General features: G+C 47.5%; 1 protein-coding gene and 2 non-coding genes across 3 annotated transcripts; 1 reads left to right on the forward strand and 2 right to left on the reverse strand.

The window, feature by feature from the left end:
- Positions 1–4,648: 4,648 nt before the first annotated feature.
- Positions 4,649–8,365, reverse strand: LOC138505199 (28S ribosomal RNA). The gene has a single exon (XR_011280037.1). It is a non-coding gene; the product is annotated as a 28S ribosomal RNA (ribosomal RNA).
- Positions 8,366–8,846: 481 nt separating this feature from the next.
- Positions 8,847–8,997, reverse strand: LOC138505253 (5.8S ribosomal RNA). Its single transcript, XR_011280080.1, has one exon. It is a non-coding gene; the product is annotated as a 5.8S ribosomal RNA (ribosomal RNA).
- Positions 8,998–14,609: 5,612 nt separating this feature from the next.
- NCDN (neurochondrin) lies at positions 14,610–222,680 on the forward strand. Its single transcript, XM_069622596.1, has 7 exons — positions 14,610–14,868; positions 69,887–70,023; positions 74,133–75,131; positions 75,654–75,895; positions 129,738–129,962; positions 219,953–220,095; positions 222,138–222,680. The coding sequence occupies exons 2-7, from the start codon at positions 69,904–69,906 to the stop codon at positions 222,590–222,592; spliced, it is 2,184 nt and encodes a 727-aa protein (XP_069478697.1). The 5' UTR covers positions 14,610–14,868; positions 69,887–69,903; the 3' UTR covers positions 222,593–222,680.
- Positions 222,681–288,358: the final 65,678 nt, after the last annotated feature.

Here is a 288,358-nt window from a genome sequence, read left to right on the forward strand (position 1 = left end):
CCAAGGAGATCGGCTCTCAATAAATCATCATCAAGAGCTGATTAGATTTGATATCATTAAGTCAGCCCACTACCCCATGGTATTGGGTATGCCCTGGTTACAGAAACACAATCCGTATATCAATTGGACAGCAGGATCACTATTCCTAGGCTCAGAGTTTTGTATGACTCACTGTCTATTCCTGGAACCTTCATCAACACCCCCTAAGGAACCATACTCTTCCGAACTTGCTGGAATATTTCTGGAACACATATTCCGCCTGCATGGACTTCCTTCCAAGATCATATCTGATCGAGGACCTCAATACATTTCTCAATTTTGGAAACATCTCTGCTGGATTCTAGGAATTCAACGTGCCCTCTCTTCGGGATATCACCCTCAAACCAACGGAGCCACAGAATGTGCGAATCAGACCCTGGAACAGTATCTTCGATGCTTCGCCACCAAGGTCCAGGATGACTGGTCGCTCCTGATACCCGTTGCGGAATTCGCTTACAACAATTCCTACCATTCAGCGCTCCAGACCAGCCCTTTTTATTGTTGTCAAGGGTTCCATCCATCGGTTTTACACTCTGTCCTTCCTCATCCTACACCAGTACCTACTGTTGACTCCTGGATCGAAACCCTCATCAACATACACCAGGAGGCCAAGAAATACTTTAAAAAGGCCAGATCACAGACCAAGAGATATGTGGATTCCAAAAGAAGACCAAGCCCTTCTTATGCAGTCGGTGACCGGGTATGGTTGTCATCAAAATTACTACCCCGACACCTACGACCAAACAAATTGGCTTCACAGTATTATGGGCCATTTCCCATCAAGGAAATTATTAACCCTGTCTCATACCAGATCCAGCTACCAGACTCCTGGAAAAGAATTCATCCAGTTTTTCATACATCCTTACTGAAACCCTACATTCCGTCCTCCCGGAAATCCAGTAGACTTCCTCCTCTGCTGGTCGACAATCAACTGGAATATGAGGTGTCCCGAATTTGCGATTGCAGGTATAAACGGGGTCAGCTTCAGTACCTGGTTGAATTGAAAGGATACCCTCCTAGTGAAAGAACCTGGGAACCTATCTCTAACATCAAGGCCCCTCGCTTGCTCAGAAGATTTCACCTCATACACCCAGGCAAACCTGGAGGAAAAGGTCTTTGGAGGAGGCATGCTGTCATGAACTTCAGAACACGCCCCTTTTGGACCTCCTGGTCCTTGTCTCAACGGGGCTAGCATTCTCTAATACTCCGAACATGGTCGCCCAGCGCTAAGACCCTTTCTCGCTCCATGCGCTGGACGTAACCTACTCTATTTATAGAGCACGCCTTCCGCGGCTCTGCGCGTCTCAATGCTATTGCAAGTAGCCATCAGACGTGTGATCCGTAGCTCACAGTATTCTTTCTCTGTCCTTGTGCACCTACCCGCTCCTTGCCCCTTCCTTTCTTCCTGTTTCCTGGACTCGTGTGCTAGTTGCACTCATCCTAGATTCTTGGATTCCTGGATTCCGCGTTCCCGGAACTGAACGCGCCCTGGAGTCGGAAGAGACTCGAGCAGCCTTAGTTAAAACCAGGACCGTCCGCAAGAAGGCAGCGACCAAAGACTCCATCAAACAACGGACCCAGGTGAGAAGGAGGGGGGGACTCCTTGACACCTAGGGGAATTTGGCAGAGTGGCAGACCTGAAGACCAACAACCAAAAACGACAGTAGATTAATGAAAACATTATTGGCTAATGCTTTCACTTTTGTTCGTCTTGCGCTGGTCTAAGAATGTCACCTCTAGCAGCACAATACGAATGCCCCCGGACGTCCCTCTTAATCACGGTCCCAGTTACGAAAAACAACAAAATAGAACCAGTGTCCTATTCCATTATTCCTAGCGTAAGTATTCAGGTGACCAGCCTGCTTTGAACACTGTTCTTTTTTCAAAGTAAACGCTTCAGACCCCCATTGGTCTTGGTCAGTTAAATGCACGCATCCCGGGAGGTCCGCGCTCGTCGGCATGTATTAGCTCTAGAATTACCACAGTTATCCAAGTAACAGATGGCGCGATCAATGGAACCATAACTGATTTAATGAGGCATTTGCAGTTTCACTGTACCAGTCGTTTGTACTTACACGTGCATGGCTTAATCTTTGAGACACGCATATGCTACTGGCAGGATCAATGAGGTAGCCGCACCTGCTGGAGGGTGGCAACGGGGGGAGCAGCGCGGCTGCCTCAGAGCCAACCTTCGCACCCTCTGGGGCTGTCTGCAGGAACCGAGCACCAAAGAGCATCCCTAGACGTGTGTGGGTCGGGTAGACAGGTTGGTCACACGGGCGCCGGCGGCCGGGCCTGCTCCGCCATGCCACAGGGTGGGTGGGAGGGAGAGGCCAGACCCAGGCAGCATGGTGCCACTGGTATGGAGGGGGGCAGCAGCTAACGTGTGTTCCGAACTGCTGGAGAAACGTGCTTGGTGGAGGAGGGCCCGCATCGTGGCTTGCGAGGGGATCCCGTCTGATCTGACCACTGGGGAGTTGCCGAGCTGCTCGGCCTTCGCTCTAGAGCCACCCACACGAGGGGGCCCTCCCCGAGGGAAGCACACCCTTGACACGGTACCAAGGCGGGTGGAAGCAAAATGCTTGAAACAGCTGAGGATGGCCAAGCAGTCCAACCCTAGACGGACCAAGTGCTCCAAATCGATCCCATGGAGTGCTCGGAAGAGCACCCCCAGCAGGCCAGTCTCTGCTTGGGCATTGCGAGGGGCACGCCCCCCAGCCGGCCTGGGGTTTCACCATGGAGCCCGGGTTGGGCAGCGAGAACCAAGAGGTCCCGCTCACCCAGTCTATAGTAATCCGGAGGAAGGTGACTACGTTTTGCCATCTGTGTACCCAAAGTGACAGAGTGGGACCTCTCGGCAAAAGCGTCGGGCTCCTGAAAGACCCAACTGGAGAAAAATGTCAAACTGACGCCCATCGGGACTTCCAGAGCAGCCCAGCCGTCTGGTCCCTGCAGACATTCCTCTGGCTAATGACCAGATGGCCTTGCTCAGAGAGCGGCCATCTGGTAGGTCAATGCATTCCAATGGGCTTGGACGGGAAGGGCCTTTGGCCCCCCCACCTGACAAAGGACAGGGGACCGGCAGGTGCCCAAAGGCATGGGCCAGCAACAATTGTCATCCTCGAACTCTGGCCAGGCCACCTTAGAGTTTTTCTCCCCCCCTCCACGTAAGAGGTTTTTGATCCACCTTGGAGCTTATCCCTGTCGACCCACATGTGAGACAGGTACCCAAGGCTGGGTGCTTGGGGAGACCAGCACCCACCCCCCCCTCCAGCCAGCCTGGAGCTTTAGCAGGGCCCCTTTAGAGCTTCTCCCTCCAGAGCTCCCCGTGACTTCCGCAAGGCTTAGGGACTCGACCCACACGCACAAGGCTGGCACCCAAGGCCAGTTGGGGCAGCAGCCACGGCCACCCTGGAGCTCTGGCCCGGGGCGCCTTAGAGCTTCTCCCACCACATTAGAGCTTAACCCTCCAGAGAGGGACAGGGCTCCCCACGATCACCACCGGGCTTGGGGACAGTCAACCCAGACGTGAGACAGGCGCCCCAAGGCCAGGACCGCCCCAATCCCCGCCAGCCACCCTGGAGCTTTAGCAGGGCCCCTTTAGAGCTTTTCCCTGTGGCGAGCGATAGGAAACCCCACCGGTGCTCCCTGCAACTACCACTGGATTCGGGGGCTTTTGCCTTGAGCTCTGGCTGGGCCCCCCTCAAAGCTTCTCCCACCACATTAGAGCCTTTCCCTCCATGACTAACCCACAAACACTGTGTAACTCAGGGCCGGCCACTGCGAGTGCATTTACCCCCAAGCAGAGGAAAGGGACCCGCTCAGGGCGCCCCTTGACACACGCACCTCGTCTGGGACCTGACCACCCGTGGTTGATACTTGCAGAGGACTGGGAGCAACCCACGAACGCCATTGAACTAAAGCCAGTAAATGCGCCACGGCCGCCCTGGAGGCCGCAGGGTGGCACTGCCAGGCCAACCGTAGACAAATGCAACAGTCAGCCGCGGCAACCACAACTCGGACCATCTGGGCCTACTCCCCAGGCCTGATGGCCCAGCGGCCGTGCCTGCCCCCGACGTCCAGGGGCACTGGCTTAAGGTACCACCCCCCGTGCTCTGGGGTGGGTGCTTAAGCTGCTGCCTCTCTTCCCCGCCCTGGGCTTAAGGCATCACCTCTGCGCACTCGAGCCGGGGAGACACTTCCACGCCGACTATTAAGCTTACAGAACCCGACCAGAGACAAATGCAGGAGTCCGCCAGCCACAACTTGGCCATCTGGGCCTACTACTAGGCCAGTTGGCCCAGTGGCCGGCCGGGCCTGCCCCGACTCCACCGTCCAGGGGCACTGGCTTTAGGTACCACTCCCGCACCCTTTGGTGGCTTGCACCCTCTCTTCCCCTGCCCTGTCCGGGGGCTTAAGGCACCACCTCGAAGGCCTGGGCCCAAGGCCATCTGGTCTGCCAGGCTGACCAGGAAAGGTGAGAAGAGTGCTCCCTGCCCAGCCCGCACACACCCCGCGGGTGCGCCCCTAGAGTGGGTGGTATTTTCCTGTGCACCCCGCGGGCCTCAGGAGGAAGGATGGAGAACCTTGGCGGCGGTGCCGCCTTACGACAAAAGCTTGGCTCAGAGGATGACTAATAGATCACAGCGAGGTAGCTGCTCTGCTACTTACGAAACCCTGAACCAGAATCAGGTTGCCTACGAATGATTTAGCACCAGATTCCACACGAACATGCGGTGCACTACGGGTGAGAGAGGTGGCCCCCTTCTGTCCACACTCAAGTCCCGAGGCGAGCGGCTCTACACACCGGCCCCGAGGCGGCTATCCTAAGCCATCCGATGCTCGACAGCGCTGCGGGATCACGGTCTGGGGAGGGATTGGGGGGGGGGGATTTCTGATTTAGAGGCGTTCAGTCATAATCCCACAGATGGTAGCTTCACCCCATTGGCTCTGCAGCCAAGCATGCACACCAAATGTCTGAACCTGCGGTTCCTCTCGTACTGAGCAGGATTACTATTGCAACAACACATCATCAGTAGGGTAAAACTAACCTGTCTCACGACGGTCTAAATCCACCTCACGTTCCCTATTAGTGGGTGAACAATCCGATGCTTGGTGAATTCTGTTTCACAATGATAGGAAGAGTCGGCATCGAAGGATCAAAAAGTGACGTTGCTATGAAGGCTTGGCCGCCACAAGCCAGTTATACCTGTGGTAACTTTTCTGACACATCCTGCTTGAAACCCAAAAAGTCAGCAGGATCGTGAAGCCCCGCTTTCACGGTCTGTATTCATACTGAAAAATCGAGATCAAGCTAGCTTTTGCTCTTCTGCTCCGCAGGAGGTTTCTGTCCGCCCTGAGTTTGCCTTAGGACACCTGTGTTATCCTTTGACAGGTGTACCACCCCAGTCGAACTCCCTCCTGCCACTGTCCCCAGAGTGGGTCGTGCACAGCAGGTGCTGGGCGCTTGGAGCCAGAAGCGAGAGCCCCATGGGACTCGCCCCCCGTCTCACCGGATAAGTGGAAAAACAATAAGAGTAGTGGTATTTCACCAGCGGCCCGAAGGCGCTCCCACTTATCCTACCTCTCATGTCTCTTCACAGTGCCAGACTAGAGTCAAACTCAACCGGGTCTTCTTTCCCCAACGATTCTGCCTTGTTCCCTTGGCTGTGGTATCGCTAGATTGTAGGTAGGGACATTGGGAATCTCATTCATCCATTCATGCACATCACTAATTAGATGACGAAGCATTTGGCTACCTTAAAAGGTCATAGTTACCCCAGCCGTTTAACCACGCTTCATTGAATTTCTTCACTTTGACATTCAGAGCACTTGGGCAGAAATCACATTGTGTCAACACCCTCCACAGGCCTTCGCAATGCTTTGTCTTAATTAAACAGTCAGATTCCCCTGGTATGCACCAGTTCCAAGTCAGCTGCTAGGTGTCGGCCGAGGCAGAATGCCGGCCCTGAACCCCAGGAGGGGGAACAAAAGAGGCGAACACTGCAGCTGGGGTGATCCCCAGGAAGGGCCCGGCTCGCATCCAGAGGCAGAGCCGCCCCCCTGGGGGGAAGACGCCTCATCCAGCCATGGTGCGCACCCAACCCTGCTTCGCACCCCAGCTCGACCGACACAGCCCTTAGAGTCAATCCTTATCCTGAAGTTACGGATCTAACTTGCTGACTTCCCGTACCTACATTGTTCTGACATGCCAGAGGTTGTCCGCCTTGGAGACATGCTGCGGATATGGGTACAGCCTGGTGCGAGATTTACAACATCTCAAACAGATTTTCAAGGACCAGCGCCAGCTCACCGGAACCGCAACAGTTTCAAAGGCTCAGGACCCTTTCTCGGGGCAAACCCATTCCAGAATGCCCTGCCCTTCACAAAGAAAAGAACTCTCTGTGCGGCTCCTGCCGGCTTCTCTGGGATCATTTGCGCTACCGCACTGGATGCTGCAAGGGCGCCCGTCCCTGCCACTCTGGGTTCAGGGATCTGAACCCGACTCCCTATCGATCGGCTGAGGGCAATGGAGGCCATAGCCCATCCCTTCCGAACGGCACTCGCCCATCTCTTAGGACCGACTGACCCATGTTCAACTTCTGTTCACATGGAACCCTTCTCCACTTCATCCTTCAAAGTTCTCGTTTGAATATTTGCTACTACAACCAAGATCTGCACCTGCGGTGGCTCCACCCGGGCCCTCGCCCTGGGCTTCTGTGCGTACCGCAGCAGCCCTCCTACTCCCCTGACTGAGCCCCCGCGGCTCTCAGCGCCGGCCGGGTATGGGCCCGACGCTCCAGCGCCATCCATTTTCAAGGCTAGTTGATTTGGCAGGTGAGTTGTTACACACTCCTTAGCGGATTCCAACTTCCATGGCCACCATCCTGCTGTCTATATCAACCAACACCGTTTCTGGGGTCTGATGAGCATCTGCATCACGCGCCTTAACCCGGGGTGCGGTTTATCCCGCAGCGCCAGTTTTGCTTACCAAAACTTGCCCACTAAGCACTTTCATACAATAGCCGGCTCCACACCAGCAAGCCGGGCTTCATACCCATTTCAAGTTTGAGAGTAGGTTGAGATAATTTTGGCCCCAAGACCTCTAATAATTTGCTTTGCTAGATAAAACTGGGGTTTCCATGCGCTAGCTATCCTGAGGGAAACTTCGGAGAGAACCAGCTACTATATCGTTCGATTAGTCTTTTGCCCCTATACCCAGGTCGGATGACCGATTTACACATCAGGACCGCTACGGACCTCCGCCAGGCCGAGTTCACCATCTTTCGGGTCCTATCACACACGCTCATGCATCATCTCTCTGACAGAGCGGGCGAGACAGGTCTGTGGAGGGCCCACCGCAACAGGATGCCACTGTAATCGGCGAGCAACGGCCCTCAACATCATTACATCACAGGGTTTCATTCGGCCCTTTGACTCGAGCACGAGTTATACTCCTTGGTCAGTATTTCCAGACAGGTCGGGTGGTTAACTGACATCACCTCAGACCCCTGGCGCCCCTTTTGGGCCTCCCCGCCTGGCTGCACGACATGGTCGGGGCGTATTGAGGGCAGTCCAACACAGTCACTTCGGGAGCCCCGTCTCCCGTCGCCACTCTAGCGACCCCCAAGAGGGGCCAGGACGGTTGCCGGATAAGGGCGCAGTGGCGGTCTATCTCCCTCAGCCCTGTGGACACAGCAAAACTGCTGTCAGGGGGCTGTAACACTCTCTGCTGGAGCAGAGAGCCACCTGCCCCCTGGGGCCTTCCCAGACGGTCACGGTGCACTGCTACACAGGAAATGCACCCTGCTGGGGCTGGATGTGCCCGTGCCGCAGACCCGCAAGGGCCTCCACCGTTCCAGGTGACCAACCTGACTGCCATGTTGAATCCTGTGGGTGGACTGCACAGACCCCAGTTTACCGCTCAACCGTTTCACGCACTCTTGAACGCTCTTCAAACTTCTTTTCAACTTTCCCTTACGGTAACCAGTCTCGTGCCGATATTTAGCCTTAGACTGAGTTTACCACACGCTTTGGGCTGCATTCCCAAGCAACCTGACTTCAAGAAGACCTGATCCCGGTGTGCAAGAGGCCGATAACACCATCCGAGTGGTGATACTCGATCAGAAGGACTTGAGCCCCCTGAGCGATGCCGGGGAGTCGGTCTTCTGTACGGCACATTTCCCACGCCTGCCACTGAATGGGGATTCAGCGCTGGGCTCTTCCCTTTTCACTGGCCGTTACTGAGGGAATCCTGGTTAGTTTCTTTTCCTCTTCTTAGTAATATGCTTAAATTCAGCAGGTCACCACGTCTGATGTGAGGCCGTGGTCGGGGAGAACAAAGCTCAAGACAGCTGGCCTCGGGTCCGTACGGGGGGTTGCCCCAGCCATGTACCTCTGGCGCAGGTGAGTGTGCTCTGTCTCAATCTGTGACCGAAGCCCACATGGTCACGAGGTCCGCGCTCCATTGTCATCCTGCGCCGGCAGGCCGTGGGACACCAAAGACAACCACACACAGCACAACCTGGTGCCCCGGGGTAGGGTGAAGGTGCGCCAGGCTTTTTTAAAGCCTGCTGCCGCCGGCACCACATCCGGGGCGCATCGGCCACCCGGCCCTCCCGAAACCAGCATGAGGCGGGGAAACTGGGGAGGCCAGGACGCATCGGCAATGAGCTTGCGCGCCAGATCCAAGGATCCAGCAACGGTGCTGATCAGGGTCTGACCTTAGGGGGATGAATGGAATGGGGTCCCTGCGACAGCCCCAGCCACGCCCCTGGGAGGGAACCCCAGGGCGATTGATGTACAAGCGACCCTCAGACAGGCGTAGCCCCGGGAAAAACCCAGGGCCACATGGTGCGTTCGACGTGTTGATCAATGTGTCCTGCAATTCACACTAATTCTCGCAGATAGCTGTGTTCTTCATCGATGCACGAATCGAGTGATCCACCGCCAAGAGTCACAGGCAACTTTTTTTGTTCCAGACGTCGGCCTGACTCTGCCGGTGCAGGAGAGGTTGGGGGAGGCAGCGCCATCTGTGGCAGGACAGCCCAGCGCCCTGTCTAGCTCGGCCAAAACCATTGTGGTTTCAAAAAAAATATATAATAATTCCAGCAGCACAGCGCTTCTCAGGGGGATGGAGGTAGGCCGCTCCGCCACCTGCCCACCCGGCCCGATCCACTCATCCTTCCCTGACTCCTTCCGCTTCCCTTTTGGGGGGGGGGGGTTGGGAGACGGACAGCGAGGCGGGCTAGATGCAGCACAGACAGGGGGTCAGGTGGGACTGCTAGAGTCTTCAAACCCCAGCCTGGCCGCATAAGGCCCAGCTCCAGGTACCTGGGCAAGAGGGAAGGTCACCCACTGTGCCAGCAGGCCTGACCATCGCTCGCCCACAGATGTGGGTGGCTGGAACCTTGGCGCCCACCGTCAAGTAAGCCAGCTGCACCATGGCTCAGGCCTCATGCCTGACGTGCCGGGCCCCTGTCTGCCTGGGGAGGCGCCCCTCGTGAGCAGTCAGGTTTCCCTCCACTCCCGGCTGTCCCCACTCGGGGCTTCCCTGCTGACCGGAGTGTGCCCAAAAATACCCACCCGCTGGCAGGTCAGAGAGAGGAGTGCGTGCCCCCGGCCAGCGCAGAGTCGGGCTTAGTGAGGAGAGGGGGCTACGCAGGTCTCCCTTTCTGGTGCGTGGTTGGGGCCATCCCCAGCAGGTTAACCCAACCCTGCCAGGCATCCCCGGCCATCTGCTTGGTTGCAGACCCCTCTCCGGTGGAAGGGAATGCCTGCTCCCTGGCGCCTGGTTGACCACGCGCACCGGACCGCTCTGCGAGAGGTGCCCCAGGCTGTGGGTGTGCATGTCTGGGATGCAACCGTGGTCGCGCCCACGGCTCTCCCTCCCGCTGTCCGCTGTTAATGATCCTTCATGTCCCCACCCACAAGCAGATACCATTCACACTCAAATTCCCCATTTCTCCTTCCAAACACACGTTCCAGATTCAAATGCCACCTCACTCCTGACCTAAATGCCACCATCTCTCCATCCAAACTCACACAAAGACATCAACATCCGTCCCTCCATACCTACACCAAGATGCTCCACCCATCAGAGCCACACCCATATGCTTCACCTCTACCTCCAGACTCACACTCAGATGGCGCCATTCTCCCTCTATCTATACCCACACCCGATTACCCCATCCCTTTGACACACACATGCTCCCACCACTCCAATAAACCAACATCCTTCTCTCCAGACAAACATACCCCATCCCTCCATTTACACCCAGATGCCCCCTTCCTTCCCACCAGAGTGCTCCAGCCCTGACCCACATGCTCCACCATTCCCCGACATGGCCCCATCATATGCCCTGTACCTCCATTCCAGATCAACAATGCCCCCTCTGATCCTGACTCCAAGATGCCCAATCCCTTCCTCAAGATGCATACCAAGATGGCCGATGCTCCCTCCACACAGAAAGATGCCCCTATCCGTCTTCCGACCAATGAGCCCCAATCCCTCCCTCCAGACCCACACCAATGTGCACCATCCCTTTTTCTTAGACCCACACCAATATGCCGCATCCCTCCGTCCCAGAACCACCCAAAGTTGCCCCATGCCTCCCTCTAGACCAACACCATAATGCCCCATCCTCCCTCCACATAGCAAGATGCCCCTTCCCCTTGCATCAGATGCCCATGTGCCGATCCTGAATTAAAATGCAGATAGCCCCAGCCACCAACCCCCTCTAAAACCACCCATCCTAGTAAGCCCCATCCGCCCAGACCCACACCAATGTGCCCCATCCCCTCCTTCCAGACCCACACCAATATGCAGCCATCCCTCCCCAGACCAATGTCCCCATCCCTCCCATCAAACCCACACCAATGTGCCCTACCACCTCCCTCCAGAGCCACACCGATGTGCCCCCACCACTTCCCTCCAGAGCCACACCAAGATGCCCCGTCCCACTTCCCAACCCACACCTAGATGACCCATGCCACCCTCCAGACTCGCTGTGCCCCATCTCTCGTTCCAGAAACACATCCATGTGCACCATCCCTCCACCCAGATCCACATCAATGTGCCCCCACCACCTCCCTCCAGAGCCACACCAAGATGCCCCGTCCAACTTCCCAACCCACACCTAGATGACCCATGCCACCCTCCAGACCCGCTGTGCCCCATCTTTCCCTCCAGAAACACACCAATGTGCCCCCACCACCTCCCTCCAGAGCCACACCAAGATGCCCCTTCCAACTTCCCAACCCACACCTAGATGACCCATGCCACCCACCAGACCCACTGTGCCTCATCTCTCCCTCCAGAAACGCACCCATGTGCATCATCCATCTGCCCAGATCCACACCAATGTGTCCCCACCACCTCCCTTCAGAGCCACACCAATGTGCCCCCACCAACTCCCTCCAGAGCCACACCAAGATGCCCCGTCCCACTTCCCAACCCACACTTAGATGACCCATGCCACCGTCCAGACCCACTGTGCCTCTTCTCTCCCTCCAGAAACACATCCATATGCACCATCCCTCTGCCTAGATCCACACCAATGTGCCCCCACCACCTCCCTCCAGAGCCACGCCAAGATGCCCCGTCCAACTTCCCAACCCACACCTAGATGACCCATGCTACCCACCAGACCCACTGTGCCCCATCTCTCCCTCCAGAAACACACCCATGTGCACCATCTCTCCACCCAGATCCACACCAATGTGCCCCCACCACCTCCCTACAGAGCCACACCAAGATGCCCCGTCCAACTTCCAACCTACACCTAGATGACCCATGCCCCCCTCCAGTCCCACTGTGACCCATCTCTCCCTCCAGAAACACACCCATGTGCACCACCCCTCCACCCAGATCCACACCAATGTGTCCCCACCACCTCCCTCCAGAGCCACACCAATGTGCCCCCACCACCTTCCTCCAGAGCCACACCAAGATGCCCCGTCCCACTTCCCAACCCACACCTAGATGACCCATGCCACCCTCCGGACCCACTGTGCCCCATCTCTCCCTCCAGAAACACACCCATGTGCACCATCCCTCCGCCCAGATCCACACCAATGTGCCCCCACCACCACCCTCCAGAGCCACACCAATGTGCCCCCACCACCTGCCTCCACAGCCACACCAAGATACCCCTTCCAACTTCCCAACCCACACCTAGATGACCCATGCCACCCTCCAGACCCACTGTGCCCCATCTCTCCCTCCAGAAACACACCCATGTGCACCATCCCTCCGCCCATATCCACACCAATGTGCCCCCACCACCTCCCTCCTGAGCCACACCAATGTGCCCCCACCAACTCCCTCCAGAGCCACACTAATATGCCCCGTCCCACTTCCCAACCCACACCTTGATGACCCATGCCACCCTCCAGACCCACTGTGCCCCATCTCTCCCTCCAGAAACACACCCATGTGCACCATCTCTCCGTCCAGATCCACACCAATGTGCCCCCACCACCTCCCTCCAGAGCCACACCAAGATGCCCCGTCCAACTTCCTAACCCACACTTAGATGACCCATGCTACCCACCAGACCCACTGTGCCCCATCTCTCCCTCCAAAAACACACCCATGTGCACCATCCCTCCGCCAGGATCCACACCAATGTGCCCCAACCACCTCCCTCCAAAGCCACACCAATGTGCCTCCACCACCTTCCCCCAGAGCCACACCAAAATGCTGCGTCCCACTTCCCAACCCACACCTAGATGACCCATGCCACACTCCAGACACATTGTGCCCCATCTCTCCCTCCACACACCCATGTCCTCCATCCCTCCCCAGACCCACACCAATGTATTTACCCCAACCCTCCCCCCAAACCACTGTCCCTATCCCTCCCCCAGACCCACACCACAATGTCCTATCCATCCCTCCAGACCCACACCAATGTGCCCCCTTTCTCCAGATCCACACAAATGTGCCCGATCCTGCCAGATCCACACCAGCATGCCCCTATCCAACCATTCAGACCCCACCAAGATGCCCAATCCCTCCTTCTAGTCCAATACCATAATGCCCAATCCTCCCTCCAAATAGCAAGATGCCCCTTCCCCCTTGCAACAGATGCCTGTGTGCCAATCCCGAATCACACGTAGATAGCCCGAGCCAAGCCCCTCTAAAACCGCCCATCCTAATATTCACACCCTCATGAAACATTAAATCACTCCATTAGCCCCCGTTGATCAGTTAAACACCATCATACACTGTCTCCCTATTCCTTTTCTTAGCCCTCCATACCTTTCATGTTGAATAGATGAGCATGATTTTTAGAGTAAATGTAATTTCCCGCTCCCCTATCGAAATCGGGTGTCTTGCAGGAACGTTCACAGTATCCGGAAGAAAATGCCAATTGTATTTACAGCCAGCCAAGAGCACACGGGTTGCTGCTGTTCCTGCAACCTGGCAGCCAGAGCCTTGCTGCTCAGGATGCTCCAGGGTCTCGTAGAAACGTTCCCAGTGTTGAAATGCCCACCCAAACGCTGCAAGCCAAAGGCTGGCAGGGTCTGGTTGCACTTGCACCGGCAGCCACTCCAGAGCGTTCAGAATTCCGCTCAGCCTCAGCCCGCTCACTGAATGTGCTCTGGAACCGCTTCACTGCTCCGGAAATCACACGGATGACATCAGAGGTCACGTGAAGAAGAGGGGGCGGCCGTTGCTATGGTCCTTTTCTTGGATGGGAACTAGTCTATTTCTTAATTTAGGTATTCATGGGTAGACCTATTCTGAATTGGTGGCGCAGCCAGCCACTTCTGAATGTGATAGTGGTCAAAGCACACTCTTAAGGGTCTGAACCCATTCTTATTGTTATGCTAATCTTAAATGTTGGCTTCTGCTATGTGTTGTATTTTATTGTAATTAGTCCATTGTGTTACCCGTTTACACATAGTTTAAACCTGGGAACCCACCTTCAGGAGAGGGAGGCGAGATGGACTAAGGGGGCCGAGATGCAGCTCGCTATGCCAGCTGCCCCTCTAGCGCCCCCCTTCATGGTCTGGGGCATCTGCTAAACGTCCTTCTTGAGCCTTTGAACTAAAGGTATGCTCTGTAAAAATTAAAAGAACTAGTGGGACGTCGTACCAATCATTGGTAAACAATGATTTATATCACACATCCATAACAGCTTTTTGTAGACTTAAAGCCCTGGTACCATTTTTGCCGCTGTGCAGAAGCATAGATCTCAACTCACCTGCTTTTGGCGGGTGTCAACCGCCTTGCAAGCAGCTGAATCACCGCCAAATCCCTCATGCACCCATTCACTTCTATGGCCTCTCACGCTCCAAAAAGATAATGAGGTGTTTTCACCCGCCGCCTTGGTGACACAAAAGGTTGGGAGCTATGCAGAAGACAACTCGACAACGTGGCTCGACAGAAATCCGCCTGCAAAGTTTTAAATGAACTGGCTAAGTCCTTCTCGAGCTCCGAGTTATGTAGGTGACCAGGAACTTCAACCCGTGGAAAAGGAAGGCTTTGACTCTAAGGCGCATGCGCCAGCGCTAGGCACGCGGCCCACTCGGCCATTCCCGCTCGTTCAATCGCTCAATGCAGAATAGATGTTGTTTTGAACGTACGGTGTAAGTCACGTGGGGAGGACGCTTTGCTGGTGCGTTCCTCTAACAGGAACTCGTGCTGGTGCCCACGCTCCAGACCCTTTGCGAAAGTTGCCAGCCTTCCTGGCAATGAGGCGCTCTCGCCATGGATAGAAATTCCGACTGACAAGGAAGCGCCTTCAAATCCACGCTGGTAGTGGTCGTCGATTGAGGGGTCGCCTGGGAGGCCTTGCTGACGCTGGAAGTCTGCATCAGGTGCATTTAGGAGGCTGGGGCATGCTTCTTGTGGGCAGAGCTAGAGTGAGATTATTAGCAGAGCCCACACACTCGTTAGGGCAAGCCATGCCCACAAGGATTTGGCATGTTGTTGGGTCATGCATGCCTAACTCCGTGTGGGCGCCGGAAGTGCAGGATTTTCTGTGCATTCTAGAGCGTGCACTGTTGCATTTACAATGTGGAAATGGTGAACTAATAGCCGTGCTCTAAGTGGGACAAGAAATCTAGGGCAGGGCGGTTCCAAGACGTCACGAGGCAATATTTGGGGCGCGTGCAGCCTCACATCCCATGTAGCTAATAAGGCTTTAAAAGAGTTGTGACCTGTGTAATGAAGGGAGTGACCTAACGGAGCCAATCAAGTTTACATATGTGCCAAGAAAGGGCAAACGGTTTGGTTTAAAAGATGTATTTAAAAAGGGTTAATGTCTGTAAAACTATTTGACTCGGCCCTAGTGCGATTTATTAATGCTAAAATAAATATATTTAAATATGAAGCCAAACATCAAATGAAAATGAGCCAATACACCATGGAATCCCACAGTTTTTCAGAAAGAAATCCTTTATTAATGCATACTCATTAAAGGCATTGTAATGATAATAATTTAATGCAATGTGTAGCAAAAATCAAACACTGTTTACTCTTATAATTGCTCTTTCCTGTTTTGAAATTTCACATGTCTATAACTGATGTGATTCTAACATTACTGGAGGTGACATCTACTGGCAAACAGTGGTATTGGTGCTCATGTGTTAAAGAAATTTGGTAAGGGAGGTCAGTTCATAGAGCCCTTGCTCGAGGACAATATTTGGAGACTGCCGGCGCTGAGCCCTGGCTATCCCCGGCCCAATTAAAGGCATGGTCTAGTAAAACATTTTATTTAAAAAATAGATAGGCAACATAAAAAAAAATACTAGCATTCTCTTTTTTTAAAACTTCCTATGTAAAATTTTGAGCCATTCAAGCTCAAAATTCGCAAAAGCAAGCACATGGGCGCATCCATTTTGTGAAATGGAGGCCCTCCTGTGCTGGCTTTTGCTTTTGTGGCACTAATGAAGGAAAAGCCAGCCAGCTGTAGTAAACAAAAGCTACCGCTGGGTGGCTTTCCCTTCATTAGTGCTGTACGCGGAGGACGGGGACCAGAGACCAGAGCAGGAAAGCTGCAGCTGAATCTCTGTAAGTGCTATTTATTTAAAAAACAAAATAAGCTCTAGCTGCATTTTTTTTTCTAAGTTTTCCGGGCTGGAGGAGCCCGGAAAACTTAGAAATAAAACCGCAGCTTTAAAAAAATTGTATTTATGATACAACGTTATTGTGTTGGAAAACGCTGCAGTTTTTCTTTCCAAGTTTCTCGGGTTCCTCCGGCTTGGAGGAGCCTGAGAAACTCGGAAAGAAAAACCGCAGCGTTTTCCAACACAACTGCGTTGTGTTTCTGCCTGCTGTGGCTATCACTTTGGGTCTCCGGTGCTCCCGGTGCACCGGAGACCCAAAGTGAAAGCCACAGCAGGCAGAAACACAACGCGGTTGTGTTTACATGCCGCGTAGTGTTTCTGCCTACAGCTGATTTCCCATTTGGGGCTCTCGGAGAGCCCCAAATGGGAAATGCTAAATGCTGCGTTGTTTCTGCCTGAATCTGCTTTCCCGAGAGCCCCAAATGGGAAAGCAGATTCAGGCAGAAACAACGCGGTTGTGTTGGAAAACGCTGCGGTTTTTCTTTCCGAGTTTCTCAGGCTCCTCCGAGCCGGAGGAGCCTGAGAAACTTGGAAAGAAAAACCGCAGCGTTTTCCAACACAACCGCGTTGTATTTATGTTTGCGTTCGCTTCAAAAGCGACCGCAAACATAAATACAACGTTTTATGCTAGTACTTATTATTATTTTTTTTTAAAATAAATAGCACTTACTGAGATTCAGCTGCAGCTTTCCTGCTCTGGTCTCCGGTCCCCGTCCTCCGCGTACAGCACTAATGAAGGGAAAGCCACCCAGCGGTAGCTTTTGTTTACTACAGCTGGCTGGCTTTTCCTTCATTAGTGCCGCAAAAGCCAGCACAGGAGGGCATCCATTTCACATGTGCTTGCTTTTGCGAATTTTGAGCTTGAATAGCAAAAAATGTTACATAGGAAGTTTCAAAACAGAGAATGCTAGTATTTTTTTTATTTTTTTATGTTGCCTATCTATTTTTTAAATAACATTTTTTACTAGACCATGCCTTTAAAGCCCACAGTGAAGAGGCCTAAACTGAACATGTTGGCATCCAAGAGGGCGTTGGTGTGATTTGCGATGGGGTATTGACTGCTGCTGTCCAGCATGGATTGCCAGTAAAGGAACACTCACTGTATTTCTGAAGAGCCTTTCTTTGGACTCGTTATGAGCGCACCGTCTGGAAAAGCTGTTATTGATGCGATGATGCAGGCCTTTTTGGTGTTTTCGATTAAGCTGCAATAGCACATGAAAATTGGAATTATACGTGCTTTAAGTGGGATGTGGAATCAGGGGAGGGGGTGCATGGCCTAATGGGTTGCCTTAAGCTTAGAAAAGGGCCCCCTGTGCCTATCATTTGCTTCGTTAATTGTGGCGCTGTCCTCTGCCAGGCTTCTGTTTTGCAGCAAGCATCACACTCTCACCTGGAGTGCGAGGGTGATGATCACTGTATCTATTCCGTTAAAGGAATGGGTGACGGAAGTCTGCACCGCTATTGGGGAAGGACAAGAGTGGCGCGTACAAGCCAAGACTTTTTATTTTGGAAAGCTTTGAGCTCTCGTGTAAATGGAGTGAGAGCGTTTAGCAGTAGAACAAATGCATTGGCTTCCAGTAGCCTGAACGGTTGGGGCTACCAGGGGACTTTAGGAAGCCCCGGCTCGGAAACACATTTGGGAGACTGCTGGGCACTGCCCCACTTTAAGCCCTGCATGCTTCTGCTTGGTCTCCACCTCCCTGCCAATAAACAAATGACTGCTTCAAACTGCCTTCTTTTCCGTTCTTGTGTTCAGTCCACATCTCTTTCGGGAAGTCCGCCCTAAGCTCTTCAGTCTCAATACCCGTTGATGCTATGTTCTCATTTCTGTTGGGGCTCATTAGAAGGCGGGGAGTCATTTTTCCTGGGGATGCTCGCATTCATATGCTGTGCAAACAGTTCTTATCCAAGCCAATATGGCCATCCCTTTGTCAGAGGTTCCTTAACGTTAACCTGTGGCTACTACGTTGGAACTCTGATCACTGGAAGCACCCTGCTCTTCTTTAACCCGTTTGAAACGTGTTGCGTTCCCGGTCACTGTCACCAGGCCTTGTTGGGCAGGGATCATTGTGCCACTGTCACATCAGTGCACAGGGCTTAACTGCTAAGTTACTCTTGCTGGTGGCTTTGCAATTCTTGCTCACGATTGTGCACTGTATTTGAATGGTTAATTGTCATGTCCCTCAGCCCGTCTACAAAGTTGTTGGTGTGGGCCGGTTAGTGAGCTGCTTCTCCTATACGCTGGTTGGACCACTTTATCAGTGCCTTGTGGTGGTCTTTTTGAAGATGCGGCCAAACAAGATGGACAATGCAGACGCTCCTGAGGCTTACTGGATTTCCTGTTCTTTCAAAAACGTGCAGAAGAGCCACTCGATATACTCCAGTTCTTCACTCTTAATATTGAGTAATAAGGATAGGCAAGTAATGGCCTTTCGGGAGATGGCATCTATTTTCTTCCATGAGTTACTACCTCTGTCCACATTTTTAGTCACTGTTTTTGCTGAAGCCCTGTTGCTTCTCACACTGGCTACAAGACTCTTAGTGCTGACCCATTATGTTTGCCAGTGGAGCAATTCACTTTGTTTGACAGTGCAATATGACTATACCGGTTTTGCTCCATAGAAGGATACCTTCAGTGGTTGATAATTCTATGTGGAACTTGAATAGTGAATAGACTTTTGAGTACTCTGTGATTCTGTTGTACAGTGTCGTTGATTGTCATGAAACCCCCTTTAAATGTGTATTGCTACTGGTATACAGCTAGGCATTTGCCATCCTTGCAGAACTGGTATTTCGGTACTGCATGTTGCACAATGAGGGAAACACATTGTTAAGATGGACTTCTGAACTCTCACCTGGTGGGCAGAGATTTAGAAAGCCAGCCTAGTTCTTGGAACAGGGTAAACTTCTGGACAAGCCAGACCAATCAAGGTAGCATTGGTGGCGATCAAGACTAGGCCTCGGGAGGAGTGAGGGTGATCGAAAGCCCACAACTGATAGGCTTGCCTGCACAAGGTACAAAAAATGAAATGATCCAAAGGATCATGGATTGGCAAGAGTTGCAACTCGATGCCATTACCACAGACGAAAGTGCAGAAGGTGGTGGGGCTGCTCTCACTGACAGACCTGACAGATCTGTTGCTGCCCTTGTCCATGGTTCCTATGAAGACAAGGATGATGTGTTGTCCCAAGTTTCCTCTGCCAGCACTGATGCTGATACCATGCTTGAATCCGAGATGCAAGAACTGCTGTTTAAGCAGAAGGAGCTTGAATTCAACATGGCAAAACTGAAAGTAGAGCAGGTAGAAAAACAGAAGGACTGGGATCACCAGTTGGAACTGGCCAAGCTTCAGGTTTCAAATGGCTCATCCAAGGGATCTGGACATGGGATCTGGGTCCTCCTCTCATCCAAGGTTTCCCGAAGATCTGCTCAGTGTATATGATGAGAAGAATGACATTATGGGCTGGTTGCCTGCATTTGAGTATGCATGCGAAGTTAAAGTGGTTGTGAATGCTGACAAGATTGCATGGTTGCTAAATCGACTACCCAGTCAGCTAACTGTGGAGGTTGGGGAAGAGAAGAAAGGAAGGGAAAGACACAAACAGAAAGTAGGTTAGCAGGGGAGAGAGAGAGAGGAAGAGAAGGAGAAGAGGTATGTCTTGAGGAGTTTCTGGCTCTTAATGTCAGGGTCCGGCTTGACTGAATTCCACAGGAGCTGATGCTGGCCCCACAGACCCTCACCAGGAGTTCACCTCTCAACCCTTAAATATAAGCTGAGCTGAAAACCCCAAGAAAGGGAAAGGGGAATTTGGAGAAAATAACAACGGAGACACTGCTGCCCTTCAACCGTCTGGTAGGCTCTGGTATCTGTGGTAAACAAATACACCTGGTTATTTATGTAACAAGGAAAACCTCTTTTCTAAAAGTATTTTAAATAAACTCTAAACTCATTACCTCTTAAACCTCAGATAAAGACTTGGAGGCTATTAATCTGTATGTGATATCTTGTAAATATCTCTTGTGTTGTGCATATAGTTCAAACCACTTAGTCTCTCTAGAATTCTAAAGTGATGGTTTTAGCAAACACCATTTCTGGACTAAACTTCTTGCTTCAGAATTTTCTTTAGTCTTATGTAATTTTCAATGCTTTCATAGTGGCAGTCTTTCTCTGAAATATTGAAGTCCATTTGCATAAATTACATTAAGAAAATAAGCATTCTTCAACTTCCTGGAATATTGCTTCCTTATGCGTGTGAATAGTTTTCTTTATATACATAAGAACGTATTGTTTCTTCCTTAAAATAGCGTGTGCGATAAACACGTGAAATCAGAAGACGTGAAGAGTAGTCCTCGCGTGTAAAATACACACGCGATTATTTTACAAACCTGCGCGCGTGAAAAAATACGTAAACGCGATAAAAATAACACGCGCTGATAAAAATGGACTCGCGCTCTATCGCAACCCAAACACGCGCTTTCTCTTGAGACGTATTTCGCGTAAAAAAATGTACACGCGCTAAAGTTAACTTGCGCAATTCTTTTGGGCACGCGCTCTATCGCAAAACCACACGCGCTTTCTCAGGAAACGTCTTTCACGTGAAAAATGTACACGCGCTTTAAAAAGAACACGCAAACGACAACTTGCGAGCTCGCGCACACATTAAACAGTCTTGAAGAACATTACACGCAGTTTATCAACTTTAAAATCCTACGCACAATCTTCAATCTTGTTTTCCTTATAATAACTTTAACTGTAAATGTCTCTTTTCTTAAATGAACTTGAAACTTGTTTACTCTTTAAGTTTTCTTATAAAAGAAAATGAAAGTTCACTGTGACAATCTCAAAATCTTTAAAAGAACGATCCCACCTGATGACTTCTTGTTCAAATTGGATCAGCAAACGATATTCTTACTTCTTTGGTAGATTTTCTGAGCTCTGGAAAGGCCTTACTTAAGGAGCTTAACTAATACACAACCAGCCACTGAATTTCTCTGGATGAAAGGCAGTTTAGAATCTTGCTCATCTCCCAAGAATCAAACCCATTGTCCTCTCCACCAATCAGGCAACCAAACATATCATTGTTTCTTTAACCAATCAGATTAAGTTTCTTTAGCTCCATCTTGACTTGGGCAAGCACAATGTTAATTCTATGAACAAACTCTTCCTGTTACTAACCAAGCCAGTTCTAAAAGCACAACTAACCCAGCCAGCTCTAAAGGCACAATGTTAATCTTGTTACTCTTCCTGTTATTAAACTAGCCAGTCCTGACACTTAAGGTCAGGTTCAAGGCAGAGTTGCAGTGATTGCAGAGCCAAGACCGTGCATGAGCCCAAGGCCAAAAGCTTAAGGCAAGCCGAAGGGTCTTGGGAGTGAAAGACTCTCAATTAAAGTAGCAAGACCAAAGACACCCATGCTGGATAAGGGTGTGGTCCTCAAGTGAGCCCAAAGTAGTAGCAGTATTCAAGGAAGTCTGGTAGTGGAGCAACCCGCACCGCAGTGTGTCCCTGAAGCTGGCGAGTGAAGCACAGCGTTCAGATTCACTTTACAAGCCTTGCCGGTAATTGTATCCAGCTCAGATGTAACTTGCACAACGTAGAAAGCGAGTAAAAGTGGTACAGCATCTTTTATACTGTTGTTCACAATGGAATTGTAACACTCACGTTTATCTAGGAAGCTGGGTCATTTGTGTGAGAAAAGAAAACCATTACATCCGTTGTTGAATTCTTTTGAATTACCTGAGTGGTCGAGTGTCCATAATCGTGAAGAAGGAACGTTTGTTGAATCCATTCCGAAAGTATAACCCTGACATCGTACAAGAGTTACAAGTAATAAGTGAAAAATATAAGAAAGAGGGGTTGCGTTTGATCAATTGTGATTCCCAGAGGAAGTCCGAAGTTGCCTCCATGATACCACACTGAAATAGTTATATTCATCACTTGAAAAAATCGACCTTAAAGCGTGGTCGCATGTGTTTTCACTTTAAAGACTGAAACTTGCATTGTATCCAGAATTGATATTCTTTATTATTCCAAGATGTTGTAATGCTGAAAAGAACAAGCGTGGTAGTGTAATATAGTGGTTATCTGTGCTGTCCACTCCATCTGTTCCGTCCGTTCCATCCACTCTGCCTGTTCCATCCGCTCTGCCTGTTGAATCCATTCCATCTGTTTCGTCCACTCCTTCAGTTCCGTTTATTGTGTCCGTTTCATCTGCTGCATCTGTTCCATCCACTAGATTCAATCCATCTGTTCCATTCTGTAAATTACTCGTCCTTTTCATTCGTTTGTTCTACTCGTTCGTCATATCTGTCCATTGACTCCTTCTGTTCCCTTCCGCTCCCTCCGTTTGATCCACTTCATCCGTTTGATCCACTTCATCCGTTTGATCCACTTCATCCGTTTGATCCACGTCATCCGTTTGATCCACTTCATCCGTTTGATCCGTTTGATCCACTTCATCCGTTTCAGCCACTTCATCCGTTCTACTAAGTTTCTCCGTTTTAATTACATTGGCCGATTTAGTTTTCTGTTTGTTCAACTGGTCTCTACGCTGGATTGTTATTTTTGATCCAACAACCTTGGTTTCTTTTTATTGTAGTTGTTTGTTCTGTTTGTGCTAAGAGTCGATTTTAGGGGAAGAACCGCGTTTTCAGTAATTTGCGGAAAGACATGAGGTCTTCGGTGAGTCGGATGTGGGGTGGGAGAGTGTTCCACAGAGTGGGGGCCAAGGCTGAGAATGACGATCCACCTAACTTGACTGAGTTGGTGTTTGGTATCGCTAGGAGGCGGGCATAGCTTGATCTTAGAGTGCGCAATGGATGGTAGGGTTTTAGCTTGTTCTGAAGGTATTGAGGTGCGGTTTTCTGCATTGCTCGGTGCAGTGGTGTCCCTTGCTCCCCTTAAATGGTATAATGGGTTGCTGGGGTGTCCCCTGCATTCTTTGCATGGATTGCGGCGGCAAAACCACAGCCTTTTTGCCACAATATTTTGTAACCACAGCCATTTGTGCCGCAATTTTAACACATGGAACCCACAGGATTTGTTTGCCCAGTCACGTAGCAGGAAGAGCATGACCATACAAGACACTATGAACCTCTCTCACCCACCAACAAAGCACATGGGTAGACACTGTAGAATTTTACAAATACTTAATTACCTTCGCAGATGCATCATCTTCCATTGCAGCATCGCATTCTCCATCTACATTTTTACCCTTTACTTTGGTTTAATGAAATGTGTTGCTACTTTGAGAAAGCTACAAGCAGTTGTCCGCCTCGCATTACTGATCCCTCACGGTATGCTGTCCTAATCTGGTGCGTAGTTTTATTATTAATCCAGGGACCCTTTCTTCATTTTCTGAGACTCCATGGAACTGCTCTTTGTAGTACTGGGCTAACTCTTTCCTGGCAAAGACTTCCCCTATTCACGCTAATAGTCTCTTTGTCCCTGCTTGAATTTGCCAGCCTAGAAAGAAATGCCTTTACATACCTGTAACTGCCTTTTCCTTCCTAGGTGGGACACTAAAGAACTTTTTTACTTAAAACGGTTGCAACTTGCCTGATCACTTATGTTACTTATCTGTGAGTGTATTAATCTCTTTGCTTGTTCTTATATAAAGATTCTATTTTTAAATATAGTGTGTGGATCATCTCTCATTGGGTATTAATGAATTATCTACTGTATCTGTGAACAACCCCATTCCACCTCCAATTTGCGCCTGGCTGCTCTGTCATAACTACCACTTGGAGGGCATGCTGAGCTTGAGGCAATCACAAATAGTACCTTGGTTGGGGAAAATATACCTCGGGACCCTGACCACACAGCCTTAAGGGAAACTCCTTGCTCCCTTTCTTCTTTCTATCCTCCATATCTACCACATACCTGGTTCCAACAGCCTATTCTAGTCCAACCTGGACCTTTACTTGAATGGTAGTTATTGCAAGAACAGTGATGTCAAGTTCATTCAGAAATAACTTGTATTAACACATTTGCAGATGATGGAGGCATTCACAGTAAGCATGCACATAGATTAAAACAAATGGTGATCTGTTTGAAGGTGTACAGAAAATGGGACATAGACCAGGGACAACACAAACAATACAAATATATGAAACAGATGACTTACAAAAGTAGCATTAGCGTAGAGAGGCAAGTGCTGAAACCTAAAGAGGAGTACTGTACATGTATACAAAATGTAAATTATTACGCAGCACTGGATGGGAGTGGTGGGGGTCCGTTAGGTGAAATGCCTGTAGTCCCACTTCCAGGACAACAACATTTAATAAAACATTTAATTGTCCTCTGGGTAAGTAGACGGGTAACATCTGTATAGGTTTTTGGGACTTTCAAAATATTCGCTTTGAATTATGTACCTGGGAGCATCATGGCAACCAAGTGTTTGTTGGCGACTTGGCTGCATGACTCCAGCAAATGTGTGTTTGGCAATAGAATCATCTTCCAACTACAATGCAACAGAGTGGGTAGGATTGTCAAGGTTCTCCATCTTTCAAAATTGCAATCCGTTTCCTTCAGTGTTTGAAATGCTGGTCCATCTGCCGTTGCCCATGAAAAAGCATTGGACTGAAATCCGACCTTGGGCAGTCATAGCATTAAAAGGGTTGTTTACTGGGAGAGGTGGCTTTAACTCAGCAAGCAAATCACAATGAACGTAGGTTTGATCCCGAGTGACAACCTAAAGAAAAGGGTCTAGACTTGCCACAGCTTATCGGCAGTGAGAAGATTATTAAGGAGGCAATAATTATGCAATTAAATGTTGTTCGTGTAAATGTGCTGTTTGCGCCGAGAGTTAATGCACCACCTCTGTTTTTCAATGAATTGCACATGATCTGAAGAAGTGGTCATGCCTAAACACTGAGAGATGCGAGGAACCAGGAATAAGGCACTGACACAGAGACTTGTAATTTTGAACGTAAACCTTTATTAACAAAAGAAAAGGGGGTTGGGAAATGCCTCTCTGTCCCTGCTGTAAGAGGTGTTTCCCTACCTTAGAAAAAAATAAGGGTTTGTCAATGTGTGAATGCCCAAAGTAAAATGTGTTGTGTCCAAAGTACTATTTTGGTCCTCACATTCCTTTTTTGTTTTATTTATTTTTATTTTAAACTTTTAGTACAGTGCAAAACATACTTACTCTGATGCACATAACCACAATTTCAATTCAGCAACAGTATTGATTTCAGTTGTATACATATTATCAAGCAGTCTACGGGTTTGCGTGTACCGTCATGAATGGCCCTCACATTCTAAAAATCAACTCCAAGTGAAAATGGAAAATGCCTTTGGCTTTTAGAAGTGAACACATTTTCAAAAATCAAATGCGTAACTCCAACAGAAAAACGTACAGAAAGATAGAGTTCATTGTTCCACAGGGTGGTTCTTTTCCCCTGGATTTCTCTTCACTCTGTTTTATATTGAAGCATATCAGTTCTTTACGTTTCTCTTGATCAACAACACAACTGGCATACAAAAACACTTCAGCTGTTCGCCTGTATTTTGTTAGGATACCTGGTGTACTCTCCCGCCAGATTTTCTCTCCTATGTAATAGGTTTCCACTGCCTTTTGCTAGGCCTGATGTATCCTAATGAGGACTTTCTTGGGTACTGTATATTACACACTGTTCAACATGACGAAGCCTGGTACACTCTTCCTGCCAGGGCTTTCCTTATATGTGCATTGTGCACTTACAACTTCATAGCTTCCTATATTTGTTCTGCCTTGTCTTGAATCTGCCTGGTATACTAACTATCCTGCCAGGACTTCTGTTACAAGTGTACTGCCTACACTCACAAACTTGACAGCCTCTCTAAGATATATTCACTTGTTCGTTCTCTCTCATACTTCATTTATGGTTATTTGGTTTTGGCAGGGTTGACAATATTCCCCGGTGTCCCCTCATCCCTTGGGTGGACTCATTGGCTCTTGCTGGCATATGTTGATTCTCCGCAGCAAGCCTGTGATGGTCTTTCAGCGTTCCGCTCCCTCTCGCTGCCTCTGCTTCTTGGCTTCTCTGACTCTTGTCACTCCCGCTCCTCTGTTCCGCGTCTGGGCTTTGGTGGCATGGAGGCTTCCTTCCAGTAGCTGCAAATGCCCAAAAGCCTTTAGTATGCTTCTGGCCTTCTTGCAGTGTACTTCAGCTTGCAGCCTTCACCCCTCTTCCTTGTCGGTGTGTCAGTGGGCTCCATGGCGCACCAGCCCCACTGTCCCTCGGTCCGTAACGAGAGAAGTAGAGTTCTCCAGTTAGCGTCTTCCTGTCGGCTGGTCTGCCGGTTTGTCTCCTGGCATCAAACTGGTACCTGCAACAACTAGAGCGCAGCATGTGCTACTGGCTTCCAGTGATCTTCATTGCTCGCCTCATCTTCTTAGTCACAGTGTGTTCATTTTTAGGGCAATGGTAGTCTGTTTCTGATAATGTGTGTGCCAAGTCTGTAAAGGGGTTCTCTGTCGGATTCATCACACAGAATGTGGCAGTAATGTAAAGCGCACTTCTGCAGGGACTGGCGTCCCGGGCCTCTGTTTAATCTTTGGGCTTGTCATTCTCTGCTTCTCAGCCCGGCACTTTCCCTGGACTCGATTCCTCACCTCTACCTGATGGACTGGAAGTTAAATTGAGGTCTTGTGTCCCTGGGCATTCCACGTGATGTGGCCGCTATGATACAGCGGTCCACGCGCCCTTTCACTCTGGCATCATTGGGCCTCTTTCCAGGTCTGGCGTTCTGCCAGAAACCAGTTTCAAATATCAATTAACCAGAATGAGGTGCTGATGGCTTTACTCACCATTCCCATGCTTGAGTCTCAGTGGTCCGCTACCCGGGCCTTTAGGAAGATCTCTCCTGCCTACCTAGGATTTGATTTTGGTCCTACATCAACTGCAGAAGCCACCCTTTGAACCCCTGTCGGGTGTGGATTTCGTTACTTCGGCGAGACGTATTGGTGAACTAGGGGCTCTCCTGGTTAGGGAGCCCTACCTGTGATACACCTCAGAGATGGTTATTCTGAACCCTGATCCGTCCGTCCTTACTTAAAGTTGCTTCTTCTTTCCATCAGAACCATGACATTGCTATGCCAGATTTCTTTTTTTTTTTTCCTTTACCCCCTAACTCTGGGACAAAGGCTGCACAACCTGGATCTGATCAGGCCTTTCCTTATCTATGTGGATCCCATTGCATCCTTTTGATGGGTGGACTCGCTGTTTGTGGCTTATGGCAGTCCCTCCAAGGGGAAGTAGCCGGCTTTCACCACCCTCAGCAAATGGGTTCAGTCGGCCATTAGGACTGCCTACTCTGCGGCTGGCGTTCCTCTCCCGATCCTTCCACAAGGCCGGTCTATAAGAGAATTGTGGCTTCTTGGGTCTAGATTCAAGGCGTCTCCCTCAGGGATATTTGCAATGCCTCCACTTGAGCCTCTCTGCACCCCTTTGAGGAATTACTGCTAATCCTTAGGCAATGACCTATTAGCTGGTCCACGGATTTCGGTTCTGAAATCTTGCACCGTTCACATGCTTGATTCTGATTTTGTTTTAAACACCCAGGCATTCTGTTTTCTGTTAGACTTGTATTTTGTTCAACGGGGCAGCCGGGGTAGGACTGTGCTCCTTGCTACGTCTTCAATCTGTTAGCACTGTGACAAGAAAGGGAGGGTAAAGCTTGAATTATGTATGGTAATATTCATTACCCCAGTCCTCCTGACTCACTGTCCTCGCACCCCACACCCTCTGTCCTACCTGAAGGCTGCCTGGGCCATGAAAACACAGGTGGATTAGGGGTTGGGGGCAGGTTTTATAGGCCCAGTAAGGGATTGTGGGAAAAGTGTTAAAAATGATATTCTGGAGACTGTTTAGAAGGCAGAGACACCTTCAATCAGGACTGTGACTAGTTAGGAGGCCTGGGGTATTGGAAGTTTACCATACCTAATCCAGGCATTTAAGTGCTTGTCCCCATAACCATAGTTACTCATTGAAACTGCCCCATGATTTGGATGCGAGGATAAAATGCCTGTGAGATGTAACGCTCTGTTAGGGTCCAATTCTAGTTCTTTCTGCAGATAATGTTTTCTCTCCTAATTTGGAGCGCCTTGCTGGGGTTTGGGGCCTTGCAGGGCTTTAGAAGAGGGTCTAGGTCTGATGGTAAATCTAACTGTGCATCTGGGACTATGGCCCCTGCCCTGTCCCCTATGCTTAGACCTACTTATATAATTATAAGTAGATGGCCTTCATTTCACTGCTTCGCTGCAGTCTTGAAGAGCTAATATCTGAGCAGGAATGTAGGTGCCCCAGTGTCTGTTGTGCACCAGATCCAGTTAGAGTAAGGAATACTTTCTGGTTTGGAGTTTAGGATGGGGCCTTTTTCGAACGGTCAGTATTTATTTATTTAGCTGGTGGCATATTACAGACAAGCACTACAGTTACAAAAACTAACGAAGTCTGTTAGATATGCATCCTCAAATAGGGAGTGTAAAAGGAAATAATGCCTTAATACATACACTCTAGACTATAATTAAAGAAACCTTGTATAAGAAATGTATACTTTTTATTCAAAAATGTATTAAAGCAAAATGTGTAAAATTTAAAAAACCTGTATCGTATATGTCTACCACAAATGCGAAGTACAGTCCGTGCTGTGCAATACAAACGACGGAGCAATTACAATGCTCTTGTTCATATCGCCACATAATTGGGTCTGGGTTAATCAAGGAAAAGGACGATGACAGAATATTTGGTGTTGCACATTTCTGTGTGTTCTTGTTGTAAATGATCTTGAACCAATGATGTTGCCCTACATGGTTCAATCCCTTCTTGTGGATGTGGTTTTCTTCATGGGCCAGAGTCTGTTCATTGGGGATAATGACCTACAAAATGACCAATATATGAGGTTGGGGGGGGGGGGAAGGGTGTCATAAAATGTCCTGAGAATATTATTTTAGTATTCATAACCACAGGTAAGACCTAGAAGTGTCTCACCTATGGTCGGTGAGTAAGTTTGCCTGTAAAGCAAACAACGACACTACTAATGCAGGCTTGCCGCTCCCTGATTATTTGCAGCAGGCACGCATACTGAGGGCAAACCCTAAGAAAGAGAAACATTGAAATGAAAGAACAGTAAGTAAAATATAAAAGAATATGGCATTGAGTGTGGATAGCAGTATGTAAATAACCACACTCACCCAGCGGTCACTCCAGAAATAGGCATCTTTTTGGTGGTGTTGTAGCAAATCCTACAGATGGAGGAAATGAGGAGAAAAAAACACTAACTAAATGGATGTTCTGGCTAGAGGGACAAAATGTCTATGTAATTGGAGACAAGCACCCAGTTATTTTCCATTTTTTGTCTAGTTAGTTTTGCTTTATACAGACTTTAGCCCTATTAATGGTTAATTCATGTTTCTTTTAATTGCTTGCAACCACCAATTCTGTGTGTGGTAGTGCAAAAGATGAGAAGGAACCCCAAAAATGGTTTACATTTTAATACATGAAAGTTTTATTGCTTTTATTATGTGAGCAAAGCTTGATAAAGTAGGTTAAAGCTGAATGGCCAGGCTTGGTTAACGTGGCACATTTTATACCCATGAAAACATAGTAAATTGGCATATACAAAATGTGGACGCTAAGTGTTCTGCGTTGTCTGGAATTGGAGAAGCGAGTTTTGTAAAACTATTTTGTCTGCGGAAATCTACTTTGTTTGTGGATCCCACTATCAGCCAGCCTGCAGACACCGGCCCTTTAACAGCAGAGGAGGCGGTCTTAGTCTATTTAAACACCAGCCCGCGTGAAGCATGTCCAGCTAAAGGCAGAGGTCCATGGCAAGATCAACGTCTCATTTCTTAGTGAGACGGTTGTTCAATATTATTTGATTTTGATTTGAGAACTAGCTAAATTATATCAAAATAACTGCTGCCTTGAAGTTAATTAGCTAGCAAACTAACATACCCAGTAGTTTGGGAACTTTGGAGAAAACTGAGGAAAACGGATTGAGGCTCACACAAGCAAAACTGTCGCTGGACAAACCATTATAGCTTTGTCGGCTCGACTGTGCTAAATTGTCTTTTGTGCTAGGTGAATGTAATATGATCTTTACCCTTCACTTACCAGGGAAGTGACGGCGGTGCATAGAGTACTTTAGAGAAACGTTTCAGTTTGAGTTTGTACGCAGCCTTAAACAATGATAGCACGCTGCACATAAATATACGTGTCAAATAGGAGTTGATTGAAGGTGGCACATATTGAGTTCTTACTTGCCATATGGTTGTTACTCTTTGGAAGCAAACATTGATAGAAACTGTTTCTGACTAATGGCGACACAGATCAATGATTGATAAATTAGAGTGTGCTATGTGGTATAAGCTCTAAACTAAGTATTAGCTGTATTGTGTCTGAACTAGAGATTGACTCCTTGCATCCTGTTTATGTGCATGTGCTCGAGCCAAAAATAACCTACATATTGTACACCTTATGCCTTGAACTGACCTAATTGTGACGAAGCAGAGAATGACTGTGGCAAATTGGCCTTTGCGCTCCTGCGTGATTCATTGTATGTACTACAAAGGTAGAGGGCAACTGTGGGTATTTTGACTTTGAGCTTTCACTCGAGTTAAATATAATCGCAGATGTGTACATAAAATGTTTAGAATTGGTTGTATTAAGATTAAAACCAGAGAGTGACTGTGGGCGTTGTGGCCGTTTGAGCTCTCTAATAAATCGCTCATGCCAGAAGGGGTTGCAGGTATTAAACTCAAGAGTGGTTACAGTAGAGTGACTGCTGGCATTTTTAGCCTTTGAGCTCTTAGGTGTATACAGCATGTGCAAGAAGTGCTGTAGGAATATATTCCATCCCTCACAACTAGAACGTGTTCGGTGGTCTATTGTTTTTTCTTTTTTTGGTGCCTTGTAAAGGTCGGGGGTCAACAAAGCCTGCTAAATTGTACATCACTGTTTATATATCTGTGTATGTCAAGTGTAAATTACGCTCATAAGCTCAGAAGTTATCCGGGCGCTTTAAGTATGTCACCAGCTATAACTAGAACTAAGCTGCAAAATATGTCGCATAAGCCCCTGTCCATGGAATCTGACCATGGACAAGTCTTGCTCGGCCAGACGCAGATTAGAAGGGACATGGAATACAACCACGATGGCCCAAAATGCTGTCACTTCTAACCTCCCTCTGACTACTGGGCATACAGAGGAGGAGCTAGTACAAACCATTTGCTCTGAATTTGGGGATACATCGGGATAAATCACAACAGGTGATGAAGCTCTGGGGTGAGGGAGGCGAATCATCTGGGCTATTGCCTAAAAGCTGTGGTTCTGACAAAAATCGTAAATCGGTTCAGAGAGAAATCGAAAATCTGAGCTAAGACATCCCCTGCAGAAGAAAGCGACTCCAGAAGCGGGACAGTGGGATTACGGTTTTATTTCCTCAGGCTAGGTGTAGCACGGAGATCAGGTGCCTAGAGCCCCTGGGAGCATGGTTAATGGAGAGTGTGGGTTATCTTGACTGACAATAGTATACTGGAGGGTGCAGCCAATGCAGGATGTATTTGGTTTGTCGCAGAAGGAACAAGGCTAAAGAACAGGAGGGATTGATGGAAGGAAGTGCGTCAAATGAAAATGTGCAGGTTGTGGATGAAGACATATCGTCAGTTGCTTATGAGAGAATGCCTGGATCCCCCTCACAATTAAAACCAGTAGCTTACCACAAGGTCCTGATACTAGTGGAGTCAATAAAATGCATCACACATTAAGGGAAGCAGATGATCAAATCAAGCTCACTCACCATCCACCTAAGCATTCAATTCTATTTAGTATTTATTTCATATACATATAGCCAAATGGCTTTGCATATACAACATAAAAATACACATATGACATTTATCCCATTGAATTATGCATCAGAGAATAAAACTAAACAATAACACTGTAAAAAGGACATTTTAGAAGTTGGTCATCACATTAACAAAACTAAGAAGGTTTAAATCTGGTGGTATTACGATGTGCAGACTTATCGCAATCTAGCAAGAAGAATAAAAAAAAACACCAAGCATAAATAAAACATATGATTAATATAAAACAGACTAACACCTGATCCATGTTGATCTCCATGACAGATTACAAGAAGTGAATGAGATATATCACTTCAACAGGATAATATGTATTTGATCTCAACCCATTTAACTAAATAAATGATCAGATTGTGGTCCCATCCTTTCATAAAATCAGACCAGATGAATAGACTGCCATCACAATGCGCACTGCTGCGATACAAATTAAGGTAACTACATTGTAGCTTATGAAGACTTTCACATGTCAACGGATGCTCATTATTGCCATATAAACGACAACATCTCATATTACGTGGAATTCCATGTCGTGCCCCGTGTAATCAAAGCATTGCTGATGTCAAATTCTTTAGTAAGTGCATCAGTTGAGCTATACGATGATATCGAAGATGAGGTAAAAGCCCATACGATAATATTGAGGGAACTTAATGTAAAAATAGATTATTTTAAGAAATTGGGCTCTCTGCAAAGCAAAAAACACTAAAATAACTCTTGACAAGCCGGTAGCAATGGATGAACAGGATTCTCGTAACACGAAATGCCCAAATGATGAAATTGTCCATGTCATAAAAGACCAACGAGAAGAGCGTCCTCTTATGAGGGTGAAGACAGTCAAAGAAAGCATTGAAGAAATCTAAAAATGGGAAGGAAAATCAGCCCCGAAATAATTCCAGAAAGTTCCTTAGACCTCTTATTTTACCAGACAAAGATAAAATAGATTGGATAATAATGCTGCTACTTCAACAAAAAAAAAGTTCAAAGAGAACACAGTATCTGAAAAAGCACATATGGCTATACAAACTGAAAAGGATCACTTGGATTGCATTGACCGAATTGCTATTAATTCTATGGTCCAATCCCCAAAGAAGAAACTGGTAGAAAAACCAATAGTGATTGCGATATTACAGGAAAAATACTCATGTGAAGATCCAAACTATGCAATCAGGAGATTGGAGGGGGGGGGGGGTTTAGGGACCTGTATTTAGGTGAAAATCCACAATCCATGGGTATAATAGACGAACAGAAGCCTTGAGTTAATTATTGGGACATAGCTGAAATAGATCCAAGCCACTTGGAGAAAGGCAGGTGCCCCATTCTTTGGCAAAAGTGCGCTGTGCTACTTTCTTCAATATTCCAAAGCGTACTGATCAGAGGCCTCGCTCCATTGGGAATCGATCACCACCCAGTAATAATATGGATAATCTGACCTACAAACCATCTATGCGAGTGAGTCACATAAAAATGGAGGCCTATAGCCATACTGAAGCTGTACTTGAGCACTCTGAATTTCAAGAGTGGTAAGTGGGGGATAGAGCGCGACTGATCAAGTTATTTGAGTTGAAGGTGAAAAAATGAAATCCTGATCAGTAACACCAGAGAAACCCGCTTGGGAGGATAATTCTAATGCCACAAAGAAGGAAGAGGATGGGATTCTGTATTTCGAACATCGCTTACATTTAAGCTGAGATATCCTGAGTCGAGCAAATGTTCTGAGGTTGCTTTGAGAAATTCTGTTGCTAGAGAGAATTACTACATCTGATATGGAATATATCGGCTTTCCTTATGAAGCTCAAACAGACCTTGTAGAGGTACATTGGAGATCCTCTTTTGTCAAAAGATCCATATTAGAGGGAAAAAATTCAATACAAAAATGTGGCTGTATGGTGTATCAAGAAAGGAATGAAATAAAATGTCTATTAGATAAAACTGAAACCACAGTAGGTAGTAAGCAAATTAATCATTTAAAGGAACAGGCAATACCCTGTGGTATTAACATTCATGGAAAGGGGTAGGCTGGAATTTCTATCGATCGAACTGGGAACATAAGCAATGTTGAGGATCAAGGGAGATTGCTATGGCTGTTGGCTATGCTGAAGAGGAAATTGACTAAGAAACAAGAGACTATTAAACATCTCTGACAGTAGATGGAACACGAGGATTTAACAGCTTTATGAAAATTGAGGTACAAAACCAGATCTTTAATGTCAATGACATAATATCTTTTCAAGAAACATGGCTCACCACGGAGGTATAGTGTGATAGTGCAGCAGCCGTCAGGGGGGATTGTTAATGGCAACTAGAAATTCCAAAATTAAATCTATGAATATGATTTCGAAAACTTTCCCTGGCATCTTGGCAATTTTGATTGAAATTAGTAACAATGGAAGAAACATGGGTATCCTCCTAGTAAATGTGTATTGGAATCCCGTAGTGGTAATCTCTTTTTGAATAAGGTATCGGAAATACTGGGCTCATGGCTGACATAAAGTGAACCATATCTGATTTTTGCAGGTGACCTAAATTCATGTAGCCTAAATGATTGTAAAAAATATAAGATTCATAACAGTCTCAATGGTAAAAATAGCCATGTTAAGGGAGTGGGAACTGCTAATTGGCAATGTAAGGGGAGTCCTCCATAGAAATGTGACCTGGAAAAGGGATGCCCAGTCATTGATTCATGATTATGTAATATCAAAATCTAAGTTTGCGACAAGTATATGTCTTCAGGTGAAAGATACCTCCCTGCGACCATAATATGTTGCTCGTAACGCTAGGGATGGGTATGAAGTAAGACTCATCTGAAACGCTGAGAGATCTGCAGGCAAATTGTGCAGGTAATCGAATCCAGAAATTTAGAAAAGGTGGTACTGTTCTAGTGGAGAAAATGGGAGATGTTCACAGCTAATGCAACGATGGAAGAGTTACGGATTTAAGGAATTTCTATGCGTTAATGAATTGCCCAAATATTTACACCCAGTGAGATCTACCCATGCACATCAATTTGATAAAGAGGTGTGGGCCAAAAGAAAATTTGTCAGCAAGTTCGCCTTTTGAGACTAAATGATTTGAATAACGATATCTATTTTAAAAAGAAATCTGACCTGGTTAGAGTATACAAACATTGAAAACAAGCATATAGGTATTTGATGGTACAAATTGATGGAGAGATGATGTTGAGAACTCTAATCCAAAATAATGTGACATTTCTGTTAATCAATAAATTGACTACCACCCAAATTGATTTGCAATGCAATAATGTCAGTGAGGCAAGCTGGTGGGCATACTGGGAAGAAATGAAAGGTGAAATTAAAACTGAAGTTTATGACTGATGTAATAGGTTGGAACATTCACTTTGAGACGGAAGACATTGAACATCTCATTGCAAATGCCTCTTCCTTTAATAGACCAATGGCTTTACTAGATTCAGACCGCAACGTTTTTGCGGCTCTGATTCTAGAAAAGCTGGAAAATTTGGTTGCGGATATGGGAATAATCTCAAAATTCCAGACCAGATTCAGAAAGGGGATGGCAACAATGCTAAATGGTTTAGTGCTATCTGTTTTGAAGGGCAAGGTATGGCCATCTAAGGAACCACCTTCTTCCTCTTTATATGTCGCTATGATAGACTACCCCAAAGCTTTTGATACGATTAATCGTCAATTTTTATGGCAGAAATTGAGGAAATGGAAAATCCCTCCACCACTTTTACCCATTATGGAATATATTAATGATGGTACTACTATAAAAGCCAGACTAGATGCATTGGGTAACCTGTCTGATAATCGGCAACAAGGGGACTAAGGCAGTGTTGCATCTTGGCACCCTGCCTATTCAATTTATGCTTAGCAGACTTAAACAAGCCCTTGCGGGACGTAGCATTGATTGGCCCAAAAAATAGGGGGCCAGAGAATTTTGGTTGGCGTACGCTGATGCCCTCCTAGATGGAACACCAATTGCTCTGCAGCATCTGATAACTGAATTGAGTTTGTATGAAAGAGAATGATCTAGTCATTAATTATAAGAAATGTATTATATTTTTTTTTATTTTTCTTCATTTTCAAATGTAAATTTACATGGCATATCGATGATGCAAACCGACGTCATGACTGAGATAATCTACTCGGGCTTTGGTCTCAGAGCAAAACCAAATAAGCCATGCTCCAGTCTAAAATAGATGGATTAGTTCCACAAATGAAGAATATATACTTTAAGTACTGTAAATTCAGTATTAAACCTTTGAGGTAAAGTCATCCCAAAGATCCTGTATGGACTAGAGATTGAACACATTTCTTATGGATTGCCGTGCTAAAGGTTGGAGGGTCGAATATGGAAGAGTCCTGAACTTGCCTTCTTCCCTTCCCATGGCTTCCCTATGGTACAAACTTCGGATCTTATCCCTGAAAATGTGGTTTCAATGGCGAGTAGTCTCGTTGGTGGGCAAAACAACTTCACACAACAGACTTGTCATTCAGTGAAGTTCTTCGATTGGATATGCACAAAATTCTAATTCTCTGCTTGCTCTTGGAGACATATACTGTTACTATCTTATGGCATTGCAGGAATCGGAGGAAAGACTAGATGGAAAATCCATTAAGGGTGAAAAAAGTATCTAAGAAAATGATTGGATAGATACTAAGGTCTGAAGTAACAAACTATACTGTACCTTTTCACAAACGGACTTTAAGTACCTCAACCAATCCCCTTGTTCAAGTGAGACACTCTTGTTTTCGGCTAAATCTTTTACCCACTGGACAGATTGTATATGTTTGTTATAAAAATCAGAACAGAACTAATGGTATATGTACATTTTGTAAAAATCCTGTAGTTATTCAAACACTTCAACATATTATAGTGGACTCAATGCTAACGAAATTTCTGTTCTGTTCACATTGCCCTTTATTTTTTAGTTTTGGGGGGAGAGAGAGAGGGAGAGAGAGAATATATATATATATATATATATATATATATCTCGCACTACAGCCCAGAGGCATTGAGGCGCTGTTACATATGATTGTTTTGGGTACAATTTGATGGCTTGGTTCATGGTTGTTGCTTCAAGGTTACATACATCAGGCATTATGAGCTTAGGGACTTCATTACTACATTGGGATGCCTGCATACCCATTTTCATACGGTAAGGCAATGTTGATAGAAGTGCGAAAAGCCTAACACTGGGTAGGGTAACATAGAAATGTGTGTTATCAGCTGTAAAGTCTTGTACTGTAGCAGCAGAACATATATGCATCTGCTGCTTCGGTTTGCTTTTTAATAAACTTTTTAGTACAGTGGAGCGGGCGCCGCAGTATTTAAGGCAAGTGTCTCCGTCATTTAGCTATCCTGCTGTTTCAGACTACAACTCCCATCAACCTTAGACTGTATGGTCAGCAGTGAGGGATCATGGGAGTTGTAGTCCAGAACATCTGGAGAGACCCCTTATTTGAAGGAACGCCTTCAGCTGTTAAATTGTCATCTGGCGTCTTGCCATTCCAGTTAACCCTTCGTTTTCCGTGTGCCCTTAGCAATGCAAAGCATAGGAGCACACAGAGCGGTGCTAGGGTAGAATCGTTTTTGTTTCAATTTCTCCAATCATCCCGTTGGCTGGGATGACACATTTAAGGCAGGATCAATTGTCAAACCTCCAGCAGTTATTGGTTTTTCTCTCTAGTTTACACTGTCAGAGAGGGGCTCAAGCAGGAGAAACTCTAGGGGTGGGAGGTGTTGGGGAGAGGAGGGGATTGCAGTACTGCAGAAAATGGCTTTCTTGTGATGCTCTGTTCTTTTTTCAAAACGAAGCAAACAAAAAAATTATTTCCAGTGTGAACGAATGCATCTGATTTTGCATTTCCTGGTCTTTGCAGCCAGCACTCCTCTCACTGTGGAAGGTATTGTGTTCCAGCACACAGACCCCTCACTCTCCTACCATCAGTAACCTCAGTACTTTGGCTATTGGGTGGCATGCACCACCTATAAGCTGAAACTATTGTGTTGGTGTACAGCTATGGGGAGGGGGAGATGGGATATGATATGGTAATTTATTTGTATCGCGCTCGTACACAAGTGTTTCAGAGCGCTGCAAGGGAGGGGTACAGGGGAGCAACAAAACAACGATCTTTCTAGGCCCCGTGACATTGAGAACGCGCAAGTGCATGGGAAAGGGAATGTGGGGAAAAGTGCATGGAAGAGGGAGAGTCTAAAGTGCGGATACGAGGACGAACACAAAGCTTGTAGGTGGTGTTTGGCTATTTACCTATACACGCTAATCGCTATGGCCATTCCCTCTCATTTCCTGCCCCTCACCGCCCAAAGCAAATCCCTCAGGGTTATCTTAGAGCTAGTATTGTCACGCAGGAACATACAACTTTGTGCTGGAACTGCTTGCCAGTGTTACTTCAAAGCAATCTTGTAAGAGTTAATGGCTTAGTTAGAGCTGTAAATGTGCTTCTGGTGTAATAAGAATGTCTTAACCAAGTATGCTTTCGGCCACTCTAGAAGCTGTATTAGTTTCCTTCACTGGCATCCTTCTACAAACCAGCATTGGTAAAGTCAACAGTTTTGGCTTGCGTATAGGTATTGGGCATTTGCCGGGCACTGCCCTCACATGCCCAGTTACTTCAATCATTTCGGTGCAACTACAAACATTACGGCAGTGTCTGGCAAATGCAAAGCCCATGTGTGCACAAAAGCCCAAAGCCCAAACTGTTGGCAGAGCTTGTTTTTTCCTCCTTTCTGCTCTTTGGTGGCCTTGTTATCAGTGCTCCAAATAGGATTTTGAGGCGGGAGTATCTTTACTAACTTTATCTTATTTTTAAACTGTCAGAGTAAATGTGATTTCAAGAGTAAAAATTAGTTTGCTCCTTTTGCAAGAGCGTAAAAAGTATGTGACATCCAGCTGACGTGTGCAGAGAGTTAAAACTTTATGGAAATCATTACCATGCAGCAGCATTCTGCATTGTGACAGAAAAACAGGTTTCTGTCGCAACTAACAAATGAAGCACCTGGTGCAGTGGCAGAAACACCCTCTATCGAATGGAACAGATTAGCGCTAAAGAGTTTCCCCTTGCATATAAAGAAAGGGTATAACGGCAGTATAAGCTTTTTAATGCTTCTCTCAAACAGAGCTGGTCCGTTTCAGTACGAACCGTGTCTTCTTGCCCCGACCCACGGAAACAGAAAAGAAGAATCGGGGCAAACCCCAATGTGAGCTTTAATCAAGTAGAACAGGTGGAGATCAGTGCAAGGTGCAAAGCAAAGGTGGAAGATTCCCACACAGAGAACAGATCAGGAATATGTCCCTGCAGTAGAAGTTCCTCTCACATGAAACAGGTCTATTGTAGCCTTCAATAGTGCACACTCCACACCTAATATAGTAAAGGTATACCATGGACCTCAGTAGATCATGCTTTCCTCACATACATCAGGAACGTTTTGAGTCTAAACAATGCAAGATAACCAGACTTGGAACAGATGCATTGAGGATCACACAATATATTACACAAGATATTTTTTTACACAAAACAATAATAAAAACTTTCCATAAAATCCTAATCGACCTTATATTACAATTCAGTGACAAAATCAGGTCAGTTAATTCAATCGACCTTTCAGTCAAATTACGTCCATTTCAATACATTTTCAGTTTCATTTGTCCAATTTTCAATACCCGGTAAAGTGCCAAGTGCATAGTAATCAATTGTGTATTGGAGCAGTAGATCCAAAATTCATAGGCCTTAATGGTGTCGTAGTCGTGCACTAGATCCACCCAGCGTGGTCATGTAGGCTCTTGCCTACATGACTACCTAGATCACCCAGCTTGGTCATGTTTCTAGGCACGGACACTCAGTGAGGAGATGTTTCACTGTCTCCATATTGTCAGGGATCTTAGAAATTCTGCAGTACCTTTCTTTAGGTAAGTTCCACTTGCCACTGCATTCCGCACGTACCAGGAGTTGATTTGTGCGCATCAGCAGCTGGAATTTACGGGCCTCCGGATCAGGGCAGAAAGACATATTTTTGAGGTTTCAAATAACAAGGTGTCGTATGGCTCACCTGTGGGTATCCATGTAGCCATGAAAGGTGTTCATAATTTCTAAGCCAGTCCTTCTTCTTTACTATCCTAGTAAAAGCCCCTTTAAGTACCAAAAATGCGTCACAGCGTCCAAAATTTGATTCCCAAATTATGAGATGGCAAGTTTGACTGAATGAAGTTTGAAGTTTTACCCATGGATCCCCCGTTCCTTCTTTTTGTGCCATACCATAATGCTCACCTAGTTTTGCTAAGAGTTGGCACAACTGGGATAGCATTGCTTTTAAAAACAAGACACCCCTGCCTATCAATAGCATAGCCTTCATAGAGACCAGAATGTGGCAGACCCAGCACATATCGCCAAAGGTTACCAGCAATCACATCCAACCAATTTTTTTTTTTAACTTGTTTATTTATGAAACCGCACACAGGAGAACATACATAGTAACATTGCATATACCTCAGACAACATGCAAAACTCACAATCCCATCCCCTCCCCCACCCCCTGCGTCCCCGGAGGTCATTGTTCCTGGGCCTCATTCAGTTTGACAAGGCGGCGAGGCGTCTCCCATATAGTGGAGAGCTCTCGCGATCAAGCGTGGCTTAAAGGTTAGAGCCGGTAGTTCTGGTCATAGTCTAGGACCGGGGCCCAGGTGTCGGTAAATCGGTGGAGTCGGCCCGCTTTGGCTGCCGTGACCTTTTCGGCTATTAGTATGTCCCAGAGTTTAATCCACCATTGGGTCATTGGGGGACTTTCTAAAGTCTTCCAGGTGCGGGCCACCGTGATTTTGGCGGCCAACAAGAATTGGGCTATCAGCGTGGCCCCCCCTCCCTGTTCTCTGGTAAGCGTCTGGGTGCGGGATCCCCAGGAGGACCTGCTCGGGTGTCAGCGGGATAGCCACTTGAGTAATGTCTTTTATGGTAGCGAGGCATTGAGTCCAAAACTCCCTTACCTTAGAGCAGGTCCACCACAGATGGAAGTAAAATCCTGAATGGCCGCAAAGACGCCAGCAATGAGGGTCCAGCGCATGTTGGAAATGATGGAGGCGCAGGAGGGGGTAGTACCATCGCAAGAGCAGTTTGTGGGCGCATTCCCAGTTGGTGATGCAGCGGGATGCTGTGCTCGTCCTAGTCCAGATGTCCACCCAAGTTTGGTCCTCTATGGCATGACCCAGATCCGCCTCCCATTGGGACATGTAGGAAGGCTTAGTGTGGAAGGGGTCTTCCTGTAGCAGTTTGTAGAGGGCCGAGATCCTTTCCCTGGCAGGCAGGTCTGTCGCTGTGAGCTCGAGTCTGGGGGTTGGAACACCAGTGCCTTAATTGGGCGTAGGGGAATCTGTCTGTCTCCGCTAGCCGGAAAGTGGTTTTACATTGTTCGAAGGTAAGGGGAGAGTCCCCTGCAAAGAGTTGTCCCATCGTTTCAAGGCCTCCTGCGACCCAATTCCTGAAGTTTGCTGGTAGAGCTCCTGGGGAGAAGGCTGGGTTGTGAAGAATTGGGTCTCCTGGGATACCGTTATATCTCCGGGCCCACTCCCATGCCTTTATCGATTGTTTTGTGGCAGTCAGAACCTCTGGCCAGCTCCGGCATAAGGCGTTGGGGAGAAACGGGAGAAAGCGAAGAGGGAGGGGAAGGCGGGATTGTTTGATCTCTACCCATTTTGGGCGACCTAAGGCCAATCCCCATGCTTGAAGGTGGGCCAGCTGTGCTGCTGTATGGTATTTGTGAAGGTCTGGAACCCCCAGCCCTCCCAGTTTTGTGACGGCCACCATCGTCCTCCGAGGAATCCTCGCTTTCCTACCCTTCCATATGAAGTCGATCATTTTCCTTTGGAGCTTCTGTGTAGGGGGAAGAGGGATTGAGACGGGAAGAGAGGCGCAGGCGTACAGAAAGCGAGGGAGAAGGTTCATATTGCACGTCGTTATGTGGGCCAGTAAGGAGATCTCCTGCGACCGCCAGCGAGCAAGGTCTCTTTCCAATTCCTTAAGAGTGGGGAAAGTTAGCTTGATAAACTTTCATTGGATGAGTGGGGATCTGAACCCCCAAGTATGGAATTGCTTGAGTGCTCCATTGGAACGGGCTTTGCTTCTCCAGGGCGTACCTCTCGTCTGGGGTTAGGCCCACTCCGAGGGCTATTGATTTTGGGAAATTGATGGCAAATCCCGCTACCTCTCCGAAACTCGAACTCCATCAGGGCCGCCCTCGGGGAGGTTTTGATATTTGTGATGGTTAGCAATACATCATCCGCGTAGAGGGCGATCTTGTGTTGTGTGGAGTCTATCTTCGGCTGCTGATCTGAGGGTTTTCCTGAACTTGTTGGCCCAACGGCTCCATAGCCAGGGCGAAGAGCAGGGGAGATAGTGGACATCCCTGTCTCGTTCCGCATGTAAGAGGGATAGGGTCCGACAGGCGGCCGTTAATTCTGAGCCGGGTTTTGGGGGATTGGTAATTCGCTAGAATCATCTTCCTGAAGGTTGGGCCAAAGCTAAAGGCTTCGAGGGTAAGGCTCAGGTAGGGCCAGTCCACCTTGTCGAAGGCTTTGGTTGCGTCCAGGGCGAGCAGGCCAGTTGTTGAGACTTCTGCGTGGCGACCTCTATAATATCCAATGCCCTGCGGATGTTGTCCTTTGTCGACCGGTGGGTAATGAAGCCCGTTTGATCCAGGTCTATGATGTTCGGAAGGACCGGTGCGAGGCGGTTAGCCAGGATCTTGGAGTAAATATTAGCGTCCAGGTTTAGCAGAGAAATGGGTCTGTACGAGCTGTTTTCCTGGGGGGCTTTTCCAGGCTTAAGGATAAGAACAGTGATGGATTCCTGCATTGTTGGAGTGACCGTTTCGGTAGCTGCAAATGAGTTAAAGAGGCGGGCCAAGGGCAATGCCAGTTGGGGGCGGAAGAGTTTATAGAACCGGGTGGTAAATCCGTCCGGGCCCGGGGCCCTAGGTTTCAGACTTTTTATGGCTTCTTCCACCTCCTCATTCGTGATGGGTGTTTCAAGCTCTTGTCTAACCTCCGGGGTCAGGCGCGGGAGAGCTGCCTTTTGGATGTAGGAGCGCTGATCGTTTAGGTCCCTCTGGACCGCCGTCATGATTTCAGACTGGTGGGCGACCGCTAGCCGTATTTTCTCTTGGTCCGCGTAGTGGACCGTCCCCTGCGGGTCGCGATGCCCTAGAAAGGATTTTCGGGTCTTCTCCCTAGCCAGCTTACTGACCAGCAGCTTGTTAGCTTTATTATTATGGACATAATACCATTGTTTGGTTCTGGTAAGCAGGTTTGCAGTGGTGTCGGCGTAGTGAGTCTCGAGCCTCTTCCTTGCCATCTGTAAGACTTTGTAAGACTTCGGGGACCAGCCTTTCCGCTTGTGGATAGCTTCGGCTGCACAGAATTTGGCCTCCAGGGCAGCTCGAGTCGCCTTCTTCCGTTTATGAAATGCGGCACCTTGGGCGATCAGTTCCCCGCTAAGCACGGCTTACATGGCATCCCAGGTATTAGCCAGGGAGGTGTCCTTGTTACGATTTTCGATGAAGAATTGACCTGGCAATAGCATCTCTCACTGTCATGTCCCCCAGGATAGGGTCATACAGACTCCACTGGCGGCAGGGAGGGGGGTCCGGGTCATGGGTTCGGAGGGTGAGTGAGACCGGGGCATGGTCCGAGAGGATCTGGGGGCCAATCGTGACGTCATCCATGAAGGCCAGGATCTGGGGAGAGGCCAGCATCAGGTCGATTCTGGAGAAGGTGCGATGCACATATGAGTAGAAGGTGAAATCTTTCTCTTCTGGATGCAGTACTCTCCAGCTATCGACGACGTTAAGCGTGTGAAACAGGTGGAGCAGGGCCGTTGCTAGCTTCTGGTCCTTGGAAGTTGGGGGGGTGGGATCTGTCTTTGAAGGGGTCCAGGGCCCCGTTGAAATCACCACTGATGACTACTTGCCCCTCAGTGAATGGGAGGAGGACCTCCTCCAGGTCTTGATAGAACCCTTCCAGGAGCTCATTTGGTCCGTAGGCTGAGACGAGGGTATCGAGTTGGCCCAAGATGGTGCATTTGACTGCCACAAAACGACCCTCATGGCATCGCAGCACGTCGAGGATCTGGGGATTCAAGTCTGCAGCGAAGAGGATGGCGGTACCTCCCTTTTTTTGTACCAATAGATGCCAAGAATTGTGTGGGGAAGAGCCTGCTTCGCAGCCGGGAGAAGTCCGGTGTGTTTCCTGTTAGAAAGCGATTGAGGTTCCGTTGCTTTGCCACCTGTGTAAGGTAGATTTCCTCTTCGGTGGGGGGGGGGGGGGGGGGAGTTCAAGCCCCTGACATTTAAAGTAGTACATTTTAGTTTTAGGTGCGGGGGCTGGCTCTCCGAGGTCATTAGTCGTGGGGGAGGGGAGTATTAGGGGGGAGTAAGGTTAGCCATAGCTGCGAGGTGTCGGTGATTCTGGTGCTCCTGTGGCTTGTGGTTTTTAGAAATAATCTCCAACGGGAGATCTGAACTTCCAACCTCGGTCTCCAATGGGAGGTCCTAACTATGGCCAGGGAGACCGATTGAGAACTGTCGGTGGGACCCCCAGCCGCCCAGACCGTCAATGGGCAACTCGGCCAACATGGTTGAGGTTTTCTCCAAGGGTAATCTGGTGACATCCACCTTGGAGGAGGGTATAGGCCGCATGGGGTCTGCGGTGGGCTTAATGGAAATTAGATGGTTCCAACGCTATGTGATCTTCAGAAGTGTCCTGAGTCATCATCTGGGTTTCCGGGCTCTGTGCACCCGTGACCAGGGAGCCCTTCTCGGTTTAGGGGAGCGTGTCTCTGGGGCAAGGCCCGCCTAAGGCGGGAGAGATGGCCTCGTGCCCCCGGAGGAGTCCGGACGCAGAATGGACGCCGCGTCGTCGAGGTTGCTGATGGTGCAGGGGGTGCCTTTTGTATGAGAATTGTAGCGCCGTAGAGAACAGCCATCGATATCGAATCTGTTGGTCTCGGAGGAAGAGCGTGAGGGGAGGGAGCACTCTGCTCTTTTGGAGCGTTAGAAGGGATAGATCCTGGAAGATCTGGAGTGGGGATCCTTGGAAGCAGAGTTCGTCCTTTGAGCGGCTTATCGCAAAGATGGCCTCCTTGGTGGTGTAATAGTGGACTCTCGTGATGATGTCCGGAGGGGGGGGGGGTCTGTGTCGGCTCCCCAACGAGGGCGTATCCTGTGGGTGCAGTCAAGCAGGAGTTGCGTTTCGTCCAGGTCTAGCAGCAGAGTCTGAAAGAAGGTGCTTATGTATACTGGGAGCTCCTTATCAGTGATTGAAGAGGGCACCCCTCGGATGCGTAGATTGTTGCGCCGGGAGCAGTTTTCCATATCTTCCTGCTTGAATTCGAGAACTTCTGTTCTATTCGTTAATGTCTATATGTTGCGTTGCATTTCCGTCAGCGAGTTAGAGTGATCCGCTGCTAATTCTTCAACCTCCTCTATTGTATGTTCAATGTTGCCATCCCGTCGTTCTGTTTGATCCAGCTCGGCCGTGAGTTCCGTCATGCAGGTCCGAAATTCCGCTTTGATATCGGACATTAAGGCCTGGAGATCTTCCTTGCTGGCCAGTGTTCCTTTTTCATCGGAGGCCTTCTGAGGGGTCAGTTTGGGGGGGGTGGTCTGTTTTCTTTCCCTTCTCCGGGGCCAGCAGCATGGTAGTAATGTCAGCGAATCTTGATGGCTTCACTGGTTCGGACATCATTTTGGGGTGAAGCGTCGGCTTCCAGAAGTTGGCCCTGCGTAGAAAAGTTGTAATCACTACCAGGGGCCGCAGGAATCGAAGATGATAGTAGCAGAGGGTGGAGTGGGCGGGGACGCCCCAGGAGGTTATGTAGGCAGGAGGCGCGGGTGTGCCTTCACGGGGTGGTAGTGGTGCTGTGATGAAGAAGCCACACAGGGTGAGAAAGGAGAGACACGTAGCCCTCCAACCACAACCAGGATCCAGGACAATGGTGGTGGTTCTCATCAGCAGGTAAGGGATGATGGTGGGCAGGGGCTCCCCAGGAAGCCGCAGGGGGCACTGAATCCACTGCTGGGGGTAATCGCTGGAGGGCCAAGGCCTAAGTGACCCGGAGCGGAGGAGTGGGAGGGCCCCAGTCAGTAGGGGGGGGAAGCAATCCAATGAGCCCCAGAGAGGGCAGCAGGTATCCAGGAGCAAGCCCCCTATGGAGAAGCAGATGGCAGGTGCAGCTGTGGTGAAAGCCGCAGAGAGCAGGACAGACCCCACACCCGGAGAGGGGGGAGGCAGGGCCCCCACAGGCTCTGGGCCAAGGAGGATGGAGCCCGCCTCACTCCACGGGGCCAGGGGCGCTCACCCGTTGTGTCCTCCGCTCCCAGGGAGCCGGGTCGTGCAGAAAATGGTGGCCGGGAAGCCCACCTCCAGGAGGGCCCCCCACAGCTGTGGGCACGTCGCTTCCACCGGCCAAGGGCACCGGGAAGCCGGCGGTGGCTCCACTGGAGCTCAGAATGCAGGCGGAGCCACCTGGGAAGAGGCGGAAGCAGCCGCTGGGAACCCTCGCGTCAACAAGCCCAGGCGAGGGGGGTGGGGGGGTGGGAACGGCGTGACTCAGCTCCCGGCGCAGGGATGGGAGGGCGCCGGGGTCCAGGGTGGCAGCAAGTTCAAGCCGCCTCCAGTTGCGTGCCAAGCGGGGGTGGCGGATGGGGGGGCAGGAGGCACTATGAGTGCGATGTTGCTGCGCCCCCGCATCGGGCTATGGCCCGCAGAAGAGCGCTGAGGGGCCGCGGCGGTGAAGAGACAGGGTCGCTTCCGCCATATTGAAATGCGGCGGCGAACACCAGCGTAAAGTTCCCGTGCTGCGTTTTCAACCACTCCACAGCGTTAGGCCACCAGGATTGCAGCTATGGGTGCAGGAGATGCTCCGCTGCATTTTCCTTCCAGTAGACCGCGGCAGCATTACAGGAACCGGCTGGAGATCAATCGAAGCCGCGGACCCCAACGGAGGCCATCAATGGAGCAGCCTCATCCGTGGCGCTCCAGGCCACGCCCCCCCCACATCCAACCATTTTATATTGGTAAAACATAAGGCTTCCAAGCCGCACAGGATCATCGGGCAAAACCACTGTCTATTTAGTGATAGAAAACCCTGTATAGGAAGTGACAAATTGCGAACCAGCTGTGTAATTTGGCAGCCTAATCTAGTTTTAAATTCCACTATGTCTTTGTGGTTATTGCTATTAGACATTTCTACTCCCAGATATTTATAGGTGGCCATATAGTCTATAATTCCCAGGCTGGTATTCGGGTGTGTTTTATTGACTATCTTTGCCATAACTAGCATGATTATAGTCATCTTTAAGTTAACTGACATCCCATGTTCTTTCGCATATCGCCCCCGCTCGTTCATGATTGCTTTCATGCCGGTCAGCAGCTGGTCAAAGACCACTAAATCATCCGCATACATCATAGCACCAACAATGAATTTCCCTATTTGGGAGGGGCACTTCGCACTTTTCCTCAATCTAGCCAGTAGGTCGGCGTTGCAGATATTGAACAACCACAATGGCAACATACAGCCCTATATTTACTCCCTTGTTAATTCTTACTGGACTGGACTGGTTTCCATCGTTCTCTAGACGAATCTGAGCAGTAGTCTCATTGTGAAGTGCCACAATGATCTGCAGTAGCCAACTAGGGCATCTCCATCCCCTAAGTTAATTCCACAACAGACGTGATCTACCTGGTCAAAAGCTGACCTAAAGTCGACAAAAGTAATATATACCGCAGGTGAGTGGTACCTTTTTTAACCTGGCCGATTTATGGTTTCCAGTAACTGGACATTATGCACCGTACTCGAACCGGGTCTGAAACCAGTTTGGAAGTCATGTAGAATATTCTTTTCAATGACCCAAGATTGCAAATGTTCAAGGATATATGAGGCAAATATTTAGCCTGTGACATCAAGTAAGGAGGATAATAGATAATTCTCGGGCAATAACTGATCCTGTGATTTAAACACTGCCATCAGTATTGTTTTTTTTTTTTATTTTTATTTTTTTCATGACCTGGTATCGATTTTTTTCCCCCACATACTTTCTGGAACTGAGCACATAGAAGATTGGCCCACAATAGGCCATCACTTTTCAATACTGCTGCAGACAGCCCATTTGGTCCCAGAGTCCTGAAGTTCATTATATTCTGGATGTGAGAGAATAAGTTTTCTGGAGTGAAACAAAGCTTCCAATGCCAGTTACACTTGAGCTCCCTTTCCCCACCTTCACCTGTAGCAAAAACATAAAATGTTCAACATAATTAACCCAGCAATCCGCCTGGATGGGATTTATTAGCTTACTCTCCACAAGTTCCAGGAGTTTCCACTGTTTAATGTTATTACCATCTTTTGCCAATATTGAAATTAAGCCCCTAAGGCATCTGCTCCTTACCCAATTTCTATACCGATTCACCTTATTTATTTTTGTCGCTGGGATTCCCGCTGATAAATATACCGGGTGTTTTCCTTGATTTTTAAATCCCTTAACTCCCTATGTAGCAGTCGTTTTGGCCTCCTTGATCTCCCTATCATAGGGCTGTCTCTCTTTGGTCCCTCTCGATGTTATACAGTTAGCACCAGACCTGCCCGTTTGCTCTGACATTGAGAGCAACCAGGCTTCAAACTCACCAGACCAAATATGCTGTTTCCACCTGCAGCCGTAGAATGGAACAGGCTTTATGTATGTTACGTTCCGACCACATCACCCTATTGCCAGAGTGATTGGGTGTAAGCACCCCCAGGTCCCTTATGTATTATTTTGGGTTTCTGCATTCCCCACATTAAAGAAAGGGATGCGTGATTGCTGGGTTCCCTTTTGGACACTTTCCGTTCAATAACCCTCTCCAGCAAAGGGACATTTTCCACCCACATAATCGTGGGTGGCCTTCCCCTGGCCCACAAACCAGGTCTGCTTCCCAGGAGTATCGCCCTGTGTTCTGCCATTCAAGATGTCAAGCTTCCAATCTTTCGGGACCCCCGGCCACCTACGACATTTAGAATTTACATCATCAATCACCATTTTACTCTATACCACAAGGTTCATGTAACGCGACGATTAATGCTCCCCACATCTAGCGTTCAGGTCCCCTCCCAGCAGAATATAGTCTGTCAGAGGGGTTTCACCCAGTCAGTAATAATGGTATGTATGTAAACAAAGATACATGTACCACCTCCCCCTGGGGGGTTGTATACATAATCAGACAGTGTATTTTGTAGGACTCCTCCCAAGTTATTTCAACTGCAAGAACTTTCCCTTCCAAATCAACTGGGGTTATTTTACTGAGATTGTAGGTCTGCTTTACCCCAATAATCCCCCAAACGGCCTCCCTTTGGGGCCCTTTTTTGCTGGCATAGTGTATATAATAAATCCATCTACATGGAAATTAGTTGTACGCCATGTTTCTTGCAACATGAAGACAGTATGTTTGAATAAATAATATTGAGAGGAACCCTTGCCCAGAAAATGCGACTGTCCTCTAGTGTTCAGGAGGCCAAAGAATATTTTCAATTTGAGCCACCCGAATCCCCATTTAGCATGCCTTTCTGCCACCTCCACCCCTTTTTTATCATCAGAATTATCTGGGGCATTTGTAGAGCGAACTATGGCTGCGCCCCTTTTTGGGCTTTTTGTCCCAGAACAACAGAGTTCACTGCGAGACCCTTCTCCACTAATAGGGATAGCTTGATCCAATTTGAACCCTAAAAACTCGAGTGGGTCAATCTGTGATCTAATAAGGGAAGCCGTCGTAGGAAGGCAGCAATGTATCTGAGCCCTACCAACCCTCGCCGACTTCACAGGTTCAATGAATTCAAAATCACACGGGTTTAACAATCGCAATGATGGACTTGCAAAGGTCCTCAAAAGCAATGATCGATTCACATGCCCTTTTTTCCTGACTAAACCTTTCTGCTAATAAATAGAACACAAATGTCCAAAATTGGAAGCTCAACTAAAGGCAGAGGGACTGGAGTTCATACAGGGACTGAGCATTCAACACCCCCAGCCCTAGTATGTATTGGATTGAATGGGTCTGCCAGTTTGAACATTTTGACCGTCCTTCAACACCTCTAAATCTGTCCCACTTGCATCATTGCCCCTTAGAAGCCAGCTGGTCAGTGATCCTTCCTGCTGTAATTGCCTCTTCTTGCTACGTAATGCCTGTTTCCTAGTTTTTCTATTCTTTGTCTTGTGTTTGGGGACAGTAACAATTGTAGAATGAAGGGGCTGTATCAAGTCATCGCTGGGTGCAACATCCATCTCAGGCTTGCTGCTCTGCACCCTCTTTAGTCTTGCAGTTTTCTGTATATTTTTTTTGTGGCTTTTATATACGTAAGGGGGGATTGCATCGAACCCCACCGATTTGGGACATCTCCATATCCGCAGAAGGTACAACAATAGGCGTGTTGGAAACTGGAATTTGCACCGACTCATTTGTTGCACCGACTCATTCGAAGTACTGGTATTGACCCACATAGAGACCAGATTGCTAATTGCAACTCACTGAAGACCTCACTTCATCTTTTTACATCTTCGTGACTACAGCCCCATAATTTTAGAAGAATTTAAATTGCGAAATTTAGGACATCCCGGGAGAGGTCACTACCTGGGAGTCAACGCCTCTTGTTGTGGTACGCAGCCATTATTCACCACTTCTACTGACTCTCCCCTCTTGGCATCTTGGTGGGTGGGGTCCCGAATGATCTGTCAATGCCCAAAGGCACAAATCTGTCAAACATCTGCAGGGTGGACGACAAACGCTGTGAATCCTCCACAGCCAGGGGGGGCCACCAAAACTAAGGTACTCGGCCCATTGTGTACAAGTACTTGCTCAGTCGCACTATTGGTGACATCACAATGCGAATGTGCTGAATTTTGTAAAGAGTAACATCATTTTAACAGAGAATTGCTACCAATTTCACAGAAGGACCCATTTGATGCTATACTGGCTTCGCTCAGTTGGTGAGATCCTCAGTGAAAAATTGGTCGTTATCGTCCCTGCGTCTAGCTGCCCTGGTTACACACACAGATTTAGAGTGCTTGAAATACGCCGTGATATATCCCGCAGCCACCTCTATCCTGTGAATGAGGAGGGTAGGGCACGCTAGAGGGAGGCTGCACGTGAGGAACTGCCCTTTCCTCGGTATATGGCGTTGGTAGCTCTAGATTTCCGGCTCTTATAGCCATTGCTCTTCCCATAAGGCTTTCCTTTTTGGGTATTGTGGGTCTCGGGTCTCCCCGGGATTTTACCTGGCATCTTAGCGTGCTAGAAATGCGATAATTCGGATTGCACACTTACCCCACCACCTCCAACACTAAGCGCACTACTATGGGGTCACAAAATCACCAGTCCAGGATCGTCGCAGGCCGATCTAGGAGCCCAAGGAACATGATGAACACTCCTTGCCACACTCTACAGCGCACCACGTCGGGCTATGGCTTTTGGAGACTCTAGTTCCCGACACCACCAAGGAAAGTGCAGGCAGACTCCAGCAGCTCCCTCCGCTCAGTCCACACAATGACCAATCATCTCCACACTCCGCCTCCTATGTTTTATGGTGCTGGCCTATAAACAAGTAGGGCCCCTAGCCTTGTGGCTACGGACTGTAGTGCTCCACAATCCTTTTAAAATTGGAATTCTCCTGATATAGTTTATTGGCTTTGGGGTGAAGATTGTGGTTTCATTTAACTTGCTCAAACAGTGAAGAAAACACACAGTGAGGGAAGGGAAGGGGAGGCCACCCGGCACGGGGGGGTAGAGCCGGGTGCAGTCTGCACTCAACGCCTTACTACCCAGGCTCGCTCTTAAGCCTTCTCACCTTGCCTCAGGTTTCACAGGAAACCCCCAGACCTTCAAAAGATGTTTCAGGCTGCATAGCACACTTCACTACTCCGATCTTGCTCTGCCTCCTCTCCGCAGCAGCTGGCAGCAAAGTGAGGAAAGGACCTACGAATGGGTCACGGACGAGTCAAACCGCGCTGCGTTGCAAACAAACGTCAAACAGTCAGCAGCTGCTTCCAACACCGTCACCAAACAATATAAATTCCACTTGCATAGAGAAGGAATTGCATGGATTGGAGCAGTGCAAGCAACCCCACACTGCAGAAGATATATTAAGGGACTTGCCACAGCAGCGTTGCAAGCTACACTCGCATATAACTGGAACATCATAGGCCTTGGCAGCCAACACTACTTTCACAAAGAACATGTCCAGGATGGGCCTCACCGGTACAGCAGTGGGAGCACCCAGCCACATAGAACAGGAACAGTTAATTGCCTCTACAGTGCAAGATCCAGAAAGAAGTATTCGAACATTGAGACTGACTAGTCGAAATACACAGGCTAACTCGACTCAAACCTTTGCACAGTGGGAATTCTGTAAAGCATAGTTGGAAGGAATTCATCCTTAGAAAATAGAATAATCCCAGCCACTCTGCAGCTGGTTCACTTCCTAAAACAGTTGCAGAAGGGGATATTAATATAACGTGTCGAAATTAAGATTTGAGGAGCAGGAGATAAAAATAGCTCCACAGTATCGGGCATCGCCCAGCAAGCAAGAGCTCCCTCTAGGGAACCAAGCGCTAGCACACAGCGAGTCACAAATCTGACTTCCACACGATAACAGTTGGTCCATTTTACATGACAAAATATGCTTTACAGGTCTCCTACATGCTCCTTTATGCATATTCCTAAACACAGATTTGATGTCAGAAAGATATTTTTGATGCTGGCCGGAGAGTCAAAGGTAGCTCCTGGTAGCTATTTGTATGAAGCTAACAGGCACTAAATAGCTCCCAGCGCCTAGCAATTTCAAACCCTGATATAATACACAGCGATAGGTCACTCAATACGCCTTATATTATTTCTCCGTGGTATGGCCATTTGACCTTTTCTGATTCTATTTTAGTTTTTAAGACCCAAAAACCTAGCCAATTACGCAGTAAAGAAAAAAGAATTGTATTGTGTTTTGAGGCTCGATAGCAGAATTCTCTTTTGATGTTTAATTAAAGTCCTTCTTTCCTGCAACTAGTACTAACCAATGGTATGCCAATGTTATGATACAACAGTGTAAACAGTTAAGGACTCAATGCTAAATTCTTTATTTATATAGCACTTTTGCCAAAGCGTTGTACATGGAACATATTTGCATACATTTATCACCCAACTGAAGTTGGCACTCATTTATCGACCTCCGAAGGAAGAAAGGCTGAGTTGGTTTTGCCAGGATTCAAATCTGCTACCTGAAGATCATTCACAGGATTTCGGCACTGGGCGCTCAACCGGCTGAGCTATCTTACCAGCTAACATCCTTCAAAGGGCAGTAAACTATCGGCTGAGGTATAATAATCACAGGGCCTATAAGTTGGACGAACCATGCGTGAAGCGCTACACAAAGTAAAATACCTATCTGGATTACCACTACAGAGGCAGGTTTTGCTGAGTTTCTATTTCAATTACAAATGTTAATTTAATTTTTGTTTGTACAGCACTTGCACTTCCTGGAGAGTCACGTTTTGGATGTTCTAATTGTAGTCTTGAAGATTTGAAAGCAGATGTGATTCCTGTGATCGGTGTAATAACAATCACTCGCCCTTGAGCAAGTACTGAGCTGCCAGTGACCATTTATAGTAATTTACCACATTGGCCCCAAGTTAACATTGAATGGATGTAAACTAGACCGTGCATACACATCATTTTACACACTTTTTTTTTAGAATTGGAGTGTACATTAAATTATAAGAGGAAACAATTATTTGTCTCTGCAAGAGTGTAAAAAGTATGCAAAAGGCAACCAAAACATGACCCAACTTGAGAATGAATAGGGCCCATTAGAAACGTTGTTCAGCAAGGATGTCTGGTTTCAAACAATGTATTGCATTTGTAGAACAGTCTCCTACACAGTGTTTATGAACCACCACATAGATGTATCTTGATGATAAATGCACACAGCACAGCAATTCTGAAACATACTTTTATGTAATCCTGGTTTGCTGTCGCTGAAAAAAGCTGAATTTGTAGCTCCGTTTTCCATTTTATTAATTCTATAAACCTAAAATGCTAGAAAGATAAATATGCACAATGCTTCTGTTTGCTCCCCTGAGCACCTAGACCCAAAATGCAGGAGAAGCTGAACATTGTGGCTTCTCTCAAAAAGGCTTCTGAGAAAGTCTTGTTTCAGAGACTTTTCACCATGTCTTGCAATTACATCCGTGTAGATCAAAAAATCAAAGCTGTTGTAATTATAAGATTTAATGCGTAAACATGCTTGGTGTGATGCTTAGTTGGAGGCCTGCTTGTTAGTTCAGTATCAAGCTTTCGTTAAATGAAACTGCTATGGCAAAAGCAGCATTGCGAGCTTTTTAGACACAAACTGCACAGACCGTGTCGGTGAAAGCTTCTCTCTGGCAGAACTGTGGCCCCCCCAGGAAGCCGGAATGTCTGCTGCCCTCACAGGGTGAGTAAATATGCTATACAGCGTCCCGATTTCCCACTGCCAGTGCATCTGCTCATGCCTCTTGTGAAACTGATTGGCAATATGTACTGTGTACTGTTAGAATAAAACCACAAAGCCTTAACAAAATCTTTACTGGAAAGAAATGTACATATTTTTGCCATGTTTTGTCAGAAATAACCAGAGGTCAAAGTGGGCGGGAACTAAAGGGTACAGCGTTCCCTTACTTTTCGGGGCAACCCGTCATTGTTACCTTACTTTATGCGCCCCACAATACCGTTCAAGGACGGCAATTTTTTAAAATAATACTTTTTTATTTCATACCGATTGGAGTGCAGAATCGAACCTGTGCCCTGCTGATATCAAGCCAGTGCAACATTGCACTGCGCTCTCTCAGGTGCTGGAAAAGGAGCATTTACTTCAATCTACTGCTTGGGATACAAAACCTATTCCCAGGCAGCCAAAACTCCCAGGTTGATTGCGATCTGCACATGAATGGCTGTAGGCTCATAGCGGTGCAATCCCACATAAGCCACCCTCTTTCTGGGGGGGTGGGGAGGAGACAAAAGACCTCATGCAAAAGCTATACCTCTAATACAATATAGACAACTGTTTATATTTGGAAACACAAGATCGCATTTATTGGAGCATACAACAATACAGGGGCAGTCCCAGCCCTAAGTAACTTCTCATTTCAATTCCTTAGACTTCTAAGGTGTCCCATAGGCAGGGCAATGTCTTAGTCTTAATGTTCCGAGGGACACTTGTCACTTTCGGTTTTAGCAGAGTAGCGGACATATGCTTCTGATTAGAACTGTCAAGCAGTACTTTCTCGGGACCACTGAGTCTCAACTGTCCCTAAGGGAATCTGTGCCCGTCGACCGAATTTGACTTGAGTGCGGCCATTGGAAAACCGCCCACGGCCGTAACCGCAGTGTCAACTCCCCAGCTAGGACTGCACCGAAACTCTGCCACGCTTTGGCGGTGGGCCTCCTGTTGCCCCCAATGCCCCCCCACACAACAAACTCTGACTTACAAATGGTCTAGCTGCAGCCAGCCTTCATCAATGCCCTCAGTATAGCTGTGAGCAAGAGATCATTCCCTTTGTTCGATAAATGTTACCCCCTAAATGTACCACTAAAACCCGGGTTGCCGGCTGCCGCTCCCTGTGCACTGCTGGCAAAGAGTGCCATCTCATACCCGGTGCCCTGAGCCAAACCACCCTGTTCTTTTGTAATCCTAAATCTGGAGTCGGTATCCATCGACAGGCTGTGTTCTCAGCACAAGTAATAAATGAATGCCCCAGAATCCATATTATGTCACCTGTTGATACAAATTGCATAATTAAGAAACATTTCAAAAAAGTACAATCAGTCATAATCCAAACAAGTCGGTCCCTTTACGTGCTGGGATCTCCTAGTCAGTACCTGCACTGGACTCCAGCTTGCTCTGTGGCCTAACATAAAGCCGAAAGCGGTTTCACTGCCATCTGTCTATCTTTTGAATTGCCGGTGCTGGCATCCGGAAACTGTGGGAGGACCATCTATTGCCATGAACTTGCTGCACCCAGTGTGGTTGACAGAATTCTTTTAAATTGGTAGTTGGTCAGTGGGGCTCTGCTAGAATGCATGAGGAGGGGGCCTGGCTGCTGGGGCCTCGCAGCCAAGAAGGCCCTCAGCAGGGCAACTGGACAACTGTCGCTGAGGGTGGTTTGGTACAGCACCACCCACTTCCCCTTGCCCCCTTGATCAGTCTTTCACTGTCGCAACTTGAAGGATGTGCATTATGGCTCAAGGGCCAACAGGGAGGTGTTAAACATCAAGGCTAGAGCTGTCATCCTTACCTGCTGCTACTAATTCCCTGACCCGAAAAGCCCCAAAAAACGCTGGTGAAAATTCTGCCCTGAACAGTGCCACTTCAACATCATCAAAGCATACCCCAGGAAAGACTCGTAATAGCTTTTGCAACAATTCAAAGTCAACGGGCTTCCAATCATCCTGCTTGGGTCCCTCCGACTGGTGCCATCCCTTCACTGCCATGCATACTAAAAATGATTTGGTGGGGTCCTTACTTCCCCTTAATTTGCAATGAAATGCTATGGCTGCAAGGTGCTGCATCGCCCAGCTCCTGCTCTTGCCATCACCATACGGCCATGCCACAAAAGCACGTACCTGCTCCTCTAGTGAACAGTCTGATTATTTTATTTTTTGCAGTGCATCTCACACACTCAATTTACCGTAGCCCTACCGGTACCTGGACCTAATGCCTGGTGTGAGCGATTGCTTCCTCCAAGTTCCAGAGCTCCTTATCCACGACACCAGCTACCACCACTCGCACTTGAACAACGCCCCCTCCTTCCTTTCCATTGGATGGGGTTCCTGAAATTTGCGCCACTGAAAACCAGAGAGCATCAGCGTCAACATTCACCACACCATGTACATGTCGAGCCCTGAACTCGATATTCCTGTGTAAGCAGACCTTTACCGATCTCCTTAACCGGCTCAGAACTGCTGGGCATGATGCAGACTTCATGTTTATGGCCTGAACCACTGCCTTGTTATCCCACCAGAAGCGCACCCTCTTGTTTTCCAATTCCCTGGGCCACAATGTGAGTGCTAAGACAATGGGGAAGAGCTTGAGCGCCATGAGATTCTTTGTCCTACCCTTCTTGTGCCAATGGGTCGGCCATTTTTGAGCGCACCGTCCTGACCCAATATTACTCCAAAGCTTTAATTCCCTGAAGCATCGGAGTACATCTGTAACTCCCCACTGGTTTACCATGGGCTTCTCCACAATAGCACCCTATTAAACTGCCAGAGGAGCGACTGCCACATGTGCAAATCCTACTTCTAACCTGGCCCTAGATGCCCCTGCAAAACACCGGCCGTTGCCCTTGCTAATCTGTGAGCAAACACCCGGCCGACAGGAATGACCTTAGCCGTCAAATTCAATTTTTCCAACAATTGCTGCACTCCCTCCAAGGTGGTCTTATCTTTAGACAAAGTGTTCTCTATTTCTGCAATCAACTCAGGCACCTTCTCCCATGGCAACCTGCAAGTACCCTTTACTGTATCTATCTCAATCCCTAAAAAGGTTAATACCTCAGTGGGTCCTTGGTTTTTTTCTGGTGCCAGTGGGATCCCCATTCTGTCCAAGTTTTTAAAGGAAGACCGAGCATGACCACAGTCCATCGACCCAAGAACCTAGTCATCGACATAATGGATGATGTTACCTCACTGCTCCACTCTGCGTGCTGCCCATTCCAAGAATGTGTTAAATGCTTCGAATAGTGCACAAGACCCCGAGCAACCCATTGGCATGCATTTGTCAATGTATAAACCGCCCTCCCATTGAAACCCCAAAAGGTGAAAACCCTCTGGGTTGACCGGTAAAAGGCGGAATGCTGATTCTATGTCCACCGTGGCCAAGAGTGCCCGTCACCATTAGCATGGCCTGGTCAAATGAGGCATAATGCACTGAGCAGAAGTCCTGTTCCAGCCAATCATTGACCTAGTCACCTTTTGGGTACGAAGGGTGGTGAATCAATCATAACTTGCCCATGTCCTTCTTGGGCACAATGGCCAGCGTGGAGTGGAGTGCCCGCCACCCTGCCAAGCTCAACTTCTTTCTCTATTTTTTGTCTTAACACATGCGGCTGCCGGAGTACTGAAGGGAGGTTCTTGGCCACCTGACCCGTCATTGGTCCAGCATAAGGTATCTTGAAACTCTTGCTAAAGCCTTCCCACAACAAATCCTGCTCCTTCACCTTCAGGTAATCCTGAAAAATTCAGCAAAACTCTGTCTACCTGGGAAAGGCCTTTCACCCATACCCCCTTATTGGCCACCTCTGTGCTGACCTCTACCCCTAACCCCCCCTTCTGTCTCAAAACAGTTTGTAATCGAGTGGCTTCCCCCACACTTGAAGCATTGGTGTTGGAATCTCCACCTAGGCCCCCAAGTACATGACCCTTTGTTAAAAGATCTACAGGCCCGTCCAGCCATGAAACCTCTGTGTGCTTGCTCATTCCCCCTCTGTTGAGGGGGCTGGCTGAAAGGGCCACCAGGCGCTTTTCTGGTTGTGCTCAGATTTACCGTACGATTGCTTTCTTGGTCCTCCTGGATATTTCAACATTCGGTTTACTGACCCTGTCCTTACCTCCCATGAATGACGCCCAACCTTCCATGTCTTTTTGATCCCATGTCATGTCGGGTACCAGAGCCATTTTGGACCTAAAATCCCTGTTCTAATCTCTCCAACCCATGGAGCCATACTTCCTATGTTCATTTACAATAACATCCCAGTATTTCCACAAGGCTGGACCCTGTCTGGATCTTTTTCCATCCAGACTGCTGCCAGCAGAGAGAAAGCCTTGTTTCAATAATGTGTTCTCCTCTGGCCTGTTTCTCTTCTTGTCATCCTCCTTGCTAATGGTGATGTCAGGGCCTGCTGTCTCCACAGATAATGGTGAAAATATATCAAAATACTCCCTTGCCCAGATCCTTTCTTTGACCTGTCTAGGGATATGCCACGCCATGGTGGATCTACCAGATAATAAGGGTGCTATAGTTACTAGTGTGGGAAGACATCTCCTACACCTTCCCCTCCGGTGCTGACCACACCGGTCATCCCCAGTGGTTGAAGTGTACGGAAAGAAGTAGTGGAACTATGTTCCCTGCTGGCCTGCACCCACTCCCTACAAACCCCATCACCACGACCCCTCCCACACACAATACACACCCCCAAACACTTGCACCTGCTGTTTAAAGGAACGTTCAGTGCAGTGCACTGAAAGGTCAAGTTTCAACTTCTTCCTACACTTTTATTTTAAAACGAAACCATTCCAGAACGGTTTCTTTTTAAAATAAAAGTATAGGAGCTGTAAAAGATAATTTAAAAAAAAGTACAGGAGCACTGCTCCCGACCACTCCCGCTCACTTCGACCACTGGTCATCCCAGCGAACACCCAAGACTGCTGAGCGGGCTGCTTCGCTGGTACCTCCGCTGCTGGGGTTGCCCCCTTTTGTCAGATAGGAACTGCACCTATGTGCCCCAAGAACTTGGTGAAGCCGCACCCCCCTACTACACCTGAGAACCCTGCGATGCCAGCCGGCTCTGTGGGTGGAGGGGGTTCATTCCCACACCTCTGTAATAGTTGTGCTTGGTGAACCTTCCAATTGGTGCCTGCACAGCTCCACGCAATCATTTCAACATTTTGCCCAGTGTCTCATTCAACTTTTCACTCCTCCCTGCAACTACTGCCGGGAGTGAACTTACCAAACTGCTGCCTGGCTGTTCATTAGTGGGCTCAATCGCATTATTTGTAGTACCCAAGTCAATAGCTGTAACCAAGGCCTGTTGACCTGCATTCCCTGGGGGATCTACGGGAGTGACCACCCCTGAGGGGTCTTGTGGCGGGCCTACCCCTGCCTTACCCTTTGTTTTTCGCCCTGCCTGCTTCTTTGGTGGTTGTGTCCCAGGATTGCTCTCCCCTGTGACGACACAACCCCGCTTGGCAATAAAGACACGTCCTTACCCTTTGGCACCCGGGCAGCACTTTTTGCTTTGGGCGGCGTCGCGCTCGTAGGTTTCTCACTAGCTGGTGGGGTGTCGAAAACAGGGTTGCACACACCTGGGCCTGCACACACACCTGGGCCTACACACACACACACACCTGGGCCTGCATAATCTGCTGATGAGAGGCCAATTCCTGTTTGTCCTCCAACATCTTTTCTGCCCAGTCTTACCCCCTCTTGCGCATTTTGTCTTGGAAAAAGTGTGAACATCTCGGCCTCCTCGTCAAATTCGACCCTGCAAGGCTAAGGTAAGAGACAGTGCTTGCCAGTCTCCCGCCTTATATCCACTCCCTGCCGCCCAGCAGGGATGCCCTTTCCTTCTGGAGGAGGCAAGGTGGAAGTGCCACCCGGGGGTCAGGGGGTGGCCAGATGGGAGGACTGCTATGCAAGTTGTCCCTCTAGCGTCCCCTCATTTGTTTGCAGGCAATGGGAGGGGTATGTCTGTGGCTGACCATGCTCTTTAAGAGGTGCAAATGGTGGGTGGTGAAGGGGAGGATGTGCATGCTGAGTGGGACAATGACACACTAATGGTGATCATTTAAATCCATTTCCTTTCATTGCGTTTTCTTCGGTCTGCCTAGAACTGTTGTAAAACACAATGTTGCATGGTGGAGTTGAGGAATGGCGGGCGAACGCGCCAGGGAAGCTGGCATGGCGGGCGCCGCCCCTTAGTGGGGGCGGTCCAGCCCACCGAACCCACCCCCCCCCCCGAAAGGGACGACGGGGCAGGGGGGCGGGAGGATGCTGGTCACACGGGGCACGCCCCCCTGAAGGGCGCGAAAGCGGAGGTGCGGGGCGGGAAACCGGGGAGAAGCCGGCCATAAAGGCACGGACTTGTGTGTACAATCACACATCCTCCCTCGGTTTCCCGTCTCGCTGGAGCTCAGTTTCGTTTGGACTGTGCGCCCGCGTTCTCTGGAGGTTGGCGTGAGGATTGAAGGTGGTGCTGGTGGTGTTCCTGCGTCGGAAAAAGGAGGAAGGTGCTCGCGTCGGTGCCAGAGGTCGTGGAGGAGATCGCAGGAGTTTAGTGGCAGCAGCGGTCGGTTCCGGGAAGAAACGTACAGAGGTAGGCACATGGGTGAATTTAGAGCAGTTATGTGAGGGGCAGGGAGAGGTTAGGGGCAAGGGGGGGCGAGATGGGGACGGTCGTATGGTCGGATCGCGGTGTGGGAGGGGAGGTGCATGTGCGGTTATGGTCGCCGGGGTTTGGGTTGCTCGCGGGGCGGCCGCGCGCCTTATGCGAGCGTTTGTTTGTAATATAGCAAGGCGGGAGAGAGGCTGCGGGAAATGCAGCGTCTTTCATGTAGTTGGGGGAGGCCTGATCGAGTGTCTCAGTACACTCGATCCAACAAAAGGCTTAGGTGGGAGTGAGGTCGTCGGGGAGGGCAGGGTTTCCGCGCAGCGGTTGGGAAAGGGAGGGTGAGAGGCAGACGGTCGCACGGTCGGGGTCGCGGTGGGGGAGGGGAGGCGCTTGTGCGGTTTTTGTCGCCTGGGCTGGGATTGCTCGCGGGGCGACCGCGGAAATGCAGCGTTTTAATGGAAATGTGGGGGCGGCCTGATCGAGTCGCAGTACACTCGATCCAACTAAATGTTTAGGCGGGCGGGAGGGAGGTCGTCGGGGAGGGCAGGGTTTCCGCACAGCTGTTGGCCAAGGGGGGGTGAGATGAGGATGGTCGGGTCGCGGTGGGGGAGGGGCGGCGCATGTCGGCCCGCCTGGGCTTGGATTGCTCGCAGGGCGGCCGCTCGCGCAAATAGAGCGTTTGTTGTTAAACATGCTGGCCTGATCGAGTGTCGCCGACATTTAGCACACAGATCCTAGGCGGGAGGGAGGTCGGGAAGGGCAGCGTTTTCGCACAGCTGTTGGGGCACCGTTTCCAGGGGGGGAATGCGGGGGGGGTCAAGCCGCCCATGGCGGGGAGCGCTGCTAGGGAAGTCCGCGAGGATCGGTTGCAGGCTTAAAGAAGGCCTGGGCGGGGGTGATGTCTGCAAGCAAAGAAATGTGTTGCAGTAATGGGGGGCGTGGTGGTCATTGCGGGGAGCGTTTACATGGGAGGCATTGAGGATCAAGCACACATTCCAACAGGGGGATGCGGGGGCAAAGTCCTTGAGAATGCGGTGTCTGGCAGCAGGGGGGGCCAGCCGGTCAATGCGGGGAACGTTTCATGGGAAATTCCCATAGGATCGGGGGGATGCGGGGTTTACAGTTCGGGGAAGGCGGTGCTGCTCGCTGGCAATAGCGGGGAAACGTCTCTTGGGGATTGTAGTAGGATCGGGTGTGTAATGCAACTAAGGTTTATGCGGGGGTGACGCTTTCAGGAATGCAGTGCTTTGGCTGATTGGGCGATCATGTGTACATTTCACAAACTGTCAAGGGGGCGACAATTCGGGGGTATTGCGGGGTCTTGCAGCAAGGTGGGGGGCGAGCCAGCCTGCAGGGAGCGGTGCTTGAGCATGGTTGAAGGATCAGGGCTAGAATGCAAACAAAGGGGTATGCGGCATCAATGTTTAAGGCAATACAGTGTTTTTCGGTTAGGCAGGGGCGAGGCTGGAAGGGCTCGCAACAAGCCGGGAGGGGGGCTGCACGGCTAAACGGGAGGCAAGCTATAAGGCCGTAAAGGGAAGGGCAGGGTGGCATGCCCCTCGCGGGGTGGAGGTCAAACATGCGCCGGAAGCACCGCACCACCGGCGCGGTTCGAACTGCTAGCAGCATGGGGCGTGCCTATGGGAGGGTTGCTCATAGTCAAGCAAGCATAGGGGGACGCCAAGGTTAACGGGTAGTGAGGTGGTGGGATTTGGTTGGAAAGATTATACATGCAAAAGGATGTATGGTCCGGGTTCTGATGGGGCACGCGCGCAGCGGATAGAAAGGCCTTGTGGGGTGCATTATGGGACAATGGAACAACCCCCGGTACAGTAACTTGACGGTGCGCCCCCCCCCCCCCTGTTTTGTTGGTTCACGCGGGACACGGGGTAGATCAGTTAAATCAGGATTGACGTACATCCTAGTGACTCATACATTTGTTTTATTAGGTCGACATGTCGGTACATATAAGCGCTGGTAATGCAGGGCTGGACGTGGTCGAGCTCGTACTATCCGAAGACGGACAGACTTTGGAGGAAGCGACCGGACCATCGAACACGGGGCGAGGGATGGACGCACAATCTTGGGCAGAATTTCTAGCCCTTACCGAGGTCTTGGGGTGGCAGGCGGCCATGGCAAGGATGGGGCGCCCGACAATCACCAACGCAGTCGCCAGTCCGGGAGCCAACCCGGAAGGGGGCAAAACCGGGCCGGAAAACAAGGATTCGACAAGCGGCGAAGGGGCAGGGGCCCCGGAGAATGCACCTACTGGTGGTGGACAGGAGGCCCCCCCCCCGGAAGCGTACGGCGAAGACAAGTGGGGGCCCGCATGTAAAAAAGACAAAAAGGGACTTGGAGGAGGAACTGGCAGCTTTAAAAGCAAAAATGGGGGCGACACCGGCACCACATGCGATCGTGCGAAATGTGCCAACGCCGGCAGAGCCGCCCGCCCCGCCGCCTAATGCCCAACCAAAAGGAATAACAAGGCCAGACCAAGGGGCCGGGTCGGTACCAATCGGTGTGCCTGTGGGCAGCGAGGGTGAGTCGGAATTTATTCAAAAAATTGTAAGGGCGTATTGGCAGCGCAAGGGGCAACGGGCACATCAGCCCCCAAAGCAAACAAGGAACCGGGGGCAGACACTACGGGGGCTAGCAGGGTATGGCAGGGGGGTGAGGATGTCACAGCAGGCAGCATTCCAGCTAACATCATCATTGGGAGCACCGGGGTAGGGGCCTCAAATACCAAATTACCACCTGCAACTGGGGGTAATTACTCAGCATGGCTTCTGCCGGAGTGGGTGAAGCAAGAAATTTGGGAGGGCAAGTTCATTGACATATTATCACTCCTGGAGCATGAAACAAAGGGGAATGACACGCTGCGGGGAACTGGAGGGAGGGAATTAGCCAAGGCCAGAAAAAGAGTGAGGCCGGCAGAAACACTGGAAAATTGGCTCGCAGCGTTCAAGATATTGTCCCAAACACTCAACCAAAAGGACCCAGACATGGGCCCACACTTGATGGCATACAGGGCATGTGTGATACATGAATATAACCAACAGGGCGGGAATGAATGGTTTCTGAGAGACCAGCGATTCCGTTTACGAATGGAACACGACCCCAAACTAAAATGGAACCATAAGTCGGTTGAGGATTGGGTGGAGTCCTCTAGTGGGACAATAGAACAAGCGGATGGGACAATCATGCTGGCGGGAGGGCGCATCAATCCCTGGACAGAGGTGGGGGGGGTACGCCCGGCAGAAGGGGCGGGGCTAAACAGCCCACGCACGGCCCCCAGACCTGCGGCACCAAGAGAGGGCCGGATGGAAACGACAGCATGGGCCAACAACTGGGGGCCACAACCAGTCCGGGGTAACACAGGCATGGTGCAGCCGGCCCCCCTGGAAGGAATCTCCAGACCAGCAGGGGAGGGGCGATTGAACACTGGGGCCTTAAGGTCACAGGCTTATTGCAGATTTTACAATGAAGGGGTATGCAACTGGGGAGCAACTTGCAAATTCAGACATGCCTGCGCCACCTGTGGGCACAACGGCCACCCGGCACGTTGGTGCAGGGGAAGGCCAGCGTCAAGTGATCAGCAAAAAGGAGCGTGGGGAAGGACTTAGATAGGGAATATCTGGGTCATTGGTCAATTGACATCATGTATGCGGGGGTGGCTGTCATAACCAACACTGTATACTAAAATAAACTATTTTCTCTTAAGGTGTCTCGAGAATTGATTCATCAAATGGAGAGGGGGCAAGGGCACGCACGGCAACAGGAGCAGGCACAAGAGCCAGCATTGTTAATGGTGGGGTGTGGGGGAACGAAAGAGGGCGGGAAGCGGGGGGGGGGGGCAGGGAACAGCCTTAATGGCAAGGGGTTTTCCCCCATCAAGGTGGATAGCCTGCTCACATGGCTGGGAAAGTACCCAGCCTCATTAGGGAGGGACACACTAGCTCAGGGGCTCCTGGAGGGGTTCCGCATCCCTTACCAAGGTCGCATTGGGGCCAGAACAGCAACTAACGCAAAGTCTATTTTAGAGTGGGCGGATGTGGCCAGGGCAAAGATTAACAAGGAAATTGAATTAGGAAGGATAGCAGGACCCTACCAGGGTTCCCCATTGAGCAACCTCATCATCTCCCCGTTGGGGTTAGTACCTAAGAAAGAACCCGGGAAGTTTTGCCTAATACATAACCTGTCGCACCCCAAGGGAGGCTCAGTGAATGATGGATTGGACATGGAGGCATGCACAGTAACCTATGCATCATTTGACCAGGCCATAAGCTTGTCACGGGCTGCGGGAAAAGGGGCACTTATGGCAAAGGTGGACATAGAAGCAGCATTCAGGTTGCTCCCAGTGCACCTGGACAGCTTCTTCCTGCTAGGCTTCCAGTTCGAGGGTCAGGTGTACGTCGACAAATGCATGCCAATGGGGTGCAGCATATCCTGCGCATATTTCGAAGCATTCAGTTCCTTCCTCGAATGGGCACTTAATAAAAGGGAGGGCAGGGGGGGGGGAACGCACTATTTAGATGATTTCCTGTTTATAGGAAGGGGGGGCACGAATATCTGCGCAGCACTTCTCAAACTTCTTGGTTTTAACGGAAGAGTTGGGAGTACCTCTGGCGGGAGACAAAACGCAGGGACCCTGCACCAAGCTAACCTATCTAGGGATAGAAATAGACACAGTCGAAGGGACATGCAGATTACCGGTAGAAAAGATAGAGGAATTCATTAGCGACATAGATGGGGCGCTACAGGGGGAGAAGGTAACCATCAAAAACATACAGTCTTTGGTGGGAAAGTTCAACTTTGCCGCCAGGATGATACCGGCTGGAAGAGTTTTTGCAAGACGTTTGGCGGCGGCAACTGGAAGGCACGAAAAGGGGTGGCATAAGGTACGCCTCGGGCGGGTGTGAGGGAAGACCTCAAAGTATGGCGCACCTTCTTAAGGGGATTTAACGGGGTATGCTTATGGCAGGCCCTGTGGGCGGCATGCGCACAGTTACAGCTATTCACGGACGCGGCAGGTAGGGTGGGATTCGGGGCAATATTAGGGAAGGAATGATGCCGGGCTGACTGGCTGAAGGCATGGGTGAGAAAGGGGATGTGCAAAAACATCACCATGCTGGAGCTATTCCCAGTGGTGGCAGCGATGCACATTTGGTCGCGCGAGCTGCGCAACAAAAGATTAGTGGTGTGGTCGGACAATTTGGCAGTGAACACGCATTCGGCAAAATGCCCGGCAACGTTGTGCTTATTACGACATATGGTTCGCAAATGCCTGGGGATGAATGCAGCCGTCAAGGCACGACATGTACCCGGGGTGGATAATAAAGCGGCTGATGCACTTTCTCGTTCACAGATGACACGGTTCAGGAAAGCACACAGCCAAGCACAGCGCATCATGACTCCGTTCAACGAGGAACTATGGCAGCTAGTGAGTTGGGTCAAGGAATGAGGAAGCTCGCTTCTAGAGCCTTAGCGGGGAGCACTTGGAATCGATACAAGGCCAACTATGATACATTTTTGTTGCACACTAAGCATTTGCAGGACGAATGCATGGACAAGAGGATGGATGGTTTCGTGCTCTGGGCTAAGGGGATGGGGAAATCAAGATTGTGGCTGGCTGGACACCTCAGTGCAGTGGCATTTCATAGCCTGCTGGCAGGCCAGCAGGACCTGACGAAAGGTTTCTTAGTGAGAGCTGCAATAAAAGGGTGGAACAGGGCTGGTTCAGCCACGGCAACGGTCCCCCCCCCAATGTAGTAAGGAAACCCATTGATTTTGAATTATTGCAAAAGGTGATGGCAGCAACTTCAAGGGTGTGTTACTCGCAATATGAATGCATTATGTTCAAATCATGCTTCGCACTGGCCTTTTTTGGGGCTCTGCGGATTAGTGAGTTGGTAGCCAAAGCCAAGAACGATCTGAGTTGCAGAGCCTTGTTATGGGGGGGATGTACGCCACATTGGGGAGGGGTTATCTGTCAATATCAGGATCTCGAAAACAGACCAGAAGGCCAAGGGAAGCGAACTACGGTTGGCTAGACTAGGACGGGAGGCGTTTTGTCCAGTGGAGTGCACTACAGCATACTTTGCCATTAGGGGGGGGGGGCGGGGTATTTATTCCAACACAAGGACCGAACCCCACTCACCCACTTTCAATTCAGGCGGGTCTTAGAGGGGGCATTGGCAAGTTCGGGGGTGGATCCGGGGCTATATTCAACTCACTCATTCCGCATAGGCGCAGCAACAACAGCGAGCAGAGAAGGGCTGGGGGAAGACATGGTCAAGAAGATTGGGAGATGGTCATCGGACAAATACAAATTATATGTGCGCTAACGGAATCGATGGGTAGGAATCTATGGGGGTGTGGGGGTAGGGCAGCACATGAGGCAAGGGGGAACTAACCAGGATACATACGCTAACACGATCAATCCTGTCTCCACAGAAGCCACCAGGGTATGGGTCGTGGGACACTCCTTCGTGGCCCGGGCAGCTGCCAGAGCACGGAAGGCGTTTCGGGACGGGAACTTGGGCCTACGGAACACACAGATTAGTTGGATCTCCAAGGGTGGCTCGAAGGTCACATCCGTATGGGGGGCATTGGAACAGGCGGCGCAGCAACACCCCCTGCCTGCCCGACATTATTTTGTTACATATAGGGGGAAATGATTTGGTGACGGAAGGAAGGAAGGACTTGTCAGAACTCTTGCGAAACTTACTTAACAGGATAGGGAGGACTTTCAGGGGGTGCGAGTTGATGTGGTCTGAGATAATCACAAGACATGAGTGGAGGGGGGCGTTGCGCCACGGGGCCATAGAGGAAGCAAGGCGGAAAACAATCGGATGGGGAGTTTCCTGAAAAGCAGGGGGATGGTTTGGATTCGGCATCCCCTCATCACTCTAAAAGTACCAGGGTATTTTGAGGGGGACAGGACCCACTTGTCCGAGGTGGGCACTGCTTTGATGGCCTTAGAATGGATGACGGCACTTAAGAATGCGGGAGGAACATCGGGGGGAGCCCGGACAGGGAGGGCCAGCAAGGACAGGAAAGAGGGGGCCTGGCGGGGCGCAGCAAAGGGGGGACCGGGGGAATGGGGGAGACAGTTGGGAAAGGAAGGCAGGAAGAACGAGGGACAGGGCATCCGGAAGAGATATGACACCAGCAGGGGGGGGGGACACCGGGTAAGGCTTCACCGGGGGGGGGGGCCTCTGGAGAGAGGGAACAGTGAAGTTTTTTTGGGGGCTCGGGGACACGGAAGGGAGACCTGGGGGTTGCATAGCTGAGATAGGACTGGGATTCCAATACCAGCAACAACGGTGAGGCGTAGGGGGTGCAGAGTAGAGTTTGGAAAGAAAAGGTTAGATGGACGTCGCAAGTGACGACCAACTAGTCAGGCAGAAAGTGGGGGACGGCATCGGAGGGCGGTGCCGGCCCAAATACGGATACGTAACAAATTGTAAGGGCACTTGTGGTGGTGCCGGTATAGGAACCTGAACATTAGCGAGGCACCGCGTGGCTGCCGGTTTTAGCTAGAGCCCGAATAGGACACAGGGGAAGTGTGCGGGGGGGTCGGGTATCCACAACTAAAGACCTAGAAAAAAGGGGGGGGGCAGGGGGAAATGTGGGGCTAAATTGAAATCACAAACGGCCGGGGTAGAGAGAGGTGGATAGCCAGGGCCGGGCTCAATCTGAGGCGTCCACCGGGCGAGGACGATGGGGGAGGGGGGGGGGAGGGTAAGGAATCCCTAGGTAGCCGCACATTGAGTAGTATATCAGTGACGGTGAATTACGGATCGCCTGTAAGATAACTCCAAGACTTTATGCAAATAAAGCTGCTGAGGCATTTTAATCTTCCAATCGTAAACAGTGTCGTGTCATTATTTGTTTCCGCCTGCATGGTATGACTGGTGCTGGGAGGAGGAGGGGGGGGGGGAGGAAAACGGAGGGGTGCAAGAAGGGCTGGATAAAGGGGGATTAGGGGGGGGAGGGCAAGGCACTGGGGTGCCCACGCTAAGGAAGGACCCATGTTTGGGGTTTGAATGGAGGTAAGGGGGGGACAGGGCAGAGGGAACATTGTTCCACTACTTTTTCTTCGACCACTGGAACTAGCCCTGCTGAACGAGCTCGTGTCCTCGTGGTTCTTACAAGGAAGATCCTTGTTGGGCCGCTGAAAGCAGTTGTATCGTTTGTGCTGCACAGGTCCATCGCCTTTGACGGTTAGCAATGACCAGCAGGTGTTTCAATCTACTTTACTGCCTGCTTGAGCTAAACGCCCCCTGGTCCAGTAAGTATTCCTTTTTGGTTCATACTGAGCCTTTTGCGTTATGTGTACTTCCCCTTTAACGCTATATTTGCATTCGTGCCATTGGCTTTGCTGGTTATTATGCATCTTTCTACTGCCAAGGGGCAGTACGCAAAGCTTACAGTGGACTGGCACCGCAGCAACAGTGCTATCCATTTAGAGGTCAGCCTTGCCAGCTCTTGCAGCCTCTGCAGGTCCCACCGCATGGCGATGCTTCGCTCGCGCTCGTGATGGGTGAGATGAGAAGCAATCCTCTATATCTTGCGCTGCAGAGAACAGGAGGAGAGGGCCACGCGTGTGCTTTTGATGCATTCTGTGACTGCCCTGAAGGTATTCCTCGTGCCTGCCTCATCTAGGACTTGCAATGTTTGATGTCCTTGCTTAGTAAAAAGGAGCTCTGCTCATGTGACTGTGGCATGCGTTTCCGGGACCAGTTGTCATTGCTGTCTGTCTCGTTCTTTGCAGCTCCTGCGCTCGCAGCGATGGCGTCAGAATCTGCCCCGGATGCGCCTGGCCGCTGCAGCAACCCGGCCCTGGAGCGCTGCCTGGAGGTGTTGCGCGCTGCCAAGGACGACAACGAGCAGTTCGCTGCGCTTCTCCTGGTAAGGATTGGGCCTCGACAACCCGCACACGGAAAAGCGGTTTCCATAGCTGGGGATTAGAGCTGCACGCGTGTATCCAACCAACCATCAGATGGCTCTCCAGGAGTTTTGGACTACGACTCCCAGGACCCCTCCGCATTGATTGTGCCTGCTTGGGCTCATGGCAGTTTTAGTCCAAAACATCTGCAGAGCCAAAGCTTTCTGTGTATAATGAAATAATGGGTCCCTTTAAGCATCAACCAGGGAACCTTTAATGCCGAAATAGTGCACACTCAAGCAGTGTTGGAAAGCGAGTGTGAACATGCCGTGAACCTTTTTTCATTAAAAAAAACGTATTTTTTGCAAAGCTTTGTGCGAAACAAGCTCATTAAAATATATACTTTCTTAACTTGCCCAAATGATTGCTCATGCATGCGGCTGCCAACAGTCTCCCTGCGCGGGAAAGAGGTGTCCATCCCAGTGAGAGGATCCATTTTCAGTCTAGTCTACAACACTGAGCGGCGGCAGCTTGAAATATAATACGCACTGACAATGCCAACATTGTGGGCTTTTGTATAAGCATGGCAAAGGCATTTGCCAGGCACAGGCGTAGTAGTAGAATTAACTACCCATTGATGGTAGCAGGTGCAAAATGATACGAATACCTAGGCATCTAATCGCAGTGCCTGGCAAATGCCTAAAACGTACACACAAGCTAAAACTGTTGGCTTTGCCAATGCTTGATTTTAACAGTGACGGTCACACAGAGTGCTTCTAAATTGAAGGAAGCTGAAAACAAGCATTTTCAGTGTGTTTGGTTTTGAAAAGGTGGTCCCCCGAATATGCTGCTCGTGATGACATCAGAGGAGAAATGTTTTCAAAGGATTGCAACCATTTTGAAGATGCGAGGATCCCCTGCCATTTTAATACATTAAGATTCCATTATTGGAACAAATTGAAGAACTCAACCTCATCTGAGACAGCATCTTCCAATGGCGCTGCATTTTACAGCCCCCCTTCTGTCGCCGTGCAAGGCCCTTTCCCCAGGCGTGCTTTTTAAAAAAAAAAAAAAAGTTTAATGCTCTCTATGAAAGAAAAATCTCGGTATCTTTCTAACTCCAGCTGATCAAGCAACGCAACACTACAGCTGCAGTCTAAAAACGCGCCTCCTTGCGCCCCTCTCCCCCCAAAAGCAGGCAGCCTGCGCCTTACGTCAGCACGCTGCGAAAGCCTCCATTAAAACCCGCACGCAAGTTCAAACATGAGCAGGAGTTTTGGGTGGGAAGAGGCAGGAAGTGGTGGGAATGGCCATAGGGATTAGCATGGCTATGGGCAGGCAGCGGGTGGGATCATATAGATTGTGTGGCCCCCACCCATCCTCCCCCCTCAGATTTCATTCCGTTGTCCCTCATCCTATATCCTTCTTCCCTATCTGTACTCGAATCGGTCCCCAACTGCAATAGTTTGGGATTTATACCTAAAAACGCAAACTAAAAATGGTACAAAACACAATTGTGAGTGCAAAATCTATGTTAATGTTAAAGGATATTTGTTCTGCGCAGGAGTGGTCCCCTGGCGCTCTGGCGGCTCTGAAAGAGGAGGGGAGGTTGAGTTAGTGGGAATAAGCTGGAAAAGTGAAAGAGAGCAGTGATGTGCTGTTGGCGGCCTCAGCCTGGTGTGTCAGTTGGCTGGGCCTGGGGTGTTTTACCGGTAGGCGTCGTGTGCTGTTGTGTGGGTCTGTGTGGTTTGTTTGTTGTTGCAGTGTAGTGAAGTTTGTGCGGATTATCGTGTTGTAGGCTTGTGGTTGTGCTTGGTTAGAGTTTGAGAGATGTATGTAGAGGAGATAAATTGTTAGTGGGAAAGGATACTCAAAAAAAACATTAAGAAAGCCTTGTAGTGAGCGAAGGCGGAATGGAACAACCAGCTTGCCCAATCTACCCAATGCACTTGGAAAAATGACATGTAGTGAAAGAATAAATTTCTTTATGAAAAGTAGTTTAAAAAAAAAAGTTATAACCCGGTTTTTTATGACTGTTCAATATTCCTCGGAGGGAAGATGTTCATACTTTACTACAATAATGTTTAATGTTTTGACATTCTGAAAATATGCAATTTAAGACACATGATGTTGGTTTCCTGCCAAGAAGCTGCATTATAAAACATCAATTAATGAGGCGGGCTCTGGAACAGTGCAGCGTTTTACTGCAATAATTATCTCCACCAAACACATTTGGAGGTAACAATTTCATAAAGCTTTGAGATGTCGCTGCAAGTCTGTTTCCAGCGCTTCTCATTCTGTGCTGTGAGTTCCAGTTTGGTGGGTGCGTTTTGAAATGGTGGTGGTAGCGGCTTCATGTCTCGAGTTAGAATGGAGTACCATGTCTGGGGAGTAGAGAGTGGGATGGGGCACGCTTGATGTCTCTGGTTAGAATGGAGTACCATGTCTGGGGATTAGGGAGTGGGATGGGGCATGCTTGATGTCTCGGGTTAGAATGGAGTACCATGTCCGGGGAGTGGGATGGGGCACACTTCATGTCTCGGGTTAGAATGGAGTACCGTGTCTGGGGAGTAGGGAGTGGTATGGGGCATGCTTGATGTCTCGGGTTAGAATGGAGTACCATGTCTGGGGAGTAGGGAGTGGGATGGGCCACACGTGATGTCTCGGGTTAGAATGGAGTGCCATGTCTGGGGAGTAGAGTGGGATGGGGCACGCTTGATGTCTCTGGTTAGAATGGAGTACCGTGTCTGGGGAGTAGGGAGTGGTATGGGGCATGCTTGATGTCTCGGGTTAGAATGGAGTACCGTGTCTGGGGAGTAGGGAGTGGGATGGGCCACACGTGATGTCTCGGGTTAGAATGGAGTGCCATGTCTGGGGAGTAGAGTGGGATGGGGCACGCTTGATGTCTCTGGTTAGAATGGAGTACTGGGGAGTAGGGAGTGGGATGGGGCACGCTTGATGTCTCTGGTTAGAATGGAGTACCATGTCTGGGGAGTCTGGAGTGGGATGTGGCACGCTTGATGTCTCGGGTTAGAATGCGGTACCATGTCTGGGGATTAGGGAGTGGTATGGGGCATGCTTGATGTCTCGGGTTAGAATGGAGTACCATGTCCAGGGAGTGGGATGGGGCACGCTTCATGTCTCGGGTTAGAATGGAGTACCGTGTCTGGGGAGTAGGGAGTGGGATGGGGCACGCTTGATGTCTCGGGTTGGAATGGAGTACCATGTCTGGGGAGTAGAGAGTGGGATGGGGCAAGCTTAATGTCTCGGGTTAGAATGGAGTACCATGTCTGGGGATTAGGGAGTGGGATGGGGCACGCTTGATGTCTCTGGTTAGAATGCGGTACCATGTCTGGGGATTAGGGAGTGGGATGGGGCACGCTTGATGTCTCGGGTTAGAATGGAGTACCATGTCCGGGGAGTGGGATGGGGCACGCTTCATGTCTCGGGTTAGAATGGAGTACCGTGTCTGGGGAGTAGAGAGTGGGATGGGGCACGCTTAATGTCTCGGGTTAGAATGGAGCACCATGTCTGGTGAGTAGAGAGTGGGATGGGGCACGCTTAATGTCTCGGGTTAGAATGGAGTACCGTGTCTGGGGAGTAGGGAGTTGGATGGGGCACGCTTGATGTCTCGGGTTAGAATGGAGTACCGTGTCTGGGGAGTAGGGAGTTGGATGGGGCACGCTTGATGTCTCGGGTTAGAATGGAGTACCATGTCTGGGGAGTAGAGAGTGGGATGGGGCACGCTTAATGTCTCGGGTTAGAATGGAGTACCATGTCTGAGGATTAGGGAGTGGGATGGGGCACGCTTGATGTCTCGCATTAGAATGCGGTGCCATGTCTGGGGATTAGGGAGTGCGATGGGGCACGCTTGGTGTCTCGCATTAGAATGCGGTACAATGTGTGGGGATTAGGGAGTGCGATGGGGCATGCAGCAAGTTTGCGGTCTCCAGCTTTAGCTTCTTTGCTTTCTTTAAGCTCCCAGATGTACAGATGTGTGCCTCACACTTTGCTCCATGCCAGTGGGTCTTATCTGTTGCTTTACCCCTCTGCTTCTGCCAAAGCACATTATGCCCAGGAACTGTTTTCTTTGGCTTTTAGGACTAACTGCTCTTGTTTCCATCCTCCACAGGTGACCAAACTTGTGAGAGCTGGGGAGGTAGACGCTCAAACCCGCAGACGGATCTTTGAAGCAGTTGGGTTTACATTCCCAAACCGGCTTCTCTCATCCAACCATGCTCCAGACGGATGCCCTAATCATATTTTCCGGGCTCTCGGAATCGCCCTACTGGCCTCCTTCTGCACGGACCCCGATCTAGCTATTGAACCGGCAGTTCTGGACAAGATTCCCATCTTCAACGAAGTCCTTGCCACCCGATGCAAGGACGACTTGTCTTTCCGCTCCATGACAGATGATACTTACCAATGCCTCATTGGTATTGCGGCAGCGCCTGGGGGCCTCAAAGAGTTGGTTTCCCGAGGCACAGTGGCCTCTCTCTGCCAGGCCTACTTACTGCACAGTTCTAGCCGGGAGCAGGCTTTGAAGTTACTCACTGGACTTTTGGCCTCAATGGAAGCAAAATGTTGGGACAAGAGTACAACCGATCTAATGGCGCTGCTTAGCTCCCTCAGCAGAGATTTCCAGGAGTCCGAAGACATGAGAAAATTTGAACTTTGTGAGATTTTGCAGAGTTTCCTACCACCCTCAGCTGTTTTAACTGAAACTGCCCAGGGGGTGCAGTGCTTGAAGAGCATTGGCACTGGGCTGTTGCGCATACTGCGCAGTAAACTGAGTGCCTGCCAGCGAGAACCTGCTCTGATGCTGGCCGCCAGCCTGACCAACAGTTATCGATCTGATTGGCTCCTGGCAGGGAGCAGGGACCGCGGCAGCACATTCCTACCGCTGCTAGTGAATTTGGCCTGCGTGGAGGTGCGCATAACTCTTGAGGATCCGGAGCCAAGCACTGTAGATGCCAAGCAGCAGCTGGTCACTGCCTGTTACTCCATCCTCGAGATGGGCATGCAAGAGTGCACCAAGGACGAGCTCTCCCTGCTGACCGAGGACCAGAAGCTGCAGCTGGTGCATGTCATGGAGGAAGCCTGTGGGGCTGTTATCCATTACTTGAAACAGGTAAATGCTAGACCCAGTGCTGTGCATGCCTCCTCTTTTATACACAGGGATGCGTAAGGGTGATGCACATCACTTCAGACAGCGGTGTGTATGCATGCGGGGACTTTAACATGCTACTTCACACTGGTAAAAGGTGGACTGTATTGTGTGTCCATGCAAGAGGCCAGCCATGTGGGAGCGTCTGGGACTGGTGCAGATGTCCTGGCACCAGGGGAGGTGGTATGCAGAGGTGGCTTGTTTAAGGGCCGGAATATGTATATATCAGGCTGCTAGATCGCTCTTAACATGCTTTATATGAAATGTGTTTTCCAAGTATTTCTGTAAACTACCTTTGTTGAGGAAGATGCTGTCTGATTCCTGCTGTAGACCTATTGGAATGGGACATCCAGGGTGTGTGCAGACCTAGTTAAATGATCCCTATTGGCAAGGGGAGTCATATATTTCCTTGGATCCACTGCTCTGTAGTACAATGTGGCACTTTTTTCAGTAGTCTATGTGGTCTCATAAACTTTGTTCTTATAGGTTGGTCGAGAAAAACTGGAGGACCCATTTATTTTTGCGTCGGTTCGGATCCTAAGTGTCTGGCTGGCAGAAGAAACCTCCTCTTTGAAGCAGGAAATCTGTGATCTTCTCCCCTTCCTTGTGCACTACGTGAAGACACTCTTCCAGCGGGAGCGAGCATGCAGGGACCTCCCTCAGCAGGTTGCGGAGCTCGCTCTGTGCAGCAGCTCGTGGGGTGCTCTATGGCCAGGCGATGCCCTACGGTATGTAGTGAATTCCTACTGTACACACTTCCTTCGCCTCATTGCCTACTTCCCGGCGGCCTCAGTCCTTTGACCCATAGCCATAGTCCTGACTTAATTTCCCCTTCTCTTGGTAGAACCCATCCCAACTCTTGTCTTATCCATTTCCATGTCTCTTAAGCATATTTAGCTCTTGCCCTAACTTGTGCTCTGACTTTCTTTGCTCAGTGCTCTCACCATTGTTATTTTGTATCCCTTCTAGTCTTGCTGCAACTCTTTTGCCCAGCCCAACATCTCTCCCCCTCTGATGAATCTCGAGGTTTCCTTGTGGGGAGCCACCCCCTTTAAGGCTAGTGTGGTGAGCCCACTAAGCAAAACCGTCCCCAGCAGTTTGGGAAAGCTGCACCTCACTGGGAGTGACTCCCCTCGAGGCAACAAGGACTCCAGTTCCCAGAAGGAACTCCCCATAACGATGACATTTTCTGCATACATGAGAATCTCAGAAACTGATCTTGCACTCAACTGTGGGACTCAACGCTGAACGTGCCTTTGGCTGTTTGGTTCAAGACGCCGGTGCTCTCCTTCTGAGCTTGACAGATAAACATCAACACCACAACCCTTTTTGTGTCATGGAGCAAGAATAAAACCTGTATTCCCCTTGAATGGAGGAGAATGAGACAAAGTTATACGCAGAGGTGAGCCTCGACGTGCAGACGCCATTGAGGGGTGGAGCCGTCTGTGGCGAAGAGGGAGCGGGTGAGACGCTGCAAACCTTGCACTTGGCAGTGTGGAGCCAGCTTTATCTGTAGGTATGACTACGTGGAGGACTTGTTGGGCCCCGGGGGCAAGGAAACTACGCCTATTAAGATGGATTTCTAGAATCTGCCTGGTGGCCAGATTTTAGTAGGCCATCCTAGTAATAGTGAACAGAGTAACATTGAGAGGTTAGCCAAACCCAAACCGGTAAGTGTGGAGAGTGGGCATGGGTTCGTCTCAGGAGAAAGTGAGTGGGGGCAGGGTACCAACATGAGGCCACACAGTGAAGCACACAGTAATTCATTTTAGACGGGTAAGTGCAAAATGACTACCTTTATTATAGGCCCAAAAACACACACAATAAATAACCAAAACATAAAATAAATAAAACAAGCAGATAGTAATATCACACAATACTCCATTATGAAACACATATACAGTCACCTTTTGGGTTTGTAGGAATGTATGCACTAACTGAACTGAAAGAAGGTAAGTAGTGATGCAGTAGAATGAAATCGGTTCCCAAGAATGCTACCATAACTTTGTCAATCCAATACCTATGATGTTCGGGGGCTTGTGCCCAAAACACACACAGCTTCTTCTTAGGGGAGGGGACAGCTGTAGGAAGAGTTCTTGTGGTGGTAAAAAACGTCCCAGAAGATGTATCAACATTGTTACAGGTCAGTTAAATTATATGTTTCATATACAAGCTTTTAGATCAGACGATCAAAAAGCGATGGAATGGAATAATCAATGTTTATTCTAAGGAGAACAAGGGGAGGTGAATGCGTTGGAATTACTTACCCACAACTCCAATTTTCCCAGGTGACTAGGTATGCCAACTGGAGGGTTGCTGGAGGTAGGTTTTCCTGCCGTTGGATCCAGTAGACATTGTCCAGGAGCTGTGGGTGTAAGGATTCTTCCAGTTGGTTCCAGGAGCCGGAGTGCATCCCTTTTCAAAGAGGAAATGCAGAAAGCACTCATGCAGACCTCTTCATGACACTCCACCAGATTAGGGAAGGGGAGTTCCAGCAACAGCTTCTGCATACTGGCAACGGCAGGCGTCTTTCAAGTGGCTGTTGGAGAAGATCTTCCATAGCAGGATCCCTTGATGCTAGGAAGCTGAAACTGGGCAGCAATGTGACTTATCCCGCAAGCAGGCAACCACTGAAGTCCCAGCAGTGAATGTGGAACGGCAACAATTCTACCAAGGTAGCCCACTGGAGAGCTGGCTAGTCCCCTGGGTGGTCCAGGGACCCTTCTGAAGGCTCAGGATGTATGGATCATCGAATGCGCAGGATGGCTGGATCATCGAATGCGCAGAGACTGGTTGGTCCCATCAGGTCAAGGGTTGAAGCACTGCAGAGTGCCTTCGCAGATCAGGTAGTCCAGTAGAGCTTCACAGGGCCAAACACAGGAAGGGATGCCAGGCTTCTTTGGGAGTCATCACGGGTCTTCAGTTGGCTGCTCTTCCACGCAGGATACTTGACTTCAACATTGATCTGAAGAAATGGCTGCAGGAGTCCTCTTCTTATCGGAAATACTGTCTGGAAGCAAGTCCATACCCACCAACGATAAGGATCTGCACAATTCAAACAGCCAGCAGTGGTCCAGTTGGGGACCACTGTGGGTTTCACTCATGCCCCACACCCAGAAAATCGAGCACTGCAGATGTGGAGTGGGACCAGACTGTGAGAGAGAGAGAGACTCACTCACCCACCCACTCACTTTCCTGACCCAAGAAGGCTAAACAACAATCTGGCCAAAGGACAAGTGAAACATCTTATGGCATGTCGTTTGAGGACACTAGCCACGTTTAAGAGCCAAATGCAGCAAATGTGAACACCACAAATACTGCAAAAATGCTACAAATGTAATTGCTGCCACCAGCTTGCCTTTAGGCACATATAAAAGTAACTGAAAATCCCAAGTGTAAAAGGCGAGAGTGACGCAAAAGTAATCCCAACTGCGCTGCATTGTAAGATGCTGTGAGCACGGTCTAAAAGTCGCCTAAAAGGTAAAAAGAAAAAAGGGAAATCTAGTTTCCCAGTATTGATAGTCTGAAAGACTGGTCAGTCTCCCAATGACAAAGTGTAAAAGGCCAGGGGAGTGATGCTGAAGGTTTTGCTTCCCTGTAAAAACGTCAGGACAGGTTCAAAAGCAAAATATTTGGGGGTCCATAGAATATGGAGGGAAACCCACTCCCATCCACAATAGAATGCCATGAAGCTGTGGCGAATGCTGCCAACCCCTCACTGGAGCAAACCATGCAACTGAGAACGTACCCGGGTTGCTCATTGTGGAGGGGTGGGGGGAGGGCATAGAGACCAGAGAGTGAAAGCGGGAGAAGGAATTAAGATCGAGCGAGATCGAGAGAATATGAATAAATATGGGCTACGAGAGTCCAAGAAACCTGAATATTGTAACCAGGCAAACGTCTTGCAGCAAGTCATGAGTACCATGAGGGATATCTATGAAGGGGAGGGGGGCACCAATACCCCTGGGAAATAAGTGGCACATTGGGGCACAGTAAACCAACAGAGGCTGAGGGGCCCAATAACATAAGTAAGGAACAAATCCAAGGGGCAGCAAGAAACGAGCAAGACGTGAACCTTGTGGTGACAAACCCGCATAAGTGGTGGAAATGGATTACGGAGACATCCCTTTTCCTGCAACAACTGGGAGAGTTGATCTCTTTGGAACATGAGACTTTACTTATAAACTTGAGAACCTTTTGGAGCTTAGACAAGATGGGCAAGAACTGTTAAACCTGGGAGAATTGTATTTTTTTATTTTTATTGAAAAGCATTTGTTCCGAAACAAGGCTGTATTCCTGGAAATCCTGAGCGAGGTTGGAGTGACCAACTCTGAAGGCAGGTCATACTGCCCAACTGTTTAGTGCTAGTTTACACGATAGGATCTGGACAGAGGACCATATTTGTTATTTTGATGAGTACCTTTAGTATAGTTTGTTAAACTCACCTCTTGGTTAGTTTAGCTAGAACTGTATTGTGCAGCCACTCCTCTTTCTTTACTGTCCAAACCTCTGCCAACCTATGGCTCTCTCCATTTCTCCTATATTTTCGAACTGCTATACTAGCACCTATTTCCCCACCCCCCTCTCACAAAGCCCGGGAGAAGAGAGCACAAAAAAGACATCTTGAGTGCAAACCTTGGACTTTCCATCGCAGACACCTATGTCGGCGCTTCCTCTAGAGAAGTTCTCACTGATATCCTCTTCTCTGTCCCCTCTCCAGACCTATGGACCCCCTATCGCATCTCTCTCCCTCCACATGCTCTACCATTAATGGTGGCACAAAGTGGGAAGCCCTCTTGGTCGGCTTCTCATCCTCTCACTGCTTCGTTAATGTTTATCACATTGGCACTATTATGGTTCAGGGTCCACAACCAGACCGCCTCCTCTTTGACTGGATCCTGCCTTCTCTCATTAACTTCATTCCTTCTGCTCATTCTATTCTCTCTTCCACTCCTCTGACTGATGTACCACGCCCCTGTACACCATCTCCGAGAACCTTCAAAGGCACAGACCTCCTCCACCTGGCAACGTTCAACGCCCGCTCAGCCAGCAAACACTCCACTGACATCTATCTCCTTCTTGAAGACATTGACCTCGACATTCTCGCTCTTACCGAGACATGGTTCAATGCCAGCTCAGTCACTGCTTTTGAATCCCTCCTCCCTGAAGTCTTCAAGATCCTCTCTAAGCCTCAACCTCGCCCCACTGGCAGGAGTGTTGCCTTAATCTTCCCTGACTGGGTTCCTGCTTCCATTTTAACCTACCCATCTCTTTTGAAAGCCTATTTTGTAAGTTGGTCATCTCTCCCACTTCAGCCCCCGTCCACTCACAGCGCCGCCAAATTCCAGCTGAATCAGAATCAGCTGTTGAGCCTGCCAGCCCCTCCTCTCCCGCTTTAAAGGGCAGGAGAAGCCGCATCGAGGCGAAGGCCAGAGGACAAGGCCAACTCCACTCTCTGCAGCTCTCCGCTGCTCGAGGGCGCAGAGGGCGCCCCTACGTTTTGCAAAACCTGCACTAGGTAAGGCCAACAGCCTCAATGCCAGCATGATTTACCTTGCATGTGCGCCTACCCTACGAGTACTCGCACGCCCCCCCGCTGTATAACATCAGGAATGCGCGACTACGGTCTCGCACCCAGCCCACCAACCCCTTCAGCCTCATCCCCACCTTGGATTACCGAAATGCTATGCTGGGCACAAGAAGACAGCCGCCAGCACATATGTACGCTGCCACCAGATGCGCCTTGAGCCCCATGGCTGCCTCACCCTCCCATGCCACGACACGACAGGCCCTCAAGGGTCCTACCAACAAATACTACCTCATGATCAACAACCCCACCAATAACATTAACTCTGCTCCTCAGTCCTCGCCCCACTGTCCCGCTGCACCCATACACGGAGCGCACACCGCTGGCGCCCCCTCTGCCACATCTGGTATTGTACAGCTCACTGATGGTTCTATGCCTATTGACTGCATTGACTCTATTGCTGGTGCCCCCATTGATTGTGTGCAGCCCACCAATGTTTCTATACCTATTGATTCTACTGCTGGTGCCCCCATTGATTGTGTGCAGCCCGCCGATGTTTCTATACCTATTGATTCTACTGCTGGTGCCCCCATTGATTGTGTGCAGCCCACCGATGTTTCTATACCTATTGATTCTACTGCTGGTGCCCCCATTGATTGTGTCCAGCCCACCAATGTTTCTATGCCTTTTTATCCTATTGTTGCCGCACCTTTGAACACACCACCCAGTACTTCTGACACTCCACCCAGTATCCCCCCTCCCCATGCCTCCTTCCACCTACATGCTTAGCTGCGCCCTGCTCAATGCCCGCTCTGTACCAGCTCACGCCCTAGACATCAACGACTTGCTCATAAACGACAAGCTCGACCTCCTCATCCTCACTGAAACTTGGCTTAATGAAAGCTCAGGCCCAGCCCTATCTCTGGCCATCCCACCTGGAGATTCCATCTTTAGGAAAGGCTGCACCTCTCAGAGAGGTGGAGGCGTTGCCCTCATTGCCCTCATCGCCAGAGACACCCTTAACATCAGAGAAGTTGAAGATATCCTTGACCGCAACAGCGACTACCTCCCTCTAAAAATCAGTGTCTCACCCAACTGCACCATATCCATGCACATTGTCTACAGACCCCCAGGCCCGTGCACTGAGTTCCATGACACCCTTATCCCAGCACTGTCTTACAACATCAAAAAGACTTCACAGGTCTTACTACTCGGGGACCTCAACCTAGGGCTTAACAACCCCAAAGACTCCCACGCGAAACACCTCAAGAAGGCACTCTCCAACCTCAGCTTTGCGCACTCCATTTCCCACCCCACCCACACCAAAGGACGCACCCTTGACTGGATCAGCCATCACAACTGCTCCCTTCTCATCACGGCCAACACCCCTATCCCCTGGTCCGACCATCACTACATCCAATTCAACCTCGGAACCAAAAAAGTGTCTCTCTCTGCCATCACAGTGCCTCGCTACCTACGCCAGAAGCTCACGCCTTCTCACAGTCGAGAACCTAGCACCTTACCTCCTTAACCCAGCCATTCAGGCCCCCTCCTCGAATAACCCTGACACCTTAGCTGACACCTTCAAGGATGTCATCACGTCAGCCATGGATGCCATTGCTCCCCTGACTCTCAAAAAAAAAGCTAAGAAAGCCAAACATGCCAATTCATGGTTCTCCAAAGAACTCCTTGAACAACGTGCGCAAAAGATGACTGCACTATCCACCTGGAAAGCAAACCCCTCTGAAGCCACTAAACAGAACTTCAAAGCCATCTCCAAATCATACAAGACCAACATCACCCTGGCAAAGGCTGCTACCTTTAACTCCAGGATCGCTGACACCAATTCGGGATCTAAGGAACTATTCACCATCTTTAGGGAGCTCGAAAAACCTTCTGCCCCCCTCTCCTCAGTCATCAAAGATGACAAGTGGTGTAACAGCATTCAATCTGCCATGCTAGAGAAGCTCAACACCCTCCAAACAAAAATTTGTGGCCACCAAAAAGCCCTCTTCCACATTATAGCTAACATGCACGCTAAGCCACCCAACAAGACCACGCCATCCCCGCAGTTCGAATTCAAAGACATAACTGAACTAGAGGTCATCACCCTGCTCAATACTATTAAACCTTCCAACTGCAAAGGGGATGCCTGCCCAGCCAGCCTCATCAAAGACTCCACACCTACCCTAGCCCCCTTCCTCAAAGCCTTTATCAACTCCTCCTTCCAATCAGGCCATGTCCCTTCAGGACTTGAGGAAGCATGGGTACGCCCACTCCTCAAGAAACCTTCACTCGACCCAACTGTTCCGGGAAATTACAGGCCCATCACGACTGTACCATTCCTGCTAAAAATTTTGGACAAAGCAGCTTACCTGCAAGTCCAAAAGTTCCTAGAGGACAACAGTCTCCTCGGCCTGCGGCAATCCGGGTTCCGCCTCCGACATGGCACTGAAACAGCCCTCCTAGACCTGAAGAACCAAATTGATGATCTCAGAGATGCAGGCAAACCAGCCCTCCTACTGCTCCTTGACCTCTCCGCAGCGTTCGACTTGGTTGACCACAAGACCCTCTGCCACCACTTAGCCAACCAAGCCAACTTCTCCCCTAAAGCCTGCCAGTGGATCACCTCCTTTCTCTAAGAAAGGGCCATGAAAGTCTTTTCTGAAGTTGCTGCTGCCACCACTAGCCTCCACACCTGCGGTGTCCCTCAGGGATCCTGCATCGCACCCACACTCTACAACCTCTCTACTAGGCCCCTGTTTAGCATCCTGGACTCCCTTGGTATCTCATATACCAACTATGCGGACGATACGCAGGTACTCATCCCACTCACGGGCGACTACCTAGCAGACACCAACACCCTCACCTCTATCTACTCTAACATCCAATCCTGGATGGCGGAGAATTGGCTTTGCCTCAATGGCGAAAAGTCCGAACTCCTCCTCATTGGGCTCACCCTCCACTCTCGGTAACCTCGGGGAGCAGTACGCCTCCTTCACTATTGATAACATTCCAATCAAGGTCTCGAACCATGTTAAGACACTCGGAGTCTACCTTGACCCCGACCTGTCGATGGATAGACAGGTCAGTGCTATCGCTGCATCCTCAGCCTACTATTCCAAAGTCATCAACGCAGCCAGGCCCTTCTTGGCCCCCCAAAGCTGACTCATGATTGCCAGGGCAATCATCGGGTCAAGACTAGACTATTGTACTGCCCTTCTTGTGGGGACATCTAACAAAAACCTGGCCAACTCCAGCTAGCCCAAAACAATGCACTTGGGGCAGCCACTGGCACCGCAAGAAGAAACCACATCACTGAAATCAGAAGGCAAGCACACTGGCTCCCTGTCAAAGAGAGAATTTTCTTTAAAACTCTGGCTCTCACCCACAAATGCCTTCACGAACTTGCCCCACACCTACCTGACTAACAGAATCACCAGGCACACCGCCACGATCCCTCTACGCCAACTTAATTGTTACGCCTACCACACGCAAAGTGCACGCTGGGGGCTCCAGCTTCCCCACCCAAGCAGCCACGCATTGGAACGCCCTGCCACCTCACATAAGACTCATTGAGTCCCACGTAGCCTTTCGTAAAGCTATCAAAACCAGACTTTTTGTCTAAACCTGATTCTGTATCATCCATCGCATATATAGCTGACAATCTGTAACTAGGAGCCCTCCTGGCACATGTCTGTAATCTTAAACCTGAATATTCTCTGTAACAGCGCCTCTATGCCTTATGGGCTGCAAGTGCGCTTAACAAATGCAAATAAATAAATAAAATGAAATAACCCTAACCATTGCCACCATTTACTGGCCTCAAGGCGCCACCGCCTTGTTCCCCTCTGAATAGGCTGACTTCTGCTCTTTTTTTGATTGATTGATATTTTATTTCTATCGTGCTCGTACACAAGTGTTCCTTACTTTCATCCACATCCAACCTCCTCTCCTCCTCCTACTGGGTAACTTCAACATTTAATTGGACTCACCAGGCTCTGCATCCGTGCTCTCACTGACCTCTACACCTCGCCTTCCCTCTCATTCTCCCTTCTGGGCCAACCCACTCATCTAGACACACTTTGGATGCCCTCATATACTCTGTCCTCTCTCAGCCCCCCCTCCCTCACTAGTCACCGCCTCTCTCCTGGTCTGACGATTCTCTCCTCTCCTCCCACTTGAGTCCCCTTGGTCCCCTGATTTTCCCCCCCTCCCCCTCCCCGACCCGAAAGGCCCACCATCTGCCACACTATTGGGGAAGGCCTTCTTTGGCGCCCAGAGTCACAGGGCGCATTAGGTAGTTCTCGATGGCGACCCACTGTTTCTGCTTGTCTCCTCTCAGGTGTGGTACCAGGGCTCTCAGTTGGGACGCTCGGTAGTATGTGTACAGGTCTGGGAGACCTATTCCACCTTCTTCCTTTGGTTGGATCAGGGCATCATAGGATATCCGCTTTTTTCCCCCCCTGCCATATAAATTTAAGGAGCATGGTTTTCATGTCCACGAAGTGGGTTCGTGGGATGGTGATCAGGAGCATCTGGTATTGGTATAGGAGTTTGGGGAGTATTACAATTTTTGTGGCGTTTAGACGGCCCAGCCATGATATTGTTAGCTAGCTTGGCCTATCTTTCCATGTCTTTTGTTATCTCCGTAATGAGCGGTGGGAGGTTTCTCATATAGCTCTTCTGGTGCTTTAGTGACCTTAATTCCCAGGTATGTAAGTTTTTGGTATGTTGTTGGGATCCACCAAGTAGTTGTATTGCTTGCATCAGGGGGATTGGGTGTCTTGTATGGGAAGAGCGTCAGTTTTTCTGCATTTACTTTTAGTCATGCCAATTTGCCAAATTCCTGCAATGTCTTGTGGGATGTTTTTACCCATGCATCCAAGCCCTACAATAAAACTGTGCAGTACTGGCATGGAAAACATCATGATGGCCAGAACTCCCCAGAGAGTGCACAGGGAAAACATGAAGAATAGGCTGCCACCCATTTTTGCCTATGTTGTGAGCACAGGAGGGCACTGCCTAAAACCACCAGTGGGCTACACACACAGTAGCCTGAAACCCAGAACTGTGGGGAATTCATTTTCTTAATCCCAAAAATGGTTGCATTACCAGTACTCACCACTATCAGATAGCCGGCGTTTTAAAACCACCAGACTTTTGTGTAAAACTGAACAAATTAAACAAAACCAGACCAAGGAAAGACTTTTTAAGAGGTGGATACAATGTAAAACTATATTCTGAAATGACTTGAAGGAAGTAATTATTTAATGTATATGTAAAAATTGTCAGTTTGATTTGAATGTAGAAAACTGGGAACAAAAAGTGACATTTAGCTGAAACCTGGCTTAATGAAACTGGATTCTGCCTGACAACTACCCCCGACAGGAGTTGAAACCTGCTCAGCCACTCCCCTTGCCAAAAGGAGTTGTCACCTCTCTGATTAGATTAGGGGTGGAGCAGCTGGGGACTACAGGGAGTTGAACAAAGGCCTGTCCTGGACTCGGGCAAATGTTATATTGGGGGGCCGTAAAGTGGCTTCCTCTTAGGGGAAACTGGGAGGGGCAGTGCCTCTGCTAGCAGCTGAGCTTGGGGGAAGCGGATAAACCAGTTATTCCACCCTGTGATGTGGGAAGCCACACCCCTTTTTGACCAGGGCATAATTTTAAAAAGATAGATAACTCATAGTGCGGACTTGTCAGAATTATATAAGTAATATCATTATTTTTGTGATTTTTCTGTGAACATTTTGAGAGGCGTTAGGACCCTGTGGTGTATACTGGGGGGTTGCTAGCGGAAAATAGGGTCTCACTCCAAATGTCTGCATGTTAAAAATCTGACACTTCATCAATTAATGTCCATACTCCTTGTGCACATGTGTGTAATTTTGGGTAAATGTCCGATCTTGCAAAACCAGTTAAAAGCGCAAAATGTTGTCATTTTGAATGCCAGCCCCCAGGAAGATCAGAGGCGGACAAGCATGGACCATAAGGAATATATAATGTGCACATGTAATTTCAACAAATTGTATGTCTGGGAAAGATGTATTTGAATCAAATATAGATTTGTGGGCAAACTGACCAGGGGAGGATCCTCTGACCCATAAACAGACTTCATCATGTTGACAATCCATTTCCTTCCCCCAATCATGGGAGAGGGGAGAATTGGGCCAATGACGAGTAGAGAGGGGCAGGCTTAGCTAGGCCCAGGCACACACCCATTTTCAAAACACATAAAAAGAGACTGCTGGGACAGGTAGAGAGATTCAATTCCATTTGCTGCGGAGCATGCTGACCGACGACTTCACATCCAGAGATCCAGACTTCAAATCCATCAATCTCCAAAGACCAGAACTTTACTTCAGAACTTAAAGCAAGGGCCTAAACCCACAAATTGAGAACTCTTCTCAGCAGGCCTCAGCAACCTTAAAATCATTTGAAAACTATTCCACAGCTGGGCGAGCTGTTTGAATTCTTTTGCCAAGAACAATTGCCAGAGACCAGACCAGAGATCCAGAGTGACCCAGACCGCTGTGAGCAGAACCAGAGAGCTTAACCAGATCACTGTGAAGTGCCGAGACCAGAACCGGAGTCCAGTCCAAAACCTGACCAGATCCGTGGTGAGGCCTATTTCAAATTTATATTGTGAGTACCTAGCAGAACTGTGCAGAACCAATCTCTTAGTTAAAATAGATTATTTTAACTAAGTAGAACAGCCTCCTAGAAATCGTGTCATCTGTCATTTGTAAAGCTGCACAACTGTCACCTTTCAATTCTGAAGCTGCAAGCTGTCACCTGTCATTTTGAGTTTTACTTTAAATCCGAAAATCTACCTTTATTTAATCGTCCGTATCTCTGGAACCGTTTGGGCTAGGAACGAAATTTAACTTACATCTGAAAGCTTAAAATCTAAGCTTTCCAACGAATCTAAAACCGACTTGCTATACTTTTGCAGTAATCGCGATTCACGCACTCGTGAATTGTGCCGCGATTTGCGATTTGGCCTGATTTCTTTACCTGTAAAAAGATAGCAGCTTTTTGCTTTCCTGTGCTAAAAATTCGTTTGTCTCTTAATAACCATCCCTGAATCATTGCTAAAGCGAGCCTGAGCTCATCCCAAGTATATCTCACTCACCCTGAACCTCCTAAAGGGAATTAAAAGCATTTTCAGCATATTTTTCATCCATTGCCATCACATTTAAAAAGCATTTTGGGCCTGTGTTTCAAACTCCTACCTGTTTCCTCTAAGCTTGCTGGGGGGGGGAACTGAATTTCGTATTGTATTTGATTGCATTCCTGAGAACTGTGTGCCCCTCTTTCCATCTCCTTCCATTTCTTACATTGCATAGGGGAGGGTGGTGAATTGCCAGAGAAAAAGTGATTATCTTATCTTTTGCTAAAATCATATCAAGTATTTCTGTACTGCATTTTATTCCTCATTGCTTTTCCCTTGAAATCATAAAAGTATTTTTGCTACTTTATCCATCCTACACCAACTCCTCATTGATTATAAAGAAGTGTGCTAGTGTCAGATTACCCATTGTTGATTAACATTATATTTATAAGGGCGATATCGATTATTAATTTATTATAAAAGCGTGGTATCTATATTTTGTGTTATTTCTCAAATAAACCTTTTAAACTTGCAAAACAGAACTACTTCTTGGCTCAGTGGGGCCAGGGGATTCAAAGAGAGGGGTGTTATATAGGGGTAGTCATCCAGAACTCATGAACTGGACATAAAGATATGTCAATAAGGGTTTCCATTCAGTATCCCAGACTAGGCATTGACTTAGCTGTAGTGTTGAATTGAATCCTCTTACAGTCTGTAGCACTTTGGGTATGGCAGTTTGGGGGTCTGTCAGATAGAGAAGCATGTTATCAGCAAACATGGGCAGTTTGTATTTTGTGCCGCCCACTATGATCCCCTTAATTGTGTTTTCTTTCCTGTTAGCATTACCCAGGGGTTCGATGGATAGGGTGTAGAGGAGTGGGGATAGGGGGCATCATTGTCTGTTTCCTCTGGAAATGCTGAATCCTTCCGACTGTTCACATCCACCTTTGCTTTTGGGTCTTTGTAAATTGCCTGGATCCTACGTATGAGTCGATCCCCCAAAGCCCATATTCCTGAGTGTGGCCCAGAGAAAGTCCCATTCCACCTGATCGAATGTTTTCTCTGAGTCCAAACTAAGAAGCGCATGGTCCCCGTGCAGTCCTCTGGAGTGTGCCGCGATGTCCCTGGTCTTTCGCATGGTGTCTGCTCCTTGTCTGTCTTTCATAAAGCCCACTTGCTCCGGGTGGTCCGGGGGGGGGCATTATCTCTTCCATACGCGTGGCTAGGACCTTGGTGTAAATTTTGGCATCCGTGTTCAGCAATGAAATTGGCTGGTAGGACTTGCATTGTGTGGGGTCTCTACCTGCCTTTGGGATTACCACTATGTGCGTCAATGAGAATTATGGGGGCGCTTCACGGCATTCTCTGATGTGATTGAGTAGGGTGGCTAGGTGGGGAGGCCAGGGTTTCCACAAAGTGCTTGTAGAACTCATGCCATATCTTTCTTCTGTGGGGTCTCCTCCTGACGGGAGTAACTTTATTGCGGCTTTTACTTCCTCTGGGGGTGAAGTCCGATTCCAGAAGCGATTTTTCAGGTCACTTTTAGTGTTAGTCCCGCCCTCTTGATGTATTCTCCCATCTTTCTCCTCTCTATTGCCCTCCGCTGTATATAGGTGTTTATAGTACTCAGCAAATTGACTGGCTATTTCCTCTGGGGATTGTACCCTTTCACCCTCTTCTGTTTCAATTTCATCTACCCATCTCTGCTTTTTGGACTCTCAATCTAGTGGCAAGCATTTTATCCGCTTTATCTCCCTTTTTGTAGACATTTTGCTTTAATAGCCTTAGTTTCCTGACTGTCTCCCTTTCCCAGCTCTTTGAGCTCCTCCCTTTTCTGTTTGAGGGTTTCTAGGCGGTCTTTGGCAGGGGACCCTTGAGCATGCAGTCTTCCCTCTAAGTTTAGGATTTCCTTACCCAATTTCTCTTCCTGTAGCCTTCGCTCTCGTTTACGCTTTGCCCCTTCCTTCATCAAGTGGCCCCGCCATACTGCCTTTCCCGCTTCCCATACTGTTAAGATGTTTACCTCACCGTTATAATTTATTTGGAAATATTCTTCTATTGCGGTTTTCAGATCCTGAGCGTAGAGTTTGTCATTCCACAGGAAGTCATTACAGCGCCACTGGGAGTCTCGGTGACTAAGCCCTTAAACTTCCAGCAATGCTGTGCCCATATCGTGGTCTGCCCATCCTATGGGGCGGATGGCACTAGCCCAACTCTAGATCTGGTTTACTAACAAATAGTCTATTCTGGTAGATGTTTCATGTACACTAGATCTGAACGTGTACCCCTTTTTGTCCGGGTTAATTGCTCTCCAGACATCCACCAGGTCATTTTCTATGAGGCTGGTTTGAAGTTTGTTACCTGCCTCTCTGGAGCGGTCTTGGGTTGTCTATCTACTTGTAGGTCTGCCCATGTGTTGAAATCCCCCCAACCCCCCTATCACAACATGGCCTTTATTTCCCATTATGGTGGACAGGGCTTTCCCGTTGAAAGCTTTTTGACCTTGGTTGGGTGTGTATACTCCTGCTAGGGTGATCTGCGTCGTTTCCCACTCTCCTTGAACCACCAGGAGCCTACCTTCCATTAATGATTTCACTGTAGGGTTTTTCAATCTGATATATTTATTCAATTTCAAGCCTACTTCCCCTTTCTTTTGGTCTGCAGATGCCCAGAATGTCTGTCCCACTCACCTTCCCCTCAATGGTTTCTCTTCCCCTGATTTGAGCCTGGTCTCTTGGATAAAGAGAACGTCCAGGGCTGCCCTATCAAATTCCCTCTCTACCAGCGATCTTTAGGTGGGGGAGTTTAGCCCCTTGACGTTGAGAGTACCCACCATTAACATTGCTCGCCCTGCCCTAGAGCTGGTGGGCCTTCCCTTCTCTATGGTGGGTCCCATCTTTTTCGTCTGATATTTACCCTCTTGCCCCTTTCCTTTAAATACATCCTTGTCCCTTGCATCACCCACGTAGTGTTACACGTCTTTTTATCTCCCCTTTCCCCCTTTATTAACTGCTTAAATAACTAAACTCCTTAACTGAACCGCTGCCATTGCATATGGCCCAGGTCCTTCGGGTTGAGACACCCTTTTGAAACTGAGAGCCACTAGGCTTAGAAATCGTCCCTCGCTTGGGACTCCCTCTGTCAATCCCTTTCATTGTGTTTATTTTATATGTCTGATGTGTCTTGTCCCTTGCTTTCCTTACTGTGTGGTTATCATGTCTGTCGTGTCAGCCTCCCCTTTGTCTTCATTGATTCATGGTGCATCACCCTCTCTCATGGTGGCCCTGAATCGTGCTGAGGCTTGCGACGTTGTATTTCTACTGACTTCTGCAATTGTTTTCGCTCTCCCCTCTTGCTTCTTCACTCTTTTTGACTGCTTACTCTGTTCTCTCCTCCTCTCCTTACTTTCTTCTATGCACTTACTCTTTCAGAATTGTCCCTGGACCTAGTATGATAGCAACCTCGTCTGTCTCCTCCCCCCTCTCCTTGCTTGTTCCCCCACCCCCCGTCTCCAGCACTATTTGAAATGTCATCAGGCCTAGTACGATAGTCGCTTGTTTTGTTCCTCCCCTCTCTTTCTGCACCCCTCTCCCTTACCTTTTTGTTTTCTCCGGCTCTACTAGAAATGGTGTCAAACCTAGTACCGTAGTCGCCCGTCTGTTTCCATTTCCTCCCTACTCTCCCCCTCCCTTACTTATCTAGGTCTTAGTGCAAGAGCTATCTGAAATGTCATCAGGCCGAGTACGATAGTTAATTTCACATCCTTACTGTTCATGGCCTGTAAGAATGTCATTGTATTTTCCCTTGTTCCTTCCCTTGTCTTGAAGCGCTTTGTATCACATTGTATATCGGCGCTATATAAATAAACTATCATATCATATAGGGGAGGAGAGGGGCGGACAGCGTCTAGGAAGTCGGGTGGCGCTGGGGTGATGTGATGGCCTTGGTGTTGAGGAGGAGAGACTCCTTGAAGAGGTTGGTATGGAGTTCTTTTCATAATTGTAGGAGCAAGTCGGATGCTGTCAGGGAGGGGGTTCCATAGTCTAGGGAGAGATTACCTAACTGTAATCTAATCTAGCGCTGTTATACGTCTGGGCGCAATCAACAAATGAAATAAATAAGGCTTGTTTTCTGGACCTTTCCTTTTTTGCAGCGGCGGATTTCAAGTCCGTGCATGTCCTTTTTTCTACTTGTGCGCTGTCCGCCGGAGATGCTAAGTTTTTCCACGAGATAGCTGGCTGACTTTAGGGCGATTGCCTTGTAGATGATCAGCAAGACTTGAAGGTGATGTGTGCATACAGTGGGAGCCAGTGAAGGTCAATGAGGGCCGGGGTGATGTGGTTGCATCTGAGTAGACCCCTGATGAGGCGTGTGGCCGCTTGTAGGACACTTCCCAGGGGCACAAGGGAGGACAACGGGAGGTCTTTGAGGAGGGCATTGCCCCTATTCAGGTGGAATAGGAACAGTGCTTGAACAGTGGATCTAAAGCTGTCCGGATTGAGTAAGGGCTTGAACTTCCGCAGGAGGGAGAGCGGACGCCAAGTTATCTTAGCTATGTGTGTCTTGAAGAGGTGTTTGTCGATGTAGAACCCGATGGACTGGTGCAGGAGGTGAGTGCGGGTGTGAAGCCCTCGGAGTTCATGTTTGAGAGCTAGGTCTATGTGTCTGCATGTCTGGGTGTTTGGTGGTCGATCTTGAGCTATAGCTGTGTGTCGTTGGCATATTGGTGGATGTTGTGTGTGGCCAGGAGGCCTCCCAGCAGCTCCATCTATAGATTGAAGATCACTGGGGAGAGGATGGAACCCTGCGCGACTCCACAGGTGACTGGTAGCACTGGCGATCTAGAAGAGTCCATCTGAACAAACTGCTGGTGGTTGGCAAAGTAGAACTTGAACCAGTATAATGTTGGAACTCTCCTTCGTACAAATGCGCCAGATTGAGTCAAACAGTATCTTGAAAATTAAGGTTTATGAACAAAGTTAATATTAACCCTTCTTGGTTAACAAAGTTAATGTAAGTCCTTCTTGGTAATGTGTTTCAGCAACACAAAAAAGTGCCTTTTTCAAACCAGGGGTGTTAGGTCAATGAACAATTAAACACTATGCGTTATGTTATAATATTGCAAATGATCAGTGTAAAAATATCAGAAAACATTTCATTCAGCATTATGCCAATGTAAATATTGTTAATATCATACATTTGTTTGAGAAACGGGGATAACAAGGGATGGGTAAAGGGGAGGATACGTATGGTAAAAAGATAAGCAAAGAAAAAAGAAAAGAAAAAGTGAAATTAATAATAATTGAGAAACATTGTATTTGATTGCTAATTATTTTGACAATAGTTCTGCATATCATATTTCTTTGTTGCTATCATGTAATAGCCCAAATAACTTTTTTTACTCAGTACTATTTGTGCGGTTTGATAACCTTAATTGCAAATGATAATATATATTGCTTGGCTATAAATTATGTGTGTCAGTAAGGACACAAGGTGCCAATACCTAAATCCAAAGAAACAAAAAACACGCACACAAAACACAACACCATTTGCTCTTTAGTGAAAAGGTGTTACCTGTTTGTTTAGTAAAGTGTGCTGGATATATTGCTGTCTGTTTTGTATTGTAGTAACCGGGTTGAATCCTTGGAGAGAGAGTTCTAGTTACCCATTGCTATAAATGATTTGTTGCTGTCATGATGGATTTTTAGTTTGTGGCATTTAAACTTTATCGTCTCTTATGATTTATTAAACATGCATGCTCCTCTTTAAGGGGCTGGCGCTCTTGCTGCATTCTTACAGATGCATTTTGTCATATTACGGACATGATGCTGGCTGGCTATCTGTCTATATCCGTGTCTGAACACATACGCGCGTTGCTTGTATTACGTGCGTGTGTGCTCTTATGGGTTGTTATAAATGCGCGATACTCTATACGGGCCTGGCGCTGTTCTCGCATATGTAGGAAATGCAATAAGGCCTATTATGGATATTGCGCAGGCTGGCAAATCTCCTCGTATTTAAACGTATACACGCGTTGCTTTTCTCATACGCATTGCTTTGTAACCGCCGTGTACTACAGCGAACGTTCATGTCCTAGTGCGCACAAGCTAAAAAACTATATACAGAAAGCTTACCGTGCTGATCTGGGCTCCCAAGCCTTATGGATCAACCTGTATTCACTCGAAGTTTGTGCTTATGAGTAACCTCAACATTGGTGTTGTCGGCAGGTGTCATGGCAACTACATAGTCCTTTCTTTGTTGCCATGGTCCTGTCGGCCATCTTTAACTAGTGTATGACATAATGGTAACATGGGTTTGAATTTTGTGCTCGTAATTCTGATTGAAAACGAAGGCTCTAATGTTAAAAAGCCATGACGAATATTATTTATACAGTAATTGCAATTTAATCCCGTTGCTTATACTATTTGGACCGATTTTTCATATGAATTAATTTGACAATTTACTTATGTGAATTAGCACTGCACAATTGTTCGTATGCCTATATTTATGGTTCAATAATTTTACTCCCAGTTTCAAAGGGAAAATCATATTCAAGATAGGGTATGATAGATATGATCAATGTGCTTTCCTCATCCTCATGTCTTCAAATAGAGTATATTTTGAATAATGCTTTTTTGCCCTTCCGGCCTTTTATGCAATGTCATTCTGTTGATGACACTGCACAGATGTATCATAGGTTGTGCGAATGGTGTGATGACTTATCACATGTCCTGTATGTGGATGTGTGCCTCCATTGCTCATGTACTGTGTATGTAGTGGGCTTTGGCAGACTAGTAATTAATTCTCCATTGGCCATTCAATATGCTCTTAAAAAAACAGTACATTTCACTATCAGTATTTAAACCAAGTTTCAGGGCTTGGAATTGACAGATAAGTCTGGCTTCTGATTGTCGTAGTGCCATTTCGAGATTTCCACCTCTCCCGCCGAGCTTTTCTTGTTTCAAACCAATGAATCTGATATCTTTTTTATCTGCCATTTGGTGCTCTTGTTGCCAGTGAATTGCTAGTGGTAACTTCTTGTTTTGGCTGCCAATACGGGCTAAAAAAGCCTGCGTCAAACCACCCCATTCTTGTAGAACTTGAACCAGCATTGGACAAGGTCGCTGATCCCTATGCGCAAATATAGGGTGTCTGTGTGGCTGGTGGACTACTGTGTCAAACACGGCCAAGAGTTCGAGTAGAACCATACGGCAGGGGTGGTCATCGTCAAGTATGTTGAGGGTGTCGTCGACCACCTGTATTCTTGCTGTCTCTCTGCTGCATTTGGGTCTGAACCCTAATTGGTAGGTTTGGAGGATTATATGTTGCTACAGTTGCACCTGTTATCTTTCTCGATCTTGCCTAGGAAGGGGTGATGGGGCGATAGTTACTTAGGTTGTCGGGATACAGAGTGGTTTTCTTTGGTAGAGGGAGCGTTTGTCTGGTCTTTAGGGGTCGATGGGAAGGGCTCCAAATATGGCCACTTCCTTTCTTCAAATGGCTGCACAGCACTGTGCATTTTTTACCACTGTGAATGTTGCAAGCTGCATGCTCACAAACAAATGGGCTCAGAATAGCCACTCGGCTCCACATGAAAAACACTGCGACTGCTGGTGGTGTTGCCACATTTTCTTGTCTTTTTGTGAATCATGTGATTATCACATAATATGCTTATATGATCTACTAGGACCAGTTCTGGAGTACATTTTCTGATCAGGAGATAATGGTTAATCAGCGAGAGCAACGTTGCTTATGTTGAAAGTAGGCATGCAAATTAGTCTGGTTGCCCGTGGGGTCCTTGCCTACCCACAAATTATGCATGCCTCTCTTACTACTTTAGAAAGAGCCTGCAGTCCTTAAAGTGGGTAAACAAACCATTCATGTTTGCTATTAAATTATTGAAGAATGTGTTCAACTCCCGCCTTTTTAGTTTTTTATAGTCACCAATTTCTGGTTGCTTATGCAGTGAACAGGATGCAGGGCCCGGACCCTGGTGATGCGCAACGTCCCAGAAAAGAGGCAGGAGTGCCGTTGAAATAGCAGCCGGGTCACAATGTACAGCATCATGCTGTGTCCAGCCAAATCAAACAGCCATGAAAGTTTTTATTAACTACATGCAGCAAAATGTGACTGCTCTGGAGTAAAGGGAGTCATCTGGCTATTTTCTTTCTTGCAAGAATTGTGGCTTTAAATGTTTCCTCTGAAAATCTGGCGTACTGGGTTGTTGCCACATAAAATGGAGAAAATAATTATTACAAACTGTCTAACTACAAAGCAGGCAGAGCAGAAGAAAGGTCCCTGGCACAAAGCCCTCTTTACACTGTAACCTTTACCCCAGCATTTTAAGGGGTGTGCAGATGAGCATGTTTTCTCCCTAGAACAAGAAATATAGGTGTGGAATTCAGCTAAACCTGGGGGAAATCTCATTTGATTAAGGAGTGCATGAAAACTGATTGTTGCCCCAGCAGATACTCTTTAGAAAGTTATCTTAACCTCATTTTGAATACAGTATTTATTAACCCATATTAAAGGGATGGTCTAGTAAAAATGTTTATTTAAAAAATAGATAGGCCACATAAAAAAAAAATACTAGCATCCTCCGTTTTAAAACTTCCTATGTAAAGTTTTGAGCTATTCAAGCTCAAAATTCGAAAAAGCAAGCACAGGGGCGCAGCCATTTTGTGAAATGGAGGCCCTCCTGTGCTGGCTTTTGCTTTTGCAGCACTAATGAAGGAAAAGCCAGCCAGCTGTAGTAAACAAAGTCTACCGCTGGGTGGCTTTCCCTTCATTAGTGCCGGGACTCGGAGGACGCGGATCGGAGACCAGAGCAGGAAAGCTGCAGCTGAATCTCGGTAAGTGCTATTTATTTTTTTTACAAAAAATAAGCACTAGCTGCGTTTTTTATTCTAAGTTTTCCGGGCTGGAGAAGCCCGGAAAACTTAGAAATAAAACCGCAGCTTTAAAACCGTTGTATTTATGTTTGCGGTCGTTTTTGAAGCGACCGCAAACAAAAATACGTTATTGTGTTGGAAAACGCTGCGGTTTTTCTTTCCAAGTTTCTCAGGCTCCTCCGGCTCGGAGGAGCCTGAGAAACTTGGAAAGAAAAACCGCAGCGTTTTCCAACACAACCGCGTTGTCTGCCTGAATCTGCTTTACCATTTGGGGCTCTCGGGCTTCCCACGGTGAGCCCGAGAGCCCCAAATGGTAAAGCAGATTCAGGCAGACACAACGCGGCATTGCGGAAAACAACCGCGTTGTGTCTGCCTGAATCTGCTTTTCCATTTGGGGCTCTCGGGCTCCCTACGGGGACCCCGAGAGCCCCAAATGGGAAATCAGCTGCAGGTAGAAACACTACGCGGCATGTAAACATAACCGCGTGTGTTTCTGCCTGCTGTGGCTTTCACTTTGGGTCTCCGGTGCTCCCGGGAGCACCGGAGACCCAAAGTGATAGCCACAGCAGGCAGAAACACACGCGGTTGTGTTGGAAAACGCTGCGGTTTTTCTTTCCAAGTTCTCTGGGGCTGAAATTGTGCATTTTACAGCAGGATAAGTGACCAAAAAGCCATGAGTTTATAATCGGTTCTAAAGGGGAACATGTACATTCCATGTCACCAACAGCAGACAAGAACATTGTAGAACACAACACCTTTTAATGATCAATGTGTCCACAGTGTAAGACAGCACTGTCACCGATGTAACACATTGGCATGCTGGTCATGCCCAAAATATGCCTCTGTAGCAACATGTCTATGCTGGCTGTTCCCAATTCGGGCCAGCATTGTCCTAATCTGCTAATCTGCAAGGAACTGGCAAATCCTGCCGCAGTCTCTACCTCTCTTGTTCCTTCCCAGGCCCTCTGTGCGGCACTGGCCTCTCATTTCGTCTCAAAAACTCAGGCATCCTGTCCGCACTCTCCTCCTATCCTCTCCCTCCCCCTACTCCCTGCTCCTCCTCTGGCCCTTCTGCAGCCACCCCTCCTCCCCCCTTATCTTCCTTTCCCCTTTTCTCCGCAGACAAGGTTTCTAGACAAGTCTGATCTATGAAAGTCTCATCGAAACAGGTTTACCCCTGTTCTTCCAAAACTATCAAGGACCACATCGACTCCCTGGCTCCTGCCCTGGCAGATTTCTGCAACCACTCCTTTGCCACTGGAGTCTCCCCATCCCCCCTGAAGCAATCCCTTGTGCACCCACTTCTTAAGAACCCTCTGCTGACCCCATTTGCCCAGCTAACTATCGCCCAATCTCTATCACTCCCTTCCTGGGCAAGCTGCTGGAGAAACTGGCCATCTCCCAGCTGAATCTCCATACTGAATCTTTTGGTTGTCTTCATGACCATCAGTCTGGCTTCAGTGCTGCCAGAAGCATGGAAACTGCTCTCCTGAACATCCGTGAAGACCTGCTCTCCAACCTTAATTCTAACACCCCTTGCGTCCTCATCCTGCTTGATCCCTCTTCTGACTTTGATACTGTCAAACATGCCATCCTGCTCAACTGTCTCCGTGATAACCTGGGTATCACTGCTCGGGCTCTGGCGTGGCTGACCTCTTTCCCCTCTGACCCACCCTCCCAGGTCCAACTTGGGTCCTTCCTCTCCTCTGTCTTCTACTCTACCTCTGGTGTCTCCCAGGGGTCTAACCTCTCCCCTCTGCCTTAATGCCAGCAAGACTGAGATTCTCCTCATCGGCACACCGGCTCCCTCCTTCCCTGTAGCTCTCTGGCCGGCCTCTCTTGGCCCTCCTCCTGCTCCCACCTTTGAGGCTAAAAACCTCGGGGTCATCTTCGACTCCACACTCTCCTCACATCTCTGACGTCTCTAAGAAGTCACACTATCAGCTGCACCTCCTCAGAGGTATTCTTCCTTTCCTCTCCTCTCCTTCCCCGAGAAGCTCACTGTCGCCAGAGCCCTGGTTCTCTCTAGGCTGGACTATTGTAACAGCCTCTTTCTAAATCTGCCTGCCTCTACTCTCCGCCCTCTGCAACTTATCCAGAACAGGACTGCGAGACTTGTCCTTGGCCTCAAGCCCAGGGATCGTATCTCTCCAGGACTGAAATCTCTGCACTGGCTCCCAGTGGCTGCGAGGATTAAGTTCAAAACCCTCTGCATTGTCCACAAGGCCTTCGGGGGCCTGGGGCCGCAATACCTTCAACTCTCTCTTCCTAAATACCTTCCTTCCCGAGCCCTTCGCTCATCCGCCTCCAACTCCCTCAGGGTCAGTCGCTTCTCCAAGCAACGAGTTGGTGGTAGATATCTCTCTTAGGCAGGGGCCTCCCTCTGGAAAAGCTACCTGTACCTCTTAGCTACCTCTACCTCTAAGCTGAAGCTACCTCCCTGAAACCTGAGGAGAACCATCTCTGGTTCCGGAAGCACCTCAAAACCTTCCTCTTTGCTTCTGCTTTCTCTCTCCCCACCCCCTGCTGAATTCATGGCTGAAACTGCACTGGTTACCTGGCCACCCTGCCTGATCTCGGGCTCAGGCACTGCCAGCTGCACACCTGCACTACCTCCCTGGCAACCCATGCACCTGGGGACTGTTTTCTGGATCCCTTCAGGTCTCATACCAGCACTTATGTCTGCACTTACCTTGCACTTGCCATCTCTGGCTGTTTATTATCTTATTTTTTCTACTACCCCTTGTACTGCACTTTCCCCTCTCCCTTCCCCCCACACACTTTTCCCTTTCCCCTTCTCATACACTTGCACGATCTGAATGACACCTGTAAGACCACCTAGTAAGATCGTTGTCTGTCTTCCCGTTGTTCCCCCTCCCTTGCCTCGTCGCGCCTCGAAACACTTTTGTATAGGCGTGTTATAAATGCCATATCATATCCTCTACAAGCATGATTGATGCTGCCTGAACATGTGCGGTGTGCCCAATACATATGCCAGCTTATCTCTGTAATACACATTCATTACTTCTGTGGTAAGGAAAGAAGCATAATCCAATTCCAGGGGGCACCTGAGGCAGTAAAAGTCCTCCGCCACGGCCCGGTTTATTGGTCGGACCCAACATTGCAGAAATTAATACATTTATTGTGTCCACGGACCCAACAAGCATTGAAAAAATAAATAAATCGGGCAGGGGAACCGACTTATGAATTTCCCGGGGGGTGCCCAAATATAGGAAGTGACATCACCAACTGTTATATTACCTCATTTGCACGTAGTCGCCAACTTGGTGCAAGGAGGGGGGTGGGGGCGCAGAACAGTAGAAACATTGGCTAGCATGTACTGCATATACTAAAGTCAAGTAAGAAGGAGGTTTAAGCCTTCCAGTTGCATTCCAGTAGGCCAACACTGCCCCTACTCCACCCCTCTATAATCATCCAGGTTGTAGTAGACCTCAAAAGGCAGAGCAACACAACTAGGATGGGAGAACGAAATGCCATCCCATCCTGTGAGTGTGTCAAACCTCAGAGCAAAGACTGTGCGTGTGCCTCCTACCTTGGAGCACAATCTCAATAATTTGGTGCAAATCTCGCAAGTGGGTGCATGGGAATCCCATGTGTGTGTGGGCTGCATACCCCGGATCACTTGCTCACTTCTTCAGTGTGAAACTCTGGCCAAGGCAGTACTGTCCCAATGGTGAGAAGTGTAGTATTTTCACATTAACTATGCTTAAGCACTTTGGGTTATTGAATAGTGCTGCTACATTCTGAGTAATTCCATCCCTTTAAATATATTAGCTCTTGTATAACCACAACAGTTTTGAGTTATTCTGATGATGATGAAGATGTTAGACTTGCTCAATAGTTTTGGTTCTGTATCATTAAATGTACTTCAGATCTTCAGAGTTTCGGGAGGATAGCTCAGGGGCAACGTGCTCGCCTTGGAAGCAAGATGACATGGAGCAACACAGGTTCGATCCCTCTGGGTATATTATGCGCATTATAAATAACCAATATAAATAGATAAATCTGCTGAGAAGTGCTAGGACCTTGTCAGTAGGAAATATAGAAGCCCATTAGCTCTGCCCCATTAGGCTCTGCAAGTACTGTCCCATTGAATGCTATTACACGGAACAAGGTCAACAGTATGGCAAGGTCCATACTGGGTTCTATGTGATAATTCTGCATTTTGAAGAACAAATACAAAAAAGACTGATGTATTTCGGCCGATTTGAGTGATCAAAAGGCCGAATTATCACATTCTACTGCCCACCCACCCCGCTAAACCCCCAAGAAGGTGATCCCACCTCACACCACACTCCCATCCTCTCCCACGCTGTTACCTTCCTTAGAATTCAGGGGAGTTACCTCCCTCAACTCCTCCGTTCCCCGCCCATAGCATAGCATTCACCCTCACCACGTACACACTCAAACATGCAAACAGTCTCATTTGCCCTCTCTCTGCCACCACCCCCCGCAGATGCAATGCAAGAGGGGTGCACAGATGTACAAATACATCCAACCCAAAAAGATTTTAGAAATTGAGGGACAGACTTGCTTTGCATCTGTGCCTCGATTTCTAAAAGTCGTTTTGGGTTGGGTGTACCTCTACATCTGTGCACACAGATGTAGAAGTATACCCAAACCAAAACGATTTTTAGAAATTGAGAGACAGATGGAAAACAAGAGCATCTTACTTTGCATCCGTCCCTCAATATTTAAACATCGTTTTTAACCCGGCTTTCACCCGGGCCGCCAGAGAGAGACACAGTATGGATGGAACAAAGGGCCATCCATACTGCGTCTCTTCTCTCTGGCCTGGGGGGGGGCCGGAGCACCCGTGTACTCGGCGACCCTGAATCCGGGCAGTGGCATGTAACTGCCAAGGGCACCAGAGGCAGTTACAGGCCACGGCCCAGTTTATTTATTTATTCAATGTTTGTCGGGTCCGTGGACCCGATTTTATTTATTTATGCAATGTTGGTTCGACCACTATTGCAGAAATAAATAAATTAATTGGGTCCACGGACCCGACAAACATTGGGCAAATAAATAAACCGGGCTGTGGCCTGTTACTGCCTCTCATGCCCCCCCCCTTTTTAGGGGGCACCATGGGCAATAACAGTTCTCCGCCACGGCCCGATTTGTTTCTTTATTAGTTCAATGTTTTCTGTACAGCCTCGCGGGCCACATGAAATGGCTTGGAGGGCCGCATTGTGGCCCGCGGGCCGTATGTTGGACAACCTTGCACTATTGGGTGTAAGTCCTGAACTCACAAAACATCTGGCATTTTCCCCAGCCAGGTATTTCTTGTACCATTCCTTATGAGTGCGAATCCCAGATGCTCTTCACCTGGTATACTCTCCTGCCTGGGTTTTTTGCACTCTTTTAATAGCTTCACAAAGTTCACAGGTAAATGTTTCTCCTTCTCTCCTCTTAATCTCTCTCGGTCTCTGCTTCCCCAAACTAGTACTGTGGGTCCCAGACCCCAGCCCCACAGTCTAGGGCTTTCGTTACAGTGCCTGACAGTGCTTCTGTGTCCCAACCCTTTACCTGGGCTCACAGACCTTCTCTTCATGGTTTCTCAGCCGTCTACGGTGGCCGTCTGTACTCTAGACGGCGTCCCAGCCTCTGCCGCCTTCAGGAAGTATGACTTGCTTCCTTGCGCACCGTTTGCTTTCCACAAGCCTCTGTAAAGCGTGTTGCTCACCAGACTGTTCTCTTGCACCTTGTAGCTGTCTGGGCTCCTGCGCCGTTGACGGTACATTGCTCTGCCATGAGATGGAGAACAGCTGCACTTCTCCAGTGAGGGAGCCTCCAGTTTCCCTCAGCGGTTCCCAATTTCTTCACCAGCTGTTGGGGTGCAAAGGTTCCCCATTCAAATTTCTGTGTTAGCAGTCCAAGGCCCTTTCTACACCAAACTATTCCTGCAGTCGGGTCCCCCAGGGAAGGCCTCTCTCAACCTTCCTGAGTTTTGCCTTGCTTTTGTACTGTCTCTGGCCAATAGGATTTTGGGAAAGACTAGACTGCTGACAATGTTTCTCATTAGGAGCGATCATCATGCCTTCATACTTATCCCTCATCACAGTACTGGGAAAGTGATCTTCATTCAGGTGTACTCCTACTCTTCCTCGTCACAGTACTTTTTAGGGGAATGGTGGGAGAAGTACAACCCATGAGTCAATTAGGGAAGGGATGGTTCTTAAGGTTGTAAGAAGGGGGTTTAGAGGCCATTGATTGGCAGGGATACCGCTTCTCACCTGATGTCATGTCACTCCCTTGAGGGCTGCCTCCCTCCATGTGATCCTCCTGCAAATAGCCACCCCCGGGGTCAGGATCAGGTAGCAGCCGCCGTCCCCTGGTCACATGGAGAGAGGCCACTGCTGGGAAAGAAGTGATGGCACCATCCGATTCATCATCGGGCTTAGGAAGATAAGGAAGGGAGATTGGGTAGAAATTGGATGGAAGAGAGGGATATAAGGTGGGTGCTTTGAGGATAATGGCATGTTTGAATATGGAAGGAAAGACCAGTGGGGAGAGAGAGGTGTTAAACACAGCAGTAAGAAAGGGAAGAAGAGAATAGATTTTAAGAATAAGAGTAGATGGAACTGGATCAAGGGGGGCAGAAGTAGGGTGTGCCTTAGCAAACAGAACCACAGTTTTGGAGTCGGAGAGACGTGAAGGGAGACGGATGCCACATGTATTGGCAGGGAGGTGGATGAGAGAGACTATGATGATGAAATATTATTACAGAGAAGGGTGTCTTTAGAGGAGAAGTACATGGCCAGGTCATCGGTGTAGAGAGAGCAGGATGAGAAGGGAGGGAAAGAATACGAGACAGACTGTGAGGATGTGAAGAATAGGAGTGAAGGCGGTCAGTATAGTACGATTATTTGGCAGACAGAAAAGCAGTGTGAAAGACAGAATGAAGGAAGGATAGAGGCATCAGGGTCTGTAAAAGATTTGCACCAGCGACACTCAGCACAGCAAAGAATGTGCCATACATGGCGAAGTTGGGTGGTGTGCCGAGAATGGGGGGGGGGGGGACTTCTGTGTAGGGAAAATAACGATTCCTTTGCTCTCTTCCTCGCCTCCCGTTCTCCTCCTTAACTACTTGGCGGTAGAACGTCATCGGGAGCCGTTTTTCTTGGAGACCCTTTTTTGGTTCACGGCTCTAGAACTGGTGGGATCGGCGTGGTTACCTGGACCTGCTGTCCACTATGGGTTTCCGTCCTTGGTTCCGCCACCACCTTCTGCTGGGCTCCTACCCTTCCTCTTTCTCAGGCTCTGGGCTCACCACGGTTCTGTCGTACCGTCCTGCAAAGTGAAATGAGTTTGAAACTCTCTGGTTTCCTTCTCTGTCAGTCTACAGAGCGAGGGGCCTTACCCAGCTAACATCTCTCTCTGGATGCAGATTTATCCAGATAGTTCATCTCGTGGAACTGGCCTTTTCATTTAAAGGGGCATGACTTTAAAACCTTTTTTTTTTAAAAAATTAAGATAACAGTATCATTTTGGAGCTTCTTCATCCCAGATTTGATTCTTCAGTCTGTTGTAGTTTATTCGTCCCTACCTTGGTATTTCAGAGGGTCTGGTATTGAAGTTTCTTTGTCCCAGTCTTGGTGTTTCACCGAATCTGATGTTGTCGTATACCCCATGTACGCCGTTGTATGTAACACTTGAGGGAGTTCATTTCTCTGCTAAAGGGCAGTCTCTCCCAGTGAAGTCCCATTTGCCTCTAGCCCGAAGGAGGGTATTGCAGATCTGACTCACCTCCCTAGCCTCGCATGGGGGTGGGGAGGATCCCCTTGGGGAGAAGAGACTGATTCTCTCGATTCGTCTTTCGTCTTAGAATGTCGGTAAGTTGGAAGGAGAAGAGAATAGGAGCGAGAGAAAAAAGAGAAAGGTAGAGAATATATATATATATATATATATATATATATATATATATATATATATATATATATATATATATATATATAAATAATATTTTGTTGGGGGTAGGGTGATGAGTACATGAAGGATAGGTAAGATTGTATACATTCCAGAAAGATAGAAGCGCAGGAGGAGGGTGAGGCGAATAATGAAAGGAATATGTGAAGTCATGGAGGACAGGGCGCGCAACGAAATGAGCAAGAAGATGGAGACCAGGAAATTTGAGACAGAGCGAGGAACAAATTGCCAAGATTTAAGTGAGGTATGAACCACTCAATATGAGTTATAGATACCAATATGAGCAGAAGTCTGGAGGTGGGAGGTCACAGGATAGAAATAGTGCAGGGAGAGGTCTGCCACGACTTGGAAGTGGTCAGCATAATGTTGCCAAGGCAGGGTGAACAGGAAGCAGGAAGATGTGGGTTGTTAGGGTGATGTCAAGAGAAGAGTAGGAGGACCAAAAGCACAGGCTGAGGAAGGATGGAGCAAAGGGGTTTAGAGATCTATTAAGAGTTTGCAAGGTGAAGTATTGGTTGAATCGTGAAAGTGGTGGTACTTGTTGAGTGTGTGTGTGAAAGGTGTGTCGCTGATGGGGGCGAGAGAGTAGGGAATGATTGATAAGGTGACTGAGGGAGGTGGAAGGAGGATGACTGAGAATGTGTGGGTGGAGAGGGGGGCTGCAGGAGAGGAGGAATAGCAGTAGAGGAGAGGGGGTAGCAGTAGAGTGCACATAACAAGGAAGATGTTTTTGTTAAGATTGGAGGGTAGATTAGGAAGTGGAGTGAGAAACATCAGAGAGAGTGTAGCAAAGGAGAGGAAGGAGGTACAGCGGGGTGGAGTACAAGGCATAAATTAGTTTTCAAAAATTGATTACCAAACAGACCCATTTGATTAGCGATTTTGTACTAAGATTTTTAATGTCACTAGAAGTTATTTGTACCCAAGATATGAAAAGAGCAACAATACAGCAGTTTTGCATACTGCTGAAATAAGACCTTAGTTAGAGGAGACCGGCCTTGCAAATTCTTTAAAATTCTGCTAGACCTGCAGGTCAGGTAACTTAGTTTCCCTATACAACCTAAGAGAAATGCACTCGACTCATTGCGATGGAGGACAACACATTTAAAATGTGATTTGTGTACAATGGTGCATTTCATTACAAACCTGCTTTGTTTGGCACACTGCTGCCACCTAGAGGCCAGCCATGCATAGTGAAACTTTTGTTTGACATTTACTGCAAACTAAATGTTAAATAAAAGATTCAAGCATCTCTTGCAAATGCTACTCGCCCTTCATAAAATTGGCTCTACAATGCGACTGGGCGAAAGGACTTTTTGAGCCAAAGCTGAGTGTCTGTAAATGTAAAAGTTTATCTGCATGAATGGACACACATAAATAGATATGATAAAGCTCTGAAAACAGTTTGGCCAGCTGTCTCCTGCAGGTGGAAATATATAATGCAATTATAATCCTAAAGCAAAGAGAGCTCTGAGGGCTAACTACAGTGTTTGGTATTGCAATAGATCTGTAGATACTAAATACTATAGGTTTTTAATTCTTCCCCTAATTAGATACTTTATGGCAAAGGTGACTCCAATTATCCCTTACGGCTTGGAGGCCAAGCCGTTACTTTGGAATACAAACTGGAATAAATGGCAATCACTCGTCTGGAAGACAGTTTTGTGTCTGCCATCTAGTACACCAACCTGGAATTTGAGGTTTGAACTGGGCCTAAACTCCCTAGATTTTTTGGCAAGCTGGAAGCTAGCATCACTTTATCGTCAGATAATTACAGCAGATCGTAACTCATTGTATGGGGATGTCAAAGCTGATTTGGAATGCTCGAGATCTGAAAATCTAAAAAAGTGAAAGACTTTTTGTCCGAATACGACTCAAACCTCGAGACCTTGATTAACACACCCCAGAAAGTAAAAGCTGTTGGTGAAAGAGGTGATTGGACTATAATAATTGCAAAGTTCAGAAATGTGAATCCAAATGTCTTCCAATCTGTGGACAAAAAGTTGTGGTTCCTAGCGAAATACCTGATAAAATTTCAAGATAGGCAGGCGAGAAATAACTTTCTTAGGGTAAGGCTAAACCTTTTACCAGTTGGGGAAGTGCTGGTACAGACAAGACAAGAGGAAGACTCGCAGAAACTGTGTAAAGTGTGTCAAATCTGTCTCTGAGGCACATGTTAATAGAATGCAAAGGCACCTGTAACCTGAGATACTTGCTATTCAGGAAATATGTAAGAAATAATGGAGTTGATTTCCAATTTCTTCTGGAACAGAATCATCTCCGGACATGAGACTCTCCTGACATTTTCTGTAGTTGAATTTCTAAAACATTTTGGATTTATACATTTAGCATTTCAATCTCTGTTAAAGAACCTTGAAATTAAGACTGTGAGTAAGTACTGGAAAGACGGGATACTTAGCAACCATAAATAGCATAAGGTATGATCAAGGCCTCCAAAAATGTCTATGGAAAAACTGACTACAGATTTTGTTTTGCTTTGCTGTTGGTGCATAAGTCAGCAGACTTGTTTTATTGTTACAAATAGTTTTATTATTATGATTTGAATTTTTATGCTTCAATGTCTTGTGTTCATTTTGTAAAGATTTTGTAAAACCAACACACACACACACACAAAATAAAGATGTGTAGATATTAAGATTGGATGGAACTATTGATCACTACTTTGTGTAAGCATCTAGATCACTTTTTGTACTTATTATCAAAGAGGAAAGAAAGACTAAACAGAGAGGATTGCGTAGCAGGCAGAGAACGGAGCATAGTAGATGAAATATTGTGGTCATCTCTATTTCAGGGTACCTGGTATAAAGCAACTGGTTAATAATATAGAATGTAAGGGAGTATGGGGTCGCTCATGGGTTGAGCACCAGTTCCAAGATGTATGCAACCTGCAGGTCACTGAACTAGGTTTTCCATCAAAAGCACTTAATCATTTGATCATGTACATTTTCAAAAGTGTTCACTTGTCAATATGATGCATCTTCCCCAACACAATGAAATATAGTTGACACAATGACATTTAGATGCACTAACCTAAACTTTACTGTAAAGCATGGAGATGATGCATTTTTCTAAAGTATCAATACTCTAATGATGCATTATGTAACAACCTATATTTTCGGAATGGAATTGCAGGACTGTCTTTTAAAATAAAACTATATAAAGTTGACACATACTGGGCTTTGCCAGACAGGATATAGAAAGCTTATTAAAAGTACCATCCCAATAATTTCTGGTTTGACATTTTTTTAAAAAGAAAATTTCGCCTAGCACTCCTACACATGCCTTTTGGCACTTACGAGTGGAGGAGATGATTACTGCAGCACTTTCTCTCCAATAGGACTTGAAGTGAACAGAGTAAAGAGGGGGAAGAGAGGGCAAGAGAGGAATGCAGGGCGAGCTGTGTTTTCATTGAAGAGGGCAACTTAAATAGCTATCTTTGCTACACAAGTGTCCATTCGATTAGCAAACGGACAGAATTGCATAGCAAATAGCTACGCGACGCTGCTTTTTATGCCTTGGAGTAGGAGAGTAGTTGGGGGGGGGGGGAAAACAGACTGATGCGACAGCCAGAACAAGATACTGTAAATACAATGGTCTTGTACCAGCCAGTGACTATCCTTCCCTTCTTCTAGCAAACTGTCCAATAAGTGCAGTCAACTGTGTATCCTTCCTAGTATAGGTTTCAATGCATGTTTTAAAACCCGGGCCAGCCTCAAGTTCGACCCCAGATATTTATACTGCGAAGTATAGGCAATCTCAATGTTCTGCACCAGCAGCCTGGGTCTGGCTATTCATTTGTTAGTAAATAACATAAGCTGTATTTTTTCCCTATTAATAACAAGTCCATTCTTATCCGCATAGACCCAAAGAGCGTTGGCTATGCGTTGGATGCAACTGAAAGTGTGATCCAGGAGCTCCTGATCATCTGCATATGCCAGGCCTGTACAATGCGTGTCATCTATTTTAGGGGGACAATGACGGGGGAAGGTCTGAGACATAGAGATTATATAATAGCTGCACTGTGACACAGCCCTGCTTGACCCCCGCAGTTTTGAATAACGGGCCTGTCATAACCCCACCATTATCCAGTCTCGGACACAGTGATGTTACTCTGTAGTAACTTTAGGTTGTAGAATATCCCTGCTGGGCAGCCTAATGAGTCTAATCTATGCCTAAGCAGATCCCTGCCCACTATCGAATGCTGCTTTAAAGTCAATAAACGTGGCATATAGAGGGGGATTATTTGGGCCTTGTGCGTGTTTAGCTAAGTAATCCAGGAGGTGCAAATTATGCACAGTTGAATAGTTAGGACAAAATCCACTCTGGTATCTGTCCAAAATACTACCGTGTTGAACCCCTTTTTGTAAAAAAGCTTCCCAGTAGAGTCCAGCATAGATAATAATTGGTAGTTACCAGGATCCAAGGGAGAGCCTTTTTTCAATATAGGAATGAGTATAGCAGTTTGCCAAGAAATGGGGTTTGTGCCTTCCGCAAGAACCTTATCAAATAATATTTTAAGTAGGGAGGACCAAAAATGGGGGTTATGTCGCAGGACCACATTAGCCAAGCCATTAGGTCCAGGAAGGACCAGGAACCCGAGAGGATTTTAAACTCTTAATTCTCGTATGTATGTCCTCCTCAGTAAAAATAAATGCCAAACTTGAAGGTTTAAGCTCTATCTTGCCTCTAGGCAGTGGCACCTGGGAAGAATTATGCCGAGCACGGAACGTCACCCACTCATGTTCATTAATGGGATTAATCATGGATTGTTTGATGCCTCCCTTTGATTCACCCAAAAATGGCCCAGATGCTACGCGAGTCCCCATTACACAAAATAGTCATCATTTGTTGCCAGGCCGCATCACTATTAGATCAGCGCCATCTTTTCAGCCAATTACGATAGGCTTTTTTTATTGTTTTATCTCATGCAAATAAGCCCTCTGAGTGGGTGCCGCTGTTTTAGCCCCGCACAAGACCCCCCAGGCTTGCATTTGGCATCCCAAATAGTTTTGTCATATACCCTATGAGTTTTTTTTATCCCTAAATATAAGGGGAACATGCAATGAGGCATGTCATTCAGAGAAAGTCAGGATCCATCCCTCAATATCATCTGAAGATATTTTCTGTCATGCCCACAATTCAGACAAGTTCATGGAAAATGTTGCTCGCTTAGCTTTCTCTATATTGTTCTCTGACCACTTGATCCTATTGGCAGTATGGTTAGTTGACAATTCACCCAAGGGTTTTACTTCTACTTGCGCAGAGTCTACCCTGAGAATAAGTGCCTCATGGTCACTCCATGAGTTAGCACTAATACATAGGTCCATGATCCTAGGGTCTAATTCACTATTTAAAAAAACATAGTCCAGTGTGGCAGCTACTCTACCCTTCCTCCCAAGGGTATTGTTTTTAGTGCTACCATTTAATCATCTTAAGTTCCCAACTATAGAGAAACCTCAACCAGCCTGCCCCCTCATTATCCACCTGACCCTGCTTCATTATACTTTTGGCCAATATCATCCCCTCAACCAGTGTGCCAGAAGCATCAGCACAATGACAATTTACGCCCCGAGCATCGTAATCGGGCCCACTCTCCCAGTTCACAAAAGTTTCATGAATATCTTCCTGCAGCTGGTCTCTGTACACTGCCCCAGGAGGGTTATAGAAGTTAATGAGCAGCAACATATTATAATTATCAAGGGGCATAGGCACTTCCACAGCTAATAAGTGTACAGAGGTGGATGTTATCTGTGATTCAATTTATGTCTCACCCCCGTCACAAGGCCGCTAAAGGACTTGTGACACCCTTCGCACCCTTCTTGGCAAATGACTGATGGACGGTATAACCATCTATCACAATTGCTGTTGTTAACCAAGTTTCCTATAGAAGGAAGAAGGTATGCTGTGAAATATAAGGAATTAGACCCTGTAGGTGATAAGTGGGCAAAACCCTATGTGTTACAAGACATGAGTCCAGGCTCATTGTTTCTGCGTAGCCAGCGGTAATGGTTCTGCTAGCCATTTCAGCATTGTCTGGATATCCTCAAGTTGAACCTTGTCCTCCTTCGATAAATAAGCGACTGGTCCGGAATCACTAAACCTTCCCTTGGAGGTTAAAGGTAGCAATGGATCTATCAAATTCATGTCGACATCCAGCTCCCCCCGCCCTAGCCAAAAAATTGGGAATGAAAATTAAGAAGAGTTGTGACGTAGACTTATGTTTATATTGATTTGCAGTGACATTTGGGTCGATTCCTTAGAGTGGTTAATAAAATTAAGTCATCCGACACCAGCGCACGGAGCTGTGGAATTAAATGTAAGCGTGCCAGAAAAGCAGTCCTTGATAGCCACTTATCCCTGCTTTTCTGATTTATGTTCTTAATGATGCAGATGTTCTTTTCAGAGTTGCTGTCCATATCCAAATTCTTGTTAGATTGCATTTCCTTCAATTTAGGCTCATTCGAGGAAGATCTTCGATGGGGGCATGAGGGGTGGAGAAGTTGTCCATATCCTTACAGGAGGGCTGCGCGGTCAGTGAGACTACACTAGTATTGTGATCTTCTATAGATGGGTTGATAGTATTCCCTGTTTTATCAGCTATAACCTAGCTAGTTGTGCTACCCATACCTTTCCCTTGGCGTTTTCTGCTTCGGGCCACCTTCTGATCTTTTTTGGATTTATTTGCTGGGATATTTGTTGAAGGTAGGGGAAGCAGCCACTTCACAAGGCATGTTGCGAGCCGCCTCTCTTCTTCCTAAGCGGCGGCGTTTCCTAGAAATAAATATGGCTGTAGTATCTGAGATTTCATCATTTTCAATCGTGGGAGGAGATGCATTTCCTTCAATTTGTATAGCGGCATTAGCAGCATTGGATGATGATGCTACCTCAACTTCCAGCGGAAAATTAGATGAATTGGGGGCCTGATGAAGATTTTCATGTATGCAGCCGCACAATTTCAGCAATATTTTCATAGAAAACTATCGAAGTCAGACTGCAGTTCTGCAAACAGTTTGGTTATTTACAAATGTATCCTGCATAATGGAATCCTCAACTTGAACGTCCCATCGAAATCAATAATTAAATTTGGTGAAGCTGAAGGGCGAGGAGAAATCATTGCTTGCATCGGACACCCTACCGATCTAATAACCTGGCCACTCAGTTCTTGCCTCACTCCCAAGTTGAGGCAGCTTTTCAGTAACAGCAACCATATTTTGTTGAATAGAAAGACATAGGTCTAGTAAAGGGTTATTGTCTAGGTCTTCAAAATTAGATGAATCTTGCGGCATATGCTCCTCCTGTGTTGGGGAATCCGTAATTTCTTGCGCCGCCATTGCTTTAATGGCCGATTGCTCCCCCTGGAAAAAAGCTGGAATTGTTCCTCTTTGAATTACTTGGAGCTTTGTTACCCTTCTTTCCTTTCCCAGGCCTGTTAGTTTGCTGCATAGGAGCGGTAGGTCTAGTCGCCCCTCCCTTCCGTAAGTTATAAAGAGAGTTTTGTAGTTTAACTTGGAATGGCATATTGATTTTGCTGCAAAGTTCTTCCAGTCCAAATATGTTTGAAAAGAAATCTAGAATTAATGTAAACTGGATAGTATCATACACCACACTCCTGAAACACCAGAGTCTCTTCACGGGTGACGACAGGCTATGGTAAACCACACTCCCAGCGCTACCAAAGCAGTCAATACGTATAAAAACATGTGCAGGTGGCAACAGATTCAGACTGATTTGGACTTGGCCAAGTTTAATGACACAATTGGTTGTGATTGTAGATGAAATGCACAAACATTCAGCGCCGTACCCGAGTTACTGGAAAAGTTGCTTATGATAATCACAGCCCGGCTCATGATTTCCTGCAGAATCTTCACCCGAAACTACGAGCACAGCCTGAGCACGAGAACACACAGCGCACTCAGAGTGTCTGGTGCTTTTTAAGCCGAGCCTCAGAAATTGAAGAAATAAAAAGCAGACTTCCACACTGCTTGTAGCTCCAGTGAAACCGAATAGTCCCAGTAACAGTATGACACGAGGCCAGGCGTATCATCCTTTTTCAGTATCCCTGGCACAGTTCATTGGAGCCTTTGATTTGAAGGGATGGCCTCAGGTACTTTTTGCTGATAATGTAGGTTCACTTTATCTTCATGAAACTGATTACGTTCTGATGTATTACACAAGTCCATATAAGCCATCACTTGGAGGGCATCAGGGAGTTCCTCATGGGAACGGGACTCCTTTTCCCCAAAGGGTTAAGGTCCCACTTGCCTCTCCCATAGGGAGAGTGTTGCGGAGCAGGCTCCCCTTCCTAGCATCAAAGAGGGGTGAGGCGGCTCCTCCTTTGAGAGAAGGGATGAATTCCCTCTGTTCGTTACAGTACCCAGCTGCAGTATAATTTACATTTCTGTATTTTGGGTTTTAAGGATCAGTTTTTCTTTAACCTATCTGGTTCCAACTCTACACTGTGAATGTCCCTACCGTATGGTGGGGCAAAGTGAGGGTGACCAGGGGTTCCCATATACACCAGCTACAGGCCCATCATCGGATGACCCTGGGAGGTACCAATCCGCTTTGGCACTGCTTTTGGCCTGGTTGTTATAAACGTGCATGGCGAGGCGCCTGGTGCTGTCTCGCATTCTTGCAGGGCTCATTCATTCTTGGGATAACCTATATTTACAACAGTTATTGAACAAAGGAACGTTTCTATGGGAGCTAGCAGCATGGGTCCCTTTCATCGGCGCTTGGACCTGTTCAGAGGTACATTTCCTTCCCAACAGTCACAATCATCAACTTGTTTTTTATCAGTTCGGTATTTAAAATAAAAACTGCATTAAGCAATGGACAGTCACGGAGTCCTCCAGGGTCACAATAGAATAGTGAACTCACCAGGTTTAGTGTGCGCACTTGATTGCCTCACTGCTTCCAGCTCTACTACGTGGTCCGGGTTCTTCTCCTGCATAGCTTCCCGCACACTGTGCTGGATGTTTTCAGAGCTCTCGGGGCTCCCACTGCGATCTTGTGCTAGTCTGCCACCTCTGACCACTTCACAGTGAGGAAAGTCACAGAAACGTATGCTTCCCGCTGTGCGACCTCTGCAGCTGAAATCTCGAGCCCCTACGACCTTCTAAGGATCAGCATCAGTTTCTGTCGCCACTGTGGTCGCAGCAGCCTGGCTCTTCTTGCTTCATGGAGACTCCAATACTTCTCCGCACACTACTACTGCTTCGGCTGCCTCACCTCTTCCACCTTGGTCTAATGGCCTGTACCTGAGGAGGCCTTTTATGCCTCTCAGACATCCTTGGGTGTGGGTCATTAACCTTAATGTGCTGCACTCTGTAGCCCTCTTCTTTGTCCCATTCTCTGATAGTTCTGGGTCTTGAAGTCTCTAGTATAAAAAGTAATTAATTCCTTTCAACAACTTCTATTTTACAATATGCCATTAGGAGATTGGGGTCTCGGGGAAAGTTATTTAAGGGGGTCTCCCATTCCTCCTGACATTTCCCCTCCTCCAATGTGATCCTCCCTGCTAACACAGCCCCCGGTGATAGGATCAGAAAGTGTCTGCCTATCCCATGCCACATGAGAGGGGTTCCAGGCCATGTTTTGTGGCTCAATCACTTCTGATTCATCCCATATGTCTAAACGATTTGGTAAAATAGTGACGTGCTATGGGGGCGCTGCTGCGCGGCTGCAAAATGGCCGTTGCCTGAGAGCTCACGTCCAGCAACGAAAATATCCTACAACATCCTCATTCAATGTGGCTACCAAGTGGATTTTGACATGATTGTGGACAGCAAGCGGCATCGCCTGAGTCCCTTCACAGCTCATCTACCTCCCATCCTTTGAAAATGGAACAATGTGAATGCTGCATGGGCTCAGCGGCTCCACTGCATCGGTGGCACCCGCTGTGAGGGATGGAGAGCGCAGGCTGCGTCTAGACATCAGCCCCTGGAGAGGGATGTGATCGATGAGTGTTGCTGGTGGCAGGGCTCTGCTAACTTGGCGTGCATCTGTGGTGCTCACCTCTCCCCCCCCCCCCCGCACCTCTCGAGGCTCTGGCTGGCATCTCCCCAGCACGTCTTCTCTGGCTGTGTTGTGCTCATCGGAGGGCCGGATAAGCCACATCCCTCTATGCTAGGTTAAGCGCGGAGAGGCAGTGGAGACTGCTGCCCCCAGCCGCGCAACTCCACCTCTTGGCCGGACTTCTGTCACGCCCCGACCCCCCCCCTCCCCCCCCTCTGCTGCTCATTCACAAGATGAGGGAATAACATAAAGCAGGCTACAATTGACCAATTTGTTCGCCAAGTTCAACCTCCACCTGCCACAGCCTCCTCCCCCTCTAATGCCATTGATGTGACCGCCCTGAGTCAAACACCATTGACTTTGAAAAACAGCACAGACAATCTTTGATCCAAAATTGATAAACTGGCATGCAAATTTGAAAACTGAGCCATTCAAATAGACTAGCTGTGTGGCTGCATGACGGAGGCTGAACAGCGCATTGGGGATACTTGAGGACAGAGTGGCGTCCCTGCAGAGACAGTTCGAGACTCTACAACAATCTGTAAGACCGCTCAAAGCCAAAAACGACGATCTGGAGGGCAGATCACGCAGGAACAACATCTGCATTGTGCCGGTCCCTGACTCTACCCACATTGATAACATGGAAACGTTTGTGGAGAAATGGACCTACTCGAGCACCCTCTGATGTCTAAAGTGTTCCCGATTAATAGAGCACACCGCCGCCTTGCTCCTGAACAACCCTGGGTGCGCCAGATAGACCCATCATCGCCAGGATACTCAACTATAGGGCAAGAGACCTAGGCGAATCACAGTATGGCTCCTCGGATATCAAACTGTTTCTGACTTCAGCCCGCAAGTGCAAGAACCGAGGAAGTCATTTCACGCTGTGAAAATGAAGCTCAGGAAGACAAATCTGTTACACTATGATGTTCCCTGCCAAACTCCGGGAGTTCCATAAGGAGAAGACCTGGTTTTTCACTAACCCTGCAGCTGCTGACCGTTTTGTCTCCGAACTCCCTGATACTCGTGAGGCCCAGGGAGGACTCTATCAGCTGACTCTAGCGTTTCCCTCTCCTGCCTATTTTATTTGTTTTTTCTCAGATGCCTACACTCCATCCATTAATTGTCCTCTCTCCGGATGGATATGGTTTGCCTTACCTTGATTCTAGCTCGCTGATAATATCCGTTGCAACTTCAGTCCCTGATGGTGGCAACTTTGCTACATGTCGGTATGACACTGGTTTTGTTGCTGGACAGCCGAGTTAAGCGGCCGCGGCCAGTATCCGGTTGGCGCAGTCACTGCGGGTTGTTCTATGTTTGCTGGTTCATTTTGGGGGGGGTAATAAGCCGGTATCTTGGTGTTTCTGGCGTGAGTTGGGGGAGGTTAAGGTTCTTGCATGATTTTTATGTCTTGCAGCAGAATCGTATGGTAATGGGTGGCCCAGTTTTCTGGGTATAAACTGTTGTGGGATGCACTGGCCAGGCTGGGGTACCCCACTTGTTTTTCTCTGTCGAAGGCCATGGGGGATGAACCACTACATGCAATGTCTTGGAATATCAGGCAGGGGGGGGGGGGGTTACCAACAGTAAAACATTTTGATTGGTGATTAACCAAGCCAAGGTGCATAAGATTAATGTGCTGTGTCTACAAGAGACACACCTTCCAGGGGATGGTGTCTCCCACTGGCTAAGGGTTGGGGTGGTGCATAGATAGGGGTCTTGCTTTTCATCGCAGTCTTGTGGGGTAGCAATATATGTACACCAATCCTTGAAATTTTGTTTGCATGACAGGATATGTGATGTAGAGGGAAGGTATATATTCCTGGCTGGTGAATGCCTTAGGTTGAACATTTTGTTTATCGATATATACCCTCCGAATGTCAACTCACCAAATTTCTTCCAGAACTGTGCACCCCTGATTCATACATTTTCCTGCATATGAAGTGGTATGGGTGGGAGTTTTCAATTTAGCATTGTCCCTAGACCTAGGTCGTTCATAGACAATGCAAACAACTCTACCTAAAGCAGCTAATTCCTGGGGTGATATAGCCTACTCACTTGGATTGGTAGATATTTGGAGCTGTAGGCACCCAAACATGGGAATTCATTTTATTTGGGCGCCCATTGTAGCGCCTCCAGGATAGACTGCATCATGTTGTCTGTCCCCCTTGCCGCTGCGACACGTTCACTACAATGTTGCTAAGGACACTTTCCGACCATTCTCTGATACTGGCTTCCGTTTCCACCCCAGATGCGACACCACATCTCTCCCGATGGTGTTTCCACCCCTTGCCCTTCAAGATATGGTATTCTGGGCTGGAATCCAGGAGGATATTCTTGAATATTTTCTTACCAATGCTGACTCTGTCCCTCACTACAGACGGTCTGGGAGAACCCCCAGCACCAGCGCCGGAGTGGGCTGGAGCCCTCCTCCACTACTGCTGCTTCAGCGCACATCTTCTCCACACGGACCCTGCCACAGGATCGGAGAGCCTTAAAATCAGGATCACTGCCCGCCCCACATTCGCCCCAGCACCTACCCATCCCCTCAGATGAGCAGCATTGCAGTTGAAATAATCGCTACTTCCAGCCCGCCACATTGCTGCTGAGCTTTCGCCCATTCCACCATGGCCGGCGCAACGCGGGATGAAACTGAGGCTGTTGTGCCTCTTTGTTGCTAGGATACCATTGGCTTATTAGCCAATTGCCACGACCGTAAGGTCGGCAGCCGTCCCGCGGCAAAAGCCTAGGCTAAGGCCCTGTTTTGCCTGCTGTTTGCCGCACTGTGCTGTCTTGAACTAAACTATGAACAATTCCCAAGAGGAATCACAGTAACGGCCTACCACTGCACCCATCCCACGCAATATACTTCGCCTGGCTTACGCTTTCTGAACTTACAACTCGCCAGCGCGGTCCGACGGCCAGTACCACTGCCCAGAACGCTGTGAGTATACTATCGCACACTGCGCTAAACCCATCATCCTGAACTTAAGCTACGCATTAGTCTTGCACACTCCCCCTGTGCCTTGTTATAATAGCGTAGTCTAAATAACCTTGTACTACCGAATGAGTATCATGGCTTTGTTCCCTACACTTGAATTAGCAGAGCACCAGGCTTAATGACACCCAGCACTACTCTGCCTCCTACTATTGCCTTTGCCGTTGTAGGTGTTGCTTCTTCGGTCCCGAACACACCCACCAGCTTGTCCACAAGTCCTACTGTACTGCTGTCTGTTTTCTTGTCACTCGATATTGCCAGCTTACCCCTCATGCGCTCTGATTTTATAATTAGATGCCTGTACTACTCATCTCCTCTATATGTATAACTGTTGCCAATATGAGTACATCATATCATACCTTATTCTGATGCCTATTCATTACACTCTTGTCTGTTGTACTTTGGCCAACCTGCTACTCCGGACATCTAGTCTCTATTCGGGTATACTTATACATGCTACCTAATGCTCAATACCACTGGTCCATGATTTGCATACCATTGTATTGCCAATACCTTATTGCCTGATCTGCCCTATTGCCACACTGCCTAATCTACCTAATACATTATGTAACTCAACCTGTCGACACAAGCCTACTTGGGCACATTCATTAAAACATTAGTATTACTTATTAGGGCATGGTCCTCTAATACAGCAAACACTGCTGTCGCCAATATCGCTGTCTTCTAAACTGCCCTTAGACGATGCAGGTACACCCACAGAGCTACCTATTATAAAACCCCCTTGCAACACAGCACAGAGAAACCTTAGACTCTGTGCACGATTGCCTAAAATATTTGAACCCCTCATCAGTTATGGTATCAACCTAGACCATATTCGCCCCAAAATACTCCACTTAACAAAGACCAGCCCACTACCTTACTCCAAGAATAATTCTAAAAGAAGTAAGACTACTAATAACTCACATGCCCCCCTCAACTCACTCCAACTACCACAGTCGGGACCAGACCTTAAAGGTGCCCTAATAAACGCTAGGTCCCTAGTTGCCCAGGCAACAGAACTAGCAGAGGTCATTTTAGCAGATGACTACGGGTTCATTGCCATCACTGAATCCTGGCTACATGAAGCAGCAGGCCCTGCACTGACCCTAGCAGTACCCGACAACTATACCATCCTTAGAGCGGACAGACCAGAGTCACGCGGCGGAGGAATAGCAATCATCGCCAAAACAAACCTCTCCATGAGACTCTCCAACCTCTCTACTCCCAATCTTAAATCCTGCGAATCACTATCTATCAAACTACCTACTGCCAACTCCCAAACTCCAAACATACATCTCTTATATAGACCACCAGGCCCTATCAGCACCTTTTAATGAAGACATATCAACCATCATCTCAGAGAATCTAAAAAATACCTCACAAACCCTGCTGCTAGGAGACTTTAACCTAGGATTTGATGATATCAATGACCACCAGGCCACTTCTGTAGCTAATATCCTGGCTGAACTTGGCTTCACACAGAGAGTGAACGGACCTATGCACATTAAAGGGAGAACTCTCGACTCGGTAGCAAACCACAATTGTAACGTTTCCATCTCCTCCATCCCCCCCACAAATCTGGACTGACCACCACCTTATATCCTTTACTCTAGATAACAAAAGATCCACCATCCGCCCCCCCACCCCCACATTAACCAGAAACAAGAAAAACATTACAGCAGGCAACCTCCTACCCTATATCCTACCCATTCTTAATTCTCTAGCAGACTATTATGACCCTAGTCTATTAGTAGAAGAATATAATAACGCTATGACTACTGCTCTCGATGGTATCACCCCTCTGAAACTTAGGAATAGCAAACCTAAAAATCATCTTAACTCCTGGTTTACACCTCACCTAAAAAACCTAAGGTTGGAGAAAAGAAGATGTGAAACGGCGTGGAAACTACATCCCACAGCAGAAAATAAAACAAATCTAATTAATATCTCTACTCAATACAAAAAGGATATCCTCATGGCCAAACAAGAAACCTATGACAGAATCACACTAGCCAACTCTAGTATGAAGGAGTTCTTTACCATTCTAAAAGAACTAGAAACTCCCATCATTGCACAGGATGATTCTATCAAAGATAAAACATGGTGCTCGGACATCCATCATGCTTTAGTCAACAGTCACCAACCTCCAAAACAAAATGGCTCAAACTTACTAACTGCTCAGACTCCCTCACCCCCCCCCCAATAAAATACCTCTGCCCAAGCCCAAAGACCATACTCCATTTAACTTCTCCAAAGTCTCAATTATTGAGGTTGAGGAAACAATTCTTGCTCTCAAACCATCCAACTGCAAAGGTGACCAATGCCCACCTCAACTGATCAGGGATGCCGCCAGAGATCTAGCTCCCCTCATCACCAAACTCATTAACGCCTCCTTCACCACTGGCACCATCTCCTGCAATCTAAAAGAATCTTGGGTACTCCCACTTCTGAAAAAACAAACATTAGACCCTAATATACCCTCCAACTAAAGGCCCATCACCAATGTACCTTTCCTATTAAAAATCTTAGACAAGGTAGCATATACCCAAATTCAAAACTTCCTAGAGCTCATGCCAATCTGGCTTCCGGCCACAACATGGCACAGAAACTGCACTGATCGATTTGAAGGCCCAAATAGACACACTTGGAGATAAGGGAAAACTGGCACTTCTCCTCCTACTTGACCTCTTGGCTGCATTTGACCTGGTGGACCACGAAGTCTTATGCCGTCACCTGCACTCAGCAGCCCACTTCTCGAAAGAAGCTATAGCATGGATACAGTTGTTCCTCAATGACAGGACTATGAGGGTCTTCTCTCCATCGGCAGCAGCAGACCCTATACCCATTACTTGCGGAGTGCCCCAGGGATCATGTGTCTCTCCAACACTCTACAACATCTTCACCAAGCCACTCTTTGATGATCTTGACCATCTGGGTATCACCTACACTAATTATGCAGATGGTACCCAGATCCTCCTACCACTCACTGGGGATTACGAGGAGGACCTGGCTTTGGTGAACATAGTTTATAGCATCGTTCAGGCATGGATGGCCAATCACGGCTTGTGCCTGAACGATGACCAAACGGAGCTCATCATCTGAGTCACTGCATCCTACATCACCAAACTCAGTCATGACTATTCGTCTTTCGTCATCGATTGGAATATCATTAATGTCGCCAGAGAAGTAAAAACCCTAGGCTTTTACTTAGACTCAACCCTATCATTCACCAAACAGGTAAATTCCCTGGCTTCATCCACAGCATACACATGCAAATTAATACGAGCTGGGAAACAATTCCTATCGGCTGACAGTTGCCTGATCTTATCTAGAGCCCTCATCTTATCAAAACTTGATTATTGTAATGCCTTATACATAGGGGCGAACCAACACGTCATCAATAAAATAAAGGTACTCCAAAATAATGCGCTTAGGGCAGCTCGAAGTATTCCAGGAAGAGAACACATATCCGAAATAAGAAGGAAACATAAATGGCTATCCACCCAAGAAAAAATCAATTTTAAAACTGCTTCCATCATCCACAAATGCTTAAACAAGAAAAGCCCCTTGCTATCTAACAGAACAATTCATTCGAAAAACCACAATTAGACCCTCAAGGACATTCCACTCTAATTGCCTTCAAGTTCCATGTTTCAAATTATCCACCATTGCAGGTTCCAGCTTGCCAGTCAGGGCTACACAACTGTGGAACTCCTTCCACATACACTAAGATCAGACCAAACTTTTACCAAATTCAGGCAGAGCCGAATCAAATGGCTCACAGAGAAAGATGAGTAATATCCCCTTCCTGCACTTCCTCCTCTTGTACAAATATTTGATTGTTCGAATGTATCTTTGCATCCTCTAATGTATGCTAGACAATAGTCACGACAGTCACTATCCATGATTTGCTATCCATGATTTGTTGTCTACAAGTATATTTCCACCATACCTGCTTTGATCCTCAACCTTGTAACTCTGAGGATACTGTTTTTAATTATGTTCCGCAACCTCTGTAACTAAGCTGATATGTATTCTTATTGCCTGCGCCCCGATACCCTCTGGTCCGGCGCGCACAATAAATAAACCTTTAAGGTTTTCATAAGGGGCTGCTGCAATTATAAAATAGTTGAGGGATATGTGATGAACCGGAAGTGATTCACCAAGGAAACATGGCCTGGAATACCTCATGTGGCCAGCCTGGAACCCCTCTCATGTTGCCTTGTAAAGGCAGTCACTTTCTGATCTTGTCCCCTGGCATGGTGTTAGACGGGAGGATCACATGGGAGGGGCCAAAGGTCAGGAGGAATGGGAGACCCCCTTGGATAACTTTCACAAGACCCCAACCTCCTCATGGCATTTTGTAAAATAGAGGTTGTTGAAAGGAATGACTTTTCCCAGTGGACTGGGATGAAGAAAAAGGCTGCAGAGGCAAAAGGTTGCAGAGTGCAGCCAATTGAGGTTAATGACCCACACCTCAGGATGTCTGAGAGGCATAAAAGGCCTCCTCAGGTGCAGGCCATTAGACCAAGGTGGAAGAAGGTGAGGCAGCCGAAGCAGCAGCTGCAGTAGTAGTGTGTGGAGAGGTATTGGAGTCTCCATGAAGCAACAGAGGAAGGAATTGTGAACGAGCCAGGACGCCGGGACCAGAGTGGCGACAGAAACTGATGCTGGTCCTGAGAAGATCGTATGGGCTCCACATTTCAGCTGTAGAGGTTGCACAGCAGGAAGAGTATCTTTCTGTGTCTTTCCCCCACTGTGAAGAGGTCAGAGGTGGCAGGCGAGCACCAGATCGCTAGGGGATCCGCAAGGGCTCGGAAAGCAGCCAGTGCGGGAAGCCATGCAGGAGAAGAAACCGCACCGCGTAGTCGAGCTGAAGTGGACATGCTGGAAGCAGTGAGGTAATCTGATGCGCAAGCCAAACCCGGTGAGTTCACTATTCTATTGTGACCCTGGAGGGCTGCCCGTTGCTTAATCCAGTTTTTATTTTGAATGCCAAACTGATCTAAAACAAGTTGTTGATTGTGACTGTTGGGAAGCATATGAACATCTCCCACTCCCCATAGCCGTTTTAGAGTAAGGCGATCCCATACACTACCCTTGTGATGTACCAAGGGGAGGGATCTGGGGAGGGGTGTGTGTTCAGAAACCCTGCACAAACACAATATTAAATATAAATGCGTAGACTTAGTGCGCACATATAAGGAGGTGTCATTTTTGTAGTTATGGTAGAAACATTCGGCCCTGCATGGCTGCGCGGTACCCAAAGAAACCTGAACAGGCCCAAGTGCCGATGAGAGAGAGAGACCCCTGCTGCTAGCTGTTGGGGAGAATTCTCTTAAGGCTAATTTCTCAAACCTAGTGAGTCCCCCAGCAGCATTGCTGGATTATTGCTTTTTTTTTTTCTCCTGCCAAGAGTGAGACTCTTACTCCCACTCTTAGGCATGATTTGAGAGAGGTCTCTGACTATTTGTGTGATTCTGGGCTATGGGGTTTTCTTTTTACTCCATAGGGTATCATCTATTTTGTATGTGTGTGTTACACAGCACCCTCAGTGCAGTAACACAGGGGTGTCATTGTGACCCCCAAACATAGGCTCCATACCCTGGGACTGACTACTGTGTCCCAGGGCATGTAAAGTCACCATTGACTTTACTAGTCCTAAATTGTGAACAGAACCAGTACAAACCATCATATTGTGGAAGTACTGGAAGGGGTTAATTATATTGCCGCTGGGTCTGTTTTGAAGGGGGCACTGTCCAGTTCCACTTGCTAGTTTCTGGCTGGTGGCAGTGGTTACCACGCGAAATATTCCACCGGAATATTCTCTATGGGATTTTCCCATTGATTTTAAACGCACCACTTTTTGGTGCAATGTTAAAGATACCGGAGGTTTATTTATTTAATATTAAATCAACGGTTGGGTCTTTTTGCCAGAACTCTTTTCTAAAATGGCGTTCATGTCCGTCTCTGTAACTCTGAGCAAGGTCGAGCCCTTTGTTCCACTTTTTGGCGGGCTTCTCCACAGAAGCTCTCCAAAAGGTGCCACTCTGTCTGGGTTCCACAGGAAGGATGGAGGGGGGAATTGGCACCCTGGACTGCATTGCCTCGGCAACCCAAGTCGCACTCTACTCTGACCCAGTGGTGAGCCGCCTGGTTCACCACTTAGCATGTGTGATTGACAGGGGGTTTTTCTGCATAAAAGCAGGGCCTTTGGGACTGGAACTTCAGAAATCGCCACAGGACCTAAGAATCCGAAGAGGGAAGAAGCTGAGCCATCTGCAACGACGACACCACCGGTGAAGCCCTGCTGCAACTACCTCACCACTTTCCCAACGACGAGAAGATCTTCTGCTGGACGGGTCTTCTTCCTCTGAGCTGGTGGGACCAACCAGTTCGCCCTTTTCGCCTTCCAAAGACGTCTCTTGGTCGAATCACCCGTGCCAAGCACCCCGGCGGCCTGATAGCCAAGCTTCACCACTTTGACCACGAATAAAAGGAACGCACCTTTTATTGACGAACTCTGCGGCTGGATTCATCCCTGTGCAGTGCAACGACTCCATGTTTCCTCCTCGACGAGATCCTCTCTTCCCCTGGTCGAAACAACGAACTTCAACCAATCCCAGGAACAACTGCCACCGCTGGAGCTTCCTCTCTGTTTAAGGTACTGTGACCTGCCTGCCCTCCCTTTCTTCGGTTTGCCCAAGGTGACCCTTAGATCCTTGCTTGCCAAATGGGTCAGCCCCAGACCTTCTAACTTCACCTTCTGGAATCACCCCAACCTCTTCTGAACATTCTGCAAAGACTTTTCGTGCATTTTAAACCGTGTGATCCTGTGCACATTTCGCTTTGCTCCCTTTAAAGTGGGCCTGGCCTATGAACTTTGGCTCTACAGTATTTACTGCCTTTATTCCCTTGCTGAGAACTCCTAGAAGTGTTGGGACCTGTGTTATTTCTATGCTCTGCCTTTTTCTCTCCCTTTAACTGAACTATTGGAGTGCCATCAGGTTATGCGCTCACATCTGTTTAACAAATCGTGGTGTTTTAACTCTGACTTGGCTGATAGTTATCAAGGGAGGTGTGTATACTTTACCTGACTATGTTTTAACTTGCTTTTGATTTAGAGTGCTAGTAGTGTGTTTTAAATAAATAATTATATACTTTTTATACAAAGCTCTGGTCAGTGTTTGTTTGCTCTATTGTGTTTTTTAGCCCTATTATGTATGCTCTATATACTGCCCAACTCGTCTTGAGAGAAGTCTGACTGCTCAGCCACAGCTACCAGGCAAATCTGGGTGGTGCAGACTGCTACCATTTGGGTTTACTGCTTGCTCCTGTGGTCTTAATCTTTTTGCAGTGTTCCCCAAGGGAACTGCACAGGATTCTGCCTAACACTAGCTCCCATAGAAACGTTCCTTTGTTCCAGAACTGTTGCGAATGCCTGTTGTCCCAAGAAGGAATGCTCCCTGCAACAATGCGAGACAGCACCAGGTGCCTCGCCATACACGTTTATAACAGTCAGGTCAAAAGCAGACTTCCAACCCCCACCCAGCCCACCAGGAGTAATGACACCCACAACTGCCCCAGTCCTAAACCCCTAAATTCCGCGATAGTAGGTGACCCCAGACCATAAACCTAGGGGTCATAAAAGATCTAAGAACACAACCATTGTACCTTATTTCATAATGACACATTTTGTAAATTTTGTAATACGAGGTACAGGGTGGAATAAATTATAGTACAAAGCGAGGGTGGAATCCTTGGGTGCGGAGAGTGCAAAATGAACTGAGTGAAAAATATGTCGCTCAGCATGATCTTAAGCCTCCCCCTGTGCCAGTCCCCAAATTTCCCAGGTGCCCGATATAATGATAGAGTAGCATTGTTTTACATAATTACTCATTGCGAACTCGACCTTGGTTCCCTGAATATTATGATCCTAGCTGACCCCACATAATGGAAGATGGATGGATGGGGCTGGCACCAATAGCAGTCTGGTATACCCTATGGCGCAAGCCACCCATGTATAGCGTCTCACCAACCAGCCAGGCAGATTTTTACTGTATATGTGACACTCCTTAAGAAGCCAGCGCGGGGCGTGGGAAGCCACGCATGAGAAGAGGCCGGACCGTGTAGTAGGGCTGAAGCAGACGTGCTAGAAGCAGCGAGGCAAACTAATGCGCACGGCAAACCCGGTGGATTCTCTATTCTATTGTGACCCTGGAGAACTCCGTGACTGCCCGTTGCTTGATCCAGTTTTTATTTTGAATACCGAACTGATATAAACATGATTGCGACACATACCAAGCTGATCAGAACCAAAGTAGTTGGCATAAAGAGACTGCCACGATTACATCTGAAAGAGGCGACTGTTGATAGTGGTTTATCCTAAAAGCCAACCACACAAAGGGGCAATAGCTCCAGAACGGAACTTGAAACAAGTGGGGAGGCGTCCTGCCACTTACTTTAAGCCCATTTACCTATATGGTAAAGGCTAAATTTCTTTGCATGCTAGTTATGGCAGTGGTTATATTATTTAACTGACTGTCGTAGGTTTTCTAAAAAGATGGGCAAGAAATAGACCCTTATGGAAATGCATCATAGCATACTTTTATTATTCTGCTAGTGCTAGTAGGTACACAACATATTTTATGCTTTTAAAGTTTTTTCAAAAATATATATAGACGATGCTATTTCATAATATGCATCTTAAATCAGAATACATTCATTTTGTTTTACAAATGCATTGGAAAAAAGAGACAGTGAGTGACAAATATGGTTGTGACAAACATTCAACAAATGCACAAAAAGAGTGTAAAAGATGTGATATACAAAATCACCATTAATATTGTTTGTTCGTGTCTTGAATAGAACATATATACAAGACTGTATGGTGTTTGTAAACTCTAGAGGAGACAGGGACCTAGTCGTTGGTCAGCGTCAGGAATCAAATCAGGTTATGAGACGGGATTGTGGGAATGTAGCCCTCAAAGTTATGTGGCCCCGTGACGTTTCGGCAATGAGCCTTCTTCTTGGGCCTCGACTTGGTCTCCCCTGTGTGTGGAGAAAAGGAGGGAAAAAATAAAAAAGATACCAAGTAAAATTAAAGGGCAGACTTACTACAGAGTACATCTAGAAAGAAGGATGAGTCTGAAGGTTGTTTGACCTGCATGCATTAAAAATAAATCAGGACCAATATAGGTACAACAATGGAGTTGTCCTGGTGCTTGCTGGGCACTTAGGTACTAACCTGAAAAAAGTTCAGGGTTCTAAAATTGACTTCTCGGAGATGGAGGCGAGGAATACTGTTAGACTCTCCAACATCAGGTATCTGGTAAGTCGAGAGTTGTACGTGGGTTTTTTTGTTTACTGCAAATACTGGAAGGGAAACAGGGAGACAGATAAAATGTCTCTCAGTCATGTGTTGGGATTTAACATACACTGACTGCCGTTAAAATAAGTAGACAGAGTAACCATGCAGTACCTGGGGTATCTTGATGTTAAGCCCACAGAAACTGTAGTGCTGAATTCTATGGGAGGCAGTCCTCTATACACGATGCCTTGGTATTAGATATCAGGATTTGGAAGGGCAGTCATGCATCCGGTAACAGGGAGCTGTGGACAGCTGTGGGCCGTTCTTTTAATTTACTGGATTACCCTGTTAAAAAATATAGAATAGAATAGAATAGGACGGCAACTGATTAGTGGAGGTGGCGAAGTACGAGAAATCCACACGTGCGGCTGAAGGCACGGAACTTGAACTATCATTTCCAAAGTCAAAAGGGGCTCACATGCAAGTAATTGATAAACAATTAGGGTTGCCTAAGCCAAAAGGAAATAACTCAGCCTAAGTGTGTGTGTGTGTGTGTGTGTGTGTGTGTGTGTGTGTGTGTGTGTGTGTGTGTGTGTGTGTGTGTGTGTGTGTGTAATATTGCCCAGTTATAGAGAATGTTCCATGCCAAAGAAGCGTGAAGAAGAGAGATTTATTGTCAGCATTTGGTTAATAATACAAAGGTGGAACAAGATTGTGATGAGGGCTGACCCTCTGATAAGAGGTTCAGGAGGTAGGAAGCATAGCATGTGTTGCGTGTGGCAAACACTCAAGTGTAATTAATAGCGCCAGTGTGATTCTGGTTTGCCTTGAAGACATTCTGAAATGTAATTGTGTAAAGCAGAAGACCTTGTTAAAACCTTTTGAAGTTGACCCTTACCACAGAATTACTTGGTACTGGTAGTTTGACCTGATAGGGGGTTAAACCAGGTCATAGAACTTTATGGCCTTTACACCGATTGGTTCTGTTTGGGCAGGGGAGAATACCCAACCGGAGAGCTGCAGTAGTTTTTCTTGGCTTGCAGAAGAGTATACCAGGCCAAGAGCTTCGTGATCATTGGTTCTGTTCTGGCAGGAATACACCGGAGCAGAGTGTTGTAGAAGTGGTAATCCTGGCATGAGAGTCAAATAGGACGCAAAATCATAAAGTACTGCGGCGTGGTAACCCTTATCATGTAGCAGTGCCATAATATCCTGACAAAGACATTTGTTAAGAAGCCAATGAAGTTTTGAAATATTCCTAATTGATGTCTATTATGATGTAGTTCTGGAGCTACAGTTGTGGCAAAATATCTTGACAGACATTTGTTTTGAAGTTAATGAAGTTCTGAACTAGTCCTTATTGATGACCAGAAGCTGTCTCAAGACCTTGCCAACAAGTGGAAAGAGGAAAGCGTTGTTAAACAATTGTGAACCATCATTGGAATCCAAGTTTGAACTGTGTTTTGTCAAATTGGATTAGAAAGAGAACTGAATTGGAACTTTATGACACACAATGTCCTAATACTTTTTGAATATTTAAAGAAAGAGCTGCTTGAACCTGGGGAAGGGGCATTCGTGCATTCGCACAGGTTATCAGAAGAAGCTATTATTGTAGTGTGACTTGTATGGTTATATTTGTTGTTGTTTAACTGCCATATATTTCCTTATTGATTTATTGTATATACAACAGTAAGAGTATATAAACCTTTTTATTGTGCGTTTTTCTTTAGTTTATTTTAGGCAGGAAAGTCCTCGTCAGGGTAGGGATAGTGAGGCGTCCATCCAACCTTTTGAGTTAATAAGAATGCCATCTTTTGACTTTCAGAAGTTGTCCGCCCCACATTTCTTACCCCTCACACATGATCATCCAGTCATGGCCTCACCAGGCATGTATGTCTTTGTTTCTGCTGGTTACACTTGCCACTACAACCCTCCATTTCTTCTGGCCTCTTGAAATGTTTGTTCTGGGAGGAAAGAGGGAAGTGGTGTTCAATGTCATGCCTCTCACCTGTGTGACCTTTCAAATCCCCATTTCCAGTTTTCAATGACCCACATGTACAAGTTCAGACTTGGATGAATAGACCGTCATGCCCACCTACCCAGAGAACTTAGCATCTGATTGTCGATCAAGCCGATCTGAAAGTTGGCACACACTTAGAAGTGAACGAGGCAGATCATGAACAGACATGGCTGGGCTAATGCCACAAAGGAAAACTGATCATCCCTAAAATTGTTAAAAGATATTCAAGTCATGAACTTGTTTCTCCCGATTTGAGGTCCCACAGTGTGATCCTGGGCATCGTTTGAGCCAAATAGTCATTGATGTTAAGGTTTTGTGTTCGCCTCAACCCCAGACCCTCCCATCTTCAGTTTGTTCCCCGATTCTTTGGGGAATTCTTCAATGGGCTGTCGAGGGCTGTGTGGTTTGAAGACAAACTAACATTTTCTCCATTCTGACCAATAAGTAAGGCACAGAGACTGTTACATGCTCAGGATTGGACAATGTCAGTAAGTAGGAAAGCTACGAGGTGGTTACTAGTGCATTATCTAGCTGGTGAACCCATCTGTGTCAGCCTAAAATTTAATTTTGCAAAAATTAGATGTATTTGGTACTTTTAAAGCCTTTTCATTACTAGTCATTCATGTTTGTTTAGTAAAACATTTAAAATCCTGTAGTTTTTGGTTTTATAAAATGTTAGTGTGTCTGGGCTAAATTGTCTGCATTTCTTTCTACTTGCAGGTTTTTGCTTCCGGGACTCTACCACCTCACTGCTGAAGATGTCCCACGCCGTATCCTGATTGCCCAGGAGGCTCCAGCTCTGCTCTGTGACTACTTCATGCTGCAGTGGGAGGTGTTCTCCTCTGCAAAGACCCCTCTTTCCTCCAGGGATAGCGCGGGAATGAGCTTGCAAACAGCCTGTGGAATTTTCCTCAACTTTGTGATCACTACGCCGGATTTGATAAGGTGAGGCGAGGGGCTGCATCAAGGACTCATTAGGTAGTCCGTACCACCAAACAGTATTTCTGCAGCCTGAATTTGATAGGGTCTGGAAATGGGTGTACCCTGAAGTCCGCACCCAAGATTTATTTTTAGGCACCAGCAGAAAAATAGTTGGTGGACAGCCAACATTTTTATGCAAACATCTGAGCTTCTTTCTCTTCGTAATGCAGGTGAGCAGTTGCACCAAGCCTAAGTAGATTGGGGTTGGGTATAAAAGTACACTTAACAAACAAAAGCGCTTGACAAGCAATAGGATTGTCCACACACAAATGTACAAGAATAGTCTGTCTGTTTTGACACCTATATGCATTGTCAAAAATACTTAAAGGGAAGAAAAAGTAATATAAACAAATATACAATCACTGGTGTCCAAAATCGGATGCATGCCACACATAGGAACTCAATAGCAATGGTATAACAGTAGCTTAAGGTGGAGGGGAAAACATTCTCGACAATATAAGGCATGCCGTATAATGTTCTAAGGCAACACCAACACACGATACTAAGCTTAACTAGAACATGCAATATGCAATGAACGTAGTTCACCAATGTTCAAGGTTAAATAGCTAGTTTTGGATACCTAAGAGTAAACTATTTCAAAGTTCTCCTGTAGGAAGCAATGGAGCTCAAAATGGCTGTAGTACTATAGTCTGCCCAAGAAATGTTTAAAACTTCAGTCAGACTTCCTGTGTAAAGGAGCAGTTGCTTAATACTGTTGCCAGGGGAACCCTAGATAAGATGCCCAAGCTCACATTCCACCACCAAAAGCCAGGTTCAGGTAGCTGCAATGTACGCCCCCGTTTAGTCATCAAAACACTTAAAGGAATAGTGCGCTCAAAAATATTATTGTCATGAGGGTTCGGGCATGTGTTTTTAAGCATACGTTGATCGACCTTACAAACATTTCCTATGCATCTTACCGTAGTTTTCCTCATTTTTACACATGCGAAATCAGGCAGCAGGGCGCGGTCATCTTGTGCTAATCTTATCTGTTGCTGCATTGGCCTAAGGTGAACTGCTCTGGCAGCACTAAATCCTATCCCCCGCCCCTGAGACTGAGATCACCAAACCTAGTGATATTCTCTGCCTATCTGGGCAGCGTAGCCAAATGTGCCCAAGCATCACCTACGTGTTAACGTAAATTGACGCAGAACCCGGAATATCAACACACATCTCACAACACAGCGTGTCCCAATTTTGAATATAAAACTATACTTTTAAAGGAAATAACAAAACTCTACAATTTGTAAAGTACTTTTATTTCAAAATAAACGCTCCGAGAACATCCTGCAATTGCCATATTCAAGCAAATGGGTAATTGTTTTCTTTGTTCTCGATCCACAAATGTTTATCGTGAGTCACACAGTGTTCCTTTTGGGTATAAGAAGCACATTGGACGCACCGGAAATCGCAAGGCTTCCGCATCAGCTTGGCGCTAGGCCACCGTAAATGTTGTGAGGTTGCTCCTTATCGCTGGTACCGCGTAAGGGCATATCGGCCCGTGGCGATCGTCCCAAAACAGCCTCATGGTAATCCAGCCATTTAAGTGTATCTGCAGCTGCCTGTTAAAGAAGCCATCAATTGGTATCTGGAATCGATGACAATCGCAGAAAGGCATGATGTAGCTGTTTGGAAAACATAACAGAAATGGGTCCCAGTAGCCGTTCTTTATTTTAATTTATCATTTTACCCATTAATTGCACTGTGTGAAAACTAATGATGAACACAAATGTGAAACAATAGGAACACAGAGAAAACATTGTGGAAAGTAGTCTACAATTTGTTTGAGAGGTTAGTGCTATGGAGTATGTTTAGCTCGCAATGGCATGCGGAAGCTGATGCTACAATTCGAAGAACCCATAGACGGCATTTTAACTAAATATTAGCGTAGAATTTGGGATTTGTGGAACCTGGGGGAACACAGATGTGGACTACATGCATCGATGCTGGACTGCCCATGTGCCTGGGACAAAGACAGGTACACACACAGGTTGTTTTTTGTGTGTCGTTGCAATATGCCACAAAGAACAACCCAGTACAATGTAAGCCAGCAATAACGGTCGGCTAATGGAACCTTCACTCGTTCGTTTATAAAATAGTCTACAGGAAAACGTACATCATAATCAGCATTTCCATTCTGTCGGCGTAACACAGAGACTCCGTTCAGATCAACACATTTTCACAAAATGAAATGACATGTTCCGTTGCCCAGTTTTGGAATGGTGAACCTTATCGTATTTGACGGTATTACACCCCTCCCTCCCTTCATACATTCCTTTCGGAATCCTCCCTTTCTCCCAAGGTCGGAAATCAATTGAACCTTCTACTGTGTACGATGCGTGGGTTTGCTTGGCTCACAAGCAAAATTCAAAGCCGCTGACCTTCACTCCGAATGGGAGCGAATATCCCTTCAGACCATAGTAGAATTAGAAATATTTTTGAAGAACAAATTGTTTGCTGCCATCCAATACCACGCAAAATTCCTAGTGATTTACTTTTTTTCCTAATGCCTTATGTATAATGTTCCTCTGGAGAACTTCGCACTCGACCAGCGACCTCCACAGCCAGCCCACACCACCTGTGAGCTCAGCCCGTCTCCTGTTCACACAGCAAATCACGCAATTGTTTTTCGCAAGGAGCGAGTCTCGAGCCCTAACAAAATGTGCTTGTATGAAAATGTCAGAATAAGCCCTGCTGCAAACCCCTCCGGCCAGGCTGCAGACCCCTAAATACATGACCCCAGTACTCTTTGAACGCATCTGGTTTCCAGACCCTAACCCTGCTCCACTTCAACCTCACCTCCCATATACCTGTTCTGGATTGGTCATATATTCTGGTAACGCTGACCCCTACCCGCACTGCGTTTGAAATTGTAAGACTGCAAATCAAAGATCGGCCCCTGTGATAAGACATCCGATAGTGAAGGCGCTCACTCCCCACACTGATCTACACACAAATCCTAGACATGCATTAAATAATGATCATCACTATACCGTTTAAGTATATATTAGAGGCCTATACATTTCTCACATGTGTTTGTACTATCCCACTTTGGGTCACTAGCGAGGTGAAGGCTGTAGGGGGTCTTGTCCCTGAGGTAAACTGCCGGGGTCGGGATAGATGGCTGACGGGTCTGGCACATCAGAGCAAGAAGGGGGTGGAGGGACACATGTTAGGTCTTGTTTTATTAGGAGGCACTCTGGGGTGGTCAGCAAGGAAGGGTCACACTCCTGGTACATCAAAAGAATAGCTTTGTTGGGGCACAAGGTTGAACAAGCAGTCATTTTCCAGCAGTGGGGCTGAGGGGTGCAGGAGCAAATTTGTTGAGATGGATTAACTACAAGCCATGGTTTGGTCCAGTCACACACAGGACAGTGATCTCAGAGGAAGTATGAAATTAATACATTCTTTGCTCGCAACATCTTGTCTCAGCGCATCCGTGAGAAAGGGACTTGGGAAGCACAGGCGCAGGAGGAAAAAGGTGGGTACTGTCGGAGCTCGCCGTGCGCAGAGCTGCTGAGGGGTGGGGAGACTTTGCAATGCCAGAATGCAGCCTAGTCCAAAGTTGGATTCAAGGGTACACAAAATGGAGTCAGTGTGTCTAGCAATAGCCCCACCTCTGCTTATGTCAGGGCCTTCTTCCCCATGGCTGCAGAAGGGCAAAGGAGTCGTGCCCCACGGGTGCAAGAACAAGTGGTCCCTTTTGCGTAGAATGTATGGGGGGGCTCAACTGACCCACTCCTTCCTTACATTAGCAACAACCGCTAACGCATGTCCCCATGAAAATATAGGTCAGAATGCACCTATTTCTCACCAACAACCCCCTTTGATGCGCTGTATTGCTTACAGTCAGTAGTTCTTGCGTGCCAAGTATCTTATCGAGATATTTTTCCTCATATGTTGTCACTTTGTGCGACTCCTGCACCAGATGTGATACGATAGACTCTTAGTTATTTAAATCATGAATGGTTTTATTCTTCATGTGTGTTCTTTTATTCTCCCAGTTTCATACATTCCAGGCATCTAAATTGTGTAAACTTAGATGACTGGAATGTATGAAACTGGGAGAATAAAAGTGTTTTCATGTAAACTTAGATGACTGGAATGTATGAAACTAATACATGAAGAATAAAACCATTCATGATTTAAATAACCAAGTCTACCGTATCACATCTAGTGCAGGAGTCGCACAAATTACAAGTGACAACATATGAGGAGAAATATCTAGACATTATTGTGTCAGCCACAATAGAGTAATTTGGAGTGCAGATCCGAGCACAAAGAATATCATTGGCACAGTAGAATCGCCCTTGAAAGGACTATAAGCCAAAAAAGGTTGAAGTATCTAACCAAGTATCTTATCTAGCCTAGGTCTCATTCCTTTTGTGGGATGCATAGTTATTGAGCTATTTGGGCAAGTGTTTGGTAAGGCAACGGCAGAACCCCAAAGTTGCTTTCATGCTGTTATCCATGTGACCCTCCCATGATCAGTGAAGGACCCACAAGAGCTCGACGAAACTGGGAAGTGTGAAAGCACAGCGTTGCACTGTAGGTCATTATCCAAAAGGCACTTCTTGCAAAAAAGATTTACAGGGTAGATTTCAAACGACAAATTGGACACTTTATTTGGACACTTTATATAAACATTGTAGAAAAAATAAATAGCTGCAAATCATTTGAACCGGGAAGAGAACTGTTCCACAAGCTCTGCTTTCGGTGGACAGGGCACGTTTGCAATGTTTTGTGGCAATATGTGTCCTCAGAACAAAATTGTGCGCAATTCCTAGAGTATGTATGTCCAAGACAGTCAAAATAAGATCTTTCACAAAATCTAATTCCATTTCCTGTTATATTGGCTTGACCACCCATTTTTTGTTTCTTTTCGTAAAGACCACTGTGTAAGAAAGCATCCCAAAGTTTGCTGCACTCCTAGATTGTTCACACCCTACGTTCTCGGTATGCGCTAATACCGCTAGTAATCTCCTATATTGCATCCCGTCTATGCCGAAATGTAATCTCTTGGGCCTGTACTTTAGGCATATATTGTGGAACCTCTCCAAATCTCCCTTGTGACAGAATTCTATGAGTCCCTTCAGATCTCTTGATCGAGTTTTATCAAACACAATCTTCTCAAGAGCTTTGTGTGGAGATGAAGATGGAATCAACCACTTCTTGCGTTCCTGCTCCTGCGACAAATGTCCATGTGCACATTGGTGGAAATGTTGTTTTTCAGTTCAAGGGTGAAGGTTGGAACAGTGGTGCATTAGTGACCGCCATTTTTCTAGTAGAATTTCCACAGACCCACCACAAGTTTTGGTTGCTGAAAGACTGGGACCACTGTAAAATGTTTTCAGAACCTTTTTTCTTTTTTTTCCAGCACCTGAGATTTTTTTGATAGATTTGGCAATGTGCCAAACATCAAATTGATGGCAAATATTTGGAAACTGCTCTCTCATGGTCTAGGCTATTGAAACATGTCTGTTTGTGGCTATGCTGTCTATTTGCATTCCCCTCGATTTGAGATCTTCCAGGGATTTGATGAAACCATGTTTCTCCATGGCCACTAAGGATTTACATTCGGACACCTGCATGACCACCAAACTCACACATTGTTTTAGTTTCCATGTCCTGAAAGTGGTATGTGCAGTACTTTGCTGAAAATCCAGGGCTGTCACACTGTCCATCGCCAGCTAGCCTTAACCGTTTGTCAGAGAATGTCCTTTCAATTGACATTTGTTCAATTTTCAAAGCTTCACTAATAGCAGGGAATAAATATTCACGTTGATATTTGTAGTATTGCATTTTGGAAAGGAACTGGAGTCACACAAATTGTCAAACTGTGCCACTTATTAAAAGTAGATCCCCAGAAAAGTAAAGCTGCTGCACACAGTAGATTTCCAGCTGCCACTTTCCCCAGCATCGGTTGAGCGGACCATGAACATTTTGCATGGAGCAGATCACAGGTGGCTTGTATTTTCAAGTTAGTGCCTTGTGATACACGAGTCACATTCAACATTGGCTTCCCGCATCCTCCTCCCCTTCACCCCCTCACTGGATGGACACATTTCAGCATAAGTATAATCTCCACCAGGCAGCTGTTTAATGTATTTGGGCTCCTGTATTAGACTATTGTCCTGCATGAATGTGGTTTGTGACTCAACTGTGGTGGACATATCGGCCGAACAGGACGCACTGCAGTCTAGATCTTTGGCAAGTTCCTCGGTCAATTGTGTTGATGCTTCAGTCTCTGTTATTTCAGCTTGTGTTATTTGAACCCGAATCAGAGACAACAACTGTTTGTTGGGTGGCCATTTTATTTGCTGGTGTCGATTGGGTCAAGTGGTCTGCGAGTAATTCAAAAGCATTATCATTATATTCAGTTTCATCTTCATCTTGTGAAATGTTCACATTGTAGCAATGGTTCAGCAACACTTTGCTGGCTTCGCCGGTCACATTCAATTAATTTTCTGGCCATTTGGTATAAGCATATTGAGTCAGCTTATTTATTTGAACACACTGTGCCCCAAATAATAGTTGCTCCATGGTGAAATCAGTTTGGCAAGCAGCATCTCTGGTTTCAGTAGCTGTCTGTGTCGTCATAGTTCGTTTACCTCTGGGCCTCTAGGAGATGGATTGTAAAAACATGTTCAATGTAAAACCAACATACAGTATATAGCACTTAAGATTTAAAAAAAGCATGTTATGAAGACACCAGCCCAAAACACTTTTGGTAATCGCAATTGTTTGTTAGTTACCCTTGTGTTCTTGATTTTCTGTGAAACCGTGTTCTTCACTGTAACAACTGCACCAGCCAGTTGGTCCACCACCTCGGATCCACGTTCCTCCTCTTCTATTTCCCGATCTTGTATACATCCCTAGAATAGAATATTGATTAATAAGTCAATCGTATTTGAAATCAAATTATTTCCTCGCACACATGGCTTACATAGATACCCTTGTACACTATGCACGTCATTTAGTCAAAATACAAATTTCGAATTTCACCTGATTGATGGCTAGTGTACTCGATCAAAGATCACAGTGCAAAACACACTGATTTTAATGTTGCACTCAAGCATTTTGCAAAAGATGCTTGTTTATAATGTCACTGTCTAATAGTATCAGATGTACAATATACTTTCTTTCATTCAAATGAACTGTCAGTACGCATACCTCAGGCTCTGGACCAGCTTCAAAGGCTGATGTAATTGTAGTAGAAGTATCAGCATCACCCTGTAACACAGTACTTGTTTTAGTATGGATGAAAAGAGTGAAATTGACCACACACAATGGGATGCAGACAATGGTACATATCAATAAAAACCCATAAATGAAACATTATGTAAACAAACGACAGGATACGTAAACTGTATCATATAATCTCTAATTCCATGCATAGTACATTTCCGGAACTGAATAGCAAAACAAAACTACCTCATAAGCGCTCAAAGTTGTTGTTGACACCGGGAGAAGACATGGATGCAGAATCTTGCTCCTTCATATTCAGTGCATTGTCATGGAGTTGCAAAGGGAAAATTAGATTTGAATTAGAAATGCTAACCTAAACAAATTGACATGTAAAGCAACAGATTACGAAAAGATTATGCTAATTTCCAAGGGCACTATAGCATAGTTTTCTCTGCCCTAAATAGTTTTCTATGATGATCCTAAAACCAAGGACAGATGTATAGCAAAATGGGCTTTAGTTATAAAGCAATAAAATCTTCTAACTATGAAAAGTATTATAAGGGACATTTACACCTAAAACACCAATCTGTCCATGTAGTTACCTGTTCACTACCCCAAGGCATACAGCAAAATCATGAACCATGACTCACCTGAGGCAGCGTGTGCGTGAATAGAATTGGAATTGCATTTGGAAGCAATTTACGAGACATTCTGAGTCGATGCTTCTTTGTGTACTGCGATTGGTCGTACATATTCGTGGTAAAGTTCAGGCTGCAGATGCGGAATCGATCACCCCTCAAGTCCCCCGACATCCTGGGCTCTACTTTCAAGCTCTTCCGGTGCAAATCCGCAATATCTGACCCATTCTCATATTAGATCTATATTCCTCGGGAATACATGTATTATTGTGCCTTTAGGTTTATTATGGGTCTTAGAACGGCAACCGTAAATCATACATGTAGGCATTGTTGGAAATTCTGTAAAAAAAATTAAAAACAAAATTAAAAGTTCCACATCATAAAAAATAATGTTGCTTAAAAGCGGGAGAAAGATGGAATTATATACATTTTTCTATGCAATCTGTGTTTTGGTCACCGAAGCAAAACCTGTGTAGCGTAGCCGACTGTATTCTAGGATAACTTTCATACACAATTGATTGATGTGACGCAAATTGTAACATGTTACTCGTCCCTTGAATGTACTATCGTGCATCAAAAGGAAACATGCTTATAGACCCGGTCCGCGAAGGATTCAATTCGATCCCAATTGACACTGATGACAATTGATATATATCGAGAACAGAACAAATTAAACTCAAGTCATTGGTAATGGCAATGAGATGAATGAAACACTTGTGTATTGGCGCGTTATAAATGCCATATCATATGAACATTACACTACTGGGCACATTCGTTTGAAATAGATGGAAATTTAGAGATCAAGAAGATATGATTAGGTGACCTGCCCTTACCTTGACCAACAACAGTTAGATTCAGCAAGCAGGGTAGTTAGTAGCAGGAGAACAGGGGGATGTTCACAGGTAGCACGATGACGAGCTGACCTGCAGTGCTCATAGATGTTCTCATGATAAATATCAAGGGGTTTATAAAGAATTAGAAAAGTGTATGTGAATGAGTGACGTGTATATGGCGTGGTCTTATGTGGATAGCAGGAGCGTGGCCTGCTTCAGGGGCGCCTGCCTGGAGACACTAGGTCTGGGGAGGTTATGTGAACAATGGACCTTGCACGTAAGATACCTTTGAAGTGTACATGGTGTTTGTTACCTTGGCGGCTCCCACCCCTGCCAGCCCCCTTTGGCAGCGCACGTCCACTGGTGCGAACTGCCGTTGATTCTGGGGGTGGGGGGATGGATTGGCATGAGGCATGCAGACAAGGCCCGGAACACCGCTGAAAGGAGAGACACACTTATGTGGATTGCATGGGCAGGGTCTGCTTAAGGGGAGCCTGCTTGGAGACACTGGGTCTAGGGAGGTCATGTGAACAATGGACACTGCACGTAAGACACCTTTGAAGTGTACATGGTGTGTGGCACCTTGGCTGTTTCCACCCTGCCAGCCATCTTGGGAGGGCACGGCCACAGGTGCTAACAGTCATTGATAGGGTAGGGGGGGGGGGGTCGGATGGCCAAGAGGCATGCAGGAAAAGGCCGGAACACTGATTAATGGAGACACACTTGATTCACTGAAAAATTGAAACAACCATTCGTAAAAGTTCAGTTGTATTTTATTTTGTAGCTGATTTTGATGGAACAAATGTGCTACACATTATAAACTTCGGGTATCAGCACAGTATGGGAAAAATCCCCTGTACTGAGCGCTGTCACTGGAGAATGTGTCTCTAATGGCACCAACGACACAGGCGGGTATTACTCGTCGAACGCGGTGTCCAAGCCTCCCAGGAAGCCACCATGTAAACGAACGATAGGCCACCAGCCGGTACCACCTGTGAAAGAGAAAGATACAAACTGTTTTTAAATGAACAAGATAAGTGTATTAAACCTTAGTTGAAAATGCAATCTTGTATCCAATGGCATTGTTGCCAGTACAAATGTTACTTCACGGATCAACCCACTTGGGCTTTAAAATGTAGACTCATCACAATATTGAACTACTATGCATTCCACTACATTTGGGACACAAAGAAATATTGCTTCATGGTTATACATGAAATAAACATAAAACTACCACTATGATTTCCCCAAATCACAAGTGATGTATAGAATTGCAAGACTATATTAATTTGGCAGTGATAGAAGTTTTTTATTTATTTCTTTTTTAAAAAAGTTTTTATTAAATTTTACAAACAAACAATAAAACCAAAAAAACAGTGCATGTTCCAACAGTTTCATTACACTTTATCAATTCCTGACCACTACCCCCTCTACCCCAGCACCCTTCCAAGTCTATTGCATTGAACCTTCAGTTTCCACACCCTGTGGTTCGGTCTCCTCCTCCACAGGCTCAGTCGGGTCATCTAATGACCCAAACAGTCTGGCTATCAGTGATTTCCAGGCCATCAGGGACGCATTCTCCTCCTCCCCCCCGTTGCTACAAGCTTCTTGCCATGCCATGGTTTCGGCTTCTGCCCATTTTTGCAAGTCTTTCCACCACACTTCTATCCTCGGCACATGGCATGACTTCCATCCCATGGCAATCCTTCTTTTTGCAAGCACATAAGCCAGGTCCCTTAGTTTGCTTACATGCCTGAGATTCTGTGGTCTGGGGAACCCCCCCAGCAGACATGCCCACACCGTATCCACTACTATCTTGACCCCTCTTCCTTCTAGTTTCTTTTACTCCCCTCCAGAACCTCTCTATGATCGGGCATGACCAAAACATATGCACCATGCCCACGTTCTCTTCGTCACACTTGGGGCATGCTTGCCGACCTGCTTTCTCGAACCTCGAAATCCTCCAAGGCGTCATATAAGCCCTGTGTGTTATGTACAGCTGTATCTGTTTCAGCCTCGCGTTTCTAGACACCTTCCTATGATACCTTTGCACCTGTTCCCACATCCCATCTCCCATTTGGGCCCCGACCTCCGTTTCCCAGTCCATTCTCAGCTGCGTGACCTCCTTCCCCACTTTAGACATCAACATCTCATACAGCCTGGAAATCTCATGGCCCCCCTCAGCTATATCATATATCACGTCTATGGTAGCGTCCAATTCTTTCTCCAGCACAGTTTTGGGCCATGTTCTCTTAATCCTCTGTACCATTCTGTGATACGTAATGAACTGGCCTTCGTGCAACCCAGCTTCTTCCTGCAGCCCCTCAAAAGTGACACAAGAGCCCCCGTGCCAAATATCCCCCAGCGATGCCACCCCAGCCGGCTCCCAGTGGGTCTGGAGTATCAGTCGCAGCGGAGCGTCTGCCCCTGTCAATACAACCAATGGTATCTGCGGCGAGCATGGGGACGGGTCCCCCATCATTTGGCATGCCCTGCGCCACACCTTCCACCCTAGTAGCATCATTTTAGGGCGCCCCACCATTTCCACCCTGGGTGCCCACATAACTTCTTTCAAATAAAAAGGTGCACAGTCATGCCCAAACAGCCTAAGTTCAGAGGTCTCTTCATCAGATAGCCATTTGGCAACATACTGCAACTGGCTCGCCACATAGTACGCCTCGTAGTTGGGTAGCTTTATTCCCCCTTTGTCATGGAAGTTCTGAAGCTTCCATAACGCACTCTGTTTCGCGTGCCATGCCACAAAAAGTCCCTACACATGCTTTTCAGTTTGGTAAAGAACCCTTTAGGAATCAGGTACGGTATATTCCCGAAGTAATGTAGGAGCCTCGGCAGGACCACCATCTTTAGCATCACTCCCCGCCCCATCATCGCCAAAGGCAGCTTCGCCCAAAACCGCATGCATTTCTCAATTTTTTGGATTGCCACCTCTGTATTACACCTATGCTCCTCCCCCACGGTATGATATATATCTATCCCAAGGTACCGAAAAGTACTAACCGCCCACGGTACCTGTAAAACCGGTAACCTCTCAGCTGGAAACCCTATATACCCCCCAACGGGAACAGGCTAGACTTCTGGGGGTTCACCGCTATGCCTGATAGCACAGCGTATCTCCCAAGCACTTCCAAAATGTACTGGAGGTTCTCCTCTGGAAACCGCACATACAGCATGTCGTCCGCATATAGGGAGATCAAATGCCGCTCCCTGTTCACCTCGATGCCTATGATGTCATATTGTTGCCCCAGATAGATCGCGAGAAGCTCCAGGGCCAGTATGTAGAGCATAGGAGACCACGGGTATCCTTGTCTAGTACCCCTACTAAGCTGCCACCTCTCTGATATCACAGATCCTGTCTTTACTCTGGCCAGCGGTTCACTATACAAAATATTCACCCACCTTACATAGCCAGGCCCTAACCCATAGTGTTTCAGGGCCGCCAGCAACCACGGCCACTTGACGGAGTCAAAGGCCTTGATCGCATCCAAGGACACAATTGCCATTTCTTCCTCACTTCCACTGCCAAACTCAATGATCCTCTGGAGTCGCCTATGATTATTGGTGATGTTTTTATGGGGGACATAGCCCGTTTGATCCGGATGCATTAGCTTACCAATGACCCTTTTCAGTCTATTTGCCAAGTTAATATCTTGCTGTCTTGGTTCAGCATTGACACAGGTCTGAAGGGACCACAGCTACGCCCAGGTTTATTTGGTTTAGGGAGAGGTACTATGACAGCCTCTCTGTAACTCCGGTAAGCGGCCCGTCTCAAACGCCTAGTTTATCATTTCTAGCAGCGGGGGGAGGACCTCTTCTATATATACCTTGTAAAATTTGCTTGGGAGCCCATCTGTCCCCGGGGTCTTACTACTAGGCAACTGCCTCACCATCTCCCCCAGTTCTTCCAGGGCAATCGGGGAGTCCAGTTCCTCTTTCTTCCTCGCTTATCTTGGGCAGCCCCATATCATCAAGCGTTTCTTCTATCATTACACGGCTACTTTCCCCATCTTCCCCGTATAACACTTTATAATAATCCACAAACGCTTGATTAACTCCCTCCTGGGTGTCCTCTACGCTACCATCTTCCCTCTCTATAGTAATTGTGGCTCTGGGGGTAACCACGCCAGAAGTCTTCCCGGTTTATCACCTCCCGCATGCTGTCTCTCTATGTACCTTTTATAATTAAGGTTACACAACCTCTCCCAGTAATCTGCACATTTTTGCTGCAGCTTAAGTATCAAATCTAGTTTCGCCGCTGTATCGTCACCGGCTTTTAAGGCCTCTCCCAATTTTGCTTCCGTCTCCCTCAGTTCAGCCGAAACCCCACCCTGTAGGCCCTTGGATTTCGCCATGGCTGCCCCCTCATGACAACTTTAAAGGCCTCCCATAGTGTCCCTGCCGAGTCCACACTCCCAGTGTTGGTTTCAAAATAGTTTACTATCTCCTCCCGCAAATCCTCTCTAAAGAAGGGGTCTCTCAACGCCTCCGCTTGTAGGCGCCATGTTGGGATCCTCGCCCTCGGGGGGCAGTATTGCCACGCAAGAATCAGGGGCGAGTGGTCCGAGAGGACCCTGGCCCTGTACTCTGTGTGCAATCTCTGCTATCATTTCAGGCGATGCGAAGACATAGTCCAGCCTTGTTGACAACTGCTGTGGGGCAGAATAATGCGAATATTGCCTTTCCCCAGGGTACCACACTCTCCATGCATCTTCCAACCCAAAGTCATCAAGCAGTGTCTGTAGCGCCCTGGCTGCAGGGGCCGGTTTATCCAATTTCCCGTCCGATCTATCCACCCTCGGGTTCAATACGCAGTTGAAGTCCCCTCCCCCAGATCAGCGCGCTTCCCACACACACGCTCAGGTTCGCACTCAGTGTCCTAATGTACGCCGCCGTGTTCTGGTTCTGGGCGTACGTGTTAACAATACTTATCTCCCTGTTCTCTATCAATCCCCTTAGCATAACCATCCTCCTGTCTGTCTCAGCCACCACTTGCAACCGCTGAAACGGGATATGTGACGCCACCCATATAAGTACTCCTCTTGCGTAGGCCGAGTGCGAAGAGCCCACCAACACCCCCTTCCACTTTCCTGCAATCGTGTCCATTTTCTCACGTGTAAGGTGGGTTTCTTGCAGCAATGCAATATCTATTTTCTGCCTGCGCAGATATAGCATAATCTTGTTCCTTTTTAAGTAGCTATTAAGCCCCCTCACATTCCATGTGAGTATTTTAAGGTCCCCATGGCCTGGTATGATCCCATTCCCTCCCCCCACCCCAGGTGCAGTGTAACTTTGAGTTCCATTCCAATCTATATAGGCTTGCATCCCCTTCTAAAACCCCTTTAACCAAAAACTCACCAAACTTCCCACTCCTTCTCCCCCCGCCTCCCATCCCTTCCCCAACACTCTTCCCCCCCCAACTGTTGCCCAGCTCCATCCCTGGATCTCAGGCTCCCCAGCATCTAGCTCTTTCCGGCTTCCGCCTGTACTCGAAGCTCCGCAGGGTGAGGCCGCCCTAGTGGCCAACCTACTACAACTACAATTTGTAGGGTAGGGTGCTTCTGCCCTGCCGCTCCATTAGCACATCGAAGAACTACACATTGCTATACAGTTTAAATATATGTAACCGCCACTATATTCCAGTCCATCAAGTCTCTCACAATCAGCAATATGTTATCGAATATCAGCCTCCTACTACCAGGCCCATCGTTCTCAGCCTTCGCCCTTGGGATGTTCGCTCGCCGCATAGCAGTATGCGTACCGTATCTGGGTCACTTTTCACGTCCATTTTGTGTCTCTTCCGTGTCTTGATCCGGGCAGCCCTGCAGATCCAACCATGTTGTTGCTTCTTCCGGAGTGTCAAAAAAATGCATTTTGCTCTTATGCACGCCCTTCAATTTCGCAGGGTACAGCAGCATATATTTTATCCAAGCCGCCCGCAGCCTCCGTTTGATAGTTACATAGCTGTACCGCTGCCTTTGGACCAGCATAGTGTAATCCGGGTATGCCGTGATAGTGCTCGAGGCCCTCTCGATTGTTCCGCCTTTCCGAAAATACTCCAGTATTTTTTTGCGGTCTTTGTAGTTCAGTATTTTGGCAATTATCGCTCGTGGAGGGGCCCCTGGTTTCGGCTTCCGCATGAGGGCTCTATGTGCACGCTCCACCACAAATCCCTGCGAGAGTGTACCGGCCCCGATTCCTTGTAGGAGTAAGTTCTCAATGTAATCGGTTGGGTCCTGGCCCTCCTCACCTTCCGGCAAACCCACCACGCAAATATGGTTTCTCCTCGCTCTCCCTTCTGCTTCTTCTGCTCGAGACTCCAAGTTGGCCACCTGTTGCTTAAGGACATGGATCTCCTTTGTATTGTTGGTGCTGGTGTCCGTATTAGATTTCACCGCGCCCTCCAGGCTGCGTGTGCGTTCCGCCAGTCCCCTGACATCTTGTCTCAGCAGGGAGACTTCGATGCCCACTGCTTCAATTTTAGCCTCCAGGGAAGTGCGTAGGTCCAACATCGCAACCCCCCAAGATTCCTTCAGCTCCGTAATGGCTTCTAAAATCTGATGATTATCAGCCGCTGTGGCGCCCTCAGCCTCTGCTATCGGGCCTTTGGTTGCGATGGCTGCAGGAGACTGTTGTGTTTTCGCAAAAATATCCATCGTGGGTTGTTTGTTTGTTATTCTTACCCACGGCCCCTCGCGCCGCCATTTTCCGGCTTTCGCTGGGTCGCCCTATTACGATTCAGCGACCGAGTGTCTCCCCAACCGTAATTTCCGCTCCCTACTGACTGTCGCAGTGGTCTCCAGGCAGTCGCAACCTCCACCTCCTCTCACCGCTACTAGTTCAATGCCGAACGAGCGCTTCTCGTGCTGGTCGTGGTGCGGCCTGCATTTTCACACCTCTGCTGCCCTCGGGCCCCTACCGTCCGGGCCAGCACCCGAGCCTTTACGACCCAAGGCCCACAGCCCCCAGGGGTTTTGTTCCGTCTTCACCTCGCCCTTGTCGTTCTTCCCCCGTGGCCGCCGCCTCTATTCGTCCTCTTCGGGTACCCTAGTTTCGTTTCCTTTGTTGTCGGCCATCTTGTGTGACAATGGACCGAACAGCCGCCGTCGTTCGTCGAGCAATTCCTTCAGACTCCCGATTACGATTCTCTCGATCTTTATACAATGAGCAAAGCATACATTCCCATGCGTGTGTGGTCAATTCTGGAACCAATGGCGCACTTTCAAAGGTGGTTTTTACGTATCATCTGTCGGATCCTCCGGAGCTACACAGGAAGCACGTCTTACTCCATGGCTGCCCAAGCCACGCCCCCCAGTGATAGATCAAAGTTACGACAATATGGAGACAACCATGAAATGTTAGTGGCCTAAGTGACATCACAATTAGAGTACACTAACTCGTTATTTGGATTGCAAGGGTGAACTGTTGCTCAAAGTTCGTGCATAAGCACCATCATAATCCTTAACACGGACCGTGTGAGGCAGGCAGCCCTGAAGTCGTGCAGCTCGGTAATGCATAGCGGCGTGTCTCTCCTTCCAATTTGTAGGACAAGCACCCAAAGTTTCTCGGTAGCAGCAGTTTTCTTCCTCGGTTGGCATTACCGCTCACAGATTGCAGGTACACCAGGTGGAGACGTCATCCATGCGACTAGGCTCAGGCTCTTGATCGGTTGATTGGTCCTCCCAACTGTCGTCCGAAGCCCCATCGTTTCTGCATCTTTCTCTTTCGAGTAATTCCACCTCGGAATACTCTGGCTCGTACTGGTAGGGCTGTATTGTTGCCATTATTCGATAATATAAAAGTAGATAGTAATGATACTACTAGTATCTGTTCTCACGGAATACGAGCAACAAAGGTAGCTGACCAGAGCACAGAAACGAGGCACAGAATGCTCAAAAAAAGACAGTGAAAAGATTGGAAAAGCAAATCTGAAGTTGTCCGTTTATACTTATTGAGGAAAGAGGCGTCCTGCCATTTCCATCGAGACACGTCATTCTCTGAAGCGCAGAAATTGTTGACAAGAGACGTGCGTTGGCGTTGTGAAATGGGCGGTACGCGTCTAGTGATCTCAGGGGCGGGGGGATATGATTTAGTGCTCCCAGGGCAGGTCTCCTTAGGGCGATGCGGCAACGGATAATATTAGAACAAGATGGCCGCGCCCTGCTGCCTGATTTCGCATGTGTAAAAATGAGGGAAACTACGGTAAGGTGCATAGGAAATGTTTGTACGATCGATCAATGCATGCTTAAAAACACATGCCCGAACCCTCGGGACAATGTTATTTTTGAGCACACTATTCCTTTAAGCATCACAGCCACGAAAATCATGATCAAGACAAACAACCATCCCGCCATTTGTGACCGCTGCTTTCACTATTCGGCATGATGAACAGTTCAAGTGACTCAACATAGGGTCTACAAACAAAAGGAGAAGGACCACAGTACACAGGCTCCACCACGGCTCCCCATCTTGGTAGAGGGCAGCAGAGCCACAAGGTACCAGGCTAATGTCTAGGATGCACTGCATTGCACGATTCACAGCACCATGCTGCACGAGATCCCAGCAACCGGAAAGGTCCACACTTCCGATCTTCAGTTGCTGTGTTCCAGATACAGGACAACAACTTTTCCGAGCTCCAGGGTGACTACCTTGAAGATGCATGGCCCAAAGCTGTTTAGGGAACAAGGAAAATGGAGAGGTACGCACCTTTAGGTAACTATTTCAGGTGATTAAGTAACAATGGGTATCGAGTCAATTAAAGAATATTTGGGTGCTCACGGTCATACCTTGGCTACAGGGTTGAAAGTATAGTTTGAAAGAAAAAGGTTCCACAAGTATTTGAAGAACAGGACTTTGGCACACGTTTGGCAAAATGTGCCTGATAAAATTAATCTACAATAGTGAAAAAGTGTTTAACAAAGTACGATATTTAATTGTAGGTGGTTCCGCAAAAAAGAATACAATAGTCATCAATTAGACAAAGTCATTTTCCAGCCAATTTCATTGGTAAACATAAGTTTGTTAACAAAAATACAAAACATGTGCATCATAATTTCAAGGTAAACTTTTTTCTGGTGACTGTACATAATCGTAGTCCTCTACAGTGACACACATTGATTCCTTAATAGAGACAGATATCACTGTCAAGAAGATTGTTTCTTTTGGCCAAAGTGGTGTGTCCTGCTGTATCATCTTGTGTACAGTACGACAAGTTTCGTACGAAAACACCCTTCATCGGGTAGGAGACATCTGCTTTTCACAACTGTGTAAGTAAAACCTTAAATCTAAGTTGTACCTCGCAACTTGTAAAGAGTTTGCACTAACCTGCAGTTTACGGAAGGAGCATCGGCGGCTGTACAGAGTTCAATGTGGGGTTGGTGTTCATTCAATTGCTGTGCTGCTTGTCCATACTGTAGAAGACAACAACACAGGGGTGACTGTTTGAAGGGTTGAACGACGTGGCACATTCATGTCAAGGCATATCGATGTGAGTGGTCTAGCATGGGCTTAGTCGCTAGAAAAGTAGCGGCCGATTCCGTGCTGTTAAATAAGAAGTAAACATAGTCTAATGGGCACTCTTCCATGTTTCAAATAGTGAGTGTAGAATATGAATCTACTAGGGTAAATGTGTGCGAGTCATGTTAAGCGTGAGCGAAGCTTACCGGATCTTGTGGAATCAGTGTTCAATCTATGCGGGAGGGGGGGGGGGAGGTTCCGGACGGATCCGTCCATTTGCGTTGTAAGTGTTAAGACTGTGTAGTCAGGGCTACGCGCACACATTCCTGTGTACGTGTCCTGCTTAAAATGTTCTAATAGGCGGGCGCTGTACAGCGATCTGCCATGTTGGAATGTAGGTGTATTACAAAATCAAATGCGTGGGGCTGATGGATTTAAAAATGTACTGAATAGGAGGATTCTCAGAGAGGTTTTCAATGTGAATGTAATGAATACAATTCAGATTAATATACGGGCCCAGCGTATGTCTGTTTATGTACAAGTGAAGCGTTTATCGTACAAACTGTATCCTCATGTGCATCATTATCCAAAATACATAGGCATATTTCAGTTGTTGGGTGACAACTTTTTAGATGTCTCAGAACAAATCACCAGTCTTGAATGGGTACATATAAAACATAATCATTAAAAAGACATAATGGAGAAAAGAGGAAAAATGAAATTGTAGAATAAATGGCACTGCAATTACAAATAACTTTAAATCCCAATCAACATTCATCCCACATGGGGACATTGAGTCAAGTCGGTCAATCCAGTAAATCTCTCCTTGTAACAATACTCTGATGTTTCTACCTCTCTTGGGTAGGCATGTTTGTTTGAGAATAACAAATTGCATTTGGGCAATGGTGTGTCGAAATTTGCTGAAAGGCTGTGCGGCTGGTGATGTTTCTGATACTAATCTAACATTTGATTTGTGCTCGGACCAGCGCGTTTTAGCTTTCCTTGTAGTCATGTCGACATAATACAGGCCACATGGACACTTGATGCCATAAATTACGTTTTTTGAGTCATACGTAGAAGTATGATGTAGTGCAATCTTGTAGCCCTTGTGGGGATGTGTAATGGTGTTTCCTCGATCGCATTATAGCAATTGTTACATGGTAAAGTGCCTTTGAAGTTGTAAACGTTGTCCTTTTTTTGTCACAATGTCTGCTTTGATGAGATGGTCGCGTATGGATTGCAATGTGTAAAGAGAGGAGTTGGAAACAATCGTGCTATAGTGGGATCCAATGATAACGTTTTCCAATGTCACTGTAGATTGACAATGATTATGTATAGTCAGCAGAAAAAAATATTACCTTGAAATGATGATGTACTTGTTTTGAATTTTTGTTAACCAACTTATGTTTACCAATGAAATCAGTTGGAAAATTAATTGTCGAATTGATGACTAACTTTATTTTTTGTGGAACCGACCTACAATTAAATATCGTACTTTGTTAAACACTTTTTCACTATTGTAGTTGAATTGAATCAAGGAACATTTTGCCAGCAGTAGGCCCAGCTCCTGTTCTGCAATATCTGTGGAACCTCGTTCTTTCGGTCATTTGTCTTTTCTCGTTCTTTTTCTTTCTTTCTCTCTGCGTTTGGCTTTTTGTTTTTCTCTTTGCTTGGCTTTCTTTCTTTCTCTCTTTGCTTGGCTTTCTCTCTTTTTCTTTTTCTTTTTGTCTTTCTTTTTGTCTTTGTCTTTCTTTCTTTTTCTCTTTGTCTTTGTCTTTCCCTCTCTCCAGTTCCAGGGTGGGAGGGGGCGGGGGACACAGTCTGAGGTCTCTCCTGATCCGTGAAGAGCAGAACCACTCCTTGCGGTTGATAATGGCTCAGGAGTGGTTCTCTGCCGTACCTCCAGTGGACTCGTCATGTTTGAATACTGTGTTCCAGTGGTCGACTGAGGAATACACAATCTTAGACTGAGGGTGTGTGCACCTAGCCCACCGATAAGTTAACCTGCCTCATTCCAACATGTAGGTACATTCAACCCTGGACAAGCTTCTCGGGTGCACCCATGTCCTCACACAAGGTTTTGAATATGTATGGTGCCATGAACAGCTTCCTATAGAACGTAAACCAGTTTTATTTACACAGAGCAATCTACTGGGTTTCTGGCCATTCATTGCCTGTGAGGAGATGCCCATATATGGCCACAATCTACCCCAATCTCAGAAGAAGATAGCCATATGGACAGTGGTGCGCAGATACAGGGCTTCAAATATCATGGCCAGCCATTGTGGGCACTGTAGCCCGATAGGCTGCCATGCAGTAAATAAATAAATGGTTAACAGGAGTCCAGTCAATGGTAGAAATCCAGGTACCACTGCCACCAGGTGTCTTGGATCCAGAAGGTGCACAGAAATGTGAAAAGGGTGTCCTTATGGAGGGTTGTGGTGCTTACCATAGACCTAAATCGGGGTCGCACACTCCCTGCATTGGGTGCTGTACCAAAAAGCATTTGATGCTCTCACAAACAATCTGCAGAAATACTGCGCGTCCCATTCAATCAGACGGGAAAGCCGATAACATTTACTATTAACAGTCGTTTCTAAATCTTCTCTTCTAAAAGTCTTGTCGCAGTTTGATGGCTGCAGAACTTCGACTAATGGGCATAATTATTAAACCCATTACAGTGCAAACTAAACCAGGCATGAGGAATGGGGGATTTTACCTTTGCCCCACCTCCACAAAGATGAACCATAAAAATTGGGTTAAACAGTGCGTTTTAAATTAAACATTTCAAATGAAACTGGCGAAAAAGGCATCACTTTTACAGGTGGTGGTGGCAGTGCCGCATACTCCACGAGTGAAGGGGTAGGATGCAGATCTTAAAGGCTGAGGCATCCCAGCCTTTAATCAGGTTTCACCAATCTTGCATGTGTACTGCTCTTAGTGGCTTGTGCAGCTTAGGTGTGTAGTTGTGCAGGGCATATACACTCGAACTTCAGTGTGATCTGTTGTAGTACACAGCACTTGCAGAATTGTGTCCCTTCTGGACACTGGCTGCTCTCAACAATTTGGAAAGGTGCAACTCCGAGGGGGTGGAGTCAGGAAATTGGGGGTGTGGCCTCCAACCCTGGGGGTGTGGCCTCCAACCCTTGAGGACAGACTAAAGACGCCTATTTTAAAAGCTTACATTTTAGAACATTTCCAAAACAAATGTATTCAACGTAAGAGAATGGGCATACTTGCTGTTCCTACTTCTGCTTGTTCAGGATTTGAAATTGAGATTCGAAGAGCAGGAGCTAAAACCAGCTCCTGGCTGTCTGGCATCACCCTGTAGGCAGGAGCTACCGTAGAGGAACCAGGAGCTACCAGAGATGCTCCAGTCACGTTTTGTCCATTTTGTGTGAACCGTTGTGTTTAAATGTATGTTAGATGTGTTCTAATTCTTTATTAAAATTCTCAAATACTCAGTTAATGTCACACTTGCGTGTTTGGAAAGCTGTTTGGCCCTAGGTGCCAAAAGTAGCTCCTGGTAGCTGTTCGTTTCAAGCTACCCAGGCCCTACTGTACTAAAAAGCAGGAGCTAAATAGCTCCCAGCTCCCCTCAATACCGAACCCTGGTTGTTAGCACTACCTGCATCCTTTAGTAGTAGCAATGCTGTAGGAAGCTGTCCAGTGTGGACATTTCCTTACCAATGTATGCCAGAACAGCCTTGGTATACCCAACTAAAATTGAAAGCCCTATCCAAATTATCACTGGTATTGTCACTGTATAATATTTCCAAGTTGCCTGTGAGAAAAAAAAGAACACCCTGAGGATATATGCTAGTTTCAGTTCGGTGTGCTCAAAGAAAACTTGGGCGTTCCGTCCAAATAATGTATGCCAGCACTGCCACTGTAATATATTTTCATACAGCTTTGCCCAAGACCATCGTGGGATTTGCCTCAACAATCTGTCGTTGCGAATCATTTGTATACTGCTTGGGCTCAGAGATCCTCAGAATGCTTGCCTGACCAATGTATGCCACTGTTAAACGTTTTCATATTGCGGAGTGTTCACTGAAGGTAAGAGTGATGAAGAGATGGGTAGTGAGTGAGTGGTTGAGTGATTGCACATTCTACATTTGCTACAGCTGGAGAACTGCCAATGCTTCATAACATGGAGATCTTGCTCAAAACTTGTAAAAACCCAATCTCATATGCCGGCATTCCTTGAGAATTTCTCTTTTAATATCTTTTAGATTCCTTATGAAGATATACATTAAAATAGGTGCATAGCTGTCCAGTGCCCCATATCATGCATGTCATTTTCAAACAACTGTAGCTTTACACATTGCATGCTTGGACTTGTATTATTAAAGGATTATTTAAATACAGGAGACTGCGAGAATTCTTAGTTTTATGATAGTTAACAAACCATGGTTATTAGTGATTTCAATGTGGTTAGCCACATATGGCTAACCACAGAGCCATATGTGCTTGTGTGCGATACGTACCATCCTTTTATGGAAAAATCATAATGAAAAAGAAAACGCATAGATTGTTAACTTCAGTATTAGCGCCAAGAGGCCACGCAAGTGGCGCCACGATCCTCTAACACAACTTTAGGGTTGCATTTGAAAACATGGGCACTTTTTTCTCACCAAATAATTTGGTGAACTGATCTGTAGTGGAAAAACAAAATGAAGGATAATCGAAGAAGTGGAAATGGAGAAAGTATGCCTTCCTAGGTGGAGCGCATCATTTGCATATTGGGCGTTCAAACCACTACCCATGGTTAGTTTTACAAAAACAGCCTCCAAGTTCATTTATTCTTCTCCCAGTTGTAACCTTGTGAAGGTTGCTACTAAGAACACTGCGGTATATAGACCAAGTGTATACACCAATCACATAACAAACTAAATCCGACCATCACCAACATTTTATCCGAAATATTACTATTTATTCAATAGTTGACCGTTTATCCAAACAATAAATAAAATCACTTTTTTCATTATTTATTCTAATGAAGTCACATGCGAAAGCATAGCTACAGCTACAGACATGTAATGTTCACAACCTGTATACCGCATCCTAAAAATCTGTGACTGCAAAATGACAACCTTGACCACAACCAGTGACAATATGAACAACTTGACAACACTCAGAGGAAAAAGATTTAAAAACATGTTCTGGCTGCTTTAAGTCTTTTTCACAGCCCTGTGTCAGGGGTCTTTCAAGGCAGGTAACCACTGGAACACCAAAGTAATCCAAAAAGAAGTGCACACCAAGCAGGAAGTAACTCCATTTATTTAGCCACACAAAGCAGCCGGGAAAGCGTGTTTCAAACCGCTTTGTGGACTCAACTGAGTGAAGTGAGCTGTCGACGCCACCCACCGAGAGCAACATTTTTATACACAACTGACATAATTTGCATGCACACATTTGAATTTTTTTTTTGAAAACTGATTGGTGGGACTATGTCAGTCCCTTTTTATATCCAGGCATACATTCAATGATTGTAATTGGCCCATGCCAGCCTTCCTCCCATTGTCCAACACTAGACGTCACATACCTTACCACACCGTCCCACAATTACATCTTGAGGCATTACATGATTGTGCTGACCAATGGAACTTTATTCATCTGCCATTGGCTAGCCCCATCCAACACACAACAATCTGAGCTTGGCAAAGGGCAAACATTCACATGGCATCCGACCAATGAGGTTCCCCGCGGACATCAGCAAGGACACAAACCACTGTTGACCCCTCGGGACACCGAACCCTCGCCTAGTGATTGGTTCCCTGTTGTTCGTCTCCTTGCCCCACAACCCTTTTCCATGACCATCTGCCAAGGGATGATTTGAAACTGCGTACCTCACTGTGGTTGAATTTTATTTGACTGTGTTTAATTCTAATTTCCTACCGTTCCCAGCCAGCATACAGGTGCCCAGCTGGCTGGACTCAAAGTATCTACTGGTCCCATTCCCCTAGCTACATTATCTTGGGAACTGCCAACTTGCAACATTCTCCAGTACACTGCTGTAGCTGTGTGCTCGACAAATTCTTAGTTACTCGGAACATAAGGCCTCTGGCTGCAAAAAGACAAATGTTTTGCTTACCTGAGGCCTCTACTCCAAAATGACTGTTGCGTTTTCCACTCTGTGCTTCACTACCATTTCTACCCACTACCCCTTGTCCCTATCCACTGCGTGCCCCTATCTCCCATGTTCCGCTCTATACTCCCAAACCCACTCTTTCGCACAGACCTCTCCTGCTGCACCTGTGGATAAATCACACTGCACAGTGATCAATAATGTCCTCAGCCCCAGAAGTGCCCCCACCCCTTCCCTGCTGAGTCCCCCCATCAGTTACATAATTGATAGGTGCGCCTCTCCCCTGGCAGCACTAAATTAGCACCTTTACCGCACCCCCCCTTAGATTGATCCATTGATAGACACTTTCTTGCTTGTCAGGATTTTTCTTACTACCTTGAGGATCCACAACCTCGTTACCTTATCCATGCCTCTTCCTCCCTTGACCCCCACCCCCCGGTGGTCTTCATACTCCACCAGTGAAGACTCTATTATCACACATTCAGGCATCATACTCATCCACGTTAGCAGGCGGCATTGTGCATTATGCTAGTTTGCTCCAGACTCTGCTGAACCATGTGATTACTATGAACCTTATTCCCCGTCCTGGCAACATGCAGGGACATCATATATCTCCTGCTTCCGACCTTTGTTCTTGTAGTGCCTTAGAGTTAACTGATCCACACAGAATGTGATGCGCACTGTGAGAGTTACTTTGAAAGTATCTGCCAACCATGTCGGGACCCAAGCAAAAATAGAATGAAACCAGCTGTCTGATCTTGCATTTGTTTCATGGAGTGTACGGATTTCCTTTATGACCTCTGTCAAAGTTCCATTAGCTGCGTCGTTGGCTGGTGTTATTGTGCAGCATCTGCTCCCGATCTTGTGGCAAACACCTCCCTCCATACTGGTAAGCATATGCAACACATCTATTTTGAAGTGTCACCAGTCTCACTCCCCAAAGCTCTCCCCTTACCACATTTAGTCCTTTCTCGGTCGAGTTTGTCAGTTGTAACGGCTCATAACGGGTCACCTGCAGCTATTTATCATTGGCTGCAGCGTGGACCCCTGGAAGCAGAAGAGACGCGAAACACATTGATGCCTGAGAAAATATGATGGGATTGCAGCCAAACTTTCTGATGATTTGTTGGACAAATAGTTGCTGCTGCGCCTGTCTCTTTCCAATGTTTGTGCGTGAGCCCCTTGTGTCCTTTCTTCCCTTGCTATCATCCCCTTGAGCACCGCAAGATGGTAACTGAAGGAGGGCACCAATTCCGATTGAGGCACTACCAGGACAGGACTGTGCAGTGTGACAAGGGCGCATAACCCTCCTACCACCTAGTCGAGAGGTAGCTGGGCGTACGCCTGAGGCCCACATGCCCACCAGCAGTCCATGACTCCAGCTGTCCTGCTCTTCAGTGCTGGAATGCTCATCGCCTTGGTGCAGCTGGCATTAGAGCTCAGATGTGTTGACCCTGTGGGTCTGAAACAAGGGAAATCGTGTAAGAGGCTTTATGTCTACTACTTGGTGTCTTGTGTATCCAGGTTAATTCATGCACGTATTAGTTCCACGTTGCACTACAACTGTCATTTATTTTTGCCACTACATCAAACCCCACCAACCCCTCTACTTGACTCTGTACCATTTTCCCCACTCCCATTGCCCCTCATGAAAGACATATCCCTCTATCCTCATTAATGGCTTCGTATGGCATTATTGAGTATTGTCGTGTTGAATCTTGGCGCTGCACTCTGCTGTGCATTGTGAACTGTTGCACCCCCTCTTTCTTGCCCCCACTGTAACATATTCCAATGTGATATGACTGGTAGCTTCATTTTTTGCCATTCTCCCCAGCTGCATGTAATTGTTGGTGTACACCCTTTCCCCCTCTCTTCAACCCAATGGACAGGCACTGATTGACCCTGAAAAGGGCCCCTCGTTTTGCAAAGTGACAAGTGCAGTAGGCACCCCTCTTACTCTACCGCAGCCTCTTGGGGAAGGAAGAACTTGGGTGCTCCCGTGACCTGTTGGATGAGAGAGCACACATAACAAGTGCCATTTGCCCATCCTACACTCTTCATTTCGTACTACACAATTACCGGGTGTGTGTCCTGCCTGCCTCCAGTTCCCTCATGACACATCTGCATTAAATAAGCTTCTTTTATTTCTAATTTGACCATTGTTACTGGCAACAGTGCTTCCTGGTCCCATATATATACTTGAAAACAAACGGAAAAAAAAGACAATGAGCAACACACAAAAATGCTATATTGTACAATAAGACCGCATATTTCTGCATTCTACCATTGCCGCTGTTACTGTGAGGCGTTTCGTCCACCTCCTCCACAGGCCTCCTTTATAGCCTAATAGCAAAGAAAAGAAATCTGAGCTACCTCAGCAATACTACCCATCAAGTGGTTCTCCTCTCCTTCGAGGGTGCTGGTGCGGTTGTCTCTGCGGAAGTCTGAATGATGGGTCCATGCTCGGTAATCGGCAACCTTGACTGCTGTTGGTGTGGAGTAGACAACTGTATGTGGCGCGGTGAAGCAAGGCTCTTTCCACAATCTTGTAAAGTTGCAGATAAATACTCTGTCCTTAGGGTAGAGGGTCGGTCTGCAGGTGCAAAAGTCTCTTCTCCTGCAGTGTCTGTTGGTGAGCTCTTGGTCGCCGGCTGGCTTGAGCGTGAGTGCACCTGACGAGATGTGTATTTGAGAGCTTTTGTGAATTCCCTCAAGTATGCAGTAAACTCGCCACTAAGTATACAAGTAGAGCTGTTGGCATCCGAAATTGTACGTGCAGGGAGGAGAGAGCTTCCCCAGGAGGGCTGTAACCTCCTTAAACAGATATTTGTCAAAGTGTTGTCCATTGTCTGACCTCAATTCATCACAAATGCCCCCCCCTTGGGAATACCTCTTGAACTACGAATTTAACCTCTGATTTTGCATCATAATGGGCACAGGGTCCCGCCTCAAGGCAATGTGAAAAGGGACATGCCACTAATATCATTTACCTAGAAGAGGCATATCGACATAATCAATATGCAAGTGCCGGAAGGGCCCCTCTGGGTGTGGCAATAACAGTTTTTATGGTGTGTCCTGCCAAGAACTTTAGGCAGGTCATAAAGTTACTCGTGAATTCAGCAATAACTCATAGAGGTTGGGAATAAACAAACTCCGATTTGTGTCTGGGGCCACGTGTTCCATCAACATGTGGGCCGGATAATGGAGCTGCTCCAATGCTACATTAAGTAATGTTTTGGGCATTACAGACTTGTCTGTGCTGTTCTGTCTCCACACTAAGTCAGTGGGCGAGAGGGAGCGCGCTCTCTTGAATCCATAGCTCTTTTTCCCATTGGGGCACTTAACCTTGTAATTCTGTTCTGTGTCCAATGGGCAGTGCGTTAAAGGGCTCTGTAGTATTGGTGCTCTAGGTTCTCTTTAATCAGAGTGCCATAATGGGTACCTTTTTTTTTTTTTTTCTCCTTTTTTTTTCTTTTTAACCTGGGAGCAATTTGGTAGTTCCTTCAGTCAAATAGGCTGCTTCTTTGGCTGCTCTTATCGGCCATATCATTGCCCTGTGAAATAAAATCCAGGACGCCTGTGTTGGCAGTGCATTTTATTATGGCCATCTCCACTGGGAGTGGGTTACGCTTTAATCGTGCCAGTAATACTGTATGCTGAATGGGGGACCCATCACTCCTTTTAATCTCCTTACTTTCCCATCAAGACAACCCCGAGTGCACTGTGGAGGTGACGTATGCCGAGTCTGCAACAAATGTTGACCACGTGCCCTTTCTTAGATGGTAATGCTGTTATTAAAGGCACCAATTCTGGTGTCTGTGCTGAAAATAATGAGCTGGCAGCGGCATTTGAGACCGAACGTGAAATTCTCCCTCATGACGGCATACTACTGCGGCACCAGTGTGCCTTCACCCCGCGCCCGACTCAATCGTTGAACACCTGTCAACAAAGAGCATGTCACCCCTCTATGCTTTCCTCCTGAACCTGGGGGTTCCCTTCTATCCTGTCCATGTAAAATGCGCAATCGTGAACATATTCTCCCGGCGCAGCTGTGCTATGAACGTTTCTGGGTTCACTACAAGACATCTAACAACCTCAATTGCTGGGCTTGTCAGTATTACCTCTTATCCTGAAGCCCTCTGAGTTGTTAACGTGGATTTAGATTATTCAATAATCACAAAAAGCACCTGCTCAACATAAAAAATCTATGGGCACCTTACTGTTATGGTGGCTGCCTTCTCCATGGCAAACGCTGCAGCCGCAAGCGCTTTTTTCACATGGAAAATGACCCTGCAACACTGGGTCCAGCAGACCGCTGTAATATGCTTGGGGCTTGCGCCCCTGTGGTTTTTTTCTTGGTGAGGACAGCCGTCCTCACCGTGCCATTGAAATGTGAAAACAAATAGAATTTCTTTTTTGATTTGAAGGGGTTGGGGGTTGCCATCGCTCTTAGCCTTTTGCGCTTCTTAAAGTGCCTGGAGGAGGGGCCTTGTGAATGTTGAATAGTCGAACACCCAGTCCTGCAGTAATTTCACAATCCAAAGAATTGCTGCACCTCTTTTACCGTGGCAGTGGTGTTCTGTGTATGACTTCCACTCTCTCTGGTGTTGCCACTGTGCTGATATTATTTGCCCCAGGTACACCACTTCTGTGACAATACTGCAGGTTCTTTTTCTCTACTTTGTACCCTTTTTCTGCTAGCTGAATCGAAAGAATTAATTAACCTTTCCTGCATTACTCCTCTGTCACACTACACACTAGGAAGTCATCTTCGTACTGTATCACTGTGTTGCGTCTTTGCAAAATGCTGAATTCCATCTAGATCACTCTGTTGAACACACTGGGGGACTTGCAATACCCCTGGGGTAATCTTGTGTGTTCAAATCGTACACTGCGATACTTAAACACAGTGAGATATCGGGAGTCGGGATGCAATGGGATGGGGAAGTAGGCATTTTTGAAATACAACACTGAAGTATTTTGCACTTGCCGGGATATTGCATACTATTGTAGCCGGGTTCCGCCCAAGTGGGAACTCGGCCTCTACCACATTGTTCAGGTGCGGAGATGCTGTATAAATCTCCAGGCCACTCCCTTTGCCTTTTTTATTGGGGTATATGGCTGTGTTGAATGGGAACGTTGATGTCTGTATTATGCCCTGTGGCCCTAATGCGAGAAGCGTGTCATAGATGCCCTAATCGGCTTTGTGAGTATTGTTTCACCCAGGGTGGCAACGCCCCTTCTTTTAATTTGATACGGCTTGCTCAGCTCCTTTGAGTACATAATGTGGCCCTTTGGTCCATAAAGTTTCTGGGACCGCCTTAAAGTCCTCCCCCACCCCTGTTCCCGTGCCCGCCAAGTGTAGGCAGCTTGCTTCTTCACCACCTGTGTCATTTGCGGCACTAACCTTTCTACCATTTCGTATTGGGCATCGAATACAGAGTTAGAACACCATGCCTCCTTCTCTTCACCCTCTGCGTACAGCTGGTCATCAGTCGCATCAGTCAATGTCAACATGGGGTCAATACAGAGAATTGTACGGCTTTAAATTTCGTCCTCATCTGTTCCACATAATGTCACCATGTCTTCTCGTGTGACTGCCTCATCTAACTGCAACAATATCTGCGTGCCTGGGGGAACTTCCTTGTGCACCGAGGGCCTGAACAAAAATTCTGTGGCCAGTTGGAATGTTTCCCTTTCATCCCGGGCACCCAACCCAATAGTATGTAGACCCTGTACAGGAACAACTCTGGGTGAGTTGGTTGTGCTTGCCAATGACTTGTGCATAGTAGACCTGTATGTTGCCTGCCACCCTTTCTGGGTACATGGTGTGGAGCACATACATTTTTCTGAGAACCAAATTGTTGCGTTCAGTAAGTCCCTCTCCAGTATGTTTATGGGAGTGTCTTTCGAATAAAATAGGGCGCCACAAGGAGTAATGTGCCAATCGTTAAAGGTAAATCCTGTGCTACTGGAACCGTGACAATGGCCCCAGAGAAGCCCTGTGTGTCCATAAAATTGTTTGACAGTGGGACCTCTCCCTCCCATTTACAAGACTTGGTGGCTCCCTTATCTATAACAATTGAGCAATCCTTCTGTCCAATCTTCACTGCTTCCTCGGGTTCCTCTTCAGGATCTTCAGTTACTGCAAGGACTGGACACACGCACTTTCTGTGGGCATTCCTATTGGGGCGCAAGTCCTAAAATAAGCAGCATCGCATAGCAATTTGCTATGCAATTGTGTTGATTTGCTAATTAAACTGACACTTGTGTAGCACAGCTGGCTATTTAAATGTCCTTGTTCAATAAAAGCACATCTTACCCTGCATTCCTCTCTTGCCTTCATGGGTCTCTCCACCCTCTTTTCCCTGGTGACTGCAAGTTCAAATGGGCTAATGGTGAGAGAATGCAACAGTAATAATCTCTGCCAGTCTTAAAAGTACCATAGGCCATTAAAAAAAGTATCGGTACCACAGATGGTGGCTCTCAGTATGAATGGTGATTAATACCATTTTCATGGGTGTATAGCGCTGTGCTTGGGGGTCTACCTCGCTTTGGGTCGAGGTTATTAGCGGCCCTGCCCTCCCCCGAGAGTGGTATGTAACACTATATTGAAAATCACGGCAAAAAACATCTTGTCCACCTGAAGTTGCCAATTACCCTGCCTGCCGTAACACCATACTACTTACTTAGTCTCAGGCTATCACTTTCCTTTAACATTGTGAACTTTTTGATTTATGAAACATCTGAACTTCTCCCTGTGGATCATACAATATACGGACACTGCCCTGTGCAACACCGACTGCAGCAGCTGCACAGAACCTTGCACTGAAAACCTGTTTTCAGAAAACTTTTATGATATATATTTATTCATGCAGTTAACCTTTACAGACGCTCACCTCACTAAAGTCTCACTTCAGCAGTCCACAACACAAAAGGCTGTATTCCTGCTAATTTTATTTCTTTGGTACAAATAACTTCTGGTGACATTAAAAATATTAGTACAAAATAGCGAATCAAATATGTATGTTTGCTAACCAAGAAATGTTTAACTAGCAAACTCTGCTAATCAATTTTTGAAAACTCCTTTATGCCTTGGGGTGTCGTGCCTGGGGCTCCTCCTAGAACTGTTAATCCGGTGTAGTGCGGTACTACGTTCTGGCCCAACAGTATTCTGTCCTCTTGTTGGTGCGTCTGTGTGGGTGTTTGCAATGTGCTCGCCGGGGGCCTTGGGATCCCTACGGGTCCTGCTTGGGTGGGCGTTTGTGGTTTCTGTGGTTTAAGTTGTGTGTGTGTGTGTGTGTGTGTGTGTGGGCTGCACCGGAGGCCGTCGTCTGGGCCCCTGCTTGTGATTCCCCAGGATTGTAGTGGTAAAGCTGCTGCCCATAGGGGCTCATTCGTGCAGAATGGACCTGTTGCCTACAACAGAAGCATGCCCCTTTGAAAACCTGCGTCCTGCTGCTCCATACCCAAATCCCCTGCCCCTCTGTGAGTATCCTCTACAGTGTCCCATTGATGTGTTATCCCCCCCTTGAGGATAAATGTCAGGCTGTTGGACCTCCCCACCCCTGACTGCTGTGTTGCTATGGGTACCCTCCCTTGCGGTGGCCCTTCCCCCGCCACTGGGAACCCTGCTTGTTGGGCAGGAGCCATTTCATCAGGGTCCGTGAACACCACCCCTTCCATTGAGAGCTTTATTAGCTTCTTGTGCACCAACTTTGTTTCTGCCTTTCTTTCTCCCTTTCTTGCTTGTGTTTTCAAAAGTGCACAATACTCGATTGTATCTCTGGCCACCACTTGGCTTCTATCCCTATTACCTTATCTAGGGAGTTCTGCACATCTGGGGTAAGCCCTCAGAACAATATATGATAAAATATGGGTATCTATTCGTCTCGCGATTGCCTGATCTCTAGCGTCGACATCTAATGTATTTGTTGCATATATTTTGCAAGGTACTCATCTGGTTTAATCTTACGGGTCAATATGGCCCTGATGGCCGAAGTATTGGCATACATACTTATTAGTACTTTCCACATGTGGGCACAACAGTTAATAAAGGGCGCCCCATTGCGTATATTGCTACTCAGTTTTACTGCGTTGTATTGCACTTCCCATATCTTGTCTCCTCACCCCCTCAGTATTGCTGTGAACAAGCTTTTCATGTCCCCAATATCGCTAGGGAGGCCCCTGCTGTCTCCTTCTAGAGGGCGTACATCCATTTGCTCGTTACTTCCATAAGGGAGGGCAAACTGTATACCATATTGTCTTTGTCCATCGTCTACCATGTGTGGAGCCATCACAAGGCAGACACAGACAACTGATTTTCTGTCTACAAACGTTTATTAAATAAAAAGCCAGGTTGGAAAAAGGCCAACCTTCCCCTCTGCTAAGGTGGGATTTTCATATCTGAAGGAAACTAAGGATAGTCTGTCAGGAAGTCCAAAGAAAATGTCTGTCTGTGTCCAAAACCTATACTTGCCCTCACATCTAAATGTGTACAATGTGTAGGGACGCCCACATCAAAATAAGTAGCTTTCAAATAAAAGCTCAGAGCTTCCTCAAGCTCTTGACTTGTAACCAGATTTCCCTTCCCCAAGTTCAAGATAGTTCCCAAGACACAGGGGGTCCCTTCCCCATGAGTTCGTCTATTAGTTTCCAAAACAACACAATTCCTTGGGACCCCAGTTCTTCTGATTTGGTTATCTTTCTCCAATTCATATATACAGTTCAGTTCCTTGACTTCTGATCATACAAGAATTCCTTGCTGTTCCAACACAAGCTTCTTTACAGGTGCTTTCATAGAGGGGTGCACTCGGTCTAGGCACAGTTGTCGGACCATGCGGTCCACTCTGACAGGTCACGCAACACACACACCTTACTTGCTTCTTGTTCACTAACACTTTGCCATCCTGTAGTTGCACTTTCTTATATTCTCCTAGCTCTTGTCAATGCTTTTTTTCTCATATCATACAGTTCCTTAAATTCTCTTTGCTCTTGCCAATGCTTGTTAATCGATGCTTCTCATGTGGCGTTTGCCAATACTTAGTTCCTTAATTCACAGTTCCTTGTATCAATAAGTTTGACCAACTTGCTTACACCCAGATTGATATTCCAAAGTGCTTATTCTTATTTTCATTCAGTTGGGAATTCAAAGCATACTTGCTATCATTCAAATCCGTGTTCATGTTCACTTTGCGTGCTCGCCTGCCAACCCAGTAGTCACCCTGCTTGGTTGATCTACCAATCGGAGTGTATGGCATTCCAGCGAGGCTTCCTGCTGCCACAGTCTTTTTCTCTCGCTCTCTCTCTCTTTTCTATCCCTCTCTCTCTCCTTTCTCTCTGTCTCTCTCTGTCTCTCTCATCTCACCCCCCTCTCTCCTTTGCTCTCTCTCTTTCTCTCTTGCGCTCTTTCTCTCTTGCGCTCTTTCTCTCTTGCGCTCTTTCTCTCTCGCGCTCTCTCTTTCTCTCTCCCTCTCTTGCTCTCCTTCCCTCTTTCACTCTCTCCTTCCTCCCCTCTCCCGAAGCGGTCTGCTTTCGCCCATCAGTCCGTAGCTCTGCTTCCATAGATGACTCCGTTTTTACGGTACCTCTTAGTTTTTAAGTTTCCGCCACCATTATTGGTCCAAAAAGGTCTAGACCGCTCGATGTTGAAACAGGAGTCCTGTATTACTCTTGCTGGCCTCCTCCTCGTTCCAGTGCACAACTGATGTCTGTGTGTGTTTAATAAAGGGAGGATGATGTTTCTCTAGGTGGTCTATTCCTCGTCCCAGTACAAAACTGGTGTTTCTTAGGGAATGTTTTAGGGGAAACAGGGAAAGGATTGACAATAGCCCATGAAGGCTTGAGGGACAGAAGGCTCATTCTGAAATGGAAATGGGGGGTACCATGTCTCGCCTAAAGGCGCCCCATCCCCATTCACCAAGTCTCCTCCACCCAGGTGATCCTTGCTTGCATATCCACACCGAGGGTCAGGATCCAATAGCAATGGCTTTTCGCTGGCCACCAGAGAGGAGGATCCAGGTGGAAAAGAAGTGAGGACTTCCTCAGGTTCCTCACACATGGTGCGTAGAGTCTCTCTCTTCCACTTCAGCAACGGGGACATTTGCCACAGCCATCTTGGTCTTTTCACTGCTGAGGGTCTTGAACCATGCCCTGGCCCTTCACCCTCTATCCCCCTTTTTCTTTTGTTTCCGTCCCATCTCCCGATCTGCATCCCAGGGCTTGTGGCCCCATTCTTTTGTTTATTTGTATGGCACACCCAACCCGGGGGTATCTGGGCGCTTTCCCACTTGAGGTTAAACATATACTTTCAGCTTAGTTACAGAAGATACAAGAATACCAAAGATGCAGTGGATTATACAAAAAGGTAGGTAGGTATATACAGAAGTACAGATACAAAAGAGATACTTGAATAATGGGTAATTAAATATATACAAGAGTACAGATGCAAAAGAATTACTTGGAGGTCAGAAGGAGGTACTTGGTTAAGTCAGGAGAAGTTGCTTAGTGAAGTTGGAGAAGTCAGACCGGTCAGAGATCCTAGTGTATGCGGGACTGGAGCTAACCATTTAAGTAATTTGTAACAAGCCAATTAATAGTATTACGCCTAAACGTGAAGAAAGGTTGGTTGGCTCTCAGTGAAGGTGGAAGGGTGTTACATGCTTGCACTGCCATACCAGGGAAGCTACGTCCCACTCCTTAGCCCCCTTGTTTTTTTGTTTTTTGTTGCTTTAATCTGGGCACAACCAGGCATGCTGAATTAGCCATCCTTGTAGGGCGTATAGTGGATTTTTTTGTAAAATAGGGGCTGCTTGATTAAGACATTGATGTGTAAATGATAAGGTTTTGAGCATCATTTTGTCCTTAGTAGAGAACCATTTGACCTGTCCCCTCGGGCGCGCGATATGTTCTCTCCTTGGTATATCATGGGCTGCTCTAAGAGCATTGTTTTGCAAGATTTGGATTTTGGTGATGATGCATTTGCTTGCCCCCAAGTATAAAGCATTGCAATAATCCAGCTTGGAGAGGATAAGTGCTCTAGCTAGGTTCGTACAACTGTTGTTGGACAAAAACGGTCTGGAAGCCCTAATCCTCTTACAGGTATAGCCTGTAGAGGATGCCATGGCGCTTACTTGTTTGTTGAGTGTGAAGGCTGAGTCGAGGTAGAAACCCAAGGTTTTTACTTCTTTAACCATTTTAATGGCCTTACCATCGATATTGAAGGAGGCATAGTTCGAACTCAATTTATTGAGGTTAGTTGTAGAGCAGAGTATTAGGAGCTCAGTCTTCTCGTTAGGCATAGGCCGTGTGCGGCCATCCAATCCTGGATGATAAGGTATATTTTATTCACCAAAGCCAGGTCCTTGTCATACTCTCCAGAGAGGGGTATGAGGATTTCGGTGTCATCTACATAGTTAGTGTAGGTGACAACCAGATGGTCTAGGTATCGAACAGTGGCTTTGTGAATATATTATACAATATAGGAGAGACGCAAGAACTTTGTGGGACACCACAGGTTATTGGGATCGGGTCAGCAGCTGCTAGTGGCGAGAAGACTCTCATAGTCCTGTTGTTCAAGAAGGATTTAATCCAAGTAATTGCGTCTTGTGAAAAGTGTGCCCCTAAGGCCAAATGTTTACAAAGAACTTGGTGATCCACCAGATCAAAGGCGTCCGAGAGATCAAGAAGTAGCAGCAGGGCTGTTTTTCCTTTTGTCTTTCAGTTCATCTAAGTTTTTCAAATCTTTGAGGGCTGTCTCAGTACCATGGCGTGGTCTAAAGCCTGATTGGCAGGCTCCGAGGAGGTTGTTGGGCTCTAGGTAATCCTGAATTTGGATGTAGGCACTTTGTCAAGGATCTTGAGTAGAAATGGTACCGTGGCGATTGGCCTGTAGTTGGTTGGAATTGAAGGGTCCAGAGACTGTTTTTCTAAATGGGGTAAGACCCAAGACTCCAAGTTACTAGGGACAGTGCCAGAGGTGAATGAGGCGTTTATTAGTTTGGTTATAAAAGGTGCCAGGTCTCTAGCGGCGTCTTTAATTAACTGTGCCGGGCAGCTGTCTCCTTCAAACTTGGAGGGTTTGAGGGTGGAGATCATTTTTTTTTCTACCTCATGGGTTGAGACTCGTGCAAAACTGAACTGATGTGGAGGTTTTTAATAGGAAGCTGTGGCGGTGCTGTGGCTACCTATGGTGGATAGGGTTGTTTTTTTATTGCTAATTTTACCTTGGAGGAGGTAGATTTTATTCTGTAAGGTGTTCTGGATACTTCTGCACCACAGTTTGTCCTTGAGACATTCGTCTGTCTGAGGAGTGGGAGCTTCCATTTCCCTTAGGATGGTAAACGGCTCATTAGAGCTTGAGCTCGTTTTATTAATCCTCTCCATTATAGGATTCCTGTTTGGTGCATATTATTTCCTTTTTGTAGAAGGCAGCAAGGTTGATCAAATTGGTTTTGTTTTCCCCTGTAGGGAGATGTTTCCACAGATATTCAAGCTTTCTTTTTTCCATTCTAAGAGTTTTTAGGTGAGGGTAAATTCAAATATGCTTTAGGTTTGCATTTTAAGTGGAGCAATAGTGTCTAGCGCTTTAGTCATGGTGATGTTATATGCATCTACTAGGTTATCTGGACTAGTTGAGTTCGGCAGTGAGTTGAGAGTGGGCGTGATAAGTGGAAAAAGCTTATCTGCAGGGATGTTCCTTTTGTTGATTGTCGGGAGGGGCGGTGCCATTAGATTGACATTGGAATTGGCGGTATTAGCTGGCAAGGTAAATGAGAGCAAAAAGTGATCTATCCAGGTTTGAGGAGTGATCGATGTGAGAGGTTGCCTAGTTGAGGTCCGCTACCCAATCAAGGGTTCTCCCTTTGTCGTGGGTGGCCTGTGTCACTCTTTGTATAAGCCCCAGTTCTGTTAGTGCATTGGAGATTGCTAGCGTGTGATGGTCGTTGGGATCATTGAATCCGAAGTTGAAATCTCCTAGCAGAAGAATTTGAGAGGTCAATTTAGTGTTCTCAGAGAGAATTACAGAATGACCTCCTTCGAATGACCCAATCGGTCCTGGTGGTCTGTATATTAAGTGTATAGTTAAGGTGCCAGAATTGGAAATTGGTAGTTTATCTGTGAGTAGTTCACAGGAGCTAACCTCTGGAGAAGGGGCTATTCTCATAGCTAGGTCAGATTTGGTAATGATAGCAATGCTTCTGCCTCTTGAATCCACTCGGTCTGCTCTTATGATTTCATAGTTATCGGGGATTGGTAGAAGGAGGGCTGGGCTAGCAGCAGCGTGAAGCCATGACTCCGTTATAGAAAGGAAGTCCAGGTTCTCAGCTGTGATCAGATCTGCTATTTCTGTCGGGTGCGCCACTAAGGGTCTAGCGTTAATTAGGGTGCCCTTGATGTGCTGGGGGTTAGTCATTGGTCGCTACCTGTGGTTTATCCTGGCATGTTTTGATATGACGGCACTTAGTGTCATTGGTTGTAGCAGGCGATTTATCTAGGCATGTTTTAAGGAGTGAGCCTGGTGAGGACGTTGAGTCCGATTTTATTTAGTTCTGTCAAAGCTTTTGGTTTCGATGTTGTCCCTAAAGGTGAGCTTGGATTTAATAAGGGAGGTGTTTGGTAGTTCTTGGAGTTTAGTTGATCTAGCCCGAAGTCTATTGTTTCTGACTAGCGGAGAGCATGGTAGATTGGTTTGGCTAATAGGGTAGTGGGTCTTTGGGCTAGTGGGGGGCACATTAATAAAACCCATATTGTTAGCATGTCCTGGCTCGTAGTGGTGTTCAGTGGTGGTAGGTGACTAGAGCATTGGATAGTTAAACGGAAGTGATCATCTTTAAACTGGGGGCAAAGTATAGGCTGTATACTTACTGTAAAGGGTTTGATGTCCTTACAAGTCGGAGCAGTCCTGTGGTAGTCACGGTCATTTAGGGCTGGTACATTTGCTAGTAGATTAGAGCCAATGAGGCAAACAGTGATTTTAACAGTAGGATATTGAGAGTGTACATATTGCTAGTAGTGGGCAGTGGTATTAAATCACAGCACTGTGGGGGCACAGTTGGTGAAGAGTGGCGGATAGTAAGAGATCGCTTCAGATGCAATAGGGGTCAAATGTTATAATTGGTGGATAGTGGAACAAATCATTGTCACGGTAAGGCTCAATATAACATTGCATAATACATTAGAACGCAAGTGGCATGTGGCGAGCTGAGTTGAGAGTGCTATACGCAGCAATAGCCAGATTTAGCGAGGGGTGGTAGTTGGAGTGACGATTGTTTTGAGAATCTTTGAAGGAATGTTGCCGTGTGAGTGGTCAGCTAAACTGAGTCGTATGGAGGCGCGAAGACCGCGATTGTGACCGGACACGGCAGATAACCTCTGGTCGAGCTGCCTCTGATTAGAGGGGCTCCGGGACGTGGGTGACAGAAAATAGGATGGTGCATCAGATGATAGGTGGTGTACCGGGAGAGTAAGGGCAGAGAGGATAGTCTCTCACCTGGACTGGATCGGGCACACTGAGGCGAACCGGGGCAAACAGGGCCTTTTTCCTGCCCTTCGTCCTTTGCCAGCTTCCGCCTGCCGGCGGTCCTGATTGGTTGTTGTAGCTTGGTGGTTGCTTACCAGCCAAATGCAGCCTCGCTTTCAGGCCGCGTTGCGCCATCCATTTTGGGAACAGGCCGTGATATTACAATACAGGGGCGCATGTTGCTCACAGGGATCGTAGGGTGACACGGAAGCAGAAGGATAAAACACTGCTATATTCTCACCATTTCATCAGCCCAGCGGCCAGAGATGTTAGGATGCAAAGGGTGAATAAATCGGGGCGAGGAAGTCCAGAGAGGCGGTCGTGTGGATCTTCTTGGCGAATCAACTGGGCTATGCCGCAGGAGGGAGACTGGCTCCAGCCCGCGCGACCTCACTGGGCACACGAGTAATGAACTAGTCCCCTGTATTCATGCCTGCCCCCTCCAGTTTAAACTTTATCTGCCCCTATGTCCACCCATCTCTACCCCCTCCAACACCTGGCTCCTTCTCCTGTATCAGCAGCTCCTTCTCTATCACCCTCTCTGCCTCCTGGAACATAGTGTCCAAATGTTGTCGCATGCTCTCTTCGATGTCTGCTAAATACTTCCTGCTTCTCTTTTCCTTTTTGTTTCCTACTGCCCCCCCCCCCCACCTTGGGCTTCTTTCCCCCTTCTTGTCCCCCCCCCCCCATCTGCTTGGAGTAACTTGCTGTGGGTTTGTGTACCCCGTGACAGGTTTCAGCGTCTTGTACAATCCACAGCCAGGGAGCGGCGCACTAGTTGGCACCGCCGTGTCACTGTCCTACCCGTCGTCCACCTTCTCGGGCTCCTCCCTTTTCTCTTCAGAGAGCTTCCAGAGCCCTAGGATATTTAGCATTTTCTTTATTTTGGCTCCTTTAGAGGTTGCTAGTAAATAAGGAAACATGCTTTCTCTTATTCCACTGAACGTTCTCTCTCCTACCCATTCACGGAAACACTGTCCTAAAGTGTCTTGTACCCACTGAAAGTGGTATTTGAGTATATCACGATATTGAGGCAACTTATTACACAAATGTTCCAGGGGCGTGTCCATCCTGAAAATCACCCCCTCCCCCATCTGTGCTCTGACTGTACTATTGTCTTGAGCTCCCTGCCTTTTCCCACTTGAACCCCACAATGTCCTAATTACCCTTGTTTCCATCGCACCTCTCCTCAATCCCCTCCTTTCTGTCTTACCTCTTGCACACTCCCACCTTCTCCTCGCACATCCATACTTACCAATTCTCCGGCTCGCACCCTACCCACTTCCGCCGGCCTTCTCCACAGGCCCGCCCACTCACTCAATATTAGGACAATTATGGCCTTCTCCAGAGACCCAGCTGTTTCCTAACATAATCTTAGTAGGCAAATGCCTGGCCGTGCCCTCCTCAGACTCTGCACTCTCCCCTTCTGTGCCAAGTGCAATATTTACACACTACCTCTTGTGTTGACCCTTCGACCTCGGCCGCCCTCCACATAAAACAACAAATACTACAACCAATACACAGACAGGACACCAAAGATAAAAACGACAGACGTACCCAACATCTACTATCCAACTCCATGCCTTTTTTAAACCAATCAAACCTCCGTCCCCAAAATGACGCAACTATGCAGTGCTATGCACAACTCCCATCTAATGGGGGTCTGCCACTGTATACGCACCCTTCTGCTCTGTTCGTGCCCACCACACACCCACTATCTATCGGAGTGGTGACACTAACATCTATGACTACTACGGCGATTGTCCACTCCCTGTTGGATGCGTCCTAAACACCATTAAAAAAAAATCCCCTGCCATCCCCCCACCCCGTGGGCATGCAACCACGGTATCACGCATTCATGTGAGGGTACACTTGCGTGATCTAGAGATCCTTGAGTCCTCCTGGCACCGAGTCTTCCCTACGTCCCGCACCTCCACCTGAGACCTTTGTGATCTCTGCGTCTGTAGATCCACCGCGGTTGTGCTCTTTGGACTACTCTGTCCTTGTCTGTAGGGTGGCCAGAATACCCTCAGTTTGCCAAGGGAACTGAGGATCTCGCTGGGGCCTCCAAATGTGTGGGGGGTCCTCCATGGCAAGTAACGACTGGAACACCAAAGTAATCCAAAAAGGAGCGTGCATCAAGCAGGAAGTAACTCTGTTTTTTTAGGCCCAGAACACAGCTATGAAAGCACTGTTCAAACAGCCTTGTGGACTGAACTGAATGAAGTGAGATGTCAATGCTGCCCACAGCGGGCAACTATTATATACACAAACATAATTTGCATACACACATTTGACTTTTTTTTTGTATACCTCTTACAAAAGCTGCCTGATGGGACAGTGTCGGTACTCTATATCCAGGCATACATTGAATGATTGCAATTGGTCCCTGCCATCTTGGCCCCCATTGTCCAACACACCCATCGTGATGACAAACCTTCCCACACTGCCCCACAATTGCGTGTCAAAGTATTACGTGATTATGCCGACCACTGGAACTTTATTCATCTGCCATTGGTCAGCCCCCATCGAACACACAAAACAACCAATGAGATGTCCCACAGACATTAGCAAGGACACAAAACACTGTTGCACCCTAGGGACACCGAAACATCACCTAGTGATTGGTTTCCCGTTGCTCATCCTCTCGCCCCACACCCTCTTCCCATGACCATCTGACAAGGGTGGATTTGAAAACGCGTACCTCACTGTAGTCGGCCCCTTGGAAGCGCTGAATTTGCACCTTTACTGCAGCCCCTTTGCCCCAACATGTTTCTGTTCACTATGGTTTGGAACTTTCTTCAGGGGGAGTAACTTTTGTATTAGCCAGTAGATGGATTCAATCATTAAAATAACTTCAAATTTGAACATGACATGATGCTTGCGATATCCTGCAAAAAGTATTAAATTGTTGAAATACGAAGTTTCTAGGAGAACCTGCGTTTCACATTTAAAACGAAAACCAAATGTTGCAAATTGCCTCGTGCAAGTGAAACCATTATCTAATGAGTATACATGACGATAACAAAAAGGACCAGAGTTGTCCTGAAAGAAAACCAAAAAGTAGTTCAGCCTACTTTAAATGTGGGGAATAATACCAAAGAAAACGTAGACTAATCAAGCCCATCTGAACCTTTTTCGATCTCAGAGAGATGAGAATCTCAGGCTGGAGTTTCCATGAGGAATGATTAGTTTTCTCCGAGGTTCCTTTTTCAGGGAATTTAAACCATGCAATGGCTCCTTGGCAATATCCCTTTCCAGCTTCAAGGGTCCAGCTCTAAAATATAATGAGCACAAATCGACGTGAGATGCCTCACATACTTTCCTTTACATTAAGGTGCACTGGGAGGGGAGGGTGGGGATTGTTGGGGAGAGTTTGGTGTGTGTGTCTCGCAATGGGAGAACCACCAATGTACGTCTACAAACACTGCTTATATTCCATGTGCAACTCCCCATTCATATGCGCAAGCCGTGTAAGTTTAGACAACTATTTTAACACAACATGACTTGTCTACAAACGTTATGGATCAATGTATTCCTTACACGATTGCTATAGAGTTAGAATTAAAGATAACACATGCAGATTCGCACCCTGGGTGGAGAGCCAGCAAATCAGGTGGCTAGGCACGCGGCCTTGAGCCACTGGTACAAGCCAGCGTTCCAAGCCGCCTGACGGCCGGCTCCCCCGCTGCCATCTTCCCCAAATCCTTCTTTTTTTTTTATTTGTTCACCTCCAACTCCTCCTACTTACCTTATGTCGGTGGTGGCGAGTGCCATCGCCGCATCCGCTCCTCCTCCTGGCCTCTGGCAGGCGGCCATGGAAAGGGGCTCCTTACACAGCCCTGCTATGGCCATCTTGGAAAATCCAAATTTTGAATTTAATTTTTTTTTAGTACTCCGGGTTACCGCTTTGAGAGAGAGAGACACGCACGCACGCATCCCCCCCCCCTTTTTAGGGACACACTAAAGATGTTCAGACCAATTGGACAGGTGGGTTCAGGCGAGGAATGCTAAAGGATGCTTACAGCTTTATTTTCTGCATCCTGAATGTACGACTAAATGGCTTATGTTCATTCTGATATAAATCAGAAAGGATTGGTGGTGGTAAATGTGTTACTGCCATTTCTTTCTGCATCGCCTCGTTTTGTGAATGGTGCAGTTGAGGATGAGGGATGGCCTAATGGTTCCCCCTCCGCCAATGTCGGGCATTAACACGAGCATGGATGTTCATGCTGGCCTTAAGGTAATGGATCATACATAAGAATCCATCATAAATGCCGCCTGCAAAGCGTACTTTGCAGGCGGCATTTCCGCTTCCCCGCCACTTAGTGGAAAGGACGCCAGTCGCCCCTGGTGCAATGAACGCCGAAATGAAAATGACCCACTTCAAAAATGCCAAGGATGGCCAGGCTCTGTTTTACATCCGGACAGGTTACATTACAGTCATTGCTTGGTACGAACATCCAGCTTGCTGTTATGCATAGCGTGAAGAAAATATGAATAGTCTGAGCTTTCAGATTGGCCGTGGGTTAGAAGGCCATGCAGTAATGTTTCTTTACACCTTTGATTCTCAGACTTTGCGTTTTTTCTTTTCCATTTGAAATTCAAAACTACAAGTCCCAGAGCACTAAGCAAAAATGGATTGGATGGCTTCTCGCGCTTGTCCAAGGGAAACTTGAGATCTCTGTAGAAAAACCTCTTTTTTTCAGTAAAGATAGCAGACGTCATTCACATACACAAAGCTAAACAAAATACATTTGTCTCTTTGTCTCACTTTTTAGAAAAGAGGGCACATATTTGCCACCTGCTGCCTTTCAGATGGCAATGCCCCATTACCGCTTGACTAGCTCATTAAGAGCTGCAGCGAGTGTCCCAGGCATTAACACAGGTTGCAGGTTCTGCTTCTGGGGCCCTGTCTCATGCATAAGCTCGCCTTTCCCCCCTCTCGACCCATCCGTCTCGCCGGAGTTCTGCATCAGACTAACCCGCAAACAAGTCTGTGCCGGAAGAAAACCTGAAGATTAATCAAAATCGCTTTACTCGGATAAACAACCATAAAAGCAACACATTGACCTAAAACTCCCAGAAAACATATTTAAAAGCTAGTTATCAAATATATAAATTCATATTTTGCATGTGATGCTGCCAAGTCAAAGTCTATAGCTGGCTCCTGTTCCTTTGCAGTTTTGAAGAGACTAGTGCATCTCTTGTGCTTGATCCCTTCTTGCTTTCAATGAAGGGAATAAGGAACCTCTTACTTAAAGGAAGTGTGCAATGACACGTAAAATGGGAAATTGATTGACTAAAGGGCATGCCGTGCACTTATCAGTACTACTCCAGTGCCATTTGGACTGTACAGTAGCCGCAGAGAGTACATCAAAACGAAATGTAACATATAAAGCACCTTCCTTTAGACTTACAACCACTTACGTTTTTTGTGTATGGTCTAACAAAATGTACACAGAGTAGTGGCAAGCTACATAACGCAGGCCACTGTTGTAGGAAAGAAAGCATGCTGAGCATCAAACAGCGAAGTATACACTTTAAGAACATCTGCCCGACTTCAGCTAGGAATTGCGCATTTAATACTTTTTTTTAAAAAAGCTCTTAAATTGCTTCGTTTTTATAAATGAATGTTTTGTTCTGCTATATCGTTTATGCAAGGAAGAGAATCTTTTAAGTCCACATTTAATATTTGACCCGTTGCTACCCTAATTTCAACATGACTGTAATAACTTTGTGGGTCCGTGGTTCTTTCTTTTAGTAGGATTTTCATGATGAAATATGACGTGTCCTGTCTGTTGCTCTCCTGCTTGTATCTGGAGTTCTATTAATGTCAACTGTGGGCTCACCTGTGAACACTTGGGTAGTTTCTTTCTTGTCGACTCCGTCTGCCCGCGTTTCCTGGAAGTGCGGGACTCGTGAAGGTAAGCGTGACCTTCTTCCGGCGCCACTTCGCCAGTGAAGTCTCAGGGGTTCAGTGTGAACGGTCTTTTGCCAGGATGGAGAGGGGAAGGTATAAGCACGTGACAGTGGGCCCAGGAAGGAATAGTAGCGGTCCGGAGGCACTGCGTTAGTAGAACACCCAGGAGTGGAAATGGGATGCGATCCGTGAGGACTGTGAGACAAGAAGTCCAGGAAGGAGGGACCGCGGTAGACAGCAGAGCGGCCGCGGTGAAACAATCCATGAAGGAACACAGAAGGAATCGCTAGACAGGGATTCCAGATATTTCAAAAAAAGGTAGCAGGTGCTCCTCTCCAGAAAGAACATGGCATGATAACCTGTTCTGAGAGGAGAGTTTGCAGCACACGCTTTTTGCTCACTGTACCTTTCACAGATGGGAAATAACCATTTGCATATCAGTCTTTGCCCCGCCCACATGGGTTAGTCCAACACCGAAATTCTATGGCAATTCCTCTCTGAACAAGAGTACCAACAGCAACCCCATACACGTGTTTCAGCCTTGTTGGGCCTCATCAGTGAGGTGAAGCTATGCACCTCTGAGCACAGTGAGCAGGGAGTCAACGTCTAGTTGCCCCCAGGTAATTTAGGGTGACCAACCCCAAGTTCCTTGCAAATATTTAAAAAACGTAGCAGGCGCTCCTCTCCAGAAAGAACATGGCATGATAACCTGTTCTGAGAGGAGAGTTTGCAGGACACACTTTTTGCTCACTGTACCTTTCACAGATGGGAAATATCCATTTGCATATCAGTCTTTGTCCCGCCCACATGGGCAGTCCAACACCAAAATGCTATGGGCAAACGCTAGGACCAGCAACCGGAACTACGGAACTGAGAGCGTTGACACGTGCTGTACCGCAGGGGCGGGGCGCTTATCTAGCAGCGTCGTACTTCCAAGGAACTAGACCGCAGATCCGATTTCCGCCATATTGGGGGGCATGAGAAGCTATCTTGGCTCGTTGTCGTACCGACTAGGACGTCTAGAGGGGGCAGTAGCGTCGATTCAGGACAGTATACCCCCTTCAAAGCCTCGAACCTCCTGGTTTGCTAGGATGTAACCAATGGAATTGCTGAACCAGTCTTGGGGCATTTAGGTTGGAGACTGGTTCGCAGGTATGATCACTTGGTGGATATCCTTTCCATTCCACCAAGTGCTGCAAGCAACCTCTCTTGTATCTGGAATCACAGATCCTGGAGACTTCATATTCAAGTTGTCCTTGGACCAGCAGAGGAGGAGGACGAGGTGTATCTTTGGTGGATGGATGATAGGGTTTTAGCAAGGAAGTATGAAAAACGGGGTGAATCCTTTTCCATGTTGTAGGTAGGCGTAGTTGATAGGCCACTGGGTTGATAATCTTGGATACCTGGAAGGGCCCGTAGTATCGGGGTGCCAATTTGTTATGTCTGTTTGATTGACTCTTTCAGTAATGCCATTGGTCTGGGGATGATATCCTGATGAGTGCGTTGGATGCCTAGTGCCTTAGAAAGGTGTTTCCAAAATCTCCAGATGTACTGAGGTCCACGGTCAGAGATGATCTTGGACGGGAGTCCATGTAGATGAAAAATGTGTTTCACAAAAAGGTAAGGTAACTTCTGTAACGGTGTGAAATGGGCCATGTGTGAGAACAGATCAATGGTTACCATTATGACTGTATGTCCCCTGGAGGGGGGTAAATCTACTATGAAATCAGTAGCTATGGCTTCCCAGGGTCGAGAAGGAGGATCTGGTTGGAGGAGTAGTCCTGCTGGTTTCGTGCTATCCGTCTTGTTCTGATTGCATATAGCACATGTCCGAATATACGCTTGAACGTCCTTAGCCATCTAAGGCCACCAAAAGTTTCTTTGAATGGAAATAAGGGTACTATGGACTCCACGATGTCCGCAGTGGAAGGTATCATGACACAGATGAATTATCTGTTCCTTCAAGGTCTGGGTAGGAATCACTATTTGGGAGCCTCGAAAAAGAAACCCATTTTTATAATTCAGGGCCCATGAGTTATTTTCCTGGTAATCTGTCAAAAGGTCTGAGTTTATGGTTTCTCTTTTGACAGTCTCCAGGATGTCACTAGCCTGGGCGATGAACACAGTGTTTGGGAACATCTTGGGCAGGTCGCAAAATTCTTGTGTTGGATAGTCAGGACGTCTGGATAAGGCATCTGCGATGATGTGTAAGATGTGAAATTGGTATTGGGCAAAAAAGAAGGCCCATCGTGCTTGTCGACTATTTCTGAACTCCATGGACTTGAGGACTTGAAGGTTTGTGTGATCTGTCCGCACCTGCACAGGGTGAGTGGCACCCAGGAGGAGAGGACGCCATTCCTTGAAAGCTTGGCGAATAGCTAGTAGTACTTTTTCCAGGACTGAATAGTGACTCTCGCAAGAGAGCAGGGTTCGGGACAGATAAGCTACCGGATGTTCTAGACCATCATCAGCTTCTTGTTTTAAGACCGCACCAATGGCGTATTCTGATGCGTCTGTTGCCACAAAAAAAGGCCTTGAAACGTCAGGTTGGATAGTTTTGGGTAGTTTCTTTCTTGTCGACTCTGTTTGCCCGCGTTTCCTGGAAGTGCGGGACTCGTGAAGGTAAGGGCAACCTTCTTCCGACGCCACTTCGCCGGTGTAGTCTCAGGAGCTCACAGTGTGGACTGCCTTTTCCCAGGATGGAGAGGGGAAGGTATAAGCACGTGACAGTGGGCCCAGGGAGGAATAGTAGCAGTCCTGGAGGCACTGCGGTAGTAGAATACCCAGGAGTGGAAATGTGATGCGATCCGTGAGGACTGCGAGGCAAGAAGTCCAGGAAGGAGGGACCGTGGTAGACAGCAGAGCGGCCGCTGTGAAACAAAGCCAGGAAGGAACACAGAAGGAATCGCTAGACAGGGATTCCAGGTAGGTGAATGCTAGGCCCAGCAACCGGAACTTCGGAACTGAGAGCTTTGACACGCGCTGTACCGCAGGGGCGTGGCGCTTATTTAGCAGAGTTGTTCTTCCCAGGAACTAGACCACAGATCCGATTTCCGCCATATTGGGGGGCACGAGAAGCTATCCTGGCTCGTTGTCCTACCGACTAGGACGTCCAGAGGGGGCAGTAGCGTTGATTCATGACAATGAAGTCTTTGCTGCACCTCTGTTAGGGCAGTTTTTCCAAAGTCCACTTATGGTAGGACTTTATACAACTATTCCCTTGGTATACAGGCCCCAACTTCTAGTTTAAGTCTTACTCAAGGAACATGGGTAGAGGGGCAGAGCAGCCAGGCTTATTTTAGGAGGGAGATGTGAGTTATAGGTAAGTACAAATAACATAGAATATACATAGGCCCACATAAAACCCTTACACACTTGTAGTTATAGTTATTTATTTTATATACACAAGGTAAAGTTAAATCTTTAAGTAAATAATATTTCAAAACTAATAGACACAGAAGGAAAACCAATGCATTACGTCGGGTGAGTAAATCGCATTGTAAAAGACGTAATGATGACTGCAATTCAAAGGTAAGTAAAATCACTGTTATAGCAACTCAAAATGTTCCGTTGTATGGATAACATTTTTAACACCAACAATAGCAGGTAGGTACTTTTTAAGGCTTCTATCACTTTTCAGAGGCCTTACGGCTTCAGTAGTCCATCCCTATCTAGGTACGAGTTCTTCAAAGTCATATTGGAGGGAAAGCAGGTAAGGCACAGTTGCGGAAAAGGCAAGGTTCCAAAGAATTCTTCAATGAGAAGTAGCTATTCAGCTTTAGTTGGTCAAAAGAGTTCAGGGACCTCGGGAAATGCTCCTTGTAGGCGCACAAGTATTAGTCCTCGACGACTGTGTATGGATGAACACCCAAACACCGTAATCAGCACTTCAGCAACAAAGGAGTGGCAGAAAGACTCTAGGTAAATATTACTACTTGTCATGCTGCCTACCCCCAGGCATCCGGACCAAGCCCATCAGCCCCGGGAGCAGGCATCTAGACATTTAGTAAAACCTCAGCAGCCCCGGCTAGGGGCTATCTGGGTTCAGTCCTGGCGCCTTAGGCGCCAGGCTCATAGTCATTACTTACCTCAGGCAGACCATGCTGCAAATGACTCCAATCCAACATGAAGCCTGAAAGGGACTATTTTTCTACAGGGACTATTTTTTTACTCGGTGTGGTTCTAGGGACTTCTTACCTGGGACTACTTTTGAGGCTATTTAAACCACGCCCGACCAGCAACACACGCTTCGCGTTATTCTGCATCCAGCAGCGTAACACCGTGCCTGCAGCCTGCATCCAGTCTTCTGCCACGCCCGCCTCGAATCCGGAGCTCCTAAAACAAAGAGGAAAGAAAGGGACAAGGTTAGAAAACGAACTTATTTCTATTCCACACCGGATTCTGGATCCATCTCGTCTCCGGACCTGTAAAGAACATCATTTCTGCACGCGCCGCACCTCCTGCTGCAGCGCCGCGCCATACTCGCCAGTCTTCACAGCATCCTTCGGGTTGGCGCTGCCTCCATCATTTCTTCGCCAAACTTCGGCACCTAGGAGACAAAAGAAAACCACAAGGTGAGCTCTTCTTTCAAGAATATAAGGTGAGATTGCTGTGAGGGCATTTCGGAGGTGATTAGTTGGGGAGGACTGTGGGGGTGCCATCACTTGAATCCACAAGTGGCTAAATCCATCTCTCCACTTGCAGGAGAATATTTCTACGGGTTAAGCAGACAAGATTAGGAGGGCAGATCCAGTCATCGCTGGACTACGCACCACGTGGGTGGAGACCGCAGCTGTCCAGGTCCAACCGACGCCCCTGTGGGAGCCAGGTGAGTGTAACAACGGGTCTCACAGTACCTTAGGAGGGATGAAGAAGTTACAGCTGGACGCCTTCACGATGCAGTAGCAGTGGACCCGTTCTCTTGTTCCTAGGTTGTGGTGACAAAAGGAAGGACTCTGGAAGGGATATCACAACAGCAGTCGAGAGAGGAAGCCTCTAGCAAAGGAGTCTTCGTGCTCCAATGCAAGTCTGTGGACACCTCTGTAGAACGCTTCTCGTCTGATCGATTCTTCTCACTTGCTTGGTCCTGCACTCTTGTGAGGGAACTTAGAGGATGGGGATCTTGCCTCTGGAGGTCCAGCATGGTCCACCATATTTTCGGGAGAGTTGGTTCACAGGAAGACGAACTGCCGGATTGTCGCATGTTCCAGGGTATTGACGTTTGCAGCCCAGGGAGGTTGTAGCATGTCATGGGCTCAAATTGCATGTCGTCTTAGAACTGATTATGCCCACCAGTCCAAGGGAGGAAGTAGTCCTCTTTAGAGCATTGCTTGTTGATTAGAAAACTGGGTCAGGACCGCAGCAGTCACTTCAGTGGGCTTCACCGGTTGCTGGAAGGTGCTGCAGGAGTCTCTGGTAGTCTACTTGAATTCTTCTGTTCCAGTGGTTGACTTGTCTTTTGCCTCAGGATCCTCGCCTTTTATCCAGGAATCCACCGAATCAACAGTCATGCATCATTCACACTTTGGGTGGTGGCTGTCCTATTAGGACAGCCAGCCTCCCAGTTGGAACTGGATCCAGGCAGGCATGCCAGAGGATAAAGGGTGGCAGAGTTTGGACTTCTCCCTCGTTTCATGTCTTCACAGACACTTTGGAGCCTTGGCGGGCTTTCCAAAGGATTCCTGCGGAAGACCAAAGTCAAACTAGGGCCTGCCACACGCAGGGTGGTAGAAAAAAGGACAGGCACACAAGCAATGGTGAAAAAAAGGATGGCCACCATTTTGGGTCAATAGTGACCTTTCTGTACACTAGTGCGGCTGTGAACACAAGGGTAGTAAAAACACACAAAGGTCAGTAGAACATGTCCACTGCCACCAGCCATTCAGGTATGCTTGTCACTGTAACAGGAATGTTACAGGAGCAGTGAGTAACCCCTCCACACTCCACATAAGGTGGTGTGTGCTGATCTCACAAAAGAAAAGGTAAGCCGGATAAAAGTATCCTTCTGTCTTTGGGAACAGTCATTCTCACAAGGAAAATAAAATAATGTAAAAACTAAAGCCCAAAGGGCTCCCAGCAACACTGCACACGAGGTGCTGTGTGCTGCAGGAGTAAATTACGGATGCTTTTTAAAAAGTATGGAGGAAAGCATAAAGTAAAAACAAAATGTATTTGTGTCAGGTGGAATTTCCACCTAGTTGTAATTTAACATGTCACAAAGGAAGGCTGTTATCTCGATCTCGCTTAATGGTAGAATTTAAGAAGTAGATGACCAGAAACGCCTGCAGCACCTTCCACATCGATTGAGCACCTTCCACATCGATTGAGCACCCAATCCGTGCCGGATCACTCTGTCATAGGTATTGCAGCTTGCTTTAAAGTTCAATCACTCATTGGCAGTTGAACTTAACATGCGTCTCTTATCACACGCTAACAATGTTCGTTCGCCATACAAGGTTGCTGCTTGAAACCTTGGCTTGAACACAGACCTGTCTTGTATTGGTCTCCCCAACTCACCGGCTGTGTTGATTTCACTGAAGCGGCTTTGTCCTTGGAGCCAAGGATGGTACCGCCTTGATTCTTGACACGGGAGGGCCCCGGCTATCTGACACACAATGCGGGATTCTTCAGCCTGGTTTCTTGGTCTTTCACTTTCTATTCTCGAGGTCTCTGGAAAGTAACGGTTCCTTGTCGAAAAGGTCAAGGGAATTTCTCTCCTTGCGATTACCTTTGGTTTGCCGTCCTTCCTCTACTGCCTCGAAACTGCTGTTTCCTCGTGTGCATTGCCTTTCTCGGAGTATGCTCTCGTGCTCCGCCTTTTATCCGTGTGGGGAAGTGTAACGGAAGTCAGGTGTGTATGATGGTCAGTAATTGTCTGACCTCGCATGACCATTGTATTGGGACACGTCCGGTATACTGCTTGGGTGTTAGTCTGTTTTCTCACATAGCGGGCTGTTTGTGAGAAAGTGTTTGTGTTGTGAGAAGGCGGGGGGGGGGCGGGTGGTAGAGTTCCCAAATATCCTACCTGGTAGGATGTGGTAAAGGTGTTACAAGGAAGGGGAATACCACGTCTCAACATTCGGTGTCCCACTCCCTGAAGACCCCTCACCCAGGTGATCCTCCGCACTGGTATACGCCCAGGAACTGGATCCAAAAGAGATGGCCACTTGGATGATAGATCCCCGGGGACTAGTGGATGAGCCACCTGGTTTCTCAAAATCCCCACAGACCTTTTTAAAGACGAACGTTCGATATGGGCCCCAATTTGGAAGTTTGTATTCTCTTCCTCCTCATCGACCTCATTAGTCTACTCGGGACAAGGCGAGAAAGGGATTTCCCTGTTATTTATGCATGAAAGTCTCTGTTTAATGTTATATTGCGTCACATCTTACTGTAGAAATACTGGGGAGTTAGGACTTTCAGAAAGACATACTATCCTTCTATTACCACAGGATCTCGAGGGGTGATTTGTGGGCACTGGGTTGTTTTTTTATTATTCCTTACGGGGGGCCTGGTTTGTAGGGGAAGATTTTAGATCTTTACAAAAGGTAATACAGGGGTGGTTCCTTTTCACATTACCATAGACCATGATTGTTTGGGGAGATGGGTCTTGGTTATTCATCTGGGATTGGTAAGGGGAATACCATATCTCATCAGGCAAGTCACCCTTCCTTCCAACCACCCCCCACGCCTCATGCCTCCACTTCGGGATGCTCCCTCAAATAGCCACCCCCAGGATTCGTATCAAGAAGCGCCTGCCTCAACCTGGCCACGTGAGGGGGAAGGCTTTCCCCATGGAAGCAGTGATGACATTGCCAGATTCATCATAGTAGTCTCAGAACAAGTAATTCCTAATTGATTTTGGGAATTCGGAACTGAGCATTCCAGTATGCAGTGAGTGTACAAGTAGTTGAGTGTTGGGAATTTGGACCTGTATCCCAGTATGAAGCAGTTTCAGGACAAGATCTGAGACTAAGTGCTCACCCGGTCCTTGGGGATCAGGGGAGCCCCAATCAAGTGTGCACTGCTTCTTGCACAAACATTTAGGATGTGGAATGTGGAATCGAACTTGAAGCACAAATATTCTTTAAATTAACTATGCAAATCTGGTCTTGGCCATTCTTGACTAGCGCTTCCCCAAAGGTATGGTCCGTGGCCGGATATGGCCACTTGTGTAGCATTTCACTCCAAGGAAATGATTGGTGAATGAATGCCTTCAATGTTTCCAGTTCAGGAGAACCATTTAGGTGGCCCTCTGCCAGGGAATAGTCGACTGTTCCCCACTGTAATGACATCGCAAGGCATTGCAACTTGGCTTGGCCTCCACCACTGGCTTTTGCAGCAAACTTAGACAGTTTCCTTGTCCAGGGAAAGATGGGGTGTCTTTTGATGCAACCCCGTTCTCACGGAACACAAATACAAAGTTGCTCCCCTAGTGGAATGTTAGAGTTCATTAAGGAAAAATGGCTAAGAATCAGTTCTGGAAAAGTAAATGGTTCAGGGGTCTTACAGCAGAGCTTCTGTCCAACACTATCCCACACCTTCACCCTAATGTTCTTATGTTTATTGTGCACCCCGAACCACCAAAATCCTGGGGCTGGTCTGTTCATCCAGCATGAGTCTTTTCAGGTTCATGTCCGGGTCAAACGATAGACGCTTGCTATTATCACTCAGACTGGAACACCTATTCCTCCATCTTCATAACAGTGGCAGAAAACTTAGATCGACTCTCGTGACATCTACCCTGGACACAGATTAATTTGAACACTAGGTTCTAGAATTCTCTAAACCATTTTCGTGAGGAATATAAACTTGAAGTTGCCTTCTAACCCATAAGGTAGCCTCGGGACATGGTAATCGTAACAGCACGATCTCACTAATTGATAATTCTGCAAACGTGGTGTTGAAGCTGGTCAGATACATTGTGATCTGTGCCGGTCCCTGGGTGTGTAAACGTGGCCCGTGCCCAGGGTACTGGGAAAGGTCTCTAGGGCATCGAACCTTTGGACCACCCAATATAAAAAGGCAAGATTTGTGCTAAACCATGTTCAGTCTAGAACAAAGACCATACCTATTGATGATGTGCCCCAGTGCATTGGGTCATTCAGGAACATGCCATCACCACCAGGGTCTGAAATTCCCAGTCGCTGGGAGCGAAATCGGTCCTGATTGAATATTCACTTTGCTAGTGCCCCTCTCAAAGGTTTGCAGGAGGACCAATCAGTATCTGCTTTCAAAAGGGTTTGTTTTAATTGCCTAGTACTGCCACTAGTGGGCAGCAAAGCATAACTGCGGCTCAGATTTGCCAGCAAGTTGGAAATACTTTGCCAGATACCTTTCCACTAGCTCCACTGAATTAGGATCACACCATTTAATTAACAAATGCGCTAAATGTCCAGCGTTTCACAAGGAAATCTGAGTTCTTCTTTGACGGTAAAATGGTGTTTGCGTACTTCAGTCGGAGCGGATATGCGGATACTCCGTGGTGTTCTGGCGCACCATTGGGTCTACAGCAGTGGACTTCAGACTCCAGGGCTGGTGTAGGAGTCTTAGAAGGACCCTGTGTCGTGCTCAGAATGGTGGGAGTATGGAGAACGCGGCATAGAGGTGAAAGACAATATTCATTCTATACCCTAGTGCATGATTTACAGACAAAAGCTAGGCCCCAGTCCATACATTGAACACATTGCAATATATGGCCAGGCAGAAAACGGACCATTCAATAGTCTTTCCCAGGGCTCAAGCCGCCCAGTAACTGAATGCGCCTTGAAACACCTGTGTATAGGCGCATTATAAATAACCTATAAATCTCGGGCGGATAACTCGGGGGCAACGTGCTCGCCTTGGAAGCGAGATGACACAGAGCAACACAGGTTCAATCCCCGGGCCCGCGCTAAGAAACCTCTGGGGATTAAGTGTGTTATAAATAACCTATCATATCAAACCATCCCAAAACCAAACATGCAAATTCCATTCAAATTGTCTTTAACAAGTGAGAAAGCGCAACGACCAAATAAGCATATGCAAAAAGAACAGTTTGACTATTTCGTTGCCGGGTAATTCTAAAAAAGGTGCCCACCTTTTAAGACTGAATCTTTCACAAGACATCCTTTGTTAGGAGGCGGCCAATACACAACACAACAGTGTTCTATGCTATCTGTTTGGTCTTACTAAATGTCTCGTTTCCGAATTGCGCGTCCCTGGTTTGGATCCTGACCGTGGCACTGCACATGTCAAATGCGTATGTTTAAAGAAAGGTATTCCATTCCTTCGACACACGGGGGGCGCCGGGGTGGGGGTGTCGTCCGCCATTTAAAAAAGTGTGCGGATGCCATCCACCCGCATGGCCCGTCGACTTGAGCCCTGGGAAGGGAAAAGGCAATCGGAGGCAAGTAGACCTTTTCCTATCTAGGCCATAGACTTTTAGAAGAGAAGTGGGGCCAGTCGTGCAGGTTTGGGCAGCCTTCGGTGGGATTATTCCTCATGCAAAGTGGCTGTGAACACGCTTGCTGGTTCTGCAACACCTTTTTCCCCAGCAAGCAGAGGCTTGTCTTGCTTCTCCTTTCAGGATTCATTCACAATGTCTGCTTGTCTGTACCATTGCTTTATCTGTGCACTGCCCCCTACCGAACAAAGTCTGATAGCCTCGTGTTGGAGATGTTTCTTTTTCTTGTAACCACATATTCTATACGATTATGACCTTTCAGCCTCGTACTGTAGTAGTAACCTCTTTGTAACTTTCCAGTGCACGTCTACTAACAAAACCTCTTACGGCCTGTGCAGTGTTGTGCTGCAAAGGTAACCTACCATTATGACCTGTGCAGCCTTGTGCTGTAAATGTAATCTACCTGTCTTGACCTGATCGACCCCTTATACCTGATGTAGCCCCCGTACCATGAGACGTGACTTGCCAGACTATGCACCTACCTGATTGACCCTATATATCTTTATGTAGCCCCCGTATCATGAGACGTGACTTGCCAAACGATGCCCCTACCTGATGGACCCTCTATTTCTGATGTAGTTGGCAGACTATGCACCTACCTAATTGACCCTGTATATCTGATGTAGCCCCCGTACCATGAGGCATGGCTTGCCAGACTATGTACCTACCTGATTGACCCTTTATATCTGATGTAGCCCCGTACCATGACACGTGACTTGCCAGACTATATACCTACCTGATTGACCATATATATATTTCTGATGTTTGTTAATCTGCTTAGAATCACATGCTGTGCATAGGTCCGACATCCAGTGGTCACTGCGGAGTATTGCATTTTGTTTTTCGTAGTCGAAAAGGGGACGTCGACAAGGCGTGTCTGTAACACTATCCCTATAGTGACGTGCGTTGTACCCACAATCCCTCACGCGTCGAGGTCCCTCAGATTGTTTTTTTCCGCCCAGCTTCTGGTCGCCTTACGCGGAGCTCCTAGAGAGACATTGCTTACACTTAATACAGACCGCGGTCCTTAATTTTACTTATTATATTATTGAAGATCCCTCCCCTCGACGTTCGCTGCGAAGCTGATCCTCCGCCGAGCAAGTTTTCGACGGAGGGGAAGAGACGGAAGGGATCCTTCGGCGCTGCCGAACACGTGGCCTGGCCTCGCCGGCCTACATACAGTAGGGAGAGTGGGGGTTTCGAACTTTTTATCTTCTCTTTGAGAATGTCTTTCTTTCTCCCCTATCTTTCCCTTGGGGTTGTTATCACCAGCTATTATTGCCTCAGCTATGGAGAGGACACCTTTTAAGTTTTGCCCACGCTGTAGGGGCAAATACACTTGGAAGGACAAACACAAGCTCTGTAATCGTTGCTTGCCCCTCGATCATAAGGAGGACGGCTGCGCGGCCTGTAAGCTCTTAAAACCTAGAACTCTTAAAGAACGCAAGGTTAAGAGGTGGGCAGACTACGCTATGGCGAAGTCAGTTTCCTCACCCGCCGCCGCTGTTACAGAATGTAACGAGGTGGGTGATAACTCGTCCGTCCCCGGCCCCGACGGGCTCGGCTCACGCCCTGCTCATGGGGATGAACATCCCGGCGACAAGGACGCACACAAAACCCATAGGCCTAAGCACACAACCCACGGCTCTTCTTCGTCGAAGACGAAGGATCCTTCAGCGCCTAAGGGGACGCAGGGCACTCCGGCGTCTACCTCAGACCATAAGGGTCTCAAGCCCCACCCGCAAACGCAGCCGCGATTGGGCTTTCTTCAAACAAGGGAGCTACCCCAAAATCATCCGACGTAACGCTCCGTAGAGCGAGCGTCGAAGAACGAGTAACGCAGACAACGTCGACACCAGAGTCCTCTACTGACAAACTTGTTGTCGAGAGCCTGGCAAGATTCGTCTCCGAAGACAAACGTAAGCGGATGACGAAACAAACGTCGAATACCGCACAAACAACTATAGAAACGCCGAAAAAGCACAAAAGTAGCCAGGAACTGCCCCCTTCATCTAAGGGCACTTATGAACTACCGGAAGGCTTTTCTGAAGGCGACGGAGACCTTTCTTCGACGCTGTGGGAGCGTTCTAACCGTTTTGAAGGTGAAAACACTAACTTTCCCCCGCTAGACTATTCAGGGGTCCCCCATGAGACCCTTGAAAGACTCCATTCTTGTATGGAGAAGATGGAAAGGTTTTTAGGAAACCAAAACCCACCCCCACCCAAAAGAACAAGGGAATGGCCCCAGGATGACCCTAGGGTAAAAATTCCTATGCTTTTCCCCCCTTCTACAGACATTTTTGACCTCACTGAAGAGGAGCAATACCTCCAGGAAGATGGGGAGGGTTTGGGTGGAGAGGAAGAACAAGAGGAAGAGGGGTTTGAAGAAGATCCTTACACTAGTGCAGGAGCTTTTGAAGAAGATACAGCTACCTCACAGCCCTGGCAATCCCCATCAGTGCAGCCTTGGCAATCCCCATCAGTACACTCAGACCCTGATGTTTTTCACCCTTCTCCTCCCAAAGATTCACCTATTGGAAACACCTCTCCCATAGATGATCAGCCTTCACTTAATGCACTGTTGCACAAGGCAGCAGCGCATTTTGAAATAGACACAGGGGAAACTCTTCCGGACATAGACTTTGTAGAAAGAGTTATTAAAGAAAAAGCCCCTGTTAGTCAGTCTATTCCGCTCCTGGCTTCTATAAAGAGGAGAATTACTCCTTCCCTTTCTAATCCTGCCTTAGTCAGAGGGGTCAACCCCCGGATAGAAAAGCTCTTCAGCCCGTCGTCCTCTGACCCTTTGTACATCAGAGGACATTCTATTCCTGACTCCCTCGTTGTCACTAATACAAGAAAAAGAGCGGGGGTACCACTATCCACTAGTGAGGCACCACCTGACAAAGAGGGCAAGAAGCTATATGCTCTTGGGAAGAGAATCACGACCTCCGCCGCCTTCTCTACTAGAATTGCAAATAATAATTCACTACTGGCTAGCTACGCAGATGCACAGTGGAACAAGCTGCGCAGCGAAGCAGAGGATGCACCAGAACTCCTGCGCTCACGCCTGTTAGCGACTATCTCAGAGGGAACTCTGGTAAACCAGGGCATCGTAAAGAACTCCTTAGATGCCGCTGAGACGGCTGGCCGTTCCCTGGTTCAGGGAATACTTCTTAAACGCCACGTCTGGCTGCGCAATTCGGGTTTTAAGCCGGAAACCCAGGCTTCCCTCATAAATAAGCCCATAGAACAAACACATCTGTTTGGGAAAGCAGTTGATGAGGCCCTGGAACACGCGAAGAAGGAGTTTGATACCATCAAGACTCTTGACCAAATTTCAAGGCCCCCTAACAGACGCGGCTATGGCAATAAACGCTCCTTTCGTGGCCAACGCCAGCAGCAAAACCAACAGCAATTTTACTCTGCTAACAACTGGCCCTCTAACCAGGGTAGCAACACCCAGTTCAGTCAAAGAGGCCAACACCGTGGCAAGGGAAGAGGTCGCGGCTCCAGCCCCAGAGGTTCCACGCCCAACACTAGCAAATGACCCAAGGATTCGGGTCCCCTCCCATGCATCACCGGTCGGGGGCCGGCTAACATCGTTCCTATCTGCATGGGAGGGAATAACGTCAGACCGTTGGGTATTATCCACCATAGCCCACGGATACTGCATCGAGTTCAACGGTTCCCCGAAGTACAGACCCCCACGGAACCGACGCATGACACCGGAACACCTCACCATTCTTCTTCAAGAAGTAGAAGAGCTACTGAAGAAAGAAGCTATAGAGCCTGTCCCCCTATCTCAGGTAACAGAAGGTATTTATTCAGTGTACTTCCTTGTACCCAAAAAGGACTTAACCATGCGCCCTGTATTAGATCTGCGCCCAGCGAACAAGTTTGTCAAACCCCAAAAGTTTCGTATGGTGACCCTGCAGGAAGTAATCCCACTGTTATCACAAGGGGATTACATGACAACACTAGACATGAAAGATGCATACTTTCATATTTTAATGTTGCCAGCGCACAGAAAATACCTCAGGTTCAAGATAGAGAACAAACACTACCAGTTCAGAGTACTACCCTTCGGGATAGCATCTGCACCAAGGGTATTCACAAAGGTACTGGCAGTGGCAGCGGCCCACCTGCGCAGGTTATCCATCCCGGTATACCCTTACCTCGACGACTGGCTCATAACAGGGGATTCTTACGAAACATGCTTCTCCAATACCCAAAAGACCGTAGACCTTTTGTCCCAACTGGGCTTCTCCATCAACGAAAAGAAGTCCAGCTTAGACCCCAGCCAAATCAAACAATTCCTAGGGGCTCTAATTCGAACAAAGGACGGCCTCGTATTCCCCTCCAACGAGAGGGTCCAAAACATGCTGTTTCAGATTCCCCATTATGTGGCAGGTCGAGAGGTGACGGTACGCAAAGCAATGCGCTTGCTAGGGATGATGGCGTCCTGTATTTATTTAGTACCTCACGCGCGCCTGCGCATGCGCCCAATGCAAGAGTGGCTCTACAGCCAGTGGTGTCAGGCCAGCGGACAATGGGACGATCTAGTGGTGGTCTCGCAGGCCTTGGTTCTCTCGCTACGGTGGTGGACAAAAGAAAACCTGTTATTAGGGAAAACTTTTGCCACACCCGCAGTGGAAGCCACTCTAACCACAGACGCATCCCTCACAGGATGGGGGGCTCACCTATCCCATCAGACTGCTCACGGAGCGTGGACTCCGAGCTTAGCATCCAAGCATATAAACCTGCTGGAACTACTAGCGGTGTTCAAAGCACTAAAAGCCTTTCAGGAACACCTACAAGGAAAGACAGTGATGGTCCTCACAGACAGCACCACAGCCATGTACTACCTCAACAAGCAAGGGGGCACTCACTCTCCAGGACTGTCCAAGCTGTCCCAGAATATATGGAAGTGGGCTCTCAAACACATGTTCCTACTATCACAACATGTACCAGGGGAACTCAATCTGCTAGCAGACAAACTCAGCAGAGACTTCCCCCTGCCCGAAGAGTACGAATGGCAATTGCACGAAGACATCGTCTTAGACGTCTTCACGCAATGGGGATTCCCGGAAATAGCCCTGTTCGCAACTCTGGAGAACTCACAATGCCAAAGTTACGCCTCCAGGTACCCCCAGAACCAGTCCAAGGGGAACGGTCTGTCGATTCAATGGTCAGGGAAATTTGTTTACGCCTTTCCCCCGACTCCCCTTCTCAACAAAGTGGTGCACAAGATGCACCAGGAGCAGGTTACCATGATACTAGTGGCCCCAATGTGGGCCCGGTTGCCATGGTTCGCTCACTTGATGGAGATGTCCCTATCTCCCCCAGTGAAACTTCCCTGCCCGTACAACATGCTGTCACAGGACAAGGGCAGGACACTGCATCCATGCCCTCAGACCATGAACTTAGCAGCCTGGCTCCTGAGATCATAGAATTTGGACATTTACAACTCCCGCAGAGATGTATGGACATCCTCAGGGAAGCCAGAAAACCTAATACTCGCCACTGCTATTCTAGCAAGTGGAAAAGATGTGTCATCTGGTGTAGAGGTAAGAGCATCAACCCGGTTGACTGCTCTCCTACTAACATTATTCTATACTTGACCCATTTACTGGATTCAGGTCTAGTGTTCAATTCCATTAAAGTCCACCTAGCAGCACTTTCTGCATACACCACTTCCCAACTTTAAGTGTCGTGGTGGAAGATACCAGTTATCAAGGCCTTCATGGAGGGGGTAAAGAGAATACACCCTCCGATAGCTAACCCAGCTCCCGGATGGGACTTAAATGTGGTACTTTCTAGACTCCTGGGCCCTCCTTTCGAACCCATGCACAAGGCAACTCTTAAAGACCTCACTCTTAAGACTGCTTTCCTAATAGCTATCACCTCCATTAGGAGAGTAAGTGAACTACAGGCTCTTTCTGTACTAGACCCCTTCGTAACAGTTCACAAGGATAAGGTGGTTCTACGCACACACCCAAGGTTTGCACCAAAATTCATCTCGAAATTTCATGTAAACCAGTCAATAGAACTACCAACGTTCTTTCAAAACCCTTCCAGCTTGGGAGAAAAAACTCTGCATACACTAGATGTACGCAGAGCTGTCATGTTCTACATGGAAAGAACCAGACCACTGAGAAAGACTAATCAGTTCTTTGTCTCTGTGGCAGCAGGAAGAGAAGGAGATGCAGTTTCAAAGTCCACTATATCTAGATGGATTGTTCAATGCATCACTCTCTGTTACACTCTTGCTAAGAGAGAACTACCCTTCAAGCCAAGAGCACATTCCACTCGAGGCACTGGGGCTTCCATAGCGTTCATTGCAAATGTTCCCCTTGAGTCCATCTGCAAAGCGGCTACCTGGAGTTCTGTGCACACCTTTACAAAACACTACTGTCTAGATGCACACTCTAGATCTGACTCCCAGGTGGGGCAGGCAGTATTAAGACATCTTTTCTCTACTGTTCCTTCTCATAACCCACCGCCAACTCCGGGTACTGCTCGCTAGTCTATGCACAGCATGTGATTCTAAGCAGATTAACAAACATCAGAAGACAATGCATTACTTACCGTAAAAGCATTTCTGATGGTTGTATCTGCTTAGATTCACATGCGCCCACCCTTCCTCCCCGCTCGGATGGAAGGAACATAGACATCCTTTTCTATATTTCTCTCTTTTCTGTACTCACTCACGGCTAGAAGGCTCCCTCAGGGCAGAAAAATACAAACAGAGGGACCTCGACGCGTGAGGGATTGTGGGTACAACGCACGTCACTATAGGGATAGTGTTACAGACACGCCTTGTCGACGTCCCCTTTTCGACTACGAAAAACAAAATGCAATACTCCGCAGTGACCACTGGATGTCGGACCTATGCACAGCATGTGAATCTAAGCAGATACAACCATCAGAAATGCTTTTACGGTAAGTAATGCATTGTCATCTGATGTAGTCCCCGTATCATGAGACGTGCCTTGCCAGACTATGCACCTACCTGATGGACCCTTTATATCTGATGTAGTCCCCGTACCATGAGACGTGACTTGCCAAACTATGCCCCTACCTGATTGACCATATATATATATCTGATGTAGCCCCTGTACCATGAGACGTGACTTGTCAGACTATGCCCCTACCTGATGGACCCTTCATATCTGATGTAGCCCCCGTACCATGAGGCATGGCTTGCCAGGCTATGCACCTACCTGATTGACCCTGTATATCCAATGTACCTGTCGTACCATGAGGCGTGGCTGTGTTCATTTATGCTTCACAAGAACTCCCTATATGCTGCAACCCGTATGCCTGGGCTTGCATTTTGAAGAATGTTTCACTTCACACGTGTAACTAGCACCCTGATGCCCAAGGGTTTGGTGCGCTGCTATAAATGTAAAAATAAAATAAAGAGTTGCTTTCTGCCAAAATGTCCCATGGAGCAGTTTCTGGTCTTCTAGTGTGAAGTCTTGTCCCACAGGAGACCTTTTGGTAATGAAGAGGGGGCCCAGAAATGAAGACACCGCAGACGAAAGGACACGCCCGCAGCTCTGGAGAGTCGTGACCGAAATATGATGGGCCTGAATAGGCAGTTCTGCAACAGGCAGTTTGCGGTTTCCAGCAGGGTCACTGTGAATGTTGTTGAAACCAACATTGAGTTTCAGAAACACACCCGTACAAGAGGCTTCGGTGGAGCAATTGGCTATTTAGTGGTTCCTACGTTGAAGGCCTTCGTCGTAGGAACTGAAAGGTGAAGAAGCTGCAATTTGCGTTAGACAGCAATGTAGGGTTTCTCTGTCATCCTCGGGCACAGGATCCATCTTCTAAGGCAACGTTTGGCTTGGGAAGGCCCCAGGGAAGAACGATAATGGAAGAAAGTCTTGCAGGGTCACAGTGGTAGAGGATTTTGGTGGTGTGGTTGCATAGTTGAAGGCAACATAGGCCTTGGGAATTTCCAGATGGAGAAGTTTGAACCGGGGCACTTGCCTGATGTTCTAGAGTGGAGAAACTCTGGTCGTTTCGTCACAGCGAGTCTACAGATTCATGGTAGTGAAAGTGTTCTGACTTTTGGCAATGTAGGTACGGTCAGGACCTTCAGAGAGGCAAGGCCTTGGAGCAGAAGCTGGAGTTTAGTTTGTCATACGGAATAAGGAGGAAAAACGCTGTAGTCGGTTCCTTCTGGCAAGGTCGTCCTTTGCTGTCTGATTTGGTGGACCATTAACGGGTGTTGGTCGCAGAGCTTGGGTCCTTCCTCGGTAGTCAAACCTTCCAGGAGTTTGGGCACAGAGTTCCAGCAGTAGATTAGGGGAATAGGTGAGGGGTCTGCTTCTCTCCCCTTCCGAAAGCAGGTGTGAGCATCACACCCAAATCACACCAAGCATAATTTAAACAGAGGGTAGTCGGCCAATGGCAGACCATCCTTCCAAACACACTGATACATTCAGGAAAGGCTCCTACACAAAGGAAGTGAATCCACACTACCGCAGACAGGAACCTGAATACAGCAGTTCGGACTGGCTGAGGCAGATTTAAGTCCCCAGCAATAGGATGCAAGCAGCATGTGGCCCAAGATGGCCATTTTCACTCGCGCACACAGTATCTAGGGATAGTCATGTTATCCTTATGTCTTGGAGACCGATTTCAGTGACCGATTTAGATAGTCACTAAAACCGGTCGACCTTTGACACTTAGATGGATATTGCCTTTTTCAACTTTTTCTTTAGGATACCTTATTTATTATTATTTTTTTCAATTTCTTTACCAAAAACAGTTCATGTTTAAGTGTCTTACAATTTTTTGTGCATTTTATCTGGGCTTTGGCACGCACACTTTTAACATGTGTATGAAAATGGGAACAGCCGTTGCGGGCACACTCAATTGTGGGTGTAATATAATGAAAAATGCCCCTTTTATAATACCCTGTGGAACATCATACCATTATAGCCACTCTTATTTTATTTCAATAGTTTGTTGTATGATATTCTCCTGTTCGGGTCCAGAGTTCCTGCCATGGATTCTGCAACTGCATGGGATAGCCGTTTGTGTGAGAGCCTGTGAGGCAAGACTGTGTGCTGTATCCTTTGGAAGACTACATCAACCATGACCACCTGGCAATAGAAACCCAACCTTTGGTATAAGTCTGTACTACACAGGTTGGTAGTGTGGCTGAGCAGCAAGGCGTATCTCAAGAGGACTCCATGTGAGCAGTAGTGGAGTTACACAGAGATTTACAATGACAATTATTCAAATAAACTCTTACACTCAAGGTTTCTTGATTAAACAATTATTAATTTAACAGTCAGTTATATAAGCCTTCTTCAGAAGGGAGAAAATCATGTAACACTTCAAAAAACACTTGAAATCACACTCTTAGTTTCTCTGATCAGAGCAATACTGAGTTTGGTGGAAAGGTTAGATTGGGGAATAAATGAAAGATATCAAATAATTGAATTGGTAAGTACTTTTTTAAACCCTCCAATGCAAATTAAATTAACTCCTTCATGGAGGAAAGGTGAAGCACAAGAGGTAAGTCCTCTCAAACTTTACAGTACCTTTCGTTAGAAGAAATGGTTCCAGCTGGCTTCTGTTCCTGTGTAGCTCTGCAGATCCTTTTGTTCCTGGGCCTCAGTCATGGGGACAAAAGGGAGGATGTCTGGGGACTCCTGCACTACAACTTGAAGGTCAGCGGCAGCAATGGGCAAACTTCAAATCAGCGGCACTTCGTGGTTTCAGCTCCTTGCGTCTATAGCAAATAGCACCATTGCGGTCTCACAGATACCACTCTGGACTTTCCTTGCATCTGGGGTCCAGCACTCTGTTGAGGTGGCTCAGGCATAGTTGGTCTTACTTCAACGGAGTCCGGGGGCGAACATCTTCCTTCAGCACAGGTCTGTCTTAAAAGCGATTCACTCCGTTTGGTGTTCCTCTCCCTGGCACTTCGGTTCCAACAGCTGCCGCAGTGGAATTACGGCCAGCTCCGAGAGGATGTCCAAACAAGTTCACTTCGAAGTTGATTGGTCCCACCAACTCAAGAGGAGAAGTCGTCCTTACAGCACTTCTCTAGTCGAGACGAATTCAGAGCTTCAGCACAGCAGCACGGCTTCACCGGGCAAACCAACGGTCCAGGAGTTGCAGCAGGCGTCTCTTACAAGTTCTTCTACGCATTCCTTCGATCCAGTGGTCGACTCTGCCTTCCAAGCCAAAATCCTTGCCTTTTTATGCTGGTTTCTCCCATTCATTCCAGCCTAGCTGTCAGTCACATAGCAGGGTGGCTGTCCTCCAAGGACAGTCAGCCAGCCAATCACCTCTGAGTGATCTCCTGTCTCCTAGGAGATTAAGCACAGGGAGTTTCGGGCACCTCCCTCACTTCCTGCCCTTGCCAGACACACTGGCATCAGAGGCGGGCTTCAGCAGTGAAACCCATCAAAGACAAAATGAACAAACGGACCAAACCTGGTTTGGCGTGTGTTAGGCAGAAACCTGTGCAGCTCCCTTAGGGACCACGGCAAGAGATTTAAGACTACAGGTGTTTGGCAGTAAACCCACTTGGTAGCAGTCTGTACCACACAGATTCACTTGGTAGCTGTGACTGAGCAGTCAGACTTCCCTCAAGAAGAGTTGGGCAGTATGCGGAGTATACACAATAGGTACAGAGACACAGTAGCACAAACAAACACTGACCATAGCTTTGGTGTAAAAGTATATAATTATTTATTTAAAACACACTTGTGATTTACACTAGCAAAAACGAGGTAAGTAAATTCAACACACAGTCACTATCATATATATACAACCCTATTCACTTATTAGACAAGTCTTAGTGAGAAACACCACTTATTTTCAGACAGAGGTGAGCGCTTAACATAAGATGACACTCTAATACGTTGTAAAGAAAGGGAGGGAAAAAGGCAGAGTTAAAGAAGCACACAAGTTTCAAATACTTTTTCAAAGAACCACAGTAAGGCAGGATAGGCAGAGTTCTACTGGAGAGCAAGGAAGTCAATTGCAAGGCCCACTCTTGGAGAGAGCAAGCAGAAGGGGGTCCAGGTTCACCAGGGGGATATGCCCAAAGAGTCTTTGTAGATAGTTCGCACTAAAAGGATGAAATTCAAGTCAGGAAACGTTAGCTAGGTTGCCCCAGGCCAGCCCAGGTTAAAAAGTCGAGGCTTTACGGTCACCCCGAACGATCTGTCGCAAGGGAAGCCAGGTGGGACACAGTACCTTAAGTGCGAAGGAAGCTCCAGCGGGGGCAGTTGTTCCTGGCAGCAGGTGCAATTCAGTGTTTCCTCCAGAGGAAGAAGAGGTCTCGCCGTGGAGGAAAGATGAAGGTCGTTGCACTGCCAGGGAAGAAACCAGCCGCGGAGTTCTCCGGTTAAAAGGCACTACCCTTCTCTTCGCGGTAGTAGTAAACCGTGGTATTCCGGTTGCCGGGGTGCTTGGCACGGGCAAGGCGGCCACGAGATGCTCCAGGAAGGTGAAAAGAAGGCGAAACTGGTTATCCCCACCAGTCGAAGGAAGAAGACTCTCCGGACTGGAGATCTCCTCTGTCGTCAGGAAAAGTGGTGAGACGGTTCAGCAGGGCTCCACCGGTGGTGTCGTTGTTGCAGGTCGGCTCAGCTTCTCCCTCCTCGGATTCTTAGGTCCTGTGGCGACTTCTGAAGTTCCAGTCCCCAAAGCCCTGCTTTTATGCAGCACACCCCCATTCACTCAGCCTAGCTGTCAATCAAACATGCTAAGTGGTGAGTCAGCCGGCTCACCACTTGGGCCAATCACACAAGAGTGCGACTTGAGTTACCAAGGTAACTAAGTCCAGGTTGCCTAAACCCCCTCCCACACCCCCTGTGGTTCCCAGACAGAGTGGCACCACTTTTGGAGGCTTTTGTGGAGAAGCCCGCCAAAAAGTGGAACACAGGGCTCGACTTGGGTTGGAGTCACAGAAGAGAACACAAATGCCATTTTAGAATCGAGTTCTGGCAAAAAATACCAACCGGTGAATTAATATTAAATAAACCGGCGTTATGTTCGAGGCTATAAGAATTAAGTAATTAAATTTGGTAGCCTCGAACAATGGGAAAATCCCATAGAGATATATTCGCGGTCGAATATAAAAAGTAGTATCCACTGCCACCAGCCAAAACTCGATCAGGGGGGACGGAGACATGCCCCCTCGAACAACAGACCCCGGGGCAATCGAATTGCCCTGACCAGTATGTCCACAATATGATGGTTTGTACTGGTTTCTGTTCATAATTTGGGACTAGTAAAGCCAATGGTGACTTTACATGCCCTGGGAGACAGTAGTCAGTCCCAGGGTATGGAGTCTATGTTGGGGGGTCGCTACGACACCCTGGGTTACGGCACGGAGGGGGCTGTGTAACCCACATCACAAAAAAACACGAGACCCTATGGAGTAAAAGACCCCATAGCCCATAAAACACATGGAAAGTTAAAGGAACACCTCAAATCATGTCTAAGAGTGGGAGCAAAAGAATCTCACTCTTAGCAGGAGAGAAAAAAATAAACCCCAAAAATCCAGCAAAGCTGCTGGGGGACTCACTAGGTTTGGGAAATTAGCCTTTTCAGAGAATTCTCTCTAACAGGGTGCAGAGTAAATCTCAAGAAGGACCTTTACAGCAAGAAATGGCAAAAAAAGCCTGGGCCATTTTGACAAAATGGGCCCCCATGGGTGCTTTACCAAGGCTGCAATTGCAGCCTGCTGTAAAAACACACAATGGTAGTAGAAAGTAAGCCATTAATTGTAGAAAGGGTAACCTAAAGTTGTTACATGAGAAACTAGACAAAGGGGATACTAAGTAACCCCTCCAGAGCATCCTATTGTAAAATAGTGTGTGCTGGGTCTAGAAAGTTACACAATGTAAGCAAAGTCAATTTCACTTCACTGCTCTTGAAAACAGTAGTTTCACCAATAGAAGGTATTTAAACCTTTGGCAAATCTTCCCTGTGCCACTGCACTGAAGGTGCTTTGTGTCACAATGTAAAGATGATGCCTATGGAGTTTGTCAGAATCCAAAGCCAAAGAAAACAAAGTCTAAATCACAGAAAAAATACATCAGAGAGTGGGGGGGGGGGGGAAGGTCTCACTCTCTGCAGGTAAGTAAGTCCTGAAGTCCAGCAAAAGAGCATTGTGGCGTTTCATCTGCCGGGAGTGCTGAATGTACAGGCGGACGCGCTCAGCAGGGATGTCGGTCAGATCCACGAATGGTAGCTGAAGGAGCAACAGGTGTCCATGATCCTCCGGAAATGGGGTCATCCTCCGTTGGATCCCTTCGCTACGAGGGAAAACGAACAGTGCAGGGAGTTCGCCAGCAGGTGAGCTCACCCCGAGTCTCTAGGGGATGTGTTCTCATTCCTGTAGACAGGCCGGTTCGCTTATGCCTTTCCTCAGTTTCCGCTCATTCTACGGACCCTCCAGTGGAATCGGAGATACCCATGCCATGTGATTCTGCTGGCTCCGTTCTGGGCCAGGCAGCCGTGGTTCTCGGATCTCCTTCATCTGTCCGTAGCGGAGCCGATTCGGTTGGAAGCAACGCCGGACCTTCAGTCTCAGGACAAGGGTGCTGTGTGGCACCACAATCCGGGATCTCTCAGCCTGACGGCTTGGCTCCTGACTTCTCTGAGTTTGGCCCGCTAAGGCTGTCCAGTGACTGTTGATGAATTTTGGAGGCGGCAAAAACACAGTCCACGAATGTCTCCTATGCATGCAAATGGAAAAGGTTTTGTGTGTGGTGTAAGGACCAGCCGGGGGTGGACCCTTTGAGCATTTCACCCAAGCAAGTTCTTCCCTACCTGTTGATGTTGGCGAAAAGGGGCCTGGCACTACCATCCATAAAGGTTCACTTGGCAGCGATTTCGAGATTTACGCAGAGGAGACATGCAGCAACTCTGTTTAGTGATCATCTGGTCAAACATTTCTTGAAGGGATTGTTCCATACTTTTCCCCCAGTCAAGAAATTTTCCTCCGGTGTGGAGCCTTTATGTGGTTCTGTCTGGTCTGATGAGACCACCGTTTGAACCGATGTCAACGACTCCTTTGCAGTTTTTGTCCTGGAAGGTGGCTTTTCTGGTGGCTATTACTTCAGCCAGAAGGATGTCTGAGTTGCAGGCTTTGGTTGTGGACCCTCCATACTTGCGGTTCTTGAAGGACAAGGTGGTGTTGGCTACTAATCCACACTTTATCCCAAAAGTGCTTTCACAAACTCTCTTCTATTGTGTTGCTTTCACTTTTTGCTTCACCCACATTGCCTGCAGAATGGGCTTTGCATTCGCTGGATGTGAGGAGAGCGTTGAAGTTTTATTTGAATCGTACTCAAGATTTCAGACAATCTAGACAGCTGTTTGTGGCTTATGGGCCGTCCGTCAAAGGACAGGCAATCTCCAAACAAGGACTTTCTCGTTGGGTGTCCTCTGCTATTTCGTTTTGCCACACTAAAGCTGGAAAGCCTTTGGGAAAGACTCTGAGGGCACATTCAACGAGGTCTACGGCTTCGTCGACGGCATTAAGGTCGGGGATTCCACTGGTGGACATTTGCCAGGCGGCATCCTGGGCGGTGCTGCATACCTTTACCCGGCCTTACTGTCCGGAGCAGCAGCATGGTGAGGATGTGCAGGTGGGACGGGCGGTCCTGCAACGCCTGTTTCAATAAGGTAAACCCTGCAGCTTCAGGGTATTTGTTTGAACTTGATCAATGGATGGGTTTCTTTGTAATCTATTCACAGCATGTAAAACCATGAAAGATCCAATGCTGGAGAAGGGAGTAGTTTCTTACCTGTAACTACACTTCTCCAGCGTTGGTATCTTTCATGGATTCACATGCGCCCACCGGCTGCCCCAGCAGGCAAACCTGATGCGGGTTGCCTCAACTTTGGAGGTTAAAATCTAAAGGAAAGCTGTGGGGGTGGGGCTATTTATACCCTACTTCCTATTGGTAGGGTCTAAAGCACCCAAAAAGGACATTGATAGGACACTGAAGTGTCAAAGTTTACGATAGAAAAACGCTAAGTTAAAATGACCGAGGTTCCCAGCCTGACGACGGGGAATATTCACAACATGTGAATCCATGAAAGATACCAATGCTTGAGAAATGGAGTTACAGGTAAGAAACTACTCCCTTTTTCAAGATAATTGATCATAGTTGCCTAAGTGTGGACAGCATGGCGTGATGATGTTGGACGCCTAACTCTGTGCATAAACTCACAAATGCAATGGCAATGTGACACCAGAAATAGATGTCTGAGGATTCTCAACCAGCTGCTAAAAAGGTATGTGGGGTTTTAAACCTTTGTCATTCTCATGTATGTGTAGAAGTGCTAGTTACTGTCCTTTCCCCACCCCTTCTTAGCCATCCTAATCCAGCTATAATTGAAATAACCGGCCAGTGGATGTGAACCAATAGGAAGCTTTCTGAAACATTTCCCGTACCACAAATGTTTAATACTCACTGACTCAAGGTAATTAGTATCTACCAAATGACATGATGGACGTGATCTAGGGGGTCCACCCTGAATAGTTAGTTTAGTATTTCCTAATTATAATTTCTGAAATAAGCAAATATAATAAATGAACTCACAAAGAGTACCATCCACCAAGAGGATTTTGCACACAACAGAGTCATGAAAGACTATCTCTATGGTGGAAAGATTGAGAACATAGGTATTCTCCCGCATGGGGTCTGGCATGGATTCACATGCTTATGAATATTCCCTGTCGTCAGGCTGGGAATCCTCGGTAAAGAAAAAATCAGTATCCGTTTCGTTTCTGATCTGTCCTTCTTAGTAGTAACCAATCACTGGTCTCTGGGTCATACTGCCCTCAGCCAATGACTGCCCTATCTCTAAGCCCCGCCCCTGGCCACCATCCTCAGATTTCTACCGCACGTTCAAGTGTTGGGAGTCCTCGTGCTATAGCTCTCGAGCTTTTGCTGCGTTGTGCGCTTTTTCAAAGAGATGTATCTCATTTTTCGGTTTAATCGCACCGTTTCTACATCCGATCAACGGGGACCCGTTTTGGATTTATCTACGCCCCTCAAGGGTGAAGTTTTCATCGAATTACGCTTCTTGGAGGATTCCAAAAGTTTCTGAGGCCTACCTCGCGGACGAGAAGAACATGGCCCAGGAGAAGAGAAGCTCGACTCCCGGCAAACTGTTCAGGATCTGCCCTGGATGCAACCTACAAAATGTGTTCAAGGAGGACGAGCATTCAAAATGCCTTTACTGCCTCCACGAGGACAAAACGTACGTGGAGAAGGACTGTGCGTTTTACATGAACATGTCGGATCGGACTATGAGGGATCGTCGGACCCGTCTCTCCAACTGGCTGGAAGGCAAGAGCCCAGCAGGTGAGAAGAAGTCGTCCGAGCGGTCTTCTAAGTCCTGTGAGGGCGCCCCGGTCACGGGGGCCCAACAGAAGGCAAAACACAGCGAGTCCACGGGCACCGGGAGCGCCGAACGGTCGGGCTCCTCGGCTGCCAGGCAGGACGTACCTTCACCGACGCCATCAGCCGCGAGCCAACGCTCTGGCTCAAGGAAGAGAAAACCAGAGAACCCGGCTAAGCTTCTGGAGAGGCCCCGGTCGATCTCGAAGGATCAGGCCGAAGGGGAGCGAGGCGGTGACCCTCCCCCCTAAGGTGAAGGCCTCAAGCGCGCCGAAGGTGGTGAAGGCATTGATCCCGGCCAAGGCCTCGATTGAGGGAGTCGCTGCGGCCCTGGCAAAGCCTGTGGAGGCTATCCTAGTGGAGGCGACCTCGGGGCCCAGAGTTTCCCTGCCTCCGCGGAGGAAATCCTCTTTTAGGCCCATCGAGAAGACCCCCGTGAAGACACTGGTGGAACTGACTGAGAATTTGGAAGAGGCCCGGTCCCACGGGAGGGATCTAGACGAGGGGGGCGATGAGAGCGAGGGTGGCGACGACGAGGTTCCCGTGGAGGAGGAACAACCGTCGCTCCCGGCACGCCTGTCACAGCCCGAGCCACAAGACAGCTCGGCGGCCATTTTGACGGCAATCCAATCCTTATGCACGGAGATAAGGACGAGACTGCCCCTACCCACGACAGACGACCCAGCTGAACCAGGTCCGTCGGGAAGCCCTCCAAACAAGAGGAGGAGAATTCATCCGGCTCCCCTTCAGCCCTCACGGCCTTCTCAGCCTTTGTCGCCTTCCCCGGTCCCAAGGGATGACACTGGAACAGACACGGTCACGGCGGGGATGGATGACGATGGCGGCGACGACGGGACTGACCTCCCGTCTCCAATTCCTCTGGCGTCTCCTCCCGACAAAATTGGCTCCTTCCACGCCATGATTGCCAGGGCGTCCGAGCTTTTTCAGCTCTGCCCCGAAGAAAAGAGGAGGCAAGGCTTCCTCTACCAATGGCGCAAGGTCAAGAGGAAGACGGTCCTCGCGGTGCCGTTGCTGGATGACATCTGGGAGGAGGGTCTTGCTCTCCTGAAGAACCCGTCCCCAACGCCTGCCAAAAGGGACCAGTATGAGAAGAAGTACTGATCCCCCAACGGCGTCCTTTGTGCCTTAGGGCACAACCGACCCCGGATTAGGTCGTCTCGGCAGCGGCCAAGAAGAAAGCGGGGGGGGGGGCTTTCGGCTTCATCTTGAACTACCCCACCGGACGGCGAGGGAAAGAAACTAGATGCCATGGGACGACATCATCTCGTTGACGACGATTTTGGCGGCCAACGCCCTAGCGATTGTGGCCCGATACGACAGGGAGTTGTGGTACAAGATTGCCCCCCTTTTGGACTTCCTCCCGGACGACGAGAAGGCAGAGGCCCTGGCGATCCTACAGGAGGGTGAGGTGGCGTGGGACCACGCCATAACTGTGGCCACGGACATTTCCCGACACGGTTTCCGCCAGTTGGGCAACAGCATTTGCCTTCGACGGCGGGGGTGGCTCAAGGCGACGGATTTCCGCCAAGACGTTCAAGCCAAGGTTTTGGACATGCCCTTCGACGGGAACAATCTGTTCGGAAAGACAGTGGATGAGTCAGTGCAGGCCATCAAGACCGACACAGAGACGGCTCGTGCCTTGGGAGTTCTGCAACAACGGCGGCCGCCCTTTCGGAACTTCGGAGGCAAGCAAAGTGCCTCCCAAAGGATTCGGCTGCGGCTCCTCGACCTACCATCAGGCGGCCCGCTCCTCGTCGCAAGAAGCCTACAGGGGACGAGGAAAGTCAGGTGGATCTCGCCGTCGTCGCCAGGGAGGCCAAGGCGCCAAGGCTGATTCCAAGCAAGACTGAACCAGCCATTGCTTCGGGCCCCCACCGAAGCACCCTGATGGGAGGCCGGCTGACTAACTTCGTCAGCGTGTGGGAGTCCATCTCCACCGACCGCTGGGTGCTGGATGCCCTGGCCCACGGGCACACTCTGGAATTTCTAAAGTGCCCCTGAATTCCTCCCATGGCCAGGAAGGAAAACCACGTCCCTCAACTGCTGTTAGAGGTAAGGGCGATGCTCAAGAAAGGAGCCATCGATCTCGTCCCAAAGAGGCTCCGGGGCTCCTGAGTATACTCAAGATACTTCCTCGTCAGAAAGAAGACGGGAGGTTGGCGTCCCATCCTGGACTTGTTTTGGCTAAACAAATACATCAAGGCACAGAAGTTCCGGATGGTCACCCTCCAGCACGTGCTGGGCCAGCTGGAGGAACGCGACTTCCTATCGTCGTTGGATTTGGAGGATGCGTACTTTCACATCCCCATCCTAAAAGGACACCAAAAGTTTCTCAGGTTCGTAGTCCAAGGGCGTCACTACCAGTTCAAGGCCTTCTCATTCGGATTGAAGTCGGCGCCCAGGGTGTTCACCAAGTGCCTAGCACCAGTGGTGGTGCGGCTGCGCCTGTAGGGGAATCCATGTCTACCCCTACCTGGACGACTGGCTCATCCGAGCAGGGACAAGGGAACTCACCGTCGAACACACAGCAAAGACCGTCCGGCTGCGCACGGACCTGGGATTCTCCAACTTCCCCAAATCCCACCTGGTTCCGTCGCAGGTCGTGCTGTTTCTGGGTGCCAAACTCGGTACAGTAGCGGAGTTGGCCTCGCCGTTGGAGGAAAGAACGCAGGCCATCCTGGGCAAGGTACAGCGCCTGCTGGCCATGGACGTGGCCAGAGTGAGGTCCATCAAGTCCCTTCTCGGGATGCTGTCCTCTTGCATCTATCTGGTGCGCCTGTGCAGGCTTCGGATGCGTCCTCTGCAGGAGTTCCTCGACGCCCGTTGGATGCAAGCGACGGGCAGCTTCGAGGACAAGATCTCGCTCAACGAAGTATTCCGCTAAGCAATTCTGCGTGGGGCACCCGCGCGCATCTCGCAGCGGGCACGGACTTCCAGACCCCAGCATACCAGGTGACTGTGACAACGGAAGCCTCCCTGGAGGGGTGGGGAGAGCACATCGGAGATCTTCACACGAGAGGCCCGTGGCTCCCGGAGCAGAGGCCGCTCCACATCAACATACTGGAGCTCTGAGCAGTGTTCTGGGCCCTTAAGTCATTCCTCCCGTCCCTCAAGGGCAAGGTGGTGAGGATCTTCACCGACAACACCACCACGATGTTCTACATCCGGAAGCAGGGAGCAACCAGATCCCCAGCCCTGTCCAAGGAAGCCCAGGATCTGTGGCACTGGGCCGTTGCCCAGGGGATGTTTCTGGTACCTTTTCATCTAGCAGGGATAAAAAACACCATCGCCGATTCACTCAGCAGAGAGCTGCGCTCGTGCCACGAGTGGGAACTACGCCAGGATCAACTCTTCCGGCGATGGGGTAAACCCCAAATCGACCTGTTTGCGATGGCGACGAACTCCCAAGTGCCAGAGGTTCGCCAGCAGGTTCCCCCAGCTGAGGAGAATGGGTGATGCTTTCTCGTTCCCCTGGGACGGCCTGTTCCTGTATGCGTTCCCTCCGTTGCCACTCAGGCTCATCAACCAACTCAAGAGGTCCCGGTGCAGGATGATCCTCGTCGCACCGGCGTGGCCGAGACAGATATGGTTCCCGGACCTTCTGGACTTGTCAGCGTCCCCACCAGTCAAACTGTCGACGGACGCAGATCTTCTCTCCAGAGAAGGAGGCGCCATTTTTCATCACGAGTCGCTGAACTTGCAGGCCTGGCTCCTGCAGCACTAGAGTTTGGAGGGTACGATATCCCGGCTGACTGCAGAGAGGTTCTTGCAAAGGCCAGGGCGTCCTCAACTCTCAAGTGCTACAGACACAAGTGGAAGAGGTTCTCTGTCTGGTGCCGTGCACAGAAGATTAACCCTCTACGGATTACAGCCCCTCAAGTGCTACCGTACTTACTGTCGCTGGCCAAAGCTTAACTAGCTCATGCTTCCATCAAGATACATCTGGCAGCGATTTCCCGATACACCAGAACTGCAGGACGGTCGTCCCTGTGGTCTCATCGCCTGGTGAAGGAATTTATGAAAGGACTGTTCCGATCGTTCCTGCCGATGAAGGCTCCAGCCCCGACGTGGGAGCTCAACGTGGTGCTGACCAGGCTCATGGGCCCGCCATTCGAGCGCTTGCATTCGGCTCCGTTGAAGTTCCTGTCGTGGAAGACAGCGTTCCTTGTGGCCATCACCTCTGCACGACGCGTGGGAGAGATTCAGGCCCTATCCTGCAAGCCTCCATACTTGACTTTCCACGAGACGAGGGTGGTGCTGAGGACTTCCATCTCAAGGAGCCCTTGGTGTTACCAGTCTTTTTCCCCGTCGCCTTCGTCACCGGCCGAGAGGACTTTGCACTCGCTGGATGTAGCTAGAGCGCTGAAGTTCTACGTGGACCGAACGAAGAGTTTTCGGAAGACATCACAGCTGTTTGTGAACTTTGGACCTGTGAACCAAGGGAAGGCTCTCTCGAAGGCTTCCATTTCCAGATGGCTCTCCGGATGCATCATGCACTGTCATCGGTTGGCAAACTGACCGTTGCCCGGCCGTCCGAGAGCCCATTCGACCAGATTGATCGCTGCTACCACGGCGTTCTTGTCTGGTGTGCCCCTGCTGGACATCTGCAGGGCTGTAACGTGTAGGTCGACGCACACCTTCACGAGATTCTACTGCGTCAACCGGGATTCCAGGGAGGGGTCCAGAGTCGGCCAGGTAGTGCTGCGCAACCTGTTCGCTTAAGGTGAGCCTGGTGAGGAGGCAAGAGATGCTTAATGTTGAGTTTTATGTAATGCATAATGTTGAGCCTTGCCACCTCCCGTGATTGTGCATGTGTGTACTGCTATGTATTCTTATATTCATGAGCATGTGAATCCATGCCAGACACCATGCTGGAGAAGGAACAAGTTACTTACCTGTAACTGTTGTTCTCCAGCATGGGTCTGGCATGGATTCACATGCAAACCCTCACTCCTTCCCCTCTGCGGCTCTTCACTTGGTCATACTGCCACTTTACGTGCTACCAAATCTGAGGATGGCTGCCAGGGGCGGGGCTTAGGGAGAGGGCAGTCATTGGCTGGGGGAAGTATGACCCAGAGACCAGTGATTGGTTACTACTAAGAAAGACAGATCAGAAACGAAACTGATACTGATTTTTTCTTTACCGAGGATTCCCAGCCTGATGACAGGGAATATTCATAAGCATGTGAATCCATGCCAGACCCATGCTGGAGAACAACAGTTACAGGAACTTGTTCCTTCATACTTAATAAGCACCCTAAATCACCCAAATCTTAACTTCTAAATTAACAATGGACATATGTTTAACGTAAGACTTTTATGCAGGTTCAGTGGGCTCCGCTAAAACAGCATATTGTGACATGTCCATAGTTGAGGACTAACGTAATGACTACTAGGTACTAACCTATGTATAAGAATGTGTTTATTTGAACACAGAACATTAGTGTTTAGTGATGGACTTCAGGATGTCCATATGCTATGGGCTTGGGACAGAGGGATGGGCCTGGGGCCCTTGCCAAAACCTAGATAAATGACAATCTTAAAGGGGGCTGTATGTATAATTTGCAATGTTTAAAATATACATCTTTGTGCTCGTGGTTTTTTGGGAATAATATGCTTAGTGATGTTTTTTTGATTATTTGGTTTCTCTCCCTCTCTTCCCTTTTCTTTTCCTCTTTCGCGTACATCAATCATCTGGACTATGTACCCAAGTGCTAATAAGCAGGGCGAAACATTGGCACGTGCTGTCCAATGAGTTATTGTTGGGTTTGTTTTACTAGAGGTATCTAATCTGTATAGAAACCTTTAGGAAACTGCTGTTAAGGTGGTGTGCTTTATGAACACAGGGTTTGCTTGGTTCAGAGGAACCCAAATCTGTTCGAAATATTTGAGATTATCATTTAAAAGTAGTTTTGTTCATGAACACAAGGTTTGGTGTGAACAGAGGAATCTAATCCAGGAGATTGTTGTATAGTATGTTTTTCATGAACACAGTGCGGGTTTGATTTGCTCAGAGGAATCTGATTTGATTGAATACTCCAATGTGATTGTTATGTAGTAGATGGATTTCATGAACACAATTTTCTCAATTTATATAAATAATCCACTGCACAAAAGTGTGTGGCCATTTTTTACTTATTGTTCTATACATAGGTTGGTCTTGAGTGTTCCAACCTCCGGACCATTGCAGCTATAGTGGATAGTTTCCTATGAAATAGTTTGATATCCAGTACATTCTGATTGGATTTAGGAGAGTGCAATGTCCCATTAGTCAAACACTTTCCCCCCCTTCTTCCCTTTCTTTGTTATCCACAAAGACAAGTTGATTCTAAGTACACACCCTAGGTTTTCACCTAAATTCATTTCAAAGTTCCATGTTGACCAATCCATTGAACTACCTACTTTCGTTCAAAATCCTTCAAGCTCAGCTGAGAAGAACCTCCATACACTGGATATAAGGCAGACGATTTTATACTATGTACATAAAACAAAACCGCTAAGAAAAACAGATCAACTGTTTGTCTCCATAGTTCCTGGCAGGGAAGGTGATCACGTTTCTTAACGCCATCTCCAGATGGGTAGTGAAATGAATACAACTCTGCTATTCCCTATCAAACAAAACTTTGCCTTTCACACCAAGAGCTCACTCTACCAGAGGTACAGGAGCTACTTTGGCTTTTATTGCAAGCGTCCCTCTAGAACCATTTGCAAAGCAGCTACATGGAGTTCCATACATATCCTTACTCAGCACTACTGCATTGACACTCATTCTAAAGCCGATTTACAGGTGGGACAAGCGGTGCTAACTATTTGCTACCGTACCGTCTGACAACCCACCTCCTTTTCCTGATACTGCCCACTAGTCTATGCATAGCATGCGATCTAAGCAGATCCACAAGCCTCAGAAGGGATACATTACTCACTGTAATCTTATTTCTGATTTTGTATCTGCTTAGATTCACGTGCATCCACCCTTCATCCCCTTGGAATATAAGGTGCATAGATGTTTTCTGGCTTTATCTGTACTCCCGCTACACTTCATGCTACCTCATGTCAAACAAAACAATCTGAGGGACCTCGACATGTGAAGGACCATAGGTACAGGGGGCGTCACAGTAGGGATCGTATTACTGGCATGCGGATAACTGCGGCTATGAACTACAAATACCATTTAGTTATACCCACAGCTCTCTTTAGTCCATACTAAACCAAGCATACATGTCTCCCACCCGTGCAATAACTAGGGATGTCCCTGCTTAGCTTCAAAGAGGGGAAGGGGCCGGCCCTCTCAGGCCACGTTGCTTTAAGTGGTCAAGTCGTCTTGTAACTTGTGCTCATTTATTAGGCAACATAGCCTGGGTGGGTTGGCACCTTACTCACTTTGAAGCTAAGCAGGCCTGGTCCCAGTTATTGCACAGATGTGATTCCTGGATGCTTATTTCCAGTGCCGGGACTGCCCCTGGCCGTGGCTATGTCTAGTTTTATAGCTGCGAATATCAGAAAAATGGCTGGGGAGGGGGAAGATTTTTTGGCCCCCAAGCCTTTATAAAGTGCTCCCCTTATCTGTGCCATCTCCCCCATTACCCAGGTGGCCTGCTCACCTCCCCTGCCATCTCCTGTGTCCCCTTAACCCCACATCAGTGTTTCTGGGACGCACTTTGCTTTGAATTATCAGTTATTCAAGGCTATAGCTGAGGTTACAGAAAAGCTTTGTGTTGCAAACTCAGTCCCTAGAGCCCCTCCAACTTCCAAATTTCACTTGGTGTTCTTTCCTCCTCCCTCCACCCTGATGGCATTTTCATGTTTTTTGACCTGCAAATGGCTTGTTTTTCTGCGTTTCATTATCCGATATCTTTGGCTATAGCCGCGGCTATCGCTTGCATCGAGAGAAAAAAAGGATGGCAGCTTTTTCATTTAGCAAAACGAAAAGGTGATGGCTGGAAGGTTTTGAATAATTCATAACCACAGGCACAGCTCTGGGCAACCCTCCAGACCGTTGTTTTTCAGCACGCCAAGCCATTACAGAAGGGGAAAAACCATATGCAAATCAGGCTTGGTCCTACCCCAAAAGGGTAGTCCAGCCCGAACTGCTAGGTCACATCCCTTCTGCACGAGACCACAAGCATCCCAGACATGTTTCAGCCTTGTTGGGTGTCATCAGTGAGGAGTAGCTTGGGTCTCTAGGCCCGGCAGACTCGGGCCCCACGTCTGGGCATACCCGTCCCACTCGGGATAAAAAACGGTGGTGTGGAAGGTTGCCCAGAGCAATGCAAGTGGTTCAGATTAATTCAAAACCTTGCACCCATCACTTTTTTGGTTTCAGTTTGTCTCCCTATGTGAGAGATGGTATGCCCAGACTTGGGTCTGTGAAACCAGAAATGGTGTGCACTGTTGTATCTCTATGAAAACCTAAACATAAACGAGAATGCCAGAATCGGACACAGGAATTCAGTTTGTTTCAAAGCAAAACACATCTTTATTCATGCCCTTACATTGCATGTCACTAATCACTACATAAGCAAATCAGCACTCTTTAAGCACAAGTGCTACTACCCCAGCCCTTCCGGCTTCTCCCTAGCTCCAGCGCTCAGACCAGCTGAGCCTGAACTACTGCATCCTAACAATGCTCTCTCTCTACTATTAGCAAATAGCAAAACCAGGAAAAATATTTTTTTTTTCAAAAGAAATAATTCCTAAAATGTACAGTCTGGGGCGCTCGGGTGTACCCAGTTGTCTTCATAATTTCAACAAAATCCATTGCAAGAGTAAAAGGTTATTAGCAATTCATGTTTTTCAGGTTTCATGTGGGAGTCTGACTCCCCTTAACTATAGGGTGGCTAATATGTGTCTATATATTAGAAACACATTTTCTTTTACAAAAGAGTTATGTTTAAATCAACAAATACAAAGTCAACCGATGTAAGGAATAATAATGTTAAGGTGACAACATAATAAACTTTTGATAGATTTTTTTAAAAAAATCTATTAAAATCAAATATGGTAACCCCAAACTCACCTTATTTTTGTTTTGCAATATTTTGTTTTTACTCTAAAATTCGTTATAGTGAAAGTAAAGTGTTGTGTGAATATTTGTTTTTAATATAAATGTTAAATGTTTTTACTTGTTTTAATTTGTGCTGCTTTCATTGACATTTTCAGCTTGCATTATTTACTAAATTTCACACAATACATGTTTGCATTTTTATGCATAGTGTAGTGACTTTAAATGTTGTGTGTATATTTGTAGAAGTACTTTATAGAATTTAATACTCTTTTTAGTTTCGTTTTCGATTTTTTTGTTTTAGTAAACTATTTGAATTTACGATGATGTGTATTTTTGTATATGTAAAGTGCCACTTGAATGCTTGTTTATCATAGATTTATTTTGAATATATTTTGTGTATTTTAATTGCAATTTGGAGGAATTGTTTGTATATTAAGTTTAAGTAGTAATTTTCTATTGCACAAATATGTTGATACTTTTATTAACATATCCCTATACTGTACTTTTGAATCATTTTACATTTTATACAATTGTTTTTATGTGTGAAATTGTTATAATTTAATGGTAATATTGTATGCTTTCAAGTGTGTGGGTGAGTTAAGGTTACCATGAAATATGATTTTAATATTTTTGTAAATGTATTAACATTTACGTTCTTCTTTCTGATGATTGTTGTAGTATGTTTAACCTAAACTGTTTTGTAAAAAGAAAATTGAAATCATTTCCACTTTTTTTAGTTACGTGTTTATTGATTTGGAGTGCTTGTTGTAATACTAGCATGTTGTAAGAGAGCATGTAATATAAGTGTGTCTGTGACATAAGCATGTTTCATTCCAGAGCTTGGCCAAAATCTGACAAAGGTGCTTGTGTCGATGGTGTATATGTTTATAAGAGTGTGTGTGTAGTCAGAGGGTATGTTATTGGAGCATGTGCCGTAGGAGCGCGTGTCCATGTTGAATGTAAGTGTCCCCAGAAACGCACCCCCCTTAGTGAGAGGCAATAATGGACACACCCCAGAAGGGGAATGAGGCCAGGACCAAGTGCGGGTGAGATCAAAAGAGCTTTATATAATTCAATATAGGGCATGCAAAGGACTCTGCAAACTCCGAGAGCGCTCTGTCTGACAATAGCAAAGACAGTTCTATTGCAAATACACGTCATACATGAGGTAAAAGCTATAGGGGCTACAGACTCTTAGGGATTGGGTGGTGATGGCTTGGTGGTATACAATGTATACAGTTGCTTCTCCAGGATTGGCGGACGTTGGTGCTGCGCCACGTGGGGTGAGAGATCAGCTGGGCTCATCGGGGTGGAGCGCCGGGCCGGACATGCCTTGTAACGACGATTGATAACTAAGCTAATATTTGCCCTTTTGGCCACACATTCCAACCCATTCGTCACACTTCATGTTTTCTATTGATTTGCAACTCTTCAAAGCGCTGACCTTAGATCAGTACACGGCCAAGAACATTGATATGCGATCTGGAGTGTCTCAATACATCAGCTTGGAGGATACCTTAGGTTCAAACAATCTGGTCTCATGGGCATAGTCAGGGGCATGGGCGGGGTGCTTGACTAACCAGCCTTGGCAATTTCGGTGAGGGATAGTATTACGATCTGTTGGTACACGTGTGGGCGCCCCCCTTTCTCGGGGTCGTTGGCGGTACTACTGGCCCGTGGGGGGCATGTGATGGTGCCTGAAAGGCGGTGGGATTTAGGACCAGGTAGCTCGTAAGTCATGGAGTCAGGCTGTGGCGGCCTCTGACACGGGGGAGGCGGGCGGATGCTTGAAATGGGTCCAGCAGGATTGGGAGGGAAGGCAAGGTTGTGCTGTTTGAACACCGGCTATCTTGAGAGGGCCTGGGCAGGAGGAGGGGGAAATGGCCTTGCAGCTCTGTGCGTGGCATCTTGCACAAGGCAGTTTACTGTCGTATGGGTGAAGGGCGACTAACAACACATGGGGTTTCTAAGAGCGCTCATATGTATTAACATTAAAATGGAACACTAGCTAGGGATCATACTTTTTTACATAGCATTTCACATCTACAGTTGACATATGAACATGAGGTAGTCTCAGGCAGGTGTGTGTATAAAGAGAGCAACACATGTAGTTGTTCACTGTTATCAGCTGTCCAGTCTTTGTGCATCTCTTCATTATATACAATATCGGTTGCATATTTTTCTCTTTACCCATTCTCCTTTATATTAGCAGCGAACGTTAGTCAACAAGGCACATATTACATAAGTGGTTTCTACATGTTGCAAGGGTTTTCGGGGTGGGTATGGGTGTGAGGCGCCACACCGTCTATAGTTGGGGGCTTGGTGCAGGGTCAGGGCCTGCAGGGTTTGGGCTGGTCTGTTACATCCTAATGCTCCCGTTCATGGCTGGGGCAATGATGTACTGTGGAAGGTTAACAGCTACAGTGTTTTATTTTGTTTGCTCGCGTCTGGTGACTCGTGAGAACGAGTCCTCAGCGTATCTGCCATGCAGTGGGAGGTGGGGAAGTGTGGGCCTCTTTGAGCACGGTCAAGTGGGGGTCACTCTGCAGCGTTCAGCGTCTCTGCCTTGGGTTAGATCTGACCATTTCTAGCAAGATGGGGATGGCTTAATACAAGATGGCGTCTATGCTCTGCCACATAGCGTGGTGGTGCAGCCCCACGTGTCGGTCTGCAGCCGCCCTGCCGCCTGGGCCCGGGGGGCCGGTGGGCTGCCGACGAGTCATGGGTCTTAACCAGGGCGGCCATGCAGTGGGAGGGGGGGTCCTATTGACCTACCCTTCCCTACAATGTGCAGTGTGTGCAACTTCCTGGGTGAGACGTGTGAGTAATTGCAGTGCATTTTGTAGGTGCTCATGTCATAGGAGTATGTTTTATAAGAGTGTCATAGGACCATGTGTGGTAGGAGCATGTTATATAAGGGCGTGCAGTAGGACCATATGTTGGAGGGTTCATAGTAAGAGGTTGTATTATTAGTGTTAATATACACAATGTTAATCAAAAATGTACGTGTAGGGTTTTAATGTAAAATGACCCCACCACCCCCTTATTGCATGCCTCATAACATGTATAGCTGTGATTTGCCTTTGACATGAGTTTTTAGGAGAAGTTAATTGTGTAATGTACGAACTGTAAAACTCACACATTCAAATTGCGCACGCGTCATATACAGATACATTTCAACCGCTAAGAGTCAATTTTCAAGATTTTTTTCAGTGCACCAAATCAAAGTGCCTGCAAAACATTCGGAAAATCGAAGCAGCCAATTTTGAGATATTTGCTCAGAAAAATGATTTTTTCTTCTCTATGGAAAACCCCATGTTAACAGCTGTTCTAAATACGATCAAACTAAACCCTGTTTAAACTCTAAAGCCGTTATTGTAGAAATCGCAAATGTTGCATGCACAGGCAGCTGCCTGCTCCAAAATATTACTCTGGAATATGTGCAGATTTTTTTAATGCAAGCATTCGAAAGTTAAGAAAAGTCATTTTCTGAAACGCTATAGAGACTTCATCTTCACCTTACAACTATGCCTAGTGCAAAGGCGTACTTCTATGTATATGCATGATTGAAAGTAGATAAAATTCCAGAAATGTACTGTGACACATTAGTTGCCTAAGCAGTAATGCACAACCAAACTGTGCTGCTTTTCTGGAAACGAAGCGCTAGAGTCAGTGCTTTGTCCTTCAAACAGTTCTGCCAAATGTCGTCCACATCCCAATCATAGACACATCCCCAGGAGAATCCAGCTATTATAGGTATAATCTCATTGCGCTCAAGATAACGGATCAGCAGTGTCTCAATGTTACCCCTCATATAGGTTTTGGCACAGCCAACAATAACTTGGCGACTAAGGTGTGTTGTGCCAATGACCGAGAGGTTCTTCAGTTTGCAACTGATTGAAATGTTTCATGAATGTACACCGAGCCTGACGGCACAGATTATGAAGGTAACGTGGCATGGGAACCTTCTGATTTAAAGACTTGTATATAAAAGCACATAAAGAGGTCATTCAAGATTAGTGGTTAACAAATTAATTTCTTTAATTCTTTTGTAGAATAGGCCATTTCAGCTACAATACCACACATGTGCAGCACCATATAGCAGTCATCACTGGAAGTCCCCTTCCAGGTCATAGCCGCAACACAATGCCCTTTGGTTATGCAAATTAACTTAAAAGCCTGCTTATTGCCCCATATATCTTCTAGTCTTATTGTGCATTGCTATTTTATGCATAGTTTTACCAACCTAAAACTGACGGCTTTCTAGCATGCCAAAAAATGCAATTCGTACAGTGGAACACCTAATTCTAGAAAAGGTTTATGAAATATGTTGATTAGCTAATGATACATTTGGGAGCAGGGGAGGTAACGCAACCCTGACAGAGTTGGACAACACATGAGAACCAAAGTGGTGTCCGAAACGTATCGGACACTCCCGTCCCCTGCACACCTTTGTTAGTATGACAGCCAATATAGGGTTAAATGCAGATTATACATTGTGTATATATAGACATCGGTGGTTGAAAATATACACAAACAAGTTTCTTTGTCCAGTTCTTCTTTTTACTTGGATATTAAAAGCACAACGTGTTTCGGGATTAAAGATTCCCTTCATCAGGTGCAGTATAGCAAGTCTGCAGGATAACAGATATTTATAAATTCATATTAGTTTTAACAAATTGAGGAATATATTTTCATTAAATGAAATGGAACATCTTATAAAGTATAATTATAATTTTGTGGGGAAAGCCATAAGAGGTCATATAGTACATTTCAACGGGCTAATGAGTCAGCCAAAGTAAGAACCAAGATGGAAAATGCTAGACAATAATTCATGAGTGAGCAAATCAAGATGTGGTCATGAGCAAGATGGTAAGTATGTCACCCTGAGACAGCCCTGAATGGAAGCATGTAGTGTTGATGTGGATCAATAGGCCTATCACCCATAAGTGCAGAGAGATAAAAAATTTAAGATTAGCACAAGATACCTGGATAATACCGAAGAGCATGTAGAACACAGCATGGAACCCTGGTGTTGTATCAGCACCACGAGCATCTGTGTGTGAGGAACAAATGCGCAAGGTAAGTCTAGTGAACCTCTTGCGGAAACGTTTAGAAAGAAGTGAAAAATGAGAAGGGCGCAGTGTTGCCTTACAGGACACCAAACGTAGTAGTCCCGATATCTTCTGCATACAGCGTGTTGAATGTTCAGGTCAGTGAAACCACGTTAAAGTAAAAGCTTCTCTGCCTAGTTTCACTTTGTATTGAAATCGATAGAGGTTGCTCGATGGCTGTAAAAAAGGAATGCCATGATGTATTAAAGTGAAGTTACATTCTAAAAGTCCTAAGTGGACATGCTGCTAATATACAGCAGTGCCTACCTGTACTCGGAAAGAGAAGTTCGTGGCCGCAGCAGGAGACACGATGCGGATGCGATCTGTTCTATTCAGATGTAACCATGACAACAAGGTGTTAACATAGAGAAGGGACTACTGTGATGCTGGAAATGCATCGAAGGGACAGGGCCTCCGTATCCTTGTCCTTTACTGCCATTTTATCGTGTGTTCTGTTGTGTTTTCCATGCAGAAATTCATGTGGGACTCCTGGTGGTGCAGCTCTTTTGGTTTGGTGGGGGTACAACCCTGTGCCCCTAGTGTATGGTTTTGGGCACCTGTGTGGCCCACAGAGCAGGGTATGGGCTGGTGGCAGCTCCATTCTGAATTTGATAGGTGCTCCGAGTATCCTCCATTTTGGGATACCCAGGCCCTGCCATTGAAATCAGTTGATTCCTGATAGGAAACAAGAATGGCCCCTGTGGCCTCTTGCTTTCTATTGCCTGTTACCTTGTTTTCCAAAAGTCCTGGGAAGCCCTGACTCTGCCCCTTGCCCCTGAATGGCTGTTGGGTGGAAGTTCCATATATGGTGGTGTTGTGAAGTCCAGGCCAGACTGGCTGGAGCCTTCCCATTGACTGTATCTTGCGGGTATGCCTGTGGGTGGGACCTTGGTGAATGGAGTGTGTGACGAATATGCATTCTGTGTTGTGGATGTCTAGTATCTGGTGTTTGACACAATGACTGAGACAGCCCTGCCCGAACCTGGTATGAATGCATTGTGGAATGTTGGATGGCTGGGTACTTGTCCCAATACACAAATTGTTGTGAGTGTCTGGAGAGAAGTGAATGGCCTGAATGCACTATGCACCTGATTGGGTGCCTGCTTGCATGAATGCCCTTCTGACCGATTGGTTGCCCGAGTGTGACCCAGCAGAATGAATGGGAGATCAACTAGTATATCTGGGGGCCTCTCACTCTAGAATTCGTGTTCAGAAGCTGAAGAGAAACTGGAGTTGAAACTGAAGCTTAACCTTGAAGCCCTGCTGCAAGCGAAGTCTTGATGCTGCTCTACTTAATCAATCTGAAACCCAAGGACTGACCCAGAGAGGACCTGGTAAGGCGCCCTCTTCCCGAGTTATGAGGGCCCATCGTGCACCAGCTGATCTTTGCCAAAGCTCCCTGGTAGACGGACCTATGACAGGCTGCCGACCGGAGATTGGGACCACCGCGGAATCACAAAGAGAAGCGCCCAGACACTGTTGTCCATCGTCGTCGACGACCGCCGTCGCTGACCGGAGCCGCCGTGCTCCCTTTGCCTTAGTAACATTTGATCCAAGGACGCTCTCACCTGCACCGTCGACCACTTTGTCCCGCCGGAGAAAGTAGAGGCCGCTGAGGACCATCCGCCGGTGGGTTTCCCGCCACCTGGCGACTGTAGAGACGCCGGATGGCTCGATGCCCTTGCTGGGCCACAGTTCTTCACAATCTCTTTGCAGTCCAGAACTATCATCATCGAGGTGTCCCGCACGCATCTTACTTGTAGGACGCCAATGCTCCGTTGTCGCCGAGCACCGCTAGGATCGAAGCTGCCACCTCGCCGTCGTCGGTCACCCCTTTTTCCTCGTGGTATCTCGACGATTCGTGGCTCCTGCCTTTAAAGGGAGCTGCTCAAGAAGGATCCGTCCATGACCCGATGACGAACTCTGCTATTCCAGGTACACTGGGGTTGTAGAACTATTTTAGAAGGAAATAAGACTCTTTTGAACAATATATTGACTTGGCTTGTACGATATATCTTTATTTTCAGGTTGCCAAGGTGGTGGGGGGGGCGGGAAATCTCCACACAGAATTGTGCCTAGTTGGTAGGGGTCAGTATTCTGCCAATTGTTCTAATCAACTGCTTTCCTCCTAGATCTATTGTTGGTTACTTGTATTACTTGATCTGTGTGACATTTGACCAGAGCATAGTTGATGTACATTAATGAGATCTGATAATTGTGGTACCACTTTAGAACTGCATATATTTGCCATTGTAGATTTTCAGAGCACAAAGTGAGTTATTGTGATAGTGTACATAACCTTGAATATTAATTATATAAAGACTGTGTTTTAACTAATACAGTGTGTGGACATTCCTTTGTGAGGGCTTGGGGACTACACTGTACTTAAGAACCAGCCTGCATCACCGCCTGAGAAGCCAGGCCTCGATTGCTCGTCCATTGCTACCTTATAGAGAGTCTTGGCTGGGGTCCTCTGTGCCTCTCCTCTGCCATATAGAGAGCAGAAGTACAGACCACCCCCCCCTCCAGTCTTTACAACTACGCGAAAAAGAGTGAAGAGCATGTACAAGTATAGAGAGAGGACTAGGTGGAAATGTATGTGTCAAGAGTAGATGAAAGAGGGAAAAGACCACGGAAGCAACAGGGAAATCCATAAAGCGGAACGTTCATGTGTTCAAAGATATGCTGAATGTAGAGCCCATTCAACATCGAGTCAACAAAGAGTCGAAAATACACTATAGGATATATCTTAGACATATAAACGTTATGGTTGGCTTAAGTGAAATTATTCATATAAGCTATTAAGAATGATCTTACAGAAATACGCACATTTTCAGAGACTGATATAACACATTATGTTGTAATTGTAAATATGTCATCAAAGGATATATTACTCTTTCAAGGGGCACGAAAGGAGAACCAAATGGGTTAACAAGCTAACGGAGCGGCAGACGTTATAGAGAAACATAAGTGTGTACACTAGTGAGTGTGTTGATAAAATACTGTATCAGTGTTAATAAAGCTGTGGACATCTTGAGAGAAACTAAAGTGTGTTCAATAATGATTGTGTTGGTGAAATACAGCATCAGTGTATATTCGGTGCATTGCGTGTCAACAAAAAGGGGAGAACTTGAATGACCAGTACAATTTTCTGATACCGTTTGTACCAATGAGTTACATTAATGGATGACACACAAATGATGGCTAAAAGACAAATTCACAACTAAAATGAACACCATGACATATTATGATTCAATATGTGATAACACAATTAAATCATACGATATGATGAGTTTAGAGAATACTATGTAGGCAAATGTTGCATCGACACGCCTTAATAAGAATGTACAACAACAGATATAAAATCATAAGAAACGGTGTAGATTGAACACTTTGGTAATTCCTCTCGGATGTACCGTGTCTAACAAGTGGATCCAGTGAATTTCTCTGGGTTAGTTTCTTGAGTTTGTCACCTCCCCTAGAGTGGTTATGGACTACTTCTAATATAATTAATCTGATCTGTGCTAGATTGTGTCTACATTCCTTGAAGTGTCTAGCTACCAGAGACTTTGGATTCTGGGTCTTGATGTTCGATTTTTGTTCAACCCATCTTTCACAAGCTGATCTGTTAGTTTGTCCTATGTAGAGTAAGCCACATAGGCATTTTATGGCGTAGATCACTCCAGTACTGTTGCAAGTATCATAGTTTCAAAGTGCAATTTTCTGTCCCGTATGTGGATGTTGAATAGTGTTCCCTTTAATTACATGACTGCAGTTACTACACTGTAGACACGGAAATGTTCCCTTTTTATGTGTCCTCAATGTTCTTTGTGAGTCCGGAGGACTTTTTTCCGCTTTCACTAATCTATCTCTAAGGTTCCTCCCTCTCTTGTACTCCATCATGGGAGGTTTGGGAAAGAGTTTTAGAAGTAATGTAGAGATCTCCAGTTGTTGGTAATGATCGTCCTTGGGCGTAGACTCTGTGTAGAGAACTCTGAAATGTAGAGAAGTGGTATGGGCCAGGCAGAGAAGCTGCTTTCTTATATGTGAGCTACAAGCCCCCGAGTGTGTCCAGCATCGTTCCCTGGAGCATGCCATGAGCATGCACATCTAAAACCACAGAATCGAAGCATGATGCCTTTTTGCTCACCCGCCCTCATTTTGTTGTTAGCCTTTCCCCGACAGTTTCGGTCTCTATTGTTGGTTTGCTTTGGCGAGTGGTGAGAATGGGTACCATTTTTTTATATCTCATGTAGCAGCTGAGTTCCTCATGGAGCCTCTGTTCTTTTGTTTCTCAATGTAGACATGAGTCTTGTTTCTCAACCCTGATGAAGATGTTAATGACGTCCCTCTCGACCTTGTTGAGTAAGAGGGAGAACCTCGCCCTTGCAGCCAATGTGACCACACTGGGCCTGATGATGGCCAGGACCCTTGCAGATACTCCAGGTAAGGACGTATCTGTCCCCAGACTTGTACGCAAACGAGAGAGTGGAGAGGCGAGTAGAGCAGCGAGTTTGCCATGCTGTTGACTTTGGTTTCAGTGGTGTGTTGTAACATGCCATGGAAGCCGTGCTGGGGAGTGGCATGTTGATGGGGTATGTGTGTGAGCCAGTTGGGAGAGTTCTGACCGAGTGTGGTGGGAATGTGCCTATGAGGTGTATCTCCAGACCCTATCGTCATTGATCTGTTGTGTGAAACATAGATGAGCAGATTTCCTGTTGTACTTGGATATTTTTTCATATGTGCTTAATAGCTCCCTCCCCCGCCCCCTGCCTCGCTAATCTCAGACGTCTTGGTTTATGTTCTGAAATCTCTGATGCCTGTGGTCTATTGCCCTGCAGATTCCCATGCCTCTCCTTGTTCTAGACGCCTCACCTGTTCCAAAGCCTTCATTGCTTTGTTCATGGTACACAATCTTGCCCGCTCAGGCCACACTTGTGTTATGTTTCCATTTCTTAAGTTCTTATGAGCTATGGCAGCTATCAAGACTTTAATGGATCACAACTGGTAGAATCCAAAGGCGTCAAACAGTAATAATACTCTCAGGCATTCTTACATATGTGCAGAAGTGCAATGACGCATCTCCACATTTCACCATAGACCATGCTCTCTTACCGATCTCGTTCAAAGTAAAAAAGCTTTGTGTCCTGTGACCCTTCTATGGGCATGTCTGCTAACATTAAAGGGATCTGCTCCTTTTCATAAGTACATATCAAGCATTTTTATCAACCTTTCACCTAGCATGTATCCCTGAAAGCCACCATTGGATCCGAATTGGATTACTGCAACTATCTTTAATCTCAGGGCTCTAAATGCTACAGAGTCAAGTTGCTTGCCTGGGTATGAACGCCCTCCCATGGGACCATACTAGACCCATGCTATATCCTGTGCATTGGCCTCCCTTCCCAGTACAATCAAGTGATTGTAATTTCAGTTCCCCTGCATTACCCAAGTAGAACTCTTAGGGCAGCCCATTAAAATCGTTTCCTTATCCCATGAGTTCATCTTTAAAGTGTGGGGGGCAAATGATTTGCGGACCAAGGCCCCCTTCGTTTCGAAAAGTCTCCCACTAACTCTTAGACATCAATTTAATTGCAAACTTTAAAGCCACTAAAAAAGAATTTACTGCTAAAACATGACCTCTCCTATATCGCAGCCTAATTACGAAGTACCCGCTATTCTCTATTGTCTAGCGCTTTGAATACCACCGGCCTTCAGCGCTTTACAAATAAGAAGTAACATAACATTTAATCCTGTGGTTGGACTGATGGAGGAAAAAAAAACTGGATGAGAACGTATGTGGTTTTCACACCCCTCCCCAGTGCAACGTGTGATTAGGATGTCCCCAGGCCTTCATCCAGCTAATAGTAACATGCTAACATGGATGTTGTATGGTCTTAATTAGAGTTTCTTGTCCACATGTATAGGAAATTCTGCTAGATGCAAATGCTTAGAGAAAAGCACTTTCTGAGCTAACTCTACTGGGGCTAAATTTGTATTTATTAGGTTTATAAATTAAAAAATTATAATAAGTACCGATGGGTGTTTGCCTACTGTACACACCAAGCATCTCATTAATGTGGTCCTTCACTCCTCAGGGGTGCGACCCCACAGCTGTGGGAAGGAAATGGACTATGATCTGCACAGTACTGTTCCAAGTGCCAACCACATCTACTAGTGGTATGTGTCCTGTAGCGAAGCTCTGGCTGCCAATGAAGGCCTGATGCCACCCAGATGGGAGTTGGTGTTTCTAAGAGCGGTTTAGACCACAGAAGAGGAGGCGAACCCCTACAATTTCTGAGGACCAACAGCCCTGGGCATTGACAGGTCTCTGCACATAGATTATTCTACAGGGGAGGCCTAAGGGCATGGCCTTTTGAAACCCACTGACCGCCAACAGTGAAAACGTTTGACTTGGTTTACATTTTAAAATCGTCCATTCGCCATATTCACAAAGGCCAATAACTCCTGTTATTTGTGTGTTTCAGTTCTGGAGGAAAGTGCAGCCAAGGACTTTATGAAAGCAACAGTGCGCTTCCTGTCCCGGGCCTACACATCGGGTCTGGACCCTGTAAAGGAGCTGCCCAGCATTCAGCTGTCGGGGGACTACTGCGATGCCTGGGGCGATGTATCCGAGCTCTGGTTTCTGGGGATGCAGGCGTTCGCCAGCTGCCTGCCACTTCTACAATGGCTGCCGCCAGTGGTGCTTGAGATGGCATGGCCGGGAGAGATCGCAGACCTGCTGGCTGGTGTGGCTCCAGCCTCTGTGGACCTGGAAGTGGTGACTGCATACCAAGCCATCCTGACCGAACTCGCAAAAGCCAGTCCAGGCTTTAAGGCAGCGCTTCTGTCGAACAATTGGGTGGAGAAAGCAAATATGTATGGCATGGCTGCCTTGGAACAATACCTTTGTGATGGCATTACAAATCCCCCTAGAGACTGAACAGCCATCCCTGCAGGTGCCACAAAGGCCCCGCAAACCCCCTTTTTCTAGCTCAAGAATTAAATGGCAAATACATTATTTTGTGAGACACCTTTTGTCTTTGTTTAGACCACATATTAATATTTGTTACCTCAATATGTGTTCATCATTTTTGAAAATCTGTTGTAGATGCTTATTTGCATTGAACTTTATTAAGTATGAGCTGTACCAAACCACTTTCGTTTGAAATGGTCCATATGGCGGCTAGCCAATTACACATGCAAACACTTTATCCTGGCAAGCAAGTCAAATGCAGCGTTATTCTAAGCCCCATCCCCTTTACTTTTATTACTAGGCTTTTGGCGTTACACACCAGGTGGGCGTTGGTGCCACGAGACCCTCCTGGGCCTCACTTTGTTTGTTTGATCTTGCTGCTACAGCGCTTCAGCGCCGGTGTCCTCTCTCCCTCCCTCCCTCCCCAGCTTTCATTTCCTTGTTCCCTCCCCCCTCCCACCCACCCCTCCTTCCCTGCTTGGTGCTTCTGCTGGTCATCACTGACCCTCCCAGTGCAGCCCTCTGCTCGTGCAGCCCCTGCAGCTAAGCACCCTATGCAAAGGGTGGCTCCTCCAGAGGTGGCTCCATATTGTGTCTGCAGGTGTCAGCAGGGGAAGACAGTGGCCAGCCGTCAAACAGCAGCGACTAAGCAAGGTAGGAGTGGCCCAGATTAGTAATGGAGCCTGCACTCTACCCTGACAACTCTGCCACATAGCGGATTCTCAGACTTAGGTGGGTTCAAAATTGCATTGTGAAACCCAGGCCTTTTTCCCCTAATACAGGACTCTCAGACGTAGGTGTGTTTTTTCTCCAGCATTTAAACGACATTGTGAAAGTAGTGCCATTCTGTGGTTTTTACTTCTATCAAAGCATTCATCTAGCAAACTTCTACCATTGACTGAGCGCCTGCCCTCTTGTCCTATTGTCTCGTCTCTCTCTCTCGTCTGCTTGTGCCCCTACGTGCGTCCTTCCCTAGTGTTCTCCATGCCCATATCCCCCCTCTTCTGTCCTCTCTCCACCTACTCCATGGTGCTCTGTCCCTACTATGTTTTCTAACTGCTTATCTACCGACTATCCTGCTCTCCTCACTAAATCTGTTAGGAAGAAGTTTAAAAAGGACATCCTGGTCTCCAACCCAGGCCTCCCCATCGCTGACACCTGTACCAGTGCCTCCTCCAGGTAAACCCTCACCGACATCCCCTTTTTCGTTCCCTCGTCCGACCTGCTGACTCTTTATATGGTCTCTATGCTTTCTCCTCTCTTCTTCTCCCAATAATGGTGGCACCTGGTGACAGGCCCTCCTGGCCTTCATCGCCTCCTCTAAGGTCATCATAAATGCTTACCTGAATGGTACCGTCCTGGTCCAAGGCCCTCAGGCCAATCTTCTCCTCTTTGATATACGCTTCCTGCGCCTCATCAATTTAATTCCTTCTGCTGCCCCCTCTTCCCTCCACGGCTTCCTTGCCTCCCCCTGCTGTCTCCTGTTTGGCTACCTTGCCCTCTCCTCCTTCTGCCCTCCCTCAGTCTTCTACACCTCCACAGGGCGTACCTCTGATTTGTACCCCTCCCCGGAAGTCTTTCAAGGACGGCAACCTTCTCCATATTGCCACTCTTAACACCTGCTCAGCTGTCAAGCACTCCTGACATCAGCCGCCTCCTGGAAGAACTTGACCTCGATGTCCTCCGTCTCACCGAGACATGGTTCACGACCAGCTCTGCCACAAGCTTTGACACTCTCCTCCCTGACTGCTACAAGATTCTCTCCGTGCCCAGGTCCAACCATTCCGGAGGGGGTGTAGCCCTGATCTTTCCCAAGTGGATTCCTGCCTCTGTCATTCCTACGCAGGCCTACTCCTCGTTCGAATACCTCATCTGCAGGCGCTCTCCCTCTCTCTCCTAGTCATTCCCTTACTGTGGCTACCATCTATCGGCCACCTGGTCAGATCTCTTCCTTTCACTCTGAATGGGCGGACCTCTCATTTTCCCTCCTGGTCCGACCACTCAACTTCTCCTTCTTGGAGACTTTTACATCCACCTGGATGCTTCCTGTCCTTCCTCTGGACTCTTTTGCGACCTCTGTGACTCTCACTCTCCATCCTCCCCTCTGGCCCGACTCGCTCTGCAGGGCACACTCTTGATGTTCTGATCTCTACAGACCTTCGCCTCTCTCTCCCTCTCACCACTGCTCTCTCCTGGAGTGATCACTTTCTCCTTTCCTCCTAGCCCACTCTCTCCACCACTCGGACCAAACCAACTCCAGCACTGCCACCTGCCATTTCGGTTATCCGACCCATGAAGCGTGTGTCACTTGAGGCTTTCGCAGTCACTTTCTCACCTCCCCCACCTAGCCCCCACCTTCTGCCTTTGGCTGACTCACACCCTGACGCAGCTCACTCCATGCTTCACTCTGCTATATCTGATACACTCGATGTTCTTGCCCTTGTCATGAGGATCCGCTTGAAGCCCAAAAACAAGTGCAACTCCTAGTATGACTCCGATCTCGCCACCCTTAAATGCAAGTGCAGGGTGGCTGAGAGGAAATGGCGTGCTTCCGGTACATCCTCTGACAAACTGGCCTGCTGCCTGCCCCAAAGGCAATACCGGCTGTCTGTCCGCACCAGGAAGAGAGATCCAAGTCCGCGTCTCTGCTGGATTTAACAACTCGGCCAAACTCTTTAAAATCTGCAAGCAGTTGGCCAATCCTGCTGCAGTCTCTACCTCTTCTGCCCCCTCTCAGGCCCTCTGCACAGCCGTGGCTTCTCATTTCATCTCTAAAACTCCGGACATCCTGTCCTCTCTCTCTTCCTCTCCCCAGTCCCCCTCTACTCTCTGCTCTTCCTCTGGCCCTTCTTCGGCCACCTCTCCTCCCTCCTTCTCTGCCTTTCCCCTTTTCTCCCCAGACAAGGTTTCTAGACAAGTCTGATCTATGAAGGTCTCGTCAAAGCAGGTTCTCCCCTGTTCCTCCAAAACCATCAAGGACCACAATGACACCTTGGCCCCTGCTCTGGCTGACTTCTGCAACCACTCCTTCGCCACAGGAGTCTTCCCTTCCCCCCCGAAGCACTCCCTTGTGCACCCCCTTCTTAAGAAACCCACAGCTGACCCCTCTTGCCCGGCTAACTATCACCCAAACTCCATCACTCCTTTCCTGGGCAAACCCCTGGAAAAACTGGCCATCTCCCAGCTTTAATCTTCACACTGAATCCGTTGGTTGTCTCCATGCCCATCAGTCTGGGTTCAGAGCTGCCAGAAGCACGGAACCTGCTCTCCTGAACGTCTGTGAAGACCTGCTCTCCAACCTCAATTCCAACACCCCCTGTGTCCTCATCTTACTTGATCCTTGACTCGGTCAACCAAGCTATCCTGCTCAACGATCTCCGTGATAACCTGGGTATCACTGACCAGGCCCTGGCTTGGCTGATCTCTTTCCTCTCCGTTCGACCCTCCCAGGTCCAACTTGGATCCTTCCTCTCTTCTATCTCTACCTATACCTGTGGTGTTTCCCAGGGTCTAACCTCTCTTCCTGGCTATTCAAACAATACCTGGCACTCCTTGCCCACTGCATTGCCGCTCTCTGCCCCATCTTTCAGTGCTATGCAGATGACACTCATTTTCAGGCCACTTCTTTTTCTTCTCTCATCTGACTGTGTCTGTCTGCTATCCAGGAGTGGTGTGCCGCCATTTATCTCTGTCTTAATGCCAGTAAGACCGAGATTCTCCTCATCGGCACACCTGCTCCCTCCTTTCCTGTCACACTCTGGCCGGCCTCTCTTGGCCCGCTCCCTGCTCCTACCTACGAGGCTCAAAATCTTGGTCATCTTCGCCTCCACACTCTCCTTCTCTCCTCACATCTCTAACGTCTCTAAGAAGTCACACTACCAGCTGCTCCTTCTCAGAGGTATTATTCCTTTCCTCTCCTTCCCCCAGAAGCTCACTGTCTCCAGAGCTCTGGTTCTCTCTAGGCTCGACTACTGCAACATCCTCTTTCTAAATCTGCTTGCTTCTACTGTCTGCAACTCATCCAGAACAGGACTGCTAGACTTGTCCGTGGCATCAAGCCTAGGGATCGTATCTCTCCAGTACTGAAATCTCTGCACTGTCTCCCAGTGGCTGTAAGGATTAAGTTCAAAACCCTATGCATTGTCCACAAAGCCTTCTGGGGCCTCAATACCTTCAACTCTCTATTCCTAAATATCTTCCTTCTCGAGCTCTTCACTCATCCGCCTCCAACTCCCTCAGAGTCAGTTGCTTCTCCAAGCAACGAGTTGGTGGTAGATCTCTTTCTGCGGCTGGGTCCTCCCTCTGGAACAGCCTCCCTGAAACTTGAGGAGACCCATCTCCAGTTCCGGAAGCACCTCAAAACCTTCTGATTTGCTTCTGCTTTCTCTCCTCCTCTCCCCTGCTGAACTCCTGGCTGAAACTGATACTGCACTGGTCACCTGGCTACCCTCTGATCTCGGGCCCAGGTCCCTGCCCCCCGCCAGTTGCCCCCCTGCACTGCCTCCTTGGCATCCCCTGCACTTGGTGACTGTTTTCTGTATCCCTACAGCCCCCTACCAGCACTTGACACCTGATGTCTGCATTTACCCTTGCTCTTGCTACCAGCTGGCCTTTTGATTATTTATCTATTTATTTTTACTGTCGACCCATGTACTGCACTGCCCCCTGCCCCGCTGCACTTGCGCGATCTCAATTTCACCTGGCCTTGTAAGATTGTTGTCTGTCTTCCCTCTGTTCCCCTCCCTTGCCGCGTCGCACCTTGAAACACTTGTGTATAGGTTCATTATAAATGCCATTGTTGCCTCAATGTTCTATTTATTTTTATTTATTATTTTTTCTGCTCTGCTCCGCACTTTCCACTCTCCCCCTTCCATGCACTTGCGCGTTCTCAATGTCACTGGGCCTTGTAAGATCGTTGTTGTGTTTGTTCCCCTCCCTTGCCTAGTCACGCTCTGAAACACTTGCGTACGAGCGTGATACAAATAAAATATATCATACATCATTTTATTATCATTATTAGGGTATTTATTGATCATGGACTTAGCTCCGGGAATCATAAGGGGACGAACGCTGTGAGAGAAGAGGAGAAAAGGGGAGCAGGGACCTAACCGGGAAGGGTGAGGGTGGGCAATGGACAAGCAACCAGGGGGGGGGAGACGGTGAGGAGCAGATCGGAATCTCGGGTAGTGTGGGGAGTGCAGGATGTGTGAATCTAGGTGTGAAGGAGTCATTCCTTAAAGAGGAAGGTCTTGAGCGCTTTCCTGCACTGTAGAGGTTAATGGTAAAGGAGCAGTGGTGGGGCAAGTCTAGTATTGACAGGGAGGAGGTTCCAGAGTCTTTGAGCATAGGCAGAGAAGGCCTGTCTTCTGTTTTTTTTATTCCTTCCTGCTGCACATTTCCTTCGTTCTAGTAGATTGCAGGCCTCCAGAGATGCTGAGTTTCTCAGTGAGGTTTCGTGGGGATATCCGGGTCCGAGCTTTGTAGATGATGCAACAGGGCTTAAGATGATACGTGCTCCAGTGGGAGCCAGTGCAGTTCGATGGGGGTCGGGTGATGGTGTCCATTTTGAGTAATCCTTATCAGGCTTTTCAAAATCCCCTCGCGCTGCTGGGTACTTTTCTTTTTGAAGTGGCTAGTACTATTTTTAGGCTAGTTGACTGGCCGACGAGCGCCTTCAGGAAATCTTTTGTTTGTATTAAATATGATCCATGCACCGTCTTTAGAATAACAAAGTGGGCTTGAGCACTGGTAAACAATGAAATATACAAATCCTGAAATCACACATTTTGTAAATCTATCCAATTAAATGGGTGGCGGCTGGCAGGTCATGAGGTCAGTACAGACCGTTCTAGCCATCAAACAAAATGCAAGTGACAGAATAACACTAAACAAAAGGGCATGTTCCAAACGACTACAGTTAAAAATACCAATTTCCTAGACCGGAAATTGCTTCTTACAAGTGAATTCTAAAGAGCAGCACAGATCTAGTCTTTGATAAGCAGGATTTCTGAACACTTATTCAACTTCTAGCGTAATAAAAATGCCCGCCTAAAAGAGAATCATTAAAAAGGATTGTGCTATAGGAGGGGAGCTGCTTCACGGGAATGTCTTCGGGCAACTGTGCTGATCGGATCCCTCGTACCGGCAAACAGGCATGCCCGTCCCATCTTGCAGCTAAATGTGACCGTGTGTGCAGCACCACGGGTTGGATGCTCTCTTGGTGTTTCCACCAACTCAATGGCACTTGGGTTTTCTGCATTTCTTTGGAAAGGGTTAAGGCTCAGCCTTTGTTGATCGGCTCCAAAACCTGCGACCAATCCGATGTTGAATGATAAAGGTCTGAGCCTTCTGTCTGGAATTGTCCTAAAACATTTGGTTTGCCCATGGATTTCAGTCACAAGCGCCAAACCAACCAAGCTACCTTAGAAAGGTCCCTTCCAGTGCTGCCGAGTGTGAGCGTTTTTTATATTTACGTTGTGCCCGATGTAGTTGCGGAAAATGTGTTCCTACCTTGCCACTCACTGCCCAGATGTTAAACCACTCCCATTTTAGGTGTGAAGTGTTTGAGACATGTTTGTGTCTGGCATTACCTCAGTGTCTGAAGTAGCCACCGATTTCACTGCACCACACGCCCACACTCCACCCCCATGCCCCCAGCTGGTAAAAGCTGCTGAACGCTTGAGAAATGCTTAAAGTGGAATAGTCACCCACTTCGTCAGCAGAGAAGCAGCCGCACTTCGACAGGGTGAGGTTAGGTGTGCGGGTAAGGCGTGGGGGAGGGGTCTTTAAATGTGGCTCTCCTGTCGACTGCGATCCTTCGTGTTATTTGTAAGGACGCCATGAGTTCATAAAGGATCGAAAACAACGTTTAAAAAGAAATCGTGTTCAGGGGGTTGAAGACAACCTGTGCTTCACCCTCACTGCCCCACCTTCTCGCAGGAGGACATGTTTACTCCTATTTGGTATGTTCCCAGAATGGGTGTGCAGTTTAGTTAAGTGTTGTGGTGATCTCATTGAAAAGATGACATGAAACCCCACTTTATGTCCATTACTTTGATTTTAAAATACATGTTTTCAGGTGTTTTGCACTGCACGGCCTGTCTCAGGATTTGGCACAGTGTTTGCTGGTAATATCTCTGCAAACCTTTGAGGGGAGCCAGGTTGCTGGTGGTTTTCTGCTACATGTCTGCCCCATACCTGGCTTGTGCAGGGGACAGCCGATTTCCTGCGTCACAACGCCTCCCAAAGTGTTCCCCTTTCCATAGCTCTCAACCATTTGGGTCGCGAGGCGGGGGAAAACACCCGATTTTATTTTTGGCGGGTGAGAGGCCCATTGAAACGAATGGGCGTGCAGGAGGCTTGGCGGGTGAGTCGGCTGTTTACAAGGCGGGTGACACCCGCCAAAAGCGTGCGAGTTGAGAGCTATGCCTTTCACATGAGTCGAGCGTGCACTTAATGACCGAGTGGCCTGCTGGGGGTTTCGTACTTCTGAGGTTGATAACTTGAGCACTGAGGTGGGATAATCAATCACAAGCAGGAACAATCGCTGTGTACCAATTTACATTAGCATCTGGGGCGTGGGGCGCAGCCAATTGGGTGCTGCGGATTAGGTGCTGAAACCCCTTATCTCAGTCTGCATCCCCTGCCACGCTCAGCCATCTTAGCCACCCAACCATACACTTTAAAAAAAATGTTTTATATTCCCAACATCCCCTCCCCCCCCCCCCCCCCCTCCTTAACCCCACTTACCCAATTGTGGCAGCTGCGCCGCCGCCCGCCGCCGCCACAGCTTCACGGTTTCTCATTTTTCTGGCCACTATGTTAATGGAAGAGGTGCTCCGTACAGTTTGCCAGGTCCGACGACACGGAGCCCGGCGGAATGGAGGAGGCACCCCCGATAACCCGGGCGGCGTCCTTCTCGGTCCCTTGGAAAGGGGGAAGGGGTGGGGGTTGCCGGGCCAAGGCGGCAAAATTGGGAAAGCCCGCGAAAGAAAAGCGCGGCAAGCAAAAGAAATGCCCGCGAAAGCCGAAGCGCGGCAAATAACGAAGAAAGCCCGCGAAGGGCAACAAAGGTAAAGGGGAGGGGTTTCCCCTTCATAAGGAGCGGGGTTCCCGCTACTGACAAGAAAGCAGCTGCAGCCGAGGGACACCCGTGCACTTCCACGGGACTGCAGCAGAGGGTTTTCTTTTCGTTTGCAGTTGGAGGACGCCGACCTGCCCCCCATCACAGAAGGGTTTTTCCTGCTCCCGAGTCGGTTGCTGAGCCCAGGCGCGGACGGGCCAGGTTCCAGTGGAGGTTGTGCTGACTATGGCCAGCGAGCAGTTTCCAGTTCGAGTGGCGTTCCCTAGGAGGTTTGCGGTCCCATGTGGAAGGTGCGTCGGGTCGCGGAAAGGGAGAGAGAAGGTAGGGCTGGAGGGAAAGTAACTAATCCGGCGTTGGGGGGGGGGGGGCCAGGGAGAGTTGGGGCGCTGGGCCATGTTTAAGTTCAGGAGTCCAGGGTCTCAGGCGGGGCTCGTGCTGGCGGCAATGCAGGACAATATAATCAGGTTGCACTGCAGAAGTGGGCTCAAGCGTTGAAGGGAGTGTAAGGTGCACCACCGGCTAGTTGTGATTGCAAACAGGAAGCGGGCCAAGGGTCCCTAGGCTGGCAGCAGGTCAGGCACATGTCCGTTATCTGCTCGGTGGAACAACCCGCCCCAGCAATGATGGAAAACATGTGGTCAAGGTTCTACGGCAACAGGGGTAATTTACATGCGTTTCCCAGGTATGTTGGAACGGGGGTGAAAATGCTGCGCATTGGTGGCTGTGCTTTCAAGCAAGTCAACAACGGCGCAGCTTTGTCCTAAAGCTAGAAATACCAGGTTTTCGGCAGGTCAGATAGCTCAGCACGTTACTGTGCCTGCGGGGTAGCCTCAGCGTTTTGGGCAAAAGCACCACGGCTCATGAAAACATGGCCCAGGTTAAATGGAATTATTGAATATAGCTGTTGCCCTCTGTGGGATAAGTTGGTGTCGTTGAAGAAAGGAGGAGGTTTATCGGGAGCACGTAACTTCCACCCTCAGCACTGGATTTAAGATTCTGTCGGGCACCAGGGTTGTTTGGTTGGTACGGATGGCACACAAGTGTTCGCATGGGTTGCTCTTCAAGGCGGATTATGCAGTGGGAGGAATGTATGCCAGAGTTATGTTTTTATTGATACTAGCACAATGAGGGGAATTAACATTATGCGTATTGTTGGGTTTGCCGTATGTTGGATGACAGATTTAAAGAGGAACGAAGGTACGGGTGAGAGTATGGACCCCGGCTGCCGCGAATCCTTGCATTGGGAGGAAGCCTCTGCTATGTAGTGTAATAGTGGTCTAACGTTTGGGGTAAATGCACGTGGAAGGACAGTCGCCGATGGGGGCAGGCCTGGCTCTGGGAAGGTTGTTTTACGCTAATAAATGTTAATGTGCGTTCCAGTGGTATTTCTTTATTTAGTGAACGGCGGGACAGAAGTAAGTGTGCAGGCTTTTCTCAGGGCTGCTTTAACCCCGGGGGCGCAAACTGGTGTGACTTGGCGCAGGATATGGTATCTGCTGAGCCATGTGGCATAGGCTTTTCAGAAGGAAAAGCCCCGTTTTCAAAATGTTTTTGCACGTGAGGAAGATTAATGTGGCAGTGCGCGCGCCGGATATGCTTTTATCTTCCGCAATCTTTGTTTTTTGGAGTATGGCGTGGGGCACCATGGCGAGGTGTCGGGAGTTACATTGGAAAGTAGAAGGATGTTTTGAGTTAAAGGGGCCTTTCGCCGCGGTACATGTCATTAATAGATGAAAGATGCCTAACATGTGCAATGGAGTATTTAAACTGTGTTAGCGGAAGCACAGGGTTTAAAAGGGTAATATGGGAAGGGCTTTACATTCCTTTGGCACGTCAAGGACGGTCATTAATACATGGTTAACAGCTAATAGAAAGAATACGTACATTGGTGTTGTTATTAAGCGCATTGTTTCAAGACTGTTGAACCGCGGATAGGCTGCTCTGGTTTATATAAATGTAAGGTGCATGTTGTCTGTTGCCATACCGAGGGGGGCATGAGTATAGCAGTAGGTAGCACATTACAGCATGCAGGGAATTGGTTCCTGGGCTGCTCGTAGAGGGATAAGTACGCTGATTAATACTCAGCAGCGTGAGTGCACGGGGACTTAGTGCGGTAGCAGGGGTTTATGAGGAATTGGCGGTTGCCTTTGGAGTTTATTTTTGAGTAAGTTCCCTCTGCATGGCTCTGAAAAAGGGGTACCACCCAAAGTGGACTGGTGTTCACTGGGTGTGGTAAAATAAGTTGCGTGGGCGCATATTGCTCCTTTGATTGCCGTGAGTCCATGGGTTGGGCCCCTTGAGCTACACCGCCGGTGGCGGGCTGAGGGTGACATTACGACACCAAGGGGCTAAAACAAGCATTGGGGGCTCTGCTGATCCTGTTTAAGGTTGGGTCATTTCAAATCTGGTTTCAGTAGATTTTCACCATTGTTGGGATTCGAGGTGATTGGAGGATTGTAGTAGGACGCTGTAGGCTAGGCAGCCAGGTCGAAGGGTAAGCTGGTATGACACGGGGTATGATAAATGAGCACCACACACCGTGGGTAATAATAAGCGGCGCTCAGATACCCGAGGGTACGCAGCGCTATATAAAGGCTAAATCATGCACAGCACAGCAGCTCTGACATTAGCATAGCCCGAGGCCTTGTTCCAGACCTAGCAACACCCCTGCTGCCGGCGCCGTTAAAAGGAGCCCGCGGTGGCGAATGGCTAGTCGCCCCTCTGGTTTGAATACTAAGAAAGGGGGTTCTAGGCTAAAGAAAGGGGGGGTTGTTTGACGCTAGGAGGAGGCAGATTGTGCATCTAGAAATTCTCCTTACTCGGCAATAATGTGCGGTATCAAATGTGTTCATATACAGATACAGGTTGAAGATGCCAGAAAGGGAGAAGATCACTAGGCAAGCAGGTCACTGTACAGGGGTGGAATGGTAAAGTTGACCGGGTAGAAAACTGTTAAACTTGGTTTTACTGGACACCTTCAGTGGAGTAAGCGTTGCTGTGTAAGCAGCTAATCCCCCACCAGTGGGCCACAGTAGCTGCCGCCTAAAATGAACAATTGGCATCGTATATGCAAGGGGGAGCTGCACCCAGTTAGTGGGCAGCCTGGCGTATCCGACTAAGGGCGACACCAGCGCCAGACTTAGCGGTACACCCAATGTGAACATTGTGAAGACCATGGAGGTGGTTGATGCTCCAAAAGGCGGCTACGCATGGTTTGTGCAGAATTCAACCAGGGTAGCTGGTTCAGACTCTGAAATGCACAAGTGGCAGCTCAGGTCATTGTAATGGGTGCCACTGGTACCAGGTCTTATGGGAAGAAATGGGGTGTAAGAATGGTGCGCCAATTTTGCTGTAAAGTCAGACAACTATGGGGAAGGGTCTGTTTCAGATGGGGCCAGCCTGGTATAATTGCACTGGGGGATCAAGGTCCATTTCAGGGTAACGGGGTAAAGAAAATTCCCTGCCTCAATTAGGTTCTGGGTACCTCACCCTTTATTGCCCCAAAGGTCCAGTTCACAGCGGTTCAAGTTACTGCCAGGGTCAGGTTCTACTAATCAAGTGGGGGACTAAGCAACAAACAATGGGAGGTGGACATCGACAGTAATGAACAGGTCAAGGGCTAATAGTGTTGGGAAACAACGAAAGGCGGGAATTTGAACTCCGAGCGCGAAGGGTTTCGCACTTCTCGGACCGGCGCCCCTTGGGAGCCTAACGGCAGGGGCATCTTGGTGGTAACAACAAGGGCCCAGCTTCCCCCCCCCAAAAAAAATAATAATAATAAACCCAAAAAAATAAATGGAACGGCGCTCTCCCCGCCCGCGGACACCTGTAACGGCAGGGTAGGCACAGGCTCAAAAGGTGGGAGTGTGGGGCCTACTGCACACTTGGTGCAAACAAATAGGGGGAAGCAGGCAACACCTTCTGGGGTGAGCAGAGGTGCTCTGGAGCAGGCCCGCCCTGGTTAAGGTGGAGCAGGATGGAAAGGGGACAGAGGAAAAAGGGTCCCAGAGCAGGCCCGCCCTGGTTAAGGCGGAGCAGGATGGAAAGGGGACAGAGGAAAAAGGGTCCCAGAGCAGGCACGCCCTGGTGAGGCGGAGCAAGAGGGAAAGGGGGCAAGGGCAGAAGTACGGAAATGGCACTGGCCAAAATTGGGGAGAAAGAGGGGTGTTTGGTACACATTCTTTTAGGATAGGGGCTGCTACATCAGCGGCAGCAATGGGAATGAGTGGGGCTACAATCAAGCAGATAGGCAGATGGAAATCAGGCTGCTTTAAGAGGTACAGTAGGCCGGAAAAAATGTAAGGGTGACAGGCCGCCTTCTTTCTCCCTCTCTGTAGCACCTGCCCGGAAGAAGAAGGTAGCCGTATGGGTGGTAGGACACTCCTTCGTATCCAGGGCAGGGTCCAGCTGGTCAGTGGAACAGGAAGCTCTGACAGCGGGCGAGTTTAGGATCAGGTGGCACGGGGTGCCTGGCATGAAGTGGGCGCTATTACGCACGCTCTTGGCCAGCAGAGGGAAGCCCGACATCTTGATCGTTCACCTGGGAGGCAATGATTTAACAAGTTTAGGGAGGGGGGCTCTCCTGCGGGAAATGAGGTACTCTTTACAGGAGCTGGCAGGACAGCCAGGTGAAACGGAAATAATATGGTCAGAAATCATTCCAAGAAAGGAAGGGAGGGGTGCTGACAGCCACGCCGCAGTAGAGAAGTCCAGGAGAAAACTGAATTGCGCAATGGCTAGATTCTGCAAGGGCAGGGGTTTTGGTCAGATTAGACACGGGCTCATTAACCTAAAAACTCCAGGGTATTTTTCAAATGACGGGGTGCACCTATCATCTTTGGGTATGGACTTATTTTCTGGGATATCCGCACGAAGATCTTAGAAATGTGAGGAAGGAGCAAAGGGGGGAGCCACGGTGGGCGGAAACCCACACGTGGCGTGGCGGTGTTTGGCCAGACAAACACAGGAGACAGACTCCGGAAGAGCCAAGAGAATGCAGGAAGGGTCTTCGCTCTTCCCAGACCCAAAGCCCCTTGGGAGCCTAAGCGGGAGGGGCGGCGGAGAAGGACAATTACGGCTCAGCTTCCCCCAAAGAAACGGCACTCTCCCCGCCCAGGAGCACCTGCAAGGGCAGGCAGGCTCGGATACTACCAAGGCTGGGAGAGTTGGGCCTACTAATGGACTCTTGGGAAAGGAAAAGGGGGAAGCAAGTTCTTGGGACACGGAGTAGTCGCCGCACCTGGCAGACAAAGTTTTCCACAGATACGTACAGTTTGGTTTTATGATTGTGGAATAAATTCTGCGGCCTTCTTATGCCAACAAACAAACAAGTCTCATTCTGCACTTTCTGGGGGGGGAAGGGCAATGAGTTATGATTATATGTTGGTTGTCATATGGACGGATGCCGGGGTTATGCCAGGTCTGACGACACGGAGCCCGGCGGAATGGAGGAGGCACCCCCGATAACCCGGGCGGCGTCCTTCTCGGTCCCCAGCCCCTTCCCCCTTGGAAAGGGGGAGGGGTGGAGGTTGCCGGGCCAAGGCGGCAAAATTGGGAAAGCCCGCGAAAGAAATGCGCGGCAAGCAAAAGAAATGCCCGCGAAAGCCGAAGCGCGGCAAATAACGAAGAAAGCCTGCGAAGGGCAACAAAGGGAAAGGGGAGGGGTTTCCCCTTCATAAGGAGCGGGGTTCCCGCTACTGACAAGAAAGCAGCTGCAGCCGAGGGACACCCGTGCACTTCCACGGGACTGCAGCAGAGGGTTTTCTTTTTCCCACCACCAACCCTACGAACAGAACAATCAGGAAACGCCTGGTCGTCGGCGTCGCAGGACGACAAGGCGGTGTGGCGGTGTTTGGCCAGACAAACACAGGAGACAGACTCCGGAAGAGCCAGGAGAATGCAGGAAGGGTCTTCGCTCATCCCAGACCCAAAGCCCCTTGGGAGCCTAAGCGGCAGGGGCGGCGGGGAAGGACAATTACGGCTCAGTTCCCCCAAAGAAACGGCACTCTCCCCGCCCAGGAGCACCTGCAAGGGCAGGCAGGCTCGGATACTACCAAGGCTGGGAGAGTTGGGCCTACTAATGGACTCTTGGGAAAGGAAAAGGGGGAAGCAAGTTCTTGGGACACGGAGTAGTCGCCGCACCTGGCAGACAGTTTTCCACAGATACGTACAGTTTGGTTTTATGATTGTGGAATAAATTCTGCGGCCTTCTTATGCCAACAAACAAACAAGTCTCATTCTGCACTTTCTGGGGGGGAAAGGGCAATGAGTTATGATTATATGTTGGTTGTCATATGGACGGATGCCGGGGTTATACAGTTTTGCCTTATACAACTGCGGCTGCCATCTTGGAAAGTATTTTCATTCATTGAACGGGAGGCATGCGGCGTCCCGTTGAATGAATGAAAATACTTTTTTTATTTTAGCTCCCTGGGATGCTGCTTTGGTAACCGGAAAGTGATAATGGCGTTAACCCGTTCCACGGGCTACACTGGGGGGAAGAGGGGAACGTCCTGAAGCCCTCGTCAACCACCCTTGGTTTGCTCGGGCCGTTAACACGGATTGCGGTCCGTTACCCTCCGATGTAGCCCGTGTACTGGGTTAATAACGCCATATTGTTATTTAGACTTAATAACATATCTAAAGACTATGCAATGTGTTTTGGCAGCCGGTGCAACAGGCACTTTACATATGCCTGGCGGTAGTGTTTGCCTGTGATCTCCATCTTTTGATTTTGGCATATATCATGTTTCATGCATTGTCATGTATTTCCAGTAAACAAATAAAATGTTTGCTGTTATGTTCAGACTAGTTTTCTAGTGTGTATATATATATATATAAGCAAACGCGGACCGCATGGTCCTGTCTCTTAGGAAGCTGCACTCCCATCACCAACGAAATCCAAAAAATATCCTGCAGCAGTAGCTTGTCCAAAGATCCAACCAGGGAAAGCCAACAGCGAACGACTGCACTGCAACAGTTTTTTGCTTTTTTTAAAAATACAAATTTTAATTCAATACATTTTACAATAAAACACGGCTTCCAAGTGGCAGGGAGGCTAGCTAACGCGTTTCGCCACACACCTGTGGCTTGTTCACAGTAACTCCGCCCTGTTCTGGGAGTTTTTTTAACCCATGACACATCACTGGACACAGAAAAGGTGACTTACACAGATTCTAGTATTTACATTTCGCCATCTTAGAAAGTGCAAAATATTTCATACTGCCCTCATTGATAATATTCATTTGGACCTCTATTACAATTCCCAAGAGAATCTCTAACTGATATGCAATAGAAGTTAAATTACAATTTCATCAAAGAGATATTTTTTGATAGTTTAAAATTGCCGGGCGGCCAACATTGACAATTCGGGCAGTGGTTATATATATATATATATATATATAAAAAAAAAGAAAGCAGTGTTAGTTCTCACTGTTATGAAAATGCACATAGCCCGTATTAGTAACGCTTCTTCAGGTGAGCACCATGGTTTTTTTTTTAGTAATAAAGAAATTGCCATTCAGCTTGTGGGTCTTGTGCATTTCTCTCAGGTCGAGTAGATCAACTGAGTTACTCGACCTGCAGGTCCAGCAGGTTTTTAGGATTTTGCGTGGCCTGATTAAGGAGTCTTGCTATAGGATACTGAACACATTTACTTGCTCGATGGCCCACGGAGTGGGGACGGGGGCCTGATACTCTTGAGAGGTGACTGGTGGGTTTTCCATCCTCTTGACTTTGGTTTCGGTGGTGTGTTGTAACATGTCTCGCATGTTTTCCATGGATGCTGCGATGGTGAGTAGAATGTGAGAGTATGCATGCAAACACCGCTGTGTGACAGTTGGAAGTGTGCTGGCTGTGCTAGATCCGAACGTGCCTCCAATATACTTCCCTCACGCAGGAGCGTGCGTTAAGGGACCCCCGCTCGTGTCCTCCCTGACACAGGCTCCCTGCCCAACTGTCTGTCCCTTTGTCTGCGAGCTGGATTTCCAGAACCAGCACTATGGGGGTGCATTCAGTGAGCCCCCCCCCCCCTACTTGGTGAGGGTCTAGCCAAACTCTATCAAGATAACCCACCGAGTAGGAAGGCAGACGAGAGTGGTGTAAAGTACAGTTAACCACACACAACGCAAGCACATGAAATAGTCCGCACAGAAGTACAGACTATACTAATTTATTAGGCATTCAACTCTAAGCAGGTCAAGTCGAAGCAAAGCAGATGTCAATAAAAACACATGTACTCAGTCTGTGATCGCAAAGTGAGATCATGTACACTTTACAGTAGAAACAGTTAAACCAGTTTATAAAATAAATTAAACCAGGAACACTCTTTAGTAAAGTGAGGAACAATACATTTGTATAAGTAATCGTATACCTAGCTTTATAATTACATGGCACTTCTAGCTTCAGGGGTTCTTCAATAGCAGGGAAGTAGGTCTAGAGTCTCCAGACTCTGAGTTCCAAGGACATACCGGAGTAGGAAGGAGGAAGTCTTTAAAGTCGCCCAGAACAAGGCTTGGCAAAGCCAATAGGTTGGATACAATTGCAGAATAAGGGACCTAAAGACTTTAGAAGGGAAGTAAATGCTTTCATGCGTCCTCCCAATCCCATCACACTAGGGTCGACTCTGGAGGGGGTCCTTGGCCAGATCCCCACTGATCACGACCAGGCAAGGGAGAGTTGGGAAGTAGACTGTACGCTCATATTTCAGGAGGGGGATAAGCACACTGGTAAGTAAGCTCTCATCCCTTATCGGATTTTCGGTTTTACCACTGCTAGGGTACTTGGAATTGCTGGAGACACTTACTTCTGCCATTGGTACGATCAGGTGACATTTGTTGCAACAACAATGATTCAGCTCCAAGAAGGCCCTGCTTGCTTCTGAAGAGCCAAGGGTGCAGCCCAACACGTTATAGCATTCAATAAGGGACTGTCCACACAATGTGTTGTGCTATAACACTATAATTATAACAGCTATAATTCGGAAGGTTGGGGATCATTCCGGGTTGATAATGATCCAGAGACCACATAGTGGCTTGCAGCTATTAGTACTTCAGGGCACTCGGTGGGGGTTATGGGATACTAATTGAGTGTGGGAGTAAAGGCGATTTGGAGCATGCATTTTTGGCAAAGCTGTTAAGTGTCAGAGGAAGGGATGGGTGGTGCATGGCAGGCGGCAGACTGGCTGGTGCAGGAGGGTGACCGGTGCTGTAAGGAGGCTGCAGAGGGAATGCAGGAAATGGAAGAGCCAAGATAGGCCTGTGGAGGTGGGCGAAGAGGTGTGTGGCATATGGCAGCATTGGTGCAGACCCCCCCCTCAACAAGAGATTAGAAGATCCGTCTGCACAATAAGAGGTGCTGTGGAGTAAGACTGGTGCCATACGATGAGACGGGGAAACGCCAAGCTTTACTATTGGAACACCTTTAAGTAGTTCGACCAATCGCAGCATGGGCCAGCGCAGGGTGCTCGTAGTCAAATGTATATATTGTAGTGCAGAAAATAATGGCAATGCAAGTTTATTGGTGAATAGGCTTGTAAGATAGTGGTAGTTCTGTGTATTTGGGACATTACGCTACAAGTTTTCAGAGATTTCAGTCATCCGGATTTTCTAGAGATGAAGGTGGACCAGTTATGGCCTAGAAAAGCTTTCGAAGACATATTTTTTTTTCTAAAGAGAATAAGATTTTTCCATAGTTTTGTTATCAGTTTAAAGCCAATCGCTCTGCCCTCACGGTTACAGAAAATCAACAGTGACCTGTCGAAGGTTCGCCCGCGGCTGGGACTATCTTCGGTTTACTGTTCACAGTTCTGGTGATCAAAGAGTTCTTCCACGCATGCATGCCAACTTTGGGTGCGATGGATGTCTGGAAACTAAGTGACCTGGTTTAAGATGCCAGGGCAAGCAGTTGGTGATCCAGTACCACCTGTCGGGGGGGAGAGCAGGGGTCTTCGCAGACGGAGGGGTGTCTGTTCAATGTTCTTTATTGTAGATATTTTTTCTAACCATAGATCTTGGTTCTATGTGAAATTCTCGAATATTGAAGGATCGGTGCCCAGTCCTTTTCCTGCATATTTTGTCACACATTATTTTATTTAACCACTGTTTCGGTGTGTTTGCATATATAAAGTGGTAAGGTAGAGGAAGGAGATGAGGCCAACGCGGAGACAAGGGCCACACGTCTGAATCCGCTGTTGTCGCTGTTTGTGCTGGGTGTGCGGGGAGTAGGCTGGGCCGCCTCGATAGCAGCCGGCACTGTGGAACCTCGCGAGAGGTGTAAAAGTGGACGCAGTGCTGCCAGCCGAAGCCCGATTGTTAAGCAGAAACCTGTGCAGTTCCCTTAGGGACCACTGCAAAAGGCTTAGGACTACAGGTGGTCGGCAGTAAAGCCAATTGGTAGCAGTCTGCACCACCCAGATTTACCTGGTTGCTGTGGCTGAGCAGTCGGACTTCTCTCAAGATGAGTTAGGCAGTATGCAGAGTATACACAATAGCTACAGAGACACAGTAGTACAAGCAAACACTGACCAGAGCTTTGGTGTAAAAGCATATAATTATTTATTTAAAGACACACTTGTAATTTACACTAGCACAAAAAGAGGTAGGTAAATTCAACACACAGTCACTATTACTAGATGTACATCCCTTATTCCGTATTAGAAAAGTCTTAGTTAACGCCACTTATTTCCAGACAGAGGTGAGCGCTTAACTAAAGATGGCACTCCAATAAGTTAAGAACAAGGGAGGGAAAAGGCAGAAATTAGGAAAAGCACACAACACAATACTTTAGAAGCACCCAACAAGGCAGGAAAGTCAAGTCTATTTGTGAGCAAAAAGTTCAGAGCCAAGGCTCCCTCTTTGAGAGAACAGAGCACCAATGCACCCAAGATCACACAGTTTAAAAGTCTTGAAAAGTCTTGCAGGGAGTTCAGAAAAGAATTGTCAGCTCAGAAAAGTTCAGTTAGCCAGCCTAGGGCCAACCCAAGTGGTAAGTGGAAGCTTTAAGAGTCGCCCCACACAGGCTGTTGCGAGGGAGGCCAGGCGGACACAGTACCTTCAAAGTGGAGAGGATCCTCCAGCGGGGGCAGATGTTCCTGGCAGCAGGTGCAAGTCACAGCGCCGTCCAGAGGAAGAGATGGTCTCGACGTGGAGGAAAGCTGAAGGTCGTTGCACTGCCAGGGAAGAAACCAGCTGTGGAGTTCTCTGGTTAAAAGGTAAGACCCTTTTATTCGCGGTAGTGGAAAAACCGTGGTATCCCGGTTGCTGGGGTGCTTGGCACAGGTAAGGCGGCCACGAGATGATCCGGGAAGGCGAAAAGACTGGCAAACTGGTTATCCCCACCAGTCAAAGGAAGAAGACTCTCCGGACTGGAGATCTCCTCTGTCGTTGGGAAAAGTGGTGAGACGGTTCAGCAGGGCTCCACCGGTGGTGTCGTCGTTGCAGGTCGGCTCAGCTTCTCCCTCTTTGGATTCTTTAGGTCCTGTGGCGACTTCTGAAGTTCCAGTCCCCAAAGCCCTGCTTTTATGCAGCAAACCCCCATTCATTCACCCTAGCTGTCAATCAAACATGCTAAGTGGTGAGCCGGGCGGCTCACCACTTGGGCCAATCACACAAGAGTGCAACTCGAGTTGCCAAGGCAACTCAGTCCAGGGTGCCTAAACCCCCTCCCACACCCCCTGTGGTACCCAGACAGAGTGGCACCACTTTCGGAGGGCTTCTGTGGAAAAGCCTACCAAAAAGTGGAACAAAGGGCTCGACTTGGGTTGGAGTCACAGAAGCGAACACAAACGCCATTTTGGAACCGAGTTTCGGCAAAAATTACCAATCGGTGCTTTAATATTAATTTAATAAACCGGCGGTATGTTCGAGGCTGTATTAAAAAGTGGTAGCCTCGAACAATTGGAAAATCCCATAGGAAAATATTTGCGGTCGAATATAAAAAGTAGTATCCACTGCCACCAGCCAAAACTCGATCAGGGGGGACGAAGACATGCCCCCTCGAACAACAGACCCCGGGGAATTCGAATTGCCCCGACCAGTATGTCCACAATATGATGGTTTGTACTGGTTTCTGTTCATAATTTGGGACTAGTAAAGCCAATGGTGACTTTACATGCCCTGGGAGACAGTAGTCAGTCCCAGGGTATGGAGTCTATGTTTGGGGGGGTCACTAGGACGCCCCTGGGTTACTGCACGGAGGGTGCTGTGTAACCCACATACCAAAAACACATCAAGCCCTATGGGGTAAAGGAGCCCATAAAACACATTCAAAGTCAAAGGAACACCTCAAATCATGTCTAAGAGTGGGAGAAAAAGAGTCTCACTCTTAGCAGGAGAAAATAAATAAACCCCAAAAAATCCAGCAAAGCTGCTGGGGGACTCACTAGGTTTGGGAAATTAGCCTTTACAGAGAATTCTCCCTAACACTCGCCCCCCCAGACCAAGGGACAAGAGGATTTAATCCACTCCTGGATGAATCTCATACCTCTAGTCGATGACATACATCCTAGAGAGACCATCAGCATTTTGGTGGTGACACCCTGACCTGTGCTCAATGGTGAAATCAAACCCTTGCAGGCAGATTGACCATGTCACGCTCCCCTGATTCCCACGGAGACGCAGGTCTGGCTTCGAGTGCTGATGCTTCTTCTATGGTGAAGTGCAGGGCTCTGAAGATGGACTCTCTGGCTCGCAGGAATATTCCCCTGTGCGTGAAAAGGGAGTATTACCCACTTACGGAATAATGCTCAAGCCTCCCACTCCCTTCCAACCCTCCACGATACCCTTCCTCGATTCCCCGTGAAGTCTCACCTTAGGGTCTGGAAGGATGAGTTCTCCATCCTGCTTCTGATGCAGGGGCGTGTTGAAACCCAGTTACTTCACTGGATTGAGGTTTGATGGGAGTTCAAATAAGCTTGACTATTCAGGTAAGGCGCTGTAAGAGTTCTGTAGCAAGTTCAAGCTTAATAATAATGTTCATTGTCTTATTGCAGCAAGCGCTAACGCTTATGTCTTTTTCCCCTTAGGGGCCGGGCTTCGGAATGCCAGAGATATGGCGCTGACCCGAAGTGAAACGTGCAGTTCCAGTAAATGACAGGTAAGTTCTGGATGAGCGTTCGGGTAATGTCTTTGCATTCGCTCATTCAATGTCTTTGTCTTTTTTCCCCAGAGGGGCTGGGGTCCGGAATGCCAGGAAGCGGCAGGACCCGAAATGAAATGGGAATGACCCAACAGGTAAGTCTTCGAAGGAAACTGAGCTTTTCCTATTCCCTTCCTTCTCTCACCTTGTGTTCTTGTCTTTTTCTCTCTAGGCTCTGGGAAGTGGCTGCGGATCCGGATGATCGCTGCTGAAGATGTAGGTGCCCAGGAAAGGTGAGTGAAATGCAGCACTGCAGCGATCGAAGCGAAATGCTTTTAAAATGATGTCTTCCCTTTCAGGATTGTCGGAGTGATGTCTCCGTGATGCAGCTTTAGCAGGTAAGGTCTTCTTTCTCTCCAATTCTCTCTTAGCAGGTGACCCAGGATGCTGACAGGCGTGGCTGAAGTCCAGATGCAGGAGCTGACACGGTGAGCGTCCAGCTGCGAGGAGCAGAACAAACGCGAAGCGTGAGTTGCTGATCGGGTGTGGTTTAAATAGCTTTGGGTGAAGTTCCAGCTATGTATCCTTCCACCGATCAGGTATGTATCCTTCCCTGACCACACCCAGGGGAAAGTAGTCCCACAGGTAAAGTAGTTCCATTCAGGCCTCAAGAGGGCCTGGATGTAGCAGCATGGTCTGCATCAGGTAAGTGCACATTAAAACACTTGAACACTTGTCTAGCTTTATGAGCCTGGCGCCTAAGGCGCCGGGACAGGGGTCCAACATGAGCCTGGTGCCTAAGGCACCAGGACTGTGTCCAAAGGGCCCCAGCTTGGGCCCGCTGGCACTTCCCTGGGGGGGAATGATGCCTGCCTCTGGGGTTGCTGGGTCGGACCTGGCTCCTTAGAGGTAGGCATCATGACAGTACCCCCCCCCCCCAAGGTTGTTCCCTCTGGGGGTCTTGGCTTGTTCGGAAATCTCTGATGGAACCTTTGTATTAATCGAGGTGCGTGAACATGGTTACTAGGCTCCCACGATCTCTCCTGAGGTCCATATCTCTTCCAGTCAACAAGATAGAAGAGTTTGGACTTTAACACCTTGGAGTCTAAAATGTCTTTAACTTCGAATTCTAATTCCCCATCAATTTGAACTGGGTCTGGAGGCTTGGACAGTCGGGTCCCTGGTTGTACTGGCTTCAAAGGTGATGCATGAAAAACTGGATGAATACGCATGTTAGACGGTAAATCCAGTTTAAAGGCCACGGGATTGATTATAGCCTTGATGGGATAAGGTCCTATGAATCTGGGATTGAAGGTTCGCGGGCCCTTGAGGGGTAAATGTTTCGTTGCTAGCGATACCTGGTCTCCTACTTGTTAAGGAGGAGTTTTACTTCGGTGCAAATCAGCGTTTTCTTTATACTTTTTCTTGGCTTGCTGTAGATGAGTTGCAGCTTCTTTGAAGGCTCGGGTTATTGTGGCATGCAGATGATTTACTGCGGGCATTTCCAGGGTCAGAGGTGGATCTAGATCAGAGGTCCGAGGATGGTGACCATACAAAGTATAAAAAGGAGTTTGTCCGGTTCCAGAATGCACTGAATTGTTGTATGCATATTCTGCGATCCAAAGGATGTCTTTCCAATTTAACTCGGATTGGTGTAACATGCACCGAAGATATTGCTCGAGAGTCTGATTGGTTCTCTCGGTTTGTCCATCGGTCTGGGGGTGGTGGCTGGTGGATAACCGCACATCTATTTGTGCTAGTTGGCAACACTTCTTCCAAAAATGGGAGATAAATTGACTTCCACGATCCAAGACTAATATGGAAGGGAAACCATGTATGCAAACTATATTCTCCAGAAATTCCTTGGCCAAGGTGGAAGCTGAAGGCAAACCTTTTAAAGGGATAAAGTGGGCCATTTTGGAGAATAGATCCACAATTACAAGGATAGTGTTGTAACCAGCACACGGAGGCAGGTCTGTTATAAAGTCCATTGACAAGGTGTGCCATGGTGCCGGTGGAATATCCAAGGGTTGAAGTAGGCCGGCTGGCCTTTTCTTTTGACCCTTGTTTTGGGCGCAAATTCCGCAAGACAATACAAAAGACTTTGTCTTTTCTCCAAGAAGGCCACCAGAAGTGGCGTTTGATTTTCTCCTCCGTTTTAGCGATACCAGGGTGTCCTTCCATTAATGATTCATGATGATGGGCAATAACAAGTTCTTGCAATTCTTTACTAGGCAGAAACAACCGCTCCTGGAAGTAGGGTAAGTCATCCTTAACGGTGTAATGAGGACCCTTTTGACTCCATTCCAGTAAGGCTGAAGAGTCTAGAAGTTGTTTTACTTGCGTTTGGATGTCCTCAATAGTTTGCAATGAAGTTAGGCCTAAGATTCTTTGTTCAGGTATGATTGGCACAGGTTCAAAAACTCGAACTGGGTTCTTCCATGCCAATCCGGGATAAGGCGTCCGCTTTACCATTCTTGCAGCCAGGGCGATAGGTAATTACAAAATCAGATTCTGCAAAGAATAGAGCCCATCGGAGTTGTCGTGAAGATTGAGCTTTGGCCGTCTTTAAATACTGTACATTTCTGTGGTCCGTAATTACGGTGATGGTGTGTCTTGCCCCGAGACTGTAGTGACGCCAAGCCTTGAAAGCAGATTTAATAGCCAGTAACTCTTTGTCGGTAATTGCGTAGTTGATTTCAGGAGGAGAACATTTCCTGGACCAAAAGGCCACAGGGTGTAGTTGGTTAGTTTCTGGGTCTCTTTGCGACAGGACAGCTCCCATGGCCGAACTGGATGCGTCGGTTTCCACAATGTAAGGGAGATCTGGGTGCGGGTGCTTCAATATAGGTGCAGAGGTGAATTTGGTTTTCAGGTCCTGAAAGGCTTGTTCGGCCTCAAGAGTCCATTCAAAGCGTTTGTTTTTCTTTAGGAGAGCTGTGATGGGTTGGACTGTTCGGGAAAATTCCGGGATGAATCTTCGATAGAAATTGGCGAAGCCGAGCATGCTCTGAACTCCCTTCACCGAGCTAGGAGATGGCCATTTGAGGACGGCGTCCACCTTTCGCGAGTCCATTCGGACTCCTTGAGGTGTCCGGATGAATCCGAGAAACTCCACTTCTGTGGTATGAAAAACGCATTTTTCGAGCTTTGCAAATAGTCTGTGCTGGCGCAATTTCTCAAGAACTGCCCTAACATGTTTTCTGTGATCGGATTCTGAAGAAGAGTACACCAGGATGTCGTCAATATAAACAACGACACCGACGTCGAAAAGTTCCCGAAGAACATCATTCATAAAGTACTGAAAGGCGGCAGGTGCATTGCACAAACCGAAGGGCATCACCTGATATTCGAAGAGCCCAAATTTGGTGCGGAATGCAGTCTTCCATTCGTCGCCTTCTCTTATACGCACCAGGTGATAAGCTCTTCGGAGATCTAACTTGGTGTACACACTAGCATCTTTCACCTGGTCGATAAGCTCAGGGATCAAGGGCAGAGGATAACGATTCTTAATCGTTATTTGATTTAGGGCGCAATAGTCTATACATGTTCTAAGGTCGCCCTCTTTTTTCGGCACGAAGAACAGAGCTGAGGAGACAGGAGACTTGGACGGGCGAATAAAACCATTGGCTAGGTACTGATCTAAATACTGACGCAAATGTAGGTTCTCAGGTTCCGTAAGAGCATAAATCCTACTACAAGGTAGTTGAGCATTGGGTACCAGATCGATTTGGCAATCATAAGACCGATGGGGAGGTAACGTGTTAGCCTGTTCTTTCTGAAAAACGTCTTGGAATTCTTGGTATTCTGACGGTAGCTGTACAGGGGTGGAAGTTGATGAGGCTAGACCCATAACTGAAATTCTTGGGTAACAAGTTGGTTCACAATCAGGAAAACTTATCTTCTTTGCTCGCCAGTCAATTCTGGGATTATGTGTTTCTAACCAAGGAATTCCAAGAATTACTTGAAATTGTGGGGCCTTGATCACATCAAACACGATTGCTTCCCGATGTCCATCCTGACCCACCAGTGTCATTTCAACAGTGGAATGCGTTACAGGCCCTGAGGCTATTTCGGTTCCATCTACTGTAGTAATGACATCTTGGGTTACTTTCGGGCGGAGAGGGAGCTTAAGCCTGGAAGCCAATTCACGGTCTATGTAATTTCCAATAGCTCCACTGTCGATGTATGCTTTTATAGCATGCAACAGCTGAGGCTGTTTTGGGTCCACAAGCACCATTGGCATGACAAAATGCGAGGTCAAAGAGTTTGTTTTCAAGCTCGGCAAGTGGACCCCTACGCTTGTCGGGCTAGGTCGTTTCCCGAATCAGGTGTCAAAAAATCGTTATCAGTGGCTCCAACCACCTTCTTAGGTGGTTTAACCGGACAATTTCGAAGAAAGTGACCGGAAGTCCTGCAATACAGACAAAGTTGCATTTGCCGCCTTCTCTCTCGTTCCTTCTGCGTTAATGGTCCTTTAACACCGCCGATTTGCATAGGTTCGGATACGTCGGTACTCTTGGAGTTAGCGTGGGTTTTGATCGGTACTCTGGTTTCGTGCTTGAACCGATCTGCTTTTCTATTTTGAAGTCTGTGATCAAGTTGAACCACCAAGTCTATGTAGTCTGCGCAGACCTGGGGTGGATCTACTATCTGAGCTAGAACATCCTTAAGCTCTCCGCGCAGGCCTCGATGAAACAATGTGATCCTTTTGTTTTCTGGCCATCCAGTTTCCACAACCAGTCTATTAAAGGTGGCAACGTAGGACAGGAGATCCTGATTACCTTGTCGTAAGGATAGCAGTTCATTATCAAGGGCCTGTCCTTGAGTGTGGAGCAAACAATCTTTCCATGCTGGCCTGGAAACCCTGAAAATTCTGGAGAATGGGATCATCCTGATTTACCAATGGAATAGACCAATCGGCAGCACTGCCACTGAGGTAAAATAGTATAAAGGCTACCTTGGTCTGGTCGTTAGGGAAGGCCCCGGGTCTGCATAGAAAGTGTAAACGACATTGGTTCATAAAGACGGCATATTTCTTGGGATCCCCTGCAAAACGTTCAGGCGGGGCCAAAGGCATGTGTCCAGGTAGATTGATTTGTACCGGGTTATTCAAACCCATTGATGTGGAAGTACCTCCGGAATTAGGTAAAGGAGTGTGCCCTGCCTGGGCCTGCAATAACCTTTTGGCCAAGTCATCTGTTCTTTCCTTGGATAGGATCAGTTCTCTTTTGAGAGCGTTAGTCTCCTGGCTGGCTGAGTGCACTTCTGCCCGTAATTCCCCCAAAAGCTGGGCCAGCTGATCTCTCGGAAGTCTCCATAGCGCCCGGGTGGGAAATTGTGGGTAGGCTTCGCGTTCTGTCACGCTCACCTGATTCCCACGGAGGCGCAGGTCTGGCTTCGAGTGCTGATGCTTCTTCTATGGTGAAGCACAGGGCTCTGAAGATGGACACTCTGGCTCGCAGGAATATTCCCCTGTGCGTGAAAAGGGAGTATTACCCACTGACGGAATAATGCTCAAGCCTCCCACTCCCTTCCAACCCTCCACGATACCCTTCCTCGATTCCCCGTGAAGTCTCACCTTAAGGTCTGGAAGGATGAGTTCTCCATCCTGCTTCTGATGCAGGGGCGCGTTGAAACCCAGTTACTTCACTGGATTGAGGTTTGATGGGAGTTCAAATAAGCTTGACTATTCAGGTAAGGCGCTGTAAGAGTTCTGTAGCAAGATCAAAAGTTCAAGCTTAATAATAATGTTCATTGTCTTATTGCAGCAAGCGCTAACGCTTATGTCTTTTTCCCCTTAGGGGTGGGGCTTCGGAATGCCAGAGATATGGCGCTGACCCGAAGTGAAACGTGCAGTTCCAGTAAATGACAGGTAAGTTTTGGATGAGCGTTCGGGTAATGTCTTTGCATTCGCTCATTCAATGTCTTTGTCTTTTTTCCCCATAGGGGCCGGGGTCCGGAATGCCAGGAAGCGGCCGGACCCGAAATGAAATGGGAATGACCCAACAGGTAAGTCTTAGAAGGAAACTGAGCTTTTCCTATTCCCTTCCTTCTCTCACCTTGTGTTCTTGTCTTTTTCTCTCTAGGCTCTGGGAAGTGGCTGCGACACCGGATGATCGCTGCTGAAGATGGAGGTGCCCAGGAAAGGTGAGTGAAATGCAGCGCTGCAGCGATCGAAGCGAAATGCTTTTAAAATGATGTCTTCCCTTTCAGGATTGTCGGAGTGATGTCTCCGTGATGCAGATTTAGCAGGTAAGGTCTTCTTTCTCTCCAATTCTCTCTTAGCAGGTGACCAAGGATGCTGACAGGCGTGGCTGAAGTCCAGATGCAGGAGCTGACACGGTGAGCGTCCAGCTGCGAGGAGCAGAACAACGCGAAGCGTGAGTTGCTGATCGGGCGTGGTTTAAATAGCTTTGGAAGAAGTTCCAGGTATGTATCCTTCCACCGATCAGGTATGTATCCTTCCCCGACCACACCCAGGGGAAAGTAGTCCCACAGGTAAAGTAGTTCCATTCAGGCCTCAAGAGGGCCTGGATGTAGCAGCATGGTCTGCATCAGGTAAGTGCACATTAAAACACTTGAACACTTGTCGAGCTTTATGAGCCTGGCGCCGGGACAGGGGTCCAACATGAGCCTGGCGCCCAAGGCGCCAGGACTGTGTCCAAAGGGCCCCAGCTTGGGCCCGCTGGCACTTCCCTGGGGGGAATGATGCCTGCCTCTGGGGTTGCTGGGTCGGACCTGGCTCCTTAGAGGTAGGCATCATGACAGTCATCTCAATAGTTTTGGATTTTCCCCTTTCCTTTGCATTAACCATCTCAAGGGTTGGTGGTCAGTCTGAATGACAAATGTAGAACCATACAAGTATGGCCTAAACTTCTTCAGTGCCCACACAATAGCAAATCATTCTCTTTCTATTGTTGCCCACCTTGTCTCAGGATCCTTCAGCTTTCTGCTGATGAAGCAAATGGGGTGCTCCCAACCTTTCTCATCCAGTTGGCTAAGGACTGCACCTATACCTACATTAGAAGCATCTGGCTGCACAATGAAAGTTTGGTGGTAGTCAGGAGCTCTCAATACTGGTGCTTGGCAAAGCGCTTTCTTCAGGTTTTCAAAGGCCTGATTGCATTCCTCGTTCCATTTGACCTTCTTAGGGAACTTTGGAGAGGAGATTACATTCAGTGGAGAAGCTATGGTCCCATAGTTCTCTATGAAATTCCTGTAATACCCAGTGAGGTCTAGGAAGGCTCTCACCTGGGTTTGAGTAGTAGGTGTTGTCCAATTTTGCACAGCTTCAATTTTACTGAGCAAAGGCCTTATTTCTCCACCTCCTACCTCATGCCCAAGGTAGACTACCTTACTCTGTCCAATCTGGCATTTACTTATCTTTATGGTCAGATTGGCTTGTCCAAGAGCCTGCAAAACATGTCCTAAGTGGTTCACATGTTCTTCCCAGGTTTGGCTGAATACTGCAATGTCATCCAAGTATGCCATGCAGAAGTCATCCATCCCATTCAGAACTTGGTTCACCATCCTTTGGAATGTAGCAGGTGCATTTTTCAGTCCAAAAGGCATAACCTTAAATTGGTATAGGCCAACTGGGGTAGAAAATGCAGTTTTCTCCTTGGCATGGTCTGTCAGGGCTATTTGCCAATAGCCTGACGTAAGGTCAAATGTGCTGAGGAGCTTGGCTGAACCAAGTCTATCCACCAACTCATCTGTCCTTGGCAAAGGGTGGGCATCAGTCTTGGTGACTGCATTTAGAGCTCTATAGTCCACACAGATTCTCAACTCCTTGGATCCTGCCTTTGGTACTAACACAACTGTACTAGACCATGGACTAGTAGAGGGCGCAATTCCCCCGAGATCAAGCATCTTCTTGACCTCCCCTTTGATGTGGGTCCTTACATTCTCTGACATTTTATATCCTCTTCTTTTGACTGGCAGACCGTCACCAGTGAGTATATCATGCTGTCCCCAAGGGGTCAAGCCTGGTGAAAGTGAGAACAGAGAGGCAAACTGATTTAACATAGCTTTGCACTCTTCTTGTTGCTCAGGTGTCAGATTTGAAGAGAGATTTACTCCTTCAATCTTTTCGCCCAAGGGTAAGCCTCTGAGGAGATCAGGGAGAGCTTCACTCTCTTCTTCCTCTTCTGTTGAAGCTAGAAGCAAGGCTCCTACTTCAGGCCTGGAGACATATGCTTTTAGTCGGTTGGTGTGGAAGACTCTGGGAGCCTCCTTGGGATTGCCCAAGTCCACCAGATAGTTTACCTCTCCAAGTTTACCCACAACCTTGACGGGTCCCATCCATTTATCTTGCAAGTCCCTCTGCCTTGTTGGGATCATAACTAGAACTAGCTGGTCTTGAGTGAACTCAACCATGTTAGCCTTTTGGTCATGCCAATGTTTGGCCAAAGCTTGTCCAGCTTTCAGGTTATCACTTGCTTCTGCCATCATGTGTGACATTCTCCTCCGGAGACCTATCACATAGTCAGTCACTCTGACTGGCTTGGGGGAAGGAGCACTCTCCAACCCCTCCTTAATCAGGGCCAATGGACCTCTGACCGGATGGCCATAAAGAAGTTCAAAGGGAGAATAACCTACTCCCTCCTGAGGGACTTCTCTATAAGCAAAGAGAAGGCATGGCAATAGAAGGTCCCACTTTCTTTTAAGGGGATCTTCTAAAGCACCTATCATGCTCTTCATGGTTCTGTTGAACCTTTCTACCAACCCATTTGTCTGAGGGTGGTAGGCGGTAGAGAACTTGTAAGTAACTCCACAGGTTTTCCACCTGGCTTTCATGTAGTGGGACATAAAATGTGTCCCCCTGTCAGAGATTACTTCCTTAGGAAATCCAACCCTGAAAAAAATAAATACCAAGGAGGGCCTTAGCCACAGCCTGAGCTGTAACAGTCCTCATAGGAATTGCCTCAGGGTACCTAGTAGCATGGTCTACTACAATAAGGATAAACCTGTTGCATGAGGAGGTTGGGGGATCAAGGGGACCAACAATGTCAATCCCTACCCTCTCAAATGGGACTCCCACAACTGGGAGAGGCACTAAAGGTGCCACATTCTTGGATCTAACCTTACCAGAAGTCTGGCAGGTATGGCAGCTCTTGCAAAACCCATCTACCTCAGCCCCCATCTTTGGCCAATAAAAGTAGAGTGAGAGTCTTTCCTTGGTCTTCTTGAAACTCAAGTGACCAGCCAAAGGAATCTCATGGGCCAGTTGCAAGAACTGTTGTCTGTTTTCTTGGGGTACTACAAGCCGCTTGTAGTCTCCAGGTGCAGACTCAGTTGGTTCACTGTAGAAGAGGCCATCTTCCCAGTGCAACCTATACTTCCCAGGCTCTTGCCCATCAGCCCGAGAAGCTGCCTGTTGGCGAAGACCTTCCAGAGTTGGACATTCTCTCTGTCCCTTACTGAAGTCTGCCCTGTTGGGTCCACCTTCTGCCAGTAAAGACTGCAGCTCAGGATGGTCAACAGGATCCAGATCTCCAATGAGTTCCTGGCCTTCCACTAGCTCTTCTTCAGAGTCTAGTTCAACCACACAGGGTTGTACCTCCCTCTCAGCCTCAGCTGGAGGTGGAGTTACAGGTGTAACTTTGGACAACCTAGGGGAGGTCCTTGTTGGAAGCACTGGAGTGCTTGCTGTTGGCTGTTTCTTGGAAGTCTCGGGTTTCCCCTTTGCTTCTTTTTGTTCAGTGATAGCAAGTTGTAACTCCAGTGGAGTAGGAGTGATATCTTTCTTCATCTCCTTGGGAGTACCTCTCATGGTTCTCTCCCTTGCAGGTCTGGTGAGCTCCTGTAACCTTTTACTAGGAGGTCTGGGGGTATGTGACACTACTCCAGAATGTTCAGGTCATTACCCAACAGAACCCTTCCTGGTACCTCACTTTGTATGCTGACAGGTATCTTCACAGTCATGTCATTACACTGGATGAGAACTGGTAGTTGGGGAAGCATCTGCACAGGCCCTCCAGCTAACTTGGTGAGGCGTTTGGGTGCCTTAGCAACATCCTCAGCCTGAAAAAAAGATGTATCCACCACAGTTATGCTGGCTCCAGTGTCCCTAATGGCAGGAGTCTCCTGACCATTCACCTGGACACTGTCCTTATAATGCGCTTTAGTATTATCTGGGATAGAGTTATAGACATCTAAATTCTGTTGTTCCCACAGACACTAAAGAAACACTGGCTGAGACTCCAATGGGTTCATCAGCCATTAGTAGAAAGTTTCCACTTGCCATTTGTACTTCCTCCTCTGGAGCAAAGGCTAAGGAGACAAGCTGGACCCCTGAAGGATTACACTTACATCTGGGATCTCCTTTCACATGGTCAGGTGAACCACAAACATAGCATTTACCAAATGCTTCTGGAATGGTGGCTTGTTCTGACCTCCTGGTTTACCACCAGAAGGTACACTACTCTGATTCGGTTTCCCTTGTGGTTTACCCTTATTGTTTTGTTTGGGGCCCTCTTTGGGATTGGAATTATTAGAATTCTCTTTGGAGTCCTTTTTGGCTGTTGCCCCTCATCCTTTTTCTGAGTAACCCCAGAGTCCTTGTGAGTAGCCCTGTTGGCAACCCACAAGTCAGCAGCCTTAGCTAGTTTCCTGGAATCTAATTCCTTTGAATCAGCTAAGTGCAGTCTGAGCTCAGGAGAGCAGGCATCATAAATTGACTCCAACATCACAAGATTCTTCATTCCCTCATAAGTGTTCACTTTGTAACCCTTAATCCATCCCTCTTAGTTCTTCAAACTTTCACTCACCCAGGTAGCCCAAGGGGTACCATCATGCCTTTTGAGGGTCCTAAACCTCTTAAGGTACTGGGAAGGGGTCTTCCCAAATCTAGCTATCAAAGCTAGTTTCACACATTCATAATCCTTCTTATCCTCCTCCCCCAACTCCATTACCACATCAGTTGCAACAGGGGGGAGCCTAGAGAACAACCAGGAAAGTAACTCATTTCTTGTAATGTTCTGGAGCCCCTGATTATATTCAAAGAAACTCAACCAGTCCAACACATCCAACTTAGGCTCATGCATACCCACCAATTCCTTAGGCATTCGGGGTCTTTTGGGACTGGAACTTCTAGAGGACTCGGAGAGAGAAGCACTTTCCACAGACAATTTTTTCATTTCTAGCTCATGGTTGAGCTCCATTTCTCTGAGCCTTTGTTCTTGGTGCCGTTGTTCCGTTTGAGCATTAATTCTTTTGAATTCTAATTCAAGCTTCATTTTTCTAGTTCCATATATTGAAGATTAAGTGCGGGACCTGGTAAGGGTCCAGTAGGTACAGCTGGCAGGGCAGGTAGAGGCCCAGGGGAGACAACTATAACATCTTCCACCGCCTCTTCTGCTTCTGACTCAGTTATCAATACTAACATTCATATCAATATCATTGCTGTTATCTACAGTTTCTGGAGTGGTAGGTTCCTCTGAACCACCATCCAGACTTTGGTTTGCTAACAACCTTTCTTTAGCTCCATTTTCTTGCCTTTAGTCAGGAGATTCTTATGCTTACAGAGAACTCTTAAACAATCAGCAGTTTATGTAGCAAGGGACTCTTGACTGTAACTTTCCATAGTTGACATGTTTTAGAATAGAACTTCTTTAGTGCTAAGCTTTGTTGTTAGTTGCACTAAGGTATCTACAAGCACACTAAAGTGTATACTCAATACAAATCCCACCGCTGTACACCAGTGTTAGGCAGAAACATGTGCAGTTCCCTTAGGGACCACTGCAAAAGATTTAGGACTACAGGTGGTTGGCAGTAAACCCAATTGGTAGCAGTCTGTACCACCCAGATTTACCCGGTAGCTGTGGCTGAGCAGTCAGACTTCTCTCAAGATGAGTTAGGCAGTATGCAGAGTATACACAATAGCTACAGAGACACAGTAGTACAAGCAAACACTGACCAGAGCTTTGGTGTGAAAGTATATAATTATTTATTTAAAGACACTTGTAATTTACACTAGCACAAAAAGAGGTAAGTAAATTCAACACACAGTCACTATTACTAGATGTACATCCCTTATTCCTTATTAGACAAGTCTTAGTTAACACCACTTATTTCCAGACAGAGGTGAGCGCTTAACTAAAGATGGCACTCCAATAAGTTAAGAAAAAGGGAGGGAAAAGGCAGAAATTAGGAAAAGCACACAACACAATACTTTAGAAGCACCCAGCAAGGCAGGAAAGTCAAGTCTATTTGTGAGCAAAAAGTTCAGAGCCCAGGCTCCCTCTTTGAGAGAACAGAGCACCAATGCGCCCAAGATCACACAGTTTAAAAGTCTTAAAGTCTTGCAGGGAGTTCAGAAAAGAATTAAGTCAGCTCAGAAAAGTTCAGTTAGCCAGCCTAGGCCAACCCAAGTGGTAAGTGGAAGCTTTGAGTCACCCCACACAGACTGTTGCGAGGGAGGCCAGGCGGACACAGTACCTTCAAAGTGGAGAGGATCCTCCAGCGGGGACAGTTGTTCCTGGCAGCAGGTGCAAGTCACGGCGTCGTCCAGAGGAAGAGATGGTCTCGACGTGGAGGAAAGCTGAAGGTCGTTGCACTGCCAGGGAAGAAACCAGCCGCGGAGTTCTCCAGTTAAAAGGTAAGACCCTTTTATTCGCGCTAGTGGAAAAAACGTATCCCGGTTGCCGGGGTGCTTGGCACAGGTAAGGCGGCCACGAGATGATCCGGGAAGGCGAAAAGACGGGCAAACTGGTTATCCCCACCAGTCAAAGGAAGAAGAATCTCCGGACTGGAGATCTCCTCTGTCGTCGGGAAAAGTGCTGAGACAGTTCAGCAGGGCTCCACCGGTGGTGTCGTCGTTGCAGGTCGGCTCAGCTTCTCCCTCTTCGGATTCTTTAGGTCCTGTGGCGACTTCTGAAGTTCCAGTCCCCAAAGCCCTGCTTTTATGCAGCAAACCCCCACTCATTCAGCCTAGCTGTCAATCAAACATGCTAAGTGGTGAGCCGGGCGGCTCACCACTTGGGCCAATCACACAAGAGTGCGACTTGAGTTGCCAAGGCAACTCAGTCCAGGGTGCCTAAACCCCCTCCCACACCCCTGTGGTACCCAGACAGAGTGGCACCACTTTTGGAGGCTTCTGTGGAGAAGCCCGCCAAAAAGTGGAACAAAGGGCTCGACTTGGGTTGGAGTCACAGAAGCGAACCCAAACGCCATTTTGGGACCTAGTTTCGGCAAAAATTACCAACCGGTGCTTTAATATTTAATAAACTGGCGGTATGTTCGAGGCTATATCAAAAAGTGGTAGCCTCGAACAATGGGAAAATCCCATAGGAAAATATTTGAGGTCGAATATAAAAAGTAGTATCCACTGCCACCAGCCAAAACTCAATCAGGGGGGACGGAGACGTGCCCCCTCGAACAACAGATCCCGGGGCAATCGAATTGCCCCGACCAGTACGTCCACAATATGATGGTTTGTACTGGTTTCTGTTCATAATTTGGGACTAGTAAAGCCAATGTATAGGCGCGTTACAAATGCCATATCATATCATATCAATGGTGACTTTACATGCCCTGGGAGACAGTAGTCAGTCCCAGGGTATGGAGTCTATGTTTGGGGGTCACTCGGACACCCCTGGGTTACTGCACGGAGGGTGCTGTGTAACCCACATACCAAAAACACATGAAGCCCTATGGGGTAAAGGACCCCATAGCCCATAAAACACATTCAAAGTCAAACGAACACCTCAAAACATGTCTAAGAGTGGGAGAAAAAGAGTCTCACTCTTAGCAGAAGAAAAAAATAAACTCCAAAAAATCCAGCAAAGCTGCTGGGGGACTCACTAGGTTTGGGAAATTAGCCTTTACAGAGAATTCTCCCTAACACCCATTGCAAGCCCCTCCATAGACATCTCATCCTCGCCTCTGGCGCCGACACAGGTAAATTATGCTCATTTCTTTATATCTAGAACCTGATAGTGGCAGGCGGTATCCTTTGAAGGTCTCTGTGCACCCATGCTGTGATTTGTAGCGCATAACGAGATATCACCTCAGCCTCAAGTCGTATTGTGAGCACAGAGACCTGTTGGCATCCGTGCGATGATTGTGGCTGTTGGCCTTGGAGACGCACGAGTTACAAAATCACTGCTTACAGAACAGGCTATTGTGCTTGGCACAGTATCTACATATTTGACTCCATTCTTATCTACGCGGTGGAAGTGTCGGAACTAGATTCCTTTGATTCTGCCACGTGGAAGTCAATCTAACAAACTTGGTGCCTAGGAGCACTGAAACTTTGGGTCCTGTACAGTCATTTAAACATGTATCCATCAGGTACTCGGAGGCCACAAAGTCCACCCTGAAGTTAAATCAAAGAGGGCATCCTACGTAATCACTGACGCTCTATCATCGGAGGCTAGAAGCGATCATGAAGCTGCAAAGCAATCCAGCTCTGGATGACCTCAGAGCTCCGGAATGGGACGAGCCCCACACGACTAGCCACCATGAAGCAAGTAGCCCACAGAGATCTATAGAGGCTCCTGAGATTGATTTACTGCTAACTGCTGGAAAACAACAACTTCAAGCCCAAGTCCATGTAGATTCCTCTCATTCAACACCTATAAGAATTATTGGAGCACTCGAAGATGAATCCACCATGGCAGAAAATTGGAAGAGTGCTGGAATTCACCATTACAACAACAAAAATACAAAGAAAAATAGAAGAGCACTTTAGGAGAAAAAAAAACGTCGAGGGAAGCTGATCCAACTAGAGTTAATGAACATGTGTCAAGTCCCAATCGAAGACCTAGAGGTAACAGCTGCTCGGCGAGAATACTATCAGCCCTGGACACAAGTGATCAACTGCTAGGGAAATTGAACTTCTCCGGCACAGGAAAAAATCAAGAGTTGCCAAACAATGGCCAGGAAGACAACCCGGCAGACTTACAAACATTTTTGGACTTAACGGATCAGCAAGTACATTTAGCCCAAGTCGGAGCCCACTCAAATGAAAACACTCTGAGTGCACTTAACAATGTGTTAAACTCCTTCGTTTCGGACTTCGAACTGTTAAAGGGTGAACTGCAGTCGCTAACTGGCTCCCTGCTGGAATTGATTAAGGAGGTAACCTCTCTTGATGGGGCTGCAGTGTCATCAATATAAATGTTATGCAGAAACTGCAGGTGCTGAGGCTCGAAACGGTGAAACAAGGTTTGGACCTCTCAGCCATCCAAAGCTTTCTGGCAGCCAAAGATAAACTTGTGGAGGCTGACAGAATAATGAAACAAGATCTATTGACACAACTAAAACTCCTAAATCAAAAAACATCCGATGTGAGTCAAAAGCAAATTGAGGAGGATGGAAACTCACAGATGGACAAAACTCCCCTCTCTGAGTCAGTGTTGGAAGAGTTTCGGAGATTGGCCAATGTAGGGGAAGGCTTTCAATATGAATATCTAATAGAAAAACATCCACCAGCCAGCTCCTCAGGCCAAGACGAAACCCAGGAGGAAGAGGAAAAAGATACTCATCTGCGAAATGCCCTTCTAGGTGGGAAGAAAGAAAGAAAGAAAGAGAGAGAGAGAGAGAGAAAGAAAGAGAGAAAAAAAGAGGGAAGCAAGGAGGCAGAAAAGACTTTGAGGAAAAGCAACACAAAAAAAAAGTAAAAAAAAGTCAAAGCATCAAATGAAAGCCAAAACAAAGAATTTGTCACTAAGCCAATCTTAAAGGAAATTGTAAACATACAAACATCAACAGCGGAAGATGATCAGGTGACTGCTGATCTAAACATACGGATAATTATTATGAAAAAACAGAAACCAAATAAAATAAAGGAACTCAGGACAAAGTTATTAATGAAGTTAAAGATGGGGGTAGAACAACCAGCATAATAAAGACGTCAAGATCATCATGACAACGAGAGGCTCACAGACTGAACAAGCCACGAATAAACAAGTTGTGGTCATAACCTCAGCAAACCTGAAGGATGGCCTCAAAATAGCCCCAATCTTTCTCAAGGTAAGGCCAAAAACAAGCACAGCGTCACAACTAGTTGAGGATGTTAACATTGGAGAAGTAAAAGCAAACCAAAAAATTGCTCCCATTTTTCTAAAAAGACCACAAGCCCTACCACAGAAAAAATCTTCACCCAGTTTTATTTCTACCACCTGATGTAAAGGTAAACACAGGAGTCTGGGAGATAATGGGTTAGAAGTGGTCAAATGTAAAGAGTCGGAAGAAGAAAGAAGCGTACATTCCGGGCCTCCAACTGAAGAGGGCAAACAGACTCTACAAGAATGCACATCCAATATTAACCAAAAAAAGATACCATTGCGAATGAAGAAAACAAAAAATATGGCCATCACCAAAAATGATCTTTCATTGAAATCCAAACAATTTATTAAAGCACTCTCAAAAAAGGGCAGCACTGGTTTTGCATGCCATTTCCCAGAAGGATACATTTCAAGCCCAGACCCGAAAAGACAATGCTAACAATGACATTGTCCTGGATCCCTCATTAAATGGATCCCTTGACAAATCCGTTGCGGCTGTAGTTGTGCCATTGATAATAGATCTGCCTCTGTCCAGATTCTATCGTCACATCAAAATAAAGATAAAAATGGACCGGACAGTCTCCCACTTGGGATCCCACAGCAGACTCTAGAAATGCATAGAAAAGAGATCAGGCATGCTGTTGATGCTTATATCTGCTCGACCATACAAAAATACCTTACCCATTGTGACACTGGTCATAAACTCCATCCACAGGGCCGTACAGTGCATACATTGGAAAGAGTGCTAAATCCCTCACAAGTGGCCTGCAGAGAACTCTGAGCCTGTAGGCTCTTCTCCAGCTCAAACATCATTCATACATACTTCTGTCCAACCAAATTCTCAGCCTGATGCAGTGCAAATTACCCCATCATCAAGAGAAGAACCAACAAATTTAATTACTGAATTTCGAAGCTCAAACATCATTTCGACCTTAGGCCCAGAAATATTTCGTTTAATTGAAACTGCCATTGCCAAATCTACTGAGACGAAAATCTTGGCAACTCCTTCCGTCACCAACATCAAACCTGATGCATCGAAGCCAAAAAAACCTAACAAAGCAAATGCAAAACGACCGGCTCTACATTCACTAGTCTTGTCGTGCCGTCGTCCACCCTGTGTTCAGTATGATCTGAACCGTAAATCCATTCTTACAATCTTTTCGGAAATTCCGGAACTGGAGGACATCAATTCTGTTGACATCCAACTGGTTCAATTTGAAGATGAACAAACACTCTCTTCAGTCATACTCTGGATAAACTCCAGAGTTGTTCTCAACATGATATGGATGGCCAAAAATCAACTATATGAAATAGGATTCATCATAGATGTGAATAACCCAACTCCTAAAGTCCCTTCAACAAATTCTCTGCCTTCTGTGATTAATCAAGGGAGGGTTATTTCAAGCAATGCTGATTCAAGCTTGAGAGCGCCAATTAAAATTTCCTGCAACTGTCATTCCACTCAAAACATGCATTAACTAGACAAGTGCATGAGGCGAACTCGAGTCTCTCTTATTAGCTGGAATACAAGAGGGTTCCACCATTTTATAAAGAATCCCAATCCCACTATAGAGAACATTGACGTAGCCATGTTTCAAGAGACATGGCTCACTACAACTCCAACTTGGGACAAATACGATATATATTTAAATCCAGCTCAACAATCTAAATACGGCAGACCAACCTCTGGACCACTTATAGCTGTCAGACAAAACTCATCATTCAAAACAGAAAATTGGATATCACCTAATCCATACCTGCAGATTATCAAGCTCCACGTTGGGTGTATATCCTATGCTTTGATAAACGTATATTGGAACCCAACTGGTATTTCTGGCCAGACCTTTGAGAGACATGACTTGCTTAATGGACATAATATGCATGGAAAAAACAATAACTCATATCATTGTAGTAGGGCATCTAAATTTGCATTGTTTGGGGTTGACTAAAACCAGTAGTATACTCACATCATGGAATCACTTTGTTGAGTCACACAGTTTACAAATGCTGAATGGTACCTTTATAGATGACGTACCTCCACAGCCGACATGGCACAGAGGTAACAACACTTCTGCAATCATCGACTACATTTATGTGAGTCAGGCACTCATTGCAGAAATCATCAAATTTTGTATTAATGTTACAACTTTGAGTGACCAGAACAGGCTATCAATGAACTGGAATATAACGGAAGAGGTGAATGACAATAGAGTCATATGTCCGGCAATTCTTATAACAGTTAATGATGGATGCAATAGATTGCGATGGACCGAAACGTCTTTGAAAAGATTTTATCAATTGTATGCATCAGAATGACCCAAATTTACTTTGTGCAAATGTCAGGAAATCGTATATCACGACCTAAAGCAATTGTTCCAACGCAAGATAAATAAACAAATGATAACTAAAATTAGATCCCTACATGTATATAACAAGGAAATGGAAACGGCATAAACCCTGTATCGATCAAAGAAACGACAAGCCCTGAAACTCACATTAAACATCAGAGAAGTGGCTTTAACCCAATTTAAAACCAGGCATAAGAATTGGTCACGGAATCATAAGGCTGCTCTGTACCAAAATGATGGGTCGAGAATGCTGAGTACACTAGCAGGGAAGAACACATCACAAATTTGGGCCATTATTAATCAATCAACTACATGGCATTAAATTGCTTATCAATCGAATAATGTATCTGAACAGGCTTGGGTCAAACGTTACTCGAATCTATACCACCAGCAAATTCATATTGCCCAAGCACAACACAAATTGCTGATAAGTTCTATTTATCTTTTGATAAAGAGGACATTCCTTATTATATAAATAAAGCAAGCAAATCGAGAGCCCCGGGGCCCAATGGCCTCTCTAATTACACCTTGAAACAATATCCTGAATTGTGGTCTGACATACTATACAATATGTTTTCTAACATCACCCAGACACAAATATTACCCCAGTCATGGAAACATTCCATCATCCTGCCAATTTACAAAAAGGGTGATATATCTAACCCAGTGAGTTACAGTACAGGTCTATCGCCCTTTTAGACGCAGCGGAAAAAATCTTCAACCGTATTGTTCTTAGAGATCTGAACAATTGGGCGACTAGTTTAAAAAAAAAAAAAAGGGACTGTTTCCAAGCAGGTTTTGTGTCTGGGCTAGGGACCTCACCAAACATCATTACCCTGAACATGCTAAGATATCAATGTGTTGCCTGGAATCAGCCACTGTATCTTGAATTTGTTGATTTCCGGGTGGCCTTTGACTCTTTTGACCGTGAATTGCTCTACATAAAACTGGCTCATTATGATCGTCCACCTTCCTTAATTTCTATAATCCAGCAACTACAACCAATACATCTCTGCAAGTTCGACTCACAATAGAAGGCCAACTCTCTGAATTAATCTTTACGGGGCGAGGCCTCAAGCAGGGCTGTATCCTGGCATCTTTTCCATTTAATCTCTTCATCCTCGATCTAGGCAAATCGTTTTCAAACATCATAAGTGATGCGTCGAAATTGGGCATCCAATCCATACCCTGGATGTTATATGCAGATGATCTTGTTCTGTTATCACAAGCCCCTAGTGGGCATTCATCATTTATTGAACAAATTATCCGCATATTCAGTGGAAAATAATCTAATCATTAATTTAGAAAAGACACCTATAGTTGTTTGTCGTAAAAACAAAAACACCTTTCAAAGAAAATACAGGTGGCATTTGCAAAACGTGGAGTTAATGAATGTTTCAGAGCATAAGCATCTAGGTTTGATCATCTATAACACCTTGTCGGAAACCTCTTACATCACAACATTGAACCTCAAATTACAAACACTGAAGTCAGAGGTAAACATATTGTTAGCTAAATATGGCACATTTTCATACAATCACATAATGATGTTTTATGAAGCCAAAGTGGTGCCCATCTTATTGTATGGAGTTGAAACTGAACTCCCAATGATGCCCCTCATCTGGGATTTGTGTGAAGCACGGTTCGGGAAATCTGTGCTAAAATTACCGAAATGCAACCCACTTCCTATGATCTGATTCAAACTGGGTTTAATTTCGCTTTCAGTGCAGCTAACCTGGAAGTTGTGTAGCCTCTTTCGAAAATGCTTATTGGGCCTTGCGAATGACAACATCCTAAGCGCAGTAGCATACCATCTTGTAAGCTCAGCGCAAATTTTCCCACATAAATGGAGAAGTTGGGTACTGGATACGTTATCTGATGCTTCAATACCCATAGAAACTTTATTATCAAACCCAGATCGAGCAAAGATAAAATGATACTAATATGATTGGATTTGTAATAGAGCCAAATGCTGCACTTAAAGGACTTCAATTAACAACTATTTGGGTCAGAATAATTTGGGGTTATGTCGGACTATCTGATAGTTTCCATCACCCCATGTCAGACAACAGTATCTGCGATTCAGACTCCATCTTTTACCATCAGGTGAAATATTGGCAAGGAGGGGGCTCCTGCCTCACGTCAAACCAATGTCGCTTCTGTCATGATATGAACTGTCGAGAAACATTGCAACATCTAGTAGTAATCTGTCCAGCTCTAATAAAGACAAGAAAAATCTATTTTAGTAAATTGTTACATCTGTATGTCCCGATGAATGAAGATGAAATATGATTCAGGAGATTCACTAGTAAAAAACTGGCAATTAGTATCGCCATTACGCAATATCTAGATTTCATTTCATCATCGGTTAACATTGAATTTAAACAGTGACAGGAATAGTAAACCTGATGAATAATTGCACAAAACTAGATACAGCCTTATTTTAATCACTATATGATTTGCCTATAGAGTCAATATATGGAAGCAAAATTCAGAATGAAATAATCATACTCTGCACCTCATATAATTATGATCTCATTTAAAGTTTGCGTATATGAAAATTCTATATGTAATTGACGTTTGTATGTTTTTTGTATTTGAAAGGATGTTTTTACCAGCCGACCAAATAAAAAAAAAAAAGTGTCCCCTGGCATCATCGAATGTATGCCTGCGACACCTACCCATGTACAGTGCTCTCTTGATTCCTGAAGATACTGTAGATTTGTGCTCAATACCCAAAGTAAAATACTGGAATATGTTTAATCTTTGGCTGATGCTGTAGCAGATATACTTCATGGTCCCTTTTGTATTGAGTTGGCGGCACAGGTGCTTCGGGAATCTTCTGAGTGCTTGACAAAGAACAGATGCAAATTCACTCATCTCCTAGGAATATTGAGAGCACAGTGCAAGCTGACTTTCTAATCAAGGGAGGCCTCTATTTTCAAACCTCGGAAAAGCGATAGAGAAGACGGTCACCATTCAGTTGCATGAAAGGATTGCACAGTACAGTCTCCTACAGGACTAGCCGTCTGTTTTGCTATCATGATGCAGCGGAGATCACCACCATCCAAACTATCAATGATGCACTACACATTCTGCATAAAGGGGAGGCCTGCTTACTTGTCATCCCCACTGCTTTCGCTTCCTCAACACCATTGCAATGTGCATGGGCTTTGACTGAAATATCCTGTAGTGGGTTGCCTCATACCTCTCCAACAAAGACCAACTCGTCCAGGTGGTCCCCAACAGATCCCAACACTGCAGAGTTCCGCAAGGCTCCATTCTGTCCCATGTCATCTTTAACCTCTGCATGGAACCTACAGGGGAGATCCTCACCAACACAGATCTCCAAATACAACATTACGCAGTTGCCACACAGCTGTACCTAAAGATCAATTGCATCAATGGCCATCGACTCCAGCACGGTCTGTCCCTCATCTATTCCTGGATGTCAACAAGCCTACCTAATGCAAAACACTACAAAAGCTGCAATCATTCTTCTAGGAAACCCACCAAGCATACCCAATTCCAGAATTGGCTGGCGGACACTTGATGGAATCAATTCCCAACTCTCATATACTCCAAAATCTCACGGCTTTACTATGGAGTGTTAACTTTATTCAAAACTCACATCGCCAAGAAACCCCCAAGTAGCATGGTACCAACTTGTGATCCTCCGCAAGTTGAGCCGTTCATCCCTGCCTTGAGTTGCAGAACAGTTGTGCAAGCCCTGGTCATTTCCCACTTGGTCAGGGGCAGCATTCCACTCGCCGGAGGCCCCAGATTCCAGCTTAATCCTTCTGAACACTGTCCAGCTTGCTGCAGCGCTTCTCATCACAGAACTAGGGTAATTCATCCATACCCCCCGTCCTCGAGGAGCTGCACTGGCTACCCCTTCAAGCAAACCTCATGATCAAGACTGCATGCATCGCCTATAAAGCAGTCCCAACCAAAACACCACCCAACTTGGCTGAGAAACCCACCATCTCTGAAGGCCAGCACAGCACCAGAAGCCAAAAGCTTGTCGGTCTGGAAATGTACAACTGCAAGATCGGGAAAATGGGAGACTGGCCTTTCACCCGATCTTTGAAAAAAGTTACTAATGCAGATAAGACTGACCCTCCATCCTCTACTTCGGGAAGACCTGAAGACTCTACTCTTCAGAGAACATCTTGCTGTTCATGGCACTGAATCGTATTCTCCCCACTATAGTCTGGTCCTCCTCCCACCACTTCCCCGGCTCCCCTACCCATGCAAGCACTTCTGCTACCCCTGCACACTACTTGTAACCCCACGGCTGTATGCAGCTTTCTGCTGCATCCCAGCTGGGTTTGAGCTTCATAAGTTCCATGCATGCAAAACTTCCCAGGCTTCGTCATGGACACACATAAAGGATAAGGCATCCTATTCATCACTGCCCAGATCCCTGATCAGGTGTTCTGGCAAGCTGTAGTCTAGGCTGTATATGGTCACATCTCTATCCTTTTGCACAAACGAAACTAAATTTAGTTGAGTGAGATCCTTCAGGATTTTCAATCCTAGAGCCCCTCCTGGAGGCTATGCACCAGGTCGCTGTGTACTGTTCCCTCGTTTAAATAAATTACAAGTGTCTGTTAACTTGCTATTGTTAACACCATCATCCTGTGGCTTGGAGCCACCATTTCCAGGCTATTCTTCCAGGATAATGTGGGGGTTGGCTTTGGGTCTTCACACTGTGGAAGGCATATGGTGCCTCTGGTGTATAATGCACAGTTTTGCCCCTAGTGTTCTATAGAAAAAGGACGAGGGCCTGTACTGTGGATCAGAAGCTGACTGAAAGGCAAGGGCTTACATTTCTGTAAGAGTTGATACCAAGAGATCTGTTTTTTTGTATTGTTGTTCTGTGCGTGTTGAAGGACAGGTGGTTGTCAGTTTGGTAACCGATGGACTTTGCGCATGGTGTCAGTGGGCTTAAGCCCTTGAGGTTTATGGCTGAGAGGCAATCCTGCATACTCGTGTGTCCTGTGGTATTGGAGAGGACTCATTCAGTTTTAGTGGGGTTGAGTTTGAGGTATGCGCTAGCTATCGGGGTTCGCATCGGTTTAGGCAGGCGTTGAGCTGGTGGATGTCTTTAATGGAGGATGTTTTGAGGTACAGTAAAGTATCTTTTGCATTTTGATGGATGTTGTGGTTGACAAGGAGGGATCCCAGGGGCTTCATGTAGAAGGTGAAATTAGAGGGTGAGTTGATGGATTCTTGTGGGACTCGGCAAGTGAGAAGGGGGAGTCATCTGTGCAACGGTTCATAATCTTCTATGTGTGAGCTGAATCCCGGGAGGACGGTCTCACCAATTCCTATGCAGTTAGGTCGTTTTTCAGTGGGGGCTTAGCTACACACCGTGTTGAAGAGTTGTGGAAGATCTAGGAGGCAGAGGTGACGATAATCGTTGCAGAGAGCATAGTATACCACTCGGATGGTGGCAGCCTCCATGCTGCATCTGGGCATGTAGCCAGATTGGTAGGCATGTAGAAGGGTGTTGTGCGCATGAAGTTGCGTGACTATGGCTCTTTTGAGGTTTTGAAAAGGAAAGGAAGATGTGTGTGAGGGGGCCATAGTTGATTAGGTTACTGGAGTCCAGTTTTGTTTTTTTAGGAGCAGAAGTATTTGTACAATTCTGAGGATGTTGGTACACGTTTCACTGGCAGCTCAGCCATGAACTGCATTCTTAAGCAACCGATTTAGTTATCAGCAATCTGGGGAATGGAGTAAGTTGGAAATGTGGTTCAACTGCGAAACTGAACGGGTTGTTAAAAATAGCTTTGACAAACTGGCATTGGTCCGATTTATGAAACGGCCGCCCTGATCTCTCATATGAATGAGCTTAATTTTGCGATTTTACAATCCTTGATAGGGAGACAGGAGGTTGCCTATGGTGGGAATAAATAACTCTCATATTGTGTACGATGCTCTGGTACAAGAAAAAAAGAAATACTATCGAGGGAGTATTCGGGATTTAAAGAAAGAAGGAATAGCAGATGATTATCATATAAAGAAAAGGGGGTTACTTCAAACATTTAAGAATTGGATGAAGAGGCGGCGTGCATGCTTATTCCAGCTGAGGGGGGAGGAGAGTGTTAGCAATTATGAAGGCAAAAGATGCAGGGGCCGTCTGGTCGGTTCTAAATGATGGCGCACCAGGTAACTCTCCAGACTAATCCAATTGGAGAGAGTGAGTGGAGAGGGTATATGTCTACCCTTTATGACAGAGAGGAGACCGTAGAAAGATGATCTCTTACTGAAATGGTTGAGGTTTGGACTCTCCGGGTAGATAAGGAATAAATTGAAGATTTGATTTTAAAAATCTAATCCCTCAAGGGCAGTGGGCTCTGATGGAATTTCAATTGTAATGATGAAGCAGGACACTGATTTAAGGGGGATGATATTGAGCTTCCTGTTTGCAGATATCCTTTAGAGCAGAGCTATTCCGGAGTCATGGCAGAGGGCCACTGTGGTCCCAATCTACAAGAAGGGTGATGGGGCAGCTCCTTCGAACTATCGCCCTATCACCCTTCTCGATTCTAGCAGTAAGATCTTTGCCTCCATTGTTCTGGAGTCCCTGAATGAGTGGATAGGTAGGGTAGACTGCCTGGACCCGAATCAGTTGGTTTAGGCGGTTTAGGTACATCTGTAAATGGTTTCATTCTCTCCAAGTTGCTGTGGGTTAGTAACCGTAAACAAAAACCCCTTTATATCTGCTTAGTAGACATAACTGCAGCGTTCGACAACATGGACAGATGTTTTCTATGGAAGAAGCTTAAGGCTTGGAGCATTCCAAAAGATCAGTTGGAAATTCTTGTCTCTTCACACGGACACAAGTGTTCAGGTCCATCTGAATGCTGGGGGTGGAGGGTTGTCGGAGCCTGTATGCACTGGCTGAAGAGATATGCAGGGTTGCGTGTTGGCTCTGACTCTCTTACCTGTGTCCTTCGGATCTGGGAAAAGATCGGGTTGGTTCTTCTCCGAGGATGGGGACTCAGTCATTTCTATATTTACTGTATGCAGATGACCGTCATACTGGATCAAACTTCGGCGATTACAGCACTTTTTGAACAAACTATCCTTGTTTATGGGTGCGCATGGCTTTGGGATAAATGCAGCCAAAACGAAGATCTTGGTGCGAGACTCTAGGAGGAAGAGAATCTTCAGTCTTTTTGTGTGGATAATTAAGGGGATTACTCTTGATAGAACAGATAGGTATGTTTATCTGGGCTTCACTGTCTACAGTGGGGGGGGGATTCAGAATTGGGCATTCAGACCTCCTGAAAAAGAAGTGCAGAATGTTCTATGCGCAGCTGCGGTGTATAATCTATAGGTTTGGTAAATGTTCCTTAACACCAGCAATTGCCTATTACAGGGTCACGATTCTTCCGGCCCGGTTGTATGATCTAGATTTATACGACTTGTCTTCCCAATTGTAGTATATTAGAAGGTCTTATTTGGTGTAATGCCTTGGGTCTCCCCAGGGGAGTTCCGGCTGCCGTGATTAGTCTCGAACTTGCTCTTGTGTCTATGAAGGCTGTCGTTGATTGGAAAGTCTTGAGCTTCATTCGAAAAATCAGTCCCACAGGCAAACTCACAGTTTTGTATATTAGGTGCGCTGTCACATGCAGTGTAAGATCTGGTTTATTGTTCTGGGTCGATGAAGCCCAGGGCAAGCTGTTAAACCTAAATTGTTCCATTGAATTATTGATTTCTGATTGATCCAAAGAGGGTTAAGCATGCACTGGAAGAGAACGACTGGATCTCCACAATTGAACTAGTTTCAAGGTCCTTGTTCAATGACATATAAAGGATTCCTAAATGTCCTTTTATTACTGAATCTTATTTACCAAAGTTCCCTGCAGCCATGTGGAGAAGGAAGTTCTTAAGATTCCGTTTAAATATACTCCCCACCTTTGAGGTTTAGGGTGCTAGACGGGGTCTGGACAGGGGCAAAAGGATGTGTTGATTATCCAGGGAAGAGGGAACAATTGAATCCTGGTTTCATTTAATTTTGATATGTCAGTTGACTAGATCTTTGAGAATTCGCCATCTCTCTTGCTTTCTTGCTGATAGCAGGGTCTTTAATCCAACAGATTTCTGGTTGCAGGTAATGTGAGGAAATGGAGTTTATTCTGTTTAGCAGTTTTATGTTGCATAGATATTTACTTGAAAGACGTTTTTAAAGTAATTATTAGGTGGTGTAAGATCATATCAAATGGTTGAAGTTTTGATCTGGATGGCATGTTGCATTTAAGTTTTGATGTGTCTTTTTGTGAATTTTGTGTAAGGTTCTTGTGTCAAGAGCCATATGCACAATTACATTTTTCTTTTTCTTGTGTGAGGAATGTGTTGACGACAGCCAGGAATTGATTGAGTGATTCTTATAATTTTGTGCGATGGGATGAGTGGGGCAATGTGGTTGGTGTCAATGCGTTGGCTGACCTTGCTGTTTTGTAAATGAAAAAGTCGTTGATTGTGGGTGATTTCTTACTGTACTGTGGGGTTGGAGTGTCAGGGAGAGAGGGTTGATGCATTGTTTGACTGTCTTGAAGAGAACTTTGCTTTCCTTGTTGGCTTCGGCTATGGTCTTGTATAGTGGTGGTTTCTCTAATTGTCTGTTGTCTGCAGGCAATGTGGAGTTTGTCGGGTTGGGTTGGGTTAGATGAGTTTTTGTAATTGTGCCAGATGTTCTCCTGTTTTTTTGTTAATGACTTTTGATGATATTAATTTCCTGTGTGTACCAGGGCACAGATGGTTTGTCTAATGACCTGTTGTGTCTCTGAGGTGAAAATGTTGATGTTCATCTTTGGGGTATTGTTGAGCGTTTCTAGTATGTTGCAGTCCTTTAACTGAGGTGTTGATAGGAAGGGGTTGCGGTTGGTGAGGTCATCAATGAGTGGTTCTGTAGGATAGTCTTTGAAGGAACGGAATGTCTACTTGATAGTTTAGGCTGTTTGCAGTTGGTTGGTGTGAGACAGTCCATGGTGAAGGGAATGGTGATGTGATCAGACTGGTCAAGGGTAATGGGTATGTTGTAATGGAGGGTCAGTATCACAAGTATTGCACTGATGAGGTCTAGGATTTTGCCATGGATGTCAGTTGGGTCTAGGGGTGTACCGAACTTCGGCTTCGAGTAAGTATTCGGCCGAATTCCGGCAGAAAAAAAGCTATTCGGCTCCGGCCGAATAGTTTCTTACTATTCGGCTCTTGCCGAATACTTTGACATTCTCATTTGAATACAATGCAACACGAACTCAGAAAGGCAAATATAGACTTCAGTTTCCAAAACTGAATAGAATTAGAGCAGACAAATTGCTATCACACAGCTGAAAAATATCTTATATTGTAATCTGCTCTTTAGGACATGTTTTGTTACAGATATTTAGACATAAAAGGTGCTCATCTTTTATACTTAGCCTGCAACAATACAGGAAAATCTTTTCTTATGGCAAATGTTAATATGTAATGTGCACTTATTTCAGTTGGAAAAGACAAACTGAAAGAAATGTGCATAGATACTTTCAGTTCCTGTCATGTCACTTCCCATAGCATACGTCATAGTCCCCCTTTTCTTTTTTTATGGACTTGAGTCCTGAGTTTAAAATTATCTGATATTTATCAGGAAATTATAAGTTGCATATGTTTGTGTATTGGCGAGAAAGAGGGGTTAGGATAAGTGAAAAGTGAGCAGCATTTGTTTGGGTGGGGAGAATAGTTGTGAGATGGAGTTGACGCATTTAAGATTTCCTCTTGACTTCTGCCCTGCATGAGCCGACATGGACCATTTTATACATTTCTATGTGAGCTGCAAAGAAGTTTCGAAACTAGACCACATCGACTATGCAACTGTATAGAGAATGCAATGCATCTGATTCACAAAGGCAGTCCTTTTGCATTTGTGAAGCCTCCTACTTTAACTGGCACTGAATATGCAACAATCTTCTGTACATGTGGTCCCTTCATTTTGCTTAAATTTGCTTTTTTCTGGCTTTTATACTTTAAATAAAGATGCTACATTAATTACAATGAAGAGAAATAAATGTATAGAATGCATTTAAAATGGTGCTTTATTTGTTTTTTTAATAAGTGTGTTTTTTGAAGTTTAGACCAGGGTTTACTAAATAAAGCAACTATTCGGCTTCGGCCGAATAGTTGACAAACAATTCGGTATTCGGCCGAATACTAAATATGCTATTCGGTACAGCCCTATTTGGGTCAGTTGTGTACTGTGGGTTGTTGAGTGTCTTTAATAGGCCAAGCAGTGCTTCCTTTAAAGTCTTGGTTGCTGTGCTGCCTAGAAGGTGAAGTTCCCTGAGGAAAATGTAGCTAAAGTGTGTGAGGGACATGGTGGTGAACAGGTCGGAAATGTCCTCTAAGAAGGTGGTGTTTGGCTTGTGCGGGCTGTAGACATATTGTCAGAAATCCCACTTTTATCCACATGTGGTAGGTAGGCCACTGTACGTTTGGGGGGTTTGTTTTTCTCCCAGCCAGGCTTAATCCAAAGCTTGACTGTGAGGGTGCATCTGTGTTTTTGTGCTCTGTCTCGATTCTTTGACTCTAAGGCAGAGGTACCCCAATGGTGTCCCTTAGTCTCCCAGAGAGAATTCTCTGTCTGTTAGTCATGTGGCTATGCTGGTGATTGCTTTAACATCTGTGTAAAATGGTTCCCTTGAGTGGACTTGGTTTTACCGGATGGGGTTCTTTTTTGACCCCTTCCTCCATTCATGAAAATGGAGGTGTTGTTGCCTTGAAGACAAGAGGGATCACTTGATTGTCCTTGTCACGTGTGTTCCAGGAGGTAGCCATCATTGGTTACTCGGTTTGCGTGTCTCAGGACTGGGGGCTGAAATCAGCCTGAAACCAGTTCAGACATGTCATGTGCAGATCCCCGTCTAGGACTGTGTGGATGCCTTCCTTTGTGCAAGAGACCCTTCCAAAATGCTTGTGTTGGCTTGAAGGGGAGGATGTGCCATTGGCTGACCACCCCTCAATTTTAATGATGTTTAGTATGTGATTCGGTGTTGTATTCTTACTGGTTCCCGAGGGGGAATTCTGCTTGAGGGAGGACCAAAGCTCTGTGCCAGCACCCTTTGATGGCCCGAACATTCAGATGGAGAAGCTCTGTCTCTCCAAAGAAGATCAGGAGAACCCCACAGCGGCACTTCTTTCCCCTGATCTGGTGAGGGCAACTGTATCACAGTGCCTGTTCTAAGGCCTTGCCTCCTTGAAGCTCCTGACTGTGCCTGCATCACCAGACCCAGAAGCAGGTTCCCTTTCACTGGCCAGACCCTGAAGACTCTCTACCCGACTCTAGACTCTTCATCACAGGATCCCAGGCACGTATTCTGTCTCCACGTACCAGGGAAGCTCCAGAGACTGTGCTGCCTTCATTCCTGCGACTGCTCCACCAAACTCTTCTTCCGGGTCCATTTTACGTGGCTGGCTTTCTACTGGTGTCTTTTCTTCAGTTTTTCTTCTCTTGTCTTTTCTTTGGGTGCCTCACCAAGCCGACCCCAATGTCTGAAGCTTGATCCAGGGCCCGAGGGGTACATTGGAGCTCTGCATCACAGACAACGGCAGACCGCAGCCACCGCACCTGTTTGCTCCTTTGGCTCCAGTCCCTACCCTGAGAATCTTCAATCTCAAATAATGATCCTTCCCATAGTGTCCCATCAGCATCTGTGTGCTGTCACCTGAGCCCTCGGTGGACGCTGAACAACCTGCACAGCAACAGCTAACCACATCCTACAGAACAGCTTCCACTCTCCCTTGCTATTGCTCTACCGACCCTGCAGTGCTGCTGGCTCGCTTTTTCTTCATCATTGGGCCTCTTCCTCTCCACTAACTCTTGAGTCTCCCTCCATGGGAGCTCCAGGAACTGCTCATCTGTAGCGCTGGCACACTGTGTTAACTTTCCCGCCAAGACTTCCCCTATTCACAATACTAGTCCTCCTTGATCTCTGAGACCTTGCCTACTAGAATCTAAAAACATTTACTTGATAGTGATTTGCTATTTCTCTTTCAGGAATGACCATTCTATTGACTGAAAGAATGGGTTTTAAAAAAGGTACTTATTAGATTATTTTACAAAGTTGTACTGTATTGTTTTTCACTTTTCTTGCTAAAAGAAGCCATCCTCGTTACGGTGTATGCCTCTGGCATGTCATTGTTTGCTGGGCATCATGGGTAAAGCAAACATTGTGTGCTTTAAATAGATGCCCAGTAAAAAGAAGCCATGGCAGAGGCAGAAAATGTAACCAGATTAGCTACAACAATGAAGTCCAGGCTAGCCACATAACACCCATCGTGTAAGCATGATAAGTGTTGTTACGTGGCCACCCTGGCCTGCAATGCTGCAGGCAGTTTGGTTGTGTTTTCTTCCTGTGGCACTGGCATGCCATTCTTTTTTTTCTTTTGTCTGGGCATAATGGTTAAAACAAACAGAATTATGTGGCTAAACAGGCCTACATTGTTGCTGTCAGTGTGTTTACGTGTGTTTTCCTGGGGCATGGAATATTTTTACTGGACATCAAGGCTAAATTAAAAAGATGGCTTGACTGACCTACGTTGGTGCAGCTAGTCTGGATATATTTTCTAACTGCGGCATGCATTTTAGTTTTTTAAAATGTTTTATTATGTTCTGGTTACAAATATAACCTTACACATACGAGACATGACTCTATTCAGAGGCAGAGTCAAGCCTTGTACAGGACCGGCGGGTTCCATAAGTGTGCGCCCTCTGAAAAGAGGTTGAGGTCCTTTGAGGATGCATCTTCTCAGGATCCAAAAGAAGGACAAACGCCGCGCTACGAATCCCACCAGGGTCACCGCGGGTGTGGTATCCATTTCGGGAAGGACCCGCTCCTTGTCTCCATCTCTGTCCAAGGTGAGCCTTCTGGTGGGGGGAGGAGGGTGGCGCGGAGTACCTTTCACAAGGATTCCCTGACACCGTCCAAGCACCAACCTTCTTCCAAGAACAAGGGGGCGAAGTAGAGGCCAAGGGCCCTATCATTGATGGCGTCATCATCCACGACCTCGCATTAGCCGGTTAGTGTCCAGGTCGTGTCGGATGCCCTGAAAGTCTGTCAGCTACTGGGTCTGATACCACCTATCTGCCTCGGGTACTGTGGGGAAATACCTCTAATAAAGACCTTGGGATCCTATCGACGGGAGAATGGGGGGATGATTAAGCTGTTGGTGTGTGCATTAATCAACACTAGATCACTGCTGTGCCATGCCACAGAAATGGCCTATAATGTAGTGGAAAAGAATGTGGACATCTGTGCTATAACTGAGACCTGACTGCACGAATCAGCAAGTCCAGCACTAGCACTGGCTGTTACTGCTGGCTACACAATTCTACAGGCAGACCAGACTTTGGGTCGGGGTGGGAGGGGGGGTTGCCCTGTTACATCGGTCTAACCTCTTGACCCATGAGTTTCAGCTAAATGTGCAAGAAGGGTGCGGTACATTGTATGCAAAGGTCCTGATGGAACCTAATACAACCATAGATTACATCCTTGTTTATCAACCTCCCACGCACATGCCAGACTTCCCAATTCAGCTAGGTGACAAGCTCCACGCCTCAAATCCCGTACAAAGGCCATCCTTTTAGGAGATTTTAATTTAGGCCTGAGGGATGATAAAGATACAATGGCCTTGACTACTGAGGTCACCATGTCCAACCTAGGATTCCATCAGAATATCGTGATAGTAACTCATGTGGTGGGGGCAGGACGTTGGAATGGGTGTCCAGTCTTAACTTGGAGGTGAAGGTGGGGGAGGTGATACCATGTCCGTGGTCTGAGCACAAGTTGGTACACTTTGAAGTAGAATTTGGATCTCAGAGTAGGAATATGGAAACAAAAAAAGTGCTCTCAACCTTTAGAAACATATGTTGACTTACACCGGAAACCTTGGTACCTCTCCTTGAAGGCACATTAACAGAGGTACCCAGTCTAGATACGGCTAAAGAAATTGCAGAATCCTATCAAAAGATGATGGAATCGACAGTTAACATGCTAGCCCCAGAAAAAACACATGCTGTAAATTGTAAAGACACTCAAAAATCTGGTACTGGAGCAAAATCCATGAAAGTACAAAATGAACAACGCCCGCTCCTCGGTTTTGCACCAATCAGAGTGATTTGACCAGTGGGCTGAATCGCCACAAGCCCACATCTTGTAAAGGAGATATCTGCCTCTCTAAAGTGGTCAAATTATGTGCCATTCAACTGACTCCTTGGCTCACAAAGCTGGTGAACACCTCCTCTTTAAGGAATGCTCAGTGCCATCGTGCCTTAAGCAAACCTGGATGTCACCACTATTAAAAAAAAAACAACGCTGGATCCAGAGATCCCGACCAACTATAGACCTATCTCAAACTCACCCTTCCTGCTGAAAATCTTGGATTGGGTGGCATATATTCAGGTGCAGGAACATGTTGAAAAATTACAGATCCTAGGGCAGAGACAGTTGTGCTTTCGCAGGGCCCCTAGCACTGAACTGGCGCTTACTGATGTCAAGGCTAACATGCTGGATATTGTAGACAAGGGATCAACCTCCCTCCTCATGTTGATTGATCTCTCTGCGGCATTCGATCTGGTGGATCATGGCCTGCTGTCATCAGACAGTAACATTCTGCCAGCTTTTCACCAGCAGCAGCCAAATGTATAGCATCCTTTCTGACCGAACTGACGGCAAGGGTCTTCTCTGACAATGGGAGAGCAGATGACCTTCAGGTACGCTGTGGGGTGCCGCAGGGGTCCTGTCTGTCCCCTGTCCTGTTTAATCTATTCACACTTCTGCTGTTTCAACTACTGGATGCTAATGGGGTTCTGTACACCAAATATGCAGGTTCTACTCTGTGTCTCATCCCCCTGTCAGGGGATTAAAGCAGGGACACTGAGTCCATCAACAGGGTTTACTCCTTGATTCAATCCTAGTTGCTGGAGAACAATCTTGCGCTAAATGATGCAAAGACTGAAGTGATGTTGATAGGGACAGCCTCTCGCCTGCGGAAATCATCCCCAGTTTACAAGGAGATGGTCATCGCAGGATGTACCATATTTCCACTCCGGAAAGTAAAGACATTAGGGATGGTGATTGATCAGGCGCTGAACATGAAGGTCCATGTGAGCTTTCTGGTATCTTCCACCTCCTACTACCTTAAACTACTTGTGCAGCTGAAACCATTTCAGTCACAAGATAACTGTGCCACAATTGCGAGGGCCATTATGGGTGGCAAATTGGATTAGGGGCCAGTTTTCTGCAGGGCATAGGGAAAGGTGAAATTATGCATATCCAGGTGATCCAAAATAACACTGTCAGAAAAGTAAAAGGGCTGAAGAAGCGCAAACATGTCTCTGATGCTATGGGCTAAACCTAGTGTCGGGGTAATTTCCTGGGGGCCGGCAAGGCCGTCCGCGGACCTCTGGTGTTGGGGAGGCTCCAACTCCTCCCGCGTCCCAACAGTGTATGAGTCCCACACAAGAGCAAAGAGTTACTGCTGTTTATTGCACAAAACAGGCAGGGACGGGCTCACAGGTCATAGGCATCCGAGAGACCCTCGATCATGGTGGGCTTGCAGGCCCTTTTTCTAGCTGTTTGACGCGGCTACGTACATCACCTAGAAAGACTGGCCCCAAAACCTAATGCCATCTCGGGTTGGCTCCCCGAATGGTAGGGTCAGTATAGGTACATATAGGAAAGTCTGTTAGTGGTGGAGGAAGGGTCGGGTTGTACGTTTGGGCCATCCATAACAATTGTAACAAGAGAATTGTTACAAGGGGACGATTAGTGATTGGCTAAACTATAATGGCGTCAGTGGTGGGCCCCTCGTATTCTGATTGGTTCACCCGTGAGCCCCCAAGCCTGGGACCATCGTTGTTCCCAGCTCGCAGTGTACCTGGTGGTGGCAACAAAGTATGACTATGTGTCAGTGGCGAACAATGGACAGGTCTGACTATTAGCTGGTGTGCATGTCTTTCCCATCGCTGTCGGTGTCCAATTGTCACTTCATTGTTGCAGTCTGTGTCCCAGACGTGAGACCCCAGCGCTTCTCTGGTCCATGGGGCTTGGCATTGTATCAGGTTGGCCTGGTCACGTGTTCTGAGACTGTGGCTGGAGCAGAATTATGAGCATTTGATTTGTATTTCGGCTCTGGGAGCGTTTAGCAGTGGCAGGTGTGACCTTGGCACGGGAAGCGCGGCATGTAGATTGCAACATTGTGGACTTTGCTGTGGGCTCTTGTCGGGGCTCGTTGTGCGCGATCAGCACCTTGCAGCTTTGTCTGTGCTGTTCCGGCCTGGGGACTCTGGCTTTGCAGCCTACCTTGGCCTGGTGTATGGGTGGCGGTACATAGTTCATGTTATGGGGGTCACGAGGGGCGACAGAGACTCGTATGTATTAGTCCATATACAGGGTTACATCTTCATGGTTTTAGTGGCGAGGAAGCGTCTGCAAGCATGTACACAAGCTCTTCTGGCGCCTTGCGGTTCTGCGGTGCTGTAGTTGGCCTATGTGAAAAAGCAACGATGCATATGTGAGTGTGAGAGGTCCTCTACGTCATAGCACGGAGTATGTTCTTCGTGTGGATTGGTGTGTGTGTGTGTGTGTGTTCAATGTGCTTGGTGGCACGTGTGTTTGTGTCCGCTGGCTATGTCGTCATGGCATCTCTAACGATGGCGGTATTTTGTGGTTGCTGTCTAGTCGAGTTGATCCATACGGTCGGTATCAGCTTCACCTGAGGCTCCGGCACGTGGTTTGATTGATGGGCAGCTTCTTTGGCTGTGTGGGGCGTGGCCACAGTGGGTCTTGACCTGTGGGGCGGCCGTGAGCGGGTCGAATTCCTCTTGCGGTGGGTGCTTGTGTCGGAACGTCCTAGGCCATGGTCTGGATGAGAATCGGGGGAAGGGATCGTCCCATTTTCCCTCTTCACTAGCCTATCCCTCCAATCGCCTTTCATGGCTGCCAGCAAGGAGAACACTAAGATCGAACACTACGGGGCTACTCAGCACCCAATGGTCAAAAATGGCAGGGGTCAACCAGGGGGCATTTGGCTATGCGGCCCCTAACAGCTGGAATGCGCTGCCTCTTGGTTTGAGGTTGTGCCAATCATTCTTTACTTTCAAGAAGCACTTGAAAACCAGGTTGTTTGGATGTACCCTAGTCTAACAACAGCGCCCTGGCCAGGCTTGGCCTGAGGGCTGTCCGCCCTTTCACAGGCACAGTCCCTACTTTTATCTGGTATGATTGCATGTTGTACGTCCTGTTAGCGCTATTATGCCTCTGGGCCAGTGACATGTGCTTTATAAATCTAATTAAATGTGCAGATGACTGCTTCGTCCTCCAACATGTCTACTTTGTCGACTGCTGCTCCGTCGATGACTATGCCCCTGCCGCCCGACGACCACGTCCCAGTCAATGACCTTTGGGTTCCACTCCGTTGACGGCCTCGTCGACTACTTTGTCGATGACCATCATTACTTTAGCCATGGGGTAGCCCATTACTACCATGGTGTCTACAATGAAGACGACGGTAACCCCACAATTGTCTCTGCCTACATGACCTCCTGCGGCAGTGGCTGCTCTGCCCACAACTACGGAGGATGTGCCTGTTCGGGGACAGGTTCCCATTGTCTCCTCATTCACTAAGGACTTTCTCTCCAGACCAATGAGGGTGTCCTTGACTGGCTGGAAGGGGGCGGGGGTCCTCTGAGAAGATCCCCACACATGTACCCGCTCCGATGATGATCACTTGCCCGAAGACTACTATTCGGCCCACGAGGAGGTCTTGGCCCCCATATCCCAAGGGTGATCCCCGGAGGAGGAACTGGATCTGCTATTGTAATCACCAAGAAGTTTTAGTCCAGAGCCATTTCCAGTGGTTCCGCTCACACCCCAGCCAACGCCCAGGGACTTGTCACTGGACATTCTGATGACACTCCACACATTGGTGCTGCAAATACAGCAGAGGCTACGAGCTTCTCCGGCACCTAGAAGCCTTCCTGGACCTCCAGCAAGGAGCCCTCCTAGGCCTAAGTGCCACCAAGCCGAAGGGTCAAACTAGCCCTTCGGAACCGAAGCGTTGGCCGGCAACCCCGCAGCGGGCACTGCCATAGAGGCCTTTGACTCTGGTGCAAGAGATACCACCACACACCGACACAGAAACAGACACTACGGCAACGCATACGGTGAGTATGATGACTATGTGCCAGCTGATGGTGAACTTCTAGGTGCTAATGAGCCTGCCAGGGCGTCGCCCCTGGATGAAGGGGTCTCCTTTCATGGCATGATTTCAGGGGCCTCTGCTCTCTTCAATCTGGTCATAGAAGGAGGAGGAGGGGGTCCTTTTTCAACACCGGGAAGAAGACCGCCATGTCCATCCCTCTGCTGGATGTTTGGCTGGAAGGTTTGGCCCTGATGAAGATGCCGAACACTGCACCCTCAAGAGAGACCAGCTGGAAAAGAGGTACAGGGTCCAGGACTAGGCTCCCAGGTGCTTGAGATCACAGCCTTCGCCAGACTCTGTGGTGTCTGCCGCTGCCAGGAAGCACTCGGCGAACCAGTCATCCTCGTCCATGGTGCCTCTGGACCCGGAGGGGAAGAAGCATGATGCAGTGCGGAAGCACATCATTTACACAGCGGCTATCATCGTCAAGCCTGCCAACATTCTGGCCATCCTGTCCCGTTATGACCGGAGCTCTGGTACAAGCCATGCCCAAGCTTGGACTTTTTACTGGACGGCAAGGCTGATACCCTGGCCCTGTTCCAGGAGGGAGAGGTGGCCTCGGACAATGCCATCACGGTGACACTGGATCTTTCAGACTCTGGCTTCTGCCAGATAGGCAACAGGGTGGCCTTTCAACGCCAGGGTTGGCTGAAGGCTCTGGTCTTCAGGGCGGACATGCAGTCCAAGGTAGTGGACGTGCCTTTCGATGGGGACAACTTGTTTGGAAAGACTGTGGACAAGGCGCTACAATCGATTAAGACTGACCCAGAGGCCGCGCAGTCTCATGGGATTCTGAGACAGAGGATGTTGTCATCTTTTTGTTCCTCAAGAGGGAAGTTGGGCAGGTCCTCCAAGGAATACTCGGCACCCTATCGCCAGCCCTCCTGCTCTACCACCCAGGATGCCTACAGGGGACGCTCTCAAGACTTTGGCAGTGGAGGACAGCGCCGTTGTTGCCCGCAGGCCAGAGCGCAGGCACCCAAGCGGGCCTAACCCAGCCGTGGAATTGGGCCCCCACTCTCGCACCCCAGTGGGCGGCCAACTACCAAACTTTGTCAAGTGTAGAACCATCACCATGGACAAATGGGTGCTGAACGTTCTCCCTCAGGGGCACACCTTCAAATTCCAACACAGATGTCCTCGCATTTCTCTTATGGTACGTCAATAACTGCACATGACCCATCTGCTGCAGGCCATGTTAAGAAAGGGGGGTATAGAGCCCGTCCCTCAGCGCCTCTGAGGCTCTGGAGTGTACTCCAGATACGTTCTGGTACGGAAGAAGTCGGGAGAGTGGGGGCCAATCCTGGTCTTAAGGTGCCTCAACAAATATTTGAAATCACAGAAGTTCAGGATGGTCATGTTGCAGCACATGCTCTACCTGCTGGAGGAAGGGTATTTCCTGGTGACCTTGGACCTGGAGGATGTCTAGTTTCACGTACCCATTCATCCAAAACATTAAAAGTTCCTGCGATTTGTGGTCCAGGGACAGCACTATCAGTTCAAGGCCCTGCCTTTTGTCCGGAAATCAGCACTAAGGGTGTTCACGAAGTGCTTGGCTCCGGTGGCAGTGCATCTATGTCTCGGGGGCATCCACATGTACCCTTATCTAGACTGGCTTATCCGTTCACAATTTCGTGTGCTGGCGATCCAGCACACGGCAGAGACCGTTCCCTTTCTCACGGATCTCAGATTCTCTATCAACTATCCAATGTTCTGTGTGGAGCCATTGCAGATGGCTCTGTTCCTGGGTGCCTGTCTCAACATGGTCACATGCCTGGCTAACCTCTCGGAGGAGAGGGTGACGGCCATCTTGGGGAAGGTACGACAGCTGTTGTTGGCACAATCCGTGACAGTGAGCTAACAATTCGCGGTTGGACATGATGGCCTCCTGCACCCACCTCGTTCCAATCTGTAGGCTCCATATGGGACCTCTTCAAGAGTTGCTGGATGTGCGGTGGCTGCTGGTCACATGCTCCTGGATGGACAAGATCGCCGTCAACCAGGATTTCTGACAAGCTCTACGGTAGTGGAGAGTGCACCTGCATCCGACGAAAGGAGCACCTTTTCAGATCCCACAGTACCAGGCCATGCTCACTACGGATGCCTCGCTGGATGGGCCCACACCGGAAAGTCTAATGCCAGAGGCCTCTGGCTCCCGGAGGAAAAAAACCTTCACATCAATGTCCTGGAACTCTGGGCAGTCTTCTGGGCCCTCAAATCATTCTTGACTCAACTGTGGGGGAAGGTGGTGATGATGTTACGGGCCACACCAACACCATTTCTACTTATGGAAGCAGGGTGGGACGCGCTCCCTGGCTCCCTCCCTGAAAGCTCAGTCCTTGTGGCACTGAGCCATTCTTCAGGACATGGTCCTCATCCCGTTTCACCTGGCAGGCATCAAGAACAGCAGTTTCCCTCAGCCGTGGAGTCTGGGGGATGCCTTCTCGTTCCCGTGGGAGGGGCTCTTCCTGTACGCCTTCCTCTCCGACCCCTCTCCTGCTACGTGTGATCAACACACTCAGACAGTGTCATTCCAGGATGATAATCATCGCTCCGGCGTGACCAAAGCTGATATAGTAACTGGACCTGCTCGCTGTGTCAGTGGCTCAGTCCATCCGGCTGCCTTTGCTTCCTGATCTTCTCTCTAGACAAAACGGAACTATTCTGCACCATGAACCAGCGTCGCTGAGCCTCACGGCCTGGCTCCTGTAGCCCTAGAGTTAGGGCATTATTCCTTGTCGCTGAAATGCAGGAATATCCTTGCCAAGGCAAGAGCTTCTTCTACATTATTGTGCCACAGTCATAAGTGGAAATGCTTCTCAATGTGGTCAGGACTCAGAGGAATACCTCACTGTGAGTCCCAGCTCTGCAGCTCCTTCCGTATATGCCTTCCCTGGCCAAGGCTGGTCTGAATCACGCCACGATTAAGGTTAATCTGGCTGCCATATCCTGTTACACCAGGGCACCGGGTAAGCCATCCCAGTGGTTGCACAGACTCGTCGAAATTTTCCCCTGAGGCTTCTTTATTTAATTTATTTGTTTATTGGATATTTTGCAGGTGCCACACGTCTAGATGGGGGAGGGGGTGGGGAGGAGACATGCAAATCACTAAAGTAGAACAACAAAAAACTGTTATATTGGCCTTGTGACAATCCTAACATTCAAGTGCTTCAAAAGGTGGTAAATGCACGTGATTCAAGAAATGGTAAGTGCAAGGGGGGGAGGTGGTAGAGGGTGAAGTGCAGGAGTGGGGGGCCCACAAGGTAGTAGGGTGGGAAAGTGCTGGGTGGGCCAAGGGGGCAAGTGCCAGGGGAAAAGGGGTAAAAGTAGGGATGAGTGCGGTGGACAGACTGGGAGGACCAAGTTGGGCTAGTCCGAGAAAAGGGAGCCCAAGGGCAAATTCTGGCCAAGGATGGTGGACAGGGAGGATGGTAGGGGGTGTTCTGGCCCCTGAGTGTGTGTCTGAAGAGACCAGGCCCCAGTTGCAGGGAGAGAGTTGGCACAGCAGGGTTGGGGAAAGGGAAGGAAGAGGAAAAAAGGAATGTCTTGAGAAGTTTCTGGAACTTAAGATCCAGCTCAAGTGTGAGGGAGGCCATTCCAGAGGTAGGAGCCAACTGAGGAAAGGGGTCTACCTCCCACTCTTGGCTTGGAGAAGCATTTGACCTGCAGAAAGTTGGAGTTAGAGGACTGAAGGACTCTGCCGGGGAGGTATTTAGGGAGGGAAAGATGGATGTAAAGAGGTCCCAGGCCCCATACAGCCTTGTGGATGATGCAAAGGGTCTTGAATGTGATCCTTTGAGCCAGTGGAGAGATTTTAGGACTGGAGAGATGTGGTTCCTGGGATTGAGGCCAAGGATACGTCTTTCAGTCTTATTCTGGATTAGTTGAAGGGGCCAAGGGAGGAAAGAGGCAGATTGGGGAAGAGGCTGTTGCAATAGTCAAGCCTAGAGAGAACCAGGGCTCCTGAGATGTTGAGCTTCTGGGGGAAGGTGATGAAAGATAGAATTCCCCTGGGAGGGAAGGAAGGAAGGAGGGAGGGATGGAGGGAGGGAGGAATGAATGAATTTATTTCCACGCTACGAGGGTGGTGCTGTGGACCCACCCCACTTTTATGCCGAAGGAACCATGCCTTTGGTTCTGCCAGTCTTCTTCCCAAATCCTTCTATGCTGGCAGAAAGGACGTTACATTTGCTGTACATTGCTTGTGCCTTTCAAGTTTTATGTGACATGAACCAAGGTCTGTCGGACAACCTCTCAACTCTTTGGGAATTTTGTACCTGTGAATCACAGGAAGGCCCTGTATTATAAGGCTTCCATATTCAGGTGGTTCTCCGGCTGCATCATGCGCTGCCATCATCTGGCCAACAGACCTCTTCCATGCCGTCCGAGAGCCCATTCCGCCAAAGCCATTGCAGCAATGACAGTGCTCCATTCTTTTGTTCAGGGATTCCAAGGAGTAGTCCTGGGTAAGGCAAGTGGTGCTGCGCAACCTATTTGTTTGAGGTGAGTCTGTTCCAGGGGTATGTGTATTGCCTCTGTTGAACCTTGCCACCTCCTGTGCTTGTACATATGTACTTCTATGTAATTGTATTCATGAGCATGTGAATTCATGCTAGACCGATGCTGGAGAATAGGAGTTGCAGGTAAGTAACTTGTTCCTTTTCTGTGTGGTTATCATCATAACTTTATTTCGGCTTGATGCCATAAATGTTTTCACAACAAAGCATACATTTCAAGCAATACAAAACCAACCCCTTGCAGACATGGACACAGTAAGGAAACATGAAGCAAGATGCTCTTAACAATCGAATGACATCTTTACACAATGTGGTGAATTCTTAGATTAAAACAAGCCCTGTCCACCGCTATGGGCCATAGGTGGAAAAGGCCCAAGAGACCTTGTGCTCCCAGTTGGGCTGCATTTGCTCCAGTCAATGCGTTCCCAGGTTACTTTGTTCCCCAGGAGTATGGGCTCACTGAGATTGTAGTGATTGCGGGGGGGGTGGGAGGGTTAACCAAATTGGTAGTGTTCAAAATGCCCCTGGTTACATTAGTGTCTCGAAGCCTTATCGCAATGGAGTGGAATTTATCATCCCCCAGATTTGAAGTCCTGAAACAGTCTACAATCTGCTCCCTATGTAAAAAGTGACAGCCCCTCGCTGAGCCGAGCCAATGAACGCATTACCGCTTTGTGACCAGTTTGGGTACACCGTGCAGAAATACAGGCCGGGATACAGAGGCCCCTGTGGGCCTAATAGGTCCGTCAGCTGAATTTGCTGGCTTTTGATCCTGGACATTAATTAATTTGCCAGTATCCTAGGGGCCCTGGGGATTCTGTTCCCTTGCAAGCTACAGACTTGCCCCAATGGTTGTGGGGAACTTGTGGGTACGAAGCCAGGTGAAATCAGGTGATAGGCAGACCCTTTGACCCTATGGGCATTTGCCCTTTATGGATTTTCTCTGTTCCCTTTACAGTGCTCATTCACTCCCTTGCTTGGCTCAAGTAATTCAATGCAGGGATCTTGTATTGAGGGACCAACTGACTATGGATCATTTGGCTTGGTCCTTGGCCCCACCCCCTTTCCCTCCCCTGAGATGACATGGAGTTCCCGACTTCGGCTTTCATTCTGACAGTTTCCATTAGGGGCAGGAGCAAGTTCCTAAGTCAACAGTTCAGGGAGCACAAGACTGTGGCCGCAACAACACCACGCCTTTGACCCTGGGCCCACCACCCCTTTTTCCACAGGAATGATGAGGGACTCTCCTTTTATATTCGTTGGTTGGATCTGCGAAATGTCCAGCAAAACTGTTTGCACCAAAGTTCTCCCTAGCACACTACCCATGCCTACAGCCATTGGGCGGGAAGACTGAGGAAGCAGCCCGTTGGGAGGGGAGGTGAAGGTGGGAGCGGCGGCAGCAGCGGCAGCAGCGGCAGCGGCGGCAGCGGCGGCAGGTTCATTCGGCCTAGGGCCAGCGTTACTGTAAGCAGGTTTAGGTGATGGTACAGGGAGATCAGCGACACGACACTTGGGGGAACTCCTAGACATGGTTTTTGGGCATGTAGGGTGTGTATGACAGGCTGGATCCCCTCAATGCGCTCTACATTGGGGTCAGCAAAAGGTGGAGAATTTGGGTAACAGATGGGATAGCAGGTGGGATATTAGTTGGTTTGGGAGTTGTTTTGACAACAGGGGTTATGACAATGTTCACGGTTTCAGTCTCAGTAACAGAGTCGATGTCTGCCCCCACCCCATGGAGCAGGCTACCCAGAACACTGGAGGTGCCCAGTAACTGCTGTATTTCACGGGTCAGCAGGTGGGCATTCCCAAAGGGGACCACAGTGTCAGTTACATGCAAATCAGTTGGGACGACAGCACCTGAAAGAATCAAGGTGGATGGCTTAGTAACTTGTACGTCCCCGGCAGCTCGCCGTGCATCGGATGCACGGCAAACTGTTAGGGACATCAGAGTAGAGAGCTTCACAATTGCAGCTGATATAATTTACTGAAAACAGTACACTTTAAGCTCCCACAAGTGGGAGAATAGAACAGTCAAGCCTGGAAGAAGACCTTGTGGTGGAAACAGTGGTCTGCTGTTTTCACTTTCATTAAAATATTCCATTCATCTAAACTTAACGTGTATGCTTAGTGTGGTTGTGAATCCGTTGTACTTAAATTCCTTGTTGGTTACCGTGGGCATAGGGTCCAAATCATCACAACCGCCCGCTGCATCTTCATTAGAGAAACAACCAATTCTCAACCTTGAATTAGAGGGTTCATATTTACATAGCTTAAATTATAGCATTGACAGGCGCTTTGTGGTTCCAATCTTATGCCATACAATTAGTGCTAGTGATTTGTAGTTTCCTCTTTAGGGTCAACATTTTCGGTTGGGGTTCCTAGCCAAATCCAGGATCCAAACCGAGCGCTGGCCCATATACCGGGAGTGGTATAGGGACCCCCACAGGTTCCTCGGCGTATACCCGATCTGGCTCCCAACCAAATGGTGCTGCCATGATCGGTGTGCATCGATGCCTCAACAGAATCCAATCCGTTTTTACTGTATTTCAATGTGTCCCGACATTGATATTTTATTTCTATCGCGCTCGTACACAAGTGTTTCAGAGCGCGAGACATTAGGCTAGAGCCAACAGTTATTACCTGTTCATAGTTGATCCCATGTTGTGAGCACCAGGGTGCAATTGTCGGAATAGTTCCAGGAAGTTAGGGGTGCTTATCCCCTTCGGGCCCGCTAACACCCCCAGCGGGACGCAAGCACCCTGCACCCTTGACTCCCCGCGGGCTTCACCCTTGATTTTCCTTTCCCAGTGCTCCCAGTAACGTGCCTGCGCAATCATCCGTGGCTTAGGCCGGCACTCCTGAACCCCCAGATCCACCATTTCTGATTCTCCCAGGCAGGGCACGAGTCGACGGCACATGCACTACTGTTGTAAAGGGGGGACGCCATCCTATTTATAGCAACCCAGGGTGGAAGGGATGGTGTCCCATTTGAGTGAATATTGGGGTTTCATGCTAGTCTGCAGCAACTTCTCATCCTGGCTGTCTGTTTTGTGGCCGTTTGTTAGTTGTGCAACTGCAGCTCACATCCGACGCCCCACACTACGTGCAATTAGCGGCCCAGTACCCCCCTGCATTCAAGAAAACAAAATAAAAGGAATAAGCGCTTCGAAACTGTCCACTGCGTTTCCATGAGGAGCACTTGTTTTGACGCGTGAAATGACTAATAGGCGCGTTTATCAGGGGTCCTTTGGAAGCGTCTTTGAAGTAGAAGAGTTGACGGAGCTCTCAAGGCGCTTGTCGGGTGTAACTTCTTCTGCTAGTCCTGGAGGTCAATCTCTTTGCATTCTGTTATCTGCAGTCCTAGGTTTACATTTCAGCGATTTAAAACATGAGCCAAAAGCCAGGACACCCATTGTGTTTTGGATTGTAGTGTGAATGAT

This window comes from Ambystoma mexicanum, chromosome 11 (genome assembly GCF_040938575.1).
Source record: "Ambystoma mexicanum isolate Mex_15411 chromosome 11, UKY_AmexF1_1, whole genome shotgun sequence".
Lineage (NCBI taxonomy): Eukaryota > Metazoa > Chordata > Amphibia > Caudata > Ambystomatidae > Ambystoma > Ambystoma mexicanum.

What these genes read in the sequence shown, in the direction of transcription:
- NCDN (XM_069622596.1), top strand. Translation starts at nt 69,904, where the DNA reads ATGGCGTCAGAATCTGCCCCGGATGCGCCTGGCCGCTGCAGCAACCCG. An exon ending in AGTTCGCTGCGCTTCTCCTG is followed by an intron (nt 70,024 to 74,132) that starts GTAAGGATTGGG and finishes CATCCTCCACAG; the next exon opens with GTGACCAAACTTGTGAGAGC. An exon ending in TGGCCAGGCGATGCCCTACG is followed by an intron (nt 75,896 to 129,737) that starts GTATGTAGTGAA and finishes TTCTACTTGCAG; the next exon opens with GTTTTTGCTTCCGGGACTCT.